The sequence below is a fragment of the Geotrypetes seraphini genome, chromosome 2, assembly GCF_902459505.1.
Source record: "Geotrypetes seraphini chromosome 2, aGeoSer1.1, whole genome shotgun sequence".
In the NCBI taxonomy this organism is placed as follows: domain Eukaryota; kingdom Metazoa; phylum Chordata; class Amphibia; order Gymnophiona; family Dermophiidae; genus Geotrypetes; species Geotrypetes seraphini.
Window position 1 is genome coordinate 374,499,322 of NC_047085.1, and position 268,073 is coordinate 374,767,394.

Sequence of the window (268,073 nt, forward strand, 5' to 3'; positions counted from 1 at the left end):
CAGGATGAGCGACGCCCGGGGGGGTGGTGCCCCTCTTCTGCCCTCTTTCCCACCCCTCCTGCCGCACATGCGCTCCCTTCCCTTTCCCCGTATCTTTTTAACTTCTCCAGCATGAGCAGCATGCCCACATTGGTATCGGCATGCCCTTTGATGTCATTTCCTAGGCATGGGTCCCGGAACTGACATTAGAGAGATCGCTGATGCCGACACGGGCATCACCCTCATGCCGGGGAAGTAAAAAAAGGTAAGGAGGGCACATAGCAAGGAGAGAAGAGAAGCGGAGGAGCAGAGGGGAGAAGGGGTGCCACGCCCTTAGGAAGACTGCACCTGGGGCGGACTGCCTCCCATCCCCGCAGCCTGTTACTACACCACTGGGCCGCAGAACAGTTCTTAGCCCAATCAACAAAGTTGGGGCAGTCTCCATTGAGGGCTACACTCATAGTCCAGCAATTTTCCCCTTTTTTCATTTCATATTTTTCTGACAGAACGAAAAAAGTGGGAAATCACTGGATTAAGGACCTGATTCTGGAAACAGTGCGTGCCACGGTAGGCGCCTGCAAAATGGGTGCCTACCTTGCATCTAGAATCACATCTATTTTTCAGACAGACACCTAAAATGTAGGCCAGTATTTTACAGGCTTACATTTAAGGCATCTGGCTCGTGCCACAGAAGTGCCTAAGCATGCCTAAGGACACCTAAGGCCACTTCCAGCATAAGCCATGCCTATGCCGGCTTTAGGCATTCTTAGGCGTGCCTAGATGCCTCCGGAGGCACAAGCCATACACCTACATTGTAGGTGTCCTTCATTGCACCAAATATTTTAAAAATGTGCATCATGAATGGTCTGTTATACAGCGGTAGGACGCCATTTCTGGAATCAGGCCCTCAGTACAGTATATAGCCCTTGATAGAGACTGCCCCAACTTTGTTGGCTGGGCTGAAAACTTTTTGGTGACCCCTCACAGGTAAATAGCTTTTCAGATGTCAGAATGTCAGCACATAGGGCCCCTTTTATCAAACTGTGGTAGAGTTTTTTACCATGAGCCAGCAAGGTAAATGCTCAAACACTCATTCAATTCCTATGAGCGTCAGAGCATTTACTGGCCCATGGTAAAAGGCTCTACCACTGCTTGATCAATGGAGCCCATAATTATTTACATATGTTTGTTCATTGTAGTGATGACTGGAGATTAATCTTAGCTGAACAATGAGGATGAATAATGAATTTATTACAACTGACCTGCTGCTGTTATCTTTTGACTTGGAGTAATATAATCCAGTTCTCATTCAACTTTCTTTCTCAAAAAAATAAAACCTTCAAACTGACATTTGGAGCATTGAGATAAAGCAGTATATTTCTGCGTCTTGATGGCCACGAATTTGGACTTGGAGGATGAGATGTACAGCGTCAGCATCTATGAGACAAACATGGTTTTTTCTGTTACATAGATCTTTTTGGATCCCTGTTAGGTTACACAGGTAGACAATTCTAAATCTAATAGATGCTGGAATTGTCATCTAGACATTGGGACACTGGATCATCAGTTCTATTGTCCTTTGATATTCAACTTTTGGAAGTCAATATGGGGACAGATTAATCTGATATTGGAATCCATAATTCCATTGACATATGAGGTAGTTATATGTGGATCTTTGCTGCATATTAAGCTCCCCATGGACCGCTGCAAATAGTAACTCGCAATTGGAAAAATTGCGATCACTTTCATTTTCATTTTTGGTGGGCCAGTTTATGTTTATGCTATAGATATGAGAAGATGAATGCTGATATGTTGGGGCATAGTAATTTGTTTAAACTGGTTTGAGGTCCGTTGACATCTTTCATTACTTCGTTATAGCTTTCTTTTAATTTAAATTTATTTCCAAACACATCCAGGACGGGGGGGGGGGGGGAATATCTTTTTGGTTTATTCTTTGATCAAATGTGTTGGGAGGGATATTTTTCTTCTACATTGTTATTGATTGCATATAAGTACTTATTTTGATTATTAATATTTGTATAAATCTTGGCATTTTGTATTAGTTTTGGAAAATAAATAAAGATTAAAAAAAAAAACTAAACAAAACTGACTTGAAACCTATACCCCAATTACCTGGTGTATTTATTTTAAACATTTATTAACCCTACTATCTACCATGGTCCAAAATCATAAATGCAAAAAAATAAGTTAAAATAGTAAATACAAAGAGTATACGAGGGGGTACTGTAAAGTTCTCAGCCCAACCAAGAAGAGAATGACTTGGCTATGGTTCAACCAATGATCTGAAACAATGTCAAAACACAGAACTTTGTTTCTGCAAATTGGCACTTAGCAAAATAAGGGATCCTTTTATTAAGGCGCGCTAACGGATTTAGTACGCGCTAAAGATTAGTACGTGCTAAATGCTAAGGCGCCCATAGAATATAATGGATGTCTTAGCATTTAGGGCTCCTTTTACTAAGGTACGCTAGTGTTTTTAGCGCATGCGGGAAATTACCGCATGCTACATCACGCACTATGCTTCTAGAACTAACGCCAGCTCAATGTAGCGTGCACTATTCCACGCGTTAAAGCCCTAGCACACCTTAGTATAAGGAGCCCTTAGTATATGCTAATATTTAGTGCGCGCTAAATCGGTTATTGCGCTTTAATAAAAGGACCCCCTAAACTAACACTCTTTTCAGCTACAGTGGCAAAATAAGGCTCAGAATTTAGGAAGTTGATTGGTTGGGCTGAGAATTTTTCAGCACCCCCTTGTAAAATAAAAATGATACACATTCAATAAAATATATTTACAAGCATTTCCTGTCAAATCACTGTGACCTTTGATCTATCTCCATCAATTAAACAGTAAGGCATGTTGTATCTAGTATATATGCTACCAGCCCAACACCTGAACAGAAGAAAAGATCCTTCAACTTTTTTCATAAAATAGGAAAATTGGATTAAATTTTTAACCCATCCAAAAGAAAACACCAGCTACAAAGACATGAGCATGAGTGCCAGCTAGAGAATGACATGGGGACAAATTTGTCCCTGTCCCCACAGGAGCTCAATTTCCCCACCCATCACCCTGAGTTTTGTCACTATCCCTGCCCCATTCCTGTAAACTCTGCCTTAACTGCACAAGCCTCAAACACTTATGATTTTAAAGAGTTTGAGGCTTGTGCAGATGAGGACAGAGCTTGCAGGAATGGAATAGGGCCAGGAAAAAATCTCTCTGGGATGGGACTGGAAAATGAGTTCCCGTGGGGACGGGGAAAAATTTGTCCCCGTGTCATTCTCTAGTGCCAGCCAGCTTCAAAAGACAAGCTGATAAAACAGGTAAAGAATTCCAACCATTTGAGCTCTACAGCTTTTGAGAGGTGGGTATGGAGTATTTACACAGAGGGCTTTTTAGATTAAACTTAGACATTTAAATTTAAGGCATATGAACTATACATCAAGATCCACCCAGCACAAGGGCAGTAGCATTATGCACAGCCTACAGTGTTTGTAGGATCAAGCCTGGCAAACCCAAGCAAAGCGCATGACAAGGGGCGGCTGAAAAGTTCTCAAACCAAACAACAAAGTTGAGCCAGTCTCCAACAAGGGCTATACACTTAGCCCAATGATTTTCCACTTTTTTCGTTCCGTCAGAAAAATATGTTATGAAAAAAGCTGAAAACCGTAGGGCTTAGGCCCAGATTTTGTAGCTGGCACAGTTGTCAGCAGCTGACGATCTCATGTCAATCATGAAACAGCATCAAGTACAGAATCACACCTCTGGCAAAGGTAGGTGCCGGAAATGTAGGCCAGGGTTTTCCAGGCCTAGATTTCCAGCACTTAGCTTTGATGTGAATCACGCCTCACCAATTTACTTGACTTCTTTGAAGGTGTGAATAAACATGTGGATAAAGGTGAGCTGGTTGATGTAGTGTATCTAGATTTTCAGAAAGCTTTTGATAAAGTTCCTCATGAGAGGCTCCTGAGAAAATTAAAGAGTCATGGGACAGGTGACAAAGTTCAGTTGTGGATTAGGAATTAGTTATCGGATAGAAAATAGAGGGCAGGGTTAAATGTTCATTTTTCTCAGTGGAGGAGAGTAAACAGTGGAGTGCCGCAGGGATCTGTACTGAGACTGCTGCTATTTAACTTATTTATAAATGATCTGGAAATTGGAACGATGAGAGAGATGATTAAATTTACAGATGACACTAAACTGTTCAAAGTTGTTAAAACGCATGCAGATTGTGAAAAATTGAAGGCAGACCATAGGAAATTGGAAGACTTCGGTATCCAATTGGCAGATGAAATTTAATGTGGACAAATGCAAAGTGCTGCACATTGGGAAGAATAACCCGAATCACAGTTACTAGATGCTAGAGTCCATCTTGGGGGTTAGCGCCCAAGAAAAAGATCTATGGGTCATTGTAGACAATACGATGAAACTTTCCACCCAATCTGCGGTGGCGGTCAAAAAAAAGCAAACAAGATTCTAGGAATTATTAAAAAAGGGGATGGTTAATAAGACTACGAATGTTATAATGCTCCTATATTGCTCCATGGTGTGACCTCACCTGAAGTATTGCATTCAATTCTGGTCTCCTTATCTCAAAAAAGATATAAAAAAGATATCATTTGCAAAAATTAGACAGTTCTAAATCTAATAGATGCTGGCATTGTCATACTAATATAGGAACTTTGGATCATCTGATATTCTATTGTCCATTGATACTTAATTTTTGGAAGTCGATATGGGGCCAAATTAATGTAGTACTTGAGTCATCAATACCACTGACTTATGAAGCCATAATTTGTGGTACTCTATTACATGTTAAGCCTTCTTTAGATCGCTATAAAAGCCAGTTTTTCTTAATAATGACGGGAATAGCCATCCAGATGATAACATGCAACTGGAAGAGTTATGATCGACTTAATTATACTTTCTGGTGGGCAAACTTATGTTCTAGCTACTAATATGAAAGAATGAATGCTGAAATTTTAGGATATAGTAGTGCATTTGAAAGGGTGTGGAGCCCATTGACATCATTTATTGAATCACAATAGTTGTCATGCACCTTTTCTTTTTATTTGTCCTCCTTACACATCTAGGGTGGGATAGAGGGAGATGGGAAAACATTATAATTATTATTCATTATATCTATTTTATTGAAATTATACATGTGGTTTTATTTTCATTAGTTAAGGGGAGGGTGGTGAAAATGTTTGTTCTTGAAATATTTGTATATTTAAAGTGCTTTTGTTTGACTAGTTTATGTTTAAATTCACTGAATGGCACTGTTAATAATTGAAAACTAATAAAGATTTACAAAAAAAAAAGATATAATGGCACTAGAAAAGGTTCAAAGAAGAACAACGAAGTTGATAAAGGGATGGAACTCCTCTCGTATAAGGAAAAGACTAAAAAAGTTTGGGGCTCTTCAGCTTGGAAAAGAGATGGCTGAGGGGAGATATGATTGAAGTGTTCAAAATCCTGAGTAGAGTAGAACGGGTACAAGTGGATCGATTTTTCACTCCATCAAAAATTATAAAGACTAGGGGGACACTCGATGAAGATACTGGGAAATACTTTTAAAACCAATAGGAGGAAATATTTTTTCATTTAGAGAATAGTTAAGCTTTGGAATGCATGCTAGAGGTTGTGGTAAGAGCAGATAGCATAGTTGATTTTAAGTTGAATTTATTGGAAGAAAGTCACAGTCTGTTATTAAGAAAGACTTGGGGCAAGCCACTGCTTGCCCTGGATCAGTAGCACAGAATGTTGCTGCTCTTTGGGTTTTGGCCAGGTACTAGTGACCTGGATTGGCCACCCTGAAAACAGGCCACTGGGCTTGATGGACCTTTGGTCTGACCTAGTAAGGCTATTCTTATGTTCTTATGTTTTTTTACTGAGCTTGGGCACCTACTGGTGCCTGAAAAGTCAGCGTCAATTAGAGAATCTGGAGACTGCACCAACTTTGTTGGCTGGACTGAGAATTTTTCAACAGCCCCTCACAGAATAGTCAAGAGCAGATAAAACCAGAGTCTAAGCATTGTTAGAAAAGTTTCCAAGTTATGAAATAACTGCAACTTGAAAGAAAAACATTCCTAACTGGCTTAAGCCAGTTTTAAGATTTAAAATTGATTTGAAACTGGAATGATCCCACCACTCAAGTTCACCTTCATCTTCTGTTGAACAGAGATGGCTGATACTCAGGTATCAATTAACTCTCTGTCAGGTCCTAGGCCCTTGGTTTTGATTTCTGGTCCTTGAGGGCTGCCAGTGGCTCAGATTTTTATGATATCAAATGAAATGAAAAAGATTAAGAAAAGTATGGAATAACTTGTAAGTTTCCTGGCTCCAGATCATTCTCTTCTTGGATGGGCTGAGACCTTTTCAGTAGCCCTTTGTACGCCCAGCATTCTACCTCTTGATTTGAATTCCTGGGTGTCACTGTATCCCACTGAAATTTCTATCGCTGTTCACTCCACCATAAGTGGCATGCCTGAACACTCCTATAGTGTAAGAACAAAGATTCAAAAATTACAAATCTTAAATCTATACTGTGTTATTTGGTACATCAGTGAGAGCTAATAGCCAAAAATCTTCTAATAATAATAAACTTTTGCTCATTATGACAGGGGTTGCCATACAGCAAATTATGAAAAACTGGAAAAATTGGGATAGGCTGAATTATAATTTTTGGTGGAATTCGTTATGCCAAATCTTTAAAATGGAACGGGCATTTTAAGAAATTTAGGGATGTTTGGGAGCCATTAACAAAATATTGTACAGAATGAATATTATTTTTTCCCTTTGTTCATACACGTCCAGGGTGGGGAGGGGGGTGGGGTGGGAATATTTTATGTTTTTTTATGCTTAAGAATAATTGTTGGGTATAAGGGGGAGGGATATTTGATGTGAATTAGACTTTGATGGAATATTAAAGTGTAAAGTGATTGTATCTTATTTTGTACTTATTGAAAGCTTTAAAAATGAATAAAGAATTTTTTTTTTTTTAAATCTTATATCTTCCCTCAGATATCCAATGTGTACAAGTACAAACAGGCAGTGGCGTAGTTAAGGAGGAACAGGGGGCGGTCCGCTCCAGGTGCTATCATAGTGTGGGCGCCATCACCCTACCTCCACACACATCTTTCCACTCTTCCCCCGCCACACAAGCACCCCATGCCCTTTCCCTGTACCTCTAGTTGTCCACCGCCATGAGCAACAACTTCAATGTGCTCCTCACAACCGCGTCATTTCCCACTGACATCATTTCCTGGTGCTGCACATAGGAAGTGATGTCAGAGGGAAAGCCGATGCGGTTGCGAGGAGCATCTTTAAGTTGTTGCTCATGAAGTGAACAATTAGAGGCACAGGAGGAAGGGAACGGGGCACACACATGGCAGGGGGATCAGGGAAGGAGCGGGGGGACACCATCATCCCAAGTGTCTCACATCCTCGCTGCACCACTGTAAACAGGGCTTCCAAAACCCCCCCAATATGGTTTAAATTCTGTTTTTTATCTGGCAAGTCTGGAAAAAAACAGGAACCCCCCCTGGATGTTTTTCCTTTTTGAAAATGAGCCCCTTGGTCACCCAAGCCAATCTCAAGGAGGTTGGCAGGCCTTCTGCCCACACCTAGAGAATTAAACATGCTCTATTGTTTGTTGTATTTTAATTTCTCCTTTATTTATTGCATTGTAAACTGCATAGATGGTTTATCTGAGGTGCAGTATACCAAGAAATAATAAACTTGAAACTTGAACTTGCAGCTAAATGTTAGGGTATAGAAATGTATTTATTAACTAATGCAGCTTAGCATATAAGGGGCCACCTATGGAAGAATACCTTTAGCAATGGGACCATCTGAGACTGATTTTATAAGCTGCAATAAACTGTTTGCACCTGATAAATGATGTTTATTTTACAGTATAATGGATCCGTGGGTGCTAATTTAAAATGACAAGCAGAATTTGTATTTATCATACATTTTCATACATTATTTTCTGCATCAAAGTAGAAATGCAAAGTTGACATGCTAATGAGCTGCTTCACATTCAAATACATGCAAAGAAGCTCATTTTCATGCTAACTAGTACTGTAGCTCACCAACAACCTTTGCTTCTTGAGGAAAGTTAATTTAAGACAAGACCTACTGACATTTATTTGACAGCTGTTTCAGATTGTTCGCTCTTTCATAGAGATTCCCCACATTTCATCTCATGGAGGGGCTTTCTTAATAGGACATCTAAGTCCAACTTTGAACATTTCCTGCAAAATGTCCAAAGTCAGAACAGAGAAATGCCCATTTTTGAAACTGGCGAAATGGCTAGATGTCCAAATTTTTCTTTTTTTGAAAATCGCCTATTTGGACATCTTGGCCAACAGGATGTCCAACTTTAGGACGCCTAACTTTATTCACCATTTTCAACCACAAAAATGTCCAACTTCAAAACGTCCAAATCCACACCATAGATGTAGGAGAGGCCAGCATTGTAATGGACTGGCCAGACAGACATACCAACAGAGCAATGGTCTCAAACTCAAACCCTTTGAAGGGCCACATTTTGGATTTGAAGGTACTTGGAGGGCCTCAGAAAAAATAGTTAATGTCTTATTAAAGAAATGACAATTTTGCATGAGGTAAAACTCTTTATAGTTTATAAATGTTTCTTTTGGCTAAATCTTAAGAATTTACAGGGTGGGGAGGGAGATAAGTTATATGATCTGGATTATTGCTGATTATTAAGTGTTCTATTTAATGTTAAAATGTTTTTACTCACTGTCGCACTTATTGTAAGTTTTAAAACGAATAAAGATTTTATTTTAAAAAAAATAATAATAATTTATAGCTAAAGAGACATATGATCAAGAAACTGTTTTATTTTACTTATGTGATTATGATAAACATACCGCGGGCCTAAAAATAGTACCTGGCGGGCCGCTGCCTTAGAGGCCACTGCTGTGAACATGACATAAAGCAGGGATCTCAAAGTCCCTCTTTGAGGGCCGCAATACAGTCAGGTTTTCAGGATTTCCCCAATGACAGCAATGCATGGCACAGAGATCTCATGCATATTCATTGGGGAAATCCTGAAAACCAGACTGGATTGCAGCCCTCAAGGAGGGACTTTGAGACCCCTGACATAAAGGGTGCCAGGTGTACATCTTGATAGGATCCCCCCTTCTAATGTATGGTGAACCCTCCAAAACTCCCCCAAAACCTATAATACCCAGCTGCCTACCACCCCAATAGCCCTTATGACTGCAGGTGGCACCTATATGACAGTATAGTAGGGTTTTGGTGATCTCGCACTTTCCACCATAAATATAGTGGTTAGAGTGTCTAATGGGTCTGGGTCCTCCTCTCTTTGGCTCACTGTCCCACCCACTAGGCTACTTAAGACACCTGTGTGATGCTCTAATAGGCTTTCCCATACTAGATGCTGCTGTTCTAGAGATAGGTATATGGGAGGAGGTCAGTGACCATTGGGGGAGTGTGGAGGGCTATTACTTAATCCCTCCAGTGGTCATCTGGTCAGTTTAGATATTGTTTTGGCACTTAGATACTTTTAAAACAGGTCTAGCTTTGGATGTTTAAGCTCCATCCAAGATGTCTTGGGAAATGTTCTATTATCACTGCAAGATGTCCAAAGTCTAAGCACGCCCAAGGCCAGTCTAAAGCCCTCCCAGAACAGACCTCCAACATGACCCCCTTTAGTTTTGGATGCACAGCTCAAATCTCACTGCTGTTCTGTATAATTGTGTCCATGTCACTGATCCTAGTATCTTCCTGAATATGAAACTCACTTTGATCTACTCTGAAAAAGGTGAGAGCAAATTCCAAATTATCACGTTGCACAAGACTAAGGAACATGCAATGAAGTTACATGGAAATACTTTAAAAACACATAGGAGGAACTATTTTTTTCACTCAATAAATAGTTAAGCGCTGGAATTCATTACCAAAGGATGTGGTAACAGTGGTTAGCATAGCTGGGTTTAAAAAAAGTTTAGACAAGTTCCTGGAGGATAAGTCCATAGTCTGCTATTGAGACCGATATGGAGGAAGCCACTGCTTGCCCTTGGATTGGTAGCATGGAATGTTGCTACTGTTTGGATTTCTGCCAGGTACATGTGACCTGGATTGTCACTGTGAAAACAGGATACTGTGCTAGATGGACCATCAGACTGACCCAGTATGACTATTCTTATGTTTTTACTATAGGCAGATACTGAATAAACACCAGAAATGTGGTGGGGATCTCAAGGATGCTATATACTTGCCCAGTACGGTCAGAGCATGATGGTGTAAGCTTTTCTTTCAGTTGTTTTATATTGACACATTTGAAACATCACCGTTGATGCTATACTTTTTTGAACACTTTTAGGACAACTTGGTCAGGGGGCAGAGATTTGTAGATTTTTTACATTAGGCTTCTACATTCAGATAGATTGTGAGCCCACCGGGACAGATAGGGAAAATGCTTAAGTACCTGATTGTAAAAACAGCTTAGATAACCTTGATAGGCGGTATATAAAATCCTAATAAACTTGGAAACTTGGAATCTTGGTCCTAGTTTGTAAAATACATCACAGGCTTTACATATGTTACCTAAAATGTCTAAACTTCAACATCCATGACTTTTTTAAAATGGCATTGTAAACATTTTGTGTACTTAGAGATATTGAGGTACATAATCGAAATTAAAATATGTTTAAAAACCTGCCTAAATCTTCACTTCGACGATCAAAAAGACAGGATCAAAACAGAGCGAAGTGGTTAGGGCGGGAAGTAGGCAGGATGTGGGCCGACCTAGACTTAGGGCTCCTTTTACTAAGCTGCGATAGCGTTTTTAACATGCGCAGAATTTTAGCGTGCGCTAAACCCACGCTACGTGGCTAGAACTAATGCCATCTCAACGCTGGCGTTAGCATCTAGCGCGTGCTGCAATTTAGCGCGGTAAGCGTGTGCTAAAACCACTAGCGCAGCTTTGTAAAAGGAGCCCTTAGTCTCCCTGCAGCGATAATCAAAAGTTTAACGAGAATCCCTAAACAGAACTTATCATCGTGACTTAGGCGATCTAAAAACAGGTGTAAGTGCCTAGAAGGTATCCAAAATGACCAGACAACCACTGCAGACACAAAGTACAGGCCCCCACACCAACCCTCTCCCTACACCACCATAAAAATCAGAATAAAAACATACATACCTGCCTACAGACCATCAGCACCTGGTAGAGCTGCACAGAGATGACTTAAGTAGTCTGGGGGATGGGCTAGTGAACCATAGAGAGAAGGACTCAGGCCCATAATGAAAAATGTGAGTCCACCAAAAACCCCCACAACCCTACTGTACTGCCATATAGGTGTCACCTGCAGCCATAAGGGCTATTGAGGCGGTAGACAGGTAGGTATAGTAGGTTTTGAAGATGTTTTGGGGGCGGAGCTTGGGCTGGGGTACTACTCGGTTGGTATTTGCTAGACTTAAGAGGTACTTGGCTTGAAGAAGTTGAGAAACTCTGGCTTATAGGATAGTGCTTTTTTCACCACTGATTTTATGGGTGCCATATATAAAATTTAGTGCTCTATGTTCACTGATGACCAGCAAATAAATAACTTTTATCTCTGTAGATTTTGGTATCTCTATAGATAGTATTAAGCCAAAAAACCTGACTGAACTGATACTATCCAAGTGAGGAAGGGCCGGGATGGGGGCAGTGTGAGGGTGAGGTGGAAAGTTATCCAAAGAGCAGCAAAACAGCATGCCTGAGCTAACTAGATTGTGCCCGATAGAAGCACTGACCGCCAGATTCTGTATAGGTCACCCAAAGTTGGGTGTGCAAGTTTGCACACAAACTAGCTAATTAGCCAATAACAATCAATTATCGGTGTTAAGAAGCACTTAATTGGCAATAATTTGAATTATGTGCAAATCAGCCCTACATCTTATTCTAGAATCTATAATGTGTCTAAATTTCATAATGCAATGCCAAAGGGTGTGGCCAAGGGAGGGGCATAGGTGGGTCAGGGGTATTCCCAGAAATTAGACAGCATGTTATAGAATACCTGCATTTGCATATCTAACTGTAATCAGTTGAGCATACCAGCATCCAAAGTTAGGCACGACGGGCCAGATTCTGTATACCGTGGCCAAAGTCATATGCGCAGAAGTCTCTGCAGCCATTTTGAGGCAGCAGCAGTGGTGGCAGTGAGCAAAGCAGCGGTAATGTGGCTCTTTTCTGCCCCAGTGCCTCCCAGTAGCAGCAGTGGCATTTGCCAGGCAGCACCGCCCCAGTCTCCAAGTAAGAGCGAGTCAGCTCACAGTTTTCCTTCCCTACTCCTCTTCATCCATCCATGGATGCTGTAGCTCTCCTAAAGCTGAGCAAATTTAAGATCAGCCTTAACGAGGGAGGAGAGAAATGCCCCACCAGACTAAGGGGTGGGGGTGGGGGGAGGAGTAGAGAAAGAGGCCCAATCACAGGTGAAGATGGGAGAGAAGGAAGGAATAAGAGATGCCAGACCACACGGGGGGAGGGGGGGGGCTGTAGGGTGCAGGGTTGCACACAGAGGTAGTTATTCTGTCTTCCACCAGGCTATGCAGCGATAAAACATGGGAAAGGGGGCTATACACAGTCCTTTATTTTTTCAGCCTAGCATATCTCCTTTTTAAATTTTCTTATTTTATGGGCTGAAAAAAATACAGGGCTGTGTGTGTTCTCCCCCCACCCCCCCATTCAGGAGGCACACAGAAAATTCTAAATTTGGGGAGGTGGAAGAGTATATACAGCCCTTGTGTCTAGTTACACCTTCAATGTTGTGAGATGCTGTCGCTTGTCTACTCCTCTGGCGCCTATTTTTAAAAAGTCTGCTCCCCCAGATGTCAAAACCTAGGTACGCTTCTGATTAGGCCTATTAGGGTTCATAAAATTGCATAAAATCTTTCTTTCTGCTTTGAACAGAGGGGAATGGGGATGAAAAATGCAGGGACAGTGAGGGGATGGTGTTATGAAGTGTGCTTTACTGTGGGGATAGGGTGGGAATGGGAAAAAATCTAGGGAGGGAATGGGGATGTATCTTTATCCCCTCGTCACTCTCATTGCGCAGCTCAGGTTCAGTAAATTTGTGTTATGCTGCCACCTTGTGGCATGTGGTTATATTATCTAACAGGGCTAGATTCACTAACCTTCCGATCCATGTCGGATCCGTTGGCAATTTATTTATTTATTTATTCGATTTTTTTAGCCCGTCCTCCCAAAAGAGCCCAGAACGGGTTACAATGAATATATTGGTGCATTAAAATTATAAGTAAGATAGGTACTTAGAAATTCCCTTACTGTCCCGAAGGCTCACAATCTAACTAAAGTACCAGGAAAAATGACAATTAGAAGAGTAATAAAGAAAGAAAATAGAGATAGAGGAGAAAAATAAGAAAATAAACATACTAATAAGATTACAATGATCTAAAGGAATTTGAAAGGTTAAAAAGAGGGGAGATAAGAATAGATGTAGAGGGAGAACCGTTGAAGCAATAGAATTCTGGGGAAATTTAAATGAAATTTGAATGATAAAATAAAACAAAATAAGTGGTAAAACAATAAGTGAGATTAAAAAATATATCATAAACTAAAAAGAAGTGAAAATAAAATCAAAACAGTCAAAACTGAAGTCCAGCTTGAATGGGCCCCCGAGCCAGTTGTTGGTCCGATGGCCGGACTGCAGCCCTCTTCCGTCGACCAATTCACCAACCATCTTCATGCAAATGGAGGAGATTGGAGACACGCCCCCATCTGATGACCTGGATCACTGGGTAGCGATCCCGGTGAATGCGCAGACCATCTACTTTGCCTGTAGATGGTCTGTGCATGTATTTGCATTCTGTTTTTTTAAAAATCTTTTTTTTACTGGCCCCAACTCTCCTGCTCTCTGCTGCCCTTCCCTGCAGTACAAGCCCATAGTTATAACCTGCAGGTTTAAAGTGGGTTAAAATCATAGGCTCGCACTGCAGGGAAGGGCGGCAGAGAGCAGGAGAGTCAGAGAGCAGGTCTCGGCAGAGAGCCGTGGAGGCAGAGAGAAAGAGGGTCAGGGAGGCAGAGAGCAGGTCGCGACAGAGAGCAGGTTTATTTCAGGGCTGGCAGGACAGTCGGAAAGGATGTGAGCGACTGGGTCCCAGCAGTCGCATCTTGTTGATTGGCCAGCCCAGTCGGTGTTCAAGATTTTTGTTTTATGAATCGCTGTCTGCCTACTTTTCATGCTGTTTCCCCTCATTTGCATGCACGGATCAGAATCGGATCGGCACAGAGATTAATGAATTGGGTCGGAGGAAAATCGGGTCGCAAAGGGGTCGCAAACTGATCTGTACACGATCGGTTTGCTTAGTGAATCTAGCCCTTAGACAACAACTTTGGTTTGGCGATCTTTGATCCTATAGGGAAAAAACTCCATTTAAGATGAATTCCCTCTACTCCCATTTCCTGTGATCGGTATCCACTGGGCTGACTTAGGATGCAATATTTTTCCCCATTGGTCATCCCAGAAGGGTCCGATTCAAGTCACAATTTGTATGTCATAACTTGTTGCCTGCATGAGCAATTGATATTATAAGGACTTTTCACACATTTCATGTTTTTGTGTTTTAATTTTTAAGCCAATAAATTCCTATTATTTTATGGTTCCTGTGAGATCCAGAGACTTTTGGGGTTTTTTTGGATTCACCAGCACTTTTAGAACAAAGGTCCTTCCCTTTTTTTCACACTTGTTGCCATTCCAGAAGCATAGCATGTTGGGGAAGCTGTTTACTGCTAGCAGTACATCTCCAATGCAGAGAAAGGGCACTACAACTACCGTCACTGAGACCCAAAAACTGCATCATTTTTCTACACTGAATTTAATCAATCAGGTATCCAGAGGGATATTCAAAAGTTATATGGACCCAGGCTCTGTATAGGTACCTTTCATTCCATTTCATCTTAGAGCAAATTCTTATTTATTAAATTGCTCTGTAATACAATTGTTTAGTAAGTTAAGAGAATCAGTAGATGTTTGAAACTGAAATCAGAATAAAAACATAAGAAGAGCCTTACTGGATCAGACCAATGGTCCATCTACCCATTTTCATGGTGGCCAATCCAGGCCACTACTACCTGGCAAAACCCCCCAAATCTTACCTTTCTGCCACAGTTGAACAAAGGTGCAACAAAACTTGGACTGAGAGCTGATCATATGGCAAAGAGGTTATATTAGAAGTCCCAGTGATAACACAAGGTAGTCACATGGTCAAATTCTCTTACAAACTACAGTAGTATCTCTCTGGCAGGATGCAAATTTTGCAATAGCTACTACAAGTCCTAGTGGTCTAGCCAGATATGTCTGATGTGCTATAAAAGGGACATGAGAGATTCATTTGAAAAGGCAACTGCTTAGACCACAACTATGTTGAAACTAGAGCTTAATGTCTCCTGACAAGTTGCAAGTTTTTAACTAGAAGTTATAGTGGAAATGTAGGCGGACTTTTCTAGCAATCTACACAGGGGACCTAAGACACTATTCATAACATGCTAGCTGGATAGCGCAGGAATGCCCACTCTCTACTGTGACAAGCACCCCTCACAAAACAAATTTTTTTTTTAAATGGTCACCTTGTATTTAGCACACAACAGGGAAATTACCACACAACACTTTAATGTGGAAGCCTTTTCTCACGCACTAACCACACATTAGGACTTAACACCCTTTAGAAAGGTTAAGTAGGTTTCCTTCTCCATTCAGAGTCTTGCTTCCATGAAGACAGTTAGCAAGGATGTCAGGTGACGCCAGCTGAGAGAATGAGTTTTTGTGTGTAGACACCTCAGCATTGGGAACCAAGTTGAGACTAGTACTTTACATATACAGTACATATAAAGAACTTTTGGATGGTAATGACTTTTAGAAGCTATTGAACAAGCTGAATTTGAAGTAGCAAATGAGAGGATGATAGCTGTGCATTCCTGTACCAGTCCACTAAGCCATTCAGTGCCTCTAAGTCATCTTCTGGACTTAAAATTTACTGACAGAGTGATTTTATCACCAACTGCAGTATATCACGGCCTTTGCAAACCATTACACCGTCACATGGTTTCACAGTCGTGCAATAGAAGCCATGGAGTGCATCAGCTTTCTTATTGATTCCGTCAAAAAAAAAATTGCCTCGTTCCATTAATTTACCATCTCTGGGATCTTGAGAGTCTCAGTCTATTACTACTTCACGCGTTTATGGGAGCTCTTTTCCTCTCGCCACAAAAGCTTTGGTTGGAAATGTTACATGTGCCTTATCAATCAGTTTCCTCTTAATCTCTGTATCTAGTAGTTCTCCCTTTGATGGAGTGCTTGCCAATGTACACAGTAAATCAACTCTCGATGGGAAATCATTGCAATAGATTATATAATAGACAACGGGGTGGGAGTGGGGGAAGATTATTCAGAGACAGTTGGGAAAGAAAAAGCAATTCAAAAGATGATTAGGGTTAAACAATTTCTTCTTGCCATAAACATATTAACCATTTCTAGGCAGTGAATGTGTACAGATTTCACAAATAGTCCATCAAGACACAAGGCGCAACTGCTTTCCACAATACCAACCAAAAATGAAGATATATCTCATAACATATCCTTAAGGAAGAGAGGAATCCTGGTCCTAGCTTCACAAATTTGCACCGCAGGGACCTGATGCAACAATTACTAGAAAAAGGGATCTCTCAGACAGAGCAGGCACTTTCCCAACTGTAGCGATCTCAGAGCCCAAGCAAGAGCCTAAGTTTTAAAAAATATTTAGGGCCAGATGCGCAGATCTCCAGCAACCCGGTAGAAAAGACCAGGTTGGGAGTGAGTTGCATTTTCCCGGCAACAGCAATGCTCGGCACAAATAGCATTGAAATTATATATATGCTGCTTGTGCTGAGTACCGAAAGCGAGCGGAACGGTGCTTGGCGCCTGCGCACAAGAGCTGAGCAGTAGTGAGAGCTCTTGTGTGCAGGTCCAGTAGAGTGCAGGGCTGTGATAGCTGAAGTTGGGGGGGAGGGGTTGGGGGGGACATAGCTGTTGCATGTGTTTTCTGTGCTCATGTGTCCTATGCCTCTGGTTAGGACACAGCTGTTAGACGTGGGTCACACACACACATAAAACACACACAAACAGCTCCTATTCAAGCTACCGACAGCTCCAGCCCTGCCAGAAAATTTTGAGCGTTGAAAGGTGGGAGGTCCCTTCTGTGCATTACAAAGAGTGCTCATTTTAATACTAATGAGCTCCTTGCAATGCATTTGCACAGGATTCTCAGCTACTACTTGTGATCGGTAGAAACTCTCTTGAGAACCCCTTTGTGCATCAGATGCTGAGCTAACTTGCAAGTAAGACTGGTTATAACCAGAGCAGGATTAATTCGTCGAGGACCCCTAGGCACACAAGTCCACTGGGCCCCCTGCCTCTGTCCTGCCCCATTTATTTACCCATTTCCTTATTTACTTCTTTATTTCCACTTTATTTCTTTTATTTTAAAATTCAAAACAAACAACAAAGATTACCATACCAGTACCAGTGTACAGTTTTTCTTCTATGCAACCTCCAAACATCTCTGAACAAATCCCCCCCCTTCCTTCCTAGAGGGAGATCTTCAGCTGCCAGGCCTTTGGAAAGCCCACCAATTTATATTTTGCATTGGTGTAGGGAGGCAGGGGGCATAGCGGGAAGAAAATGTAGCAGGACTTCTTATCCACTGTGCATCCAGAGTAGAAATGGGCATGTTGGTAGGCATGCCATGGGCAGGATTAGACTTGAATGTCCAGCAGCTGTAATCGAACCTTTCCAAGGATGTTCTAGATGGAACTTAGATGTTTTCAACAGTAGATACAACTAAACAGGTCTAACTGCTGACATCTAAGTTCCCTCTAGGAAAGCATTGATTATTGCTGCAGTTCGTCCAGGTTTAAGCCAGCCCGATTCCTGCCCATACCACATCTCCCAACACGCCTCTTTGAGCTTAGAAATGCTGCTGCCCATCCAGAAAGTTGGCACTTGGACGTCCCTGCATTAGGATGTCTAAGTGCTGACTTAGGCAAGTTTTGGGACGTTTTAAAGTTTTGAATATGCCCTTCTGAGTACACCTTACCTTCACCCTATATATACATATATATATATACATATATATATATATATATATATATATATATATATATATATATATACACATTATAGAATACTATATTAAACCTACATATACATTCATCTTGTTTATTTATACCATAATACATTCATTCTATGTACATGCACAGTAATTCTAGTTTGTGTTTTATCATATACTCAACGTTCTGTGGTTTTTTTTCCTATGTGCTTCCTGTCGTGATCCAAGTGGGGATTAGCCTGCTATTTCCTCATTGTTGCTACTCCCCCTGAATATTTCTCTATTAGTTAAAGTGATCTCCAATATCCTAAGGGCGCTGGTGGCCCTTCAGGAGGGTAGGGGCCGAGAGGGTGATGATCTTCTGGCTAGTCTAGATGCGGAAAAGGCTTTTGACAAGGTGACTTGGCCTTATCTTTTTTGGGTGGGGCAACAATTTGGTATCTCCGGGCCCTTTCATCAGTGGATAATTCATCTTTATACGTCCCCCATGGCCCAGCTACTTATCAACAAGTGTCGTACAGTATCTTTTTCGTTGTATATGGGCACAAGGCAGGGTTTCCCCTTATTCCCGCTTCTGTTCATTCTATCCTTAGAGCCTCTTGCTCATAAAATTCGGACTTCTCTAGACATCTTGGGCATCCAGGTGGGTACTGAGGAATGTAAGATCACTCTTTTTGTTGATGATATGTTGTTGTTTGTGAGCAAGGCACGGGAGTTGATTCCCTGTTTGACTACCCTTATTGGGACGTTTGGTGCGTTTTCAGGTCTCTGTATCAACTTCAGCAAGTCGGAGGCCTTACCAGTCTCTTCCCCGTGTGTCTCGTGCTCTGATCCAGATTTCCGATTCCGGTGGGCTAGTGGGGAACTTAAATATTTGGGGATGTTCCTTAGTGCAGATTGGCCTACGGTTTATCGCCGTAATATCTCTGACCGATTGAAAACTTTGCAGGACTACTGTACACACTGGGGAGACTTGCCTCTTTCTTTGTCTGGTAGAATTGCCCTTGTGAAGATGGTTTTGCTCCCTAAGCTCCTTTACCCTTTACAGATGATCCCTCTTTGGATTAAGTCTGCGGATGAACGTTCTTACAGGTCTTTTATTGGTTCCTTCATTTGGCACAATAAGTGGGCACGTATTAGCTGGCGCACGCTTACTCGGAGTAGAGATGGGGGGGGGGATGGCTCTGCCGTACCTGCGCTTGTATAATGTTGCCGCCCTGATGCGCTGGATTCATGAGCTCTTTACCGCTGCATCTCACTTTGCCCCAGGGGGCTTGTTTGATTTTTGGATGGCTCCTTACAGAGCGTTCGCATGCTTGACTTGCCCTCAGTGGCGGTGTCCCCAATTGAATCTTGCTTCAGTCTGGTTATCTCCCTTGCGCCGGGCGCTGCAGTGATGGCGACATCAGATTGGTCGGGGTCAGGGTAACTGGGCTGTTCAGCCAAAGTCCTGATTTCCCCCCCGGGCGTGGGATCGACGGGAGGAGTTGTGGCACAGTTTGGTTCTCATTTTTGCATGGGTCATGTGTCATCGATGGGCTCCAATCATTTTGCCTTTCCCTCTTATGACACTCTTCGCACCACCTGGGCCTTGCCACGCATGCCTTGTTTTGCATATCTCCAGTTGAGGCACTTTTACATGGCCAACCTTCGCCATAACCCGGGGGGGCGGCTCTTTTTTAAGGGTAGACCAGATCTTCCTGTCCCTTCCCTCTGCTCTCAATTATCTTTTTGGTACCAGACTGCGCGGGCAGAGAGGGTGGACACTCAGCTGACCAGACTGGCTGTTATGTGGTCTGGGGAGTTGGGGGAAGACGTTACCTCGGGGGAGCTTCGGGCCTGTTTTGCTAATGTCACTGCTGGGGTACGTAATGCACAGCTACAGGAACTTCAGTTTAAACTGCTTCATCGTACCTACTTTACCCGACTCAGGGGGTTGCAGGCTGGCTTATGGGACTTGGCAGATTGTATGAAATGTGAGCATGCATCTGGGACTCTATTGCACATGCTCATTGAATGTCCGATCTTGGGTGATTACTGGAACGGGGTTTTGGATTTTCTTGCCCAGATTGTGGGGGTGCAGGTCCAGTGGTCTTATCACATTTTGGTTTTGGGCCATGAGTTGGAGTTTCTGGATCAAGGATTCACTGCTGCCCAGTGGCGTTTTGTCTATATTGCCCTTCTTGTAGCTAAAAGGGGTGTACTCCGCAAGTGGATAGATGCAGAAGCCCCGGTATTAGAGGCGTGGAAGTGGGCACTTCGGGAAGTGGCTCATTGGGAGTTGCGGGGTTTGGAGGGGTGGATGAACGGGCCCATTCAGCTGTATAGGAATCTTTGGGAACAGGTCACCGCTGCTATTGCTCATGATGCTCGATATCGAGGGTGATCAATGCACTTTCAAGGCTGATGCATCCCCAGTGTCCATGGACCTGACTTAGTTATGGCACAAATAAGTCCATTATGTTTTCTTTCTTTTTTTTTTTTTTTAAATCTTTATTCATTTCATATCTTAAAATCAAGTATAGTAAATGATGTTTAACAATTGAACATTTAAAAACACTTGAATTCTTACATTATGTTTTATTTCATCTCGGCTCCCCTTTTTAACATGTGTGAACACTAGACACAAGAAGCTGAATCACATTGTAACCACCAGTTATGAATTATCTGTGATAGATATAGTTTTGGGACGTCAGGAAAATAGCCACAGTGAAACCAAATGATTTGATTTGATTTTGAAAATTTACCTAATGGAGTGACCACAGAAACCAGATTTTGATGCGAGTACACAAAAGTGTGACTAGTTTGCTATGCAGAAAAATAGTAACTGACTAGGTCCAGTGTTATGTTCTAAAAACATTGATGTAAACAAACTAGAGATCATTCCTGTAAATGCTCCCCCAGATAACATCACCCCATATATTCTGCTTGTCCTCAGAGAAATAATGGCCAGTCAATCCTCATTATCATATTTTTACTATACATGTTTACACAAATCTCTCATTAATCTAACATAGTTTTATGAACACTGGCGTGTTAATGTGTTAAAGTGGTGTTAATGGATTCAGTATTCATTCTAGTACCAAAATTGTGGTGGTGTATTTTTTTACACAACTGGAAAATTTCATTGAGAAAAATTATTATTTTTTCAGCCAAACCAAATGGATTTTAGAAAATATTATAGCACAGTTATAGCTTTGACAGACATTCTAACCTATATTCAATCTAATTTAAATCAAAATAAGTTGGTCCAAGAGGAGGCTGCTCTCCCTGTTTGGAACTCCCCAGGAGAGTGTTTGTGGCACAAGGCTGGAAAGGCTCCCTGTTGCTTTGGACCCCTTTGTGTGAGATCAGGGCTTTGCATGGCGTCAGCATCTGACATAATAATAATTTATTTTCTTATATACCACCCTACCAACAGTTCTGGGCGGTTCACAATAAGGAATAAAACTGAACAATTCAGCGAAGAGGATACAATTTCATATTTTAAAAAAAACCCAATACATCATAAGCAATCAAATGCAGTAGAGACTATTATACAATTTAAAATATTAAAAAAGTCTAATGATTCAAGTTTATTAGGATTTTATATACCGCCTATCAAGGTTATCTAAGTGGTTTTTACAATCAGGTACTCAAGCATTTTCCCTATCTGTCCCAGTGGGCTCACAATCTAACGTACCTGGGGCTATGGAGGACTGAGTGACTTGCCCAGGGTCACAAGGAGCAGCGCGGGGTTTGAACCTACAACCCCAGTGTGCTGAAGCTGTAGATCCAACCACTGCGCCACACACTCCTCCTTGATGAACTGAAACATATAATATATTTTTAAAAAGGCTAGCAGGATATCACCTTTAAAGACAAGAAGCATATGTGGGAGTAGAGGAGGCTTCTCTCCCTGTTTGGACCACCGTGCTGGAGAGGCTCCTTTGCATTGGACTCCTCTGTGAGTGTGAGAATGGGCAGCAGTTCCGTTTGACGTCATCTGCCGCTGCTGGGACATCACCTTTAAAGACAGGAAGCACCTGTGATGTGTGGATATAGGATGTGCCACAAAGATCATGTTAGGCTCCTTGAGAACCCTTTAGGGGCCCAGAAGGAGCCAGAGGGAGCTAGAAGCAATTGTGGAGATTTAAGAATTTTTATCTATTACTCTTCTCTAAGGTACTTTTTCTTTTTTAATTTCTAATAATGGTTTTAATTTCTAATAATGGTTACATGGAAAGGAAGATAAAAAGCACAAGTACCCCAATGGACAAGCATGTATAGATGAAATTGCTTCCTACAGTTTTAGGTGAACTATCTGTGTCTGGTGCTTCTTTGAGTGGAGGCAGAAATTCATGCAGGACAACTTTAGGAGCAGGGTCACTATCTATGGCTGCACCCCTACAGTAGCCACACCCCCTTCTACCCGGCATCCATCTCCTCCTCCCTTCTGCTCTCCCTGAGTCCATCTCTCCCCTCTCCCTTCCACCCCTGTCCTTTTTCCCCCTCCTCAGAATCTTGGCATTTCTCCCTCTCCTTCCCTCTTATCCATCTCTCTCTCTTCCTCTTCCACCCCCTCCCTCAAATCTGATACCTTTCCTTCCTCCTTCTCTTCCATTACCCCAACCCCATCAACATCTCTCCCTGCCTACCGCACACACACTCCACAGCCATGGTCTGGTATCTTCCCCTTTCTGTCTTCCAGCCCCTTCCCTGAGTCTTAAGTTTGCTGTTCATTTTTCAGAAGTTGGCAGCGGTGGCAGCGATTCCAAAATGCTGCCCTGCTGCCAGCCCCAGCCTCTTCCCTGTACCACAGCCCACCTCTCCAAATGTATTTCCTGTTTCCTCAGAGGCAGGTCGCAAGAGATGGGGGCTGGCAGCCGAGCAACGTTTTGGAATTTCTGCCTCCACTGGCAAATTTGGCACTCCTTCCCCTGCAATACTTATCTGTTCTTTGATTGAGTATATTAGATTAATGTAATAACATTTTAAATGGTATTTGTACTTTAGGCCTTTGTCATTTACATTAACTTCTTTCTTATTCAGACTATTAATTCATAGTCACAAGCAGGAATATTTTGGTCTTCTCACAAAACTCTTTTCATCATTTCATCATTTCAAATTATTCACCTAGGCTCCCTTTTATCCAGCTGTGCTAGCGTTTCTTATTGCTGGACGCTGCGGTAAAAGTTCCGATGCTCATAGAAATTCTATGACAATTAGAGCTTTTACCGCAACAGCTGGCAATAAAAAACCCTAACATGGCTTGATAAAAGGGGCCTTAGTTATATTAGAAAATCAATTTTCAGTGTAACAACTCCAACTATTTGGAATTCATTCTCTATTTTCATGCAAGAGAGATGTGTGGTCAACGTTGAGCAGGGTTTAAAAACATTTTTATATCCGGTGGCTTTTGTTTAAAAACTTGCCATAGCTGCTAGCCTGGAGATGTTGATTGGCTGAAGGCAGCTCAGATAGAGAACATATTTATATGGGCTATATTTTCTTTTCATTACTTTGTCATTCTTTTTTCTTTTCTTTTTATAAAGAATAACTAATTTCTCCTTCTCCTTGTTCTAATTTTTCCTGATTATTGTAATTGTATGGTTTATAAACCACTCAAATGTGTTTGGTGGCTGGTATAATCAAATTTAAACTATAGACATTGGACTAAATTCATAAACTGTTCACATTCGACTACTGGCAGCCCCTGTAAGTAGATCATATAACTAGTGACATGATCCCATCACTTCAAATCCCCAATGACCCTCACCATGGCATTCTTCATCTACAGTAGACTCTCAGTTAACCGGCACCCGTGGGGATTGATAGATGCTGGATAAATGTAATTTCTGGTTGCTTGAGAATTACTGTTAAAAATAAGCCTAATACTATACTATACCATACCATAATCTATTCTAAACAAACTACCGGACATGTGGTAGGCAAAGCATGGGCATACTCAGGTATGGTGTGCCAAGTTTACACTTAAATTTCTGCCAGAAATTGATATTGTTTTCATTTTTATTTAAAGTATTACAGTATTTCTTTGATTTTTTTTGCTGGTTGCTTGAGTTCCGGTTAACAGAGAGTCTACTGTAGTTGAAATGGTAAGAAGATTTTCTCTTGGGTAGCAGTGAGGATAGGCTTCTCATCCTTAGCCAGTGTAGTAGTATAGTGAAGGTAAAGTTTATTGCCTTTTAAAGCCTAACCTGGGCTTGTACAATGAGAAGCTCTAGAAGTCTTAAGAAAAAGTTATCGTACTGGTTTCTGGATAAGTGAGAGTTTTTGCAAAGCTATGAAATCCATTTTGACAAAACTTCTCAAAGCATTACCTCTTAGCTTCTTTTGATAAAATATTAGATCCAAAGCCCAGGAATCATTTCCCACTGGGACCAGTATCTGTAAGCTGGGAGTTGAACTTACTACATTTAATTTTTTGCCCTTCCAACAAGGTGCTCTGAGCAGATTGGAAATTAACTATTCTTACCTCTCCCAAACCAGTTTCTTCTCTGTTTTAGTTCTCTGTATGATTATTTGATCTTAATGTTTACCAAGTCAAGCTCCATATTGGTTGGTGACCGAGTTTATAAAACTAAGGGCCTCTTTTACAAACACGTACTAGCGGCTTTAAATCTCTATGGGCTTCGGGGCCATTACCGCGCGGCTTTGTAATCAGGCCGTAAGTTTTAGTTTAGTTTATAACACTATGAAAATTATTACATAGAAACAGAACTTACCATATATACGCAAATATAAGTCGAGACCCCCATTTTCCCCCCCAAAAGGAGGACTCAAATATAAGTCAGGCAGCTTAATATTCAAGTGCCCTTCCCTGCCAGGATCTGCATCCAGCGCCCCCTCCCTTGTCAGGCTCTGCACCGAGACGACCTCCCTGCCAGCCACTACGCCCAGCCCTCTTCCCTCTCTCCCCTGTCAGTGACAAAAAAATTGAAGGAAAAGAGTGTGGTGCAGAAGATGGGCTGAGGGACTGGTTGGAGTAAAGTGTTGTAGATGGCCTAAATGGAAAGAGAGAGAGTATGATGCTGACAAGCTTTGAGGGGCAGAAGAGAGTTGCAGGAGCCTAGCTTTTGATTTGTCCACATTGCCTTGTGACCTTGAGCAAGTCACTTAATCCCCCCATTGCCTCAGGTACATTAGATTGTGAGCCTACCAGGACAGACAGGGAAAATGCTTGAGTACCTGAATAAATTAATGTAAACCATTCTGAGCTCCCTGGGGAGAACGGTATAGAAAATTGAATAAATAACGTGCCTTGACAATCCTATGCTGACAACTCCACACTTTTTTGAGTGGCGCTCATCCTTTGAAGGATATCACCTATATTTCCTCACTGCTTTTCAAGAAAAAACTATTCACAGTGGCTTCTCATATCCTTCTTTGCTGGAGATGTCAAGGCATGAGCTTTAGGTGCCAAGTATGATTGTGAGGGCTCCGAAATGTCCTTCTTCAGGGATATCCTGGCACAGAATATGCATTAGGGATGTCGTGTTGGTATCACAGCGAAAAGCACCCTGACATGCCTAAAAACCGAGTTTGACCTAGCAAACTATAGAATTTTTAGAGGGAATAGCAGGGAAAATAAATTTTTACATGGGTCAGGGGAGGATACCAGAGGATTCTAGGGAGAAAAAAAAACCAAACTGAGGAAAATATTTTAGCAATAAAGACTAAAAACATATTTGAGAGAAGGCCAAAATCACATCTTTGGATAGCTCAAAAGAAATTAGATTGAGAGAAACTGTGAAGTAGCTGCTGCATAAGAAGCCCTATGCATGCTAAGAAAAATCTGTTTTGATTTGAAGCTGTGGGAGGTATCTGTGTCAGTGCCAGTGCATATCATTTACTTGTGACTTGGAGAATATGCTTAAATTAACCAGCCAAAAATCTACGCTGGAAGATCTGATACGCACATTCAGTTTTAGTGCATAATTTTCATAATTTAGATTTGCAGCAAAAATGTTCTTAATATTGCTGTGTACAGTAACTCCCATGCTTTCATGTGTATTTCTTATTCAAGAGCAGACAGTAGTGACTAGTTCCTTTGGAAACATCTTTTATTCCTAATGTGTGTACCATCTAAGGCAGTGTTCTTCAACCACCGGTCCATGGACCAGTGCCGGTCCACAGAAATTTCCTGCCGGTCCACAGGGCCAGCACGTGCATCAGGCCCATAACAGTGTTCTTCAAACGCCGGTCCACGGTGCGAACGATGCGTCATTATCTTCGAGCCAGCTCCCTAACTGATTCAGTGCACAAAGCCACGGGCAGTGGCTCCTACAGGCATCCTGCGCCTGAACCGGAAGCCTTCCCTCTGACGTTGCAACGTCAGAGGGAAGGCTTCCAGATGAGGCATGGGACGTGCAAGGTGCAATTAGTACTATTATGGGGGCGGTGTCTGGGGTGGAGAATGGGTAGAGATGGGCGGGGTCTGGCCCACGACTTAACCCAGTGTTCTTCAACCGCCAGTCCACAGAATAATTATTTTATTTCTGCCAGTCCATAGGTTGAAAAACACTGATCTAAGGCAAACGGGACTTATGTGAAATAAATCATTCTGAGGGTACATGATACACAGAGTAAAAAGTGCTATTAGGTTTAAATGTCTAGCTCTAGGAAGACTGCCTAATATCTTGAAAAATTTGATAGAAACACATACAAGCACTCGTGCACCAATCTATTCATGCAATATCAAGCAAAGACATTAATAAACCAAGCAAGAGAATTTTTTTTTTTTACATTGAACAAATTTATTCCAAAATATTAATGATGCATTTTCTGATATTGTGTTTACCAAAAATGAACGGAAAACACTTTTTTTTTTAAGCGTATCAAAATTGTTAGAGCTAACACCTTCGATCATAAATGAAAAATGTTTGTGAGGGTGGTTGATGAGAGACAAGTTACCAGCTCCTACAGTATCAAATCATTTCTCATAGTTTGGCCTTACAAAAACGAGTACTAATATTTTCCTAGTGATGGGTTATATGTCAGAACACACAAAGCATTCACTAAGCAAGTATTCACTTCCAAGGAGTGATGTTTATGTCTGAATAAAGCAAGCCATTTATATCACTTATCTCTATAGACTGAAAGGACTAAAGCAAACAATGGTAAAAGCAGCTACGAATTCATCTCGATTCTGTTGCCTCTCTTCTGGGCATAATGCAGGCCCTCCTTTGTTTCTTGGACATGAAACTGAGCTGAGCTCTTAAATTTATGATCTCAATTTAGGCACCTAGTTTCAGTCAAATTTGGGAGCATAAATTTTCAGCTGAAAATTCATCTCAATTTAAGTGCTTTGAAGTTATGCTTATGAATTTAGTCCTGCTCTTCATTTGCCTAGATTTATGAGTCTAGCGCTGTAAATCAGTGCTGAGCTTCTTGACTTCTTTCTCCTGCCCTAAATCCGCTTGTGTTGCCACACACTTTTTATGCTCCTAAATTTAAGAGTTTAATGAAATGTTAAGTATAAAGAGATGCACTCAGCTTAATACATTTTCAGAGGGCACCTTAGGAGCATAACTTTAAAAATTAGAAGCATAAATTCTTTGAACGTTGGCTCCTTCAATTTTTTTTACACCGTTTCATGTTTATGTTCATTGTAAAAAGTTTCTTCAGGTGTTTTTTTGTGCTTCAGAGACATCAAGGTATTGTAAATGTGGTCTATGAGAACAGTAGGAACTTGCCTGGCCAAGATCCATAATGATAAAAGTGGCAATGGGTCTGATTCACAAACCTCTTTACCCCTACACAGAAAACAGAAAAAAACCCAAACAAACCCTTATAAGACAATTCTATAAATTTGTGCCTTAGTCTAGGCAGCCCAAGGCCACGCACTTAGCACCAACTCCATAATGGCATCTTGACACCAAGATAAAATACTAGCTTAACATAGTAACATAGTAGATGACAGCAGATAAAGACCCGAATGGTCCATCCAGTCTGCCCAACCTGATTCAATTTAAATTTTTTAATTTTTTCTTCTTCGCTATTTCTGGGCAAGAATCCAAAGCTAAGTCGGAATTGGTGTGCCCATGTTTAAGTGTCCTCTCACATCATGTCAATGGTAGATGTAAGTTGGCTTAGGTGTGTCAAGTGACACACGTAATTTATAGTATTTTATAAACTACATGCATAAATGGCCTACCCATACTCCACCCATGTGATGCAATTAGGTGTGATGGCATTTGGGCGCTCCCTTATAGAGTACCCAGTGAACACAGGCACCTAACTTTCAATTAATAGCACTTTTGATGTGCATACCTCTACATGTTAGCCTATAGAATGACCCTATTAGTGAATCAGGTCCTGAGATTCTAAAGATATGATTAAGTCTTCATGACTTTTTAAGTTACTGATGACCTAATTGTAAGAAAATGTTCCTAAGCTCTTAGATGCCTGCGATGATTATTCAAGGTTTTTAAATCAGCTATTGCAGGAACAAGATATATTTCATCGAGCTGCGAGCTGTATTAGTAAACTTTCTTAAAGTGCTATATGCTGTGCCAAACGATAAAGTGCTCTCTAACGTGCTAAATGTTAAAAAAAACCAACAACCTAGGAGCTTAATGATCGGCACTAATCTTTTATTTCTGCACTAGTGCCGCTACTGCTCCTCATTGCTCCTTGCGGCTAATAACCCTATGGGCCCGTTTCGCCTACTCATTGGCTTCTTCAGGGGAGTCTTCAAATTAAATGTGTTACTCTGCTACATTGGGCAGTTAAAAAATGGCGTCAGTAGCGGCACCAGCACAGAAATAAAAGATAAGTGCCGATCATTAAGCTCCTAGGTTGTTGTTCTTTTTTAACATTTAGCACGTTAGAGAGCACTTTATCGTTTGGCACAGCATATAGCACTTTAAGAAAGTTTACTAATACAGCTCGTAGCTCGAAGAAAGATATCTTATTCCTGCAATAGCTGATTTAAAAACCTTGAATAATCATCTCGGGCATCTAAGAGCTTAGGAGCATTTTCTTACAATTAGGTCATCAAGTCCTACTTTCTAGTTTGTTCGTGGACATAAAGGACTTAGTCCATTGTGGTTAGTTTAGTGTTTTTAAGTTACTGTACATACTGTTTTTTGGTGGTACTGATGGTATAAATAAACCAGTTACCACATATTTTATAATTTGCTGTAAGTGCCCAAGATAATTCTAAAGTCTGGTTTATTAAGATATGGATGGCTACCTAAATAAAATATTTTAAACACACCTGTAAATGTCATAGTTGCCCAGATTTAATGCAGATAAAAATGTAAGCTGTGAGGGAAATTGGGCTCAGGGTTAGGTCAGTAGAATTAAAACAAAAATGGATATTTGATTTTAAAAGCTCTATGCATCCTTTTCCTCCACAGATCTGATATGCACAAACAGCAAGTGCAAAGTCTGTAGGTATATTTCTATCACAAACTCTGCAGGTTTGATTTGTAACGAGAAACTCCATGAGGAGTTTTGTGTGACACTGATTTGCAGGACTGCGAAGATTTTGAAAATTGCCTCTCTATCTCTATGTTCAACTTCTCTCACAAATATTATTCATCATGGCCCCCTTTTATCAAGCTACTTTAGGGGTTTTTTTTATCGTGAGTCACTGCAGTAAAAGCTCCGACACTCAAAGGAATTCTATGAGCTTTGGAGTTTTTACCACAGTGGCCTGCAATTAAAAAAACCTAACGCAGATTGATTAAAGGGTACCTATAGTAGGGACAAATTAATTGGAAATTTGACAATTATATCCAGGTAGATACCACAATGTATGGATTTTGGATTTAATTACTTGTCTTTTCCAACTCATGCTAAATACAAAGAGCATCAATGGGAGAAGCAGTGAGAATGCTGGTGCTCAATCCTCAACTCTGAATTAATACTTTGCTTAGCACTGTTATTGAGGTAATAAACTACAACACAATAAACTCGTTTGCAACATTAACTCATTTTTATCTTTTTATCTGTCAATAAATAAAGATTAAATAAAATATAACATACATAAACACAGGCCTCAGCTCATGCATACTCTTCAATGGTTATTCAAACCTTAGAAATGTATTAGTTTGTTCTTCATATATGTAATAAATTATTTATTGGAGGACCAGCATAACTTAGGATACTTAAAATTCCTTTTAACAGACTAGAGAACAGATATCTGTGTGTATAAGTGCCTCATTTTTTATCTCATTCAAAAATTATGAAGTGATGAAGTGAGTCAATCCCAAATAATTTTTAGGCAAATCAAGGGGTTTTGAGGTAGAAATAAAACTTAAAAAAAAATAAATAAATAAAAATCCAAGATGGCCGCTGCCAGTAAATTTGTGCCAAAAACTCCCCAAAACTCCAAAATAAAAAGTAGCGATTTGGAGTCTGGGGAGGTGGGAGACCTGAACCCTACCCTCAGAAACTGAAAAATGTGATTTAAAACTCTTCACAACCCACCCTGAAGTTCCAATAGGAAATAATGAAGGGTACTCACAGTTCTGCAGTGCCTATGCCTATCAGCAAGTTTAAAAGCAGCTGAGTGGAAAAAAAGGAATTTCTGCCTCAGAAACAGCACCAAATGCTCAGAGTTGAAGATCTTCGGGCTGCCAGTCAGCCAGCCAGACACTGACTACAACCGCCACCCCAATGGATCCTCTGCCACTTGGTCGGGGGCAGGAAAATCAGCCTCTGCCTTGAACCTGGGTGGGTTTCACTCCAGAAGCATACAGCCTGCGCTTGAAACCTATGACAAGCTCATTGGCAAGCAGACTTCCAAGGGAAGGGTCTCAGAGTTTTAAGAAGGGTGGCACACAGCAGGCTGGCTCCACAGATCCACCAGAGTTACCCAGTGAAGCTGCAGTCTGGCTTCACAGGACTGTGTCCTTTTCTCCAACAGGAAAGGGGTCTCAAGGCACTGAAGCCACCAAGAAACGAACTTTAAGTGGAAAAAAAAAGAAAAGAAAAAGAAACAGAGCACTGCCAGAGACTTTTGCACAGATTGCTTGGAGAAATTGTACCTGGATATGTTACTAGCTCTCAGGCTAAGGGGGTAGAGCATGTGCTCAGAAAAGTTTTGGATATCTGCAACTGCCGGATTACGGGTTGGGATTGAACACCTAGCGTATGGAATCTAGAAAGGACATAGCAGAATGTGAGTTTCAACAGTGAGTAAATCCAAAGAAACAAAAATTAGTTTGCTCCCACTCTCCCATCACAAACTGAAAGGACAAACATTTCAAGAAGATATTAATCTGACAGCACTATGGGCTGGATTCTATAAGCAGCGCCAGTATCAGCAGCCACCTATAAAATGGCCACCGATCACATCAATCACGCAATGGTGGTATTTGTAGAATTATGGCTGCCTCAAACATAGGCGCCTGAAATGTAGGCCAGCGTTTTTGAGGCCTACACTTTTGGCGCCTATGTTTGATGTGAATCGTATTTATAGAGGTCCCTAAGGTTGTTTCTGGTGTCAGCCACCCTTACTTTTGATCTTAGCTGTTCTAAGGCTCCCCTGTAAACGTGATCTAGGTGCTGATTTTGTAGGCACCTACATTCTTATTCTTAAATCATTTTTAAATGGCTTTACCACTTAAGTTAGTTGCAGGTAGGGTGCTTATAGGCGCCTAACTTATAGAATATGGGCCTATGATGATGGGTAGCAAATGTGGAAATGTACTGATTACAGTATGGGGAACTGCACATGCATAGCTATAACATTTCTGAAAAACAAAATTAGCATGAATATTTAACTACTGTTTAGAAAGCACACAGGACTAATACGTATAGCACAAGTTAAAGGAGTATAAAAATTCTCCTTTCATCCAAGTTTGCTAGCTACAGAACAAATTGGAGCTGACATTTCATGTGATGTCTAACAGCAGCATTTCCCACAATTACAAGATAATTGTATTAAGTCCATGTTTGTACAGAAACTTAGCCTACATGCACAAGGAGCACACTGATATGACAAAGCCTCATTAAATTAAGGGATGCTTTAAACTACAAGAATGGAATCTTAAGAAGGATGTTGCACTCAGTTCTGTACATTTGAAGAGTAAAGGATCTGCTCTGTTGGCTTAAAACTAAAAGGCAAAACATTAAAATATTTTTTATGACAAAGATGTAGAGGTTTAGTGATAAAGTGTTTTGCTGATTTATTATCAGTTTCAGGCTACAATAAAAATGAATGTGAAACCATTGTGCTTCTATGCATAAATATGGGGGAGGCAAAATCTATTTTAAATATGGTCACAAAGGCTATTCACCATGACCACAGAAAGCAGGGTAATTTATCTGTAATGGGAAACCTCCATAGAAAGCAGGGGAATGCAGCTATACTTGCTGGTGCTGTCCTCCAAGTGGATCCTGTAGGTTGCTCTCCTCTTAGCTCAGGGAAGGGAACCTTTTATTTGTGTTTCCTAAGCGTGTGTGAACTTTCCTGCATATAGCTCCTGAGCTTGACCTGTGCCTTAAGTAGACCTGAGGAGGGCCACCTTGGTTTACCGGGACAGGTGGATGTGGTGAAATAAGCAAACATGAAATAAAAAATTCAGCCATTACACTTTCTCACATTGCACCAGGATTTACTAGTTAGAAAAACCTGTTGATAGATAGGGCCTAATCCAAGAGCAGTTAAGAATGTGGTATTAGTGGCTATGCATGAATATATGAATATTGGATAAGCTATAATATAATAATCGGAGAAGCAAAGCAAAAAAATGGGAATTTAATCTAACATATTGATTTGACACATGTGTTATGTGTTTGAAGGTACAGGAAGGCAGGCTAGGACATTCTGTGATTGATAACCACCATAGCAAATTTACCCCAGATGGCAAAGCTTAAGTTTTATAGGGCTTCTTTGTTCTGAAAAGTGACCAGCCTGGACTGGGCCAGTCCTCAGGGAAGTTATAGGCAGATAGGAATTGGCCTCTGACCTTGTTGCCTGAATTCCAAGGGGTCATGAGTTTGCAGTGAGAAAGACAAATCAAATCCACATGTGTATCATTGTATGTATAGATCCAGAATTAAATTTTAATAAGTCAGTAAGTCATTAAAACTATATAATAGGAATTTACTTATGTAGCTATAGGTAACAAGTGTAGATTAGAATATATTTTATTTTGATTTTATATATTTGAAATCTGAAGAAAGTCTGAGAAGGCTACATCTGGTATTTAACCTCTGACCTTAAGCAACTTTTTTCTACTCTGTGAAACTCTGATGGGAGGGGGAGTTAATTGCTCCTTCCATCCTTCTCTTCTCTCTTTAGTTTTAGTGAGACAAAGAGTCATGAATTTCTCAGTACAGAGGTTGATCTTAACAGGAAAGGATTTAAAAGCTGAGTAGTCTTTGTGAGTACAGTGGTGCCTTACACAACGAACTTAATTGGTTCCAGGAGCAAGTTTGTTATGCGAAAAGTTCGTTATGTGAAACGCGTTTTCCCATAACAATACATGTTAAAAAAAATAATTCATTCTGTAGCATAAAATATGCTAAGATGACATAAAAAAAGATAAATTTATCTTGTTAGAGCTGGTGTTAGACACAACTGGGGACTGCAAAGTCCAGGCAGAGGCTTACGGCTCTCTTTGACCAGGGGGGACAGTTGCCCTAGTTGCACTACCCTAACCCTATTCCTGCTATGTGTGACTGTGGTATTCTGTTAGCATGATATTTCTGTGTAGCATTCTATAATAATTTGGCTTATTCAATTTTCTTGATAGTAGAGGGGATATATGTGAAGGGGAGGGGAGACAGGGGTTTTGTTGATCCTTGCTGTGTATTATAATCACCCCCCACATACTCCCCAGTACCTTTTTAATCATCCCCCCTCGGTACCTTTTTTAATTCCTCCCATCTTTCCCAGCCAGTGGCGTACAGGCCAGAAGCGCAGAGATCAGGAGCAATTCCTCTGCACGCCTGTGTGGGCCCATGCCGATCTTCGAATGGCTGCAGTTAGTTCTTGTGAGTCCCGCGAGAGCTGACTGCAGCCATTCAGAGATCAGCGCAGGCCCAGGCAGTAGCACAGAAGGCTTGCTCTTGATCTCTGCGCTTCTGGCTGGGAAATTTGCTAGACCACCAGTTACGAGTGAGCGGGTGAGATTAAAGTTGCAGCAGTGGTGGCTTTTTTAAAAAAATATGTGGCGGCGGGGGGAGGTTTAAAAATATGCGGTGGCGGCAGAGGCTTAAAAATATGCAGCAGCGGCGGCAGGGGAGTTTAAAATATGTAGCGCCACTGCACAGGGAGCCAGGCGGAGAGAGGGCAGTTAAGGATGCAGCTCAGGCGACTTCGTTGTGGGAAGCAAGACCTGAAGTTCGTTGTGCGCAGCGTTCGCTGTGCGAGGCGTCCGTTATGCGAGGCACCACTGTACATTACAATATCTATCTATGTATTTCTTCTTTTTATAAAATATGTAAGCTTAATATAAGAATGTAACTTTTTAGGTATAAGAATGTAATTTTAGGAATGCTTTTGTGACACGCCCATATGAAGCCAGCCTTATATGGAAACAAATAATTTGGACCAGTTAGATTGTAGCGAAGGAATGTCGTCATTTAGGATATATATGGATGTGTAACTGGTAAAACGTTGGAATTTGTTACGAGCAAGACCAGCTTTTCGCTTCTGTAATAATTCTCATGATGCAATAACCTTATGATTATTCATATCTGATAATGAATAAATAATAATTTTGATTTTATAAAATATTTGCATCATTTTCATTATTCATTTTTACAAACCTATAGAGTAGCTACGAGTACACTTGTGTGCAATTATCCTGGTCATTCCTCAGCCCATATCTTACCTTTAACAATTCATCAGACGAGAACAGCAAGTGTGTGTGGGGGGGAAGGGGGGGAGTGTGGTTGCATTTCCCTGCCGCCAATAGAGATTCCTTATTAAAGAAAAGCAGCCATGCTTTCTCCATCAAGAAGCAAGGGATATGAAGACACATTTGGTAATGACTCCAAAGCTGAGAGTCATCCACAAATGAATAACAAATAATTGGCAACCCAATTAAGAGTGGGCAGTGGAATATTAAAATGTCAAAAAGATATCTGAGCACAGATTATTTGAAGGCAATATCTTACTATGATGAGGTGTTCCAACAACAATATCTTGTGAACATCTGAACTAATGACCAAATGGCCAGCCTACAGAAGAACAACAAAGGTTATCTATAGAGATGTTTTTTCCTCAAAGGCAGTGTGCAGTGACTCTGCCCCAAAAAATCAATACCTGCTGAAATCCATTGAGAGAGAGTGGCTTTGCATGTCAGTGCTCTCATCTTATTTGGATTGAATGATACAAAAATCGAAGAACCCTAACAAAAAGCAACAGTTGCATGAATGTAGTAGAACACGGTTCATACACAACTGAGTGTGTGAAGAGTTTCTTCAGCTTAACTTGGGGAAAAAATGTAGGGAGAGTGATGGATTAACTAATATGGACTTCTGACACTGGCTTTGTTAGAATTTGGGGTAAGTGCAGTGAATTCTTTATTGTGCATAAATTGCATATATGATAGATAGTATGACAAAGCCTGTAACTCACTAACTCTCCTGGCTGATGTAACTGCAATAAGAAAAACAGTCTTCTAAATAAGATGTTTAAGAGCAACTTGGTCCAAAGGTTTAAATGGAGGTTCAAGAAGATACGCAACCACAATGTTTAAACCCCAAGGCAGCATACAGTTTTTAGCAGATGGCTGCATGTCTTTAATAACGTGTGAGATTAGAGGATGCAGCAAAAAAGGTTTGCCTTCAACTTTTCTTTGGCATGTCAATAAGGTATGGGAATGGGAACTGAGGTGGTTTATAAGCTGTTAGATAAAAGAAGGATGTAGACCAGGATGTCCACTACTAACATGAGAATGGACCATAAGTTTTGCTCAGAGTAAAAAATGAACCCACTTGGTAGAGGGTCTTCTAGAAGCTAGAATGATCTTCCCGATTCCATAGCCAGGTCATTAAATGTAGAAATCATAGATCAGGGTGCAGTAATGTTCCCTGTGTCAACACGAGTTGGTGAAGTCTGAAGATGGACAGGGTGGTCCACTGTGAGAAACAGAAGCAAGAGAAACCAGTAAGGAGCAATGAGAATAATTTTTGGAAGACTCAAGATATGAGTAGGATGGGTGGGAAAACACAATAGACCGTGGATCCACAAGTGGTTGAAAGCATTGTAGCTGAGATATTGAGGTGCTGGTCCCATGAAGCAGAAGAGAGTGAATTTGTTGTTTTCTGGTGAAACTAACAGATTGACATCTGGAAATCCCCATCTGAGAAAGAGAGAACAAGTTGCCGACAGGCTCATGGACCATTTGGGCAAGTCCAAATTATGGTTCTGGGAGTCAATTCAATTATTGCTGCTTGGAAGGTAGGATGCTTGGAAGTTGGCTTGCATGGAAAAAGCAAGGTTCCAGATCCTTAATGCTTCTTGATATAGATGATAGGACCCTGAACCCCCTTGTTTGTAAAACATTGTGACTTGACTGTATATACAAATCAGAACTGCTTAGTTCCTGAGTCAAGATCAAAAAGTCCCGAGGGCACTGAACATAGCCCATAGTTTGAGTAGATTTATAAGGATTCTCTGTCCTGAGCAGACCAGGGGACACAGAGTATGTATATTGGGCACTATATATGAGGATATATTTGTGATGAGAGAGTTCTGGAGGTTGAAAACATATGTCCCATTTGAAAGTTTTGTGGAATTGTTTTGGACAAAAGTTGTAGATGTTGCTTCCAGTAGATTTTCAGATGAATAGATCTCATGCATCACCTTGCAAATAGCACAACATGTACTATGGTGGCCATGTGACAAAAATTATAAAAATGTTGTGGGCTGAAGTCCATTTTAGCTTGAATATCCTGCTGCACAGGGAAGAACGGGACTGCCAACAGTTTACAGGATAAATTCTGGCAGCCATTGTGTCCAGATCTGCTCTTATAAAATGGATGCATTAAGTTATTTGAAGTACAGATTTTTCTCTATTGATGAGAAACCCAACCTGTGAAGAGTAGCAATGATATTTTGCAGAATAACCATCGCTCACATTAGAAGAAGCTGAAATGAAGTGTCCCAATTTGTAAAAATCGTCTTAGCATCATTAGTAAAGATCTTGTGAAGACTCTGGTTGCAGATGAGAAGTTGAATGGGAGCACCTGATACTAGTAATGGTGTTGAGAACGATGAATAGGAGAAACTGCCAGTGATTCGGATTTATGGAAATATGGGTATAGAGTGTCATTGAGATCTAAAGAGGCTAGTTAATTGTTTTGGTTGAAGAGTGACAGAATTGTGGATGTTATATTTCTCGTTTTTACAAATCTCAAATTGAGGATGGGCCCGAGACCTCATGACCTTTTGGGGATATTAAAAAAATAGAATAAAACTTTTCCTATGTGGGGTAGTGCAACTTTAACTACAGAGGCATTTTGTGCAAAGCTTGTAGCTCCTCCTTCAGAAATGGAATGAGGTAATGTGGAATCTTGAGACCACTAATTGTCCTTTGAGTGAGGGAACATTTATAAAACTTAGCCTGTAACTGTGCTTGATGATCTATTATGATGACATGTCATGCCCCTGAAAAACTAAAGCCTTCCCCCTACTGGCAGATAGAAGGATGGATTCAGTTTTATAGCTGCTGAAGTGGAAGCCGATTGCTGTTTTCTCTCTCGTGGTCTTTGACTTTGGGAGTATATAAAAGGTGGTTGATGTTTAGTGGGGGTGGGAACAGCATTTGACTGGTAATACCTCCTAGGGATGAACTGCTGAAGATATTGCTTTCTAAAGAGGAACTGTGATATCTTTCAGAATGATGCGTGCTGGGATGAGAGTTCTTGCACTGTAGAATTATCATCTTTAATTTGGAAGATACTATCCTTTACTTTATTATCAAAAAGGTCATCTCCAATACATGGTCCATTGGCTAGACAGTCATGTAAATCCCTGCTGGAGACTTGATGCATACAACTATGCTGTCCTACAAACACATATATTCCTGTAGTACGAGAAGCAAAGTCATAGGCATCATATGTGGCTTTCAACGATGTAGAGTATATTATTTTATGGACAATAGGAATTGGGTACACTGATTTTGAGAAGTCTCTAGTGGTGACCTGGCAGACTCAGTAGCTTGCTAAAGAAAAGTATGGTAGTAATGAAGCATCTGACATTGGTATGCGAAAATTTTTAGGCCAATGTCATGTACAATCTTTTTGATCTTTGCCTGGGGCACAGTGGTATTTGGATTTTCTGTCTTAAATATTTTTCATGGTAGTTTCATAAACTACTGCTGTACATGATTAGGCCCTGCAGCAGAACATATCTTGTATTTTAATTCAAGACATACAGAAATAGCCTGACTGGAAATAGGAGTTTTCCATAATCTATCTGCAACTCCTGGATTATATAACGAATGGGCAGCACAAGAAATTCTTTATGTGTCTTTTTGGCAGTCAAAAGACAATGAATATCCTTTTTGGTATGTTGAGTTTCAGTGGAAACCAGAGACATGAGTAGGAATTTTGGATAGGAAGTGCCTTCATGTGATTTCTGTTTAGTTCCCTTACATGGTGGCAGCTGAAAAACGTTCTGCTGCTTCTAGATATAGTCTGCAAGGGGGAAGACGTCCGGAAGGATACAGACAGATTCATTATCTTCAGAATCTCTCAATGTGGTGACCAAATCTAGAAAAAGTCAATCCTCTTCCTCCTCAGTGAGAGGGGAATATTGCCGAAGGGAGAAATGCTCTGTTGGGCTCTGTTCAACAATTACTCAGGTGCAAATATTGTTTGAGTGGAGGTACCCAGGACTATGCTGTCCTGTTCCATTCCTGTGGATAAAGGCTAAAGCTATCTTTTAAAAATTTCAGAAGAGAATAGCTAAATTTTGTTTCCTGCTGGGTTATGAATTACATCAGTTCAAAGAATAAAGCAAGCATAATTGGGGAATATGAGTGCTCCTCATTTGAGGTGGACATAGGACTTCCCCTCAGAGAAAGTGCTTGAAAACAGAGTATCCGAGTGTGTGAAGGAGTGGTCACTGATGGTCAGGCCACAAGCTGAATTGATCCGTGGTGCTGCTGTGGTAAACTGAGCACTTGGTCAGTGTAAAGAGTTTTTCTTTTTTTAAATATTAAGAGTGTCAAAAACATTTGGGCAGATATCAGCTAAATTAAATGACTACTGAAAGTACCCGAGTCAGCTCCGGAGAGGAAACTGGAGTCAGTATGTAACTATGACCTCTGTTGAAAAAGATTTTTACCCTGCTGTTTTTCAACTTTATTTTATTTTTTTGTGACAAGAACTATGAAATGTCCAAATAGTCTAGTGGGGGAAAAAAGGCCTGAGAAACAGTGGGAGGATCTAGCATGAGCACGGGAATGCCTCTGCATGCTCGGGATCCTTAAAATACAAACAAAACAACAAAAATCCTCCCCAAAAGATTCCCTGAGCTAACCAGACAGTATGCTATTTCCTGTGCATCGATGGAATATATGAAATGTCACTGTAGTAGTGAGGATTCATTGAGAGATTTTGTTTTTATAGCACCAAGAAAGAATCTCTTGATATATCAGGACTTTTCTTTATTTTATGCCAACACACAAATATCTTTAATGAATAAGGCCTTAACTATCCAAAGGCACTATAAATTCAATGGATAAGTGGTTTTGGTCCTTTCCATACGATACTAAATTACTCTGCCTAAAACAAACTTACTTATGCAGAAATTGAGCTTTAAAGCACAATTCGCTGTTAGACTATAAACTTAAGTATGAAGTCTAGCACATGACTTACAGGTGATTTTATTTTATTAAATACATTAATGATGACAAAGATCACATGCAATTTATTTACTGATCCTCGCCACAATATCTTATGTAGCAAAACTATTCTAAATCTACAAACTGATACTTGTAATAAAAATAATCTAATTCACTAATTTCTTTTCCTCACTGGTCAGGCTTCCAGGATTAATCTTGGAAATTTGCTCTGGGGGTTACATCATCTCAGAGGATTTTGTCTTTTGCAGAAACAAAAGAAGTGGGAAAGCATAAGACAACCAGATTTTATTTATTTATTTATTTTTACAAATTACACCCTTTAGCTACTGATTATGTAGCATTAATGGCCTCCCATTAGCAAACTGCCTCATTTCCTGCCACCAGGCTAAATGCACTCTTGTCATAGGTACATGGAGCTTTGGCAAATCATTTCAAAATAAATCAGTAAAATGGGAGATCTGGGGGGTCTTTGCTTTAATATGATGAGAATATGATGAACAATAGTCAAAGTTGTTTTTTTTTTTTAGTTATGGTAACTGGAACAATAAGAAACAAACTGTATTGAAAAATATCTACAAGCTTCTGAATTATAAAAATGGTCTCTATATTTTCAAAATAATACTTTTATAATATATACTTAAGATTATAAGTGAATTTTTAAATTACAGATCATACTATAGATTTATCAGTCACATTACAGAATATTGTCTCCTTATCTAGCTATCATTTGCCCTTTCAAAAGAAAACAATAGAGAGGACTGGTGAAAAATCATGTGGTACTCCCAAACTTTTTCCCCTACTTTTTTTTTTTTTTTTACAGCAGATTTGCACCACATGTAGACTGAAGCTAGTCCAGTTCAAATCCTGCTCTGTATTTAGTCAATGAAGTATTCTCTGGCACTTGAGGTAAGTTTGGTAAAATAGCTCTGGCTTAAATCTTTACCAGTAAAGAATAAAAAAGAGATATTGTCAATCTGAATGTACGCGTAATGCTGACGTAGGTCCACAATTTGTCAAGTGAATGTGGTCTGCTTAATGTAACTTAAGACAGTGGAAACATTTTTAGATGAGGGGTGGGAGGCTTCAGATTTTCCTTTTAACAATAGATATAAATGTCAGCAAACAGAATACTTAAAGTGCTATTAATTGAAATATGACCGATACACACATTTTAAATTAAAAAATGCCTTACAAGCAGTAAGTAACTGTTTCTTACATTCAGTTTCAATACTGAATGCTGTTTCTTAAGCCTTCAGTACGTTTAGCAGAAAGCAAAACCTCATTTCCCATGAATATCTGGGAACACATACTGTATCTGCATCAGTTCATAGACAACGGCGCGAAAGACAAAGGCGTTCGCCGACAACTGAGCGCAAGATGGAGGCGCGCGCCGAAGAAAATTACAGTTTATGAGCGCAAGATGGAGGCGCGCGCCGAAGAAAATTACAGTTTTTAGGGGCTCCGACGGGGGGTTTTGTTGGGGAACCCCCCACTTTACTTAATAGACATCGCGCCGGCGTTATGGGGGGTTGTAACCCTCCACATTTTACTGTAAACTTAACTTTTTCCCTAAAAACAGGGAAAAAGTGAAGTTTTCAGTAAAATGTGGGGGTTTACAACCCCCCACATCCCCCCATAACGCGGCGCAATGTCTATTCAGTAAAGTGGGGGGGTTCCCCCCACGCCCCTCCCATCAGAGCCCTAAAAACAGTAATTTTGAGCGGCGCGCGCCTCCGCGCTGCGCTCAATTGTCTGGGCGCACCTTTGTCCCGGCGCGCTTTTGACCTGACACCATCTGCATCACATGTATCAAATTACAGTACCACAGCAGAAAAAAAGTATCAGCAACATTAGTAAAAATCAAATGCAAAGACAGATTTATTTAATAGCTGACTGATGGCCTTGAATCCAGTGTGAAGACCTGTAGCTCTCAAAATCCCCGTGTGAAGAAAATCGAAAGGCATCTGGGCTGTAAGGTTGTGAGTGAATATATCAAACCACATGCAGCTGCATTTCCTCCAGCAAGGTTAATGCTTAAGAACTAAAGCCAGTAGATGTTGTACCATCATTCTCAATTCACTAGAAATGTCTCTTCATTGTGAATCCTGTCTAGGGCACAGCTGGAAGGGAGTCACAAAAGCCACAAAGTTTTCTGAAATCAATGCAGGCAAGCAAGCATGGAGTGTCCTTCATTTTGAACAGGCTCAGTGCCTCTGAACTACATCATTCTGCAGCAGACTTCAGTTCATCAATGTTGTCATTAAAAGGCCTGCAAGAAAAAATTATACTTCAGAATAAGCAATAAGGTCTATATTCAGTGAGTTAACTGGGTTGGAACGACTCCTGTCAACTCCTGCTGATCAGCACCTGGCTAGATATTCAACAGCACTATTTAGGTGCCAATGAATATTTGGTCAGACGGTCTCAGAACCACCTGGGAAATGCCAGGGTGGTCTGGGTGTGGAGTAAAGATGGAACCAGATTTTGTGTCCTGCTGCTATTCAGTGCCAATGCCCTGTTAGCAATCGGAACAAGTGAACCAGAAAAAAAGTAGCCACCTTAACTTTCCTGGATAGCTATTGAGCACTGGTTCTGGATATTAGCAGTATCTGAATAACTAAAATATGGTACCAAGACTTCTTAGATGCACACAATTTGTGACTTAGCCTGTGTTTTAGATTTCGGCCCCTTGTGTGATTGAGTTTGACACCCTTGATATAAACGTTTAAATACTTGAAAGACATTAATATAGAAACAAATCTTTTCCAGAGAAAGGAAAATGGTAAAATTAGAGGACATGATTTGAGGTTGTGGGATGGCAGACTTAGGAGCAATGTTAGGAAATTCTTTTTTCATGGAGAGGGTGGTAGATGCCTGGAATGCCCTCCTGATAGAAGTGGCGGAGATGAAAACGGTGATAGAATTCATAAAAGCGTGAGATGAACACAGAGGGTCTCTAATTAGAAAAATGAATGGTATAAAACACACTAAGGCCAGTACTGGGCAATCCTGCATGGTCTGTGTCCCATATATGGTGGTTTGGTCCCATATATGGGGAGAGCTTTGAAAGAAGCTCCAGTGACAGGTTAGAATAGGTAGGAGTGGGCTTCAATGGCAACTCCAGCAGTGGGAATCTAAAGACAGTATCGGGCGGATTTCTATGGTCTATTGCCCAGAAATATTAAAGAAAAGACAATTTAACCATGAATATATAATGAGTGACTATTGGGCAGACTGGATGGACCATTTAGGTCTTTATCTGCTGTCATTTACTATGTTACTAACTAACTAACTAACTAAACCTTAGGTTTGTATACCGCACCATCTCCATAGTCGTGGAGCTCGGCACGGTTTACAGGAATTGTGGTGAGAAAGGAACTCCAAGGAAAGGGCTAGATGAAGATCGGAGGAAAGAAGAATATTAGAGGACTAGGATGTCAGATGAGGAGGGAGTGTTAGATTTTTGAAAAAAGCCAGGTTTTCAGATGTTTACGGAAGGGTTGGAGAGAACTCAGGTTCCGAAGAGGGGAGGTAAGGTTGTTCCAGAGCTCGGTGAATCTGAAGTGGAGGGAAGTCCCCTCTTGGCTGCAGGCCGCGGCGGCTGTCGGCCACAGAAACTGCAAGATAAACCCTCCACCACTCTTCATAATACTGCAGGGAAGAGAGAGGCCTTCCGATCAATTCATTCTGCACACTTAGGGGAGAAGTTGGAAGAGGAAGATGTGTCAGGCAGTAAGCAGAGGAAACGGTTGAAGAGTAACTGCCTAGCATCAGGTGACTCTGTAGGGGGCTGGCAAAAGAAACGCAGGAGGTGGAGGAAAGAACTTACAACCCAGACTTTTCCCATAGAAACAGCCAGGCACAACCTGGCAGTAGTGCTCCAGGACCTTGCAGGCCAAGAACCCGAAGAGGAAAAAGTGGAGATAGCAGTGGGAAATGCTGGTTGTTACTATGTACAGTTTAGGAAGTGAAGAACTTTTGTGCACGAAAGAGGAGCAGGACTTCGATGTGATCGTATGTGATGATCTTAGGGTGGCCAGACAGGTAGAAAAGGAAACAGAGGGTGCATATGGAGAAGAATAGCCAGCAGGAAAAAGGAGGTAATGATGCCCCTTGGATTAGACTCTGGTGAGACCTCATATAGAAGGTGACAGGGGACAGATTCAGAAGTAACCTCAGAAAATACTTTTTCACAGAAACGGTGGTGAATGTGGGAGAACAGCCTCTTAGTGGAAGCAGTGGAGACGAAAAACGTATTTGAATTCAAGAAAGCTTGGGACAAATACAATGGATCTTTAAGGGAAAGGAAGGGATAGTAAATGGCATGGATAGACAGACTAGATAGGTCATATTGTCTTTATCTGCCTTCATTTTTCTCAGTTTTTATATTTCTAAGGACAGAAATCATCATCATAAAAATATTGGGACCAATATTTAACACCACTTCTGTGGTCAGCAGCATATGTTCACCACATAAGTAGCATTTTTCCCCCAATTTCAGAGCCATGAAAAATATAAATTATGTAAATTCACTAAACATTCAAACTCTATATATTTCATTTGATAGCACAGAGACAAAATTCCTATACCAAGATACCAAAGTCAGGAAATCAAGAACAAAATGCAAATGACAAAAGGTGAATAATTTATTACAAAAATCCTTCTGTAGGCACATTCTACATGCTGCCGAAAATCCACAAACCTAGCAACCCTGGCAAACCAATCATATACACTCACAGAAGAAATATCTGGATTTATAGAGAGGATTCTTAAACCCTTAGTGCAGAAGACAAAGAGCTTCATACAAGACACCATGGACTTCCTGAACAAATTAAATAATACCGAGCAGCTGCCATCCAACGCACTTCTAGTCACGATGGAAATAGAATCACTATACAGCAATATCCCCCAGGCAGATGGCATTTCTGTATGTAACAAATTCCTAAAAATATCTACCCTGGACCACCAACACTCACCCCGCTTTAACAATGATACTATCTGCAAATCACTGGCACCAGGATGGCACTACAATATGCAAACCTCTTCATGGGAGAATTAAAAGAGACATTTCTAAATATATCTCAGACTAAATTCCTGGACTACCACCTGTATATTTATGACCTCTTTATGATTTGGACTGAGGGAGAAGAGACTCTCAAAACAATTTTATAACTCTTTCAATACATACCATGCTACAATCAAATTCAAAATTAACTATTTTCTAGAAAAAGTCAATTTTCTAGACACCACAGTCTCTATCAAGTATGGTTAAATACACACATCTAAAAGAAACCTACAGACAGATGCAACGACCTCCACAACTCCAGCTTCCACCCCTCACCTATAAAAAAAATCCATTATACACAGCCAAGTCACAGGATACCACCGTAACTGCTCTGACCCAAGAGAGAGATAAAACCTAAAAACACTGATCAAGTCCTTCAAACAAAAAGGATACAACCCTAAAACAGTGTCCAAGAATATTGTGTCATCCCTTAAAACATCCAGAGAAAACCTATTGCACTACAAGGACAAGAAAACCATAGAAAAGACCTCCTTGGTAGTGATGTACAATCCAGAACTGGAAAAACTAGGAAAAATTATGAAAGATCTATAACCATTACTCCATAAAAATGAATTCCTAAAATAAATATTCCCATCTTCACCTGTGCTTTCCGTCTGTCAACTAATATAATAAAGAAACTGGTATAACACAAACTTCCTACACAATCCCACAATGAAGAGAATGGCACACATCTTTGCAGTGTGGCAAGTTGCAAAATGTGCGAGCACATCTCAAAGGATCCCACGGTCACTCATATGGGAAAAACATTCAACACATGGGGATCTTTCATATGCTTATCCTCTAATGTGGTGTATATCATTTAATGCAAAAAGCACAAAGAAGACGGCTAAATTGGTGAAATAGGCCAGATGCTATAGACTAAGATCAACCTAAACAGATATCATATTAAAAATTGCAATACCAACCAGGATGTCACCTCTGTCAGAATTGTAGAGGTTTGTAAATGTGCCATACTTTTGAGAATTCACAACGCTCAAATAAGTACAAAATCTCTAATTAAACTTATCAATCTGTCCAATATCTACCATCACCATGTTCCTCAGAATGCCACACAATTCTGTAAATATCTTAATTACTTAGTGTGGTACCATCCTCATAGGAACTTGTATACGGTGAACTTTTCTACTTGATAAGGTAATATATGCACTTGGACATTCTTGTATTGATTGTGTCAATTTATAATAAAGTGTCAGTGCTTAATTATAAATAAATAAATAAATAGCCTTAACTTCATAGTAAGCTTATTAAAGTGCCACTTAGCTTAGAACAGTTTTGCCTCAATCCCCACCGACACGTTTCATTCTTCCTCAGGGTCGGGGAAGGAGAATACAGAACTGTTCAGAAATCTTAGCGTCTAGCTAAATCCATAATGTTCTCGCTGGGACTACAATATGAACTGACCTCTGTCAGAAAACACTTTGGAAAAACTGATCACTGCACAAATAATTCTATGGTGAGAAAACTAAAAGGAAATTTTAAGACAATCCATGAATGTAAGACTTTTGATACCACCAGACAGGACTAAAAGACCTTGGCTTCTTTTCACACTACAAAAAAATTTAAACAGCTTTGTTGCCTTTCTGTCTCCTACTTACCCACCCACCTGTCCCTCTTCCTGTGAAACTGTCACAGTATACATTTAAACATGTTTCCCTTATATATATCGATACTTGTCAACATTTATTTCTGATCTGAAGAAGGGGTTACCTTCGAAAGCTAATCATAAAATGCATTAAGGGCTCCTTTTACAAAGGCGCGCTAGTGGTTTTAGCGCGCACTTAGCGTGCGCTAAAATGCCCCACGTGCTAGCCGCTACCACCTCCTTTTAGGCGCTAATCTTGTGCGTGCGCTAAAAATGCTAGCACACCTTAGTAAAAGGAGCCCTAAGTTATTCCAATAAAAAAGGTATTACTTTATTTCCTTTATGTTTTTGTTTTCTTTCTATATATTACCTTGAAAAGTGGACTAATACAGCCACTACATCATTCTTCAAAAATATAGAAATACAAAATAGAAGAAATACAATAAGTAAGCTATTCTTTAACTGGGCACTTTCATTTAGGTACCTTGAGGGCACACGGTGAGAGCCTATTCTATAATGGCAACTAGATGCCCCTGATTCTATTATAGACTACTAGTGTTACGCCAACTTAAGTATAGGCATGTTTCAAGTTTATTTTAAAAAATTTATACCGCCTAATCAGGCTTCTAGGCAATGTACATTAGGCAATAAAAACAGTCAAGTGAATAAACATATTTGGGGGAACAATTAACTAAACAGACAGACTAGTAACAAAAGGAAAGAAGGGGTCAAACTACAATCTTATAGGAAAGAACAAGAGGTAGGGGAAAGGCTAAAAGAAAGGAACTCAAATTGTCTTTAGAAGGGCAGTTGCTATTAAACAGCATCTTTAAAAGAGTAGGTGCTACTTGAAGGCGTCTTTAAATAAGATGGTTTTTAGTTTGGATTTAAACTGGTTTAAATTTGTTTCCTCTCTTATGTAATTGGGTATGGAGTTCCAGAGGGAGGGTGCAGTGACCGAAAAGATGTCTAAGCGTATGGTATTAATATTTTTCAGGGAGGGGATATTAAGAAGATGTTGTGTAGCAGAGCGGAGTGATCTGAGGGGGGCATATGGGATAAGAAGTCTGTTTATGAATTCTGGTTTGTTACAAGTTCTAGTTTTGAATGTAAGTAAAATAATTTTATAAGTGATTCTGTGTTCGATAGGGAGCCAGTGTGCTTTAATTAGTAAAGGTGAAACATGGTCAAATTTCCTTGCCTGGAAGATAATTTTAACAGAAGTATTTTGAATAATCTGCAGAAGGGACTCACAGCCTGTTCACTTGTATGCCCCCTTGCATTTGCATGTTATGCCACATGTGTGCCCTTACAGAATATATAGTTTATGAAGCTTAGAATATTGTCTTTACTAATGGTTAGACCAAAGTGGTGTACTGGCTAAAATGAAGAAATGAGAAAGGAACACTAAGTTGTAGGTAATACAGAGGCCATTCAAACAAGAAATGTATCTCCAGTTTCATAAAACCAAAAATAATATCAGCTAAAAGTTAAATCTATAAAAATGTAATAACGTATATATAAAATCTCCCCAAACCAAGTCTGCTCCAATACACTAATCAGCAAATACACCAAGGACTGAATTTTATAGATGGCACTAAAAAGAAAATGCCTAGCGATATTAGGGGAATTACCCCTAACTTTAGGTGCATCCATTTGCACCAACTAAAACCTGGTGCAAAACTTTGTTCTTAATATTAGGCATGGGTCCCCCCCTTATTTTATATTTGTGCAAATAACTCGCAGGAATGCCCTCTATCTGCTCATGACCCTCCCATTTCTGCACCCCGTTTTCTGACTCATGCATAAAATTAAAGTGCAGATCCCGTACCTAAAGTTACACCTTTTAACAAAAATTCATTAGTGCTAAAAATTTCTCATTAAGATTACAATTATTTGTGCTAATTGGCTTGTTATTCAGTTAAACTGCATGTGCAAATTTGACACACACCTAAATTTGTGCATGCAATTTTTAAAGCTTCTTATAGAATTTGGGGGGAAATGATTTTTGAAAGAAAAAATGTTTTCAAAATGTCTTTGAATTTTTTAACAGACAATTCAACTTTAATTTCCAGGGCAAACAATTTCATAATGCTGATGCAACAAAAAAGAAGGCACAATTATGTGTAGTTTCATGTTGTACAACATTTGGACTAGAAAGAACCAATCTGAAATCATTTTGTGAACAAAGCACCCATGGTGGACAATATGCTAAGCACAAGGTGCTACCCAAAAGTTTAGAGAATATGAACAGCGCGCGCAAACTGAACATAGTATGCCCTTCCGCCGCTAGAGGTGTCTAGCAGAATGCTTTGTGAATCAGTGTGCCAACGGGCTTCTGGCTGAGTGGTCGCGTTGTTTTGTTCTATACGATTTTGTAGGGTTGCGTTTTAGCGACTCGGCAGATTTTGATATTTTTACTGAACAAAAAATCTGCATTAAATTTTGTTTCAAACTTTAAAAAACTGCTGCAGAAACCCATCGTATGCTCCAGGAAGCCTTTGGAGATAATGCCATGTGCCAAAGCAAAACCTTTCTTTGGTACAAATGCCTCAAGGACGAACATCTGTCCACGACGATGACCATTCCGGACGACCGTCAACAAACACAACAATGGAAACCATAGAAAAAGTTTGTGAGACTATCCTTACAGATCATAGGCAAAATATCCACAATGTTTGTGAAATAGTAGGACAGTCATATAGTGAGGTTTTGAACTGGCTGAGCAAGAGCATTCGGCACAAACGCCCAGACAAGACTCTAGAGAAGCATTAAAATGGTCAGTCAGAGGAGCCACCAGAACTTCCCTATGTTCCTTTAGCACCCTTGGATGTACACCATCTGACCCCATCGCTTTGTCTACCTTTAATTTAGCTAACTCCTCATGAACACAACCCTCTGAAAATCGATCGGGGTCTACCACTCTACCATCCCTATTCACATTTGTCTTCCATGGTTCCACTCCTGGATCTTCAGCCATGAACACAGAACAGAAATATTTTTTAAGCAATTCAGCCTTTTCTTTATCAGCTTCTACATATTCCACCTCTTCACTTCTGAGTTTCACAATGCCACTTTTGTACTTCTTTCTATCACTGATATATCTAAAAAAAATGTTTTGGCTCCCTGTTTTACCATGCCAGCTATTTTTTCTTCCATTTGTATCTTTGCTATCCAGACTTCTTGACCAACCTCTCTTAACTTTTCCCAGATATTTTTGCCTGTCTTCCTCTTTCTGCAATCTTTTGTAATTTATGAAAGCTAACCTCTTATTCCTTAGCTTCTCAGCTACTTTTGAGAACCAAAATGGCCTTCTTTTCCTCTTACTTTTACTTATTTGCCTCACAAAAAGATTTGTCGCCCTTACAATAACTCCTTTCAATTTTGCTCACTACATTTCTACTCCTTCCAGACGTTCCCATCCAGACAATTCCTTGATTTAAATCCCCATCTGAATAAAGTTAGTTTTTTTTAAAGTCTAGAACCTTTACTTTTGAATGAGCCTCCTCTATACCTGTCTTAATATTAAACCATACCATGTAGTGATCACTGGATGCCAGATGATCACCCACTGTAACATCAGAAACACTTTTCCCGTTTGTAATCACTAAGTTCAGTATGACCCCCAAACCGCATGAGAACCATGGTGAGACCTCATCTAGAGTACTGTGTGCAATTCTGGAGGCCACATTACCGTAAAGATGTGCTTCGAGCTGAGTCGGTCCAGCGAATGGCCACTAGGAAGGTCTCTGGACTCAAGGGTCTCTCATACGAGGAAAGACTGGGCAAATTGCAGCTGTACTCTCTAGAGGAGCGCAGGGAAAGGGGTGACATGATTGAGACTTTTAAGTACGTCACTGGTCGTGTCGAGGTAGAAAACGATATATTCCTTCCCAAGGGACCCTCGGTCACAAGGGGGCACCCGCTCAAACTCAGAGGAGGGAAATTTAGAGGTGACATCAGGAAGTATTTCTTCACAGAAAGAGTGGTAGATCACTGGAACAAACTTCCGACGCAGGTAATCAAGGCCACAAGCGTGCTCGACTTTAAGAATAAATGGGACATCCACGTGGGATCCCTACGTGGGTCGAGCAGCACTCAGACTTAATGGGGTGGGTCAGTAGAGTGGGCAGACTTGATGGGCTGTAGCCCTTTTCTGCCATCACCTTTCTATGTTTCTATGAGTTCTTTTACCAACTGCTGGAACAGTTCTCATTGTAGAGAATCCAGGATCCCCCTACTTCTAGAAGACCCTGCAATAGGGATACCCCAATCAACATGATCTATTTGGCAAATATTTTGATTAACTGAGCTTATATTGTGTACATTTGTATTTTAATTTTTGTTAATCGCACAGAACCGCGAGATAACTGCAGTATATAAAAAATTTTGTTATGTTATGTTAAAATTACTTATTAGTAAAACTTCCCCTTTTTTAGATATATTCTGAATGTTTACTATTAAATTTCTGTCCACTTCTTCCATCCGTGAAGGAGGCCTATATATCACACCAATATAAATATATTTACCATTCCCTCTTTCTAAATTGATCCACAGTGCCTCTTCCTTGCCCTACAGATCCTGCAATTGTGTGGCTTCAATATGATCTTTAACATTTAACGCTACTCCCCCTCCTTTTCTTCCTACCCTGTCTTTCCTGAACAGATTATAACCTGGTATAACTACATCCCAGCCATGATTCTCCGTGAACATTATCTTTGTGATAGCCACTATATCTAACTCATCTTCTTCCATCACTGCTTCTAGATTCAGAATTTTGTTTTCCATACTTCGAGCATTAGTATATAATGCCTTCCAGACATTGTCCCCTTTTCACATCCATGTAGAGGTATTCAGTGATTTACTTACTTGAGGGCTTATACTCATCCGGTGGCTTTGATCACCCTTCCTCATCACTTCTAGTCTAAAGCCCTCTTCAGTAGATTAGCCAGCCTGCCTCCAAAGACACTTCTTCCATTCTTTGATAGATGTATACCATCCCTGCTCATCACCCCTTGGAAAATCATCCCATGGTCCAGGAAGCCAAAATTCTCTTGACGACACCATCCACGTAGCCCACATTCATCTCCAGGATGCGTGCTTCTCTGACCTGGCCCTTACCCTGGCCTGACCTGGCAGTATGGATGAGAATACCATCTGTGTACCTGACTGCTTCATCTTCTCTCCCAGAGCCACAAAGTCACTTTTGATGTGTTTGCAGGGGTACCTGGCAATATCATTAGTGCCAATGTGGATGAGCAGCATCGAATAAAAGTCATCAGGCTTGATGAGTCCTGGCAATCTCTCTGTAACATCTTGGATTTTAGCACCAGGTATACAGCATACCTCTCAGGATATCATGTCTGGTCTGCAGATGGACGCTTCTGTATCTCTCAGAAGGGAATCGCCAACCACCACTACTTTCTGCCTCCTAGTGGTCATGGATTCAGCAATTTTAGAGATTTCAAGCTTTGGTCCTTCCTCTCCTTGGGATGCTCTCATCTCCTCCACTTCACTTTCAGGGCAGCATACCAATTCTTCAGTTCAAGGACAGGTGGTATAACAGTACCAATCTTGCAGGGTTCCATAATCGGATTCCATCTGTCTTCCCTCAGCACAGCCTCTTCTTCCCCACTGCTAGAAATCTTTGACACCTCATGAACCATTTCATCGATGTACCTCTCATTCTCACAGATGCTTCTCAATCTTGCCACCTCCTCTCTCAGTTCCTTTACTTCCATAATGAGGGATTCAAGGTGAAGACAGCTGGCACATGGAACCACACACCCTCTGCTTGGGTAACATTTTCTGTCTGCACAGAGACAGAAGCTGTAACCTGAGCAGCAAGATTTGGTGACATGTTTTCCAGCCATAATGTGGTTGTAGAAGTACTTACACTTGGAAGAAAAAAGAAATAATAGAAAAATCCTACCTAAGCAATGCCCTGTTCCTGGTTAGCTGAAGAGTTAAAAAAAGCTCCACTTTGGGGTGGGCGGGTAGGTATTAACCTCAAGGGTCACCTGTGGAGTCTTATCTCTAAGAAAGTCCTCAGAGTTCAATCTCAAACTAAGAGGCTGAAACCAGCCAGAGGTCTCTCAAGGTCCGCTTTACAGTTAGAGTGAGAGGATTCACACACACATGAAATATAGTGCACTTGGCCTGAGTTTAAGAGTTTTCCAGGCCTCTCTCCTACTTACTCCCCCCCAAAGTCTCAAAAAGGTCCTAAACAGATTCAAAAGAAGCCATTTAGTCAACAGCTCTCTCCTCAAGCAAATATATGCAAATTATATTTGCAGTTCACAGGTTGCTGTTAAAACTATCTTTAATGCTGAGTCTCTACAACCTCTCCCTTAGAACCAGGCTTAATGAGGGTTAGGCACTAGGCCAACATTTCTCCCCTCAAGGGTCACCTGTGGAGTCTGTTATATAAGAAAGTCCTTTGCAAAGGAACAATGGAGCCAAGGTCTTTTTCTCAACTCTGTATATTTATAACATTTTTGTTGTAAAGAAGCATGTTATCTCTGTAGACACAAATTCACAGTTTTGAGAAATGTAAAGCCAAACATCTGTGATATCTTCCAGATAGAATATATATATATATATATATATATATTTGGTGTTCCAAAAGTCACTACACACTTTTAATAAATTCTTAAAAATTACACAAGAAACTGAGTTTATTCATATTCTTAGCATCAACAAAAGAGTTGTTGCAATTTTACTTGCTAGGCTTGCCATCACATGCCAATGCCTTGAAGACTAGTTGTATACCTCTACATGAGCGCCACCATTTTCGATAACTTACAGCCACCTTCGGATGCAAGCTTCTCTGATGTTTTGCAACATCTCTTCCCTGATTTTACTGCAGGCCCTGCATATTCTTTCCTCAAGATGTGTCAGGTTATGAGGTTTAGAGCACCTTGCTTTTGATATAGCCCCATAAATAAAAAAGTCACAAGGTGTAAAGTCAGGGGACCCCTTCGACTGATCCATCAGTCCAGAAACATGATATTCAGGAAATCTCTGACTAACCTTGCAAAGTGAAAAAAGATATTAGCAACGTCACTCCTCGCTTGAAGTTGTGGCACAGCAAATTCTTGCAGTATCATCAGGTAATTTTCCCCTGTAATGGTGGTCGTGTTACCGGATGCATCGCGGAAGAAAAATGGTCCAGTCAGCCCAGTGCTAGATTGCACACCAAACCATTAGCTTTGGAGAGTCTCGTTCATGCTCGAAAATTTCTATTGGGTTTGATTTTCCCCAAATTCGACAGTTGTGTCGGTTAACCTGACCAGAGAAATAAAAGATAGACTTGTCGCTGAACCATAATTTTTCCAAGTGCTGAGGGTCGTTTTGGTAATGGTGCAGGAGTGATTCACACATTTCCACATGAGCATCATAATCTTCCGCTTGAAGTTTTTGAACAACCTGAAGTCGTAAGGGGTAGAGCTTTATCACTCTCCAAAGCATCCGCTGAATCAAACTTTTGTTGATGCTGAGTTCCAGTGCAGCCCTCTTAATGGATTTTCCCTGGCTTTGCGCAAATGCCTGCTCCAGGAGTTCAGTGTTTTCATTGGTGGTGGTAGTAGCAGGCCTTCTGCTACGTGGTTTGTTAAGAACAGATCCTGTTTTGAGAAACTTGCCATGAATAGTGTAAATTATCTTACACGTTGGAGCAGTGTGATGGCTATAAAGCTTCTCAAACTCTTGCTGAACTGCAGAGACCGAAAAACTTTTTGCCAAGTGGCAATTTTTCAACGTTACTCTAATGTCAATTGGTGAGCCATGGTTAAGGGATGATACGCTTACAAAAACTGCAAAGCCTAACTATTCTTTTGCTGATGGCCTCAAGTCTCTCCAAATGATACCTGAAACAATATATATATATATATATATATATAGGATATCCTGAAGATCTGACTGGCTCTGAGGGTTCCCAATACAGGTTTGGGAAGCCCATACTAATCACTGGTACAGATATAGATGTATAATTTTTTCTCTTCTTCACTGAACTTACCGGTGTATCTGTAAAGGCCATGGTGTTTGCGATGGAGTGGGCATTGTGGTTGTTGGGCTTGCCAGCATAGCGCTGTATATATTACAAGCAACCACTAATATACAAAGAAGTATAGGTCCTATGATGGCACCTTCTAGTCCAAGATAGTATGCTCCTCCAGCAACTGCTAAGCCTGTCAAGTAGGGATGGCCGCCTCTGGAATAAAAGAATAAACCAGTGAAAATTAATATATTGTGGCACATGCTTCACCACAGCCACTTATACTACAATGATGAGTATTTAGAAAATATATAGTATACCTGAAAATATATATATATATATTTTTTTTTAATTTTGAAAGATTTTTATTGATTTTTGAAGAAAATATACAAAACAGCATGAAGTGAATATCAAGTTACACCACAATATTATACAATATGCAACAATAATATAAAAAAGTAGTACCATCTCTAAAGGAAAATCACATCAGCATAGCTATGAACTAGAAACCAGACATCCACACACCAACTGAACCCCATCCCCCATAGCACTAAAACATGACCCCACTGTGAGACAGCCCCCTGTTGTTTCTTCAGGAAGTCATCCCAACAAAACCTAAACAATCCCCCCCACCCCCCCACCCCATTAGTAAACTTAGGCCAAAGAGTCCACTTTATCCATAATCAGAGACCAAGTCCGGGTAGAATAAAGATAATATCCATGTTGTTTTGCAACAGATAACTCCATTACCCCCAAAGTTTGAAGTTTCAAGGACCACTCCAATAGGCTAGGTGGGTCTAATCTTTTCCAATGGCTGGCTATCAAACACTTGGCTGCAGCCAAACCCCACTGACGAAGTTTAGTTTGCCAGGAATGTAAGCATATATTATGAAGGCCCAATAAACAGTCCTGTGGTATAAAGAGAAGAAGGAGTTGCAACAGTTGGGATAGAGTTCTCACCACCCTCTTCCAGAAAGGTTGCAAAATTTTACATTCCCACCAAACATGAAGGAAAATACCCAAGTCCACCCCACATCTCCAACAGGTATCAGTGGCCCCTGGATACATCTTATGCAAGCGGGTAGGCGTAAAATACCACCTAGTAAGAACTTTATATGCATTCTCTTGAATTAAAACACAGGAGGAAGCCTTACCCACTTCAATACACATCTGGGACCAGTCCCTATCTGAAAAAGAGCAGCCAAGGTCACGCTCCCAAGCTGCTTTATAGGGGGGATGGAAGGGAGTGGACCCCCTAAATTATTGATAAAGAACTGAGATGGACCAAGGCAAACCCCTCAAAGCTATCCACAAATGTTCTAAATGGGCGGAAGAGCCCATGGTCCCTCCATCCCACCCTTGAGAATGAATAAAATGCCTAATTTGCACATAGGCTAGAAAGTCCCCCTTGGGCAGCTTCAAAAGACACCAGGATCCCCCTATGCAGAACATCTCGAAAAGTAAGTAAACCCGAGCCCCCCTCCCAACGCAAAAAAGCTCCACTCTCCCTACCTGCAGGAAACTGTGGTTCATCACGCAACGCCCCCAAAATAGAGGGTACCAAACCCACACCCCATCTCCGCCACGTCTCACACCACAAGCGCAAGAGATGTGTAAGAAAAGTATTATCCTGACCCCTGAGCCTCTCGTTCGGGAGAAGAGGTCCAAAGCCAAAACTTCAGGATATGAGGGCCCATAAAATGCTGTTCTATACGCACCACAGTCTTCACCGCAGCTATATCCCAATCTAAGATAAGTCATAACTGCGCAGCCCGAAAATATCAAAACAAATTAGGGAGAGCTCGCCCCCCACAGGATCTGGAAGACCATAAGCCCTGTCTAGAAAGTTGAGGACGTTTCCCCTGCCAAATAAACTAAAAAAATAAACCATGCAGTTGTTTCAGAACAGAAGAGGGGTCCGGAATTGGCAACGTTTGGAATAAAAACAATAAACAGGGTAAAACATTCATTTTAACAGCTATTCTACCCCACCATGACAACCACAACCCCTGCCACCTTTGAAGATCTCCCCTAATTCGCAGTACAATATTAGCATAATTCAATGCATATAACTGTGTAAGATCACTCGAAATATGGATTCCTAAATATTTAATCACTCCCGACGCCAAACGGAAGGGAAACTTCCCCTGCAAATGAAAGATGTCCCCCTCAGTCAAAGTAACTCCCATCATCTCAGATTTATCCATGTTTACCATAAACCCAGACACAGCACTATATTCAGAGAAAAGCTCAATCAAGATAGGGAGGGAATGCTCTGGATCACGCACATACAATAACACATCATCAGCAAATAGGGCGATACAATGTTCCTGGCCACCAACCCGCACCCCGCGCAGGTGTAAATGTTCCCTGATATGAATAGCCATAGGCTCCATAGAAAGAGCAAACAAGAGGAGGGATAAGGGGCAACCCTGACGAGTACCTCTAGCAATAGGGAAAACGGTGTATATCCCCCATTTATACGAATGGTGGCCCTAGGAGCCTGATAGAACGCCTGCACCCAAGCTAGAAAAAATCTCCCTAGTCCCATCCGTTCCATCACTTGCCATAAAAATTCCCAAACAACTTGATCAAATGCCTTCTCTGCATCTATGGTTAAAAAAGCAACCTTATCTTGGGCCCGCTAGGCTGCCCATATCAGATGCAATATCCTTCTAATGTTGTCACTAACTTGTCGTTGCTGGATAAAACCCGACTGATCCATATGAATTAGGTTGGGCAGGAGTCTCCCCAGCTTAAGAGCTAGTACCTTTGCTAAAATTTTTGCATCCGTATTTAAAAGTGAAATGGGGCGATATGCCCCACAGCTCAACGGATCCCTTCCAGGTTTAGGCAACACAGAAATGCCCGCCTCTCCCATGGATGGTGGTAAAGATTGTCCTTCCCGCATCCCATTAGCAACCTGAACCAATAAGGGAGCCAAAGCATCACAATAGCGTTTATAAAAAGAATTAAGATACCCATCCAATCCAGGTGACTTCCCAGTCTTCATATGGGTAATAACACCCGATACCTCTCCCAAAGTAATGGGTTCATTAAGACATTCCCTGTCAGAATCAGTCAATCTGGGGAGGGGCACATTAGATTAGATTAGAGATTTCTATTCCGCCATTACCTTGCAGTTCAAGGCGGATTACAAAATAATTAAGGTTGGTCAGTTACATAAAGAGAACAGTGGTCTGTTATAAGAAGAGATCAGTGGTCATGACTAGTGAAGAGGGCGGGTATTCTCAGGGAGTTAAGAAGCTAGGAGGAATGATGGAATCGTGGTGTTAAGACTTAAGCAGGGATTTCTTGAAGAGTAAGGTCTTTATTTCTTTTCTGAATAGCTTGTAGTCTGTGGTTGTAATTAGCAGATTGGAGATTTGGTTATCCAGTTTCGATGCTTGGGTGGCTAGGAGTCCGTCGTAAAGTTTTTTTCGTTTAACTTCTTTGATTGGCGGGTGTGTGAATGGGGTGTGAGATTTTCTATGTCTGGTTGAGGTATTATGGATGAGTCAGTTGTTCAGGTAGGTTGGGCTGTCACCATTTATGGTTTTAAATAGCGTGCAGTAAAATTTGAATAGTATTTTTTCCTGGATTGGGAGCCAGTGTGAGCTCATGAAAGCTTCAGTGATGTGGTCGTGTTTTTTTAGGGAGTAGACGAGTCTTAGTGCTGTATTTTGGACTGTTTGCAGTTGTTTGATCATTATTGCAGGGCAGGGGAGATAGAGGATATTGCAATATACCTAGGATAAGGGATTGAACTATGAGCTGGAATTGTGCTCTTTCAAAGAATTTGCGTATTTGTCTTAGGTTCCTCATTACGGCAAAAGATTTCTGAATTGTTTTGTTTATTTGTGATTGCATGGTGCAACATCTGTCTATTGTCACTCCTAGTAGTTTCAGGGTGTTTTGGATGGGGTAATTGGTAATAGTGGGAGTTTTGTTATTTTCGAGGAGAATGAATTTTGTTTTGTCTGAGTTGAGTTTCAGTTTGTGGTCTTCCATCCAATTCGCTACTGTTTCCATAGTTCGGTGTAGAGTGCCTGTTATGGTGGTCTTTGGTTGATCAAAAGGTATGAGGATGGTGAAATCATCAGCATAACTATAGGAGGTTAAGCCTAGTTTTTCCATGTATGTTCCGAGGGAGGCAGTATATAGGTTGAATAGAGTAGGAGACAGAGGAGATCCTTGTGGAACTCCACAGGGGTTGGACCAAGATTTAGATTTTTCTTTATCTGATTTAACTCTGTATGATCTTGATTTAAGGAAACCCTTGAACCATGAGAGTACATTGTCTGAGATACCTATTGAATCTAAAATTTGCAGTAGTATGTTATGGTCTACCATTATTCAAATAGGTGGATATCGACTCGGAATTCACCCTTTCTACTTTCCCATAGAGCTTGGTATAATAAGATAAAAAAGCTGCCCCTATGGAACCGTCAGTAAGATGTTCAATCCCCGCTGCATACCGTATGCACGTAATAGCCGCTCTAGCCTGCCATAATTTTATAAACCGAGCCAAGCGCGACCCAGCCTTATTATTATACTCATATATAGTCTGCTCAATCTCAATCTGAAAAAATAAATTTTTTCCATTTGTAAAACAGAAAGCTCTGCACGCACCTTCAACAATTGTTCATACACTAGGGGATCCTGGTGTCTCTGATGGGAGAGCCCTAAACTAATTAGTTGCTCTCGAAGAGCCAAGGAGCGTCGTTCTCTCATTCTCTTAAGACGAGCCCCCCACTTAATAAATACCCCTCGAATTACTACCTTTAGTGCGTCCCACAGAATGGAATCACTAACCGATCCAGTATCATTAAACTGAAGGTACTGGACTATAGCATCATCCACTTCTTGTTTTAGTAAGGATTCGTTGAGCCTCCAAAAATTGTGCTGAGCCCCCGCTTCCCATTACCCCTCACATGTAACCCAGATAGGGGCATGATCAGATATCTGTATAGGGCCAATTTCTGCTTGCCTCACGCCTCCCCACTGATTTCGATGAGTCCAAAGACCATCAATCCGAACATAGGACCGATGAGCATGTGAATAGTGGGTATAAGTTTGTTGAGAGGGGTGCAGAAGGTGCCAGCAATCAACCAGTCCCAGGGAGGCCATCAAAGCAAGAAAGGCTCTTTAAGAGGCTCTAGAAGGCGTCCGAGAGCCCCCCCGGGAATGATCCAACTGGGCATCAGGGGTAACATTAAAATCTTCCCCAAAAATAGACAGAGCCCTGCACTAAATTCACCAAGTCAGGAACAAGGGAATGGTAAAAATTCAGCCTGTCCTTCATTGGGATCATATAAGTTAATAATAGTAAGAGTTCTGCCTGTAAGGTAGCTAAACATCTCCCTGTAGAATCACGATACACCTTCTGCACCACTAATCCCAATCCTTTGCGCACCAGAATAGCCAACGCGCCCCCCCCCCCCACCTTATTAGTGGTCTTCCCACTTTGATGTGTCCAAACTTGCTCAAAAGCAGGCGAGTGCAGAACTTCCACATCTCGAGGCCTCAGATGAGTTTCCTGAAGCAAACAAACATCCCACTGTAACCTCTGCAATTCAAGATATACTATACTGTTTACCCGGACTATTCATCCCATTAACATTCCAGGACCCTATAGTAAAAAGTTTACTATCCCCCCCGCCCCCTCCCCCCCTGCAAGTTGCTGATCTCCTCTTGCCAAGACCAGCCAGTCAGTAGAAAGTGATATCCTCCACAGGAGACTACTCCAAATCCCCTTGCTTCCCCAAACTAACCCGAAATAACATCCCTGCTCTTATCACCCAATCCCCAAATGAGAAGCCCCACCACAACTCAACCAATAAATCAGGAAGTTATCCCAAACCTTGAAAAGGAAAAGAAAGAAGTAAGAAACAGGAGGAATTCTCTTCCTGCCCCCATCCATACAGCAATTTAACAGACCAAACCCCTAATTCCTCAACCGTACATTCTACACCATCTAACCTGAACAGAGCAAAAAAACAAAAACAAAACCCATATACATAAACCCAGCAAATTTTCACAATTCTGACATATAGGGTAAAGCAGAAGTTAAAAGAGTGTAAAGACTATACCCATATCCAACTCAGCATTACCCATGTCCATAAAAGTCTAAAGAAACCCTCTAATGGGGCCCAGGAATTTCTTCAGGTAGCTGATTTGGCAGTTTTCTTGCCTGATCTCAACACTGTAGTCCAAGTCCCACGCAGTCCAGAAGTCGTTGCAGGCTCCAAAATGGGTGCTGCAGCAGGAAGATTTGCACAACCCAAATCCTGCATTGCAGCCCTTGCCTCCGCTACAGTACTTATTCGCTTAGACTTCCCATTAACTGTCAGCCAAACTCCAAAGGGAAAAAGCCAGCGGTATTTGTAGCCTCCAGCACGCAATGCCTGGGTAACTTCCTTGAAAGCTTTACGTTTCTGCAGCGTGGACCAGGCTAAATCTTGAAAAAAACCCCACTTCCAAGTTTTTCCACCGAAATTGCAGCTGACGGCGTGCCGCTTGTAGAACTCTTTCCTTCAAAGCAAAGTCCCCAAAACAGGCTATAATATTCTTTGCTCCCTGTCCTCAGGATGGTCCCAAACTACGATGGGCCCGCTGCAGCAAGATATCATCTGACACCGCTGCTCCTGCCTCATTAAGAAGTTGTTGACAAGACTCCCGCACCACCAGCTTGCAGTCGCGGTACACTTCCACATCGGGTATGCCTTTAAATCTCAAGTTACAGCGGCAGGACCGATTTTCAAGATCCTCCACCTGCGCCTGCAACTCTTGTAATTCCATAGAAATGCGGTCAGTATTGTCTTTATTCTCCGACACAGATGTGGATAGTGCCTTCACGTAGTCTTCAGTCACGGAGACCCGGGCCCTGAGTTCCCCGACATCAGCGCGCAGCTCTGCCAGGGCTGTTTTCACATCAAATCGAACCCCTACCATTTCCTCTTTCAATTCACGAAACCACATCTGCATGATCTTGTGTGCCTCACTCCCGGGCTCGATCTGGTGTGCCGGTATACTTTAATCTTCCGACTCAGATTGAGTCAAGGACCCCGCAGCCATCTTGTTTTTAAGGACCCCGCAGCCATCTTGTTTTTCTCCACACTTTCACCCGGCAGGTCCAACACCAATTTTTTCCCTCCTTCACCAAAATATTTATATTTTCCAAGTTTTTTCCGAGTCGCCATGGCTAGGGCTGTACTATATCTCTTGAATCACCAAAATTTATTTGCACTAGAAACGCTAAACACTACTATTCACCTCAGCCCCGACAGAGCTCTCAGTTTAGGCAGCCATTCACAGGGATGACATCATTTCCTCCAGTATACCTGAAATTTTGGCGCTGAATATATTGTACATATATTTTTAAAAAAGCAAAAATGCATATTTTGAAAGAAAAAAATTCAGCTAGTTATAGAAAATTATTTCATTTTTAATTTGTAGCAAAATGGCAAGCATTCAAGTTATTTATGTCTCAGTTCACCTACATTTGAGACTTAGAACATATTTTAATTGAATGTTGACTTCAGTGAACATAAATCATCACATTCTTGGTTTAACATACAAAAAAGTGCCTAAAACTGCATTGAAGAAATTTCACACAAATCATCTTTGCATGACTTTTTAAATTGGCTCTGACCCTGAAAAGGTAATACATTATCAGTGTCATTTCAGTACACAAATCATTATTTCTAAAAGATATATGAAATAGCTTTCATGACATTAGTAACATTTAGAACCAAGTAGAAGAAAGAGTATGCTCAGACTGGAACAAAACAAGGACATGAAGCCAAAAATGAGTTAAAAAATAAGTGTGATTCACACTTACAAACTATGTAGAGGGGTGGAGGAAAAATATCCAATAAGTTATCTAACTCTCCACCTTCAAAAAACACCACCGCACCTCAAATGGACAAAAGAAAAAGCCACAGTTTTACAGTGAATCAATTATACTGCGAGTCCCAGTGTTCCCGCTAAGCTGCGCTGGCCTGCGCTCACGCACAAAATATTACATCGCAGCGCACAAGTTTCTCTTCACAGCGCACACACGCGTCGCAAAGGTAAGGGGAGGTAAGGTAAGGGGACGCATTGGGGGGATTGCACTTCCCCACAATTGCCATGCTTCGGTTCCTCTTCTTCCTTCCTTCCTCCCCCCCCGCGGGACCCTGCGGCACCATCAACTCTTACTCCCTCTAATGTCGGCCCTGCAGCTCCAGACTTCCTCGCACCTTCTCCCCTCCCCCTTTGGATCGCTATTATTTTAAATGTTATAGCCGCGCGGAGCTGTATCCATCAGTGGAGATGTCTAACCTCGGCCTGCCCCGGAACTCTTACTGCAACAGTGACTTCCTGTTCCTGCCTAGACGGGCGGCTGCTGCAGTAAGAGTTCCGGGGCAGGCCGAGGTTAGACATCTCCACTGATGGATACAGCTCCGCGGCTATAACAGCTCCTGCCGCTCTGCACTTCCCCACAATTGCCATGCTTCGGTTCCTCTTCTTCCTTCCTTCCTCCCCCCCCCCCGCGGGACCCTGCGGCACCATCAACTCTTATTCCCTCTAATGTCGGCCCTGCAGCTCCAGACTTCCTCGCACCTTCTCCCCTCCCCCTTTGGATCGCTATTATTTTAAATGTTATAGCCGCGGAGCTGTATCCATCAGTGGAGATGTCTAACCTCGGCCTGCCCCGGAACTCTTACTGCAGCAGCCGCCCGTCTAGGCAGGAACAGGAAGTCACTGTTGCAGTAAGAGTTCCGGGGCAGGCCGAGGTTAGACATCTCCACTGATGGATACAGCTCCGCGGCTATAACATTTAAAATAATAGCGATCCAAAGGGGGAGGGGAGAAGGTGCGAGGAAGTCTGGAGCTGCAGGGCCGACATTAGAGGGAGTAAGAGTTGATGGTGCCGCAGGGTCCCGGGGGGGGGGGGAGGAAGGAAGGAAGAAGAGGAACCGAAGCATGGCAATTGTGGGGAAGTGCAGAGCTGCAGGGAAGAGTGTTGCGGTACCCAGCTGGAGGGAGAAGGAAGATGAGGGAGGGAATTAAAGGAGATGCCAGGGCTTGGAGCGTAGGAGGAAGGTATGCCAGTCTAAGGGAAAAGGAAGGGGGAGATGTGAGAGCATGGAGGGGGAGCGAAAGATGGAAGAAAAGGAAAGGAGAGAGATGCCAGAGAATCAGGGAAGGGGAGATACCAGACTATGAAGAGAGGTGTGGGAGAGGGAAGGCGAGGAGAGAGATGCCAGACCAATGGGGTGAAAGGAGAGATGGAAGGGGGAGGCATACAGTTTCTGGAAGGGGCATAGAAGGAGAGAAGATGCCATATAGGGGAAGAGAGACGGCAGACAGTGGATGGAAGGAAGAGAGTTACAAGAAGATGAGGAAAGGAGAAACCACAGAAGACAAAGGTAGAAAAAAATTTCTATTTATTTATTGCTTTAGGAGACATGTGTCACTGTTTCTGTGAAGCATTGTATGCAGAGTCCAGCTTCTTGCTGGTTCAATTTAACCTTTGTCTATGTATTTTTATTTTATCCCCCCTTTTACAAAACTGTGAAGCGTTTTTAGCACCAGCCTTGGTGGTAGCAGCTCTGATGCTCAGAATTTTATGAGCATCAGAGCTGTTACCTCCGTAGCTAAAATCCACACTACAGTTTTGTAAAAGAGGGAGGGGTTAGTTTGTGATTACATATTCCTTACTAGGCGAAGGTGTTTTCTGTGTTCTGTGTGTTTTCTGTTAGGATTGACGGTGTAGGATTGATCTGTGCTGGTCTGGCTTGTTTAGTTTTACAATGGGTGTATTGATGTACTGCTCACTGCAATATGTAAGATGCTGCCTTTTCCTAGGTACTCATGTGTGACGTGTGGTTTGTTACTAAAAATCATGTTTTTCTTACAGATGGGGGGGGGTGCCAAAAAATGATGGGCCCCGGATGTTACATATGCTAGGTACGCCACTGTATGTAAAGATACCAGAAAGCTGGCGTAGCAAAAACTTCTAAGTTTTGAGTATTTAACCCTCCCACAATCTCACGGGCACTCGTTTCAAGTTTATTGAGATTTTGATTTAAACGCAATATCAAATATTTTCAGTGCGTATAACAAAAATAAATTTGGGGAAATAAATAAAACCATTTGAACCAGTGTTCCCGCTAAGCTGCGCTGGCGCACAAAATATTACATCGCAGCGCACACGTTTCTCGTCACAGCGCACAATCGGAAGAGGCGTACGGCAGATGGCAGGGCGGCGAGAGGAGAATCGGGCGAGTTGGCTCATAACTTGCTGGCGCCCGATATTTTTGGCTCACGGTGAAAAAAGTTTGCTCACAACACCCGCCCGCTTAGAGGGAACACTGACTGCGACTCTACTAAAAAAAAAAAAACCCAAAAACCTCATAGGCATAAAAAACTTTCAACGCTTGGTGCCCAAGTCCTCCAGCATCTGAAGCACATGCTCCACTGTGCGATGTCCCTCGGCCAACGAGGGAGCTATGATCAACCAGTCATCTAGATAAGGGTAAACTTGCAGACCTATCTTCCTCAGGTAAGCTGCCACCAACCCCATCACCTTGGTGAAGGTTCGAGATGCCGTAGCCAGCACAGGGCCGAAATCTTACAGTGGGCCGGAAATATGGGAATGTGTAAGAATGCCTCCGTAAAATCCAGGGAGGTCAGAAATTCCCCCAGAGCCACTGCTGCAATGACCGATCGCACAGTCTCCATTCGGAAGTGGGGAATCCAGAGAGCTGTATTCACATGCTGAAGATCCAGAATAGGCTTCCAATCTTCTGAGCCTTTCTTTGGCACAATAAAGTATACAGAGTATCTGCCTGAGCCCAAGAGGTCATCCAGGCAGGCAGAAACTCCGAGAGCCAGCCCCCTATCTGAAGAGGGGCATTTGGCATCCTGGCATCATTGTGTCTTTCTGGCAGGGTGTGCAAGAAGGTTGGGAAAGCCTGTAGCCCGCATACTGACCTCGGAAGCTCTGGGAAAATCTCTGCGACGTGGAATGTGCATACTGTCTGGAGCACCGAAAATTAGAATGCCCAGAAACCCTAGAGGGTCTGGATCTACTACCAGGCAGGGTCTTTGGGCGACGATCCAATACCGAATCCATGAGGACATCCAGGCTTTAGCCAAACAATAACTGCCCCTTAAAAGACAGCCTCGCAAAAGTCGCCTTGGAAGTGGAATCACCAGCCCACTGCTTGACCGAAATGGAGTACGCTGACAATTTGGCCAGCACTTTCAAAAGGCCATGCTTTCATCAACTATATAATCTGTTCCAGCCATCAGTAGTGGAGGAGGAGGCTCCACTGCATCAATCCCTAGCATGTGCAGCCGAGACAGGCACCTGAGACAAAAGATGTTGCCACAGCTACTTTGATGCCCAAATTGGCTGTTTCAAAAAGTTTCCTGAGGATCACACAGCAGTCCTGCATATCTTTCAACACAACTCCCCCGTCACTGGGAAGAGAGGTGCGCTCAGTCACTTGTGCCACCAAGGAATCCACCTTGAACTGCCCCAAAAGCTGCTGACACTCCTGTGCTAGTGGCTACAAGCGGGACATAGCTCTAGTTCTCTTCAAAATACCTTCTGGAGAGTCAAATTGCTCAGAGATCATAAAATTCATCCGGATGCAGGGAAAGGTTGTAGAGTGCGACAGGCTACTACAAAGCCAGGGAGAAGAAGTGGACGGACTGAGTCAGTAAGTTCAATTCCTGCAAAGATTTAGCAGGAAGATAAGGGTAAAGCCACAAACTTAATTAAGCACAGGACAGTAAGATCATCACCAGGAAATGGATCCCCCAAATGATCCGTGGATCCAGCACATATGCAAAGATCTCCCGATCTGGGAAGAACTACACTGTAAAACAATGGATCAGAGAGGTCAGTATCAGTATCCTGATCCCCCAAATCATGAGCAGACAAAACAACAGCTGGATCAGGCAGAGGCGAGGACATGCCAGAAGGCAACACGCAACCCAAAAATGTCCTTGGGGAAAAAGGAGACTGCTCAGGAGAAGAACATGCTTTTTTCTTTTTTTTTAACTCTGACTATAAAACCTCATGATTTTAGAGAAGTTATCCAGCTCCTGGGGCATAGAGTAACCCTTAGATGGCTTAAATTTGTGTCTTAGGCTGCAGTGGGTCCACAGCCTGGCTGACCAAAGAACCAGCTGTACCAAGCCCCGAAAGTAATGGAGGCCACCCCGCCAGGCTGGCGAAACATCTAATCACCTGCTTCTGTGGGGGGAAGCTAAGCTGGCTGCTACAGCCCCCCCCAGCTGCACCACGCAGCACGTGATGCAAGGACGCTCTAAAAGCGCACAATCCTGGCATGAATTCACAAAAGGAGACCCCAAAGACTCCATCCCAGCAGGTTTCCAGGCAAAAATCTAAGTTTTGAAGAAGCAGGGAGAAGAAAAAAAGATAGCTAAAAATCCAAGATGGCCACCGGCACCAAATTTGTGCCAAAAACGCAATATTTTTCACACTTCCCAAAGTCCAAAAACAGTGATTTTAGGATTTTTCAGGAGGGGGAACATACAGAAACTCAGAAAACCCAACTTTTTAAACTTTCCCTGATGTCTCTCACAAGATGTCAGCTCCTTGTATGCACCGTGATCTGATACACTGGACTTCACCTGCTCACAGCTCTTTCTCAGAAGCTGTAGAAGAATTCACTACTACAATACTGGGAATGCTTTCACAAAGCTGATCTTAGGGCTGCCGGTCAGACTCCACTGTCTGACTATGCCTGCACCCCACAGACCACCGCTGCTGTGGACCACCGCTGCTGTGGAACACCGCTGAGCCCCCCTAAGCATGCCTAACAGTCTACATTCGACCCCTGCTTAAGAGAAGGTGAGATTACTTCAGGGACGGCCCTGAGCTCCAAGGAAAACTATGCAGACTGGCTAACAGGTACCCAAATAGGGATTAGCCTGTCAGCCACAGACCAAAGTCTGTGAATTCTCAAGCAGGCAGAGCTCCAAAATTGCTTCAAATGTGAAATTACCCCAAAAGGGACATCATTATATCAAATTTAAAACAATAAAATGGGGAGAGCAGAACACACACAGCTGCAGACATTTTTGCAGAAGAAAAGACTGTAGAGGGTGGTAAACCGATCAGTGAAGTACTACAGAGGCAGAGTGAAAAATCCGGAGTGGATTCCTTCTGCAGAGCATGCGAGTATGGGAAAATAACCTTATTGTTTAGAATGTCTCATCTATTGCACTGAAAAGAGAAATACTGAAGTTCTAAAGCTGCATGGAGTTTTTATAAGGCAGTACTCAGAACACTATATTTTCTGTCTCCATCTACTGGTTGATAGATGTAATCCATTATCCGTTCTGAGCTCTTTGGGGACAACGGGATAGAAAAGAAATTAAATAAATAAGTACTGTACTAGACTGGTTTAATGAAGACACTAAAGAAAAAGTATCCTCAATAAACCAGTCCCATCATTTTATAGCATTTTAATGCAAGGTTCTCGACTCAGTCCTCAGGACATTACCAGTTAGTTTGCTTTTCAGAATATCCACAATGAATATGTATGAGACAGATTTACACAGATTTTCTCTCTTGTATACAAATCTCTTGCAAGTATATTCATTATGGATACCCCAAAAACCTGACAAGCTGGGTTTGTCCTGGGGACTGGATTAAAAAACACTATTTTAATGTGATTGCAACAAGGGGAATAATTTGAGCAATTCAAACAGGCCTCTAATCTGACTTTGGCCTCTCATTGTGAGCTATTTTATGGCTTAATTCTTTATCATTCTCTCAAAATTGAAATTATTATTTCAGGTTAAAACACCCCAAAAATGCTGTAACAATGAAGAAGTAATAGAGCCATTTTTAACCAAATTCCAAACCTTGAGAAATCCAGCGAGACACTTACCCTGATATATCAGAGTAGATTGCAGTGTCCACAAAATACGTTGGCAACAGGTGAGAAACGAGAAGTAAAACAGCTTTGCAGCTCTGACCCTGAGCGAACCACAGATCAAGCACTGCAGGTACAGCCGCCCAGTACGTTCCCAGGAATGGAACTGCTCCAAGAATTGCTGCCAAGGCTAATGCAAGAATTTACAGGACCAGAACCGGAAGCAGATGAAAAAGGATAAAAAAAAAAAAAGAATTTAAAAAAAAAGGGTAAACAGTTTTCAAATCACAACCATACTGATCTACTGAGGGTTAATTCATAAGTCATGGCAACTATTTTTTTTCTCTCAAAAATGTGCCAACACTGGAAATCATCTTCGCTATTTGTATTCTGTAATTCACTGATTGTCCAGCTCTCTTCACTATAAACCGCCTAGAAGACGTAAGATTGTGGCGGTATAGAAAAAATAAAGTTAATATTATTATTATTTTTATTATTATTATTATTAAATATAAGTTTGAAGTGTGTGACACGTACTTCTTAATTTTGCCACCAGATGAGAGCAGATGAGAGATGAGTGCAGCAGTCTTTGGTAAGGGAGAAGCAAATAAAACATGACATCTGAAATCATTGTTTTATTATGGCATACAGTGTACAACGAACAACAAAATACAAGTACAAACTGTTAACATCCTTCAATGTAGTCTCCCAGGTTGTCTAGTTGTCTTGCGTTACAAGTCATTTCTGCAGTACCACCTGCATCGTGCAGTACAGGAGAAATGTCCAGAACTGTTGCACAATGTCATAATCCTGCATGTCAACGCTTTGAAGGATGTTAACAGTTAAATATACAGTACTCACTCTCAAACTGATTGTGTGCTTGGTTTAGTGAAACAGCTAACTTTTATTACTTGTTTGTTAATAAAACAATGAAGTCAAATGTCATGATTTTTGTTTCTCCCCTATCAGAGACCGCTGCACTCATCTCTCATCTGGTGGCAACATTGAGAAATACATGTCACACACTTTACCTTGGTTTGCGAGCATAATTCATTCCAGAGGCATGCTTATAATCCAAATCACTCGTATATCAAAGCGAATTTCCCTATAGGAAACAATGGAAACTCAGACGATTCGTTCCACAACCCATAAACTTTAATGCAAAATACTTGTATTGCAAGACCTCGCTCATTTAGAACAGTCACTACACTACAGAGAGAGAAGAACCATCGGCTCAGTTGTGATGTGTATATACTGTATGTATTGTATTGTATTGTATATCAAGTTAACATTTAATAAAATGTGTTGCTTGTCTTGCAAAACACTTGCAAACCAAGTTACTTGCATTCCAAGTATATAGTATTAGATTTCCAGTATTGGTGCATTCTCAAGAGAAAAAAATAGTTACCATGACTTATGAATCAGTTCTCATATATATCAATTTGTGAGCATTTTCAAACTGAAATGCCATACTTTAGCGATCATAGAAATTTTATAATACAGTGATACCTCGGTTTATGAGTGCACCGGTTTGCGAGTGTTTTGCAAGACGAGCAAAACATTTGCAAAATCGGTGCCTCGGAAACCGAGCATGGCTCGATTTACGAGCACCCCCCCCCCCGCAATCCGGCACCCCCCCTGCGATCCGGCACCCCCCTTGCCTCGAACCGGCATCCCCCCGCCACGATCCGACCCCCACGACACGATTGGGCACCCCCCCGCCACGATCCGACCCCCTCCCGCCGCTTCTTACCCTCAACTGGGCACTCTTGAAAATCGGCCTTCTCGTCTGCTGGGCCTTGAGCATCTGAGCATGCTCAAGGCCTGCGAGTTCACGTTCTGAACGTCAACGTGAACTCGCAGGCCTTGAGCATGCTCAGATGCTCAAGGCCCAGCAGACGAGGAGGTCGATTTTCAAGAGTGCCCAGATGAGGGTAAGAAGCGGCGGGGGGGTGCCCAATTGTGTCGGAGGGATGTCGAATCGTGTCGGGGGGGTGCCCTATCGTGTCGGGGGGGGGGTGCCCAATCGTGTCGGGGGGGGGTGTCGGATCGTGGCGAGGGGGTGCCGGTTCAAGGCAGGGGGGTGCCGGATCGCAGGGGGGGGTGCCTGATCGCAGGGGGGCCTTCGAGGGGAGCAATGCCGGTTCTCGGGGGGGGGGGGGAACGCATCAAAGCGAGTTTCCATTATTTCCTATGGGGAAACTCGCTTTGATAAACGAGCATTTTGGATTACGAGCATGCTCCTGGAACGGATTATGCTCGTAATCCAAGGTACCACTATACCTATGTTTTAACTACCCTGTCCTTTGGCTGCACTTCAAATATAGTCTGACTCAGTGCATTCACATGAAAAATAATTATTCTTTAGAATCTGAGCCATGTTGTGAAAAGCATATATAAAAGTGCCAGTGCAGAAGCACACAATCACAGATCTTGTATTTCATTGCAGCCATAACAGGTATGTAATTTGCACATATAAACAAAAAAATATCCTTTCAAATATTGGAGCTCTGACCAAAGTTGGCTGCTTTACAGATGTAAATAAATTGAAAGATGTTTTAAGTTAAATTAGATTTGGCCCAATGATGCTAACTGCTGCTGTGCAGGAGTCACTGGTTTGATTTATTTGCTCTATTTCTCAAACCAGTCAGAGATGGGGGATGATACAGAGGCAAAGCCCACTGAGAAGAAATGTAATTAACTTTTTCAGTCACTTTTGATTTTTTATCTTATCCTAGAATGCCGAGGCAAGCTACAAGTAAGCATCCTAGTCACTATTCCTCAAGAACACCAACTGGCTTGTTCAAGAGCCCGTTGAGGATTCTTTACTGAATGACTGCCACTGGATGAACTGGCGAGGAAATAACCAGGTATCTGCGAATGAAGGCTCATGGCATCTAGTTTCTAATAGGATAGGTTCCCAATGAGCAGGAAATATACCATCAAATAAATTGAGAAATAAGATGGAGAAAGGACACAAACTGTTTTATAACAATATGGCTTTGAAGTAGTACATGGTGCATTAGAACAGTATGCTAAACTTCAGCATTCTAAAGCATACACTAACCCCCCCCCCCCCCCACACACACACACTTTTTACTCTTGATGCAATAAACTAATGGAATGCAAATAAAGCACTGTTACTTTCCTTTAACAGGTGTTATACAAGGACAGCAGGCAGATATTCTCGAATGTGGGTGATGTCATCCACAGAGCCCAGTATGGACTGTGAAAAGTATACTGTCACTTTAAAAGTCTCTCAACTGCCCATACTGCATGTGCAAGTACCTTTCCGACCAAATCTGGTTCACGGAACCATCAGTTCAGTAACAAAGCAAAGAAGACAACTAGGGGAAGTAGGAGGGTTGTCAGAATATTTGCCTGTCCTCGGATAACACCTGTTACAGGTAAATAATTGTGCTTTATTCTAGGACAAGCAGGCAGCATATTCTCACATGTGGGACTCCCTAGCTTCCAGGATCATGTCTCTGAGAAGAAGTGTTTGATTGTATTGTGAGCCTGGTGAAACCAAAAGGGTTGGAGGGAAGTTGAACTTATTGGCTGAACCAACTAAGCCATCTAAAATGATTCTCAAAACAATAGTGGAATGTGAATGTATGAACTGAGAAAGGAGAAATTAGGTTCTTACCTGCTAATTTACTTTCTTTTAGCTTCTCCAGACCAGTAGAGGTTAACTTTACGATTGGGTATATATCTAATCATGACCAGCAGGTGGAGACTGAAAACAAAACTTTGGGACAGTATATCCTAGCCCCTCCTCTCTATTTCCCTCAGTCTGCCGAATAGCCAAGCAGAACCAAGAACTGGAAAACAACAGAGAGAAAAAACAATACTCCGAAAGGAGTAACAAATAACATACCCAAAAATGCTGTTGGAAAATGCAGAGGAGAAATTCCCGAAGGAATAAGGTCCCCACAGCTCGCCAGCTAAGCCAGCCGAGCCACAGCCGCTGTTCTTCAATTCTCCCCGGCCCTAGAAAAATACTAGAACCCGCAGCAAAAACCAAAAACTGCCCGCGCAACAGCCCCAACAACAACAACAACAGACAGGGTGGGGACCTCTACTGGTCTGGAGAAGCTAAAAGAAAGTAAATTAGCAGGTAAGAACCTAATTTCTCCTTCTTTAGCACTCTCCAGACCAGTAGAGGTTAACTTTACGATTGGGACGTACCAAAGCAGTCCCTCTCACGGGCGGGACCCCCGAAGGGCCGATACCAGAACACGCTCACCGAACACCGCGTCCCGACGCGCCTGAACATCTACCCGATAATGCCGAACAAATGAATGCAAGGAGGACCAAACCGCAGCCTTACAAATATCCACCGGAGGCACGAGCGACGACTCAGCCCAAGAAGCCGCCTGACCCCTAGTGGAATGAGCCTTGAGAAACTCCGGAACCGGCTTCTGACTCAGAAGATAAGCGGAAGCAATCATCTCCTTGATCCAACGCGCAATAGTAGCCTTAGAAGCGCCAGCCCCCCGACGAGGACCCGCCAGAAGCACAAAGAGATGATCGGAGCTCCGAAAATCCCGGGTCCGCTGCACATAAGCATGGAGGACCCGACCGACATCCAACTTGCGCAGCTGTCGTTGCTCAGAAGAACCCTCCCGACTACCCAAGACCGGGAGGACCACCGATTGATTGACATGAAAAGGAGAAACTACCTTCGGCAGAAAGGAAGGAACAGGCCGCAAAACAACCCGCTCCTTCGAAAACTCCAGGAAGGGAGCCCTACAAGAGAAAGCCTGTAGCTCAGACACCCGTCTAGCGGAAGTAATGGCCACCAAAAAGACCGACTTCAGCGTAAGGTCCTTCAACGAACAGCCATCCAACGGCTCGAAAGGAGGGCGCACTAGAACAGAAAGAACCAGATTGAGATCCCAAGAGGGAATCGAGGGCCTTATGGGAGGCCTGATCAACTTGGCCGCCCTAAGAAAGCGAATCACATCAGGAATGGCTGACAACCGCTGACCTGTCACCAGCCCCCGAAAAGCCGACAGGGCCGCCAGATGAACCCGAAGAGAAGACCAGGCCAGGCCCCTATCCAGGCCATCCTGCAAAAACTCTAGAATGTTAGGCAGAGAAGCGCGAAAGGAGACCACTCCCCGCGCTCGGCACCATTCCTCAAAAAGACGCCAAACCCGTACATAAGCCCGAGAGGTAGAAAGCCTCCGGGACCCCAAAAGTGTAGAGATCACCTTGTCGGAATATCCCTTCTTACTCAGGCGGCCCCTTTCAAGAGCCAAGCCGTAAGACAAAAGGGAGACGGGTCGAACATGGGAATGGGACCCTGCGTCAGAAGATCGCACTCGAGAGGCAGAGGAAGAGGATCCGCCACCAGATGCCTCACCAGATCCGCATACCACGGACGACGAGGCCAATCCGGAGCCACCAAGACCACCAGCCCCGGATGGCGAACAATGCGAAGCAGTACTCTGCCCACTAATGGCCAAGGAGGGAACACATACAACAGCCCCTCCGTTGGCCACGGTTGGACCAGAGCATCCAGACCCTCGGCCAGACCGTCCCTGCGACGACTGAAGAAGCGGGGTACTTTGGCGTTGCCACTTGTAGCCATCAGATCCATCAGGGGCTGCCCCCAAGCACGCACTAGCAACTGAAACGCCTCGGCGCCGAGACACCACTCTCCCGGATCCAAGAAGTGACGACTGAGGAAGTCCGCCTGAACGTTTTCTACCCCGGCAATGTGAGAGGCCGAGAGGTCCAGAAGATGCGACTCCGCCCAAACCATGAGCCGAGCCGCCTCCTGCGCCACCAGAGTGCTCTTGGTGCCCCCCTGACGATTGACATAAGCCACCGCCGTGGCATTGTCCGACAGGACTCTGACCGACTTGCCCAACAAAAGGGAGTGGAAAGCCAACAGCGCCAGCCGGACTGCCCTGGTCTCCAACACGTTGATCGACCAGGAGGCCTCCTCCGTGGACCAGGTTCCCTGAGCTGAGTGACCCAGACACTGGGCCCCCCAACCCAGGAGACTCGCATCCGTAAGGAGCACCGTCCACTGCGGAAGATCCAGACCCACCCCCTGAACTAGGTGAGGGGTCCGGAGCCACCAACGCAGACTGCAGCGCGCCAAGCCTCGCAGGGGAACCGGAACATCTATCCCGTGCCTCTGGGGAGACCACCTCCGGAGCAGAGCATACTGGAGAGGACGCATGTGGGCCCGCGCCCACCTCACCACGTCCAGGGACGCCGCCATCGACCCCAGGACCTGGAGGAAATCTCGCGCCCGAGGACACCGGGACGCCAAAAGCAGGCGAATCTGAGACTGCAATTTGCTCACCCGGGCCTCTGGGAGGAAGACCTTCCCCAAGGAGGTGTCGAACAGCACCCCGAGGTACTCCAGACGCTGAGCCGGAACCAACCGACTCTTGGAAAGGTTGACCACCCAGCCCAGCGACCGGAGAAACTCCACCACCCGAGCCGTAACCCGGGAGCTTTCCTGCAACGACTTGGCCCGAATTAACCAGTCGTCCAGGTAGGGGTGTACCAGGATGCCCTCCGACCGCAAGGCTGCCGCGACGACCACCATCACCTTGGTGAACGTCCGGGGAGCCGTGGCCAGCCCAAAGGGAAGCGCACAGAACTGATAGTGCCGACCCAAGATCGCAAAGCGCAGGAAACGCTGATGAGAGGCCCGAATAGGAACATGCAAGTAGGCCTCCGTCAGATCGAGAGAAGTGAGAAACTCCCCCGGCTGAACCGCCAGAATGACCGACCGCAGCGTTTCCATACGGAAAGAGGGAACCTTGAGAGCCCTGTTGACCCCTTTCAAATCGAGGATGGGCCGAAAAGTCCCCTCCTTCTTGGGCACCACAAAGTAAATGGAGTACCTGCCCGTGCCCCACTCCGGGGGGGGCACTGGAACTACTGCCCTGAGATCTAGCAAGCGCTGAAGGGTCTGGCGAAAAGCCTGCGTCTTCCCCGGAGAAGCGAGGAAAAAATCCGGCAGAGAGCGGGCGAACTCCAGGGCATAACCGTCCCGCACCACCTCCAGGACCCACTGATCGGACGTGATCTCGGCCCATTTGGGAAAAAAGTCGCGCAGCCGGGCCCCCACCGGAACCAAGGGGGGCGCCGGCAAGGCGTCATTGTGCAGGACGGGAAGCGGGGGAACCGGCGGAGGGGTTCCCTGCCCCCCGACGGGCCCCCCGAAAGGGCTGCATGCGCTGGAAGAACCGACCCCGGGAAAACCCCGGAGACTGGAAAGAAGCAGCCCCACGCCCAGGGCGATACTTGCGAAATTCCCGCAAACGCCCCCGGGCCGCACCACCCCGAGACGCCGGGCGGGCACGGTCCTCCGGCAAACGGGGAACTTTCGAGTCCGACAGAGTCTGAATCAACTTATCCAAGTCCTCTCCAAATAAAAACGACCCCCGAAAGGGAAATTTAGTAAGCTTAGCTTTGGACGCAGCATCCGCCGCCCAAGCGCGCAGCCACAACACACGCCTTGCGGCCACGCCAAAAGCCATGGACTTAGCCGAGATCCGCACCAAGTCATACAGAGCATCCGAGAGGAATGAGGCAGCCATCTCAATCTTCGCTACCTCCTGATCCACCAGAGACCAGTCGTCAGACTCGCGATCCAAGACCCGCTCCGCCCACCGAAACACGGCGCGAGCGACCAGTCCCCCACAAATAGCCGCCTGGACCCCAAAGGCAGAGACTTGAAAATTTTGCTTAAGGATGGTCTCCAATTTGCGCTCCTCAGAGTCCCGCAAGGCAGAACCGCCCTCAACAGGCACGGTATGCCGCTTGGAAATAGCCGAGACCACCGCATCCACGACTGGCGAAGCTAACGTAGCCCGATCCCCTTCAGGAATGGGATACAGGCGAGCCATGCTGCGCGCCAGCCGAAACGGCGTCTCCGGCGTTTTCCACTGCTCAAGAATAATATCCCGAATATCCTGATGCATAGGAAAAGAGCGGGAAACGGAACGGATCCCTCGTAACAGAGGGTCCCCCACACGCGGAGTCTCCGGCGGCGCGTCCTCAAAACGCAAAGCCGAAGAAACCTGTTGAATAAGGTCAGGCAGCTCATCTCTCTGAAAAAGGCGCACCACGGACGCCTCGTCACTGGAGAACGGGAAACCCGACAACCCGCCGCCAGCTTCCGTCCCCTCCAGAGGGTCCTGGAATTCCTCAGAAGGGTCCAGGTCCTCCTCCAGACCGACACGTTCCTCCGACCACAAATCCTCGTCCCACGACACCCGCGGACGCTTGGACAAGAGAGGCGGCGGAGGGGACGTCACGTCAGACGAGAGAGGCAAAGCCGCAGGGAGCGCGGAGGAAACCCCACCCCCCGAGACCCCCTGGGCGCAACCGGGACCCCCAGCCGCCTGAAAATAGGCTTTGCATAATGAAAAGAAAAAATCAGGGGAAAAACCCCCCGAGGGTCCCAAGGGACTCCCTGCCACAGCAGGGGACCCAGCAGAAACCTGCCCCTGCTTAGCCAAAACAGGGGGAAGGTCACCTGAGGTGGAAGACAAAATGGAGGGGCCAGACAGAGAAGATGGCGTCTTTCCCGCCAAAACAGCTCCCTCCATAGCCTGCAGCGGCTGAGAGACCTGAATAGTCTCAGCCGCTAAAACAGGCAAGCCGGCATCAGCTGTCAAAATATCAGCTGAGAGGGAATCCTCTAAAACCCGACCGTCGGCGGCTCGGGGAATCCCTCCGTGGGCGGACGGAGAAGACCGGGCTTCTCCACCGTTCCCTGCCGACTCGCGAGGCACCATCGGCGGGGAGCTCTGGGCGCCTGCAGCCGCTGCCGACGGAGCTCCTCCACCGCACCGGCCTGAACACCGCTTGCACAGGCCGGCCGCGAGTGCCTCGCGTCTGGAGCACAATGAGCACTTTTTCCCTTTAGAAGTGCTCATTGCTCCATACGCGACCTAGCTGTAAAAAAGTGCCGGTTAGTTGAAAAAATACAGTAAAATACAGTTTTCTTAAAGGGATACAACCCTCCAGACCAGCACTACCTCAGGATTTTTTTTTTTTTTGTTTGTTTTTTTTTACACAGAACAGACTCCACAGGCTCTCGAAGCAATATGCCTTGCTTGATTTAGGGGGCAAGGCTTACTGCTGAGGCTCCTCTAAAAAAATATGGGGAGGTGGAGGAAGTGGGGGGAGGGACCCCGCTCGTGACCCGCCGGGTTTGACACCCCCGAGGTCGGACGAACCCCCAAACAGAGTCCGTCCAAGCTCCGTCCGGCTAAAAACAGGGACAATAAACCTCTAAACAAATTCCAACAGCCCTACCAAGGGAGATGGGTACAGATCACTCAACACCTGCTGGAGACTGAAAGAAGACTGAGGGAAATAGAGAGGAGGGGCTAGGATATACTGTCCCAAAGTTTTGTTTTCAGTCTCCACTTGCTGGTCATGATTAGATATATACCCAATCGTAAAGTTAACCTCTACTGGTCTGGAGAGTGCTAAAGAACAGGTGGCTGCTTTACAGATGTATCATATATTCTTGATTATAAGATGATAATTTTGGGCCAAAAATGGCCCCAAAATGGGGGTCTCTGCTTATATTTGGGTCAGCGCCCATCTGCCCCCTCCCAGTCTTGTTGCAGGCCTCCGGCTGGGCCTGCCATATGACCTGGTGGGCCAGGACAGGAGGGATACCTCCCGTCTCCTGTCCCAGCTGCCTCTGACAATCTTTTTTAACTCCATCCCACCTCTCCCCGCATACCTTTTTGAATCCCTTCCATGCTCCTGCCCCACGCTGAATTCCTATGAATGGTTGCTGTGAATTCTTGTGGTCCAGCGGTGTACTGGGCATGAGCGAACTTTCTGTGCACCTGCTCTGTCAGAAAGCTTTTGACAAAGTTCTTCATAAGAAGCTACTGAGAAAATGAAAGAGTTATGTGATAGGAGGCAATGTTCAGTTGTGGATTAGGAATTGATTATTGGACAGACAATAGAGGGTAGGCGATTTTTCTCAATGGAAGAGGGTAAATAAAGGAGTGCTGCAGAGATCTGTACTGGGACCAGTGCTATTTAACTTATTTAGAAATGATATGGAAACTGGAACGATGAGTGAGGTAATTAAATTTGTAGATGACACTAAACTGTTCAAAGTTGTTAAAATACATACAGACTGTGAAAAATTGCAGGCAGACCTTAGTAAATCGGAAGACTGGGCATCCTATTGGCATATGAAATTTAATGTGGAGAAATACAAAGTAATGCACATTGGGAAGAATAACTCAAATCATAGATACCAGATGCTACAGTCCACCTTGACGGTCAGAACCCAAGAAAAAGATCTGGGTGTCATTGTAGACAACACCCTGAAACTTTCTGTCCAATGTATGGCGATGTCCAAAAAAGCAAACAAGATGCTAGGAATTATTAGAAAACAAATAAGCAAGACTAAGAATGTTATAATGCCTCTATCGCTCCATGGGGCGACCTCACCTTGAGTATTGCATTCGATTCTGGTTGCCTTATCTCAAAAAAGATATAACAGAACTAGAAAAGGTTCAAAGAAGAGCAACGAAGTTGATAAAGGGGATGGAACTCCTCTCATATGAAAAAAGACTAAAGAGGTTAGGGCTCTTCAGCTTGGAAAAGTGAGCTGAGGAGAGATATGATTGAAGTCTACAAAATCCTGAGTGGTGTCGTATGGGTACAAGTGGATCAATTTTTTTTTTCCATTAAAAAAAAAAAAGACTAGGGAACACTTGAAGTTACAGGGAAATACTTTTAAAACCAATAGGAGGAAATATTTTTTTCACTCAGAGAATAGTTAAGCTCTGGAATGCATTGCCAGAGGATGTGGTCAGAGCAGTTAACATAGCTGATTAAAAAAAAAAAAAAAAGGTTTGGACAAGTTCCTGAAGGTAAAGTTCATAGTCTTGTTATTGAGACAAACATGGGGGGAAGCCACTGATTCTATAAACCAAATGCAGGAGAGTGGGTTTTCTTCAATGCAAAAAAAATATATACCAACTCAACTCTAAAAAGATTTTTTGAAAATCATTTCATGAAATACTGCAACTACTGAATTTAATATAAGAAGGAAAAAAGCCTCAGAGCCAAGTCTTCAGACAGATGAATCTTGCTGAAAGACTGGAAAGGGTAAGTACCTCACTGGCTTATATAAAAAAAACCCTCCTTAAACAGCGTTGATAAATGCTTGTTAAATTTTGAATGAAGTGATATAATCGTTAAAGTCCATTAAATTGTGATAAAGGTACACAGCCCAGCAAACACTTTTTCAACAGGCTTATAAATACAGCTGCAACAACTTATCTTTTGAAACAGCTGTGCTGGGCCGCTTGTGTGGGGCTATATAAGCGTCCCTTCAGCGTCCCTTTCCTTTCTCTCCCTCCCTCCTTCCTTCCTTTCCCCTGGTCTGGCATCTGTCTCCTTCCCTATTCCCCCCCCCATGCCCTGGGATTTCTCCCTCTCCCTCCATGGTCTGGTATCTCCTTTCCTTCATTCCTTTCCCACCCTCAGACTTGGCATCTCTCATTCTGCTCCTCTCCCTTGTCTTCCTTCTCCCAAATGGGTGCAGCATTTCTCTTTCCCATCTTCCTTTCTGTCCCCTTCCCTTCTTCCTTTCTGGCCCCCCTCCCAGCCAACATTTCTCCCTCCTTTCCACCAGTCCAACATTTATTTTCTCTCTTCCTCCTGCATGCTTCTCTCCTCTGGTCCTCCTTCCCTCAACCAAAAACATCTCTCTCTCTTCCTCCATGAGTCCAACTTTTCACTCTCTGCCCTCTCCCCCTTCCCCAGTAACATTTCAAGTTTCAAGTTTATTAAGGCTTGATATACCGCTTTTCATTTCCAAAGCGGTTTACAAGATTACATATCTTTAAAATTTTTTAAATAGAATTGTTAACATTATAAACATAAATATGTAAGTAGACAAAACTCATGAACAACTGCAACACACACAAGAGGAAAAGGGAGGGGTTACATTGCTAAAATAAAAAGGTGGTAGGGAAGAAAAAACAAAAGGACAAGATGCAATGTATAGGTTAAATTCAAGGTCTAGGTCTCATATGCTTCTTAGCCTTCCCTCCTTTCTGTCCTCCCCATCCATCTTGCCCTCACCATGAGTCCAACACTTTCTAACTCCTGCATGCTTTCTCTCTCTGTCCTTGCCTCTTCTCTCGGTGGTATCCCTCCTCATCCCCCAACCCAACATGCTCTCTCCCCATGCACCATCTCATCCTCCCCTCTAGTGTGTAGCACCTTTCCTTTCCTTCCCTTTTTGCTAGGCCCAGCAGCATCTCTTCTCCCTTCCTTTTACCTCCCCCTGTCCAGAGTATCCCTTCTCCCTTCCCTACTCATCTTGTCTAGCAGTACCACTTCTCCCTTCCCTGCTCCCCTTGTCCAGCAGTACCCCTTCTTCCTTCCTCTGCTCCTTGTCCAATAGTACCCCTTCTCCCTTCCCTCTCTAGCAATACCTCTGTTTTGCGGCCCGCAGTCTGCACACAATCTTGCACACTGGGCAGGAAGAGAGGCTCCGGCGCTGGTATCAGCTGACTTGAAACTTCCTGCTGCCATTACATATGCCGGGACTCCTGTCTTCGAGTATCTGCCGGGACTCCTGCCTTCGTCTTTTCTCCGCACCCAGACCAGCAGCGGCAGAATAGAGGAGGCAATGAGTCTCAGCAGATACGCAAAGGCAGGAGTCCCAGCATATGTGATAGCAGCAGGAAGTTTCAAGTCAGCTGATGCTGGCGCCAGAGCCTCTCTTCCTGTCCAGTGTGCAAGATGGCGTACAGACTGCGGGCTGCAAAATAGGACCTGGGAGGCCACGAGTTTGAGACCACTGCCATATATAGACAAGACCTCCAAGCATGACCATGGCTCTACAAGGTATTTCTTCATGAGAAGGAGCAGACAAATGTGAAAGAAACTGGGTAACCTGGGAGATTATCATAGCAAAGCTGGCCTATACTCAAATTTTTATTAGTTCAAAATATCTGTTGACCTAAGCTACTGAACAATGAAGTTTGTCTCCAAGTCATGTTTTCTGTCTAGGAAAAATTGACACATGTGCAAGACTATTCTATAGCAGAACGCCTAGTAGGAACCTATTCTATAAAAGAACATAGGTTAGTATTCTATAAAAGAAGGTATATCTAACAGGTTAGATACATGCCTAGGATTTAGTTGCTAGCACTTACAACAGCCATACAGTTGGTATAAATGTATGTGCCTGAATGTCAGAGGAAAGTATGTAAGTGGAAGTCTCACTAAGACTCCACCCATGTGTAAGCCCTTTCTGGGAAAAATGCAAGTTAAGCACATATTTACAGAATAGTGCTTAGGCAGAATTTTTGCATTTAATATATATATATACATACACACACACACACACATATATATATATATATATGTGTGTATATATATATTATTTATGTGGATAAATAATAAATTATTCTAAACATTTACATGTGTAACAGGTGTGTAACTATTATTATCTAGGCTATTATAATTTGTGTTTCATTCTTTTGCAATATATTTGACTAAATTTTATCCTTAATGGAATGGCATTCGTTACACTGAACTTTTTACCTGATGGTATGAAGACAATGTTAATTCCAAAGATGGTGTGAGTAAGCCAGGTATACAGTCCATAAAACCCAGCCATTTTGAGAGAAGCATCAAATACGCCTCTAAAATAGTTGAAAGAGGAACCAGAATTATATTAACTTACAAATAAAACAAGGAAAAACAAAAACAGACAATTTGGAAATCTATGTATCAGTGTCAGCAATTATAGTTCCTAGGTCAAACTCTCTGTTTTCAAAGATTAAACAATGTGTAATTTCTTTCCTGAGTCTAAAGTATTTGCTATTAAAATGAGTAAAGAGATCAATGAGGTGAAAAAAGGAGAAATAAGTTCTTACCTGCTAATTCTCTTTCCTAATGAATCCCTCTAGAGTAGTTCTGATGCTTATTTAACTTCTGCCAGCACAAGGAGACCGAGAACCAATGACAACATCATTTAAGTAATCTGGATTCATTCTGGATAGAACCACTGGAAACATCTCCCCACTGATTCTATCTTGGCAGGAACCTAGAACCCATGCTCTTCCACTGAGGAAACTCTAGAGCAGTGGCTTCCAAACTGGAAGCTGTGATTGACGTACAGGGGAGCAGCAGATCATTTTTATATTAGACATCTTTTACAACCTTAAGAAATTAAAAAGTATATAGGTGGGAGGGATGGAGGCGGGAATACATTGAGTATTCTTTTTGATTGGTTATAATGAAAGGGAGGGGGAAATATGTTTTGTATTGATATTGATTGAATATAATGCTGTTTATGATAATTTTTTGTGTATAATTTAATGCACTTTTAAATGTGATATGAAAAATAATAAAGAATTAAAAAAAAAAGTATATAGAAATAAAAATGCTACAACTGAATCTTCAGTTACTGGTAAAACAGTTTGTTTTCTGTTATTGTGTGAATGTAACACCATGGGAGAGAAACTAAGCGTATGACTAGTGTACATGCCTAGTGGCTTGAATCTTTTTGTGTAAGTGTAAAGTTTTGATCAACATAATTTTTAAAATTTGTTGTTTCAGAACCCTAAAAATGGACAAATTTTTATTGAATTTTAAAAAGCATATAACAGCACAAAATGAAGAGCATGCACCATAAATGAGTAGCAGGTGTTGCAAAAAAGAGAAAATGTCATAAATATGACGATAATTATTTGGACTTTGGCTTCATGTCAACAAATGCTAATGGAGAAGAAAGACCGCATTATGTAATATGTTTGAAAATTTTGGTGCCAGACTTTATGCTTCCAAGTAAACTGAAGCACAATTTAGAAACTTATTTCACACTCGATTAATAGAACTCGCGACTTCTTTACCAGAAAATTAAAAGAATTAAAAGGATAGCAAGGTATATTTTCTCGGCATTTGTTAATACCAAACAATGCTCTGCTAGCCTCATACAAGAGTTGCTAAGTGTAAAAAAAAAACCATACCATTGCAGAATTGATTCTACCTGCTGCTACAGATATGGTGAATATTATGATCGGCAAATCTGCATTGAAAGTACTTTCAAATGCACCTTCAACATATATATAAGAAGACCTCAATGACCAATTGATTGAAAAACTAAAAGAAAGGGAATTTGGCTTGCAGTTGGATGAGACCACAGATAAGGATGCACATTTGATTTGTTATGTATGTTTTGTAGATGGAAAAACTTCTTTTTTGTAAGAAAATAACTACAAGAGCAAAGGCTCAGGATTTGTTTGAGATCCTAAATATATTTATGATTGAAAATAATTTAGAGTGGATGTGTATTGGGGTCAGTACGGATGGTGGTAGTTCAATGTCAGGCCGTTATGGAGGATTACAAGCACTTATTCGAAAGAAAGCTCTGGCTGAAATGTGGACCCATTGCATCAGTGCCTTTGAATCCTTCATTGAATGTGATCCTAGAACAAATGGTGGATGTGATAAATTTTATAAAAATTCGCCCAATAAAAGCAAGATTTTTCAAAAAATTATGTGAAGATATGGGAGCTGAATACATGTCTTTGTTATACTACTGCCACTCATGCTGGCTTTCTTGTGGCAATATATTTCAATTATGGTCATATATTTCAGTTGTGGCCGTATATTTCAATTATGACAAAAACTACATTTTTCTTGAGGAAGAAAAACACGAGTATGCCAAAAATTTTGTAGAGGCAAGAGTTTTTGATGAAACTGGCATACTTGTGTGATACTTTTGAAAAGTTAAATTTGTTGAATCTGTCCTTGCAAGGAGGCAACATGCACATTTTGAAATTGATTGAGAAGATATCAGCTTTGAAAAATAATTACAATTATGGTGGAAAAAAATGCATGAAGATGTGAAAAATGCATGAAGATTGTTTTCCTCTTTTGCAGCAGTTCATGATCTCCAATGAAGTTGTTTTGTCTGACAATATAAAATCAGTTTTTGAAAATCACCTATCACAAAGCATCAAATGGTTTGAAAAATATTTTCAAGAAGATGATCCCACGAAATTCACCTGGATTCAGGATCCCTTCAGGGCCAAACCTCCAGCTGACTTTACTTCTGAAGAAGAAAATCTCACTGAGCTGTCTTGCGACAATACGCTCAAGACACGATTTAGCAGCATGGATATTATTGAATTTTGGAGTTCAATAAGAGATGAATATCCGCTGTTAAGAAGTAGAACACAGAGAATCTTAATTCCATTTACGACATCCTATTTATGTGCAGTTGGGTTTTTGGCACTCACTGTGATAAAAAGCAAATGCTGAGCGAAAATCAATGTGGAACAGGAAGTGAGATTGGCCATGTCAAATATGGTTCTGAAGTTTGAGAAGATTTGTAATGAACAGCAAGCACATCCATCTAACTAGTTCTATCAATATTTTTTGTGATTATTTTTTTAATATTTGTTGAATTTTTTTCAAATAAATAATTCAAGATTATTGTGATAACCTTTATGAAATTTGTTTTAATATTTTTAATTAATAATGGTTTCAAGCTAACAACTATCAGGTAAGTATTAAATTACAGAATGAAAAATTAGGTTCTTACCTTTGCTAATCTTCTTTCTTGTAAATCCTCCCTCTATTCTAGGAATAGTGGGTTTTATGCATCTTTAGCCACCAGGCACTGTAGAAAACTTCAGATGATTGAAGTTTTAACTTCTCCCTCTGATAGCATATCCTGCAGCATGCCCATTAGACCCCAATCAGTCTTTAAGCAACCAGGAACTTCTACAAAAGATAAGAAACAAGAGAGGGAAACAGGGAACTTCTTTATCAGAAAATTAAAAGAATTAAAAGGACAGCAAGGTACATTTTCTCGGCATTTGTCAATACCAAACAATGCTCTGCTAGTCTCATACAAGGTTGCATATAGAGTTGCTGAGTGTAAAAACCTCCATACCATTGTGGAATTGATTCTACCTGCTTCTATAGATATGGTGAACATTATGATCGGCAAATCTGCATTGAAAGTATTTTGAAATAAATGTACCTTTATCTAATAATACTATCAGTCGGAGAATTCAACATATATTTCAGAAGACCTCAATGATCAATTGATTGAAAAACAAATCAATTCTGCTCATATTAACATATGCAAAACAGCAACAATCAAAACTAGAAAACAGGTTATGAAACATTAGAAACCTGAATGACAAAAACAGTGCTATAGGAAGATACAGCCTGCAATGTCAGAAGGGGGAGCTAAACCAGGGAAACACCCCCCTCAATTTAGTGCTACATCCAGTCAGATGGCACTCTTATAAAGGTTAGTCCAAAACTTAAATCCAGTTTACCAGTACTTCAAGGCAGGTGATCAGCAAATCAGACATACAAAGAGCAGGTTTCTGGAATAAAGGGAAGATTTACAAGAAGATTAGCAAAAGTAAGAACCTAATCTTTCATTCTTGTACAATCCCCCTTTATTCCGGGACCAATGGGACATAACACAGCAGTCCCGAAAACATCAGGGTGGGACTGATGAGTTCACTGCCAATACCAAGGCACCAAAAGCATCCTGCTTGACCACCACATCAATCCTGTAAAACTTGGTGAAGGTGTGCAAGGAGGACCACATAGCAGCCCTTCAAATCTCATCTGGAGACACAACTGAAGGCTTGGCCCAGGAGGAGGAAACCCCTCTGATAGAATGAGCCTACACCCTGAGGGAAGGCTTTTTTCTTGCAGTTACATAAGCAGCAGAAATGGCCGCTTGATACCATCTCAAAATGATAACCTTAGAGGCAGGCTTGCCCTTGCAGGCAGGACCCACCAGGACAAACAGGTGGTCTGAGACAAAAAACTCGGTGGTGACCTCCAAATACCGCAGCAAAAAGCTTGCACACATCCAGGGACCACAGCACCTGGTTCTGGACCCTTGAATTGGAAGGAACAAGTCAGAGGGAACAAATGCTGGAAGTCGAACTTCCAGATTCACATGGAAGACAGAAACCACTTTCGTTTGGAAGGAACCATATACAAGAGCACCGCAGTAACCGTAATAAGCAAGAAAGGATACCAACAAGAGCTTGGAGCTCTGAAACTCTACAGGCCAACATTACAGCCACAAGGAAAACCGTCTTGATAGTGAGATCCATCAAGGACTCCTGTTCCAGGGGCTAATAAGACAGGCGAACCAGGGAGCGGAGAACTAGTCAGATTCCACATCAGACAAGGGAGGCCTCAGATGGACCACACCCCATAGAAAACAGACTATATCTGGAGGAATCGCAAAAGATCCCCTCAAGGCAACAGGGTCCAGGAAGGACAGGCCTGCAATCTGAACCCGTAGGGAAGCCACTGAAAGGCCTTATTCAGGCCATCCTGCAGAAACTGAAAACTAGCAAAAGAAAACACAAGCAGAAGAGACAAGCTCCTACAGTTGGCAAGTGGAAAGCAAGATTGGGGTTCAAGGGGCATGCTCCAGATATGCTTGCAGAGGGAGGAGTTAAGACATTAATCATCTGAAGTTTTCTAAACTGCCTGGTGGCTAAGAATGCATAAAACCCACTGGAACCGGAATAAAGGGGGATTGTACAAGAACTATCGTTTGACCTGGGGAGCCATGGAAAAATTTTGAAACATTAAATGAGCTGTGAACAGAAAAAGTTTGGGTACCTCTAGAGCATATTGTACGATTTCTTATACCCCACAAAATTTCAACTAGGATTCTATGTGGCTTACAATAAGATAACAGAGGTTTACATTACAGTTAGGTATTTGGAGTAAGTTAAGAGACAGTTCTGGGTGTTACAGAGAAAAGAGATATATGTTTTTAGCGATTTCCTGAACTGGTAGTATGATCTGTCGCAGACACAGCAGCAGGCTATTTCAAACCTTAGGAGCTTGAAATTCAAAGGTGGAATCAAACAGTTTCTTTCGACGAATTTGTAGGGGGAGATGGAAAGATCTGTTTAAGTTGTTTTGTTGTTCTTGAATTGTGGAAAGAGCAAATAGCTTTAATATCAAATATTAGACCCTGAGAGTTTTCTCCATATATGGCCTTATAGACCATTCAAGCAGTCTTAAACGGAGTTCTTTTTTATCACTGGCAGTCAGTGTAACTCTGGCAATAGAGAACTTCCCTTCTCAAAATGATTTACTTGAAAGTTTAGTTTTGAACGTTTAGTCTAGTCTACTGTGTTCTGGAGCAGTTGTAGTCTTTTGAACTCCTCAGTGATACCAGAATACAGAGAGTTGCAATAATCCAGATAAGAAAGTAGAATGGCCTGTGCAACTATAATAAGAATAGCCTTACTGGGTCAGACCAATGGTCCATCAAGCCCATTAGCCCCTTCTCACGGTGGTCAATCCAGGTCACTAGTAATGGCAAAACCCAAAGCGTAGCAACATTCCATGCTACCAATCAATGGCAAGCAGTATCTTCCCCCATGTCTTTCTCAATAACAGACTATGGACTTTTCCTGCAGGAAATTTTCCAAACCTTTCTAAAAACCAGTGACCTTGTCCTATGCCTTAAGTAGACCTGAGGAGGGCCAGCTTGGTTTACCTGGACAGGTAGGTGTAATGAAATGAGCAAACATGAAATAATAAAAAATTCAGCTATTACACTTTCTCACATTGCACCAGGATTTACTAGTTAGAAAAACTTGTTGATAGATAGGGCCTAATCCAAGAGCAGGTGAGAATGTGGATTAGTAGCTATAAATGAATATTGGATAAGCTAGAATATAATAATAAGAAACACAAAAGTAAAAGACAGGAATCTAATTTAACATATTGATTTGACACATGTTTCATATGCTTGAGGGTACAGGAAGGCAGGCTAAGACATTCTGTGATTGATAACCACCATAGCAAATTTACCCCAGATGGCAAAGCTTAAGTTTTCTAGGGTTTCTTTGTTCTGAAGAGTGACCAGCCTGAACTAGGCCGATCTTCAGGGAGTTATAGGCAGACAGGAGTCGACTTTTGACCTGGTATCTACATTCCCAGGGGCCCTGAGGTTGCAATGACCTGAGTCTGCAGTGGGAAAGACATATCGAAACCATATGTGTATCATTGTATGTATTGATCCAAAAATTAAGTTTTAGTAAGTCAGTAAAATTACACAATAGAAATTTACTTATGTAGCTATAGGTAACAAGTTAACAAGTGTAGATTAGAATAATATTTTATTTTGATTTTCATATATCTGAAATCCTGAAGAGATCCTGAGCAGGCTGCATCTGGTGTTTGGCCTCTGACCTTGGGCAACTTTTTTCTACTCTGTGGAATTGTGATGGGAGGGGGAGTTAACTGCTCCTTCCATCTTTCTTTGTTCAGTCTTAGTGAGGCAGAGATGATTTTCTCAGTACAGAGAGGACACACTGATTTTTACAGGAGAGGATTTAAAAGCTGAATAGTTTTTGTGAGTATATTACAATATCTGTCTATGTATTTCTTCTTTTTATAAAATATGTAAGCTTAATGTGAGAATGTAACTTTTTAGGTATAAGAATGTAATTTTAGGAATGTTTTTGTGACACGCCTATATGAAGCTAGCCTTATATGGAAACAAATAATTTGGACCAGTTAGCTTGCAGTCAGATTGTAGCGAAGGAATGTCGTCATTTGGGATATATATGGATGTGTAACTGGTAAAACGTTGGAATTTGTTACGAGCAAGGCCAGCTTTTGGCTTCTGTAATAATTCTCATGATGCAACTGATAATTAATTGATATTCTTATGATCTAATTTTGATAACAAATAAATAATAATATTTTGGATTTTATTAAAATTATATTTGCATCATTTTTTCATTATTCATTTTTACAACCCTAGAATAGCTATAAGTACGCTTGTGCGCAATTATCCTGATCACCAGATACGCTATCTGCTCTTGCGTTTCAGAGCTTAACTATTCTCTGAGTGAAAAAATATTTCCTCTTACTGGTTTTAAAATTATTTCCCTATAACTTCATAGAGGGTCCCCTAGCCTTTGTAATTTTTGACGGAGTGAAAAATTGATCCATTTGAACCCATTCTACTCTACTCAGGATTTTGTAGACTTCAATCATATCTCCCCTTAGTTTTCTCTTTTCCAAGCTGAAGAGCTCTAACCTATTTAGTTTTTCCTCATATGAGAGGAGTTCCATCCCCTTTATCATCTTGGTCACTCTTCTTTGAACATTTTCTAGTGCTGCTATATCCTTCTTGAGATAAGAAGACCAGAATTGAACATAATACTTCAGGTGAGGTTGCACCGTGGAGCAATACAGAGGCATTGTAACATTCCTAGTCTTGTTAACCATCTCTTTTTTAATAATTCCTAGTATCTTGTTTGCTTTTTTGGCCGCCGCCACAAATTGGGCAGAAGGTTTCAAAGTATTATCTACAATGACACCCAGATCCTTTTCTTGGGCGCTAACCCCCGAGGTGGACCCTAGCATCTGGTAACTGTGATTTGGGTTATTCTTTCCAATGTGCATCACTTTGTATTTGTCCACATTAAATTTCAACTGTCACTTGGACACTCAGTCTTCCAATTTCCTAAGGTCTGCCTGCAATTTTTCACAATCTGCATGCGTTTTAACAAATTTGAAAAGTTTAGAGTCATCTGCAAATTTAATTCCCTCACTTTTCATTCCAATTTCCAGATCATTTATAAATAAATTAAATAGCACAGGTCCCAGTAAAGACCCCTGCGGCACTCCATTGTTTACTCTCCTCCATTGAAAAAAATGACCATTTACCATATCCGCTGTTTTCTATCCAATAACCAATTCCCTAATCCACAACTGAGCTTTGCCACCTATCCCATGACTCTCTAATTTTTTTCATGAGCCTTTCATGAGGAACTTTGGGCTAGATGCACTAAAGTCAGAGATCATTGCTAAAGCTCAGAGGAAACAGGAGATTCCTCCTTCCTGAATCATGGAAGGCAAAGAAACATACAAAGAAGGTGATTTTATTTTTTAATCATCTTTCCCCAGTCTCTGGCTACACTTCCTTTTGTTTGTGCTCTTAACTCTGTTTCTAAGACCTTATCCATTTCATGATTTTCTCTCCTTCACTTTCTACCCTACATCCATCTTTGGCATTAACCTTTAACATTCAACTGTCTTCCATTTTTCTGCTTCCTTTTCAATTTATTTTTCTACGTCTTCCCTCCTCTCCATATATGTATACCATCTCCTCCCTCCTTTCTCCCTACTCCCATCAATCCTAAACAGCATTTCTTCCATCTCTTTTCCTTTCCCCATGTCTCCCATCCCTGTTCACCATCTCCTCCCTCTCTCTCGTGGTTCGACATCTGTCTTCCCCCTTCCCCCTCCTATGATCTGGTATCTTTTTTCCTGTCCTTCCCACAGACTGGCATCTTTCTCCTACCCCTCCCTCTAACATTTCTCTCCTTCCCCCTTGGTTTGATATCTCTTTCCTCTCCTTCCCACAATCTGGCATCTCTCTCCCCTCCTCTTCTCTCTTGCCCTCTACTGTGGTCTGGCATCTCTCTCTCTTTCCTCCTTCCCTGGTTTTGCATCTCTACTTCCTCCTTCCTTCCCTCTCCACTCTCCCCTACACTGGCCTGACATCTCTCTCCTTCCCACACCCCTTCCCAAGGTCTGGAATCGCTCTCCTCTCCTTTCCACAATCTGGCATATCTGTCCCATTGACTGGCATCTCTCTCTCCTTCCCTCCCTCTTCCCATGGTCCAACATCTCTCTCCTTTTCTTCTCGCCTCCCTGTAGTCTGGCATCTCTCCCCTCTCCTTCCCACAGTCTTTGGTCTGGCATCTCTCTGTTCTTCCCCCCTCCCTGGTCTTACATCTCTCTCACATCCTTCCCTGGTCTCACATCTCTCTCCTCCCTCCCCGTGGTCCATCTCTCTCCTTCCTTTCCCGTGTTCTGGTATCTTTCTCCTTTCCCAGTCTGGCATCTCTCTCTCCTTTTCTCCCTCTTCGTCTTGCCATGGTCCAACATCTCTCTCCTTTCCTTCCCCCCTTCCCATAGTCTGGTATCTTTCTCCTCTCCTTCCCACAGTCGCATTTCTTTCCCCTCTCTTCCTTCTTTCCCCCCCCTACTTTGGTCTGGCATCACTCTGACCTTCTTCCCTCTCCCAGTCTGGCATCCCTCCCTCTTCTTCTTGCCATGGTCCAACATCTCTCTCCTTTCCTTCCCATAGTCTGGTATCTTTCTCCTTTCCTTTCCACAGTCACATTTCTCTCTCCTCTCTTCCTTCTTCCCCCCACCCTTACTTTGGTTTGGCATCGCTCTGTCCTTCTTCCCTCTCCCAGTCTGGAATCTCTCTCGCCTCCTTCCCTGGTCTCGCGTCTCTCTCCTCCCTCCCTGTAGTCCAACATCTCACCCTTTCCCTTACCCCTTCTCATGTTTTGGTATCCTCTCCTTTTCATAGTATGGCATCTTTCTCCTCTCCCATGGTCTGAAATCTCTCTCTTCTTCCTTCCCTCTCTCATTCCTTTTCCCGCTGTCCAACATCTCTTTCGTTTCCTTCCACCCTTCCCATAGTCTTGCATCACTCATCTTCTTCCCACAGTCTGGCATCTCCCTCCCTTCTTTACCTTCCCTCCCCTCTTTCCCCCTAATTTAATTTGGCATCACTCTGTACTTACTCTCCCCTCAGTATGAAATCTCTCCTCTCACATCTTTCTCTCCTCCTTCCCTGGTTCTGCATCACTCTCCTCCTTCCCTTCCTCCCTGTGGTCCGACATCTCTTTCATTCTATTCCCCCCTTCCCATGGTCTGATATTTCTCTCCTCTCCTTACCACAGTCTGGCATATCTCTCTTCCTCCTTCTTCCCTTCCATTCCCTGGTGTGGCAGCTCTCTCTCCTTCCCTCCCCTTCCCATGGTCTGACATCTCTCTCTTAATCCCTCCTTCCATCACCCTTCTCCAGAATCTTATATCTCTCCCTTCTTTGAGTCATATCTCCTCCCAGTATAACATTTCTACCTCCCTTCCTCCTTTCTGGCCCTCCTCCCAGTCCAACATATCTCCCTCCTTTCCCTGCACCAGTCCAACATTTCCTTCTCTCTATCTCCTGCTTTCTTCCTCTCTTCCTGTCCTCATTCCCTCCCCCAACCAACATCTCTCCCTCCTTGTCCAACTTTTTACTCTCTGCCCTCTCCTTCTCCTGAGCATAACATTTCTCTTAACCTTCTTTTTGTTCTTCCAATCCAACATCTCTCCCTGAGTCCAACACTTTCTACAACCAGCACGCTTTCTCTCTCTCCTCACCCCCTTCCTTCGAGGCATTTCTCCCTTCTTGTGCGCTCTATTTGCCCAGCTCTTCTCTGCCCTCGCCGTGTGACCTAACTTCATTTGCGGCTCAAAAGACGTCACCAACATCAGACAATCACATAGACTACCCTGCCACCAGCACCAGCACCTTCTCTCTACTGCGGGCCCACCTCTGAGGATACGGAAGTTACATCATAGAGTGTGGGCCAAAGTAGAGAAGACGTCGGTGCCGGCGTATGTGATTGGCTGCTGCTGGTGATGTCCTTTGGGCCACAAATGACGACAATGCTGGGTCATCAATTGGGGGCATGGCACTGTGCCCCCCCCAATCCTGCTCCAATGCCTATGGTTGGTACTTCCAAGTCCCAAGCTTGCAAGATGGTAAGGAACAAGGAAATCAGTATTTTCTTTTCTTAGCCTCCACTCTGTGAAAAAACTTGCCATTTGCTTTATGCTCTGACTCTACTCATGGAATTCAGAGCTGCCCTTAAAACATATTTTTTCAATTTGGCCTTTGAAAGAGATTAGAAAGGTAATTTGTCGCTGCTGCTCGGTGTTGAACAGCTTCCTTACTGGCTCCCGCAAATTCTCGTGAGAATTAACGGGAGCCAGTAAGGAAGATGCTCAGCACCGAGCAGCAGCGCCAAATCGTATGCCTAATCGTGCTGCTCAGCGGCCGAAGAAACTCACGGCAGCCGGTTGGCAGTGGGGCAGGAGCTCGGAAAGTTTGCTCCTGCCCACTGCACCTCCACCGGGGATCGTCAGTAGAGGTATGAGGCTAGGGAAGGGAGGAGGGCAGGGTAGAGAGCCTGGGAGGGGGGAGGGAGGATTTAGAGTCTGATGGGGGAAGGAAGGGTGCTGGGTGCAGAGCCTGACAGAGGAGGGAAGGAAGGGTGCTGGGTGCAGCCTAACAGGGGGAGAGGGAATGAAGGGTGCTGGGTGCAGAGCCTGACTGGGGGAGGGAAGGAAGGGTTCTGGGTGCAGAGTCTGACAGGGGGAGAGAGAAGGAAGGGTGATGGTGCAATGCCTGACAGGGGATGGAGGGAAGGGTGCTTGGAGCAGTGCCTGGCAGGAAGGGAGCTGGGTGCAGTGCCTGACAGAGGAAGGAGGGAAGGGGGCTGGGTGCAGAGCTTGGTAGGGAGGGGGCTGGGTGCAGAGCCTGACAGGGCAGGACACATGAATATTAAGCCGCCTGACATATTCGAGTCAACCAATTTTCCTCCTTTTTTGGTGGAAAAAGGGGGTCTCGACATATTCAGATTGACTTTTATTCAAGTATATACGGTACTGGGATCTTTGGGAATTAAAGAGCATACAGACATAGATAAAACCTAAAAAGCTTACCCACAAATAATGTTTTGTTATTCAGTTAGCATGTATGTAATGGATGGGTTTCATCAGTTTAAGCACTGCTCATACTATTAAAAACTTCTACTTACTGTTTTATCAATAAGTAATTAAGCAATTAAGCTATCTAGATAAGAATCACAGGGTAGAAATTACATGGTTGAAAAGGATGTGTGGTCAAAATTCTAGACCAGTGAATAAGACAAAAGAAATCTTGCATCAGAAAGAAGCCTCCTTCCCATATGACCATGCAACATTAGGTAAAACATTCTATATGCTTAATAATACTAATCACAGTTAATGTTATAGTGAATACTCATACTTAGTATTGTGAAAACTCAGACCCTGAACCCATAAATTAGTGATAACACCAACAAAGGTTCAATGGGGGACCATCATAGTTTTCACTGTCCCCTATTACCATCCATATTCACGTTATCAATAACAGAAAGCACTTATCTGGTTTGGATGGTATAACGTTGACAAAGAACCTCTGTGGCGTTGAAAGTGTCTCGTGCTGATTAAAACAAATTCTGTGTAAGTTGTTGTTCAATCCTTTTTAGTAACCCTGTGCCCCCGACTTGAGTTTCAAGTCTTCTTCAGGGAAGGACACTGTTAAGGCGCAATACATCAGATAGGCATCAAAAGCGGGAATTACTGCAGTCAGCCCCGCTGACTGAACCACAGAGGTTCTTTGTCAGCGTTATACCATCCAAACCAGATAAGTGCTTTCTGTTATTGATAACGTGAATATGGATGGTAAAAGGGGACAGTGAAAACCATGATGGTCCCCCATTGAACCTTTGTTGGTGTTATCACTAATTTATGGGTTCAGGGTCTGAGTTTTCACAATATTAAGTATGAGTATTCACTATAACATCAACTGTGATTAATATTATTAAGCATTGTGTTAATATCACAGTGGATTATTGGTTTTCTCCCCATAGATTGAGAAAACATTCTATATCCCTTTGACTCAGTTTAACCAATAGGCTTTATTTGCTAACACTATGGGCCAACTATTTTTTCAGTCCACCAGGTTAGTATGGCAACAATTTAATGGTCTGCAAAAAAATTAATTGTGGCCATACTGGAGGCATGGTCAAGATGGCACCAAATAACAGCTAGTGGCAGAGCATTTTTATCCGATTTAGTGTATCGGAGTGTATTTGTATTCTGTGTGTATGAAAAGGACATGGTTTTCTGTTAGTATTGACTGTGGAGGATCGATCTGTATTAATCTGGCTTGTTTAGTTTTACAATAAGAGAATCGAAAAATCAATTCAATAGACCAAATTGAATCAAAATTTTTTTTTCTGAAATTGGGCAGCTCTAGTATGCCGTTAGCATATTAATTAACACACTCTAGATATCATGGCAGTACAATAGCTGTTGCTACCACTGTGCAAAACAGTTGCCATGAACTAATTCATGGGTTAACTGTTTACCACACTTTAGGATTAGTAATAGTTGTAGTAGTAAACAAGCCTTTAACTCTGGAAACAATAATGGTAATAGTTATTTAAGTATAGTTAGATAAATTCATTTTCAAAGAGTACAATATAACTTGAAAGATAAGGTGGAAAGACATTAAAGAAGGTTGTATATGATGGAATTTTGTCTGTTTCTGCCAATTAACTAGCTCTCTGTGTACAATGGCCCAAAATCTAAGCAGAGCTTTCTAGGTTAGAAGCTTATCAAACATTCTATGAAACACAAAATTTACTGTAGTGAAGAATTTTCTCTGAAAGAATATTCCATTCTTTGCATCGCTAAAATCTCTCTTTAATCTCATAATGTACACTTAAATAAGAGCAAACAAGACAAAACTGCAGATCTGTACAAGACGTAGGCCTGATTTATTTGTGACAAAAAAAATAATCATATGCAAACCCTTTTACCAATCAGGGGACCCAACACGGTCCGTGTTTCGGACAAACCTTCGTCAGGGGTCCATGGTAAAAATAGAGGGAAAAAAAAAAAAAATCACAAAAAAATTTTTTGTATAGTGGCAGCAAAGTGTGAGCGACGTCAAAGTTCGTCACTGTAATAAGCCGTTTTTCCTTGACGGCTTATTACAGTGACGAACTTTGACGTCGCTCACACTTTGCTGTCACTATACAAAAAATTTTTTTGTGATTTTTTGTTTTTTCCCTCTATTTTTACCATGGACCCCTGACGAAGGTTTGTCCGAAACACGGACCGTGTCGGGTCCCCTGATTGGTAAAAGGGTTTGCATATGATTTTTTTTTTTGTCACAAATAAATCAGGCCTACGTCTTGTACAGATCTGCAGTTTTGTCTTGTTTGCTCTTGGTTGTTTTTTACTGCAGTTTAGGTTGGAACTTTTCTTTTTGTTTTGTTGCTTTGTACACTTAAATAAGAACATAAGAGTTGCCATACTGGGACAGACCAAAGGTTCATCAAACCCAATATCCTGTTTCCAACAGTAGACAACACAGGTCACAAGTACCTTGCAAGATCCCAAGGAGTAAAAACAGATTTTATGTTGTTTATCTTTTTATTTGCTGCTTAAGAAATAAACAATTCCTTCACATATGTTTAATTTTTTGTTTTTATTTATGCTATTGCAAATTACAAATCAGGTAGCATACTTGTATAGAAAATGAAATTAAGAGCTTCTTATTGCGGGCCGGCGAGGTAAATGCTCCAACGCTCATTCAATTCATTTGAGCATTGAAGCATTTACCTTGACAACCCGTGGTAAGAAGCTCTTCTGTGATTTAGTAAAACCCAGCATAAAAGAGTAAAACATCATGGCAAATATTATCAGGCAAAATCTTCTTAAATTCTCTATAGTACTATAACGGGGAACCAAGGTTTCAAATTAAACAATTAAAAGTACTAGCAAAAAGGAAAAATGGCATCCATTAAAAATTCAGGAGGAGCTTAAGAGAACCATTTAAAGAACCGTTCATAACTAAGGAAGCATTAGGGCCTCTTCCCAGTTGATCTTTTAAAGAAGCCAAAAAGGTTGAAATTTACATGGTACAAAAAAATAAAGTTTTGAGAATTAAATCTAACAATGCATTTTCAGGAGAAATGCTACCACCTCAAACCCAGGATCTAATAATAGAATTGTTTTTGTCTTTTTTGAGTATATGGAAAGATCCACATTTCACTGTTAAAAAAAATATCTTATGAGGATTTTTAAAGTAAATCTTAAAAAACAGCCACAAAAAAAACCCCAATCCCAGTCAAAAATAAAGAAAAAGTAACCATAAGAGTAGCAAATTCCTCTAAGACAGAAAACCAGATAAAATGTAATAATATTAATTCATCAGACTCTCTTCCAATTTTTCCACTATATTAGCAACTTCCATAGCATTATTTTCTGCCTTCAAATGAAATAGTTCCAAATATTTTGACATTTACCTGGGGGACCAAAATTCAGCTATAGGTTCTTATATCATATCCAGTGTTACAAATATAGATACACTTTGTAAACAAGGATGTTGAAAAACTCCCCTGAAAAAAGTTTTGCTCTAGTTATAGCCTCCAAAAGATCCACAGACATCTGGTGGGGTACCAGAGTCATACCTACAGCTGCTCTTCTTGTGCCAGTTATTTCTCTAACATCCTCTGCCTTAGGATAATATCTTCCATCTGCAAAGCATCCAAGCTAACTTTGTCTCTCAACCCTGCACTCTGGGCAACCTTGGCCAGCAGTGCTACGGCCACAGCTCTATACTCAAGGTTGAGGCTAAGGCTCTTGGGCCTGAGCCCGAAACATTTTCAGGCCTTAAGTAGACCTCAGGTTCTCCTATCTTTCTGGGTCTCCCCAATGGGTATCTTTCAAACTCCATCTCCCTAATTTTTGGACTGCTCATGAAGGTATTAAGTGGGCCCAATGTGATAGAGGCCACCGAAGGAGAGTGGTGCACAGGATTCCTCCCTATACCCATGAGGACAAAAGACAAGAAAAACAAGAGGAAAAAGCAGGGGAGGAAGTGACATCACAATTCAAGATGGTAGCATAAGACTGAAGATCTGCCAGGGCTATGCATAGATGAATGCTATTTTCTATTCCAGTAGCACTTAAACCTAAGAGTGATGTCCACTTGGAAGAACCTTGAAAAATTTCAATTTGGGACGAAGTCTGGGGACCTTGCAAAAGCTGACCCGCCAATATGCCCTGAAGATTAGAAAAAATGATGGCAGAGGCCATTGACTCTGATAAAGATGAACAAGTGCCCCAGAGCCCAGAGGAAAACATTTTGAAAGAAGCAAAGACTTGAAGCAAGAGATGGCTAGAGGCAGGACATGCAAACAGTTCTAGACAAAATGAAATTGGAGCAGGAGGAACTTTGATCCCGTGTTGAAGGAATGGTTGGCCAAGTCAATTCTCTTACAGAGGAAGCACAGGTGGTTTGGGCTGACTTAGGGAAAGCAGCAGTGGTTATACAAGAAATGCAGGACCAGATTGAAAATTTGAAAAATAGGTCCTGCAATTTAAAGGGATTCTTGAGCTAGAACAGTGAAACAGTGGCCAAAGACATCTGTATCACACATTTAAAGGATGATCCTCATTTTAAAATCACATGAGCTCACTGAAGCCTTGGGCAAGCTTGTGAAGGAGTCCCTTGAGGCATAGTAGTCTGTTTTGCTATCTTACTAAGGAGAAAATCTTGAGTAAAGCATTTCAACCTAAGGCACTTCTGTGGAAAAATTTTAAAGTGGCCATTTTTCCAAGATCTAGAATGGACTAGTTTACTGAAAAGGCGTTCTTTTTGAGATGTTATCCAGTTCCTGCGCACAGGTGGATTCGAATACAGATGGCTTTTCCCATTTGATTTGTGGAAAACGGTGGCTGGTAAATATCACTTAATCCTCCATTGCGCCAGGCACATTAGATAGACTGTGAGTCCACCATGACAGTCAGGGAAAATGCTTGAAGTACCTGCATATAACCTGCTTTGAATGTGGTTGTAAAACTATAAAAATGGCAGTATACAAGTCCCAATCCCTTAAGACAGTGGAAGAAGCTTGAATAACCCTTAAAGACCTGGGTTGTAATAACCTTTTGCCTCAATCTCAACAATGTCTTGCCCTGCTAGAATCACAGAGTAATTCTGCTTGGTAGAAAGTAGGGGGGGAAACACAAGAAGTCTGCTAAGTCTCTAAACTAACTACCGTATTTTCACGCAGATAATGCGCACCCGTGTATAACGCGCAGACGGGTATAGCGCGCAGAAACCACAATATTATGTATAAAAACTTTTGTATACCGCGCTCACGGGTATAACGCGCATGCTGCCCGACTGTCCTTTCGCCCGCCCCGACTCTCCTCTGGCCACCCCGACTCTCCTTTCGCCCGCCCCGACTCTCCTCTGGCCACCCCGACTCTCCTTTCGCCCTCCCCGACTCTCCGTGCGCTGTCCTGACTCTCTGTTTACCCGCCCTGCCCTGCCCCCCCCCCCCGGCAGGACCACTCGCACCCCCACCCCGAAGGACCGCCGACTCCCCGACAATATCGGGCCAGAAGGGAGCCCAAACCCTCCTAGCCACGGCGACCCCCTACCCCCACCCTGCACTACATTACGGGCAGGAGGGATCCCAGGCCCTCCTGCCCTCGACGCAAACCCCCCTCCCTCCAACGACCGCCCCCCCCCCCCCCAAGAACCTCCGACCGCCCCCTCATAAATGCTTTTATTAGAAGCTTATGGCTTGCCCACTAAATATCCTCCCTTCTGGAAGACACAGCAGAGAGTCTAATAAGAGCCCACGAGATACAAAAGTTTTTCTACATAGTTCCCACACCGCCCGACGCCCGATTCACCCCCCCCAGCAGGACCGCTCGTACCCCCACCCCGAACGATCGCTCGCACGCGCTCCCACCCGCACCCGCGATCGGAGCAAGAGGGAGCCCAAGCCCTCTTGCCCGGCCGACTCCCCGACAATATCGGGCCAGGAGGGAGCCCAAACCCTCCTGGCCACGGCGACCCCCCTACCCCCACCCCGCACTACATTACGGGCAGGAGGGATCCCAGGCCCTCCTGCCCTCGACGCAAACCCCCCTCCCTCCAACGACCGCCCCCCCCCAAGAACCTCCGACCGCCCCCCCAGCCGACCCGCGACCCCCCTGGCCGACCCCCACGACACCCCCACCCCCCTTCCCCGTACCTTTGGTAGTTGGCCGGACAGACGGGAGCCAAACCCGCCTGTCCGGCAGGCAGCCAACGACGGAATGAGGCCGGATTGGCCCATCCGTCCCAAAGCTCCGCCTACTGGTGGGGCCTAAGGCGCGTGGGCCAATCAGAATAGGCCCTGGAGCCTTAGGTCCCACCTGGGGGCGCGGCCTGAGGCACATGGTCGGGTTGGGCCCATGTGCCTCAGGCGGGGTGGGAACTATGTAGAAAAACTTTTGTATACCACGCTCACGCGTATAACGCGCGAGGGGTATGCGCGGTAGGTAAAAACACGCATAACGCGCGCGTTATATGCGTGAAAATACGGTAGTCATATATGCATGCATGGTTTTTGTTTTGTTTTGGCACTGAGTGCTTGGGTACATCTGATGGGAGAGGAACAATAGTTCCATAAGGTGTAACCAAGAAGACGGAGAAAAAACTGGGACTTTGAAGGTTTTTTTCTTTTACTAAGGTGCGCTAAGCGCTTTAGCGTGTGCTAAATCAGCATGTGTGCTAACCGCTATCGCATCCATAGCATAACATCCACGCGTTAGTGTTTAGCGCGTGATTAGCACGCGTTAATATTTATCGCACGCTAAAAAAAGCATAGCGCATCTTAGTAAAAGAGAGGGTAAGTTACAGATTACTAATAAAAGATCTGTAATTTTCATTTTTGCGTTCCTTCAGCTTTTGAGGGGAGGGTGGTAAACCATCCAGACCAGGTGATTTGCTGCTGGAGGAGTAGCCTAGTGGTTAGAGCAGCTGCCTCAGCATCCTGAGTTGTGAGTTTGATTCCTAATGCAGCTCCTTGTGACTCTGGGCAAGTCATCATACCATACAGTAAAGTTTCTTATATCCCACAATTTTCAGCTAGGAATCATTGTGGCTTACAATAAGATTGGGATCAGTTATTACATTACCAATTAGATTCTAGAGAGTGTAATGGACAGAGATCAGTCATTATAAGGAGAAGAGATAAGTCTAACATTTTCCTGAAGCTGTAATAGAAGAAGACCTGACGTAAGTGTAGGGATGGTCTAATCCAGATTCTGGGGCCCAGGAATTCAAAGATGGTCATTTCCATCATCTGCCCTCTTCTCTCTCCCCACTTCCATCATCTGCCCCTTCTCCCCACTTCCATCATCTGCCCTCTTCTCTCTCTTTCCCCCCACTTCCATCATCTGCACTCTTCTCTCTCCCCACTTTCATCATCTGTCCCCTTCTCTCAATCTCTCCATCCACCACAGGTCCATCTTTCTCCCTTCCTCACTTTCCGATTTTGGCAACAAGATCGGCAAGGCCCCCCCTCCGCGACAGCACTCAAGTTTGGCCTCCTTCTCCCGGCATCAACAGAACTTCAGATCGGCAACAGGTGCTCAGTCAAAAGCTTCCCTCTGACTGAACTGCCTGGGCGGAAACAGGAAGCTGAGTCAGGGGAAGCTTTTGACTGAGCACCTGTTGCCAATCTGAAGTTCTGTTGATGCTGAGAGAAGGAGGCCGAACTCGAGTACTGTCATGGGGGGGCGCCGATGCCGCTGAGTGCCATCGCGGAGGGAGGGGCGCTGATGCCACTGAGTGCCATCGCCGGGGGGGGGGGGGGGGCAGGGCGCCGATGCCGCTGAGTGCCGTCGCCTTTGCAGCCCAGGAATTTTCTGGACTTGGCCGGCTGTGCACCCCCCCTTAAGGCTGCACCCGGCAAGTACCGCCCCCCCCCCCCTTGGTACGCCACTGGACCAAAGCAAAGAATTTATATAGTCTCTCCATTGTGGCCTTGTCCTCCCTGAGTTCCCCTTTTTCTCAACTGCCTTCTTCACAGACTACTTCTAATGTATCTGAAAGTTTCTCTTACAGAGCTTGGCAAACCCCATGGTTACAACCACAATGATATTGGCAACTTCGCTGAGCACATCAAAATGATGGATCTATGTACTTCTGGGATGGGTTGCAACCGCAAATACAATATATGTGACCCCATTTGGGTTATGACCCAGAATTTGAGAAGCCCTGTTTTATTATGAGAATTTGCCTCCATTGCAAGATTTCTATTCAAATTATCTTTGTCTTCCTTATCAATAATTTGCCTCTAACTAGCCAGTGCTTATGCTGCTTCCTGTTTCCTCAAAGCTTGACTCCCATCTCTCTTCCCATGGAAGTCTGCATCTTAGAACCTGTATTTGTATTCTGGCTGTGACCTTATCCACTTTCAATAAACAAACATTAAAAAAAGAACCTGGCCTTAGGGGCTAAATAAGATTCCACACTGGTAAAAAAATTTCATTGGCACAATAAGAATATGCCATCTCCAGTTGCCATTTATTATACCAAAAGACTTTTTTTCCCTCTAATTTAACATCCTTCTATTCTTAAATTGAATTGTTTGCTGATATTATTTAACAGTAGCTAACAGCCTACACAAGTACCCAAAGAAGTAAAACCATTATCCAAAACATCAGGCTTCTCATGATTCATCTGAAAATGTCATCTTCCATTTTTATATTCAAGTAACAAAAACTGAATCACTGATGAAAGCTTTATTCATTATTATAGTACATTTTCTTTTGATGTCTACCATAAATGAATAAAAAGAACTGGTTAACATAATGCCTCAAAAAGAAACATACATTTTGGTAATAACAAATTTTGTATAACAGTATACTAGCAAAAAAATCAATTGTAACATTGATCTAGAAATTTATCCATGTTCTTTCCCACAAAAGTTTTAAAAAGCTGCACCACCAAAAGTTTAAAAGCCAACACCATACCCCGTGTGCATGCACTCATGTGAAAATATCACACACACTAAGTTGCACTGGGGCTGTGACAACATGCAACTTAGTAATGTGCAATATCCCCACCAGAGCAAGCAGAATGAGAGCTTCAGGAAAGAAGGGTATGGTACATTCAATAAGATACAACATGCTGCTATAGGGAAAGGAAAATGGTTCAAGCAAAAAGGTGTGCATGCCACAGGCAGAGATCCAAGAATTCAAGATGCACCCATCTTATTCATACAAAGGATAGGTATGCCTTTACCAAACCAATCGTAGACATGCGCTCATGGTTGCAATCAATGTATATTCTTTTAATAGTCACATCTCAGTTCCAAATTAGGATGACTATATAATTCTAGTTCCATAGAGAGGGGCTGAGCAAGTTCTGATTTAATAATTTCTGAGGGCATTATTCAGTAGCCCGATCACTATATAAAGATAGGCAGATGACTTATTGACTCATCTTTAAGCCTGATAATTCAGCATTTAGCTGTGCCTGCTAAATATGTGGTCCTAAACTTAAATGATCACTTATTTGGTCAAGATGGAATTCATGCAGTCCTACTAACCAGATAAAGTTACCTAGATAATGGCTGAATATCACCACTATTTGAATAAAGTTTGGCCCCATCCTGTTCCCTGGAATGGTTTTGTCTCTCCTTTACAGAGATAATTTGTAGCAGGACAACTTGATTATCTGGCCAAAATAAGTTAGCTGGTATGTAATTTTTAACAAAAGGACTTATGAAGTTGACATATGATACTAATGTAATTATTTTAGAAGTACTATTTGAGTTTTAGACCTGTATAAATCAACATTTAGATGTTTATATTGCATAAGTGTCTAAATCCAAATGTATATATGAATCTAAAATTGAAAAATAAGAGCATCTAGCAAAGAGGCCAGGTTTGGATATGCTCTGGGTGGGCCAAAGAAATGTGTATTCATGCATGTTTATATCCATAAAAAAAGTGTTGGGGATTTTCATCTAAGTTTTGGAAAACTGCTCCTACTGACCAGTGCTTGACTACAGGGATTAGGGTAGTCACCCACTTAATCCCTCCAGTGATTGATGTCCTCCCCAAAAGCAAAATTGGCAAGGAATTCTGAGCTCTGTGAAAGGTTCAGGAAAAATAAACATTAAAATCTTTAAAATAGCTGAAAAATATTTATGTCCTTGTTTCACAGCAAATGTTTATGTCCTCATTTTGACCCATTGATATTTTAGACATTTATGATTCTAAAATGGATGCTCCTACTTAATGTGACCAGCACACAAACACATATTTTTGTATGTATTTTAGAACAGGCTCTATGTCAGCAGATCCCATTATAAACTTGAGACATCTTGATCTGGATGTCTCAATTCTGATTTGTATATTCTTTTTTAAAATCAGCCTCCACACATAAGTCCTTTTGTATACTGACCCATTTATTTAAGAAATTGAACCTACAAAGCTATGAATGCAATGAATGTGAAACTAAGACTCGTTCAGCCTCTCCTGCTCACATGGTGCTATATAATGATGTCTAATTTGGAAGTCAAAGTATCAGTATCACTAAGATGCAGATACTTTATGAAGGTAGATCAAATTTGCCCTCTAAATATCTAACAGAAAAGGCCTACCTTCTAGTTGTGCTGCCATCATGAATAACTGCACAATCATACAATATTTTCTATTTTCAAGATTTTATATTAGACTTAACATGCATTTTGTTTTATGATACCATTCATAAGGTACATGGACCTCAGCTATCAAGCAAAAAAAAAAAAAAAAAGGGCAATTCAATGGTGTTAAGAGTGTTTTTGTTGGCAATGCTTTTGTAAGTGAGCTGTTGAGCCCTTTCAATTGCACTGGCATCAGCAATCTGTTCATTCAGTTTAATAAAAAGAAATTAGGTTCTTACCTTGATAATATCTTTTCAAGCAGAAAGGAATGGCTATGTTAAACCTTAGGGTACTCTGTCCATTCTCACGAGCATACTGCAGAAAGATGTCAATCACAGCTTTTGACACCTCCTCCTTTTCCCAGGAGTCTGCTGCCCCCTTCAGTCATTCCAAAGCATGCAAGAGCTCTAGAGTAAAAGACAGGAGGAGGGACATTTCACCCCCAAGTACATTTCACCCCTAGAATTTTCACCCTCACACATGTTGCTCCCGGGATCTTTCACCCACACACATTTCACTCCCAGGATCTTTCGCCCCCAACATTCACTGCAGAACTAACTTGCAATATCATATCTCCCAATAACAAAATTCAAGAAGACAAATTAATACTGAATGGAATTAGTCATCCTATTATCCCCAAAATTAAAATTCTGGGTGTTTTTCTAGACCATAATTTGACTTTAGATGCTCAAACAAATACTGTGGTTAAGAAAGGCTACTTCATGCTTTGGAAGATTAGGACAATCAGAGCATATTTTGATTTTCCTGCATTTACCCCCTCTTTTACCAACGCTTAGTGCAAGTTTTAGTGCCAGCAGCAGTGGTAACTGCTCCGACGCTCATAGAATTCCTTTGAGTGTTGGCGCAGTTACCGTCACTGCTGGCACTAAAATCTATGCTATGCATTGGTAAAAGAGGGTGTTAGACCTTTTGCTCAGTCCTTGATTCTGAGTTTATTGAACTACTGTAATACTATTTATTTAGCCTCTCATAAAAGGAATATCAAAAGGCTACAGCTTAGCCAGAATAGAGCTGTTCAACTGATTTTTAAGTTGGAAAAAGTCAAAGCGTATGTGACAAAGTATTACCAGATGTTGCAATGACTTCCTGTCGAGGCACGAATACTCTTTAAATTGGGATACTTCTGTTTTAAAATGTTGGTAGGCCTTGTACCAAATTATTTCATTGATCACTTCCTTTTCATCGATAGAAAATTAACCCTACGTAAGCTTATAACATTTGCATTTCCTTCAGTTAAAGGTTGCGTCTATAAGCTCTTTTTCCAAAGAATTTTAACCTACCAAGTTGCGTTAAGGGAAATGAATTTTGGTAAACTAATACAGGATTCTAGTTCTTATCAAGTTTTTAGAAAGGCATTAAACACTTATTTGATAAATTTTATAAATGAGTTTATAATCTGTTATGCTTGTATATCTTTCTTATATTGTAAACTGCTTTGAACTGAAAGGTACAGCACTATATAAGAGTATTTTTATGTTATGTTATTATCATCATTACCATTTTTGTTGGCCTTGCTCATTTGAGTATGCTACTGAATATGCCACTCAAGTAAATTTTTATGGCTACATGTTTTTTTTTCATTGTGCACATTTCAAATCTTTTGCTACATTGCAGTATTTTTTTTACCCATTCATAATAAGGCCACAGTAAAATTTAATTTTTCATCAAAAAATCACGTTAAAAAATCATAAAAGTAAAAAATGCATAGTAAACACAAAACAATCAAGTAAAAAGTCAAAACAACAAGAGAAGCGCACAAATCAAAATGAGCCAGCACTAAAAAAAATCATAAATCTTTGTTCACAGGTTATACTGTTATATTTAAATGAATATTAACTTTCAAATGGGAGGTTAATGCTGTTCACTTGACCCAGCATCAATCTCCCATTTGAAAGTGTTTGTTCATTTGAATATGCCATTGTAATCTGTGTTTACTGACCTAGCATTGACACTCTCTCTGCAAGTCTTTGCTCATCTGCATATGCCATTGTAATCTTTTTTTCACTTGACCCAGCATCAACCTCTCATTTGAAAATGTCTGTTCATTTGAATATGCCATTTTAACCTGTGTTTACTGAACCAGCATTGGCCTCTCATTTTGTGAGTGTTTGATCACCTGAAATGCTTTATAAAGAGGTTTAGCATCACAGCAAATCATTCAACAACTACAGCAATTAGCTTCATCTAACTATGAATTCAGTTATCTCTAAACGTGGGAAAAAGAAGCTTGTCCGTGAGAATCATATCTACCTGTTTTCTAAACGAACAGGTGATGACGTCCATGCCATCTTGGTATGTGAAAAGCAGTCGACTTACAAGAGGCATGTTTGGGCCAGAGAAATCAATGGCGATGTTGTGAATGTTGTCAATTCTCACAACCATGCAGCACAGGCAGCATGACCCGAAGTAGCCCAATCAATGAAGTAACTGCCAAGGCAAGGACAACATAGGAGACACCACAGTAGATACTTACCGAAGTTGTTTCAGGGGCCCATGCCAATGTTGGAGTGCTTCTACCAAGAAAAGATTCATTGAAGAGAACAATTCGATCAGCAAGATGACCAGGGAGCATGCTAAGGTTGCTTCAAATCATTGATGAACCTGTCCCCCAGGAGATCAATATCAATGGCGTACAGCATCAGTTCCTTCTATGTGACTCAGGTAAGCTCTTGCTCACACTACGGATAGGGAGGAAAGAGCCAAGGGAATTATCCTTTGGACGTACTTTAGGTCAGGGTTTATGATGGTGATTGGTGCTAAAACACTGCATAATGTGGCGAAGCACATATCAAAATTTTTAATTCAAACTAAAACTGAATCAAATAAAATAAAAAATCAAATGACTAAATTCCTTATATAAAGGTACCTTAATCAAAATTTGTTGCCACATCAAATAATTTATTGATTTTAATAATCAATGCTTCAAAATATATTTACAATGAACTGCTAAGGTAAGATTTAATATCCTACCATTGCGAGATTTAATCCCCACCTAAAATTTTAACCATGCATATAAAGGCTCTTACTGAAGTTTAATAATGCATAATTATTGTTATTCACCAGTTCAAAAATCCAACTTTATTCTTGTATTCCTTTTTTTTAAATTATTTTTCAGGAAATGAACACAACTGTATGCTGATTTTTAGAACAAGATTAGCCTCCATTTGTTGGCATGAAGTGAAGAGTGGTTCGCTGATGAAATGTTTTCCACTGCACCAGCCTTCTTTGAGCAACTTTACACAATCCATGCAGTCCACAGTGGCTTTGTTGTTCCAGTATTGTATGCCTTGTTGCTGAACAAAACCTGTGCAATATACCAGAGACTGCTACAAGAGCTGAAGAATTTGCAACCAGGACTCCAGCCACAAAAACTAATGACGAATTTTGAACAAGCTGCAATCCAGGTGTTTGATATTGAAATTCCCAGTGTTGAGAAAACAGGTTGCTTCTTCCACCTATCACAGGCAGTTTGTCGTACAGTTCAGAATGAAGGACTAAAAGTGGAACAGAAAGGTGATCACAAATTTGCCCGTTGGATCTGCATGATACCAGCCCTTGCGTTTGTCCCACCTGAGAATGTTGTGCAATCATTTGAAGAATTGTAGGAAGATCTCAACTTTCCTCAAGAAGCGGCACCAACAACAAATTACTTTGAAGACACCTATATTGATGGATCCTATATTGGCCGAATGAATCGCAGAGGATATCAACCACTACTGTTTCCATTTCAACTTTGGAACACGTATCAACAAACATTAAATGATCAGCATCGAACAAACAAGGACATTAAAGGATGGCCCCACAGCTTTCAAGAGACATGTGGTAGATATTCTCCAAATATACACCAGTTCATCAACTGCCTGAAATGTTAGCACAGTCATCATAATTTTGAAATCACTGAAATCATAGCTGACAATCCTGTCAATACAAGAAATGAAAAAAATATGCAGTTTCAGCGAGGATCAAACGTTATTGTGCAAGATTTTGAGAATCAGAATTTGATTGACTATCTGAGAAGCATTGCATACAATTTTGAATTTTACTTTGCTGTGACATGCTTTCTGGCGTTTTCTTTGACTTTTTATTTTACAGTTATGTTTTTACTATATATTTTTGACTGTTATGATTTTTTTAGTGCTGGCTCATTTTCATTTATGCACTTTTTTACTTGATTGTTTTGTGTTTACTATGAATTTTTTACTTTTTGATGAAAAATGAAATTTCATTGTGGCCTTATTATGAATGGGTCAAAAATTCTGTGTCAAGTGAACAAAGATTACAATGACATGTTCAGATGAACAAACATTTGTAAAATGAGAGGTCAATGCTGAGTCAGTAATGATTATGATATTGCAATTTAGTGAATATTGGGGGCAAAACATTCAGGGGCGAAAGATCCCAGGAGCGAAATGTGTGAGGGCAAAAATTCCAGGGGTGAAATATACCCGGGGGTGAAACTTCCAGATGCCGTTTAATTTTGTGGTTAACCATTATGTGTTGTTAATAAGATTATATTGTGTGTTTATATGAAAAATGAATGGAACCATGCAGAAAGCACAGTTACTTACCGTAACAGGTGTTATCCAGGGACAGCAGGCAGATATTCTTAACACATGGGTGACGTCACCGACGGAGCCCTCGGTACGGACCTTTTAACTAGAAGTTTCTAGTTGGCCGCACCGCGCGTGCGCGAGTGCCTTCCCGCCCGACGGAGGAGTGCGTGGTCCCCAGTTAGGATAAGCCAGCTAAGAAGCCAACCCGGGGAGGTGGGTGGGACTTAAGAATATCTGCCTGCTGTCCCTGGATAACACCTGTTACGGTAAGTAACTGTGCTTTATCCCAGGACAAGCAGGCAGCATATTCTTAACACATGGGTGACCTCCAAGCTAACAAAGAGGGAGGAGGGATGGTTGGCCATTAGGAAAATAAATTTTGTAACACAGATTGGCCGAAGTGTCCATCCCGTCTGGAGAATGCATCCAGACAGTAGTGAGTAGTGAACGTGTGAACTGAGGACCAAGTGGCCGCCTTGCAGATTTCCTCGATGGGCGTGGAACGGAGGAAAGCCACAGAAGCAGCCATAGCTCGGACTCTGTGGGCCGTGACAGATCCTTCCAGTGAGAGACCGGCCCGAGCATAACAGAAGGCAATACAGGCAGCAAGCCAATTTGAAAGTGTCCGTTTGGAGACAGGACGGCCCAAACGGTTGGGATCGAAAGACAAAAAGAGCTGGGGGGATGTTCGGTGAGCTCTGGTACGATCAAGGTAGTAAGCAAGGGCACGCTTACAATCCAGCGTGTGCAACGCCTGTTCTCCAGGATGCGAGTGAGGCTTAGGAAAGAAGACGGGAAGCACAATGGACTGGTTGAGGTGAAAAGCTGAGACCACCTTGGGAAGGAATTTAGGGTGGGTACGCAGAACAACCTTGTCATGGTGAAAAACAGTGAACGGTGGGTCGGCAACCAGTGCATGCAGTTCGCTAACCCTCCTGGCAGAGGTGATGGCAATTAGGAAAAGCACCTTCCAGGTAAGAAGCCTGAATGAAGTTGTGGCAAGAGGCTCAAACGGAGGTTTCATAAGGGCAGAGAGAACCACATTCAGGTCCCAGACGACGGGAGGAGGCTTGAGAGGCGGTTTGATGTTGAAGAGCCCTCTCATAAATCTTGAAACCAGCGGATGAGCCGTGAGGGGTTTTCCGAGAATAGGCTCGTGAAACGCAGTGATGGCACTGAGGTGGACTCTGATGGAAGTGGTTTTGAGGCCAGCGTTGGACAGCGAGAGCAAATAGTCCAAGACAGTTTCCACCGCCAAAGAGGTGGGTTCTTGATGATGCCGGAGACACCACGAGGAGAATCTGGTCCACTTCTGATGGTAACATTGAAGAGTGGCCGGTTTCCTGGAGGCGTCCAAAATGAGGCGGACCGGTTGAGATAGATTCTCCGGAGAGGTCAGCCCGAGAGAAACCAAGCTGTCAGGTGGAGGGAAGACAGGTTGGGATGTAGTAGAGACTGATTCTGCTGTGTAAGTAGAGTAGGAAACACAGGAAGAGGAATGGGCTCCCTGGAGCTGAGTTGAAGCAGAAGGGAGAACCAGTGTTGACGAGGCCACCGAGGGGCGATGAGGATCATGGTGGCATTGTCCTTGCGGAGTTTGGACAAGGTCCGCAACATCAAAGGAAGTGGAGGGAAGGCATAGAGGAACCGATCCCTCCAGTCGAGCAGGAATGCATCCGGGGCCAGACGGTGAGGAGAGAAGAGTCTGGAACAGAATTGGGGCAGCTGATGGTTGTGAGGTGCTGCAAAGAGGTCCACCTGCGGAGTGCCCCATCGAGCAAAGATGGAGAGTAGAGTCGGAGGGTCCAACGTCCACTCGTGAGGTTGAAGGATGCGGCTGAGATTGTCGGCCAGAGAGTTCTGTTCGCCCTGGATGTAGACCGCCCTGAGAAAGAGATTGCGGTCCGTGGCCCAGGTCCAGATGCGCAGAGCCTCCAGACAAAGGGGGCGAGATCCGGTGCCGCCTTGCTTGTTTATGTAGTACATGGCGACTTGATTGTCTGTGCATAGGAGGAGGACTTGAGGACAGAGAAGATGCTGGAAAGCCTTGAGGGCGTAGAAAATGGCTCTGAGTTCCAGGAAATTGATGTGATGACGACGCTCCTGTGGGGTCCAAAGTCCCTGGGTGCGTAGATCTCCCAGGTGAGCTCCCCACGCGTAGGGGGACGCATCTGTGGTGATGATCATAGAGTGGGGGGGCAGATGGAAAAGTAGACCCCTGGAAAGATTTGAGGAGTTCAACCACCATTGGAGAGATTGCTGAAGAGATGATGTCACAGAGATGGGATGAGAAAGAAGATCCGTAGTCTGTGACCACTGGTTGGCGAGCGTCCACTGAGGTGTACGAAGGTGGAGACGAGCCAGAGGAAGGACATGCACTGTCGAGGCCATGTGACCCAGGAGGACCATCATCTGTCGAGCAGGAATGGAGGGATGCAAGAGTACCTGACGGCAGAGATGGAGCAGGGTCTGCTTGCGATCGGAGGGGAGAAAAGCCCTCATTAGCGTGGTGTCCAGAACTGCTCCAATGAATTGAAGTCGCTGGGTGGGAAGCAGATGCGACTTGGGGTAGTTGATCTCGAACCCCAGGAGGTGGAGGAGAGAGATGGTGTGATGAGTAGCCTGTAGCACAAGTGGAGACGTAGGTGCTTTCACCAACCAATCGTCCAAATAGGGGAACACCTGGAGGTTGTGAGACCTGAGGAAGGCCGCTACCACTATGAGGCACTTGGTGAAGACCCTGGGTGAGGAGGCGAGGCCGAACGGTAGCACCTTGTACTGATAGTGGTGGTGCAGTACCTGGAATCGCAGGTAGCGGCGAGAATGTGGATTGATGGAGATGTGAGTGTAGGCCTCTTTGAGGTCCAGGGAACATAGCCAGTCGTGTTGAGAAAGAAGAGGATAGAGTGTGGCAAGGGAGAGCATTCTGAACTTCTCCTTGACCAGACACTTGTTGAGGTCCCTTAGATCGAGAATGGGACGGAGGTCTCCCGTCTTTTTGGGTACCAGGAAGTAGCGGGAGTAGAATCCCTGCCCCCTTTGATCTGGAGGTACTTCTTCGATGGCATTGAGAAGGAGGAGGGATTGAACCTCCCTCAGGAGGAGGGGGGTTTGAGATGAGTTTGAAGCAGACTCTACGGGAAGGTTGTCCGGAGGCAGAGTCTGGAAGTTGAGAGAGTAGCCGTGGCGGATGATGTTGAGGACCCACTGGTCCGACGTGATGACTTCCCAACGGCTTGAGAAAATGGTGAGACGACCCCCGATAGGCTGTGGAAGAGGTAGCGAGGGTGGATGACTGGCTATGCCCTGGAGAGAAGAGTCAAAAGGGCTGAGATTGTTTAGCAGGCTGAGGAGGCTTGGAGGGTTGGGTGGCCTGAGACCGAGCCTGGGCATGGTGCTGCTGTTGACGGGGTCGCCGAGATTGTTGGGGAGGCGGATTGAGTGGCCTGGCTGAGAACCTCCGCTGGTAGGATGATTGAGGCCGATAGGGTCGAGCAGGTGGAGCCTTCTTTTTCGGCTTGATTAGGGTGTCCCACCTAGTCTCATGGGCGGAGAGTTTCTGGGTGGTGGAATCCAGTGACTCTCCAAAAAGCTCATCCCCGAGACAGGGGGCGTTGGCCAGGCGGTCCTGGTGGTTGATGTCCAGGTCGGAGACTCTGAGCCAGGCCAAGCGACGCATGGCTACAGCCATGGCAGAGGCCCGAGAGGTGAGCTCGAAGGAGTCGTAGATCGAGCGGACCATATACTTGCGCATTTGGAGAAGGCCAGATATGTGCTGCTGGAATAGCGGGACCTTGCGCTCAGGAAGGTACTTCTGGAGGGCAGACAGCTGTTGGACCAAGTGTTTGAGATAAAAGGAAAAATGGAAGGAATAGTTGTTTGCCCTGTTGGCAAGCATGGCATTTTGGTAAAGCCTCTTGCCAAACTTGTCCATGGTCTTACCTTCTCTGCCAGGAGGGGTAGAGGCATAGACACTGGAGCCCTGAGTCTTTTTTAAGGTGGATTCCACCAGAAGGGACTCATGGGGCAATTGAGATTTGTCGAATCCTGGAATAGGGATGACACGGTAAAGGTTGTCCAGTTTACGGGGAGCTCCCGGTACCGTGAGGGGATTTTCCAAATTTTTGTAGAATGTCTCCCGGAAGATGTCATGTACGGGAAGTTTGAGGAACTCTTTAGGAGGTTGCTCAAAGTCTAAGGCTTCTAAAAAGGCTTGGGACTTTTTGGAGTCAGATTCAAGGGGAAGTGACAGAGCAGCAGACATTTCCCTCAGAAATTTAGAAAAAGAGGACTGCTCAGGTTTAGAGGAGGCATCAGGCGCCGATGGTTCCTCATCAGATGAGGAGGGATCCTCCTCGGTACCGAGAGGAGTCTCCTCCCATAAATCCGGATCCCTGACCTCTGGTGCGTGTCGGGACACCGGGGTGGAGGGTGCGGTGTGGTGAGTTTTGGACAAAGATTTACCAGAGCGCACCGAAACGGCACCAGGGGAGGACGATCGGCGTCGTTCTCGGTCCCGAGAAGAGTGCCGTACCGCCTGGTGCCGAGCAGGATCCACTGTGGTTCGAGAATGAACCACAGGATCATCAGGAAGTTGTTGTGCCGAAAGGATCGGCATCGAGGTGTTTACCGGTACCGAAGGAGTGGACACCGGGGGCTCGGTGCGGGGCTCGGGCCGGTCTGGTACCGGAAGGAGCGGTGCCAGGATAGAGGGTAGCAGTTGTTCAAGCTGTTTCTTCAACTGCTCCTGAAGCTGAGTTTGTAGGATGGCCGAGATACGGTCATCCAGGGGTGGCATCGGAACCGCTTTCTTTTTCTTCGGTTCCTTGGATGCCGCTCCACGCCCCGGCGATGAGGAGGCCGATGACGAGGCACTCACCGTTATCGGGGCGGAGCGTTTACGGGACCGGTGCGATGCCGGTATGGACGGTGTCGTCACCGTAGCTGGAGGGCGCTCGAGGGAAGAGGAAGGCTTCTTAGCCGGCTTACCTGGCGCCAGTGGCGCCGATGCGGGATCGGTCGGTGTCGAGCTGGACGGTGCCGATTTCTGCGGTACCGCCGCTGAGGGTGATGAATCCATCGCCGACTCGGAGCCGAAGAGCAGGGTTTGCTGGATTCTTCGGTTTTTAAGAGTACGTTTTTGTAAAGTGGCACAGCGGGTGCAGGAATCTGCCCGATGCTCCGGACCCAGGCACTGCAAACACCAATTGTGTGGGTCAGAAACGGAGATCGGGCGTGCACACCGCTGGCACTTCTTAAAACCGACCTGCGGGGGCATGAAGGGGAAGATAGCCTCCGCAAAATCGAAGTCCGAGGCCTGTATAATGGCAACAGGCCCCGCCGGGGCAAAAAACGAAAGAAACAATAAAAATCAAAGTTTTTTTTTTTTTTTTTTTTGCAATTGAAAGAAAAAGGAAACCCGAAGGTAGAGGAAGAAAAAAATATAACAAAAGCGCGAGCGGGAAGGCAAAAAGTGATTTCAACGGCCGTTGAAAAAATACACGCGTCTTCTTCGCTCCGCGGAAACGAAGAAACTGGGGACCACGCACTCCTCCGTCGGGCGGGAAGGCACTCGCGCACGCGCGGTGCGGCCAACTAGAAACTTCTAGTTAAAAGGTCCGTACCGAGGGCTCCGTCGGTGACGTCACCCATGTGTTAAGAATATGCTGCCTGCTTGTCCTGGGATAAAGAATACTTCCAAAGCAGGCAGACGGTGGGAGGCTGGCTTCATTGCGTCTCTGGCTGCAAGAAGATTTTAAAATACAGCGGCGGGGAGCTGGTAGGTGGGGGAATTGGGAACTGGGTAGAGGTAGGATCCAGCTGAGAGGAGTGGGGGCTGGAGTTGGGAATAAGGGATTGACAGATGCTGCACAGGCTGGGGACTAGGGAAAGAGAGATGCTGCCGGAGAATTGTTGTATATAGGTGTGGAGTGAGAGGAAAAGACATGGTGCACATGGGGAAAGGAAGAAAGAAAAATTGGGCATAAAGAGAGAGAGGAGAGGAAGAGATGGATGGGGAATAGAAGGATGAGAGGGAGAAATGTTGGATATGGTAGTGGAGAGGGACCAGAGGGACAGATTGAAGGTGATGCAAAGGGGAGGTATGTTGGACAAAGTAATAAAGGGAGAGATGTGGCATGGTGTTGGAGAGGGGCGATAGAAGTAGAAATGAGCATGGGGCTGATGGGCAGTGGTGAAAAATGCTGCACATGATTTGGGGGATGGTAGAGGGAGAAATGTCGGATGTGGCAGTAGTGGGGGTGGGAGAGATGCCTGGATCTCTCAAGACAGATGAATAGTGAGAGAGAGAGGGAGACATGTTGCCAATAGGGGTGGAGGAGAGAGGAAGAAAAGTTGGACTCACAGAGGGACAGAGAGAGATGTTGGTTGGGGAAGGGAATGAGGTCCGGAGGAGAGGAAGCATGCAGGAGGCAGACAGAAAGAAATATTGGATGCACAGTCAGAAGGAAGTGCAACCAGAGACTCATGAAATCACCAAACAACAAAGGTAGGAAAAATGATTTTATTTTCAATTTAGTTTTCAAAATGTGTCAGTTTTAAGAATTTATATCTGGTATCTATATTTTGCACTATATTTGTCTATTTTTCTATAGTTGTTACTGAGATGACAATGCATATTTAAGTCATCTGCCTTGACTTCTTTAAAAAAAACAAACCAAAAATATAAATGATAATGAACATTTTCTCTGTGTACAGTGTGCTTTGTTTTTTTTATTTTGTGATTACCATTATGTATTAATAAGATTATATTTTGTGTATATGAAAAATGGATGGAAGAAATTGCATTACAATTAGTACTATTATGGGGTGGAGTCAGGGGCAGAGCTTGGGCAGGGGTACTCGGTTGGTATTTGTTAGACTTAGGGGATACTTGGCTTGAAGAAGTTGAGACTGGAATAGAAGTTACCACAAACCATATACAGACATGCCATGGAAACCTCAATAAGACAGCCCTTGAATGTAGTACAACAGCAGAAAAGTAGACAGAGATGCACTTCCTCCTGCACTGTGCAAAATATAGATAGGACATGGTGTTAGAGGATCCAGCTAGTACTATTACCCTTGGACCACTAGCCAGAGAGATTCGCAAGCCTACTAGAAGCTGAGCAAGGTACAGCCTAGTAGTCATTTTTGGGGAACCTCCAAATTTCTTGGCCAGCCATTTCTAACACCAGCTCTAGCAGGATACATACAAGTTCCTGGAGAAGAAATTCATAGTCTATTTACTGAGGTAGACATAAGGGGAATCCACTGCTTGCTCTGGGATTGGTAGCATGGAATCTTGCTAATATTTGGGATTCTGCCAGATACTTGTGACCTGAACTGTCCCCTGCTGGAAGCAGGATACTGGGATAGATGGACCATTGGTCTGATCTTATGTTCTTATGTAATTATAGCAACTGGAAATTGGCAACGTCAAACTGCGGCAGGGAGTTAAAATTCCTTGAAATGTTTGATGATTGCTTCCTTGAACAAATGGTAGGAGAATCTACAAGAGGAAATGCAATCCTTGACTTGGTCATAAATGGTATTGCTGGAAGGGCAGCTGATGTAGAAGTTACGGTCCCTCTAGGGACAAGCGACCACAATATGATTAATTTTACCATTGGCATCGGAAAGGGAAAACCAATCAAGACTGAAACCACGACCTTTAACTATAAAAAAGGAAATTACGACAGCATGAGAAACGGTTAGGAAACGGCTCAGGAAGGGCATAGCAGGCATCCAAACAGTTGAACAAGCATGGTCTCTACTGAAAAATACCATCACAGAAGCACAGAATCTACACATTCCGAGGTTATCCAAAGGACGGCGTAAAAAAAACAAAGGTGAACCAGCATGGTTATCCAAAGAGGTAAAAGACGCAGTGAGGGAGAAGAGGAACTCGTATAAAAAATTGAAAAGAGAAAAAACGATGGAAGCCTGGAACTGTCACAAAAACGACCAAAAAAAGTGTCATAAAGCGGTAAGAGACGCCAAAAAAGTCTATGAGGTGAAGATAGCGCAGGAAGACAAAAACTTCAAGCCCTTTTTTAGATATATAAAAGGAAGGAAACCAGCAAGAGAGGCAGTGGGCCCTCTCGACGATCAAGGAAAGAAAGAGTCAATTAAAGAGGACAAACAGGTTGCAGATAGGTTAAATTCATTCTTTGCCTCAGTCTTCACAAATGAGGACACTTCAATAATGCCAGACACAGGGAAGATATTCACCGGAGGCACAGAGGAAAGCCTAACAACAGTGAATGTGATGTTGGATATGATTTATTTTCAGATTGACAAACTAAAAAGTGACAAATCCCCTGGACCGGATGGAATACACCCGAGAGTATTAAAGGAACTTAAGGAGGAAATTGGTGAACTGCTACAAACCGTAGCTAACATGTCAATAAAAACTGGGCAAATACCAGAAGACTGGAGGATAGCAAATGTCATCCCAATTTTCAAAAAAGGATCAAGAGGGGAGCCAGGAAACTACCGACCAGTGAGCCTCACATCGGTTCCAAGGAAGATAATTGAAACACTAATTAAGGAGAACATTGTACAACACTTGGAGGACCACAATCTAATAAGGGCTAGTCAGCACGGCTTCAGGAAAGGGAAATCATGTCTGACAAATTTACTACAATTCTTTGAGATGGTGAACAAAAAACTGGATAGTGGAGAACCTGTGGATATAATTTACTTGGACTTTCAGAAAGCGTTTGACAAAGTCCCTCATGCAAGGCTTATGAAGAAACTACTAAGCCATGGAATAGGAGGAGAAGTACACAGATGGATTGGCAAATGGCTTGAAAACAGAAGGCAAAGGGTTAGCATAAATGGGAAATTCTCGGACTGGGAGAAAGTGACCAGCGGCGTGCCCCAGGGCTCGGTTCTTGGGCCTATCTTGTTCAATATTTTTATAAACGACCTGGAAGAGGAAACGACATGCAATATAATAAAGTTTGCTGATGATACAAAACTATGTCGGGCGGTTGGCTCTCAAAGGGACTGCGAGGACCTCCAGAAAGATCTGAACCAGCTAGAAAAGTGGGCGATAAAGTGGCAGATGAACTTTAACATAAACAAATGCAAGGTGATGCATCTAGGAAAGAAAAACAAGGAATATGAGTATAAGATGTTGGGGGTCAAGTTGGAAAAATGCGAACAGGAAAGGAATTTTGGGGTACTGATTGACAGTACCCTAAAGCCATCGGCACAGTGTGCGGCGGTGGCGAAGAAAGCAAATAGGATGTTGGGCATAATTAAGAAGGGGATTACGAGTAGATCGGAAGAAGTTATAACGCCACTTTATAGAACAATAGTCAGACCGCACTTGGAATACTGTGTCCAACACTGGTCTCCATACCTTAAAAAGGATATAACTCTGCTAGAGAGAGTGCAGAGGCGAGCCACGAAACTTATTAAAGGAATGGAACATATGAGCAACAAAGATCGACTCAGGAAGCTGGGACTGTTTACCCTTGAGAAGAGAAGACTGAGAGGGGATTTGATTAAGACTTTCAAAATATTAAAAGGATTTGATAAAATAGACCAAGAAGCAGCATTACTGACATTTTCACATGTGACACGGACAAGAGGTCATAGCCTGAAACTGAGTGGCAGCAGGTTCAGGACAAATGTCAGGAAGTTTTCTTTCACACAGTGCGTGGTGGATGCTTGGAATGCACTCCCGGGGGAGGTTGTGGAGGAGACTACTGTACTGGGATTCAAGCACAAGTTGGATGCATACCTTCTTGCATATCATATTGAGGGATACGGTAAATCCAGGTCTCCATAAAGGAGTACCTAAATGGGCCGCCGCGTGTGCGGATCGCCGGACTAGATGGACCTCGGTCTGATCCGGTGAAGGCGTTTCTTATGTTCTTATGTTCAAGCTACTACAGTTAAGTTCAGCTCAAAACCAGAAACTCTTTTATCCCGTCTAGAACTATAGGGATAGGGATAGAGTAACTCAACTATATTAAAAGTTGTAAATGGACAATCAGAATGTGTACTCACCACCAAATTCTGTATATGGTGCCTAAAGTTGTGTGCATACATCAGTGCATGCAGGAGATATATGTGCACAGCTTAATTAATAATGCGAGTGGAGTGGCCTAGTGGTTGTGACTCTGGTCAAATCACTTAAGTACCTAAAATATGTAAACTGCTTTTATTGTAACCACAAAAAAAAAAACGGTATATCAAGTCCCATCCCCTTAATAGGTCCAATCACTGCCAATAATTGACAATTAACTCATAATTGATGTTAATTTGAGTTAATTGAAAGTTACATGCACAACTTGGTAGGCACATAGCACAATGTTATGAATCATGTCCAGTGCGTGTTTCTAAAGGAGGACATGGCTAGGGATGAACTGTTGATTTCATTTTGTGTTATACGCAAGTATTTTGCCTATGCACCGATGTGTGTATAACTTAGGTGCTGGCATTTAGGCCAAGTTTTCCTTGGCTTAAAATGGGTGCACCTAAAAGTTATCAAATACCAGCGCTAAGAGTGATTCTATAAGTTGCACATAACTTTTATAGAATAACACTTAGTGCCACACTAGTCAGTGTTGATTTTTTAGGTGACAACTGCGACCTTAGAATTACAGGATTCTAAGTGACAATTTTCAGTATTTTTAACTCCGATGACTTCCGGGTTCTATCTGACATGTAGATGTTACAACACTCACGAGGATTTATTGCAACTTAACCGTTCCTTCATTTCATACGAAATTATATGGTTCTATGTACAGAAATTAGTCTATGCATGGGATTACAAGGTTCTAACTGCAAGCCAACTTTTGGTACATTTAGAACCATGTAATTCTAAGGTCACGATTCACAGAATTGGGCCATCAATGCATGCAGCATATTGCAGAACATGTATTTTAGGGAGAGTCTAAAAATAAAGATAACCATTCTGTAGAACAATATACAGACACTGAAATATGCTTGATTTAAAAATATCTTCCTCCAGTGTTTAAAGCTCTTGCATTTAAACCTTACCAAAAGGACCACAGGTTCCAAAATATGCATTTTTTTAAAAGCTGCTCATATAGCAGTTACAAGCAAACAAGAGGGCGAAATAATTTTGCCTCAAAAATAGCACAGCAACACAGCAAAGGGAGGCAAATGAGATGTCAGAAAATCAACCAAACAGTTACTTTAATGTGTAAATAATAAAAAGTCACATAAAGATAATGAAGTCTATAGCATAATGTCCATCTTGATAAGGGATAAAACAGTCTAGGACTACCTAGATTGTCCCAACTAGGATCCCAGTTTCAGCATCCATAGATGCCTTCATCAAGGGATGAATAGACACTGCTGTAGATAAGAGCACAAGTCAGCAGGCAATATACAAATGTTCCGAGCGCGGAACAGCGTCTTTGGAGGCAAAAGTGCGCCAAATAGTAAAAAGCAGTTATAAACAGGGGATTAATAGGCCTCTTCTTACATTCAGATATGGGGATGAAGAGAATGGGATCTATAAGCAGACTTCTAAAGTGAGAATGCCAAAGAGAAAAAATAAATGTCTTTGGGATATATAAAAAGTGTGAATAACATCTCAAGTTCATCTGGTCAAAGCAACATAAATCTCTGGCAAGAAGTAACTGTTCTAATATATTTTATTACTGTACTTAACTGTGAACTGGCCTTTATAAAGTACTGAAATAGTTCTGGCTTCTATTCTTGACAGTCTACACAATCTGTTCAGTAAAGGCATGAGTGTACTGATAATGCAGTTCGACCTGAGTAGTGCCTTTGACCTTGTAGATCATAAAAAATTGTTGGAATGCCTGGATGCTATTGGCATCCAAGATAAAGTTCTGAATTGGTTCAGAGGTTTTCTGTCCTCACACAGCTATCAGGTGCATTTTAATATTGACTATTCCTACAGTTGGAGTAATCAGTGTGGTGTTCCGTAGGGCTCCCCTTTGTCTTCGCTCCTTTACAATGTCTACTTATCTTCCCTGGGAATTAAACTCTCTTACCTAGGGATTAAGTTGTTCAGTTGCGCCGATGACATAACTGTTTAGATCCCAGTCCCAACTTCACTCCCTCAGATTAGGCATATAATATCTGAAGTACTTTCAATAATTGAACAGTGGATGGTCGAATTTAAACTAAAACTCAACCAAGAAAAGACAACATTTTTTCTATGCTTTCCCATGCCAAACCTCCACTGAAACAACATTGTGACAGACAGTGAATGCAGTAACTTACCAAGTTCTCCCTATTATTAAAATCTTAGGTATTATTCTGGATTATAATTTAACAATGAAGAATCAGATAGACGCTTTCGTGTGTAAATGTTTCCATACCTTATGGAAACTGTACCATAAGATCATATTTTGACGTTTCATCTTTCAGATTGTTAGTTCAATCTCTGATCTTGAGTCAATTAGATTATTGTAACATAGTTTACTTGGCTGGTACTCAAAAAATTTTTCAGAAACTACGTATAATTCAGAATGCAGCTATAAGCTTAATCTTTGGGTTAAAAATGTACGATCACATTACTCCATTTATACATGAGTTGCATTGGCTGCCAGTGGAGGTTTGGGTGATGTTTAAATTCGATTGCATCTGCTACAAATTACTATTCGATCTTATTCCCAGCTATTTAGTAGATTCTTTTACTTTTGTTAATGTAAAGCGTCCTAAAAAGATCAGTTATATTCTTCTTGTTCCCTTCTGTCAAAGGATGTAATACAAGAAATACCATCAACGTCTTTTAGCCTATCAAAAAGCTTTTTGGGATAAAGATTTAAATTCCCTGATCTCTAATGCTGGGTCGTATGAACATTTCAGGAAACACATAAAATCCTATTTGTTCATCAAATTTTTAGGTAAATGACTGTATAGAATTCCTATGAGCATCAGAGCAGTTACCGCCGCTGCGGCAATAAAACCCGCGCTATGCATTCATAAAAGAGGGGGTAAGTTTGTTCTGATTCTTCAGGAAATACTTTACTGCCTCAAAAAGGTCACAAATGTGATTCAATGAACCTTTCTCACTCATTAGGCTTCCTCTTCTTGAGCATTAAGGATCCAAACAAAAGAGATACAGTGGAACCTTGGTTTGCGAGCATAATTCGTTCTAGAAGCATGCTCGTAAACCAAAGTGCTCGTTAATCAAAGTGAGTTTCCCCATAGGAAGTAATGGAAATGCAGATGATTCATTCCACATCCCTAAAACAGGCCTATATCTTCTTGTGGTCCAACACTTCTCCCACTCCCTCTTTCCATCATCACAGACCATCTTTCCCTTTTCTTATTCCCCATCCATCATCTTTCTTGCTTCGCTTTCCCCCCATCCCTCCCTTTTTCTTTCTCACCCCTGTGAGGGGTGCCGAAGGTAGCTGCCGCTGTCTCCCCGACACGTATAGTGGGGCAAGTCGAGCAGGAAATTGTCCAAGAACTGGGTGAAGCTGATGAGTGCCGGCAGCCAGGTGAGCAGGAGCAGGCGCTGCTGCCAGGTCCTGCCGAGCCCCCCCCAGCGCGGGCAGCATGCGGCCGTCATAGTCGAGCAGGGTCGGGGGCAGCGGGGCGGAAGGCAGCACTGAGCCGTTCTTCTCCGGCAGCGCATCCTGGCGCCTGCAGTCCGTGGCCTTCCCAAGTTGGGTCTGCTGCAGCTTTACCCCCTCCCCTCTTGCTATGGCTTCTTAATCGGCGGCGGACAGCATGGAGGAGGAGGTGCGGCAGATTCTCCCCCCCCTCGCACCCGAATGAGAGCGAGTGCCCGACGTGCACTCTCAGAGCACGACACCACAGAGGAAAAGCTGCAGTAGGAACACAGTCATGCGTGCATCCTCAGCTGGGAAAAGTCATGTTTGACGAGTTCGGCTGCTTGTAGGAGTTTCTTTAGAGAGACGGGAGAAGCTTTGGGGATTATCCGGCTTTGCCTGGACTTTTACCTTCTCTATCCTCTGCATGTGCACGCCTCTCGGAAGTGGAAGGAGACCCGCAGAGATGGCCCCAAGTCCCACACCTCCCTCTCCGGCAGGCCAGGTAGCTCGTTGATCGAGTCAATGTGGAGTTTGCGAGTTAAAGCTTGCTTGAGTGTTTTGCTCGTCTTGCAAAACACTCGCAAACCGCGTTACTCACAAACCGAAGTTTAACTGTACTTAGAATGAATGCCAACATTCTGGATTTTTCTACAATGTTTCATTCATAAAACCGACTTCAATAGCAAATGCAATAAAATAAAGCAACAAATTTGACTTTTTGAATAGAACAGGCAAAAAAATGCCAAAATACAGCAAATATTTTTTTAAAGAGGCAGCTTCAATTCATACCTGTTTGCATAAGCAGAAGAAATGAAACAAAGTAGCTGAGAAGATCAGTGTAGACAAGAAAGGCTATACAAGAGGGCGCTGATAAGTCTTTGGCTTTTCCTATTTCACCTACCTTTGGACTAATAATACTTTCATCCCATCAAAATTCATTGCTTCGTATGTGTCTGAACTAAATTTTATAACTGTAGCCTGATTATTTATTTATTTATGCAGATCTGAAGTGAAAATGGTGCAAAACAATGGAGATTTCACTTCAAAAGAGTGCTGAGCAGTGATGAAATATCTTTTCCTGAAAGGGAATTCGGCCAAACAAATTTACGATGATATGTCAGTTACATTAGGGGACTCGTAAGTGCCCTTTTGACTCCACAGTCAAGAAATGTTTGCAGCAAGACACTGGAGCACAAAAAACAAAAAACATTCTGGGAGACTAACTCAAATGACAATTCCAGAAAACATGGATGCCATTCATTCTAAGATCCTTGTTGATCAAAGAATATCCATTAAAAGATAGCAGAGACTCTGGAGATCTCTCAAGAACAAGTCAGTTATATTATTCACAACATTTTAGAAATGAGAAAGCCCTCAGCCAAATGTCTCAATGCGGACCATTTTGGATATGATTCAGAGACAAAAGAACAATCCAAAGAATGGAGACAAAGTGGTTCCCCATGTCCCATGACATTCAAGACAAAGAAGTCATCAAGCAAAGTGTTGACATCTGTCTCCTGAAACAAAGATGGAATTTATCTCGTACATGCTCAGAGCTCTAAATTGAAGCTCTGCAATATGGGAGAGTAGTTCTATTCCTATGTCATCAGATGCCATCACCCACTTCTGTGCCTGACTCAGTCCAAAGTAGTATATGCTCCTGACTCAATCTTGCTTGTTGATAGAAAAAAAGTTTACCCTTTGATCTTCACATCACATCACACCAGAGTCTCTGATTGAACAGATAAACATATCTTCTTGAGATTATCAGAAACTTCATGCCAACTGACAATACCTACAACTCAGGAGGTTTGATATGCAAAGATGCACAAAAGAAGCTACTCAGTAGCTGGCCCTGTGGCTTGGACTACGTTACCAGCAGGACTGCATAGAGAGCAAAATTGGACTCAATTCAGATGATTCTTGAAGAGACACTTGTTTATTTGTGATTGATGAACCAGAGATTGCAGGATGTGACTTCTCCGTTTAACTGTGTTAGTTTGTTTAAAATAATGTGTATGTATTTTTTGCACACCACTGTGGAATAAAGCTGTTTATAAATTTAAAATAAATGAAATACGTAATTTCTGAAAGAACACTAAAAGAACTCTAGGCTGAAAATTTCATATCTATCAACATTTTCCCCTCTCCCACTCAAATCCCTACAACACCCACATATATACTATAATAATAATACCAAATGAAAATCATCAAAATTGAATTGCCAAGTCTTTCAAACATCTATTGAAAATATATCCCAATTTCTCAAAAGGACAGCAGAAATGGCATACCTTATGGCTTCCTCTACAGACTGGCCCACTATATTAGAGGAGGAGCTTGGCTGTGAAAGTGGTGTCAGATTAATCACCCATTTCACTGGCTTGTAGTACTTATCACTGGAGCTTAACAAATAGAACAGTGTGGTCAGGAAAATCACCTATAAAAAATAATGAAAATGGGAAGTGAAACTCTTGTCATCTACATATGACCCAAACAAAGCACAGTTACCTACTGTAACAGGTGTTATCCGGGGACAGCAGGCAGATAATCTCATATATGGGTGATGTCATCCACAGAGCCTGGTAAGGACAACGGTAAAAGTGCACTGCCTCTAAGTTTTTAGAAACTTTGTGACTGTTCACACTGCACTTCTGAGAGTGAGTACCTTCCTGCCCGATGCCAGCTCGCGGTACCTCAATTCTGTAAGCAAGCTAAGATGCCAACCAGGGGAGGTGGGAGGGATGTGAGAATATCTGCCTACTGTCCCCGGATAACACTTGTTGCATATGTAACTGTGCTTTATCCTTGGACAAGCAGGCAGCATATTCTCACATATGGGACTCTCTAGCTTACTGAAATGGGATGAGGGAGAGTTGGCCATTAAGAAAATAAATTCTATAATACTGCTTGGCCGAAACGACCATCTCATCTGGAATAAGATTCTAGACAATAGTGAGATGTGAATGTGTGAACTGAGGTCCAAGTAGCTGCTTTGTACATTCCATCAATGGGAGTGGAACACAAGAAAGCTATTGATGCTGCCATAGCTCGGACCTTGTGTGTTGTAACACGTCTCTTGAGCTGAAGCCCAGCCTAAGCACAGCAGAAGGAAATACAGATCACTAACCATATGGAAACAGTACTCTTCGTTACAGGCTGGCCCACTCTGCTAAAATCAAAAGAGATGAATAGTTGAGGTGAAGTTGCTTCTCCAGGATGAGAATGAGGCTTTGGGAAAAAAAACTGGAAGCACAATGGATGGATTTAGGTAAAATTCCGTGATTTCTTTAGGGAGGAATTTAGGATGGGTCCGGAGAACCACCTTGCCATGATGAAATAACATGCATGGTGGATCAGAAACCAATGCTTGAAGTTCACTCAATGAGCGGAAGTGATATAAATCAAGAAGACCACTTTCCAAGTGAGAAACGTAAGATGAGTAAATGCCAGTGGTTCAAATGGTGGCTTCATCAAACAAGTGAGGACTACATTAAGATCCCAGACAACTGGAGGCGGTGTAAGCAGAGATTTGGAGTTGAATAGTCTTTTCACAAACCTGGAAAGAAGAGGTTTATTGTGGACAGGAACTTGAAAAGCACTAATAGCACTGAGGTGAACTCTGAATGAAGTAGTTTCCAGTACAGAATTGGATAAATGGAGAACATAATCCAACACTGAAGGAAGAGGAGGAAGAAACTTGGTCATGGAGAGTAAGCATGTCCACTTCTGTTGATAGCATTGCTGAGTAGAAGATTTTCTGGAAGCAGCTATAATGGCTTGTACAGAGTTAGAAAGATTAAAATCTGCTGAATTTAGTCCAAGAGGTAAGAAGCTGTCAGGTGCAGAGATTGCAAATTGGGATATAAAAGAGATCCTTGACTTGAGAGAGCAGAGAAGGAAAGATTTGTAAAGGAATTGGATCCTTGGAACTCAGCTGAAATAGAAGGGAAAACCAAGGTTGTCTGGGCTACTGAGGAGCTGCCAGGATCATGGTTGCTCATTCGCACTTGAGCTTGACTAAAGTCTTGAGAATGAGAGGGATTGGCAGAAATGCATAGAGGGACTTGTTCGTCCAATCTAGAAGAAAGACATCTGCTTCAAGACGATGAGGAGAATACTGTCTGGAGTAGAATTAAAGGCAATTTGTAGTTGTGGGGAGACACAAACAGGTTTATTACATTACATTACATTACTGACTTCTATTCCGCCTGTACCTTGCAGTTCAAAGCGGATTATATCAGAAAATAACTGGACATTTCCAGGAAGAAGATTACAATTAATGGAGCTGGTTACATAATTCAATTTTGAGGAGAGTTTACAAGATAAGTGGATAAATAAGGAGAACGTCAGAAGGAGCTGGAAAGTTATAAGATCTGAGGAGTTTCCCATAGTGAGAAGATGTGGCACAATACTTTGAAGTTGAGAGTCCACTCGTGTGGTTAAAGAAATCTCCTGAGCTTGTTAGCTAGAGTATTCCGTTTCCATTGAACATATATGGCTTTGAGGAATGTTTTGAGCAATTGCCTAGTTCCAAATGTGCTCAGCTTCTTGACACAAGAAGAAGAGAGCCTGTTCCCCCTTGTTTGTTGATGTAGTACATCACTACTTGATTGTCCATTTGAACAAGGATGACTAGGTTGGAAAGACTCTCTTGAAAGGTTTTTAGAACATTTTGAATTTCCAGCAGCTCTAACAACTTGATGTGGAATGTCTTTACTTGAGTACACTATCAACCTTGTGTCCTTAGACTGTCCAGGTGAGCTCCCCAAGCATACATGGACATGCCCATGGTGAGAACTCTCTGATGTAGGGGGGGACATGAAACAGTAGAGCCCTGAAGAGATCTGTCAGATCCATCTACCACTGAAGGGTTTGACGAAGAGGTGAGGTGACTGATCCTTTGGGATAAGGGATCGAGAGCTTGAGACCATTGAGATGCTAGGGCCCACTGAGATGATCTGAGATGAAGTCTTGTGAAGGGGGTAACATGAACTGTGGATGCCTTGTGACCTATGAATCACATCATCTGCATTGCTGAAATAGTTTGTAGAGTGGAGACCTGATTTCAAACATGAAGTAAGGTGTCTTGTCTTTGTTGGGGTAGAAATGCCCATAGAAGAGGGGTATCAAGTAGGGCTCCCATGAATTGCAGTAGTTGAGAGGGGTGAAGCTGCAACTTGGGGAGGTTGACTTCGAACCCTAGAAGCTGAAGAAAAGTTATCATCAACTGTGTTGCCGAGTGGACTGCTCAAGAAGATGTAGCTTTTATCAGCCAATCGTCCACATATGGAAACACGTGAAACCCCCAAGTATGTAGGTTCCTACCACAACCACTAGGTACTTGGTGAATACTCTTGGAGAAGAAGCAAAGCTGAATATGCTTATTCCCCAAGCTCAGTCTTTTTATTTATTTAGAAAAATTCTTAAAACTTATCTATTTGATAAATATGTGACTTAATTGCCATTTTGTATTTTCTGAGAAATTTTGATATGCTTATGTAAGTAATTCACTGTTGTGCAGTTCTTTCATGCTGTAAACTGCCTTGAACTAGTGGTTTGGCAGTATATAAGAATAAATTAGTATTATTATTAACTTTGTATTGAAAGTGTTGATAAACTATCCGAAAATTAGAAACTTTCTGTGATCGGGATCTATGGATGTATATGCAGACCTCTTTGAGGTCTAGAGAGCACAGCCAACTGTTTCATTCTAGAAGTGGGTATATGGTCCCTAAAGATAGAATTTGAAACTTTTCTTTGACTAGATATTTGTTTAAGGCACGGAAGTCGAGAATTGGATGAAGATCTCCTGTCTTCTTTGGAATTAGGAAATACCTGGAGTAGAACCCCTGATTTTTCTGAGAAGGGGGGAACTACTTCTATGGTATTTAGTTGAAGAAGAGGGATTTCCTGAAGAAGAAGGGACGTCTGTTGAGATGTAAAAGAGGACTCTCTCAAAGGGTGGTCTGGGGGAATGGTTACAAAATGGTGAATAATCTTTGTTGACTTTGAGGACCCAGGAATCCATAGTAATGAGAGTCCAACACTGATGATACAACAAATTCCACCTCCGATAGGTTGGGGAAGAGGCTGAGAGGAAGAATTTTTGGCCATGCTCTCTAGAAGCATGCCAAAGAGACTGAGCTGGCTTTTGAGGAGCCGAAGACTGGGGCTTTTGAGGTCTCTGTTGCTTCTGTTTCTTCTGTGGTAGAGGCTTTGAAGAAGAAGTTGTAGGATACTGTCTCTTATAGGAAGAAGTCGATTTTTGAGGATGCTTAGATGGCTTAGACTTAGATCTTGTTAAAGAATTCCAATTCTGATCATGCTGAGTAAGTTTTTTAGTATCATTCCCTATCCTGTCGCCTAAGAGTTCTTCACCGAGACAAGAGATATTGTCTAACTGATAATGAAGATTAATATCCATGTCAGAGACTCGCAGCCAAGCAAGGTAGTAAGACATACTGTACAGTTTTTTTTTCTATCTTCTTGGCTAAGAAATTGTCTAGTGGCTCCATGCCTCAACCATTTTCCTTTTTGCTCTGCTCCAGAAAAGGCTTTCTTAGGTAAGGAAAGAGACTTCAGCTTTAAAATACATTCCATTTCTGCTTTCCTGAAGGGTAAAAAGAGATTTGAGGGGCATAATCGAAAGGGATGTCTAAGTCCGTTTATGTCCATCTCTCAAGTCATCCAAAGTAAAAACACAGCTTAAGACACATTTTCGAAAGATACGTCCCAACTTTTTTTTCATTTCGAAAATCGTCTACTTATACGTCCTGCCAATCTGATCATCCAAGCCACTAAATCATCCATCTTTATATCACTTTCGTCCAACTTTCTGTCCAAGTTCAAAACACCTAGAACAAGCCCTGTTGGACATGGGAGGAGTCTGCAAAGTGATGGACTGCACACCCAGACATGCCACCTAAATAGTGGGGTACCTTACAGGGCACTGCTGTGAACTTCACAAAAAGGGTGCCATGGCTTCTCCTCCCTACAGCTCCCTTATAGGATATGGTGAGCCCCCCAAGCCACCTCCAGAATCCCCTGGACCCACTTATCTACCACCCCAATAGCCCGTATGGCTGCAGGAGCCACCTAAATGCCAGTAAAAAAAAGGGTTTGGGGGGTGTATAGGGGAGTGCACATGTTTAAGTATCAATGCAGTGATTACAGGGGCTTATGGGCATGAGTCCTCTTCTCTATGGGTCCATAACCCACCCCAAGATGACTTAAGCTGCCTCTGGGCTGGACTACTAGGCTTTCCTATGCCAGGCGGCCAGGTGATGATGGTCTGGAGGCTGAAATTTAAAGTTGTGAATAAAATTTTTATGGGGGTGGGGGGGTTGGTGATCACTGGGGTAGTGTGTGGGGGGTCTGTGTTATGTGTTTGAAGTGCTTATCTGGTGAGTTTAGGTAGGTTTTTGTGACTTAGACCATGTTTTACATGGTCTAAGTCACAACATCCAAGTTCCGTCTAAGCTCTGTTGTTAAACTTTCGGTTTTACATGCTGTACGACTAAGTCTAAGCCGGCCCACGTCCTGCCCAACTCCCACCCTTGACACGCCTCCTGAAACGCCCCATTTAGCTTTGGACGTTGAGCGGCACTATGAAGGCCTAGGTCGTTTTTAAATACGTCCAAAACCTGGTTTTATTATCGGCGCTTGGACATTTTTGAGAAATGTTCTTCCAAGTGCCAACTTAGGCCGGTTTTTGGATGTTTTTCTCTTTCGATTATGAGCCCCATAGAGTTCTAATAAAGACGGCGACCAATTTTAACCACTGTATGACTCTCATGTCCTGGTGGCACAGTGGCATAAACCCTAGAACTGGAGGATTTTTAAGGGTCGATTCCACAAGCAACAATTGATGTGGTAGTTGCGGTTTGTCAAAGCCAGGACAAGATATTATTCTATAGAGTAAGTCAATCTTTCTTGGAGCTTTAGTGACAGAAAGAGGAGTCTCCCAGTTCTTAAAGAGCGCATCTTTGAGGAGATTAAGAACTTAAGAAGTTAAGAAGTTCTTTAGGGGATTAATCAAAATACAATGCATCAAAGAATTCCACTCTGGGCTCAGTGTCTGCCTCCAATTTGACAGGTACAGCTTTCCCCAACTGTCTGATATACTTCATAAATGAAAATCCTTCAGGAGGAGACCTTCATCTAAGAGGAGGAGACAGATCTGAAGGGATACGATACGATTCAGGAACAGATAACATAGGCTCATATTCAGTATCAGTATGGTGACTGGAGAGATCAGAATCAACTTCTTGTACCCCAGATGATTCTTTGTAGGATGAGGATTTCCTAGGTGGAGGTGACGAGTGAGAGCATCAGTACCGATCCAATGAGGATGATGAGTGATGCAAAGATCTTTTGGATCTGGAAGCATGTGATGTTGATCTACATCGATGTTGCAATTGAGAACGTCGATGTTGCGATGAGAACACCTATGTTTTGGTGCAGAACGTCGATGCTTCAATGGAGAGGATCGATGCTTTGATGGAGAGCGTCGATGTCTTGATGAAGAGCACCAATATGATGTAGAAAGGCATCTCGATGCAAACCTGGAATCAGTACCATGTGGCCTCAGAGTGCTATGCTCAGGCAGGGCCAGTACTGAGGAGTCAATGTAAGAACCGGTGTTGAGTGCAACTTAAACATGTCACTGAGCTCTCTCTGGAAAAACTAATTGAGTTTTTGCACTGCGACCCTTGGCTCAACAGCTGGTACCATCGGTGCAGCAGGGTGTCGAGGGGTGGCAGACCTCGATGAGGATGCACACCCTGAAGAAGACACAACCTGCACTGAAGGAGATCGATGGCATCGATGCTTGGCCTGCATTGAGGGACTCAATACTTTAGAGGCCTGCGATGCATGCTGGGGAAGAGTTGGCTTCTTAGTGGGCTTGCCTGATGCAGGAATCATGTCCAATGCCAATGTCATTGCTGGTACCGCCAGTACCAAGGGTTCAGATTTATCACCAGAGTCCATGATTGAGCCAAACATCTTTTCCTGCTGGTTACGATGAGCCTTCAGCAAGCATTTCTGTAATGTAGAACAAGTACAACTGTCTACTTAATGTTCAGGGCCGAAACACTGCAAACACCAACTGTGTGGGTCAGTGATTGAGATAGGGTGTTGGCACCAAAGGTTTAGACATGGACTCAAAAATCTTGATGGCAAGGTCAAACTCAATGATGAGAAACGAGAAGGAAAAACCGCCGAGGTAGGAAAAAGAGGGCCAAAAGGCTTGACTGAGGCACGAAGAAAAAAAAGGGATTAAAATTTTTTTTTTTTTACACAGACCAAAGGATATAAAATAAAACAAGCAAGAAAACCAAAGCCAAGAATAGAAGAACCTTGATGGGAAGGCAACATGTGTTGGACAGAGTCCAGACAAAATAGCACTTCTTTGCTCTGTGGAAAATGAACTGAGGTACCGCGAGCCGGCATCAGACAGAAAGGCACTCGAGAATGCGTGGTGCGAGCAGTTGCAAAGTTTCTAAAAACTTAAAAGTGGCAGTACACTTTTACCACTGTATCGGGCTCTGTGGGTGACATCACCCACATATGAGAATATGCTGCCTGCTTATCCAAGGATAATACCTTTTACATTTTTAGATACTCCTCTCTTTTTACTTAATCAGAAGGAAAAAGTCTAATGCAGCAGCCTCACAAGCCAATTACTAATGACTTCTCACTTGCTCAGTGTCTCAATCATAGCAAAAAAAGTAAAGCGTGGAGACATCTGGGAAGCAGGGGTAGTTCAGAGTGGGCCCTAAAGTCATTCAAAAATTTTTTTTATTCACGGGCAGGCTTTGGAGGGGGAGTGTATAATTAACTAGCTCAGAAACCTTGAAAAACGATTTGAGCCAAGCAAGAGGGGCCCAAGCTTTGGGGAAGAAATTTTAACTTACATTTGTCATATTCTGTGTATGTCTTGTACCTCATTGGTCCATAAAGGACAAGCTTTGATTTGCCATAATGTGTCAGTATGCCCTGGTATGGCCAATCATGCAGGATATTTTAAGAATCCCTACATCTATGTACCAAGAAAGAGCTTAAAAGATCTCTGATATAAAGTAAGTCTTGCACCAAAAGTTTCCATGAAATTCCTTCTGGCATTCCATCTAATCAATCATCTGCATGTAAATTGTAGAAGCAAGTTTCCCTTTGGCCTGCTCTCTGTCTGAATGGAAAGACCAGAACTGTGACCACCTGGCACAAAAGAAGTGCTGAAGCCAAAGCAGCTCTCTTTTTTCAAAAGATCATAAGAAATGTTCCTAATGGAACATGAAAGATTGCAATTCAATTTATTTTTTTGCTTTGAGAATAGATAGATATTCAGTCATATTAAAGAATGATATTTATAATCCTTACTCTATTCTAGGGAGATGTACATTTCACAGGAAAACAGTCTGCCTGCCATTAAATATGCAGTAATATTCTATTATTGTGTATGACTATTAATGGGGTTTTAATAAGCCAAAATAGAAACTTTATAAAAGTTCCTCTACTCACTCTAGTTTGTCTTATTGCAGGATAATTATCTGATTTCTCAAACTAGTGATTATACAGAGGTTATACTAGTTCAAACATACCTCTATATTACAAATAAAACATTGATTTTTCCTCAGGTTTAAAAAAAAAAAAAATAGGATCTATTTTCAATCAGTGGTGCTCAGCATTTTGCTGCCAGCGTTAAGCCCAGAAATTCAATGTTGGGCCACATCCAGGTTTTGGCACTAAATTTCTGGGTTTAGAGCTGGTAAACCAAACCACCAAAGTCTGATATTCAGCACTTAACCTGCTATGGGTACTGCATATAGGACTGACTTTTATGTGGTCCTATTTTTGAAGATCTATTTATGTGGTGACCTTGGCTGGTTGAGTTGCATTTCAGGGAACACCCCCAAAATGTTCGGCTTTGCATTAGGCACTAATTGGTCACTTTCAGACACAGTAACCAGTTAAGTGACTATCAAAATGATCCATTAGCCCACCAAAAGCAATTTAACTAGCAAAGAGCTGATTTGGGCCGATTAAATCACTACATCGACCCCAGCATTTTTCATTAAATAGCCATATTGACAGACTAACAGATTAAACATTGAACATAGAATGACGTACATACCAATGATAGCACAAAGTTGAGAAGGGCAGTGCCACTATAAAAGAGGACAGTTACTAGTGTGGTCACTGTAGTAAACAGCAGACTCACATTGCGGCTCATCACAATCCACAAGGAATCTAGGATCTGGAAGGAAAAAAAAGTAGAGGACATATTATGGTACAGTATTTCACCACTCTCCATATAACTTATTTTTCAAAATGCTGATAGCCAAATCAAATTCTAACTTTAAACAGATAAGCTATTCACTTCAAGATATCCATGTATACTCAGTAGCAGCACCTTATCTGCATACAGTCCATTCACATTATCCGTGAATTTGCATATCTGCGGTTGCAACAATTGCAACTGATATTCTCCATTCATGCCACCGAGTTCGTGTATTTGTGTACTGGTGCCCCCTGAACTGGGAGCCATTTTCAATGCTATAAGAGCATGGGCAGGAGCGAATGGGAATCATTCCTGCCCTAATGCGCCGCTAGACCACCAGGGAAACAAGGTAGGCCTGGGGTCCTTCCTCTGGATCTGGGAGGGGAGTTGGTGGTGTCTGTTTGGGGAGGGAAGGGGAATGCTGTCCTATGCAGAAACCTAACCCCATTCTCCCAATAGGATCCACTGTTCACTTTCCATGGTTTTGAGGTGGAAGGTGTACTGCTGGAACCTAGACTCTGTTTTCCCACAGACTCTGCATTTTGTTATTTGTGATTTTATGGTTCATAAACATTTTCATGAACCATGCTACCATGAATAACAAGAACAGCCTGACAATGCATTCAATGGTTGTAAACAGAAACTCATGTTAAAATTATACAGTTGGTCCTTCCACTGAATATTGGGCTCAAAATATTTTGATCTATTCAAAATTTGATAGGCATGTGTAAAGCAATTCATATTCTGGAACAGGTTCTATTGTTCGGATATCCAAGAGACACTATAGAGGAGTGTGAACCTTTGACTTCTTCTTTGGCAGGCCTGCCGGCGAGTCCAGAAACAAATATGGAGGCAGGCAAAAGAAGTCTAACTTGTGCCCCTCTCAAATGATGTCCAGCACCCATTGATCCGAGGATATGCAAGTCTACTTGCGATAGAGAATCAGACCCTGATATGAGGAAGCCCCGCCCAACTTCTGGCATTCACTGGGGGCTTTATAGGAGCAGTAGTTGCCCGGGATCTGGATACCTGAGGACATCTGGAATTGGAATTGTGGTAACGAGAACAGTATCCCTGGGAATATCTCTGGGAGAAAGAGCCTGAGGATCCCTGACAAAATCTGTGGGAGGGTTGAAAATTATTATGGTCCCCTCCCGAAGTCACTGAGGTACTGGATCAGTGATCTGTTATTCTGAAAGGTCACTTGGACACACAAAGTCAGAGGCGTGAAGAAAGTACAAGAGATTTATTACAGAATGCATGCTGGACTCCTGAGCTCCAAGCTGGCTCAGAAGTGCCGAAACCAGGAAGTTACAGAGATATTTATTCATTTTTCTGGCTATACAACTGAATTCTAGAAAAAGCTTTTCACGTGTTACTTTTCTTAACACTCATTGGTTCTAAGCTCACACTAGCAGGTCACTAGCAGGACACTTATCTAACTCTTACAGTTAAATGTACAGAAGGGCAGGGTACATCATGGCTCAAACTCTTATCTATTTAGCTTACAATGTGGTAAGGTAGGGACATACATTTTAGGCAGATGAGGTCAATAGATTGTACACTGTTTTCAGCTATGTAGGCCAGAGCAATATTTTAAACAACAGTTAACCATTTCATGATCCTACAATTCCATTTCACTGAGTGAAGTACTCTAAATGTAAAAAAAAAGAAAAAAGGTTTTATGATTAGAAGAGAGATATAATTAGATATATTGTGGAGAGGTAGTGAGTTTGTCTCAATAAAGGATAAAGGGGTTATTAATAAATATTGGTTGCCTGGGTGGGAGGGGGGAAGTTGGGATTACTGTCCAATGTGTGTCCTTAAGCAGTCATTATATTGGGGAGGGAGGGTGGGAAGAAGGTGGGTATTAAAGATATTACTAGGATGATTAAGGAAAAGATTAATAAGGGATTGGGTAATTTGGAGGTAAGAATGTGTGCCATGGGGAGAAGTTTTTTAGATCTTAGTTATGGAAGAAGGGAAGAGGAAGATTATGATAAGGAGTATAAAATATATTATGTCTTTTAAGATATTTTCTATTAATGTCAATGGCCTGTATCATGTAATCAAAAGGAAAAAGGTATTATCATTTTTAAAGAAGCAAAACGCGGATGTTTATTGTCTGCAGGAGACCCATCTTAATATAAAGGAATCAGAGAAACTAACGGGTGGGTGGGTGAAAGAATGTTTTTTTGCTCCAGCAGAGGGTAAAAAAGCAGGAGTAGCAGTTCTTATAAATAAAAAGTGTATGGCCAATTTTAAGATAGTAAATTCGGACCCACATGGAAGATGGCTACATGTTGATATAAGTATGGGAAATAATGCCCTGACGTTGTTCAATATATATGCCCCCCTAATTCGAATCAATCAGAATTCTTTAAAAAATTGCAGAGTATGTTGTTACCACTGGCTGCTTCTAATTTAGTGGTGGCTGGAGATTTTAATGCTGTAATGGATCCATTAATGGATAAAAAACCAGGTAAAAGTATAAAATCTTTAGGTTTAGATAATTTGGTTCAATCATGTGATTTGAAGGATATATGGCGTATTCTTCATTTTAATGATCAGGAATTTTCATTTTGTTCACAGGTTCATAAATCATTTTCAAGAATAGATTATATTTTTATTTCATCACATAAGGTGCAGCAAGTGATTAAGGCTTCCATTGATCCCATTATCATTTCGGATCATGCGGGAGTATGGATAGATTTACAATTAGATCAATTAGAAAATAGAAGACCTCTTTGGAGATTTGATAATGCATTGCTTGTGGATGAAAAATTTTTGGAACATTTTAAAACACAAATTAGTGATTTCTTTCAAATTAATTTAGTGGAAGATACATCTATTGAAAATGTATGGGACGCTTTTAAAGCGACTATGAGAGGTCATATTATATCATATTCGGCTTTTGTTAGGAAACAGATTAAAAAACAGTATATAGAGTTAGAAAAAGAAATTAAAATACTAGAAACTAAATTGGTAAGCAAATGGGAACATGATGTATTACAAGCTCTTTTGAAAGCAAAAGGTAAATATAACGAATTAGCTTCAAAAATGATAAGAAGAGACTTGTTTTCCAAACAGACAATGTATTATGGAAATTCTAATAAGGCGGGAAGATTATTGGCAAATTATCTTAAAGCAAAAAAAAGAAGAACTAACATTAATGGGATAAAAGATGATAATGGTATAATAACCAATCAAACGGATATAATTTTAAAGCAATTTCTAAAATTTTATAAGGACCTGTATTCTTCCGAGCCTTATTTGGAGAGGCAAAAAGATGGTAAAAATTTTTTAGATTTAATTATTGGACCTAAGGTTCCTGATCATATAAAACGGAGTTTAGATGAACCTATATCATTAAAAGAATTAGAAACAGCGTTGAGATCTCTTAGAGTTGGATCCGCTCCAGGTGGTGATGGTTATACAGTAGAATTTTATAAAACATTTCAAAATGTCCTTTCCCCATATTTACTAAATTTATATCAGACACAACTTATAAAAGGTGATATTAAAGGTACTATGGCTGAATCAATAGTAATTATTTTGCCTAAACCAAATAAAGATCCTACTTTGGTTTCAGACTACAGGCCTATATCTTTAATAAATGTGGATAATAAACTTTTGGCGAAAATTTTGGCTTTGAGATTAGCCAAAGCTCTCCCACATATTATAGACACGCATCAGACGGGTTTCGTTGCTAAAAGACATTCCTCTAATAACTCTAGATTATTGTTTCATATGTTAAATTTATAAAAAAAAATGGATGAACCGGCTTTTACAGTTTCCTTGGATGCAGAAAAAGCGTTTGATAGGGTAGAATGGAATTTTATGTATCAGGCTTTAGAATGGTTTGGTATAGGTTCTGGATTTATACAAATGGTAAAAACATTGTATAGCTTCCCAATTGCAAGATTAAATATTAATAATATGATATCTGATGGTTTTCAATTGCAGAGGGGAGTTAGACAAGGTTGTCCTTTATCTCCTTTGTTATTTGATGTTGTATTAGAACCCTTATTGTTAGCAATACAGCAAGCAAGGGGGATACAGGGTATTCCATATTCTGATATGGAATATAAAATTTCGGCTTATGCGGATGATATTTTACTTTATTTGAGGAATCCAGAGTCTACCTTATCTTGTCTATTGGAATTAATTGATATGTTTGGCAAATTTTCAGGTTATAAAATTAATTGGAGTAAGTCTGAACTTATACCTTTAAATGTTCATTGTGTAAAAGGATTATTTGACGCTTTTCCGTTCATATGGAAAGAAGAAGGATTTAAATATCTTGGCATTCAAGTTAAAAATACAATTGAAGATACAGTAAAAGAAAATGAAAAATTTGTATTGAAAAGAGTTACAGAGTTATGTGAGCAATGGAATCTGTTACATCTTTCTTGGTGGGGGAGAGTTCAAACTATTAAAATGATGATCTTGCCTGTAGTTTGCTACCAAATGAGTATGATACCTATTTATTTTCAGGGGTCCTTTTATAAAAAGCTTAATAGCATTTTAACGAAATTTCTTTGGCTTGGTAAAACGCATAGAATAGCTTTGGTATCTTTGCAAAAATCAATTAAGGAGGGAGGGGTAAATTTTCCAAATTTTTATAGGTACCATCAAGCCTATATTTTACGTCAGGGTATGTATTGGATCCTCCCAGAACTGATAGATAATGCACCGGATTGGTTATATTTGGAATGGCGCCTTATGTTTCCCCTAAATTTAGTTCATCTTCCAAGTATCAACATGCCTAGAAGATACAGAGAAAATAAGATATTAATGGATACTTGAAAAACGTTGAGGTTTATTAGTAAATTAACACCTGTCCCAATAAACAAGTCAACTAATCAGTCTTTATGGATAAACTCCAAGATTAAAATTGGTGGAGCTCAAATCCTTTGGAAGGAATGGATTATTGCAGGCATTAGATCTCTGAATGATGTTATTTCGGAAGGTAAACTGCTGGAATTTTCACAATTGCAACATAGATTTGGTCTTAGTAAAAAACAAAGTTTTAAATGGTTGCAATTGAAGCAGGCCATTCAGGTTGGGTTCCCTGAATGGAAAACACTGAATAATCAATATAGTTTAGAGTTCTTATGCTTCCAAGCAGACTTCCTAGGGCAGGGGTCTGCAACCTTTAAGACATAAAGAGCCACTTGGACCCGTTTTCGAAAAGAAAAAAAACTTGGAGCCGCAAAACCATTATAAAACAAATCTAACACTGCATATATTGTTTCTTATCTTAATGCTATATACAGGATCACTAAATTGAAAATAAAATCATTTTTCCTACCTTTGCTATTTGGTGATTTCATGAGTCTCTGGTTGCACTTTCTTCTTCTGACTGTGCATCCAATCTTTCTTCCTTTCTTTCAGCCTCCTGTATGGTTCCTCTCCTCCAGACCTCATTCTCTCCCCCAACTTTTTCTTTCTGTCTCCCTGTTCCCCCTTCTTTCTGTCTCCGTGCCGTCCCCCAAGCCACTCGGTTTGCTGCCACCGCAATCGGGGAACAGCCCCCAAGCCACCGCCGTCCCAAGCTTTCCCTGCAGAAGTGTTGCGCTGACCAGCATTCCGCTCCCTGACGTCAATTCTGACGTAGGAGAGGAAGTTCCGGGCCAACAAGGCATTTCTCCTCATTCCATCCAGCCTGAGCCCCATCTCTCCTTGATCCAGCATTTCCCTTCTGTGTCTGTCAGAATTACCATTCCACCTATTTTCCAGCATCACCCTTCTTTGTGTCCATCTCACCTATATCCCTATCTCACCACTTTTTCAGAATCTTCATTTGTCTCTGTCCTTATCTTTACGCCATGTTCACCATTTGCCCTTTCAATGTCTTTATCTCCCCCCACACACTTTTTCAGCATTACTTCTATGTCTCTATTTCACCTCCTCTTCATGTCCCCTCTGTATCTCTATCCTTATTCAGTAGGTCCTGCTTACCCTTTCTCTTCTTTGTGTCACTATCTCCATTTTCAGCTTTCCCCCCTTTTCCTTTGTTACTGCACCCTGTAGCTAGAATCTTTCCACCCTCCCTCCACTCCGGCCCAGCCCAGTATGAAATATTTCCTTTTGTTTCCCTCCCCTCTCTCTTTCTCTCTCTCTTCTCCTCCCTCACCCACGAGTCCTGCATCTGGCCCTCTCCCTTCTACCTGCACCTGGCAACACCCCCCTGCTCCGCGGCTCTCTTCAGCAACTCGTCAGCAGCAGTGATCAAGACAAGCTGCCGACATCGAGGCCTTCCCTCTACGAGTCCCGCCTTTGTGGAAAAAGGAAGTTGAAACAAGCGGGACTCGCAGAGGGTAGGCCCCGACGTCAGAAGCTTGTGTCGATCACTGCTGCTGAGTTGCCGAAGAGAGCCGCGGAGCAGGGGATGTGGCCGGAAGCAGGTAGAAGGGAGAGGGAGATAGGAAGGCTGTAGATCTCCGGAGCATGACACCGACCCCGGCCAGGATGATTTCTTTTTCAGGCGTGCACCTTACAAGTCCAGCGTCGCGGCGGGAAATAGCCATGCTGAGCAGTGATCTCAGCACTACACAGATGAAAGCCTTGCTTGCTGATTGGTCCGGCGGCACGGCGGGGCGGGGCCGCCGGACCAATCAGCAAGCAAGGCTTTCATCTGTGTATGTGCTGAGCTCACTGCTCAGCATGGCTATTTCCCGCCGCGACGCCGGACTTGTAAGCTGCATGCCTGCGTGACACACTACCGGAGCCGCAGCAAAGGTGGAAAAGAGCCGCATGCGGCTCTGGAGCCGCAGGTTGCCGACCCCCGTCCTAGGGCATCAAGCCGCATTGTGGTATAAATTAATATCTGGATATTTGAATAAAAAACCAAAAAATTGTCTAAGAGACATTTGGAGCATTGAGATTAAGCATCAAATTACTGCATCTCAATGGCCACTAATTTGGTCTTAGAGAATGAGATGTACAGTGTCAGCATCTATGAGACAAACTTGGTTCTTTTTATTACATAGAGCTTTTTGGACCCCTACACGTTTGCAAAAATTAGATAGTTTTAAGTCCAATAAATGCTGGCACTGTAATCTGGAACCTGGGACGTTGGATCATTTACTATATCATTGTCCCTACATTAAAAGTTTTTGGAATGCAATTTGGCCACAAATTAATAAATTGATGGAAAATCATGTAGCAATATCATATGATACAGTGTTATTTGGAATGATGATGAGAAAAAAAAGTCAAATTTCACCAGAAAATAACAAGCTTTTACTAGTCATGACAGGGGTTGCCATTCAGCATATAACCAATAACTGGAAGAATCATAGTAACCTTAATTATACATTTTGGTGGAATACAATTTGTCATATATTCAAAATGGAAAGAGTAATAGCAATACAAAGAGGGACATATCCTAAATTTATAAAAATATGGGGGCCATTGACAAAGTATTGTACTGAATGAATAATAGGATTTATCTTTTTCTTTTCTTCTTTTTCTTGTCTTCTTTATGGCACACATGGAGAGGGGGTAGTGAAAATAATTTTACATAACATGTTATAATATGGTATACAATATGTATAAGGTGATTGGAAAGTACTTGAAGGGTGGGAGAGGGGATAAAAAAATTTGTTCAGAATATTATGTAATAGATATAAAAGTGATATTGTGTATTCATTAGTTGTAACTCAATATTTTGTACACTTCATGTAAAATATGAAAATGAATAAAGAATTATAAAAAAAAAAAAAAGTAAATGTTACAATGGACTTCCTTAACCCTTTACAGTGTAAGAGATGTGGGAAAAGAAAATACTTACAGAAAGAAATGTTTCAATGTTCTCATGAACAAAGTTGGCAACATCTTGCCACTCCAAAATGTCACCCAGCCAACTGTTCTGGCGGTTTATATTCATCTTGTGCCCTTTGTGTCTTCCAGCATATGTAACATTCTGTTAAAAAGAAAGAAGTAAAATGTAATGTTAAGTATTAGCATAACAGAATGCGAGAGATTATATCTGAATAATTTGGCTAACAAATACAAGCCACTGGTCTCCTGCTCAATTTACATGGCAGATCAGTTGGTGTCAGATGCTTTTTTTTTTTTAATGTCATGAAAAACCCCCTTGAACATCTAATTTAGAGACTGTATTAACTGTTTATGAAAACCATAGCCAAAAGAGAACACTGATTAACTTTCAGCAACAACATTCGATATATGTGGATTGATTGCCATCTTCTGGTACGCTGTTGGTATTACATGGAGCAATCCAAATTGCATAAGCCACTTGATAAGCCTGTGAATCATGATTCATCATTTGTGCATGGCAGCAGTGCTAGGCAGGACTGGATTTTTATGAGTCAGTAGGTACAGTAAGAGTTCATGACATGGAACAATCCAAATTGCATTTACCTACATTACAGGGCTGGGTACATCAAATAAGGAGGTAAAGGCATTAGACAAGTTATCTGAATACATGGCACATTATTACAGCAGCATATTCTAGTTGAACATTCTAACAGCAGGGGCATAACTATAGTTTCAGACATGGAATGATAAACTATTCCATTACACAGAAAATTGCTCATTCTTACTAAGTGCATAAAACTGCACCTTCCTGCTCTCCCCTCACACTAGCATGTTTAAAACATTTTTTTTCTCCATGATTCAGTCTTATTTCTAGGTTCTGCTCATCTAGCTGTTCTCCAACGCTGAGTTTTTACTAAACCACAAAAGAACTTCTTACCACTGGCCGGCAAGATAAATTCTCTGACGCTCATACGACACTCATAGGAATTGAATGAGCGCTGGAGCATTTGTCTCACTGGCCCATGGTAAGAAACACTTCCATGGTTTAGTAAAAGGAGCCCTAAGTCTCCTACCCTTCATTTCAAATTCATAGGAAACTGTTAGAGGCTCAGAAGGGTTTAGACTAGTGTTGCCCGATTCACGATTCGAATCGATTCACCGATTCACTTCGGGTGAATCGATTCAAATCAATTTAAATTTTTAAAAAATCGGCTTCCTGATTCGGACCCTCTCCCCCTAAAGCAGGAGCGGCAGCGCTACTCTTGCTGGCAACTGCTGCACCTGTTTTAGAGGGCGAGGAAGGAGGGTCAGTCGGGAAGTGCTGCGTCCGGCTTCCCTCCTGGCCTCCCCGAAGGACTGCCCCCACTCCCCGAAAGACTGCGCACCCCCCCTGGAAGGCCTCCATGTTCCCCCTGGCCTCCCCGAACCATTTACCTTACAGCTTCAGCCAAAGATTGCGGTTACAGCTCTTTGCACTGCAGTGCTTTGAGCTGTTTCCTCTGCTGCGGTCCCGCCCCTCCTCTGACATAGAATTAATGCAAGGATCTCTGTTTTAGAAATTGCAGAGATTGAGGAACTTTTCGACACACAAGGTGGACTTGTCCAGCTGTGAAATCTTTTTAGATATATTTGATTATTCATTTATGTGAAATTTTAAAATTGACATATCCATTATAGGCAGATTCCTGTCTTTTTCACTTTAAACCTCTAGAGATTATTTAGAAGCACATGAATTCACTTCTCATATCTTTGTGGCAGCAAAACTTATATTGGCTAGAAATTGGAAACTGTCCAGACTGCCACCAAAGGAGATGGTATTTACTAAACTGGATTATATTTGACAGCTTTTAAATATGGGCGTTTTGTTATCTACCTTTAAACCTGGGATCCTTATGCTGCTTGGCGAACCAAGACAGTTTGATGGGATAATGTTGACCCCTAATAATTGTGAATTTGTCTTGTTAAGCAGTATTTGAAAAGGGGAAGGCTTAGGGAGGGAGAAGAAGGGTTCCAGTGGGAGATTTGGTTTTCTTGGAATATAAATTTTCTTGTTTGCATAATTGTGATGGGAGATTAATCACAACATTGGCTGTGACATATTAAACTCTTTTTTTAAATTTATGTTCTTGTTTTTCATATGAAAGCATATAAAAGGAAGTTTAGAGGCACCTATATCACTAAAGGAATTACAAGCAGCGTTGAAGTCCCTTAGAGTTGGATCCGCTTCAGATGGGGATGGTTTCACTGTAGAGTTTTATAAATCATTTCAAATTACCCTATTACCTCATCTATTAAATTTATATCAGACTCAACTGACTAAAGGTTGTACTACAGCAGTGGTCTCAAAATCACGGCCCGGGGGCCACATGCGGCCCGCCAGGTATTATTTTGAGGCCCTCGGTGTGTTTATCATAATCACAAAAGTAAAATAAAACAGTTTCTTGATCATATCTCTCTTTAGCTATAAATGATAATATTATTATTAAGACTTAGCCAAAAGGAAAGATTTATAAACTATAAAGAGTTTTACCTCATGAAAAATTGTCATTTCTTTAATAAAACATTAACTATTTTTTTCTGAGGCCCTCCAAGTACCTACGAATCCAAAATGTGGCCCTGCAAAGGGTTTGAGTTTGAGACCACTGTACTACAGGTACTATGTCAGAATCTTTAACCATTGTTTTACCAAAGCCAAATAAAGGTTGGAATGGCAACTCATGTCTCCTCTGAGATTATGTCATGTTCTGAGTATCAAGCTGCCTAGATTGTATAAGGACAATAGAATTTTAGTAGATACTTGGCAGACACTAAAATGTGTGAATAATTTGACACATATTCCAATTCATAAATCAACATGTCAGTCCCTCTGGTTGAACTCCAAGATTCAAATTGACGGATTTAAGGTCATCTGGAAGCAATGAATGCAGGCAGGTATACGTACCTTGGATGATGTTATTTCAGATAATCAGCTGCTTGATTTTTCACAATTGCAACACAAATTTGGTCTTAGTAAATCACAAAATTATAGATGGATGAAGTTGAAGCAGGCCATTCAGAAGGGTTTCCCTGAATGGAAAAATCTTGAAAATCAATATAGCCTGCCTATCTTATGTTTTCAGGCGGACTTCCTGAGACACCAGGCCACTCAGTGGTATAAATTTTTATCTGGATTTTTGAATAGGAAACCAAAGACTGGTCTGCGTGACATTTGGAGCATTGAGATAAAGCATCAAATTACTGCGTCTCAATGGCCATGTATTTGGGCTTGGAGGATGAGATGTACAGCGTCAGCATCTATGAGACAAACTTGGTTTTTCTTGTTACATAGAGCATATTGGACCCCAGTTCGTTTACAGAAGTTAGATAGCTCTAAGTCTAATAGATGCTGGCACTGTCATTTTGAAGCTGGGACACTAGATCACTTACTATACTATTGTCCGTTGATACTCAGTTTTTGGAAATCCATTTGGGGCCAAGTAAATAATCTATTGGAAAATCTGGTGGCATTATCATATGACACTGTGTTATTTGGTACTTCAATGAGAGCTAAGAGTCAAATTTCTTCTAATAATAACAAACTTTTACTCATTATGATAGGGGTTGCCATACAGCAAATCACAAAAAACTGGAAAAATTGGGACAGGCTGAGTTACAATTTTTGGTGGAATTCTTTATGTCATATATTTAAAATGGAGCATGTAATAGCTATTCAGCAAGGGCACTTTAAGAAATTTAGGGATGTTTGGCAACCATTAGCAAAATACTGTAAAGAATGAATATTGGTTTTTCCCTGTGATTACGTGCAAGGTGGGGGTAGGGGTAGGGGAGGGATACTTCTTGTTTGGGGTTTTTAGATTGCAGATAATTGTTGGGTAGGGTGGGGGGAAAGGTATTGATCTGTTTGTTACTTGCGAGAATAGTAAGTGATGTTTAAAGTGTAAAATGTTCTTATCCTGTATTACACTTATTGAAAGTTTTAAAAATGAATAAAGATTTTTTTTAAAAAATTATGTTCTTGTTTTTCTTTTATAATTCCATAAATAAAGTTTGGAAAAAATAAGTCAACCCTCCAGTAGGATTAACGGATTGTCTGGAGAGCAATTAGTCAAGAAAAAAGGAATTGTGATTTCTTAAAGTCCTTTGGCATTTGTGTTTCCACTCAAGAGTAACAGCTTTATGATCTATGACTAAATTCAAGGTTTGTTTGGTTTTTTTTTTGGGGGGGGGGGAAATTGTCTACAAAGGGAAGGTATACATATCCATATGCAAATTCTCTGTTTTATATAAATACAGTGGTGCCTCGCATAACGGACGCCTCGCACAGCGAACGCTGCGCACAACGAACTTTATGTCTTGATCCGTACAACGAACTTCGTTTCAGACAACGAAGTCGCCCGAGCTGCATCCTTCCGCGCAGGCACTGCGCTTAACTGCCCTCTCTCCGCCTGGTTCCCTCTTGCCCCCCCGACTCCCCGACACGATCGGGGCAAGAGGGAGCTCAAGCCCTCTTGCCCCCCCCGACTCCCCGACACGATCGGGGCAAGAGGGAGCTCAAGCCCTCTTGCCCCCCCGACTCCCCGACACGATCGGGGCAAGAGGGAGCTCAAGCCCTCTTGCCCCCCCGACTCCCCGACACGATCGGGGCAAAAGGGAGCCCAAGCCCTCTTGCCCCGCCGATTCCCCAACTCCCCGACAATATCGGGCCAGGAGGGAGCCCAAGTCCTCCTGGCCACGGCGACCCCCTAACCCCAACCTGCACTACATTACGGGCAGGAGGGATCCCAGGCCCTCCTGCCCTCGACGCAAACCCCCCCTCCCCCCAACGACCGCCCCCCCCCCAAGAACCTCCGACCGCCCCCCCAGCCGACCCGCGACCCCCCTGGCCGACCCCCACGACACCCCCAACCCCCTTCCCCGTACCTTTCTGTAGTTGGCCGGACAGACGGGAGCCAAACCCGCCTGTCCGGCAGGCAGCCATCGACGGAATGAGGCCGGATTGGCCCATCCGTCCCATAGCTCCGCCTACTGGTGGGGCCTAAGGCGCCTGGGCCAATCAGAATAGGCCCGGGAGCCTTAGGTCCCTCCTGGGGGCGGGGCCTGAGGCACATGGGCCCAACCCGACCATGTGCCTCAGGCCCTGCCCCCAGGAGGGACCTAAGGCTCCCGGGCCTATTCTGATTGGCCCAGGCGCCTTAGGCCCCACCAGTAGGCGGAGCTTTGGGACGGATGGGCCAATCCGGCCTCATTCCGTCGATGGCTGCCTGCCGGACAGGCGGGTTTGGCTCCCGTCTGTCCGGCCAACTACAGAAAGGTACGGGGAAGGGGGTTGGGGGTGTCGTGGGGGTCGGCCAGGGGGGTCGCGGGTCGGCTGGGGGGGCGGTCGGAGGTTCTTGGGGGGGGGGGCGGTCGGTGGGGGGAGGGGGGGTTTGCGTCGAGGGCAGGAGGGCCTGGGATCCCTCCTGCCCGTAATGTAGTGCAGGGTGGGGTTAGGGGGTCGCCGTGGCCAGGAGGACTTGGGCTCCCTCCTGGCCCGATATTGTCGGGGAGTTGGGGAATCGGCGGGGCAAGAGGGCTTGGGCTCCCTTTTGCCCCGATCGTGTCGGGGAGTCGGGGGGGCAAGAGGGCTTGAGCTCCCTTTTGCCCCGATCGTGTCGGGGAGTCGGGGGGGCAAGAGAGCTTGAGCTCCCTCTTGCCCCGATCGTGTCGGGGAGTCGGGGGGGCAAGAGGGCTTGAGCTCCCTCTTGCCCCGATCGTGTCGGGGAGTCGGGGGGGGGGGCAAGAGGGCTTGAGCTCCCTCTTGCCCCGATCGTGTCGGGGAGTCGGGGGGGGACAAGAGGGCTTGAGCTCCCTCTTGCCCCGATCGTGTCGGGGAGTCGGGGGGGCCAGAGGGCTTGAGCTCCCTCTTGCCCCGATCGTGTCGGGGGTGCCAGGGACCACACGGAGTCACCCACCGTACCACCCGATTCGGGTAAGCGCAGGTATCGGTGGGTGGCTTATTTGCGGGGGGGTGCCTTATTTTACATTTTTTTCTAAAAAGGGGGGGCTGTCTTATTTGATGGCCCTGCCTTATCATCGGGGAAACACGGTAGAAAAAAAAAAAAAAAATGAACAGTTAAGTCCCAGTTTTTGCCGCTGAGACTCTGCCCTCTCACTGTAAAATTAGACTCTACTTAGTCTGTCTTTAAATTTAAAAAATGTGTGTTGTTTTAAAAAACAATTATGTTTTTAGATGTATCTAAATAAAAATAATAACCAAAAATTTATCTTTTTTTATGTCATCTTAGCATATTTTATGCTGCAGAACGAATTATTTTGTTTTACATGTATTCTTATGGGAAAACGCGTTTCACACAACGAACGTTTCACATAACAAACTTGCTCCTGGAACGGATTAAGTTCGTTGTGTGAGGCACCACTGTATATATGATGTGTATGTGTGTATAGCAAAGACACAAACAAGGATGTCACAGTTTTGGTTTGAAATTACAAAAATACAAGCTGAAGATGTATTTTGTATACCTATGTCTCAGGACTTACCTTCACAAACCAGTTGCGATACAATCTGTCCCATAGCTCCAGTACTTGCTTCTCAATCAGAGCAGTATTGTTGACTTTCTCTCCTAAAATTTTATGGAGCTAAAATACAAAGTTTATTTTAGTTTTTTTTTTAAAAAGCATACAAAAGGGTATAGTTAACTGTTCTATTTGTACTTGAAATAAGAAAATAAAAATATGAATCCTTGGTAAAGTATAAATACAAACCTAAATAAGCAAGTATTGCTTATATTGCAGACAGTTTTGACTTCTGTTTGTCATGGAAGTCTCCCGCCTGGAAAGGACAGCTTATATTCTATTGATCTGGTGACATTTTATCACTGCGAAAGTTCATCACCATAAACATTTCATAAATATATTCAGATAATATTGTGGGAAACCTTTGGCAAAGGAGCAGAGGATGTGCCAGTACAAATCAGCGTCTATTCTTTTGCACCTAAATATGAGCCTTATTAATAGTTTTGCTGGGTTTTACTAAACTACGGAAGATTTTCTTGCCACTGGCCAGTGAGGTAAATGCTCCAACGCTTGTAGAAACAGAACGAACGTCGAAGCATTTACCTCACCGTCCCATAGTAAGCAGCTCTTCCGTGGTTTAGTGAAAGGAGCCCTTTCTTACTAAAACTATGCCCCTGAATATGATTACAGGTAGGTCTTGTAAAAATGCATGCCTTCTTGTTACAATGCTCAGATTTATTCATGCAACCCTTGAGGCAATTTTTTTTTAGGAATTTTATGTTCTTTTTTATTATTATTATTATTACACTTATAACTTGCACTATCAATTTGTTTCTAGGCAACTTTCAAATAAACATACACATTCTAAAAATGACAATACAAACTTACATCAAATCAACCATATACTCCATTTCACCATACTTAAAACCACACCTCTTCTTTTCAGTTGTTCCATCCCTTCATCTACTACTGTCAGTTCCATTTTATGACTTTGATCATACTGTATACCTCTTTAAATACAAATGTTTTCAATAAAACTTTAAAACTTCAAATCCATCTCAACCCAAATATATTCAGAGAGGGAATTCCACCATTGGGGCCCTCTGATGTAAAAAAAATTGAATTTCCATATTCTTCAAGGTGGATCATTCAAGAATGAACATTAAAAAAAAAGTTAGAAAAGTTAGACCCACTCAATCACAGTGCTCTCACGGGCTGATGAATATGCAAAGTTGATGCTAACACGGTTGACATTTTTCCAATCACAGCCTTAAACACAAGCAACAAAATTTTATTTCTCACTCAATACTCCACAGGCAGCCAAAGAAGAGACATCAAGATTGGACTAATGTGTTCATACCTTGCTATTCCATAAACAACCTTAAATGGTGAGCATGCTCAGTGCAAGTATATGCATACACCAGTGAAAGTATATGAATGGAGGTGGTCAAGTGTGATAAGGTAAACATGAAAACCATGTTCAAAGGAAGAGCGATATGATTATATGTGCATTTAGAGAAGAATACATACCAGTGGAATCTCAATTCTAAAGAAAAGCCAATGTGGATACAAAATAAAATATGTAAAAGAATCCTTGAAAATAAAAACAACAAACAGTCATCTCTGTATGAATTAAAATCAAGTTCTTTTTAGAACAGATTATAAATTTTAAAAATGAAAATAAATAAAAATTAGAAAGGTGCTAATAAAAGAAGGAAAAGAAGCCGAATAGAGGATATGAGATTGCACCATTATTGGACCTAAAAAATGTAAAAAGGAAAAAAAAAGAAAAAAATATATATCAAGAAAAAGAGACATAATGGCAGAGGAGTGTGTGGCGCAGTGTTTTCGAGCTACAGCCTCAGCACCCTGGGGTTGTGGGTTCAAACCCCACGCTGCTCCTTGTGACCCTGGGCAAGTCACTCAGTCCTCCATAGCCTCAGGTACGTTAGATAGATTGTGAGCCCACTGGGACAGATAGGGAAAAATGCTTGAGTACCCGATTGAAAACCTAAGAAACTTGATTTAGTTAAAGGCCTTAGTAAAAAGTGGTGGCGTTAAGAGCAAGTTGTGAAAACCAAGGGAAAAAGGGGGGAGACTTGCACTGAGCATGCTCATCATTTAAGTTTTGGAATCATTACCTCACTTGTATTGGATCCAGTTTCTATATAAACCTATATAAAATTTTTGCCTCACTGACACTCTTTCTTCATTTGCTTCAAGCACTCAATTTTTTACCCTTATATTCCATTGTTTGCACCCTCATTTTTAATTTTTTTTTTTCTTTTCAATTTTACACTCTCATTTATATGCTTAGGGCCCCTGAGGAAAATGTTCTAGTCAAAACACAGAACAAAAGGAATTGACCCCAAAATATCCACAAAGAAGAAAATCCAGAGAAAACCAAAAAAACTCTGTGGAGTGACAATGTTCCTAAATGGACTTTATTTGAAAGTGTCAAAGTTCCAAAGGTACACTGAAATCATCCACATAAAATAATTGCATCTACATAAAAATAAATCATCCACATAAAAGCCTTAAAGGACCTAGTTCGCTAGGGATACAGGACCCAACACAGTCTGCGTTTCGACAAAAAGTCTTCTTCAGGGGTCCCTGGGGGTCCTATAAAGGTGAATACGTGGGAAACAATTGTGTGGTGAGCCGGAAGTGAGACACTGCTTGGAGAGTTTCATAGTGTACTGCAGAAAATTCTGCCTTCTGCAGCCCTGCCTTAATGCTGTCTGTTATTTTTCCATTCTATAACTTTTGTTTATTGTGTCAAGTTTGTAGCCAACTCTTCTCTAGGCTCCCCTCGCCAGTGCAGCATTTCTCCATTCCCTCTTCCTCCCCAAAGCCTTGGGTCAACCACATCACCCTGTGGTCTTTCAAAACTGTTTCCTTCGCCAGCTGCAGAAGTGACAAACGTGCTATTTATTTATTGCACATTTTATATACTTTAGTGTTAGCTGGTTTAAATTTCACATATATAATAAAACACCACTCAGAGACAGCCCAATAAAATCCAAACATACTAAAATCAAATCATCATTTAAAAAGCTTATTGAAATAAGTATGCCTTAAGTGGTTTTCTGAATTGCAAGTAGATTTTTTTTTTTTTTTAACAAAACAGAACATAATCATATTGGGAGGGCATTCCACAAATGTGCACCTTCTGCATAAAAAATTCTTGATTTAGAATTGTCCAAACTAATTTGCTTAAATAATGGAACATTCAATATTAGTTTGTCTGCAGACCTCAATGGGCAGGGTGGACAATACAATTGTAATGTGGTGGCCAGAGAGGCTCTCTGCGGCTTGCCCTAGAGTCTTCCCAATGCCACATCTCTCCTCTCAGAAAGAATGTGGACAAATGCAAAGGGATGTACATTGGGAAGAATAACCCAAATCACAGTTACCAGATGCTAGTGTCCACCTTGGAGGTTAGCTCCCAAGAAAAAGATCTGGGTATCATTGTTTATTTAAAGCTTTTACACGATGAAACCTCCCGCCCTATGTGCAGAAGTGGCCAGAAAAGCAAATAAGATGCTAGGAATTATTAAAAAAGGGATGGTTAATAAGACTAAGAAAGTTATAATGCCTCTGTATCGCTCCATGGTGCGATCTCACCTTGAGTATTGCATTCAATTCTGGTTACCTTATCTCAAGAAAGATATAGAAGAACTAGAAAAGGTTCAAAGAAGAGCAACCAAGTTGATAAAGGGCATGGAACTCCTCTCATATGAGGAAAGACTAAAAAGGTTAGGGCTCTTCAGCTTGGAAAAATAGATGAGGGGAGATATGATTGAAGTCTACAAAATCCTGAGTAGTGTAGAACAGGTGTAAATGGATCGATTTTTTTGCTCCAGCAAAAATTGGAAAACTAGAGGACACTTGATGAAGTTACAGGGAAATACTTTTAAAACCAATAGGAGGAAATATTTTTTCACTCAGAGAATAGTTAAGCTCTGGTACTGATGGCAATAATTATATTAAGCAGGATATAAGGGGGCCCCTTAACCCAATATGTATGAGACACATCTTGCCTGGGAACGGGAAAGGACACTAAAATATATATATGGTACATAAAAAGATGAAGCTGAAGGATAGAAATGCTTGAGTTACAGTACAAGTAATATTGCTTGGTTAGCAAATGTTAAAGGTTTAAAATAGATGCATGTCACAGCTGCTATTTTTTGTAAGATTGGGAAATAGATGAGTCCTAGTAGGTCATTATGTCCTAAGTGAACATGTTGTTACCCCCTCTATTACTGTCAGGGGTGAAACCAATACCATCTGATAACTACGTCATAACAGTTGCTAGGGAAAAATTACTAATGAAAGAAACCATGTGAATTGAAACTATTATGGACATAGAATGTTGAATACAGGCTTTTCTGTTATCAGTGAAGCAAAGAGAAGTATTTGATACCACTCAAGGTCTAATGTCTGGAAAACAAGACCCTGAGAATGTGGCAGTCATGACATAACAGTAGGCTAAAGTTAAAAGTCATAACTTATAAATAACAGAAACACAGGCTAGTGGTCAAACTGACCTGATAACCAATTCCCTTGATAATGCCTAGGAAGCATAACTTATCTGTTTATATGAACTAACATATTTTTCACTTACCAAGTTAGGGGAAAATATTGATGAGCTTATAGTTCTGAGAATCCATGTGATTATAATTAATGGAAGTACATTGCTAAAGAATGTAATTTGTAATTAGATGATATTTTTGAGCTTGTAACTTGATTGGAGAATGCATTAACCATTTATGCTTACTAATCAATGAGATGATGTCAGGATGTTTAAGGAGAAATTAGGTTCTTACCTGCTAATTTACTTTCTTTTAGCTTCTCCAGACCAGTAGAGGTTAACTTTACGATTGGGTATATATCTAATCATGACCAGCAGGTGGAGACTGAAAACAAAACTTTGGGACAGTATATCCTAGCCCCTCCTCTCTATTTCCCTCAGTCTGCCGAATAGCCAAGCAGAACCAAGAACTGGAAAACAACAGAGAGAAAAAACAATACTCCGAAAGGAGTAACAAATAACATACCCAAAAATGCTGTTGGAAAATGCAGAGGAGAAATTCCCGAAGGAATAAGGTCCCCACAGCTCGCCAGCTAAGCCAGCCGAGCCACAGCCGCTGTTCTTCAATTCTCCCCGGCCCTAGAAAAATACTAGAACCCGCAGCAAAAACCAAAAACTGCCCGCGCAACAGCCCCAACAACAACAACAACAGACAGGGTGGGGACCTCTACTGGTCTGGAGAAGCTAAAAGAAAGTAAATTAGCAGGTAAGAACCTAATTTCTCCTTCTTTAGCACTCTCCAGACCAGTAGAGGTTAACTTTACGATTGGGACGTACCAAAGCAGTCCCTCTCACGGGCGGGACCCCCGAAGGGCCGATACCAGAACACGCTCACCGAACACCGCGTCCCGACGCGCCTGAACATCTACCCGATAATGCCGAACAAATGAATGCAAGGAGGACCAAACCGCAGCCTTACAAATATCCACCGGAGGCACGAGCGACGACTCAGCCCAAGAAGCCGCCTGACCCCTAGTGGAATGAGCCTTGAGAAACTCCGGAACCGGCTTCTGACTCAGAAGATAAGCGGAAGCAATCATCTCCTTGATCCAACGCGCAATAGTAGCCTTAGAAGCGCCAGCCCCCCGACGAGGACCCGCCAGAAGCACAAAGAGATGATCGGAGCTCCGAAAATCCCGGGTCCGCTGCACATAAGCATGGAGGACCCGACCGACATCCAACTTGCGCAGCTGTCGTTGCTCAGAAGAACCCTCCCGACTACCCAAGACCGGGAGGACCACCGATTGATTGACATGAAAAGGAGAAACTACCTTCGGCAGAAAGGAAGGAACAGGCCGCAAAACAACCCGCTCCTTCGAAAACTCCAGGAAGGGAGCCCTACAAGAGAAAGCCTGTAGCTCAGACACCCGTCTAGCGGAAGTAATGGCCACCAAAAAGACCGACTTCAGCGTAAGGTCCTTCAACGAACAGCCATCCAACGGCTCGAAAGGAGGGCGCACTAGAACAGAAAGAACCAGATTGAGATCCCAAGAGGGAATCGAGGGCCTTATGGGAGGCCTGATCAACTTGGCCGCCCTAAGAAAGCGAATCACATCAGGAATGGCTGACAACCGCTGACCTGTCACCAGCCCCCGAAAAGCCGACAGGGCCGCCAGATGAACCCGAAGAGAAGACCAGGCCAGGCCCCTATCCAGGCCATCCTGCAAAAACTCTAGAATGTTAGGCAGAGAAGCGCGAAAGGAGACCACTCCCCGCGCTCGGCACCATTCCTCAAAAAGACGCCAAACCCGTACATAAGCCCGAGAGGTAGAAAGCCTCCGGGACCCCAAAAGTGTAGAGATCACCTTGTCGGAATATCCCTTCTTACTCAGGCGGCCCCTTTCAAGAGCCAAGCCGTAAGACAAAAGGGAGACGGGTCGAACATGGGAATGGGACCCTGCGTCAGAAGATCGCACTCGAGAGGCAGAGGAAGAGGATCCGCCACCAGATGCCTCACCAGATCCGCATACCACGGACGACGAGGCCAATCCGGAGCCACCAAGACCACCAGCCCCGGATGGCGAACAATGCGAAGCAGTACTCTGCCCACTAATGGCCAAGGAGGGAACACATACAACAGCCCCTCCGTTGGCCACGGTTGGACCAGAGCATCCAGACCCTCGGCCAGACCGTCCCTGCGACGACTGAAGAAGCGGGGTACTTTGGCGTTGCCACTTGTAGCCATCAGATCCATCAGGGGCTGCCCCCAAGCACGCACTAGCAACTGAAACGCCTCGGCGCCGAGACACCACTCTCCCGGATCCAAGAAGTGACGACTGAGGAAGTCCGCCTGAACGTTTTCTACCCCGGCAATGTGAGAGGCCGAGAGGTCCAGAAGATGCGACTCCGCCCAAACCATGAGCCGAGCCGCCTCCTGCGCCACCAGAGTGCTCTTGGTGCCCCCCTGACGATTGACATAAGCCACCGCCGTGGCATTGTCCGACAGGACTCTGACCGACTTGCCCAACAAAAGGGAGTGGAAAGCCAACAGCGCCAGCCGGACCGCCCTGGTCTCCAACACGTTGATCGACCAGGAGGCCTCCTCCGTGGACCAGGTTCCCTGAGCTGAGTGACCCAGACACTGGGCCCCCCCAACCCAGGAGACTCGCATCCGTAAGGAGCACCGTCCACTGCGGAAGATCCAGACCCACCCCCTGAACTAGGTGAGGGGTCCGGAGCCACCAACGCAGACTGCAGCGCGCCAAGCCTCGCAGGGGAACCGGAACATCCATCCCGTGCCTCTGGGGAGACCACCTCCGGAGCAGAGCATACTGGAGAGGACGCATGTGGGCCCGCGCCCACCTCACCACGTCCAGGGACGCCGCCATCGACCCCAGGACCTGGAGGAAATCTCGCGCCCGAGGACACCGGGACGCCAAAAGCAGGCGAATCTGAGACTGCAATTTGCTCACCCGGGCCTCTGGGAGGAAGACCTTCCCCAAGGAGGTGTCGAACAGCACCCCGAGGTACTCCAGACGCTGAGCCGGAACCAACCGACTCTTGGAAAGGTTGACCACCCAGCCCAGCGACCGGAGAAACTCCACCACCCGAGCCGTAACCCGGGAGCTTTCCTGCAACGACTTGGCCCGAATTAACCAGTCGTCCAGGTAGGGGTGTACCAGGATGCCCTCCGACCGCAAGGCTGCCGCGACGACCACCATCACCTTGGTGAACGTCCGGGGAGCCGTGGCCAGCCCAAAGGGAAGCGCACAGAACTGATAGTGCCGACCCAAGATCGCAAAGCGCAGGAAACGCTGATGAGAGGCCCGAATAGGAACATGCAAGTAGGCCTCCGTCAGATCGAGAGAAGTGAGAAACTCCCCCGGCTGAACCGCCAGAATGACCGACCGCAGCGTTTCCATACGGAAAGAGGGAACCTTGAGAGCCCTGTTGACCCCTTTCAAATCGAGGATGGGCCGAAAAGTCCCCTCCTTCTTGGGCACCACAAAGTAAATGGAGTACCTGCCCGTGCCCCACTCCGGGGGGGGCACTGGAACTACTGCCCTGAGATCTAGCAAGCGCTGAAGGGTCTGGCGAAAAGCCTGCGTCTTCCCCGGAGTCTGACACGGAGAAGCGAGGAAAAAATCCGGCAGAGAGCGGGCGAACTCCAGGGCATAACCGTCCCGCACCACCTCCAGGACCCACTGATCGGACGTGATCTCGGCCCATTTGGGAAAAAAGTCGCGCAGCCGGGCCCCCACCGGAACCAAGGGGGGCGCCGGCAAGGCGTCATTGTGCAGGACGGGAAGCGGGGGAACCGGCGGAGGGGTTCCCTGCCCCCCGACGGGCCCCCCGAAAGGGCTGCATGCGCTGGAAGAACCGACCCCGGGAAAACCCCGGAGACTGGAAAGAAGCAGCCCCACGCCCAGGGCGATACTTGCGAAATTCCCGCAAACGCCCCCGGGCCGCACCACCCCGAGACGCCGGGCGGGCATGGTCCTCCGGCAAACGGGGAACTTTCGAGTCCGACAGAGTCTGAATCAACTTATCCAAGTCCTCTCCAAATAAAAACGACCCCCGAAAGGGAAATTTAGTAAGCTTAGCTTTGGACGCAGCATCCGCCGCCCAAGCGCGCAGCCACAACACACGCCTTGCGGCCACGCCAAAAGCCATGGACTTAGCCGAGATCCGCACCAAGTCATACAGAGCATCCGAGAGGAATGAGGCAGCCATCTCAATCTTCGCTACCTCCTGATCCACCAGAGACCAGTCGTCAGACTCTCGATCCAAGACCCACTCCGCCCACCGAAACACGGCGCGAGCGACCAGTCCCCCACAAATAGCCGCCTGGACCCCAAAGGCAGAGACTTGAAAATTTTGCTTAAGGATGGTCTCCAATTTGCGCTCCTCAGAGTCCCGCAAGGCAGAACCGCCCTCAACAGGCACGGTATGCCGCTTGGAAATAGCCGAGACCACCGCATCCACGACTGGCGAAGCTAACGTAGCCCGATCCCCTTCAGGAATGGGATACAGGCGAGCCATGCTGCGCGCCAGCCGAAACGGCGTCTCCGGCGTTTTCCACTGCTCAAGAATAATATCCCGAATATCCTGATGCATAGGAAAAGAGCGGGAAACGGAACGGATCCCTCGTAACAGAGGGTCCCCCACACGCGGAGTCTCCGGCGGCGCGTCCTCAAAACGCAAAGCCGAAGAAACCTGTTGAATAAGGTCAGGCAGCTCATCTCTCTGAAAAAGGCGCACCACGGACGCCTCGTCACTGGAGAACGGGAAACCCGACAACCCGCCGCCAGCTTCCGTCCCCTCCAGAGGGTCCTGGAATTCCTCAGAAGGGTCCAGGTCCTCCTCCAGACCGACACGTTCCTCCGACCACAAATCCTCGTCCCACGACACCCGCGGACGCTTGGACAAGAGAGGCGGCGGAGGGGACGTCACGTCAGACGAGAGAGGCAAAGCCGCAGGGAGCGCGGAGGAAACCCCACCCCCCGAGACCCCCTGGGCGCAACCGGGACCCCCAGCCGCCTGAAAATAGGCTTTGCATAATGAAAAGAAAAAATCAGGGGAAAAACCCCCCGAGGGTCCCAAGGGACTCCCTGCCACAGCAGGGGACCCAGCAGAAACCTGCCCCTGCTTAGCCAAAACAGGGGGAAGGTCACCTGAGGTGGAAGACAAAATGGAGGGGCCAGACAGAGAAGATGGCGTCTTTCCCGCCAAAACAGCTCCCTCCATAGCCTGCAGCGGCTGAGAGACCTGAATAGTCTCAGCCGCTAAAACAGGCAAGCCGGCATCAGCTGTCAAAATATCAGCTGAGAGGGAATCCTCTAAAACCCGACCGTCGGCGGCTCGGGGAATCCCTCCGTGGGCGGACGGAGAAGACCGGGCTTCTCCACCGTTCCCTGCCGACTCGCGAGGCACCATCGGCGGGGAGCTCTGGGCGCCTGCAGCCGCTGCCGACGGAGCTCCTCCACCGCACCGGCCTGAACACCGCTTGCACAGGCCGGCCGCGAGTGCCTCGCGTCTGGAGCACAATGAGCACTTTTTCCCTTTAGAAGTGCTCATTGCTCCATACGCGACCTAGCTGTAAAAAAGTGCCGGTTAGTTGAAAAAATACAGTAAAATACAGTTTTCTTAAAGGGATACAACCCTCCAGACCAGCACTACCTCAGGATTTTTTTTTTTTTTTTTTTTTTTTTTTTTTTTTACACAGAACAGACTCCACAGGCTCTCGAAGCAATATGCCTTGCTTGATTTAGGGGGCAAGGCTTACTGCCGAGGCTCCTCTAAAAAAATATGGGGAGGTGGAGGAAGTGGGGGGAGGGACCCCGCTCGTGACCCGCCGGGTTTGACACCCCCGAGGTCGGACGAACCCCCAAACAGAGTCCGTCCAAGCTCCGTCCGGCTAAAAACAGGGACAATAAACCTCTAAACAAATTCCAACAGCCCTACCAAGGGAGATGGGTACAGATCACTCAACACCTGCTGGAGACTGAAAGAAGACTGAGGGAAATAGAGAGGAGGGGCTAGGATATACTGTCCCAAAGTTTTGTTTTCAGTCTCCACCTGCTGGTCATGATTAGATATATACCCAATCGTAAAGTTAACCTCTACTGGTCTGGAGAGTGCTAAAGAATGATGAATTAATTGATGTCATTAGCCCAATAAAATGGCCTGTCACTTGTAAATCGTTGAGATTCTTGGTTAGTTCCCTACCAGTTAGTAAGACGCCAAGAACTCCCAAGGCCTTTAATGTTTAAACTAGTAGTTTTTTCCCTTGCCCTCCTCCAGAGATGGAGGAAAGAGCTAAGGAGGTATAAAGCCTGTTCATATAGTTATTTGAGCAAACATAATATATTGCCAGAAGTTGTAATAAGAGCGGTTAACGTAGCTGGTTTTAAGAAAGGTTTGGATTTTTTCTCAAGGAAATTGTCCATAGTCTGTTATTGAGACAGACATGCTTACAGAAGTTGGCCCCTAAACACCTGGTCCAGAGCATCTTGCTATGTGAGCTGGCTCGACTGCTTCACTCAATTGAGCATTGTGATCTGTCTGTTCCATCTGTGCAGGACTTAAGGTTTTCCTCTTCCAGAAATAGTGTCTTTCACCCTGGGCAAGTCACTTAATCTTCCCAGTGCCCCAGGTACATTAGGTAGAGTGTGAGCCCACTGGGACAGATAGAGAAAAATGCTTGAGTACCTGAATAATCTGTAATCTGCATAGAATTGTAGAATATGTGGAATATAAATAAATAACTAACTATTGATTAGGTTTATTGGATAAACACCAGACCACCAGTTTGCATAGTATTCTCTTTTCCCCTGCTTTATTTGACTTGGATCCACCACTCTGTCACTGCACCATTTTTGTGCTCATGACTCCTTAATTGCATACATACCGTATTTTTCGCTCCATAAGATGCACTTTTTTTCTACCCAAAAGTGGATGGAAATGTCAGTGCGTCTTATGCAGCAAAGATAAATTTTTTAAATATCCCCCACCCACCCTGTCGTACCTTTTTAAATGTCCCATTGTTGGAGGTACACGGGCTGACTGCCACTGCTCCCCGCCTGCCTGCCTGCCACCGCGCCACGACTCCAGGAAGGGAAGGGCCAGGGTGCACGTCACCGGCCCACAAGCCTTCTCTCTGATGTCAGAACTGATGTAAGAAGAAAGCTTATGGGCCGGCAACGTGCAATTACTGCACGCTGGCCCTTCCCAGAGCTGCGGCGAGTGACAGCGGACCAAGAGCAGAGGAAGAGCAATCGGCGGCAAGTAGGCAGGCTTCGGCACCGCAGGGAGGGAGGAAGGCAGGCTTTGGTGCAGCAGGGAGGGAGGGAGGACGAAGGACAGAGGCTGGAAGGCAGTGAGGGGGAGGGGGCACGAACTCAGGACATGGGAGGGAGGGAGAATGAAGGACAAAGATTGGAAGGCAGTGAGGGCACGAACTTGGGACATGGGAGGGAAGGAATAGAAAGGAATAACTGTTGGGCCTGAGTGAAGAAAGGAAGGAAGGAGACTCATGAAATCACCAGACAACAAAGGTAGGAAAATGATTTTATTTTCAATTTAGTGATCAAAATGTGTCAGTTTTGAGAATTTATATCTGCTGTATGTATTGTGTGTATATTAAAAATGAAAGAACAGGGTACAGAGCCTGGCATGGAAGGGGAGACAGGGTAAAGAGCCTGGCAGGGAGGGGGGACAGGGTGCAGAGCCTGTCAGGGAGTGAGGGGGGCTGGGTCCAGAGCCTGGTATATATTAGTACACAATTTGGATCAGAATGTTTTTTTTCTTGTTTTTCTACTCTAAATCTAGGGTGTGTCTTATGGTCAGGTGCGTCTTATGGAGCAAAAAATATAGCATATGGATTTGTTTTCACTAGAAGACATCTAGTAATTGTACCTGCTATACAAAAACATAGATCAATTCAAATGTTCATATCCTCAAAACCTCTTGATTAAAAAGTAAAAATAAGTGTTTAATTTTCAATCAATCATCTAAGAACAAAAGCCCTACTTACAACGAAAGTTAGTGGTTTGAAATAGAGGAGTGGAAGGTCCTGGGATATTACAGGAAAAAAGAAGATAGACAGGAAACCTGGATAAGAAACAACTAGCAGCTGGAATATATTCTTAGCAGAGTAATTAGGCAGAGCAGACAGCAAACTGGTCTTTAATAGTCACCATATATTACTGTTTTAAGCCATGACCCTGTCAGTTACCCAACCAAACTGAATATGTTCAGTTTTTGTTATATACTTGGTATGGCATCTTACACTCACTATGTTATTTTATACCTGCTCAGCTTGCAATTTATGTTAGGCTGTAAGCTATTCACAATTAATGGGTAGTTATTTAGTCTGCAATAGTCAACGGTTTTTAAGCTGCTAACAGCTATGGCCATATCCAGCCTATAGCACTGAAAATCCAGATACATGCAATCAACTGGAAGCTAACTGTACACCAGCTGATATTCAGATTGATGCATAGTTAGCTTGGGCAATAAAGTTGAAAGTCTTTTTGCAGTCTTAACTTTATCTGCTTTCTTAGCTGTTTAGCAGACTGAATACTGCCACTAACCAGTTTAGGCTCCACCCAAGCTACTCCCCTAGACTACCCAGCACTAATCAATGCCTGGGTGGTCCTTGGCTATATTCAGTAGCACTAACTGCTTAAGTGCCACTGACTATTGCCGGATGGCTAGTTCAGCAGGGTTTAACTGAGGCAGGAGCCTTTCCTACCCATTAAATCCTTTTGAATATTTGGTCCTAAGAAATTAGTACAAGTTCAAATATACATATTCCGGCAAGATGATGCTGCAAAAATATTTACAGTCTCACCTTGTGTGTTATCCACTCTCGTCCATACTGATAAACATTGTCAGCAGCTGAATTGAGGGCTTTCTGTATTACTTGTGCTTCAGGAAGCCAACTATGTAAAGCAAAAAAAAACAAACAAACAAAAAACCACACACACAAACTAGTTAGTATCATCAGGATTTTACAATATTATTTTAATTTCTCATGACAAAGAAAGAGCAACAAACATGAATGGAAGATTAGATTTTTACCTTCGATAATCTTTCAGTTAGTCCCTGTAGGATTCCAATCCCAACCTGCAATCCGGGAGTTGCAGAAATTCAACACTTTTATGAGCACATGCTCCTCCCCCTTAGACTGAGAGCTAGAGATATAATCAGTTGAGTCCCAAAGCCAAGCAACATACCTGAACAAATCCAGGAGAAAGGGGGGTACGGGGGAAGATCCCCAGCAACACAAACAATTTCTGAACTGGTCTACTAAACTAAACTAAACCTTAAGTTTGTATACCGCATCATCTCCACAGAAGTAGAGCTCGACACGGTTTACAGGAATTACTAAAGAAAGGAACTCCAATGGGAAGAAGAAGGGCTTGGTAAAAAGGAAAGAAAGAGGGGACTAAGTAGAGAGGAGAGGGAAGGAGTGGTTACATTTTAGAGAAAAGCCAAGTTTTCAAATGTTTTCTGAAGCGTTGGAGGGAGGTCGAACTCCGAAGAGGGGCAGATAAGCTGTTCCACAGCTTGGTGATCTTGAAGAGGAGGGATGTTCCAAGTTTTCCTGTATGGGATATGCCTTTTAAAGAGGGGAAGGATAGTATGAATTTTTGAATGGATCTGGTGGAGTTAGGATTGGAGGAGAGCCAAGATAGTGGAAACAGGGGAGGAAGGATGCCGTGTAGAGACTTGAAGGCTAGGCAGGCGCATTTGTAGTGAACCCTGAGGAGAACTGGGAGCCAGTGAAGCTTAGACAGAAGTGGGGAGACGTGGTCGAATTTGCTTTTTGCGAAAATTAATTTAGCCGCGGTGTTCTGCTTTTTGCGAAAATTAATTTAGCCGCGGTGTTCTGAATCCGCTGAAGTCTAAGAAGACTTTTCTTTGTTAGGCTTAAGTAGATGGAGTTGCAGTAATCCAGTCTAGATAGAATAATGGATTGAACGAGGACAGCGAAGTGTTGTTGGTGGAAGCAGGATTCGACTTTCCTTAGCATGTGAAGGTTGAAAAAGCATTTTTTTACTAAGGAGTTGAGGTGATCATTGAAGGACAGTGTAGAGTCGATGATGATTCCCAGAACTTTGCTTGAGTGCTCAAGCTGTAGATTGGTGCCAGAGGATAGTGGGATGAGAGTGGGCAGCTGATCTAATTTTGGGCCTTGCCAAAGTAGTTTTGTTTTGGTCTCATTAAGTTTCATTTGAACGGTGAGAGTCCAGGATTGGAGATTCGTTATACAAGAAGAGATGTTATCAGAGAGGTTGGTGAGGTTAGAGTCGGTCTCAAGGAGGACAAGGATGTCGTCGGCGTAGGTGTAAAGTGTCTCCAAGGGGGATAGTTGGAGGAGTTTCAGGGAGGACATATAAACATTGAAAAGAATCGGGGATAGAGGTGAACCCTGAGGAACTCCGCAAATCGGTTTCCAAGGGGAGGATGAGGTACCATTCATGTTAACGAAGTAGGAGCGAGAACGTAAGAATTTTGAGAACCAATCTAAGACTGTGGAGTTTATGCCAATTTCAGAAAGTTGGAGGATTAGTATGTCATGAAACAAGTAATAAACAGGCACAAAGGCAATCTAGCAAAACATTGAGGAAGAATGTAGAACATGCTGTGTGCAACGAGCAAGCACATGAGACAGCCTTCAGGAAAGCATACTCACCAAAGTGGAAAACTGCTCACAGGATCCGTCAACTGGATGGAAGGACTTCAAGCCTGCAAGGAGAATAACTAAGGTAGCTCGAAAGAGGCTTTCCCAAAGCCTGAAGAATGACATTAAGATTCCATGAAGGGAAAGGATGACGTCAGGGAGGCCACAAACAAAGCACCCCTCTCATAAGTCTGGTCACAGCTGGAAGAGCAGTAAGCGAACTAGAGCCTCTGCATGCTTGGAAGCATGAAAAGCCTGCACCCTGAATTTCAAAGGAGGTCACTGCTAAAACCCTCTCTAGGCCTGCTGGAAGAAAAGCCTGGACCAATCAAAGGGGAACCCTCTCAGGTTCCACCTAGTCCTTATCACACCACTGTGAAAAGCCTTCTAGGCTGTGGCATAAGAAACCATAGAAGAGAGCGTCATTAATTGCAAAAGTGTCAATAAGACTACATCTGAAGAACTGTGCTATATCCAGGTTGAGCATTCAATAGGCATGCTGTAAGCACAAAGTGCTATGGATGCTCCAAAGGCACTGGACCCAGACTGAAGAGGTAGCGCTGACTTGGAGCCTCCTGTCCCGCTCAAGATGGACAAGATCCATACACTAGACAATGAGGCCAGTCCAGAGCAACTAGAATCACTAGGTCGGGATGTGTCGCCATCTAGCAGATGACCCAACGACCCAGAGACCACGGAGGGAATATATAAAGAAGTTTGTGAACCATCAAGGGGTGAAACAAGGCGTTCAGCCCTAAGCTTCTGTTCTGTGACTGAAAAAGCGCCTGACCTTCACGTCTTTTGCTGAAGCTATCAAACCCAGCAGGGGGGGGGGGTGCCCTCAATGCTGCACAAGCAAACGGAAAGCTGTTTACGAGAGAAGTCATGTGCCCATGTCTAGGACTGGTTGACTGAAGAATGCTGCCAGCACTTCTGTCACCTCTGGCCACAAGGGCCACTGATAGTGACAGAAGAAGAGATTCCATCCAATGAAACATCATGCGAGCTTGCTGGCCCAAGGGAGCACTTCTAGTGCTCTCTTGACCAATTATGTATGTCGTGACGTTGTCAGAGAGTACTCGCACCGCTGTTCCTACCAAAGTGGGCTGGAAAGCAAGTAATTGCAGCCAAATTGCCTGGAACTCCAGATGAATGATTGACGAAAATTTCAAACAAGGAGTCCAGAGCTCCTGAATGGTGCGGTCCCCACAGTGAGCACCCCAATCTGACAGGCTGGCATCCATCATAATAGACATCCACTCAGATCTGAAGAAGCCTGCCCTGGTGGAGAGCCTCTCCCTGAAGCCAAACTGCTGCGAGCTGGTACCATCCAGGGAAGTGAAAACTGAAGGAGATGACGCTGTGGAGACCACCAAGAGAGGATGGACTCCTGAAAAGGGTGCATGTATGCTGTGACCCAGGGGACTGCCTCCAAGGAGGCAGTCAAGGACCCTATCACCTGCAGACAAAGCGAGGCCATGGGAGCCGGACAGCGCAGGAGATCTCTAATCTGGAGTTGTAATTCATTGGGAAGAAACACATGATCCTGTCGGGTGTTGAAGAGAAGGCCCAGAGACTCCAAGGTCAGGGGCGGTGTCAACTGGCTCTCCTGGAAGTTGACAGTCCAACCTAAAGCCTATACAGAGACACTACCAAGTTTCCAAGTTTATTTAAAATTTGTTAAACCACCTATACAAGGTCTCCATCTCACTTTTGCACTCCTGTTGAAACAGAGCCCAGATCAACTAATCATCCAAGTAAGGAGGAACCAGGACACCCTGCCTGCGGAGAAAAGCTGTCACAGCTACCATACTTTGGTGAAAGTGCAGGGAACCGTCGACAGGCCAAAAGATGGAGCTGTGAACTGGAAATGCTGTTGCAGAACATGGAAACGCAGAAAACTGCGATGTTCCGTAAATATTGGAATATGGATGAAAGCCTCCATGAGATTTAAGGACACCAGAATTCCCCAGGAGACAGTAGCAATGACTGTGCCCACAGTTTCCATTCAGAAATAAGAAATGCGCAGGAAGCGAGACTGACATTAGATCCAGAACGGACCTCCAGTCCTCCAATCGTACTTTGCATGATGAATTATAAAGAGAATCTGCCGAAGCTTGAGCCATTTATCTGAGGACATACAAGTCCAATCCTAGTAAACTCTGAAGGGCCATTTAGGAGCCATAGCCGCCCGGTATCTGGATGTCGGAGGACGGCTGGAATTGGAAAATTTGGAACAGGGACTGTATCCCTGAGATATCTGGAAGAGCCCGAGGATCTCTGACAAAAAGAGCAGGAGGGATGAAAAATACAACTGTCCCCTCCCAAAGTCCAGCAAGACTTGTTCAGAGGGAGAGACGTAGGGCGGCGATCCGCAACACCGGCCAGAGGTCATCCAGACCTGTCCCCAAAAAGAAGCTGATTCTTGAAAGGAAAACTACTAAATGTGGCCTTGGAGGTAGCATCCCCAGCACCAAGGAAAGAGTTAAAAACGTCAGCACACAGACATTGCATAAACAGTAAGAACTCGAAGGAGATCAGAAAGGGTATTCATCACATAATCCACACCATCCAGCACTAGCTGGGGACAAACATCCACTTCTGCAGAGAACACCCTGCACAATCTCATGTGACTGGCACGCGCCACAAAGGAGGCTGTCATTGCCTTGAAGCCTGAAGAAGCCATTTCAAAAAAGGATTTTTTTTAAATTTTAAATAAAATATCCATTGTGTGATCCTGGGTGTCCTTAAACACTACTCCTCCAATACAAGGGAGGACCACGTGCCAGGTATCCTGTGCCACAGTGGAATCCACGTTAGGGAGCTCAAAACTGTTGAGAGAACCGGAAATAGTAGCCTAGGCATCCTATTGCCTGTAACCAGACCAAGAAGCTGTGGATGGAGGAAAAAGGAAGAGTTGTTTTGCTCTTTCAGAACACCAGCAGTAAAAGGGGAGAAAACCTGAGGGACACCCAGAAATGGGGAAGCAGACTGAGGACCAGATAGTCACACCACAGGAGGGGGATGAGGACAAAACAGACGCACCACAGGAGGAGGATGAACGAAACGAGGCTCGGGGGCTGGCAGCCCATGAAGGGATCGGCAGGAGCACCAAACCACGAGGAAAACCAACAGAGAAGGTAAATAACAGGGACTTAAATTGCCTATACACTAATGCTAGGAGCCTAAGAATCAAAATGGGAGAGCTAGAAGTTATAGCCAGTAAGGAGGACCTAGACATAATTGGAGTCTCAGAAACATGGTGGTCCGAAGACAACAAATGGGATGTGGTCCTACCAGGGTACAATCTCTATAGGAGGGACAGAACACACAAGAAGGGTGGAGGAATAGCGCTATATATAAAGGACTCCATTCCTTCAACCAGGATGGAAACAACAGTAGGGGCGGACGGCTTGGAATCACTATGGGTTAAGCTGACAGGAGGAAATGGAGCAGACATAAAATTGGGACTGTATTATCGTCCACCAGGACAACCGGAAGCAAACGACCAGGACCTGGAGGCTGAATTGAGGCAGGTATGCAAAAGTGGAAGTGTGGTGGTGATGGGGGATTTCAACTACCCTGGAATAGACTGGAGCATTGGACACTCAAATTGCACGAGAGAAACAAAATTCCTGGAGGCGGTGAGGGACTGTTTCATGGAACAGCTGGTCAAGGAACCAACACGAGGAGATGCCACTCTTGACCTAATCCTCAACGGGCTAGGGGGACCCGCAAAGGAGGTGGTAGTACTAGCGCCACTAGGAAACAGCGATCACAACATGATCCAGTGCAAGCTAGAAATAGGAACATCAAAGGTGAAAAAAACCACAACGACAACACTCAATTTCAGAAAAGGGAATTACGAGGCCATGAGGAAAAAGGTGGGAAAGAAGCTCAGCAACAGCTCAGGGAAGATGGAGACCGTTGAGGAAGCCTGGGCCCTATTCAAGGGTACGGTGCACGAAGCACAAAACCTGTACGTCCCCAGGTTTAGGAAAGGGTGCAAAAAGAATCGAACCAAAAACCCGGCGTGGATAACAAATGCAGTGAAAAAGGCGATAAGTGACAAGAAAACATCATTCAGAAAATGGAAAAAGGACCAAACAAAGGACAACCAGAAGGAGCACAAAAGGCACCAAAAAAGACTGTCACCGAGTAGTTAGGAAAGCAAAAAGAGAATATGAGGAGAGACTGGCGGGGGAAGCAAGAAACTTCAAACCATTCTTCAGGTATGTGAAGGGGAAACAACCAGCCAGGGAGCAAGTGGGACCATTAGACGATGGAGACAAGAAGGGAGTGATAAAGGAGGAAAAAGAGATAGCTGACAGGTTAAACAAGTTCTTCTCGTCAGTCTTCACGAGAGAGGACACATCCAATATCCCAGAACCCGAGGAGATCACAAACAAGGACCATGATGAAAAACTGGTCCAACTAGAGGTAAGCAAAGAGGATGTCCTCAGACAGATAGACAGACTGAAGAGCGACAAATCACCAGGCCCGGACGGCATCCACCCAAGGGTACTAAAAGAACTGAGAAACGAAATAGCGGAAACACTTCGTCAAATATGTAACCTATCCTTAAAAACTGGGGAGACCCCAGAGGACTGGAAAATAGCAAACGTCACGCCCATCTTTAAGAAGGGATCAAGGGGTGATCCAGGAAACTACAGGCCAGTGAGCTTGACCTAAGTTCCGGGGAAGATGATTGAAGCACTGGTTAAGGACACAATCTGCGAACACATAGAAAACAATGGACAACTGAAGGCGAGCCAGCACGGCTTCTGCAAAGGAAGGTCGTGCCTCACAAACTTGCTGTACTTCTTTGAGGGAATAAACAGCCAGTTGGATAAAGGGGAATCCATAGACATCATTTACCTTAAACTAAACTAAACTAAACCTTAAGTTTATATACCGCGTCATCTCCACAGAAGTGGAGCTCGACACGGTTTACAGGAATTAAAAACAAAGAAAGGAGCTCCAATGGAAGTAAGGAGGACTTGGTAAATAGGAAGGAGAGGGGGGGAGGGAGGGGGAAGTTACATTTTGGAGAAAAGCCAGGTTTTCAGATGTTTTCTGAAGTGTTGTAGGGAGGTCGAACTCCGAAGATGGGCAGTGAAGCTGTTCCACAGTTCGGTGATCCTGAAGAGGAGGGACGTTCCAAGTTTTCCTGTGTGGGAAATGCCATTTAGCGAAGGGAAGGATAGTTTGAATTTCTGAGTGGATCTGGTGGAATGAGTACTCGAGAGCCAAGATAGAGGAAAGAGGGGAGGAAGGATGCCGTGAAGAGATTTGAAGGTAAGACAGACGCATTTGTAGCGAACCCTGAGGAAGACTGGGAGCCAGTGAAGCTTAGACAGAAGAGGGGAGACATGGTCGAATTTGCCTTTTGCGAAGATTAGTTTAGCTGCGGTGTTCTGAATCCGTTGAAGTCTGGTAAGACTCTTCTTTGTTAGGCTTAGGTAGATGGAGTTGCAGTAATCCAGTCTGTAAAGAATGATGGATTGGACAAGGACAGCGAAATGTTGCTGGTGGAAGCAGGATCTGACTTTCCTTAGCATATGAAGATTGAAAAAGCATATTTTTACTAGGGAGTTGATGTGTTCGTTAAAGGACAATGTAGAGTCAATGATGATGCCCAGAACTTTGCTAGAGTGCTCAAGCTGCAGAGTGGTGCCAGAGGGGAGTGGGATGAGGGAGGGTAGCTGATCCAATTTCGGGCCAAGCCAAAGAAGTTTTGTTTTGGTCTCATTTAGTTTCATTTGAACGGTGAGAGCCCAGGATTGGAGATTTGTTATGCAAGTTGAGATGTTGTCAGAGAGGTTGGTGAGGTTAGTGTCAGTTTCGAGAAGGACAAGGATGTCGTCGGCGTAGGTGTAAAGTGTCTCAGAGATAGGTGGAGGAGTTTTAGGGAGGACATATAAACATTGAAAAGAATAGGGGATAGAGGTGAACCCTGGGGTCTCCGTAGAGCGGTTTCCAAGGGGAGGATGAGGTACCATTCATGTTAACGAAGTAGGAGCGGGAACGTAAGAATTTTGAGAACCAATCTAGGACTGTGGAATTTATGCCAATTTCGGAGAGTTGGAGGATTAGTATGTCGTGGTGGACAATGTCGAAAGCTGCAGAGAGGTCGAATTGAAGAAGGACAGCGAACTTGTTGCAGGAGTGGAGTTGTTGGACCTTTGAAATCAAAGAGGCTAAGAGAGATTCAGTGCTGTAGTTGGGTCTGAATCCATGTTGGTAGGGTAGGAGAATGGAGAATCTCTCAAGATAGGATGAGAGTTGGGTGGCTATGATAGATTCCAGCATTTTGGTCAGGAGAGGAATGTTGGCTATTGGGCGATAGCTGGAAGGAGTGGAGGGGTCCAGATCAGCTTTTTTCAAGAGAGGGGATAAGGAGATGCGTCCCATTTCTGTTGAAAATAGGCCTGAGAGCAGAGCGGAGTTTAAGAGTTTGGTGAGAGATGAGATGGCCTGAGCTGGAATGTTCTCGTATAAGTAGGAGGGGAAAGGATCTAAGGTGCAGTTGCAACATTTTAACTTGAGGCAGAGTTTAGAGACTTGGGAGTCAGAAACGAGCTCAAAGGCGGTCCAGGATCTATTGGCTGGGATATGGTTGGCCTCGGTTAGATTAGGTGTGGAGGTAGTGAGCACCAGAGAGTTGTAGGCGGAGGTTGGGGGAAAGGAGCATCGTAAGGTAGTCACTTTCTCATTGAAGAATTTTGCAAGATCGTTAGCAGATGGAGAAGAAGGGAGTGAGGAGGAATCGTGTTTAGAGGATACGGAACGCCAAATATTGAACAAAGTGTTACTTTGGTTGTTGGAGCTGCAGATTTTGTTGCCGTAGTAGTTCTTCCTTGATTTTTTTAATTCGGTGTTGTAGAACTTAATGGAAGTCCTCCAGGACTGTCTATCAGTGGGGGATTTGGATTTTTTCCATTTTCGTTCTAGTGTTCGACATTTCTGCTTTAGTTGTCTGTGGAGGGGAAGGTACCAGGGGGCCTTGCGGGTGTAGGAGACCGTTTTAGTGGATAGTGGGGCAAGGGAGTGGTAGGTGGTCTCAGAGAGGGTGATCCAATTGTGCCAGTTGGATTCAGGGTTTGGAGGGTTGTGGATGGTGGGAATTAGGTTGAGGAATTTGGCCCAGAACAAATCTCTTGCAATTTTTTTCCGGAAGGTAATAGGATTGGGAGAATGAGGGGGGGGGGGGGGGTTCGAGGTGGGATATGAAGATGGGGAGGCAGAAAGCCCCTAGGAAGTGGTCAGACCAGGGGACGGGGTCCCAGCGAGTGTCATCGATCGAAGTTTTGTATTCGGAGAGGTCGATGAAGCTGATGATGATGTCTACCTTGACTTCCAAAAAGCCTTCGACAAGGTACCACACGAACGACTGCTTAAGAAGCTGTGGTGCCACGGGGTGCAGGGGGATGTCCACCGATGGATCAAACACTGGCTGGCAGGCAGGAAACAGAGAGTTGGAGTAAAGGGCCATTACTCAGACTGGCAATGGGTCACAAGCGGAGTTCCACAGGGGTCGGTGCTGGGACCGCTCCTGTTCAATATATTTATTAACGACCTGGAGACGGGGACGAAATGTGAGGTTATTAAATTTGCTGATGACACCAAACTCTGCAGCAGAGTTAGAACCACGGAAGACTGTGAAGACCTGCAAAGGGACCTAACGAGACTGGAAGAGTGGGCAAAAAAGTGGCAAATGAGTTTTAACATAGAGAAATGCAAGGTTATGCATGTAGGGAAAAAGAACCCGATGTTCAGCTACAAAATGGGGGGATCATTGCTAGGGGTGATCAACCTTGAAAGGGACCTGGGGGTGATGGTGGACACAACACTGAAAGCATCAGCACAGTGTGCAACAGCCTCAAAGAAAGCAAACAGAATGCTGGGTATCATTAAAAAGGGTATCACAACCAGGACGAAGGAAGTCATCATGCCGCTGTATCGTGCAATGGTGCGTCCACATCTGGAGTACTGTGTCCAGTACTGGTCGCCGTACCTCAAGAAGGACATAGCAGTACTTGAGGGGGTCCAGAGAAGAGTGACTAAACTGATAAAAGGTATGGAAAACTTCTCATACGCTGACAGGTTGAAAATGCTGGGGCTGTTCTCCCTAGAAAAGCGGAGACTTAGAGGAGACATGATAGAAACCTTCAAAATCCTGAGGGGCATAGAGAAGGTAGACAGGGACAGATTCTTCAGACTGTGGGGAACCACAAGTACAAGGGGTCACTCGGAGAAACTGAGAGGGGACAGGTTTAGAATACATGCTAGGAAGTTATTTTTTACCCAGAGGGTGGTTGACACATGGAACGCACTTCCGGAGGTTGTGATAGGCCAGAGCACATTACAGGGATTCAAGGAAGGTTTAGATAGGTTCCTAAAGGAGAAGGGGATTGAGGGGTACAGATAGAAGTAGAGGTAGGTTATAGAAATGGTCAGGAACCACTTCACAGGTCATAGACCTGATGGGCCGCCGCGGGAGCGGACCGCTGGGTGCGATGGACCTCTGGTCTGACCCAGTGGAGGCAACTTCTTATGTTCTTATGTTCATGCATAAAAGGCCTGCTGACAGAGTGATCTAAATTAAACCTGAACTCCCAGAGCGATCATGCGGACTAGTCCCAGCAAGGGAATCAGCCGGATCCAAAACAAAGGCATAATGCAATCGAGATCAGCCATAGCTGGATGAGAGGGCTCCTGAAAAGGGAGCTCTGCCACTGGTACAACTGGGCTAAAGAAAACCGACACGCCTGCTGGCTGTGTTCAATGAGCTGGGTCCGAAGAATACATTTTCCAGGAGTTGAAAAAAATTCCATTGAAAAGCCACACATACCATGAGCACTGAAGGGCCATGTTGAGGCAGTCACATCATACCAAAAGAATCTCTAGACTAGGAACGCAGGTGTTTAGCGCTAAACTCCAGAACAGCCTCTGGGCGAGATATTTCCCCGAAATCACAGACCCAAGCCGGCTCCCCACCCTGGGGGACCTGAAGGAGGCAAAGACCAAAGCTCCCGCCCCTCCCCCAGTGTACTGCGGCATGCAGTATATGGTCGCAGATCTGGCGCCAATCCAGCACAACCAAGGTACACATTCGACAGATTAGGGGCTTGGAAATCCATCCCAAATGATTTTCTATCAAATTGAGAGGTTTTGAGGCAGAAATAAAACTTTGAAAGAAAGACTGTTTAAAATTCAGAATGGCTACCACCAGCGAATTTGCACCAAAAACGGCAAAAATAAACAAAATCTAAAAATAAAAAATAGCGATTTAGGGTCAAGAGAGGTGGGGGACCTGAACCCTACCCTCAGAAACTATGAAAATGACTTTTAAATCATTTAACAAACCACCACTGAAGTTCCCATAGGAAATAATGGAGTGTTACGAAAATCATGGAAATGCCTTGCCTGTCAGCTTTTTCACACAGCAGCTGAATGGAGAAAAAGATTAGCTGCCTCAGAATAGCTCCAACTGGCCAGACTTGAAGCTCTTTGGACTGCCAGTCAGCCGGACACAGACCGTGACCTCTGCTCCCACAGATCCTCGCCACGCAATCGGGGGGTGGAAAATGCAGCCTGCACCCTGAAACCTGGGAAGTCCTGCCAGAAGCATACAACCTGCACTTAAAACCCATGTCCAGGTCAGCGGGCAAGTGGAATGGTCCCCGAGTCTAAGAAGGGTGGCACACGGCAGGCTGGCTCCACAGATCCACCAAAGTTTCTTTGGTGAAGCCTAGCTAACACCTTAGAGGCCTTGATAAAGCTTAAAAATAGTAACTGGGTACAACTGCAGCTTTCATAATAAAAAGAACAGTAAGGTATAGCTTTTTCTGTCTGGGACAAAAAAGAGATAATGGCAGATGGAGCCCCAAGAATAAATTAATTGGGACACACAGCAAGTCACATTTTATGCAAACAATTTTGAAAATGATAAGAGTTTGCTTTGTTTTATAAATTTTGCATTACCCTTTTTAAATTTTAATCACCCATTCACATTTCTTGGCATCATAGCCCCCAACTCTTTCATTATAACATTTGTACACTTACCTTGCCCACTCAGGATGCTTGGAGACAGTCTCATTTATTAAGCTGCTTGTAACTTCAATGATATGCATACTCTCCTGATGCACCTGTAGTATAGTTTTAAAAAAGTCAATTTCTGATTCACAGGAAACAAATATGGGAAAATCAAGTAGAATGTGGTTCATTGTGTTTTTTCCAAAACATGGGTGTGCATTGTCTGGAAGGGATATGGGGTGAAATGAATGGAACAGTATCTAAACATTCTGTTGGTATGGAAAAAAATAATTAAATGAAACCAAGTGGCATGTGTACATTATCTAACCTTTAGATGTTACTGTCCAGAGATTTCAAAGGATAAGTTTAATTAATGTGCCACTGCTCCACAACAGAATATATTTCAGTTGTTGGATGTTACCATGCTTAGTAATCATCAAGAATACTGTTGAGCCACTAATTTTCCACAGTAGAATTTACAAGAAAGAAAATGAAATATGCACCAGAATCACTGAGGGGAAGATTCTCAAATATTTGTGGTAAAATCCAAAGGGCCATTGTCACAGCTAGTACTGTAATGATTTCAAAAAGGTGCGCCATTCTTAAAAAGAGACACACATGCAAATGAGGTTCACGGAGAGTCGCTAAATTTCCATGTGACAATCACTGGTGATTGCAATCAGCACATGTGCAGAATAAATGCACAAATAAAACAAATAAAGAACTCAAATAGAAGATCGGCAAGAGGGATGTCCACTCCCTCCCACTGCCAACATCAAGCAACCCCCCCACACACACACACAAGCAAGAAAATGCCAACTCCCTCCTGCCGCTGCCGTCAACCCCCACTGACACACACCCGGCAGTGGGAGAGATGCCCACTCCCTCCTGCCGCTAAGCAAGCCCCCCTTACACCCACCCCAGCAGTGGAAGGGATGCCCATTCCCTCCCCTGGCCACCGTCATACCCCCAAAGACTCACCCCGCTCCTCCTTACATTGTTTACCAAGGACAGACGGAGGGATGCTTCCTACTTTCGTCCAGCAGGCCTGCCTCTTCAAAATGATGGGCCTTCCCCTCCTAGTACATCCTGGGATGTGTTGGGGAGGGGCCTAAGGCTCTGATTGGCCCAGATGCTTAATGCCCCTCCTATGGGAGAAGCCTTAAGCAATCTGGGCCAATCAGAGCCTTAAGCCCACCCTGGCACATTCCAGGATGCACCGGGGAGAGGAAGGCCTGCCATTTTGAAAAGGAGGGCCTACTTGCTGGAGGTATCTCCCTGGCCAGCCATCGTAAACAAGGTAAGTGGGGGCAGGGGAGGAACAACAGCAGAGGGAGATAATGGGCATCCCTCCCGCAGCTAGAGGGGGCACCGGAAAGGTGGGGGTTTGCTTGGTGGTGGGAGGGTTGTGAGCATCTCTTCCACTAATGGGGGGGGGTTGCCTAATGGTAACGGCAGGACTGAGCAACCCTCCCACTGTCAAGGGATGTTGAGGGGGGGATTGCTTAACGGCAGCAGCGGACATCCCTCCCGCTGCCAGAGGGGGGTTGCTTGATGGCGGCAAAATTTTCGGACAGGTCTGAGCTGTCAAGCTTTACTTTCCTGTCAATGCCTGAGCCAATCAGCACTCAGGCACTGACCAGAAAATAAGGCTAGAACAACTCAAACCTTCCGGAAAATTTTGCTCACAAATGTAGGACAATGAGGTTAGGAAGTCACTTGGCGATAATAGAGAATTGCCTGGAGTCTTTGTTTAAATATTAATGACCTCGTTGTAATACATTTGATGGCAGAGTCGTTGACTGCTAGGAAGCTCAGAAAAGACCATGGTAAGCCATTTTGATAATCCGCTGCTAAAATACATGAACGTTAAACCGGCTGGATCCTGTTTTGCGACCACGTTAAAGTCTGGAGAATCTTCTCCTGAGAGCCAGGGAGATTCTCTGTGCCTGTGAATATGCTTGACAATCAGGATAGGATTTTTATTTTGGAAAGTGTGTGTTTTTTAAACAAAACATTTGTTACTATGAAAAAAAAAATTCAATTTATGCCTAATCTCGACAGAGAATATTGTTCCAGAAGTCTTATGGGTCATCCAGATGCTCTGAAAAAACTCAAACAGACAGCACTTTTGTGGGTAAGCTCCTCTCAAGTTATATGATAGCTGAATTTCTGAGAATACCCTGAGTAGTATTCACATTATATTTAGGGGGAGGTTGGTTTTGTATATTTTGAATAGTTGCAGTACTCCACTTCCTTCGTTATTTTTGATTAAGTGTACACATGTCAGAAAAGTGAAAAGCACTATTTTGAAAAGGTATTTAAGTGTCATAGTGCATAAATACAAGGGGATGTTTACATGGGTCAAGTAAGGGGCATTGGCAGAGCTACCACTTACAAGCATTAACTTAAAAAATCAGTGCTTGTTATGCATACCCTTGCAGCATTTATACCATACCATATTGTTTAACTGCAGACAGCAGCAGACGGTGTTCATTCGTGCTGCAGTCAGCAGTACATGTTAGTTCACCACGGAGCGGTTTACTAAAGCATGCATTGAAAAGTTTGTGGAAATTTCACGAATTGATTTACAAGAAGACTCCTGAGGCAGGCCCTTATGGGCCGAAACACGATTGTGTCAAGTCCATCATAATAAAAGAGACTGAACACTAGTGCTGCCCGATTCACCGATTCACTTCAGGTGAATCGATTCGAATCGATTCAAAACACACACCAAAAAAATCAGCTTACCAATTTGGCTGACCCTCTCCCCTCGCCCCCTAAAGCAGGAGCGCCAGCGCTGCTCTTGCTGGATGGCCGCTGCCGCACCTGCCTTAGAGGATGAGGGGGGAGGGTCAGTCGGTAAGTGCTGCTGTTGGCTTACCGCCCTGGCATCCGGTTTCCCCCCCGGCGTCCGTTTCCACCCCCTGGAGTTCAGCTTCCCGTCCTAGCCTCCCCGCACCGTTTACCTTAAAGAAGCAGCCTGCAGACAAGATAGCAATGCTAGCGATCTTTGCACTGCTTCAGAACTGTTTCCTCCGCCGCGATCCTGCCTCTGACGTCAGAAGTGGGCGGGACTGCGGCAGAGGAAACAGCTCAGAAGCAGTGCAAAGATCGTTAGCATTGCGATCTTGTCTGCAGGCTGCTTCTTTAAGGTAAACAGTGCAGGGAGGCCAGGGGGGAAGCCGTACACCAATGGGAGGCCAGGGGGAAAACGCAGGCTTTCCGGGGGGGGGGGGGGTGAGCAGTCCTTCGGGGTGGGGGGTGGGACAGGCCTTCCGGGGGGACAGGCAAGCAGGCCTTTGGGGGGATGCAGGCCTTCAAAGGGGGGGGGACAGGCAGGCCTTCAATGGTGGACGACAAGCCTTCAAGGGAGAAACAGGCCTTCAGGTGGGACAGGCAGGCCTTTAGGGGTGGGGTGCAGGCCTTCAAGGGGAGGTGCAGGCCTTCAGGGGGGACAGACCTTCAGGGGAGGGGAGCCCTGGTGTAGAAGTACACGGAGGGAGGGAAGGGGAGGTTCAAAGTGATGTGCATATGCCAGACTTTGGGGGGGGGAAAGAAATAATGGGTCTGAAAATAGATGAGAGGGGGAGAGATGATGGACAATGAGATGGAGGGAGCGAAGGAACAGAAACGGAGAGAAGTTGGACACAAGGGATAGTGTGGAGGGGGGATAGAGATACTGGATAAGAAGGTAGTTGGGAAAAGAAAGGGAGAGATGGTGGACCCTGGGGTGGTGGGGAAGAAGAGAAAGATGCTGGATGAAAGGGTAGTTAAAAAAAGGTGGATCTGTGGAGGGAGACGAAAAAAAAAATAAAGATGTCAGACCTCCTGGGGAGGGAAGGGAAACAGAAGGGGAGGACAGAGATGGCAGATGGATAGTTAGCATGCAGAAAGAAGAAAGAAAGAGACCCTGGCAAGCAAGTTATCAGAAGACAACCAGAGCCTTGGACCAACAAGATTTGTATAATGACCAGACAACAAAAGGTAGAAAAACTAATTTTATTTTCTGTTTTGTGATTACAATATGTCAGATTTAAAATGTGTATCCTACCAGAGCTGGTGTTAAACCGCAAACATGAGCAAGGATTTAACAGAGAGAGGAAAAGTCTTTTTTGTTTGTTTATTTTGTTTACACCACAGCGCCAGTGTGGTTAGGAGAAGGAAAAGGGGGTAAAGAGGCTATAAAATAAACCCACCAGGATGTTTGGAAAAAAAAACCAACAACTCCCAATTGGGCAGGAAAATTGAATCAAAATTTTTTTTCCTGAATCGGGCAGCACTACTGAACACCAATAGGTCACCTTTGTTATTGTGTTTGCTGTTCACTGGTATGAAGGCAGTTTCTCCTGTTTGTTTCCAAGAAACCCTTTATTTGTGCTCCTTGAACATACACAGCTTTGAGATATATGTTTCCAGCAATTGCTCAGGTCCAAATCTTCTTGGCTTCTTGGCAGAGAGTCCGAGAACCCGTCCCTCCTTGCTTGTTATGTAATACATTGTGACTTGATTGTCAGTGTGGACTAGTAGGACATGATTGGATATATTGTGCTGAAAAATCTTCAGAGCACTGCGAATCACTCTGAGTTCCAAGAAGTGAGCACCCCAAGCATACATGGACAAATCCATGGTCAGGACCTTCTGATTTGGAGGTGTTTGAAAACAGCAACCCTTTGGAGAGATTTGTGGAATTCATTCCTCACTGAAGAGATTGACGAAGCGATGATGTGATTGTAATGCTCTGTGAGAACGGATCAAAAGCATGAGACCATTGAGACACCAGAGACCACTGAGCTGTTCTGAGATGAAGTCTCACAAAGGGGGTAATATGGACTGTAGATGCCATATGGTCTAATAGTCTCATTTGTCTGGCTGAGATGGACGGAAAATAGTATACTTGATTGCAAAGTTGAATCATGTTGTCCTGTCTTTGTCGAGGTAGGAATGTCCTGAGCTGAATGGTATCGAGCAGGGCTCCAATGAACTGTAGAGTTTGAGAAGGTTGAAGCTGAGATTTTGAAAGTTGACTTCGAACCCTAACTGTTGAAGAAAGAGGATTGTGGACTGTATTGCTGAGAGCACCTCCTGAGGAGAGGTGTCTTATGAGCCAGTCGTCAAGATAAGGAAAAATTTGAAGTCCGTGATCCCTTAAAGCTGCTGCCACTACTACAAGGCATTTGGTGAACACTCTTGGAGAAGAGGCAAAGCCGAAGGGCAGAACTTTGTATTGAAAGTGTTGGTTGGCAAGTAAAAATCTCAGGAACTTTATGTAAGTAGGATGAATTGGCACATGAGTATAAGCTTCTTTTAGATCTTGAGAGCACAGCCAATCATTTTGATCCAATAATGGGTACAGAGTTCCTAGGGATAACATTCAAAACTTTTCTCTGACTAGGAACTTGTTTAGGTCTCGGAGGTCAAGAATTGGACATAGACTCCCGTCTTCTTCTTCAGGGTGAGAAAATATCTGGCTTAGAACCCCTGAATTTTCTGAGAGGAGGGAACTACCTCTATGCCATTTAGTTGAAGCAGAGCCTCTATTTCCTGAAGAAGAATGGATGTCTGCTGCGGATTAAGAGGACTCTCTCTTGGAGGATGATCTGGAGGAATGGTGAGAAAATGAAGAGAGTAACCCACATTGATGACTTTGAGAACCCACAAGTCGGTTGTTATCAGAGTCCAACGTTGATGGTAGATTTGTAGATGACCTCCTATTGGAAGAGGGAGAGGCTGAGATAGGGGAACAGCAGCTATACTCTCAAGAAGTGTGCCAAAAATACTGAGTAGGCTTTTGAGGAGCTGCCGTCTGAGCTTTCCAAGACCACTGCTGCTTCTGTTTCTTTTGTGGTGGCGGTCTAGAAACAGCAAGTTTAGTAGTATATTGCCTTTGATAGGAATAAGAAAGCTTGGCTGTCTGTCTTGAAATCGAAGGCTTTGTCTTTGTTCTGACCAAGGAATTCCAACTCGTATCATGCAGTGATAATTTTTGTGTAGCTGCCTTGATGGAATCACCAAAAAGCTGATCTCCTAAGCATGGAATATTGCCTAATCAGTTCTGAAGATTGATATCCAAATTAGAAACTCTTTGCCAAACTAGACATCTCATGACCGATGTGCTTAAAAAAAAAAAAGGTAGGGTTAAATGGCCATTTTTCTCAATGGAGGAGGGTAAATAGTGGTGTGCCGCAGGGAGATCTATACTGGGACCAGTGCAATTTAACTTATTTATAAATGATCTGAAAATTGGAAGGATGATTGAGGTAATTAAATTTGCAGAGGATACTAAACTGTTCAAACTTGTTAAAATGCATGACTGTGAAAAACTGCAGCAAGATCTTAGGAAATTAGAAGACTGCATCCAAATGGCAGATGAAATTTAATGTAGACAAATGCAAAGTGATGCACATTGGTTAGAATAATCCAAATCAGTTACTGGATGCTAGGGTCCACCTTGGAGTCAGCGCTCAAGATCTAGGTGTCCAAGTGCCGATTTATGCCATTTTTTTGGATGTTTTAAGCACAAATTCTCAAAACTTTATTTCAGTCGCTAAACTGGTTTCCAACGATTTAGCCTACATGCATTTTAGCGGTGGATTATCATAACGGCTTATCTTTAGCGAGCTTTCTAGAAGTCTCCGACACTGCCATGAGAATGAGATCTTCAACATTAAAATGAGCATTTTCTAAGAGTGGTGTCAGCTTTTGGTGACAAAAATCAGTGACTGGTCAAGGGGTGCCGGTACAGTGACAACACTGTTTTAAACCCGGCAGAGGGAGAGATGCCCATTCTTTCTTGCAGCCACACAACATTCCCTCCACCACAGCAGGAGACATGCCCACTCTCTCAAGCTGCCACACAACACCCCACCCCCATGCAGCGGGAAAGATGCCCACTCTCTCCCACTGCCAAGCAAACCCACCCCAGCAGTGGGAGAGATGCCCATTCTCTCCTGCTTCCATACAACACCCCTCGCCTCTAACCCCTCTCCCCCGTACCTTGAATTAGATGCCTACCGAAGGGATGCCTACTCCCTCCGGCCAGCTGGCCCGCCTCTTCAAAGTGTGCCTTCCCCTCCCCAGTGCATCCTGGGATGCACCAGGGAGGGGCCTGAGGCTCTGATTGGCCTTAAATAACCTTGAATTAGATGGCTGACCAGAGGGATGGCCATCTCCTGAGGCTGCGGCTTTGATTGGCCCAGATTAAGGACCCTCCTATGGCCTTAAACAACCTTGAATTAGATGGCTTGGGGGGGCCTTAAACAACCTGGGCCAATCAGAGCCTCAGGCTCCTCCCTGGTGCATCCCAAGATGCACCGGGGAGGGGAAGGCCCATTTTGAAAAGGCGGGCTAGCTGGCCAGAAGGAGTAGTCATCCCTCTGGTAAGCCATCTAATTCAAGGTTCGGGGAAGAGGGGTCGGAGGTAGGGGGTGTGTCATGGGGCAGCGGGATAGAATGGGTATCTTTTCCACTGCTGCGGGGTAAAGAGGATTTACTATACTAGCCTGTCTAAACAATGCCCCCATGATAGCCAATTTAATATTATTTTATTCATAATCTTTTAATGACATAATCTTACATCACAGGCTCATAAATATGATTGCATTTGCACAATGGGAATCCATCTCTACAACAGTCATCTTGCTGAAGGGAGAAATTCCAATATGCCATATGAACTCCATCACTTATATACATTTATCCCTACCCTCACATGATTGGCTGAAATATTCCTCCCACCATATAAGGCATTTCATACATGGTAGGGGAGTGGCTTTCATTCACAGAGGCATTCTTGGCTTTTTAGATAACAGGCTTAAAGAACAGTTTTACAGAATTATATTTTTATATATTTATTTGTTTACAGCAATTTCTAAATATGCATAAAAGATTATAATATACTTAAATAAACTCTCTTACCCAATATCCTTAAAAGTTTGAATCAAAGAACAGTTCTGTGACTATCTCTGTAGAACTGACAGTCTGGAGAACTGGCAAGTTTCACAGACACACAAAAGAAAGCCTAAAAGCCCAGAAGCCCCCCTTAATGAGAATTGCTAATGTGCAGATCAGATGTTCTTTACCATCATTTACCATGTTACTTCTCTACTTTCTGGAAAAACTGACACGTTCTTTAATCCCTTTGTTTAAAGTTACAAGGTTTTTCTAAGACCAGCCTATAACCAGACAGTATTCTTGCAATTAAAACATCTTCCATTTTAAAGTTAGTTCCATCTCATTTTCCTAGGGTCAAAATAGCTGACCTTCTATATCCTGGGGCTCTAGAGCAGTGGTTCCCAACCCTGTCCTGGAGGACCACCAGGCCAGTCAGGTTTTCAGGATAGCCCTAATGAATATGCATGGAGCAGATTTGCATGCCTGGCACCTCCATTATATGCAGATCTCTTTCATGCATATTCATTAGGGCTATCCTGAAAACCTGACTGCCCTGGTGGACCTCCAGGAGAGGGTTGGGAACCACTGCTCTAGAGGGTTTCCATGCTAACATTGTCCCTAGCTAAAGGTCACCAAGGTCAATTTCCATATGTCTGGAAAATCCAGTTCCTCAGGATTTCCCAAGTTCTTGAATCTTATAAATTTCACACATTATCCATCCAATTTATTCTCTCCTGGATCCAGGGCAAACCATTCACATACATATACTTTGATAATAATTATTATATAGGTATATTTAAGAGATACAAGCTCCCTTTCTCTACTCAGCAATGATATGCTAGATCATATTTCTTCTGAGCCAACCAGCTCAGGAATATGAAATCAAATATCCTCTGAGCTAGCCAGGCCAGAAGCCATCTGGTATTAAGCCACAAGGCTTCAAGCGGGAAAATTTTAACAAAGAAACAAAGAAGACTGAACAGAGAGAGGAGATATAGAAAAAGCACTTATAATTGTAATACCTCTACAAATGTGTTATATATGAATCCAATTATAATTTTGCTTATCCAGCAATATTTACATAAATACTGAATGCCCATTTTCCTTCGTTATATAAATTCCTTTCGTTACCCATCTTTGAAAGTTTTAATTCTGTTTGCATATAAGACCCTCTGACCAGAACTTATAAAGGTCTCTGTCACGCCCTGCTATTTATTTGGCGCTTTTTGCGCTAGATGGCCCCTATTCAAGGGGGGGGGGTCATGTGGCAGTGGCAGAGAATGGCCATCTCTCCTGCTGCTGGGAGAGGGGGTGTTGGTTGACATCTCTCCCACTGTTGTGTTCTTTTTTTTTTGGTTTTATATTTTTTCTGCATGTGCCCATCGCTATCATCAGCGATGGCCATGTGCAAATTTAGCGACTCTTCACTACTCTCATTTACATGGACGTTTTTTAAAGAATGACTCGCTTTTTTAAATTCCCTACCAGAACGCTTTTTTGCGAATCTAGGCCTTAAGTGTTTTGAAAATGCCCCTAATAGTCACTAAAAAGTAGCTGTAAAAATAGAGGGAAGATTTCTATGATTGATGATAGGTCTATATCTATATTCTTTGGGCTGAACTAATAGAGGAATAAGAGGTTTAAAATGGATTGTTGGACTAACAATCTAGTACCACAGGACTACCACTAGGGGGATTTCAGTCTCATTTGAACTTGGATGTTGATATGGTAGGAGTAAATCAGTGATCCTTTCTCCCCCTCCCCACTACCCACAAGGAAAAATTTGGTAGGAAACAAGGGGGAGTTCATGTGTATGTGGGTAGGGGGGAAGTGAGATTGGGGCTTCATATTAGGAGAGCTGTAGGTGTGAGTCTTCCAGAACCAGTCCCCTTTAAGAAGCTTCCCAGGAGCATCAAGTCATATATTTGTGGCCCAATGTTCTCAAGAAGGAAGGGTAATGCCAGCTCAAAGCTATCTTTCTATGAAAAACATAGTTTGCAAGGTCAAACACAAGTTGTTTTATTCATTGTACTAACAATGAGTGATGTTGCTTGCATTTACATTTCCTTATAACTGAACCTGCAATGCGATTAAAATATAATGTGTACAGGGCAAATAATGCATGACCTTTCTATTTAAAGCACATTCTTTAGGAAAAATCATGTATTATTCCCTTGACCCACATTAGTAACTGCTCTCCTCTAAGAGAGCACAACAATAGCTGGTGAAAGGTTTGTTTTTTTTTGTATAAGGTTAACTATACCTTTGCAGTGAGGAGGAGGGCTAGCAGAAGGGTTCCAATAACTAGTAAAAATATGATGAAAATACTGATGATTTTATCCAAGGTTTTCTCCAACCAGATTATCATCTGCAAACAGGAAAAACATAATTTAAAACACAATATTATCTCATAGAAAAGGATATCAGAGGTCAGTGTTTGCAACACAGTTTAGAAAATTAATAAGCAATGTGAAACATAATGACAACTGAGGGAATGTTAAAATAAGTGATTTTTTGGCAAATTAAATTCACACACACACACATACATGTTGCACCATGATCAATGAACTTCCAGCATGTCTGCCATGCCAATATTGTACATGGATATAGTGTTTCTGATTCATAGCAGTAAACTCCAGGCTACTGCTTGATAGTATAAAGTTCTAAAGACACATATGGTGTCCATCATCTGTACTTAAGGAAAGAAATGGAAAAAATTTAAGAAATTTTGTACACGCAGTTGAACATGAAACATTATGCTGGAGTTTCACAGTGCCGACTGTCAGAGATTTTGACAGATCAGTGTCTATGCAGATGCCAACTAATACTAATATAAACAAAAAAACCAAAGCTAATTTGAGATAATATTAGAGAAAATTTTATAAGGCCTTTCACATTAGTAAAACATGTTTTTAAACGCAAAAATGGCTCTTATAAAACTGCATGCTGAAAATGGATGTATAAATAAGAGGGTAAATCAAAACGTTTAACAGCTTTAACAGAAGTAACTGTGAGCACCTGAACATATCACTTTTCTACATAGTCCTCCTATGGGTTGTATTCTTCAACTAGCTTCTGCATTCCTGCAGAGAAGTTTTTGGATGCTCCCAAAGTCAGGTGAGCATCGCTTGGTTTTTCTTCACCATGCTTTGTCTTTTGCTCTTCAGGTGACAGTAATGCACCCATGTTTCATTGCTGGTGACAATTCTGTCCAGAATACTCAGATCTTCATCATACTGTCTCAGGAACTGGGTCGCATCCTCTACATGCAATTGTTGCTTGTGCAGATCAGTAAGCTATTTGGGAACCCCTGTGCAGATTTTCCTATATCCCAAGTTATCATGCTTAATGCAAGTGGAGATCCATAGCTGATATCTAAATCTGTAGCCAATTGAGACACCATTATCCTTCGGTCTTCTCTAATCAAGGTATCCGCCCTGTCAATGTGCTCTTGTGTGCGTGATGTTGATGGACAACCTTAGTCAGTTATACCTGTTCTTGCTTTAAACCTTTTTACCCACTCATAAACCTTTCATTGATTCATGCTGCTATGTCCATACTGAGTCAATATCAGATGGTGAATTTCCATAGGCTTCTCTCCCTCTGCCCAAAGAAAGCGCACTACTGCACATTCTTTAAAGGTGCAGTCTTGCAATGAAGCATCCATGTTTCTGACCTCGTGGCTGCCACACGACTAAAGGCCGAGTGCTGCACTGTGCGTGGATGAACTATCCAACAAACAATGTACAAGTAAAAATGTTGCATTCCGCTAGCTCTGTTCCAGTTATCGCTTAATTTAACAATTACCTTTAATTTTTGATTCGCCTTCATACATATGCTAACAAAATGGCATGCACATTTATATGCACACCGTAAACAAACATTCTCAGAGGTGTAGTTTGAGCAGAGCTCAGAGGTGTTTAGGAAAAAGCCTTTGTGTGACGGATGATCTTAATGTGCAAGTTTTTTTTATTGTTTTAACATGAATTTAGGGACTATAATGCTTGTTAAATCTTAGGAATTAGGAAGAAGGACTGTTTTTGAAGTTGGAATTTTTGAACTGTGAATTTTTGTGTGATTGAGTTTGGACACATCCTAGGATGCTGGCACTCCTATTGGATTATACAGACAAGATCATATCTTGATAAGTGCTTTTTCTTTTGTGTTTACCTTTCAATTGATATGTTTAGGAAGTAGGAAGGGAGTGCTATGATGCATTTAATAACACCATTTATGATTCATTGTTGCTGGTGCTAAATGGTGTTAATATGACTGAGCACTATTATTCACTTAAAATTTTGTTTTAGATGTATTTAAATAAGGATTATTTTTAGTGAGAATTTATAATTTCATAAACTACACTGAATCGTCCTAAATCAAATTTATGGTATATATGTATACAGTGGAACCTCGGTTTGCGAGTAACCCGGTTTACAAGTGTTTTGCAAGACGAGCAAAACACTCAGCAAACTTTTGACTCGCAAACCGAGCACTGCCCCGATAAACGAACACTTACAGCTTCAGGGGATTCCTCTTCCGTCTGCCGGCCAGCCTTCCACGTCAGGTGCCTTCCACAGGTTGGATGGCCTCTGTCTGGGCCTGCGCGGCTGGGTGCCGTCCCGCCTGCACGTTGCATGTGACGCACACAGCGTCAATCATCAGCGTTGTGCATGTCATACGCAGCGTGCGGGTGGGGTGGCGCTCGGCTGTGTGGATTCGGGTGGGGGCTCTCCAGCATGCGGGGGGCATCCGACGTGAAGGGCTGGCCGGCAGATGGAGGAGGCATCCTTCTGAAGTGGTACTACGGGGTTCTCCAGCGGCTGGCAGGCATTAGATACATCCCCCCCAAAGCGGCACTGTGGGGTTCTTCTTCGGATGACGGACGAAGGAGATGGCGCTGCAGCACCCAGCATCCGATAGGTACAGACTCCGGGTTCTGGAACAAATCGTTGGTGTTGCCACTATTTTCTATGGGGAACTTTGCTTTGATAAACGAGCGTTTTGGATTATGAGCATGCTCCTGGAACGGATTATGCTTGTAATCCAAGGTACCACTGTATTTTAAATAAATACAAATAAAAATAAATAAATTGTTTACCTTTTACAGAGTAGGTGAGAGTTTATATGACATTTGTGCACTACTGAGAATCATTGTGCAACCCACTGCTGTAAAGACACTAGCGGCCTCTTTTACAAAGCCCCAAAGCCCTTTAACTCTCTATGGGCTTCGGGGCCACTAGCGCAGCTTTGTAACAGAGGATGTAGGTACCTATGCTGACTTTATAAAACAGAAGCCTGTACGCCCTGTTAGAAAATTATCCCCTATATGTTAAAAATAAGGACTATTTCAATTTGGGTATGAACATATAGGTTGTTTTTGAAAAATCTTCCCTAAATCTCAAGGTATTAAGCATCTCTAAACTACAAACTAATTCCACAGAAAGCTCTTATTCAGTAAAGACCTAATTTATATCTTAAGCCAACATCAGTTGCATACGTACAATGGATATAGTTAGGTAGGACAGAATAAAATCTTGCGATATACTTTAAAATGGAAAGTCTGGATTGAGCTTCAGTTTTTCTCCAAGCACTACAGAAAATTCTTAGGTCCAGATTCAGATATTTATTCTCATGTGTAATGTAGGTATAGCCGCTAGTTTCTCACAGTAACTCATGATGAGTAGATTCCATGACAAGAGTTAGAAAATTCTACAGCAACCATGGTACTTTGCATAAATTGTACATTATCCATCTATCTATAATATACACATTTATGTTAATTTGTATATTTTCATTTATGAAAAGACAATACTTTTGAAAATTTTTCCCCCATTAGTTTATTTGTAAAAAAAAAAAAAGATGTTAGTGACCAAAATTGCCAAAGAGGTTGGGGACAGAGAAAAGGTGGCATTGAAAGGATCTGGACAATGGAGAACAAGCACTGAAATCTCAGAGGAGGGAATCTGAGAAGAAATCAACAGAAGGGCTAGAGACATACATGATGGAAGGATATGGAAGGCCAGATGGAGGAGAAGATAATACTGGATCAGAGAAGAGGACCCAGCATTAGAAGAGGGTCCTAGCATCAGGAGGAAGAATGATCCCTTTATATCTCATAGCCTCTTCAATTCTCTCATTCTTCTGTCTACATTCTATAGGGTCCCTGAAACTCTTACTCTACCAACTCTTTCCATATCCCCTCCCTCCCCTTTCCCTAATCCTCTCAAGCGCTGAAGTCCTCTAATAGGATTCCTGCTTCCATACTGCAATTGGTCTTGGTTGGAGCTTGAGCTATACGATGCCAGAAGTTGAGGCTGCTCCTGCGGTATCAAGTTTCACAAGACTTACTACCGCAAACCAACTTTAATTTCCGATTCAGCACTAGTTATGGCAGAGAAACATCAAAGTCATCAGAGGACCTCACGGGGCTCTCTCATGGCAGGGAAGAAGGATCCATCAAAGTTTTCTGGTAGGGAAGTAGGGAAGGAGGATCCATTCAAGCATTGTGGCAGGGAGGCAGAGAATCCGGCAGGGAACCAGGCATCCAAGCAATCAGTTTGCAGAAGACAGGAAAAAAGAGAAACTGGGACCAACTTGACTGAAAAATAAGTGTTCAGACAACAAAGGAAAAAAGGAATTTATTGACTAAAATATGTCAGCTTTGGGAAATATATATAGCAGATGTCTTTGTATTGTGTTCACGGTTTCTATTCAAGAAGCAATTGAGCGACTTGAGGTCCAGAATGGGTCTCCATTCCTCTGAGCAGTCCATGGGCACAATGAAATATAAGGAGCATCTGCCTAAGCCCAATTCTGGAACGGGTTCTACCGCTCAGATGTCCAAGACACTTCAGGGTAGCACGGAACTTTGACCCCTTTCTCCAGTCAACCTGCTGGAGAGTCCAGAAACAATTACTGAGGCAGGCAAAAGAAGTATATCTTGTGCCCCTCCCAAATGAGGTCCAGCACCCATTGATCCGAGGATATGCGAGTCCACTCTTGGTAAAACTGAGAAAGCTGGTCCCCAATATGAGGGAGCCTTGCTCTGGCATCACTAGGAATTTTTAGGGGCAGCAGCGGCATGGGATCTGAATTGGGAGTGTTGTAACGGGGATGGTATCCCCTGGAATATCATTGGGCGGAAGAGCCCGAGGATACCTGACGAAACCTGCAGGAGGGACAAAAAGTACTATGGTCCCCTCCCGAAGTTTGGTGAGACTTGTTCACAGGGAGAGATCTAGGGCAGCGATCAACAACACTGATCAGGAGGTCATCTAGACCTTTCCCAAAAAGAAGCTGATCTTTGAAAGGAAGTTTACTTAAAGTGGCCTAGGAAGCAGATTTCCCAGTCCAATGATGGATCCAAAGAGTTTAACAAATCATAATTATTATCACAGCTCTTAATGAAATAAAATAACAAATTTATTGTGAAGTTCTCAGACCTTATATCCGTTGATTCAGTGATATCACCAAACTGGGGTACTAGCAGGGACCATCATTGACTTCACTGTCTCTGACCCAACCACTTAATGTATTGTCATACATCTTATGAACATCCAAATTGTTGTGAGACACACTAAAATCTTTAAGACTTGGCTAAAGTACAAGTCACAATTACCCACAACAGGTAATGCATGATTATTGATAAAGTAGAGGCATCAGTAAGGGGAGGGGATAGAGGGAAAAAGTTGCTACAAATTGAGCAAAGATGGATCGATCGCCTGCATAGTTTACAACCACAGGGGTTAAATGTAGCAATTAATTGGCAGATCTTTTTTTGATTTAACAACTTTTTTTGATTTAACAAGTTTTAGGAAGTTGTCATCTTACTTCTATTATTTTAGATAAAAGCTATCTTTAGGCATTGTTGGTTGAATGAGACTGAGTTCCAATTTGTTTCTGCTTCGGATACATTCTATAGAGGGTTTTGTGAGTCTCTGCTTGTGTGAATGATACCCGGAAGGGATTATAATTGTTAGTATTGTTTATGTTAAACCCAGGGCGTTTAAATTAGGCAGCGTTTCATGCCGATCAGAATTCTGACCGGAAGTAACGTCAGACGCTCTCCTGGGGTTTAAATTTCACGATGTTCCTCAACGATTCGATCAGGCTCGTAGTCGGAGCTGGACACTGTAGTGACTGTGTCCCGGTTACATACAGATTCTTTCTTAAATGGGCAAATAGGATTTCGCAGCACCGGCAGTGAGAATAGGTATGTTAAGAAGGTTGATCCTATAAATTGATTTCTACTCGTTTGAGGTTCACATTAGGTTTTATTACTGCTGAAGGGATTGGGTTTAGGATAATCCAATCATTTGTGAAATATCAATAAGATCAATAATGTGGGAAATGTTTTATATACATATATATTTTAAAGAAATTTCGCTCAGGACAGTTAGAGTTATATGGACTTAACTATTTGAAAATTTAGGAGCATAACCAAAGGTAATACCATGGAGCCTTTTTTAGCACAAGGATTTGTTATATTTTGATTTGACAAGGTAGTGATACATTGTGAAATTATATGTTTTATTCACAGTGCTGCTTTTGGCGCCTGTCCTGACGAAGCTCTTGCATAAATGATAGGAGCGAAACGGAGATCTTCCGTCGTTAAGATTACACATTGAAGCTAAGTACTTCTATATTAACTCTTATAATGTGAGAGTATTTGCATAAGAAATCACTAAATTATAAACAAATAAAATATATATAAAAAATCTCTGAGAGTGTATTGGACCTATGATAGCTCACTTTGTAGCTATTAGCCCTGAAAAAAACATCGGGCTTTTAGCTATGAGCGCTTGCGATCCCTTGTACCTCTCTACATTACCTGTTGTGGGTAATTGAGACTTGTACTTTAGCCAAGTCTTAAAGATTTTAATACATCTTATGAAAACATTTATTTTGTTTTAAAAAGACCACTTATCTGTATTTTGTTGAGTTGACTGAGTGGTTGGGAAGATGGATTTGTAGTATCCCCAGTAGTGTTATAATGCTGTACTTAGTCTAATTTCAAACCTGTTATAGGCGTTCTGAACCGGTTCAGAACGCCTATAACAGGTTTGAAATTAGACTAGGTATAGTTATAGAGTTTGATTGATATTAACTATTAGTCGACACATGGTTCAGTAATATGTAAAGTATATAGTCTTTAACATAAATTTTGCTTTTTAACAGAGTCCCCTCCTGATGAAGAGTCGAAACTCGAGTTGGGGGGCAAGGCATCAATTTTAGCACTAATTTATGCACCAGTTTCTGTACAGCACTATAACACTGCTGGGGATACTACAAATCCATCTTCCTAACCACTCAGTCAACTCAACAATATACAGATAAGTGGTCTTTTTAAAACAAAATAAATGTTTTCATAAGATGTATGACAATACATTAAGTGGTTGGGCCAGGGACAGTGAAGTCAATCTTGGTCCCTGTAGTACCCCAGTTTGGTGATATCACTGAATCAACGGGTATAAGGTCTGAGAACTTCACGATAAATTTGTTATTTTATTTTATTAAGAACTGTGATAATAATTACGATTTGTTTCAAGTCATCACAGATTAAAACGAGTTTTCTCCTTATTAATTTGTAATAAGGATCCAAAGAGTTTGCCATGCCAACAATATGAAAACCGGAACCTTACAGAGAACTCTGATGAGATCATAAAGGACATCCACCATAGAATCCACACCTTCCATCATCAGGTGGGGACAAGCATCTTCCTCCATAGAGGGTACACAGCGCAATCTTGAGTGACAAGTACACACCACAAAGGAGGCTGCCGCAGCAGCCTTAATACCTGAAGAAGGCACCTCAAAAGGATTTCTCATGATAATGTGCCCGCTGCGATCCCGGGAATCTTTAAGCATTACACCCCCATCACTAGGGAGGTCAGTGTGCTGGGTAACCTGCACTACGGCGGAATCCACCTTGGGCTGCTCAAAACTGCTGAACATCAGGAGCCAGTGGGTAAAGCTTAGCCATAGCATTAGAGAGTCGGAAAGAGCTGTCTGAGGCATCTCACTGCTCCATCACCAGACCAATAAGCTGCTGGTGAGATGGTAAAAAAATGGTCCATGACCGAACACTGAGATGTAAAAGGCTGAGATTCCAATTTAAGCTCTTTCAGGGCATCAGAAACAGACCCCCCCAAAAAATGTGCAGATAGTAGGTCCTCATCCAAATGCAGAAACTTCAAGGTATATGAATAGGGGAATGAGTGCAATGGGTGGTAGTTTTTATTGTCTTTTATGATGGGTCTGATGATGTGTCCTCTTTATACAGTCTATGTCTTGTATATGGCAAGATGAATCAGGAGCAAGTATGCATCATGGGGGGAGGGGGGAACATCTTATATAGGAACCTAGCAAGTAAAATGAATAATTACTAGATGATGAGTAAGAGACTGCTGGGCAAACTGGATGGACCATGCAGGTCTTTTTCTTCTGGCATTTACTATGTTACTATCTCACTATGTCCCCCTGGATATTTTAACCTTTTGATGCATACAAACTTTTGTCTATAGTACAGCAAGTGCTGTGACACACCCCACCCCAGAATCTACTATACAGGACAGACAAATAGAGCTGTCCATGCTTAAAATGATCAATTCAAAATAAAAACCTATCATCTACTTATTGTGTACATAGGGCAAAATTTATACAAAATGGAAATAACTTGATAAGCAGTTATGGTGAGATCTAATTTTCAGTGGATTATGTCAAAGCTAAAATAGGGTTACAGACTTACAAATGGACATTAGCAGGTAAGGGGGAAAACAGCAAAATGTAGCAAATAAAATATTCATACTACAGTGAAAGTACACACAACTTAGGAATTAAATCCACAACTTAGGAATTAAATCCATAATATGTTTACCTGCTTATTTAGCCAATGCCACATCTTTATTGGGTGGGGAGAAGTGGGAGAAAGGAGAGTGACAGATTAGTAAAGAATGCACTCACAGTACGACAAAAACTAAAAGGGCAGAAAAATGTCATCTATAAAATGAGTATGAAATTATATCTGTCCCAAACCAAACAGTGCAGAAGTGTCAACAATTAATACATAGGATTTTAGTGCTATGGTTTGCAATTTTCAAACAAAAAAGTGTGTTTAATTATAAAACAGATTTTGGATGACAGATATATTCTTCAATCCAATATGAAGCAAATATTTAAAGTTTGGCTTTATTAAGGGCCCTTTTATTGGTTTTTGAACCGCAAGGTAATGGCGGAATCAAAATCACTAATGTAATGTAATGATTATTAAACACTTCAAAATCAGAACTGCCAGGCTTTCACAGAGAATGACACTTCTTACAGTTGAAGGTATAACACTTATCAACTCAACACCTCAGTTGGCTAATATCTTAGGGCTCCTTTTACAAAGGTGCGTTAGGGCCTTCTACCACCTCCCTCTTGAGTAGGCGGTAGTTTTTCGGCTAGTGCACACTAAAAACGCTAGCGCACCTTTGTAAAAGGAGCCCAACTGATCGTACTTCTTCAAGGACAACTAGCATATCCTTTCAAGAAGATACCCTACCATATAATCATAGTTAGGGTCTCTGACTACTAAAAAAAAAGTATCATATTCCTATTCCTCTCTGGTAAGAATTAAGCATAGTAGCTTATTTAGTTCCCTTTTCAATATGACAAATAAGTTAATATTTAAAAGACAGCTTTTGCAAAAAGCACAGGCCGGAGGTGTTCAGTAATTGGGTTTTCTTTTTCAGACAACAGACTATGCAGGAAAACTCTTCCTCAACTTTGTATTTTTGAAAGGATGTGATAGTTAACCTCAAATTACAGCAGGTAAGCCTTGAATTTTTATAAAAAGCTTCAGTACCACAATGAACTTATTTGAATATCAACAGTAGTAGCAACTGCGCATACATAAAAGATACTCAAGAACCACAGATCAGATTCCTTCACTTACTGTAAGTGGGTCCTGAATACTTTGCTTCCATGCAAATGCTATAATTCAGAATACAAAATATAACGGAAAATATTTAAACTCAAGATTTCCTAAAACGGAACTGCTTGCTAGGGATAAAAAAAAAACAACTAAGCAAAATAATATAATGGAATCTATTACTAAGCTACATTAATTGTTATCACAGCAATAAATGCATGCTAAAGTGCTGCAATAATTACTGAAATAACAGTGAAGATGATATGGAAAATGTGAAGGTAGATACTGTATTTTACCTTAATGTGGCAGATAACTGCACTTTGCTAATGTCACCTCAATAGGTGTAGCAAACTAGTGCATTTTTCACAGTGCAGTTAATGCATTCTAGGAACATTTCCTCTCCATTACCTGAATGGCAAACTGCTGGGAATATCACCGCAGAAGTATATCCATTACCACCTATTAATTTTGTATATAATATGTAGCAACTGCAAAATCTTAATTCAACTTTAGATGCAGGGCCCATAAAGCTGCTAAACGACTCTCCATTTATTAGTTTGTAGGTTTACATGTGCAATGCAATAATCGTAAAGGAAAGGCTGTGTAATTTTATTGATGCCTTCAAGTAAGCAGCGTTGTGAGCATGTGTGGCTCCTTCCCTCATTCAGCGGTGTCCTCAGCGTCTCCAGTTCCATAGCTCAAGAAGGAATGCAAACAATCATCATGGAGGTGGGAGCGATTGTGGGCCTGAACAATGCTGCTGTCTACAGAAAACAACGGGATGTGATGCACGCCAGTTCTATAACATCACTTAGGCATGCCAAAGGTTCAGTAAAATCACACCATGCGTCACTTGATGCCATGCCCATGACCCACCCACCCATATGTATTCCCCCTGCATAGTCCATATAAGCTACTTTACAAAAGAGTGTGTAGAGTATTTTAACGTGTAACTGCCAATTAGGTGGCACTTATGTGCACAATGTATGCAAACTGCAAGTGCCCATTTAAAGAACTGACTCCTGTGGGTGCAGAGTAGGGTTTTATGCCAAGGCTTACAAAATTTATACTTAGGGCCAGATTCTCAAAACTAAAATCTGCCTTTAATGTGCTCGCTAAACAATTCTAGCCAATTTAGCGTGCATGTATTTTAGTGGAAGATTAGCAAAACGGCTTACCAAGGTCTTTTAAAAGTTTTCTAGCAGTCTCCAATACTGCCATGCAAATGTAGTACAACGAGGTCATTAATATTGAAATGATCACTTTGAGTGATTCTCTATAATCACCGAGTGATTCTCTAACCTTGCTGTGCCACATTTGCAGCAAAAATTTGCCGACAGGTCTGAGCTGTTGTTGCCTTACTTTCTGATCAGTGCCTGAGCGCTGATTGGCTCAGACACTGACAGAAACGTTAGACTTGACAGCTCAGACCCCCTTCCCCACACAAATTTTTTTTTTAAAAAAGCAAATTGAAGTTCGGCAGGAGAGATGTCCACTCTCTCCTTCCTCATCACAGACACTAACAACACACCCCCCCGGCAACGAGAGAGATGCCCTTTCTCTCCCCACCAAGCAACATACACCCTAACACCACCACCTCCCGGCAGCAGGTGAGATGCCCAATCCCTCCCGCTGCCAAGTAACACCTCCCCAACATCCCCCCGGCAGCGAGAGAGATACCCATGATCTCCTGCCACCAAGCAACACCTCTCCCCAGCCCAGCCTCAGGAGAGATGCCCAATTTCTTCACCTGCCTAGAAACCCACCCAACTCCCCTCGGCAGTGGGAGAGATGCCCATGCTCTTCCGCTGCCATCCAACTCCCCACCCCCATGTGCTTCCAACGAACCCCGCCCTCTCCCCTTACTTTACTTAGATGAATGGCCTTTTCAAAATGGCAGGGCTTCCCCTCCCCGGTGCATAATAAGGGAGGGACCTTAAACAACCTGGGCCAATCAGAGCCTCAGGCCCCTCCCCAGATGAATCGGGGAGGGACCTGAGGCTCTAACTGGCCTAGGTTATTTAAGGATGCACCAGGGTAGGGAAGGCCCGCCATTTTGAAGAAGCAGGCCAGCTGGCCGGAGGGAGTAGGCATCCCTCTGGCCAGCCATAAAGTGTGAGGGTTGTTGGAGGCACAGGGCGGGAGGGGGGACGGGAGAGCATGGGCTTCTCTCCCACTGCCAAGGAGGTTGGGGGAGTGTTTCTTGGCGACAGGAGAGATTGGGCATCTCTCCTGCTGATGGGGGGGGGGTTTGCTTGGGAAGAGGGCAGGAGAGATTAGGCATCTTTCCTGCTGCTGGGGGGGTGTTGGGGTGTGTGTTGGTTGGCAGCGGGAGAAATTGGGAGTCTCTCCCGCTGTCAGGTAGAGGGTTACTAGACTTGGGCGGCTCGATTTGTTGTTCTTTTTTGGAGTTTTTTTGCATTTATTCTGTGCATGTGCTCATTGCTATCACCAGTGATGGGCACATACAAATTTAACAAATCTTCACTACTTTCCGACAACCTCATTTGCATGAGCGTTTTTTGGAGAATGACTTGCTTTTTTTAAATCGCTACTATAATGGCTCCAACAACAGCTTGTTGTTTTTTTAATGCAGATTTTTGAGAATCTAGATCAGGGCTGCCCAAGTCCGGTCCTCGAGATCTACTGTCAGGCCAGGTTTTCAGGATATCCACAATGAGTATGCATGAGAGAGATTTGCCTGCACTGCCTTCTTGGTATGCAAATCTCTCACATGCATATTCATTGTGGATATCCTGAAAACCTGGCCTGCCAGTAGATCTCGAGGACCGGACTTGGGCAGTCCTGGTCTAAACCTTAGTGATGAAGGTGGACCCTAGCATCTGGTAGCTATGATTTTGGTTATTCTTCCAAGCTGCATCACTTTACATTTATACACATTAACCCCAACTTTAACAAAACTGTACAAGAGGTTTTTAGCGCTGGTTGGCATGCTGAATGCTCTGCACTGCTCCGACACTCATAGGAACTCTGTGAACCTCCGCGCAACGCAGACCATTCATTGCACCAGTCGGTACTAGAACCTCTTGTGTGGTTTTGTAAAAAAAAAAAAAAAAGGGGGGGGGGGGGGAGTAAATTACATCTGCCATTTGGATGCCCAGTCTTCCAGTTTCTTAAGGTCTGCCTGCAATTTTTCACAATCCGCATGCGTTTTAACAACTTTAAACAGTTTAGGGCTCCTTTTACAAAGGTGCACTAGGGCTTTAACACACACAATAGCGCGCGTTAAATTCCCAAGCGTGCTAGCCACTACCGCCTCCTTTTTAGGAGGCGATAGATTTTCGGCTGCAGCACGCGGTAATTTTATGCGTGCGCTAAAAACCCTAGCGCGCCTTCGTAAAAGGAGCCCTTAGTGTCATCTGCAAATTTAATCACCTCACTTGTTCCAATTTCAAGATCATTTATAAATAAGTTAACTAGCACTGGTCCCAGTAAAAATCCCTACAGCACTCCACTATTTACCCTCCTCCATTGAGAAAAATGGCCATTTAACCCTATCCCCCCTTTGTTTTCTGTCCAATAGCCAGTTCTTAATCCACAATTGAACATTGCCTCCTATCCCATGACTCTAATTTACTCAGGAGCCTCTCATGAGGAACTTTGTCAAATGCTGTTTAGAAATCTAGATACGGTACATCAACCAGCTCGACTTTATCCACTTGTTTATTCACACCTTCAAAGACGTCAAGCAAATTGGTAAGGCAAGACCTCCCTTGGCTGAATCCATGCTAACTATCTCATTAAATCATGCTTATCTACATGTTCCACAATTTTATCCCAGATCTCCCCTGGAACCCTTTTTAAAAATTGGCTAACACTGGCCACCCTCCAATCTTCAGGTACTACAGATGATTTCAGCAATTTCATGTTTGAGTTCTTTAAGTACCCTGGGATGTATATTTTTTTCAATTCCTCTGCCTCATCATCCTTGAAAACCATTTCCAGTTCAGAAAGATTTATTACACCTTCTACCGTAAAGACCAAAGCAAAGAATTCATTCAGTCTCTCCGCTATGGCCTTATCCTCCCTGAGCGCACTTTTACTCCTTGATCATCCAACAGTCCCACATATTCCCTCACAGGTTGTTACTATGATTTTTTGACATAGACTGAGGAGAGCACAGAAAAGTGTAATCAATTCACTCCAAAGCTGGGTCCCATACAACAACAGCCAGACAAAAGACACAAATGTATGACTGTCAGATGACGTAGCTATTATATCCTGCCCGTCCTCAAGAAAAGTAAAACCAGACTGACTGGCACTAAACAAGAGTAAATAAGAATAAACCTGTCAAATGACTTGCATCATTTGGAAGTGATGGCAAAATAAAAAGGCACTGAAACACAGAGTTGATTTCATGATTACAGAGATGTGGGCAAAATGAATGTACCATACAAAAATAGCCAATAAAGCTAACAGACCTTTCCAACACAGCAAACAGCACTGAGCTCAAACACACATTTTGGCTGACTTAATTCAGTCTTTCGATATGTTAAGGGGAAACAACCGGTGAAGGAAGCGGAGGGGCCATTGGATGACCATGGAATAAAGGTAGCGCCATGACCATGGAATAAAGGAGGACAAAGCCATCGCCGACAAACTGAACACATTTTTTGAGTCTGTCTTTACCGAAGAGGATATACGCAACATACTGGAAGCCGACACAGGCTATACACAGGAAACGAGGATGGGAAACTGACAGGGATGACGGTCAGTCTACAAGAGGTATGCAGGCAGATTGATAGGCTTAAAAATGATAAATCCCCGGGACCGGATGGCATCCATCCGAGGGTGATCAAGGAACTGAAAGGGGCTATAGCTGAACTTCTTCAACTAATAGCCAATCTGTCGATCAAATCGGGAAGGATTCCGGAAGACTGGAAAGTGGAGAATGTCACACTGATCTTCAAGAAAGGTCTGAGGGGAGATCCGGGAAACTACAGACTGGAGAGTCTGACCTCGGTACCGGGAAAGATGGTAGAGGTGCTGATAAAGGACCGCATCATTGATCACCTTGACGGACATGAGCTGATGAGGACTAGCCAGCACAGCTTCAGCAAGAGAAGATCTTGCAAGACAAACTTGCTGCACTTCTTCAAGGGAGTAAACAATCAGTTAGACAAGGGCGAGCCGGTCGACATTGTATATCTGGATTTTCAGAAGGCGTTTGACAAAGTCCCACGTGAACGACTACTTTGAAAAATTGTGAGCCATGGAATCGAGGGTGAAATCCTCATGTGGATTAAAAACTGGTTGGCGGATAGGAAACAGAGAGTGGGGGTAAATGGACAATACTCGGACTGGAAAAGCGTCACGAGTGGAGTGCCGCAGGGTTCGGTGCTTGGGTCTGTGCTCTTCAACCTATTTATAAACGACCTGGAAACTGGTACGACAAGCGAAGTGATTAAATTTGCGGAGGATCCGAAGTTATTCAGAGTGGTGAAGATGCAGAAGGATTGCAAAGACCTGAAACGTGACATAAACACGCACGAGAAATGGGCCGCCATATGGCAAATGAGGTTTAACGTAGATAAGTGTAAGGTGATGCATGTCGGTAACAAAAATCTTATTCACGAATACAGGATGTCTGGTGCAGTACTCAGAGAGATCCTCCAGGAAAGAGACCTGGGTGTACTGGTCGACAAGGCGATGAAGCCGTCAGCGCAATGAGTGGCGGCGAAAAGGGCGAACAGAATGCTAGGAATGATTAAGAAGGGGATCACAAACAGATCGGAGAAGGTTATCATGCCGCTGTACCGGACCATGTTATGCCCCCACCTGGAATACTGCGTCCAGCACTGGTTGCCATACATGAAAAAGGACACGGTACTACTCGAAAGGGTCCAGAGAAGAGCAACTAAAATGGTTAAAGGGCTGGAAGAGCTGCCGTACAGTAAGAGATTAGAAAAACTGGGTCTCTTCTTCCTTAAAAAGCGGAGACTGAGAGGGGACATGATCGAAACATTCAAGATAATGAAGGGAATAAACTTAGTTGATAGAGACAGGTTGGTCACCTGCTCTAAGGTAGAGAGAACGAGAGGGCACTCTTTAAAGTTAAAAGGGGATAAATTCCGTACAAACATAAGGAAGTTCTTCTTCACCCAGAGAGTGGTAGAAAACTGGAATGTTCTTCCGGAGTCTGTCATAGGAGAAAACACCCTCCAGGGATTCAAGATAAAAGTTAAACAAGTTCCGGTTGAACCAGAAAGTACGCAGGTAAAGCTAGGCTCGGTTAGGGCACTGGTCTTTAAACCAAGGGCCGCACCGTGTGCAGACTGCTGGGTACGATGGACTACTGGTCTGACCCAAAGCGGCGATTCTTATGTTCTTAGTGAAATGTTTTTCCAGTGGGCATAGAGTAATATACTGTGAGCCTGAAAATAACCCTGAAAATATGTTCTAAATAAAAAATGCAGTTTGATTTTTTTTTCTAGGTGAATTGGTTGTACAAAGTAATATGTCAATGCAATATACCTAGGAGGTGGATTCATCTTGAGCATCATCATTTGGCCAAGTCAAATTTCTTTCTTTTACGAGAATGATCTTACTGAAAATTCAAACTAGCTTATTATCCTGTACCCTCATGGCTAGGCAATAGGCAGACAAGTGGATTTTGAACTGTCATATGTTATTAAAGGCTCCCTGCTGATTCTGGAAGCATTCATTCTGTAGTGTGGCACAGCACATCAGGCAAGTGACGTCACTGTGTCCCCGTTTAGAGAAATGGAGGGTGGGGGAGATTATTTTAACTCCCATTGCTACTAGAAATAATGACATGCCTTGAATTCTGAGTATGATAATTCCTTTCTATAACATCTCAAGGAGTAAGACATCTTAATTTTTAACATAGTTTATTCCTGCCAAAAAAAGACATTTTCTTTCCATATTAATAAGCAGCTCATATCCTAAAAGAATATCTTCAGACAAAGAGCTTCTAATTACTAATCGTAAAGTTTTCTTCAGTCAAACACAATTTCCAAACTCAACAGCAGTATACATTTAAGTTGGGATTAAGTCAGCACTTCAACCTCACTGCCCCACAATCAGGGTTTAACACTTAACATAACATAACTTTATTCTTCTATACCGCCATAACCAAACGATTTCTAGGCGGTTTACACAGAAGAAGGCTGGACAATCAGCGAAATACAAATAGTTAAAAAATACAACAGTTACTTAGATATACTCAAGTAGAATTTTGCTAACAATAGTACCCAGGTTTAAGAAATAAATTTGTCAAACAGCGCTGACTTAATTTCTTTACGAAATGCACCATAAGACAACATAGCTTCACCAATGTATTTACCCAGCCAAAATTGCTGTTTACCTGCTTGGAATGCGAGAGTCTTATCCAAAAAAGTCTTGTATCTGCAACCAGTAAATTTTGGAAAAGCAAATAAATGTGAATTCCTAGTTTTCCTTGTAGGACTTTACAACACGAAATGAAATAACAGATAAGTTGGGGCCAATCCCCAAATCAACTTAAAACAGACACAAGAAAATTTGAATAGTACTCGCGCCTCCACTGGCAGCCAATGATAGTAAGGACTGATTATGGTCATGTTTCTTCAATCCAACGCACTGTACATTTTTCAGGAAAAATTAATTTTGCAACAGAATAATGTTCTAAGTAATTTAGGGTGGTATTTTTGTATGCTGTATTGTAACTATTTATAAAATTCCTTGCTAGCCCTATCAGACAGCTGCTCCTGGAATCAGAGATTAGAATCCAATGAAAGTAGGAAGAGTATATTTTCATCACAAATACAGATTTTTTCAACATTTTTGATGAATAAAAAAAATAAATGATGGTACTCTGTAAATCATATTTCTTTGTACAGGGTGTTTAAATGGGTGACAAAGCTGATTTGAGAAGAGAATATCTTACCTTGCTGTCAATTTTCAGAATGAATTTTCCAAGTCCTCTGATTGGCCGTGGAGCCAGGGCCTCCTGCCGCTCCTTCATGAATTTCCCCACAACCTTCCACCAGGAACATAAATGCTTCTCCATGAAATCCATTACTCCAAAGTGGACTACAAATTTTTTGAGAATCCAGACTGTGAATAAGAAATCCAGTTTTCATCAGGCAAGCAATTTTGCAGGATCATGGTAGAGGAGCTACTTTCAAGAGATATCTCAACAGTTCTCAAAATTTTTAAACAGATATTCAAAGGATTTCTCTGGGTAATATTACTACTACTTATTTCTATATAGCTATCAGATGTACACAGCTGTGTACACTAAACCCAAAATTCTGTATATAGTGCCATACATTGCACATGCAGGATATATATCTAAGACACAAGATTTAAAGAATAAATGTTACTTGCTGCTCAGAAACAGGAGAAAACATTTCCCACTGTAAATCACCAAATACTGAAGTCTTCACATTTAAGGCTTTATAATCTGGCAATATTTCGGAGGCCAAGGCTTCAAAAGACAACCAAATATTTTCCACCTCAGATTGAAAAGGGCCAGACTATCTGCTGATGCTATACTCTCTTGATAAAGATTTAACAGAATCCAATTTTGTTAACTCTGTATAAATCTGAAAAATAGTTTCATTTCATTTTCAGAATGATTAATTCTATTATAAAATGATTTTTTTCTCTTCATTCATTCTTATTTTGTATTCTTTATATTTGCCCTTCCAATTTAGGTATAACTATTTGTCCTTTAATTTTCACCATTTTCTTTCCAATCTTTTACATATTCTTTTAATGTTCTCATACTAATGCCTCATTAAGGCATCCTTTTACTAAGGAGCACTAGTGCGTCTTAGCACGTGCTAAATGCTAACGCATGGCAACGTGTCCAAAGGTTATAATGTACGCGTTAGCATTTAGCGCATGCTAATTTTTAGCACACGCTAAGACGCAATAACGTGCCTTAGTAAAAGGACCCTTAACCAGGGGGAAGAATTGTTCCTCTTAATTCTTCTCTCTCTCTCATCTAGTATTGTTGTAATTGACCTATTTTAGCCTTCAACCATTATATAATTACACTATCAATTTCCCATTCCAAATTCTCTAACATCTTGCCAGAAATTATCTCCATTAGTTTTACCTCTACTTATCCATTTTTTGATTGACCAATTCTGACTTTTCAAGAATTTAGGAACTTTTACAAAGAAGTTTATCAAATAAACTTGCTCCCAATGGACATGATGAATCAAGGGACACATCTCTTAGTCAGACATATATGCCATAAAATTCAAGGTATGACCCTTAATATGATAGCAGATATAGGTCTTATTATAAAATGAAATGATTCTAAAAATTGAGTAAAGTGTATAAGGAACTCATCTCGCCTAAATCCTCTAAATGTAAAGTTTATCTCACTTAATACAATCAGATTACAAAAAAGAATGTTTGCTTAGTTCTTCTTCTTCCTAATAGCCTCTACTAATCTGGCTTGGCACTGACATCATTATGTTGACCACTTTCCAATCTTCAGGTACCATGGATGATTTTAAGGATAGGCTATAGATTACTAATACCGATCTATAATTTTATTTTTGTGTTCTATCAGTACTCTGGAGCATATGTGTAGGTTGATTTTTGTGCTATTTAGCTTGTCAATTTGGCCTTTACATCTTCCAAGTTCATGAAGATTTGTTTTAGTTGTTCTGAATCATCACCTTTAAATACAAAGTACTACAATATGATTGAAAATAGCCAAGATGCCATATTTGCAGCGCTATAGTCTAGTTTAATGGCTAAAATTTTCATGACTGGACAAGAAAGTGTGGACAGCCAGGTATGTTTACTCCACATGGTGAGAAAGTAGCAAAATCCAGAAATGCTGGGCAGAAGTATTCCAAGTTTTTAGTTTTAGCTGCTGAAGAAAATTAAAAAGAATGCTTCCAAATGTAAACAAAAGAGAATTACAGATGATTTTTTTTTTTTTTTGGAGGGGGGGAGAAATAGCTGCAAAGTCAGTGGATGGCTTGGCATCAAGTACAATTTCCTATAGGACAAGAGATCAAATTGAAGATGAAACATATCTAATGGCCAAGCTTACTGCTCTTAAAGTGGATCAGATGGACCAATATTTCACAATTTTTTGTAGGTTGAAAAATCTGAGTAGGTAACAAAGAGGACCGAGTAATAACCGAACTGCCAAGGTATGCCATTCCAGGAGGGAAACTTTTTGGGCAGTCCTGATTTTGACCACCAAAGCAGAGTGGTATTTGTACCCCTGATTCTAGCTATTAGAATCAGAGCTGTAGGTGTAATAATGCATTATTTGGTTGTCAGAAATCCAGAATCAGTCTAAAATCTTCTTCCTAGAATAGAATAATTTTGGAGCTCTAACAAAATTTCTGACTGAAGCCATGAGGAAATGTGCGAATGCTGAAGTTAAATAGAGCCTGTTAGAATATGTAAATCAGCAGGGGAGGGGAAGGAAAGGAAATGGAACCTATGGAGCCACTTAATATACCCTGCATATTACTAAAATATTTCTAGCTTCTTCTAGAAAGCTCTAGAATTTTATTTTCCTCAGTGTCCCTCATGACCTACAATCTAGAGAGAAAGCAACTTAACATTTTCCCCAATGACAAAACAAAAACAGATAGCACGTACTAGAAAATGATGGTATTTTAACTGTTAGTAAGAATAAATAAGAACCTGCAACAGGAACTGGAAGCAATTGCACAATCCACAGATTCAGCCAAATTTGGACTACAATGATGGCCCACATCAGTAACACAAAATAAATGTCGCTGGTCTTTTTTTTTTTGAAGAACGCTCCAATCTCACTCCTCTGCCGGACAAGTGATGCAGATGAGGAAGAGGATATGTGAAGAGGACCACTGTTATTTGTAAATCCTGTGAGGGAAAGAGAAAACAGGTTCTTACATAGCATGCATTTTCAAGGGGGTGGGACATATACAAGGATGAAGCATGGGAAGGGCTCCCACATAGGCCTATAACTTAGAGAATACTTTTGTTAATTGCATACCTGGTGTTAAGTGCAAGTGCCTAGATCTTAAGCACACCGATATAAGTTACTCTAGTATTCTATAAGGGTTCTTCAAAAAGTTCTTCAAAAAGTTTCCACACTTTCATATTTTCGTGGGAAATAATTGGAGTGGAAGAAATGGTAAGAGGGCGTATCGTAGAATGTTAGTCAGGCAAGCCGACTCACCTTACAGGTAGTGATATAATTTGTTTTTGAGATATTTAATAAATAGTGTTTAACAAAATAAAAGTGCAGTAACTTTTGAAGATCCCTCGTATAACAGAACCTATGCACTTAGGTTCCATTATATAACAGGCTCCTAATATGTAACCCCTGAATGCCTAAATAGAAAGCACCCAGTAAAGAATGACACAGGGACAAATTTATCCCCATCAGGATTTATCTCCATCCCCATCCCATCCCTACGTTTTCTGTCATTGTCCTTGCTCTATTCCTGCAAGCTCTGTCCTCATCTGCACAAGTCTTGAACACTTATGATTTTAAAGTGTTTGAGCTTGTAAAAGATGAGGGCAGAGCTTTCAGGGATGGGGCACAGAATTTGGGGGGACGGAACGAGGATGGAGATAGATCCCATGGGGACAGGGACAAATTTGTCCCCGTGTCAATCTCTAGCACCCAGTTAAAAAATTGGCCCCTTTCTGATATAAGTTATAACATTAACAGATGCTATCAAACACAAAGAACAAATACTAAAGAGAATGAAGTAAAGCACTGAAAATATAATTTACGTAAGCTAAGTGAGACAAATAAATCAGAAAACCAAAAACAAGTCTAGATCAACTACTTATCCAAAAATTCTACAATCTTCTAATCATAGAATATGGACTGAAATGGTCACTTCATTTTATTTCCCAATTTTGCTGCTCTTGTTCAAGTAGAGCTCTCAACCAAAATCAGTAACAATTACATAGTTCAACCTGACCTCAACAATTCACTAGTATGCCCATGCCCAAAAAGCAAAGTTACTCATCCGTAACAGGTATTCTTCGAGGACAGCAGACATGTATTCTCACATGTGGGTGCCATCATCCAGGGAACCCGGTACAGTCAAAATATGTACTGTTACTTTAAAATTTTAAGACCACCCACATTTTGCATGTGCTGGTGCCTTCTCAACCGATGTCAGCTCGCAGGACCATCAGTTCAGTAATAAAGCTAAAAAGCCAACTAGGGGATGTGGGAGGGTTATGAGAATATACACCTGATGTCCTTGGAGAACACCTGCTACAGGTGAGTAACTATGCTTTCTCCAAAGACATGCAGGCATTATATTCTCACATCTGGGACTCCTAAGCTGCCAGGATCATGTCTCTGAGAAAAGGGTTATTGACAACTACTATGAACTTGGTGAAATCGAAAGGGTTGGAGGGAAGCTGTTATTTAAGTAGGAGAATAAATTTTGTAGAACTGCTTGGCCGAATCAACTATCCCGTCTGGAATGATTCTCCAAACAGCAGCATGATGTAAAGATGTGAACCATGGACCAAGTGGTTGTTTACAGATGTCCTCAATAGGAATGGAACATAGATGGGCTACTGAAGTCACCATTGCTCAAACTTAAAGTTCAATGACACGGCCTTCTAGCATCAGCCCAGCCTAAGCATAGGCAAAGGAAATACAGTTCACAACCCATGAGGAAATAGCTCTCTTGTCCAAGTATGTTAGGATTGAACTACAGGAACAGCTAATGGGTAGTTCTGTGAGGTTTGGTTTGATCTAACTAGTAAGCAATAGCACGTTTACAGTCTAACGTGTGGAATGCTGCTTCTCCAAGGTAAGAATGTGGTCTCGGAAAGAAGACAGGTAGAACAACAAATTGATTCTAGTGGCACTCAAAAAAGTTCAAAGAAGAACGACCAAGATGATAAAGGGGATGGAAAGTCTCTCATATGAAGAAAGACTAAAAGGGCTCTTCAGCTTGGAAAAGAGACGGCTGAGGGGAGATATGATTGAAATCTACAAAATTCTGAGTGGAATAGAACTGGTACAAGTTGATCGATTTTTCACTCCATCAAAAATTACAAAGAATAGGGGACACTCGAAGTTACAAGGAAATATTTTTTCACTCAGAGAATAGTTAAACTCTGAAATGCATTGCCAGAGGTTGTTATAAGAGAAGAAAGCTGGTTGGACCGTTGGATGACTATGGAATAAAGGGAGTGCTAAAGGAGGACAAAGCTGGTTGGCTCCTTTGGTTGGCGGGTAGGAGTGAAGGGCCACTACTCTGACTGGAGGAGAGTCACGAGTAGTGTTCCGCCGGGCTCAATGCTCGGGCCGCTGCTATTTAATATATTCATAAATGATCTAGAAACAGGGATGAAGTGTGAGATAATAAAATTTGCAGACAACACCAAACTATTTAGTGGAGCTCGGACTAAAGAGGACTGCAAAGAATTGCAAAGGGACTTGAACAAACTAGGGGAATGGGCGATGAGATGGCAGATGAAGTTCAACGTTGAGAAATGTAAAGTATTACATGTGGGAAGCTGAAACCCAAGGCACAACTATACGATGGGAGGGATCTTATTGAATGAGAGTACCCAAGAAAGGGACTTGGGGGTAATAGTGGACATGACAATGAAGCCGACGGCACAGTGCGCAGCGGCTACTAAGACAGCAAATAGAATGATAGGTATAATCAAGAAGGGTATTACAACCAGAACGAAAGAAGTTATCCTGCCGTTGTATCGGGCGATGGTGCACCCGCATCTGGAGTACTGCATCCAGTACTGGTCGCCGTACCTTAAGAAGGATATGGCGTTACTTGAGAGGGTTCAGAGGAGAGCGACACGTCTGATAAAAGGGATGGAAAGCCTTTCATCATTGAGAGATTGGAGAAACTGGGTCTCTTTTCCCTGGAGAAGAGGAGACTTAGAGGGGATATGATAAGAGACTTACAAGATCATGAAGGGCATAGAGAGAGTAGAGAGGGACAGATTCGTCAAACTTTCGAAAAATAAAAGAACAAGAGGGCATTTGGAAAAGTTGAAAGGGGACAGATTCAAAACGAATGCTAGGAAGTTCTTCTTTACCCAACGTGTGGTGGACACCTGGAATGCGCTTCCAGAGGGCGTAATAAGGCAGAATACGGTACTGGGGTTTAAGAAAGGATTGAACAATTTCTTGCTGGAAAAGGGGATAGAGGGGTATAGATAGAGGATTACTGCACAGGTCCTGAACCTGTTGGCCGCCGCATGAGCGGACTGCTGGGCACGATGGACCAGTGGAGGCATTGCTTATGTTCTGACAAACTGAACACATTTTTGCGTCTGTATTTACCGAAGAGGATATACACAGCATACCGGAACCCATCAGGGTTGACGGTCAGTATAGAAGAGATATGCAGGAAGATTGATAAGCTTAAGAGCGATAAAACCCGGGACCGGATGGCATCCATTCGAGGGTCATCAAGGAACTGAAAGGGACTATAGATGAACTGCTTCAACTAATAGCCAATCTGTTGATCAAATTGGGAAAGGTTTAAGGGGAGATCTGGGAAACTGCAGACCGGTGAGTCTGACCTCGGTACTGGGAAAGATGGCAGAGGCGCTGATAAAGGACCGCATCATTGATCACCTTGATGGACACGGTCTGATGAGGACCAGCCAGCACAGTTTCAGCAAAGGCAGATCTTGTTTGACGAACTTGCTGCACTTCTTCGAGGGAGTAAACAGGCAGATAGACAAGGAATCCATTGTATATCTGGATTTTCAGAAGGCGTTTGACAAGGTTCCACATGAACGACTACTTCGGAAAATTGCGAGTCATGGAACTGAGGGTGAAATACTCATGTGGATTAAAAACTGGTTGGCGGATAGGAAACAGAGTGGGGGTAAATGGACAATACTCGGACTGGAAAAGCGTCACCAGTGGAGTGCCGCAGGGCTCGGTGCTTGGACCCGTGTTCTTCATCTTTATAAATGATCTGGACATTGGCACAACGAGTGAGGTGATTAAATTTGCGGAGGATACGAAGTTATTCAGAGTAGTGAAGACACAGGTGGATTGCGAAGATCTGCAATGTGACATAATCAAGCTCAAGAAATGGGTATCGACATGGCAAATGAGGTTTAACATGGATAAGTATAAAGTGATGCATGTCGGTAACAAAAATCTCAAGCACAAATACAGGATGTCCGGGGCGGTACTTGGAAAGACCTCCCAGGAAAGAGACTTGGGAGTTCTGATCGACAAGTCGATGAAGCCGTCCGCGCAATGCACGGTGGTGGCAAAAAGGGCAAACAGAATGCTAGGAATGATTAAGAAGGGGATCACAAACAGATTGGAGAAGGTTATCATGCCGCTGTACTGGGCCATGGTGCGCCCTCACCTGGAGTACTGCATCAAGCACTGGTCGCCATACATGAAGGACACGGTACTACTCGAAAGGATCCAGAGAAGAGCGACTAAAATGGTTAAGGGGCTGGAGGAGTTGCCGTACAGTGAGAGATTGGAGAAACTGGGCTTCTCCCTTGAAAAGAGGGGACATGATCGAAACATTCAAAATACTGAAGGGAATAGACTTAGCAGATAAAGACAGATTGTTCACCCTCTCCAAGGTAGGGAGTCTAAAGTTGAAAGGGGATAGATTCCGTATAAAAGTAAGGAAGTTCTTCTTCACCCAGAGAGTGGTAGAAAACTGGAACGCTCTTCCAGAGTTTGTTATAGGGGAAAACACCCTCCAGGGATTCAAGACTAAGTTGGACAAGTTCCTGTTAAACTGGAACATACGTAGGTGAGACTGGACTGATTTAGAGCACTGGTCTTTGCGTGATCGGACTGCTGGGCACAATGGACCACTGGTCTGACCCAGCAGTGGCAATTCTTATGTTCTTAAGAAAAGTTTGGACAATTTCCTGGAGGAAAAATCCATAATCTGTTATTGAGAAAAACAAGGGGCAAACCACTGCTTGCCATGGATCGATAGCATGGAATGTTGCTACTCTTTGGGTTTTGGCCAGGTACTAGTGACCTGGATTGGCTACCGTGAGAACAGGCTACTGGCTTGGACTATTGGTCTAGCCCAGTAAGGCTATTCTTATGTTCTTACGAAATTCTGAGATGACCTTCAGGAGGAACTTCGTGGTATAAAGTTGTATAGGGTGGGTCTGAAATGAGAGCTTATAGTTCACTTACCTGGCACAGATATAATAGCTACAAAAAAGACCACTTTCCAAGTGAGATGCTTGAGAGATGATGAGTGGTTCAAATGGAGGCTTCATGAGTGTAGAAAGTATAACATTAAGGTCTCAAGTGACAGCAGGAGGCTTGAGAGGTGGCTTGATATGGTAAGGCCTTTCATGAACCTGGAAACCAAAGGATAAACAGATAATGGTTTCTTTGTCAAGAGGTGCATGAAAAGCACTGATTACACTGAGATGAACTCAGATTGAAGTAGTCTTGAGTCCAGAATTGGAAAGGTATAGGAGATAGTCAAGGACTGATAGAGGGCAAGTGATCAGATCTAGTGAGTTAAGATTACACCAGACTGTAAGCGAGTTCACTTGAAACAATAACAGCATAGTGCGGAGGGCTTTCTAGAAGCCTCAATGATGGCTGACATAGGTGCAGATAGTGTGAAATCTACATGGTGGGCAAGTGATATTATGCTTTGAGTGCTAATGAAAATAGATTGGGATGAAAAAGAGAACTCTCATTCTGCATCAACAATGTTGGAAAGATTCAAAGTGTGATGCTGAGTTGTAGGAGGTGAGGGAACCATGGTTGATTTGGTCACCGAGTTGCTCTGAGAATCATGGTGGCTTTTCTTGGTGAAGTCTGAGTACAGTCTTCCTGACTAGAGGAACTGGAAGAAAAGCAAAAAAGGAACTTGCCCTGTCAGTCAAGGAAGAAGGCATTCGATTCCAGATGATTGGGTGTGAACTAGAGAATGACACAGTGGCTGTTACTCGCGGCTAGCCATGGGTAACCTGCAGAAACAGTAGGGAAAAAAGTGGTCACCGCAGGTATGGGGGCAAGGCCATAAGCGGTGAATGGCCTTGTCTCTGTAGTTAAGGGCAAGAACCTACGTGGTCACCGATCACGCGGTCCAGCAACCCCCTCCCTTCTTTCTAACGATCACCACCGTCCATCCAAAGAGAAGTAGTATGCCTTTAATTATACCTTGAAGGTTACAAATGATTTCTCTGAATGAAGGTAATAAGGCAAAGAATTCCAGAGTGTAGAAGCCATAACACAGGATAAAAAATTCCTATGGAGATCCAGGAAAAGTTGTCCAAATGAGGGAATGACTAAAAACTGCTGTTGTGAGGAGCATAAGGTTCTTTGAGGCGAGTATATGACCAGAAGACTATATAAATACGAGGGAAGACCATTCGAAAGAATCTGGTGAGAAAGGATATATTTAAAGGGGATGCGATATGACACCAGAAGCATGTGTTCTGATTTTAGGAGCAGTGAGATATGATCAAACTTAGAGCAGTGATGGAGTAATCTCACTGCAGTGTTTTGGACTAATTGTAGACAATGTAATTGGTATTTCGGGAGTCCAATGAGAACAGAATTACAATAATCAAGTTTGCTCAAAACAAGGGAGTGTATTAGAATACGGAGTGAACTTTCTTGAAGAAATGGACGAATGGATCAAATTTGGCAGAGAGCAAAGAAAGATGAGGAAACCAACTTAGAGATGTGTGAGTGAAAGCTTACGGTATTATTACATTACATTAGGGATTTCTATTCCGCCATTACCATGCGGTTCAAGGCGGCATACAAAAGATTTATAAACGGGGGTTACAATGGAAGAACAGATGATATACTAGAGTGGTAGATAGTAGATCTTTTGGCATTTTTGGGGCAAGGATTTATACAGCTTACAAGAAGTGTGTAAATGGAGGTTACATTGGTAGCATAATTGTTATTGTTGGGGTAGTAAGGGTAGAATCTTTTGTCAATTTTAGCGTTGTTAATAGTACGTGAAGTTAGGGCTGATTTAGGAATTTATTGAAAAGTATAGTTTTTATTTCTTTTCTGAATGTCTTGTAGTCTGAGGTGGTCATCAGCAGGTTGGAGATCCGGGTATCCAGTTTTGCGGCTTGAGTGGCTAGGAGTCTGTCGTGTAGTTTAGATCTTTTTACTTCTTTGATCGGAGGAGGTATGAATGGGGAATGCGCTTTTCTGTGTCTGAGTGTGGATGCTTGGTTGAGGCGGTTGTTCAGGTAGGAAGGACTGTCTCCATTTAGGGTTTTAAATAGCATGCTGTAGAATTTGAATTGTATTCTTTCTTGGATTGGTAGCCAATGTGAGTTGATGTAAGCTTCTGTGATGTGGTCATGTTTTCTCAATGAGTAGATGAGTCTCAAAGCTGTATTTTGGATTGTTTGAAGTTGTTTGATCATAGTCGCAGGGCATGGGAGGAAGAGGATGTTGCAGTAGTCCAGCAGTCCTAGGATTAGGGATTGTACTATAAGCTGGAATTGAGATCTTTCAAAGAATTTCCGGACTAGTCTCAGATTTCTCATGATTGCGAAGGATTTCTGGATTGTTTTGTTTATTTGGGGTCGCATGGTACAGCATCTGTCTATGGTCATTCCTAGTAGTTTTATGGTGGTTTGGATGGGATAGTTGATTGAGTTGAGTTCTAAATTGGTTAAGGTTTGGACTTTGTCATTTTCGAAGAGGATGAATTTAGTTTTGTCTGGGTTGAGTTTAAGTTTGTGATCTTTCATCCAGATCGTAACTGTTTCTAGTGTTCGGTGTAGGATGTTTGACATGGTGGGTTTAGGCTGGTCATATGGTATGAGGATGGTAATGTCATCCACGTAGCTATAGGTGGTTATACCTAGATTGTTCAGATGTGTTCCGAGAGAAGCAGTGTATAGGTTGAAGAGGGTGGGGGATAGTGGGGAACCCTGTGGTACTCCGCAGGGGTTTGACCAAGGTTCTGATTTTTCGTTGTTTGATTTTACACTGTAGGTTCTGGATTTTAGGAAGCCTTCAAACCAAGAGTATACTTTATCAGAGATACCTATTGCGTCCAAGATTTGCAGAAGGATGTTATGATCAACTAGGTCAAATGCTGCAATCAGGTCCAGTTTTATGAGGAGCATTTTTTTCCCTGTGCTGAGGTGTTGTCTGATTGTGTCCATTATTATCTATTGTTACTCCCAGAATTTTGGTTTTAGATGAGAATTGTAAGGGGACTCCTTTCATAATGAAATGTAAAGTATTTTCAGATAAATTATTTGAAGAAAAAAGCAACACTGCTATCTTTTGAGTTAACCTTATTTACCTTAAGCCAGTCTGCAATAGTGTCCAGCTTTGTAGAAATCAATGAATAGGATACGTGAGAATTTGTATCTAAGGAAAAAATAAGCTGAATGTCATCAGCATAAATGTAAAATATAAAGCCTAGAGACTTCAGAATGAGAGTAAGTGGCGTAAGAATGTCGAACAATGTTGGACCTAAAATGGAACCCTGTGGTACTCCTGATTTCATTGGGTACGGATGAAAAAAGGTATTTGAATAGTTGACTGAGTAAGTACGATCAGTCAAATACGACTTAAACCATTGGAAAGCGAGACCAGTAACTTGAAGATCTTCTAGGCGTTGTAGCAAGATTTTATGATCCACCAAGTCAAAGGCTGCTGACATATCTAAGGAGAACAAAACAACATCTCAACCACTGTCCAGTATATGTATTATATGATTTAGCAATCTGAGGAGTGTGCGCTCGGTAGAATGGTTTGAACAAAACCCTGTCTGACGGGGGTGTAAAGAGATAAGTGACGCAACTGACACTTGCAGATTGTGAAGTTGTAGAATGAGAGCATTTGAGACTAACAGCATTTGAGAGAATCCCGTTTTCAGGGCAGGTTGTCACCTGTAGAGAAAGCAGGTGGAGAAAGAACTGGCACAAGGCAGTCTTGAAGAACCGTAATTTTATCATGAAATCCCTTTGCAAATTCTTCAGCATTAAGAGCTGCTGAAGAGTTGGAAGTACAGTGGTGCCTCACACAACGAACTTAATCCGTTCCAGGAGCAAGTTTGTTATGTGAAACGTTCGTTGTGTGAAACGCGTTTTCCCATAAGAATACATGTAAAACAAAATAATTCGTTCTGCAGCCCTGTTTTCCCATAAGAATACATGTAAAACAAAATAATTCGTTCTGCAGCCCTACATTTCCCTCCCTCCACCTCACCTTATATGCAGAGTTTGCCAGCTTTCTTTTTCACCCAGCCGCACGCTTTCAAAAAGCTGTGCACGCGCAGCTGCTGAAGTTGATCAATGTTCTCCTCTCCTGCAACTTCCGGTTGCGTCAGAGGAGAAGATTGAACAACAGAGCATGCGCGCATGTGCTGCTCTTTGAAAGTGTGTGGCTGGCCGAAAAAGAAAGCCGGAAAACTCGGCATCTAAGGTAAGGTGGAGGGAGATGATGGAACACTGCATTCAGACAGGAGGGTGCTGCTGTTCCCGGCTCACATTAGGAAGCGGCGAGAGTAGTTCCGCCCCCCCCCGGGCCCCTCGGGCGACTTTGTTGTGTGAAACGAAGTTCGTTATAGGGAGCAAGACAAAAAGTTCGTTATGCGCAGCGTTCGCTGTGCGAGGCGTCCGTTATGCGAGGCACCACTGTAGATGGTTTGGAGAGAGAATTCAACAACTGATAGAGATAAGATGAATTTAGGTCACATTAGAGAATGTCAGAGACGTAAGTACGTTTAGCGTTGGGCAACATATGTGAATAATGTAATGAGGGATTTAAAAAATTATGAAAGGTCCTTATTGAAGGGTTACAACACCAAGAGTGTTCAGTGCTACAAAGCTGGCAGCACAGAAGAATCAAACCTGTTTAATGGAATCACTACGTTTAATGGAAACTAGGCAAAGAAGGGCAGAGCTGTCGAGATCAGACCTGAGAATCTTATTCCAGATGTTAATTTGGTCAGCCAACGAGCGAGAGGAGTAGTTATCAGGAAAAGATTTACAGTGACTAAAGAATATTTCAGGAATTAAGTTCTTGAGTTTTCTAACTTGTTTTACTGAAGAGTCTGAGATAGGTGAAATTTCTGAGTTAATAATAGTGCATGTGAATTCCAGGAGTGCATGGTCAGACCAAGGAATCGGCATAACAACTGGAATAGAGAAGTCAGGAGCAGAAGTCTCGGTGATTAGGATAATATCTAAGAGGTGACCGGCAGAATGTGTTGGACCTCTTACAATTTGAAGAAGTGAAGAGTCATGGAGAAAAGTACAGAAATCCTTTGTTAAAGGGTCAAGTTGAGCACCACAATGTATATTTAGGTCACCTAGGATGAGCAAAGGTGAAGTTGACATGAGATGAAAGCTGATGAGTTCCTGGAAAGCCATCAGTGATGAGTGTGTGACTGGTGGCGGATTGTAAATAAGAAGTAATGTCATTGGGGAAGGAGAAGTTATTTTTAAAGTGAGATGTTCCAAAACTGCTGAGTGAGAGGTACTTTGATCCTGAATTAGCGAAGGGATTTTAGGGGAAATAAGAAATGACAAGCTGCCACTCCTGCAGCATTTACAGTAGCAACAAAAAAAATCTATAACCAGGGGAACAAGACTGCTGTAAGAGAGCCTCATCACCAGGAGATAGCCAAGTTTCTACAAGGGCGAGAATATCGGGGCGTTCTTTTTCCAGGTATGACAGTAGGAATGGCAGCTGGGCTTGGTCTTATCTCCTTAATGCATACTAAGTTCTAGTCCCTAACTGAAAACAAAAAGCACAACTGACCCCAAAAATAATTTAATTGACAAGTGTTCAAACTTGGTTTAGTTTCAGTTATTTTTATTTTCACTAGATCAATGTCAGATGGCTGATATTTGTTTGGCTATGCTGCTCTCCTCTCTAAACTTCTACATCATATCCAATTAAGAAATTACTTTTTCAAACTGTCAGACTAGGCATGATGACTCCCAAGTTCTTGCAGAACATAAATATATTAATGAACAACTGGTGAAATGTTTTCTTAGGGCATGCTTTGTCACCTGAGGATCGTGATGAAGGCTGTTCCTCTTGGTTTTCTCCAAACCCTGTTATTGTTATGGCCATTGCAATGGTTGAGGCAGCAATGGAAAACATCTGGCCTGGCAATTCTGTACCTATTAAATAAAAAGGAAAAACCCACAGTGGTCTCCAACTAATATCAAACAACTTTATTATGTTCAAAATCCAATTTATATTGCTATGATCATAAACAGCTCTTACTTCATAAAAAACCAAAACAGACCAATGTCTAATGAGGCCAGAAAGAACATAAGTGTCAAATGGAAGCTACTCTTTGTAAAGTGCTTAATTGCCAACCAATTTATTTTTTCTAAGGAATACTCACCTAACCATTCAACCCTTAAATTCTATATATGGCGCCTTACGTTGTGCACACAAATCGGTACACAGTCGATTTGTATGCATAATTGTTTAACAAGCATAATGAGCGCTGATAATTTTTCAATTAGCACCTTGTAGCTGACATTAATTGACAGTAAAGCACAGTTACTTACCTATAACAGGGACAGAAGGCAATTATTCTTACATGTGGGCGACATCATCCACAGGGCCTGGTACAGACTCGCCACAAGTGCAGACAGTACACAAGTGCAGTGTCACTTAAAAAATTTTACCACTGTACCGCGCAAGTGTGAGTGCCTTCTTGCCCACCATCCAATCACAGGACCATCAATTAAGTAAAAAAAAAAAAAAAAAAAAGCTAAGAAGCGAACTAGCGGAGATGGGAGGGTTGTAAGAATATCTGACTACTGTCCCTGAATAAAACCTGTTACAGGTAACTGTGCTTTATTACAGGACAAGCAGGCAGCATATTCTTACATGTGGGACTCCCTAGCTGAACCCAAATGGGTTGGTGGGTAGTTGGCTTCTAAATGGAAAATACATTTCTCAGAACTATTTGGTCAAAACAACTATCTCATCTGGAATGATTCTCCAAACAGTAATAAGATGTGGAAGTATGGATTGAGAGCCAGGTGGCTGCCTTGCAGATGGCTTCAATGGAAGTGTAATGTAGGTGAGCTACTGAAGTTGCCATTGCTCACACTTTATGTGCAGTGACACAGATTTCAAGCGTCAGCCCAGCCCAAGCATAAGAAAAAGATATACAGTCAGCCAGCCATGTTAAGATGTTCTCTTGGTGACAGGGACTCCATGTCTGTTTGGATTGAATGACAGGAAAAGTTGAGAAGAAAGTCTGTGAAGCTTAGTTTTATCTAAGCCAGGGGTGTCAAACTCTGGCCCGCGGGCCATATTTGGCCCGCCGTTCCTTCCCTCCCTCTCTCATCTTCTAAGCAGCCTGCTGAGGATCGCCGGTCGGCTGTAGCAATCCTAGCAGGCAGCCGAAGCCTCAGCAGCACGTTCCCTCTGCCGCGGTCCCGTATGTCACAGGAGGGGCAGGACCGCGGCAGAGGGAGTGTGCTGTGGAGGCTGAGGCAGCCTGCTAGGTTCGCAACAGCCGACCCTCGGCAGGCTGCTTAGAAGATGAGACCGGGAAGCTGGGATGGAAGGAACGGTGGGCCAAATCTTGAAGGTGAGACCGAGAAGAAGGGGGAAAACATGCAGGCCTTTGAGAGGGGTGGGGCAGCGGTGGGCACTGGTGTAGAAGTACATGGAGGGAGAGAAGGAGGGGACCAAACAGACGTGCATATGCAGGACTGAGGGTGGGGTGAGGGGAAGAAATAATGGGTCTAAAACAGAGGAGAGGGAGATAGATGGTGGACAATGGGAGGGAGGGAAGGAACAGAAAGGGAGAGAAGTTGGACACAAAGGATTGTGTAAAGGGGGGAGATAGAGATACTGAATAGGAGGGTAGTTGGGAAGAGAAAGGGAGAGATGGTGGACCCTGGGGTGGTGGGGAAGGAGGGAGAGATGCTGGATGAAAGGGTAGTTGAGAAAGGTAAGATGGTAGATCTGGGGATGGTGGGGGTCCATCGCTGCAGCTGCAGGGATGGAGACAAAAAAAGGAAAGATGCCAGACCTCCGGGGGAGGGAAGGGAAACGGAAGGGGAAGACAGAGATGGAAGATGGATGGTTAGCACAGAGAAAGAAGAAAACGACAAATGGGCAGGAGACCCTGGCAAGCGAGTTATCAGAAGACAACCAGAGCCTGGGACCAACATGACCTAAATAAAGACTTTTCTTCTCTCTTTAAGGTACGCATTTAACGCATGCTAAATAAGTTAGTGTATCTTAATAAAAGGATCCCTAAGTATCTTATTAAAAAATTCAGCCACGACTTAGCCTATGTTTTAGATTTCGGCTCCTTATGCCATTGAGTTTGACACCCCTGATCTAAGCAATATGCGAGGGCTTGTTTACAGTCCAATGTAAGGAGTCCAGCTTCGCCAGGATGAGAATGTGGTCTTGGAAAGAAGACAGGTAGAACTATAACCTGGTTCAAATGAAATTTTGAGATGACTTTAGGGAGGAATTTTGGATGAATGCGGAAAACTACTCTGTCGTGGTAGAATGTCGTAAAAGGTAGAGCTTGAAGTTCACAGACTTTGCTTGTAGATATGATAGATATGAGGAACACCATTTTCCAAGTGAGATGCTTGAGAGATGAGGTTGAGAGTGGTTCAAAGAGAGGCTGCTTCAAATGCCCCTTACTGCCAAAGTCTTCAAGGTGCAATTGGTCTGTGAAAATATATATATATTACAATTACAATCATAAACACTTGACTGCTTCTTGAACTCACTTTAAACATGAAATTGTGATCCTGGTGGGTACTTCATTAGAAAAGCTTCTAAGAATGCCTCCCTGATGAATCAACTTCCATCCATATTTAAATCACTATGAAATCGGAAGAGACATCATCAAATTGAACAGCTAATATCGCTTGCAAACTTTTGAAGCAGACATTCTCTAAATTGAAAAAATAGGTGTGATATCAAACCTGGAGGGAGACGGTCAGTGTAAAAATGGCCACCATTCCACTTCACAATTCAAACCCAATGGGGCCATCATGTGCCAATGGTAAATCCATTGTTGCTCCTTTTTCCATAGTAGTGCAGGCAGATTTCCACCTCCATGTGGACAAAGTGCTTCTAGTACCAAAAACTTAAGATCTTCTCCCGTTTGTTTTTTAGCCCTCCAATGTTGGACCAATGGGGCCATAATGTCATCACAGCGAATCCTGCTGAAGTGCTCTATGATTCTAGTCTTGACTGCCCGACTGGTATGTCCAATGTATAAAAGTGAGTATGGGCATTTGATTAGACCATTCTGATAGTACTGCAATCAGTCCTTGTGGTCAGCCAGCTCTCCAGTTGTTGTCTGGGGTGCATAAAAGACTTAGTGGCGATGCCATAATCACACCCAGAGCAATGTCCATAAGCACTGTCCCCCCATCTACTTGGGTACACTTTGGCAGGATATCTGAATAATATGAATGAGTTAGCATGTTCCTCAGTTTTCTCCCCCTTTTGTTTGCTCAATCCTCAGGGTGTGAAGGCAGACAAATGTATTTCCTGGTTGATGTGGAAGCTGGAAATCACTTTCGGTAGGAAAGAAAGAACTGTGCATAAGGTCACTCCCGCATCCATAATCCTAACAAAAGGATCTCTGCAGGACAAAGCCTGAAGTTCCGACACTTTCTGAAGGATTGATCCACCTTCTTGTTTGTAGCCAATGCCATCAGATCGAATGTTGGTCGACCCCACTGATGCACTATGCAAGTGAAAACTTCCTAGGATAAGGACAACGCCCCGAGACCCAGGTCTTCCGGCTGAGAAAATCATTTTCCATGTTGTCCGCTCCTGTCACATGTGCCACTGCGAGCACCAGAAGATGGGCCTCCACCTATCAAAACAGCATTTGGGCTTCCATGTGTAAAGAGACACTCTTGGTACCCCCTTGGTGATCGACATAGGCCACCGCCATTACATTGTCTGAGAACTCAAACCGCTTTGTTCTGTAAGATGCTCTCTAATTTCAGAAGCACAAGGCAGATGGCCCGAAGTTCCAAGCGGTTGATCAACCCCATCATACAGCATTAACCACCCCCCCAAAAAAAAGTAACCCAATCAAACAACCCCCCCCAACACCCCCCCCCCAAAAAAAAAAGAACCCAATCAAACAAAAACCTCAAGTCCTTTCCCAAACATACAGCATTGCAATGGGGATTTAAAAATAATGAAACCAAACGCCTGCTGGGAGGATTAAGTTTAGGCAGCCGGGTGAATGCAGGCAGGCGGGAGGACCAGCAGCAGGGAGGACCAGGCAGCCGCGAACATCAACTGAAGAAAACAATTTTAAAGACCCCCCCAGGAATACCACAGCAGGAATGGGGACCATTATCATGGTATTCCCATGGTAATGTGGAGACGTTTTGGACCACCTTAGCCTCTTTTCTGTAATCCTCCATAGCCAATGTCCCTGAGTAGCGAGGCAACCATGCCCTGCTTGTGGGTGGGATCTAAGACTTCTAAGCTAGTGGTAGGCAAGCTCATTAGTCAAAAGAGCCAAAGATCAGCAGTACAACGATTAAGATTTCTTTTGAGAGCCAAATTTCTTTTCAAGAACCATGTTTTTAGGAGTCGGTTTAAACTAGCTACTATTATTAAATAAAACCAGAAATCATAATAATAATAATTTGATCTATTGACAAAAAAATATTTTTCTACCTTTTGTCGTTTCTGCTTTAATCATCTTGTCTTCACTCACTTCTTTCTAGCCAGCATCTGTCCTCTCTCTATCTTCCATGCAGCATCAGCCCCTTCCATGTCTGCCGGCAGATTGTGAGAACAGCTGCTGTGTCAGGGCCCGTCTGTGCAGGAAAATTTTGGCTACTGGCAGAGCCGCACACAAGTCCGCCCTCTCCCCGTTCCATATGGCATCTTCCTTCTTTCTATGCTCCTTCCATAAATTGTCTATCTCGTACCCCTTCTCTCCTTTATACATGATTCATTTCAGCTCTGCCACCTCTCCATTTTTCTCTGTCACTACTCCCTCCCCTATGCTCTGTCATCTCTCTCTTCTCCATTCCTTCCCACCCCATGGTCTGGCATCTGTCTCCTTCCCTGATTCCCTGGCATCTCTCTCCTATCATCTCTCCCTCCCCATCTATGCTCTGACATCTCCTCCTTCCTTTTCCCTTGGTCTGGCATACCTTCCTCCTTCCCACCATGTCTTGGCATAGCTCCCTCCCTCTCTTCCTCCATGCCCTGGCATCTCTTCCTCCCTCCTTCCCTTTCTTCCCTCCATGCCCTGGCATCGCTGCCTCCCTCCTTCTCTTCCCTCCCCTCTATGACCTGGCATCTCTTCCTCCCTCCCTCTCTTCCCTCCATGCCCTGGCATCTCTTCCTCCCTTCTTCTCTTCCCTCCATGCCCTGGCATCCCTTCCTCCCTCCCCTTTTTCCCTTCATGACCTGGCATCTCTTCCTCCCTCCCTTCCCTCCAAGCCCTGGTATCTCTTTTCAATCCTTCCTTTCCCTCCAGTTGGGTGCAGCAATTCTCTCCCCCTCTGCTCCCTTTCCTCCTTCTGTCACCCTGTCCCCAATCAGCAGTGCAGCACCTAAGCGAGTGCTCCAAGGCCTGGCGTCATGAACTTCTTCAGGCAGCAGCAGCATTTACAATTTGCTGCTGTTGCCAGCTTCGGGCCTTCTTCTCTGTTGGGTCCTGCCTTCATGGAAACAGGAAGTAGGCAGGACTCAGCAAAGAGGAAGGCCCGAAGCAGGCAACAGCAGGTAATTGTAAATGATGTTGCTGCCCGAAAAAGTTAAAGATACCAGGCCTTGGAGCATCCAGGGCAGACTGCTTCTCTCCCTGTAGTCGGGGCCCCTCTGAAAAGGAACATTTAGCTCTCCCTCCCATGCAAACCCCGCCGACCCACCGCGAGACGACCGACAAACCTCCCTCCAGCACTTGTCGGCAGCCGCAGCACTCTAAACAGGCTGCTTTGCAGTTCGTGGCCTTCTGTAAGTGATTCCCTCTACCGAGTCACTGATGATGTGATCCCTCTGCGGCGATCTGCCCTGTCAGAAATGGGAAGTTGCAACAGAGGGAAAACTTCGGGGCAGCTGCTGGCAGATTGTGAGAACAGCTGCTGTGTCAGGGCCCTTCTGTGCAAGAAAATTTTGGCTATTGGCAGAGCCGCACACAAGTGGCTAAAGAGCCGCATGCGGCTCCCGAGCCGTGGTTTGCTGACCACTGTTCTAAGCCAATAGGAAGGACTCCTAAAAGCCAGCTGTACTCTAGGTTCCCATGATCTGGAGGTGGAGCAGTGGGAGGCAGCCAATGAGAAGGCAGAGCATAGGGTGATAGAGACTGTGATTGACTGCGAGGATTAAATGCAGGGAGAACAGCGTTGTACAGTATGGCAGTGGCGGCCATGAGATGCGCAATGACTTCTGGCCATGAGATGCAAGATGACTTCTGGCGGGCCAGCATTATTGTAAGTTGGTAATTGTCTCGTGGGCCAAATTATATGACCCCGCAGGCCGGATCTGCCCAGCGGGCCAGAGTTTGACACATCTGCACTAAGGGGATCCTCTGCGGCACCGAAAGTCTCGCAAAACGAAAAGAGCAAAAAGACTCAAATTTAGAGAAAATAAACACAAGCAGAAAAGACAAGCTCCTACTGTCTCGCTTATAGAAAGACAACTGAGGAGTTGAAAGACAGCTCAGACGTAAGAAAGGAGCAAAAAGGTATTCAAATGAAGCTTCCTACAAGAGTTCTCACAAAAAGGGATTGACCACCTGAAGGTTCAAGAATGGAGTGTCTATCGTTCTAGAAATAGGAACTATGGTTAAAGGAATTCCACAATTAGTCACTAGTGCTGCCTTGAGAGAAAAGGCTTTTAGAGCCTTAATGAAGGGTACTTTTCACAATATTCGTATCAGCTTTATAAATTTGGGGGTATCCATAGTAGTTCTATATGCCTGAAGTATAAAAGTACAGATAATATATTCTATCATGCCTTTTGGAAGTGTCTGTGTATTCAACAATTCTGGTGAGCGGTAACCAGTTATATATTCAGAATAGAACGCGCTGATATTGGATTCACACCTGAACATCTGTTAATGGGTCTCCTGCTATCTCACAGGACTCCCCTTAATAGCCCTTCGCTGCTGAGAAGGAAATTATGTCTGATAACGCAGAAATGCATATTACAACAATCGGAGAGGAAGTGGATGCCACCCCAGGATTCTGCAATGGAAGAACCAGACACACCAGCTTATGATATGGGATACTCAGGAAGTCAAATACCATATTTTTTGCACTATAAGACACACCTAGGTTTAGAGGAGGAAAACAAGAAAAAAATATTGAGCCAAATGGTGTACTAATATATTTAAGAAAATATACCAGGCTCTGCACCCAGCTCCTCTCACTCCTTGCCAGGCTCTGTACCCTGTCCCCTCTCCCTGCAGGCTCTGTACCCTGTCCCACTACCCTGCCCTGTACTCTGTCCCCCTCTGGTGGTCTAGTGGTAGAAATCCACATGAAAAATCATAATCTCAACAAAGATTGCTGACTACCAGTTTATTGTAAAGGTCTTGGTGATGGTGAAGAAGGAAAGATGATTTATCAGTGAGGAGTGGAAAGCAGAGAGAGAGAGAGAGAGAGAGATGAAGAGGTAGAAGAAAAATGATGTTAGGGTAGGCTGTGTTATACATTGACTTTTTTAACTTTTTAGTGTCGTCACTGGAACCATTTCCCACAACAGCAGCAGGATAGAGTCTGCTGTATTGCTGCTCATAGCTTGTACACAAACCAATTTTGGAGACCTCTAAACACATCAGGGTCAAGGAACGAGAGGTAAAGAAATGAACAGAAAAGCAGAGAGTCATTTTTAGAACATTTCTTGTGGCCCTTTTTCCTTTAAAAGGGATTATTCTTTGAAATTACCTTTGCTACCCAGTGATTTGCTTCTCTATAGTGGGAAATGTGCTTCACTGATTGACGATAGAAGGAAACCAAACTGTAAGAAATATTAACATAAGCCTTGCCCTGGCAGCTGGCTGTGAGGTGCCGTGCCACACAACCTCCCCATGTGTACGTGCTGCCGACACTAGAGCCATTGTTTGTTTGTTTTTTTCAAAATCTTTATTGATTTTCAATCTAATACAGTGCAATACAAATAAAAGAACAATAAAAACTGCATACACTGCACTATCAACTATAAAGGTAATACAAATAACAATCATTCCTCCCATCCTTCATTCAATTATTTATAATTTATGACATAATATGTAATGATAATATTAAATTACCCACCCTCCCACCCTAGATGTGTAAAGGAATCCAGTAATCTAGAGCCATTATGACGTTGCAGCGGGGGAGCGCACCCTGATTGGCTGTGATGCGTCGCTAAAGTTTTACCAGCGCTCCAGCAGGACAAGGCTCCTTCTCGGCGCCCACCCCCGGCTTCCGCGTCTTCCCCCCCCCCCGGGGCCAGGACAGATGCCATCGCGTAGATCGCCCGCCCAGAGCAGGCTGGGGCCAACGCCAAGGCAAACTGGAGTCTTCTCCAGACAAAGAGTCGCAGAAAAGGGGAGGTGGGTAAAAAGTTGTTAGATTCGCTCCATAAGATGCACAAACATTTCCACCCACTTGGGGGGGGGGGTGCATCTTATGGAGCGAAAAATACAGTATTCCCCCAAACATAAGCAATACTTTTTGAAAACCTGGGATGCCTATATACAACACTTCACACCAAGAGGTTGTAGCCTCATATTAAATTCTCTTTCGTGAAATTAATGAATTACTTAGTGGGGGAGAGAGGAAATAGGTTGGCTAGTTTCTTTTGGATCATATCTTTGAAATCCTGGTGGTTATAAGAGCCCAAACCATCAAAATTTAGAATGAATGATAAAGAACTCTGATAATAGGGGATAGACCTGTATATTTTGAAAGGTAGAGATCATTCCTTTCACAAGACATCTGTTACTATTTGCTTATTTGTTATATCTGGAATATTGGACTGCTGAATAAAATGGAAGGGGTACTGGGAAGTTTCTGGAAATTTAAATTGAGATGCCAATGTGAAATGTGTTTCATTTATTGTTTTTATACTATCAGTTCTTAATACACATTATGATTGTAAAAGGAAGAGGAGAGGGGATATAATGGAGAAAAATTGGAACCATTATGACATTGTTTGCAATTCTGTATCTTAACCTTTTTGTTATGGTTCAATAAACTGCTTAAAGATGAAATGTAAACTGCATTTATTATACATAACAAAGAGACCAGTTTGAAATTTTCTATACCCTGCTATAGGCCCCTTTAAAAACCCACCTCTTTGAGAGTGCTTTCGACTCCAAACTCCTCTCACCTTGGGTCCTGCATCCCCTACCCTCTATGTCGTGTCTTGTCTGTCCAAGTTAGATTGTAAGCTCTTCCGAGCAGGGACAGTTATAAATGTGAAAATGTACAGCGCTGCATACACCTTTCAGAGCTATATAAATAGTAGTATATGGACTTGTTCATAATGAAGGGCAAAGCATTTCTTACCTGATGTCTCATCATCATTTAGATTTTCATGAAGCATGCCCACCGTCATCAGAAAGACTATAACCAGGAAAACAGGGATTCTCCAGGAGCCAGCCACTGATGCTGAAAACATATACAAAGCATTTCAGGATGCCTGTGTCCATTATACGCCAATCATTCCAGTGAATAAAAGCTTAACATGCTCAAGCATACCTTGTCAGACTCAGTGCTGATGAACTTACTGTTTGAGTGGCTAAGAAAAGCACAGCCAATACTACTAACACTGAAGAGCTGCGCTAACGGCTGCCGCACGGCAACAGCCCTGAAGCCCTTTAAATCTCTATGGGCTTCGGGGCCATTACCGCGCGGCTTTGTAGAAGAGGGGGAAAGCTATCAATGGAAAAGGAATGACCTCCAGCTAGCTCTGGCATCCATCAATCTTGTAATTAAAGAGGGCCTAGAAGACTCATATCCCTTTCTATGCTAAATGCCACTGTGGCCACCCGTCACTGATTTGCTGTTCTTTTCCCGTCACCATGCAGCTTTCAACAAGTTTGAACCACATGCCAGACACAGATCAAGCTCATGCAAAACCATTCGGTGCGGACAGGAAAAAAAAATCTGTTATTGTAGGGGATAGCCAGCAAGCTAAGGAGGGGGTAGCTGCCAGTATGCATATGGTTTGGGAGTTGGAGGGAAGAGTAATATGGCTGATAGAGGGATTGAGGGTAACTCTAAGTGGAATGAAATGCTGCAGGAGAAAGGAGTAGAGGACAGCTGAAGAGGACTGAAGGAAGCAGACTACTTGGGGTCTTAAGAGAGACCAGAGGTAGAGTGTAGTCAGGGAGACCACTGAGAAAAGAAAGAGAGAGATGAGAAAGATTGGACAAGGTCAAGATGGGGCTATGATAATAAGTGTAGAAAGCACAGTTACTTTCTGTAACAGGTATTATCCAGAGACAGCAAGCAGATATTCTCACATATGGGCGATGTCATCCGCAGAGCCCAGAACGGAGAGTATGAAAAGTGTACTATCACTTTAGGTTTTAAGAAACTTCATGACTGCCTGCACCGTGCATGCACAAGTGCCTTGCCGCCCAACGCCCTCTTCTGGTACCTCAGTTCCATAAGCAAATTAAGAAGTCAACCAGGGGTGGTGGGAGGGACGTGAGAATATCTGCCTGCTGTCTCTGGATAAGTAACTGTGCTTTATCCTAGGACAAGCAGGTAGTACATTCTCACATATGGGACTCCCTAGCTTATTGAGTTGGCCAATGACGGAAAAAACTTTTGTAGAAAAGTACTTGGCCAAAGCGACCCTCTCTTCTGGAAAAGATTCCAGACAGGACAGGAGCATGAATGAGTAAACTGAGGACCAAGAATGCAACTGAAGCCACAAAGGCCACGTGCTATCAGAGATGCCCCAAAGTGCAAAGGGGATGAACCAATGAGAAGAGGTTCTGTAGAGCCTAGTTCCTTGTAAGAGAAAATCAAGGTCCTTTTACAGTCCAAAGTATGAAGGGCCATTTCTCCAGGACAAGAATGAGGCTTAGGAGAGAAAAAATAGAAGCATAATAATTAGATGTATATGACATCTCCTGACCTCTGTTGTCCAAACAAAAAAAGAAGGGGGTACAGAGAAATTACTGTATCATAGTGCAAAAACTGTACAAGGCTCAAGAGAAGGGAGTGACAGTGTGGAGAGAACAAGTTGAGGATCCCAAACCATTAGAGAACGGTGGAAGTTGATAAGACCTGTACAAAGCTGGAAATCAGAGGATGAACAGTTTGTTGAGCTGATCATGGAAAATACTCATAACCCAAAGGCAAATTCTGACTGAAGTGAAGCCAAGAGCTGAGTAGGAGAGGGGTAGGAAATATTACCAGAAGGCAGAAATGAAGTAGGGTAAAGGCTTGATAATATAAAGAGCCTAGAACAATGAAAATCATCTCCCCCACTGCTCATAGGGCTGCTGTAAGAAGGTTGTCTGGACACAGCTAAAAGAATCTGGAAGGATGAGAAAACACCAGCGTCTGCTGAGGTCATCTCGAAAGGCACCAAAACGTGAAAACAGACTTCCGACCCCTAAGAGAAAAACTTTTGTCTATGGCGAGAATAAAAAGAAGTATTATGGTTGCCTGGCCCACCAGGGGCTACAAGAAGCCTGGAGGCCAATTCCTGCCGAAGCTGAACTAGCTAATTGAGCAAGAGAGGTTGTTCCATCCAGGAGAAAGACTGAGACTGAACTCAATGGCGAACGAGGTCCTGCCGGGAAAAGAACATCCAGGCCGAAGTCCAAAGTTGAGCAAAAGAAAAGGAATATATATAGTTATTAACTATACAAACAAAAGTAAAATTAGAAAGTATAAACTAGGAGAAAAGAAACGCGAAGCAGGAAGGCAACATTGGCTGAACAGAGTTCAGTCAAAAACAGACTTCTTTACTCCGTGGAAAACAAAGAACTGAGGTACCACAGAACAGGTGTTGGGCGTGGAGGCACTCGCTCATGCATGTGCGGGAAGTCGTGAAGTTTCTTAAAACTTAAAGTGACAGTACACTTTTCATACTGTCCATACTGGGCTCCGTGGATGACATGCTGCCTGCTTATCCTAAGATAAGAGGCAGTTGCTGCAAGCGCACCTATCAGAAGATTGCCAGCAAATTGCTGACAACATATTTGCAGCAGGCAAGAGGGGCATGATTTGACTTTTTTATTCTCCATAAACACAGAATTGGGACATTGTAGTAGAAACAAAGCCAATAGAAACTGAACCTGACCTCGGACAGGACACACCAAACAATTAGGAGTCAACAGCTGAGAGATCTCAATCTCTTTTACCAACCCCTGCTCTTCAACACCATTGCAAAGGATAGGGAAGCAGAGAGTGAATTCTCAGTCGTTGGGTCCTAGGTTTTGAACTAGATTCTTGATCCAATGAAAATTGGGCAAGGCCTGATTACAGACTGCCTAAACTATAGAGTCACCACATCAAAAGAAATGCAGTTGGCCACAAGAAGAAATGGAGACAAAAATTTGTCATCAGCCTGGCATTGCCCATATTTTGATGATGCCCCTGCATCAGGAGTCAGTAAATTATCTCATTGTAATTTTGACTCCTAAATTCACTATTTATAGTGTGTAAAACAAATGCCAACAATTATTTTTTAAAAACCCACATATGAATTATACCAACTCACTAACGATAATATAGACAGCCCAAATGTAGTAATACTTTAGATCTGCTTCACAAGCATGAAACAGCATGTAGAGGGAGGGTTATTGTGGAGGAGGATGAAAGGAGGATCAGAGCAGATCGGAGAAGTGTGCCAATGCAGCAGTATTATTTGTAATATACAGGTGGTATGCAGTGGCAGTGCAGGACCACTTGCACTAATACTCTACACTCACAAGTTCAGGAATAGAGTGTGTCACACTAGAAACAAAATTTATCCTCTAGTTTAGCTTGTGAAAAATATGATTTGTCAGGCTTGCCATATGGCTCAAATCATGGCACTGCTGTGTAGGTATATGCATTCAGATTTCCATCCAGTGGGGTAGACCACACCACAGAAATATGTTCAGGCCTGGGGAGAAATAGTAGCTCTTGCTGCTATTGAGACAGCGCTTCAAACAAGATACAACTCAATTCCCAGCCTATCAAGGTTTCCTTCCTTCTGAGTTGCTTGGGCACCCTACCCATGGAAAGGCTGCAGAGATTAGAAAAGGGGAAACTAAATTTTTTTTTAAAAAAGTCTACCTTGAAATACCTTTCTAGAGGTGCTATTGTTTGCTATTTTCTGAATTTTTTCATCCTACTCTATGCAAATTTCAGCTGAGAAAATTCTCGTGCAAACTACCAGCAGTTTTTCACTCAGCTCTCTTGCTGGGCTAAAAGGGATAATAAGCCTGAGGTTGGGTATGTAAAATCATCGAGTTTTTTGCAAATAATTTTGTATATTTTGTTCTTTTACTGAAATTTGAATTATGGGTAACAATAAACAAACCTTCAAACAAACTAAGTAAGAACATCCTATCCCCTCCCCAGATATTTAAAACACATTGCACAAAAAAACAACTTTTTAAAAGAGCATGAAGTGTGCTGTATACCTGAAAAGAGACACTTTCAGCTTTGTCTATTGATGTAGATGAGAATATAGGAGTGGCAGATGACACTTATTCAAAGTGTCTATGTTTGTATACATCTAACTGATGGAACAGGGAAAGATATGAAAAAACATAGGAGGCAGGCGGGTAATAGCTGGTATAGTGTTGACTATAGAAGGCATAATGGATATCACTTTAGTGTTAACGATTGTTTTTGAAAGTTATACAGACTGATAAACCAACTTCAAGACTATGTCAAGCATACGAAACAAAAGCAAATACAAAAGACAAATGACTCACCTAAATGGAAGAGTAGCATTATCCAGACAGGAATGGAGATGGCTCGCAAAAAGCGTTGTGTGCTCGCATTCCACTTGAATAGAACAGCTAGCAAATAGCCAGCTACCAGTGTCCATATCTGTACAAACATATGATGAAAAACATTAATAACAAAAATGGAAACAAATACCATATTTTTTGCTCCATAAGAAGCACCTGACCATAGATTTATAGGAGGAAAGCACAAAAAAACACTCATTATGAACCAAATTCTCCCTCTAGTGGTAGGCTGGGACAGGGCACAGGGCAGGCAGGAAGGTAGGGACAGGGCAGGCAGGCCTCCCCCCTTCCAGGCAGCCCCCCCAGGCAGGCAGGAGCACTCCCCCTCCCAGGCCTACCCCCTCCCCAGGCAGGCAGACAGGCCTACCCCCTCCCAGGTAATTCTCCAGGCAGGCAAGCAGGCCTACCCCCCTCCCAGGTAGCCCTCCCCAGGCAGGCAGGCCTACCCCCTCCCAGGTAGCCCCTCACGGCAGGCAGGCCTACCCCCTCCCAGTTAGCCCCCCCCCAGGCAGGCAGGCAGGCTTCCCTCCTACCAGGCATACCCCCCAGGCAGGCCTACCCCCCCCCCAGTAGCCCTTAAGGCAGGCAGGCCTACCCCCTCCCAGGTAGCCCCCCCAGGCAGGCAGGAAGGCTTCCCTCCTCCCAGGCATATCCCCCAGGCAGGCCTACCCCCCTCCCAGGTAGATCTCCTAGGCAGGCAGGCCTCCCCCCTCCAGGCCTTCCTGCAGGCAGGCAGGCCCAACCTTGCCCTTCTTATTTTTAATTCAGCCAGCAGGCAGGCAGGCCCTCGCCCCCCCACCCCTTGCCTGTTTTTAATTAGGCAGGGCAGCTCCCGGCCTCCCTCCCCCCCTCCCGGCCCTCCTTCCCCCCCCCCCCCCCGGTTACCTTTTTTAAAATTCCGAGGCCCTCCCCACTGGACGCGGCTGCCTGGAGCACTGACAGCTGACACAGCTTCCTCTGAGTTTTCTTGCCTTGTGGCAGAGCGGTGCACAAGGCTGCCGGCCTGGTCCCGTGCCACTTCCTGTGAGAACTCTCCTATTAAGAACTCTCGCAGGAAGCGGCACGGGACCAGGCCAGCAGCCCTGTGCGCTGCTCTGCCTCAAGGGAAGAAGACTCCGAGGAAGCCACGTCAGCTGTCAGTGCTCCAGGCAGCCGCGTCAAGCGACAGAGGGCCTCAGAATTTAAAAAAGGTAACGGTTGGGGGGGGGGGGGAGAGAGGCCGGGAGCTGCCTTGCCTAATTAATTAAAAATAGGTTCGGGGGGGGGGGGGCAGCCGCTTCCAGCGATGGAGGGCCTTGGAATTTACAAAAAGGTAACGGGAGGGGTTTGGGTATTCGCTCCATAAGACGCACTCTTATTTCCACCCCCTTTTTGGGGGTGGAAAAAGTGTGTCTTATGGAGCGAAAAATATGGTAGATTGAAAAGGTGCCAGTGAAAGAAGGATGCTAGGATGCATAGGGAGAGGGATGGCTAGTAGGAAAAAGGAGGTATTGATGCTCCTGTATAAGATTTTGGTGAGACCTCATTTAGAATATTGTGTATAATTCTGGAGGCCGCACCTTCAAAAAGATGTACAAAGGATGGAATCAATGCAGAAGAAGGCTACTAAATTGGTGCATGGTTTTCATCTTAAGGCGTATGGGGACAGACTGGAAGATCTCAATCTGTATACTTTGAAGGAAAGGCGGGATAGGGAAGATATGATAGAGACGTATAAATACCTATGTAATGTAAATGTGCACAAGTCAAGTCTCTTTCATTCGAAAGGATGCTCTACAATGAAAGGGCATAGGATGAAGTTAAGAGGTGATAGGCTCCAGAGTAATCTAAGGAAATACTTTTTTAGAGAAAGGGTGGTAGATGTGTAGAATAGTCTCCTGGAAGAGGTGATGGAGACCGAGACTGTGGCTGAATTCAAGAGGGTCTGGGATAGGCACGTGGGATCTCTCGGAGACCGCATCACTCCACAGAGCTCTTGCTGCTAGGCCTAGTCAGAACCATCCAGAATGACACTGATAAAGAAAATCAGTCCTCTTGATCTCATTAGATTTGTCTGCTGTGTTTGACACTATCGATCATTCAATTCTTCTTAACCATCTTGAATCATTAGGTATCTCAGGGACCGCATTGAAATAGTTTCAATCTTACTTCTTTGAAAGGCAATACCAGGTTTGCCTTACAATATCCTCATCAGAATCTTACACGCAAGATTCAGGTGTACCTCAAGGCTCTGTTCTATCGCCAACGTTATTCAATCTCTTTCTTTCTCCTCTTCTTACTATCGCACAATCCGTCGGCTTTACTATCTTTGCATACGCGGATGATATTCAACTCATTCATCCTATTCAATCAGACAACTGTGCGCAAATTCAGGAAATCAACCAAAAACTTACCCTCATTAGTAACTGGCAATCTCAAAATTTACTCGCCCTTAACATTGCCAAAACGAAGGCCATGTTTTTTCCAACTAAAGAAAATGAAACGATGAAATACCAATTATGCATCTCTTCCATTCCAATCCAACTTGTACTGGAGGAGCGTGTGGCAAAGAGGTTGGAGCTACAGCCTCAGCACCCTGGGGTTGTGGGTTCAACTCCAGCGCTGCTCCTTGTGATCCTGGGCAAGTCACTCAGTCCTCCATAGCCCCAGGTATGTTAGATAGATTGTGAGCCCACCGGGACAGATAGGGAAAATGCTTGAGTACCTGACTGTAAAAAAAACGCTTAGATAATCTTGATAGGCAGTATATAAATACCTAATAAACTTGTACCGACTATTAAACTTTTAGATGTAATTCTTGACAATACTCTTTCTTTCAAACTCCAAACCAGCTCCGTAGTGCAAAAATGTTTCTTTGAACTAAGGATGATACGCTCTATTTCATCTCTTCTAGACTCAAACTCTCTCAATATTCTAATACATTCTTTAGTCATTTCCAGCTTACACTATTGCAATTCCTTCTATCAGGGAATCACTCAAAAACAGATCAGGAGATTACAAATAATTCAAAATACACCCATCACTCAAAGAATCTCATTCAAAACTCTTTTACTAGCATTTAAAGTTCAACTCAATCATTCCCCCATGTTCACTGACAGGCTTTTAGGGCTCCTTTCACAAAGGCATGCTAGGGCCTTAACGCGCGGAATAGCGCATGCTAGCTGCTACCGCCTCCTCTTGAGTAGACGGTAGTTTTTGGCTAGCGCGTACTAATCCGGTGTATGCGCTAAAAACGCTAGCACACCTTTGTAAAAGGAGCCCTTAATTCCTTACGAATCCTCTAGGTCACTGAGATCATCTCAGCAACATCTTCTGACTATTCCCTCAATCCGACAGCTTTTCTACGACACAACATGAAAAGCCATTCTCGGTAGTTGTGCCAACTCTATGGAACGCTCTTCCCCTAACCCTACGGCAAGAAAATAGTTTAAATAACTTTAAAATCAATCTTAAAACTTTTCTCTTCAAAGACACTTATGAGTGATAATCTTCTATATATATATATATAAAATCGGAGGTATGTATGTGTGTGTGTGTGTATGTGCTGCGATCACGCAAAAACGGCTTGACCGATTTGAACGAAACTTGGTATGCAGATCCCTCACTACCTGGGATGATATATTCTGGGGGTCTCACGGCCCACCTGCACACATGGGCGGAGCTACAAACATAAAATCAGATTTCACCCATTCATGTCAACGGAAAAAATGTAAAAAGCTGCCATTCTCACAGTAATTCAAAAACGGCTTGACCGATTTGAACGAAACTTGGTATGCAGATCCCTCACTACCTGGGGTGATATGTTCTGGGGGTCTCGCGGCCCACCTGCACACGTGGGCGGAGCTACAAACAGTAAATCAGATTTCACCCATTCATGTCAATGGAAAAAATGTAAAAAGCTGCCATTCTCACTGTAATTCAAAATCAGCTTGACCGATTTGAACGAAACTTGGTATGCAGATCCCTCACTATCTGGGGTGATATGTTCTGGGGGTCTCGCGGCCCACCTGCACACGTGGGCGGAGCTACAAACAGTAAATCAGATTTCACCCATTCATGTCAATGGAAAAAATGTAAAAAGCTGCCATTCTCACTGTAATTCAAAATCGGCTTGACCGATTTGAACGAAACTTGGTATGCAGATCCCTCACTACCTGGGGTGATATGTTCTGGGGGTCTCGCGGCCCACAACTCTATGTTGCTTGCTCAAGGGTGAGTTCACCCAAGAATTTATATGTTCTTGCTCCAGGAGGTGAAACTAAAAGTGTTGTTTATAATCACGTTTTGCGTTAGTTGTATTGTATTCATTTTGTCAAATATTTTACATTATAATTTGAATATTGTACTTTTTATTAAGCTGTAAAAAAATAATTTCACTCACCACTATAAAGTATCTTTATTTGAATCCATTTACAGTGTTATTGCTATAATTAAATACCCGTGCAACGCCGGGGCATCAGCTAGTGAAAAATAAAAACCCAAAAAAGCACAGATGCTTGCTCCAGACAACCCTACTTCCCTGATGTCTTTTCCTGTACCTTTTCCTTTTATTTTTAATATTGTATCCTTACCCTTTCTCCCTTCATTTCAATTTTTGTCTTAATAGTTACTTTTAGTTTGTCTATTCCCTCAATTTTTAATAAATTTTTCAACACTGTAAAAATATAAACCACTTTGGTATGTAAAAGTGGTATATCAAGATATAATAAACTTGAAACTTGAAAGATAATGGTTACTGCGGATGGGCAGACTAGATGGATCATTTGGCCTTTATCTGCCTTCATGTTTCTATGTTTCTATAAGGGCTATTGGGGTTGTAGACAGATGGGTATAGTGGGTTTTAGGGTGGCTCACCATAACCTATAAGGGAGTTCTGGTGAGATGTTTATGTGGCAGCCTTTTTGTGAGGTTCACAGCTGTGCCCTGTAAGGTGCCCATCTGCTCTGTTGCCATGTCTGGGTGGCCAGTCCATCACAATGCTGGCCCTTCCCACATCCAAAAGGTCTTGATCTGGGTGTTTGGGGCTTGGTCGTATTTTTGGTCAAGAATGTGGTATACAGATGTAGTGGCAGTATGGATGATCAAACGGCTGGATGTACAGAGAGATGATTTTCAAAAAAATATATTTTAGACATACTTTTCGAGAATGGACATTTTGCCATTGCTGACTTTGGGCGACCAGCGCCCTACATCCAAATCGGACTTAGACGTTTCTTTTGATTATGGCCTTTATAGCATTTAACTTTTTCCATTATTTTTTTTTTTAAGGAAAAATGGGTCCTTTTTCAAAACAGTTTTTAGTGATTTCAGATTGGTGTTAGGTAGTTTATTAATTTTGACTTTTTTTTGTAATTTTATGAATTAAAATCACCAAAAATGGAGCTTCATTGTATTTTATTATTTTAATTTTTTTCAGGCAATAGTTGGTTTTATTTTAGTATTGTATTTAGTAAAGTTTATAAAAATAAATAAGTTTCTTTTTTTAATTCTATAAGAAGCATGACCTCTGACCTTTACTAACTATTTAAACTTCCTCTTTGATATACACAAATGACATTCAGGAAGTAGTTAGTGGAAGACTGTTGTGGGATTGTGAGTATTATTTTTTAATTAAAAATTATCTCTTTTTTTCGTCTCAGGTTGTTGCTGGAGTAATGTACCAGAAAGAAGTACATTCTAAATTTCTAGATATGAAGTTCATTTTACTTGCTTTACTCTTTTTAGACTGCTGCTGGAACACTGAACCAGAGACATATTCTTTAATTGAGTTCTCTGGGCAGTGGTGAAATAAAGGTGAGACGGATTGCCCCAGGCGCCATATTGGTGGATATACTATCCTTCTCTCCACATACCTCTTGAAATGTTTGCTGGCGTGAACATCATCTTCCACCTCCTGTTCACACTGGCTTCAGCTCCCTTCTGACGTCACTTCCTGGTTGCGGAACCAGGATGTGATATCAGAAGGAAGCCGAGGCCGGCACTTCTCAAGTCAGTGAACATGTCAAGAGGTACGCAAGGGAGCACCTCTCTTCCTTGTAAGCCACTGTCTCTGGGTATGTAGTATATTCTGTTTCTTTTGGTTTTCATTTCTGCATTAAGCTTCTATTGCTGACTTTTGTATTTGAAACCTTTTCTAGTCTTATTTAAAGGTACTAGTTGTGTAGACTTAGGCATTTCTTTCTTTCTTTCTGTCTCTTCGCCCTGTCCAGCAGCACCCCTTCCCTGCTCCCCCTGACCAGCAGTAGCCCGTCTCCCTTCCTTTTACCTCCCCTCTGGCCAGCAGCACCCCTATCCTGCTCTCCCTGTCCAGCAAGAGCCCTTCTCCCTTCCTTTTACCTACCCATATTCAGGCTCTCATTTCCCCTTTTACCTTCTTTATTTCCATCTTTTTCTCCCAATCCAGCATCATTCTATCTTCTTCTCTCTCTCTGCTATCCCATCCAGCATGCTGCTGTCTTTGAGGGAGGGTGGGGGGGAATACAGAGATGCTAGGGTCAGCATGCAAAACTTTTCTTTGACCAGATATTTGTTGAGCACTTTGAGATCCAGAATAGGACGCAGATCGCCCGTCTTCTTCGGAACAAGGAAATACCGGGAGTAAAAACCCTTGTTCAGTTGGTCCCCAGGGACCGGCTCGACGGCACGAAGCCGGAGCAAAGCCTGAGCTTCCTGAAGAAGAAGGGCGGTCTGGGTTAAGTTGGAAGGATACTCTCTTTGAGGATGTTCCGGAGGAACTTGATGGAACTGAAGAGAGTATCCCTCTCTTACGATGGAAAGGACCCAGAGGTCGGTGGTAATAGCCGTCCATCGATGGTAAAAGTGATGGAGACGACCTCCGATGGGAAAAAATGGGGAGGGCAGAACGATGGAAGTTATGCTCCCTACGAGACAGTCAAAAAGGCTGGGGGGCCTTGGGAACAGCAGAAGGTGGAGGCTTTTGTTGGGGCTTCTGCTGGTGTTGCCTCTTCACAGGCGGACGAATGGTCGGGGCCTGCTTCGGCGGGTAGCGCCTCTGATAGATCATAGGCGGGCGAGACAGATGAGAGATAGCAGGCTTGGGCTTCTGGCAGAGAATAGATTGAAAGGATTTTTCATGTTTGGACAGCTTCTCCGTCGCCGCCTCGAAGGACTCGTCGAAAAGGTCCGCTCACGCACAGGGAACGTTCGCTAGCCTGTCCTGGAGATTCAGGTCCATATCAATGGTCTTGAGCCACGCCAAGCGTCTCATGGCCACCGAACACGCAGCAGCTCTGGCCGAGAGTTCAAAGGCGTCGTAAGACGATTGCATCATCTGCAGGCGGAGTTGGGACAACGAAGCCAGGACTTTCGAGTACTCGAAGCGAGCCTGAAAGTCCAGATAGGGCAAAAACTTCTGAAGAATGGAGAGAAAAAATTCAAAGTAGGTCGCAAAATGAAAGCTGTAATTCAGGACCCGAGAAGCTATCATCGAGTTCTGGTAGATGCGCCTGCCAAATCTGTCCATGGTTTTGCCCTCCCGGCCAGGAGGAGTGGAGGCATAGACCTGGGAGGGATGAGACCACTTCAAGGAGGATTCAACTAATAGGGACTGGTGAGAGAGCTGCGCCCCGTCGAAGCCCTTATGGTGCACCGTGTGGTACCGGGCATCCAACTTCCCTGGGACCGCAGGGATGGAGTACGGCGTCTCGAAGCATCTCATGAAGGTCTGGTCCAGAAGCTTATGGAGAGGCAGACGGAGAGACTCAGCAGGAGATTGGGGAAGATGCATCGTCTCCAAATACTCCTTAGAAAACTTGGAACCCGAATCCAGGGTGATATCCAGATCCACCGCCATCTGCCTCAGGAAGGACGAGAAGGACAACTGGTCAGCCAGGGCCGGGCCTCGAGACGGGCTCGAAGAAGACGAGGCAGCCTGGTCCGCTGAGGCCGAGGACCGGCAGGGAGAGAACGAACCCCCGAAGTCCTCGAGTTCCGGCATAGGAGGAGGAGAGTAATCCGGGGAAAACTCCCGAAAAGGCTGCTTCCGACGAGGCGAGTCATGCCTTGATGAATGCCTCGATGAATGCCTTGATCGATGACCGGAACCGTGTTGAGAAGCAGGCCTCGAGCGTCGAGGCGAGCGAAGCCCAGACGAGGCAGCTACCGAGTAGATGGGACTGGAGGCTGTGGATCGAAGCAGCGGAGGCTGAGACGAAGCCCCCCGAGGCACTCCCCAAGGCTCGAGGCTCGGCATCGAGAAGGAAGATTCCGGTCCAGGTAAGATGGATGCGCCATGCATCGAGGGTATCAGTTCCAAAGGAGGCAAGGCCAAAGACCCTGCTTCTTGCGAGGCATGCCCCGAAGCCAGACCAGACACTCGCTGAGATTCTGCTCCCAGCAGCGAGAGTGTGCATCGAGGAGGCACCGGAGGCGGCTCGACCTCGCGGGAGGCTTCCGCGTGCCCAGGCTGGATTTGGGAGAGAAGCGTCGGCCCAATCTTAGTAAAGAGCTCGACAAACTGCTTCTCCATAATGGCATGGAACGAAGCCGGCAAAGAGGGCTCCACATCTGCAATGGGACCTCCAGCACGGACATCGCTAACTCGGCCGCCCGGGGGCTTAGGCTTAGAAGCCTTGGGCACCTTGAGCACCACTGGAGGAATGGGAGGCTGCGTTACCTGACCTGAGGAGACAGCGGAAGGCACCGCAGCAGGCATCAGAGTCGAAGCCGACACGAACGAGGCAGGCTTGAGCAGACTCGAGGCCAAAGAAGCTGAAGTGGAAGTCGAAGGCGTGGCGCTCTGCGACGCGGGCAGCTCCGTCGACGCCTCCATGCTGAACAGCGACTCCCACAAAATGCAGCAACGCTTAAAAGCACATGCTGTAAGCGTGGAGCAAGGCTGGCACGATTTCGGAAGATGTTGAGACCCGAGACACTGAAGACAGCGTCGATGAGGGTCCGTCAACGAAATCGCGCGCTGGCACTTGACACACTTTTTAAAACCGGTAACAGGCCGGGACATAGGCCGAAAAAGCTCCGCCGCAAGATCGAGGCCGCGGGGCCCCGACCACGAGGCCTGCCCGGTCGAACCATCTAAAGAAAATTTTTTTTTTTTTTTTGAAAACAAGAAAACGCAACGTGAGCAAACGATAATGAGCCCAAAAACAAACTCAAAACCGCGGGTACAGAAGGCACAAGTGAAGGAACTTTGCGCAGAGATCAAAGGCAGACTTCTCAGCTCCGCCAAAGAGAAAGAACTGAGGAGACGCGCCCGGTGTATCGGGCGGGAAGGCACTCGCGCATGCGCGGTGCGGGCGACTGGAAACTTCTAAAGTTTCTACAAGCAAGTATGCTTGTGAGACGTCCGCGTCGGGGCTCCGTTGGATGACATCACCCACTAGTGAGAATACCTGCCTGTTTGTCCTGGGATAATGTGTCTTAGGCTGTCTTTTACTTTGGACGACTTGCGAGTTGGACGTAAACGGACTTAGACGTCCCTTTCGATTATGCCCCTCTAAGGGTTTTATTATAGCGGATTACTCTAGAGAGATGCTTGCTCTTTGCTTTCTTTCTCTAGGTATGTGCTCTAAATCAGTGGTTCCCAACCCTGTCCTGGAGGACCACCAGGCCAGTCAGGTTTTCAGGATAACCCTAATGAATATGCATGGAGTAGATTTGCATGCCTGGCACCTCCATTATATGCAGATCTCTCTCATGCATATTCATTAGGGCTATCCTGAAAACCCGACTGGCCTGGTGGTCCTCCAGGACAGGGTTGGGAACCACTGCTCTAAATTATTTGCACCTAATAGACATTCTGTTGCTAACCTTTTCCACTTGCTCCACATTGGTTTTATCCACTGGTCATCCTAAGCCTGTTGATTTTCTTCTGTTTGTATATGCATGGTTTACATTTTTATAATTGCTTTTTGACATAATTTGCCCATTGGTCTTTCTATGCACGGTCCTCTTATATGTACATGGTTTATACAGTATACGATTTGAGCATATATTTTTTTATGTTTTTAATTATTTAAGAGTATATATCTATAGCTATGTGATAGATATTTTGAATTGTGTGAGGTGGCTTTAAGAGCTGTGTTTTTTCTTCTTTTCATTGAGCATGTATATAGCGTTCAAATTTTATGTATGTTTTTATGTAAAACATACATGTAGGTATTAAACGGTATTACATTTTTTTAAAATAAATATTATTTTTGTCATATACTTAATTTGGTTATCTTTTATTTATAGTTTTGCCTCTAATGCAGCCTTTGCAAATACATCAGGCATTTGTTGTACTAAATTCTTTTGCTCCACATATATGTTTGATCTGCTGTTCGCTCTATCTTTGTCATCACAGTTCATCTGCCTCTGTTATGTCCCTTCTTCACCATGGCCCCCTTTTACCAAACCGTGGTAGAACTTTTTACTGTGGGTCAGCGAGGTAAACGCTAATGATAATATCTCCTACTGGATTCAAAGCAGTTTACAAAAGATTACAAAAAATTTAGAAAGTGTGATTAACAACAAAAATACTGAAAATTATACATAATATTGCTAAACATCATGGTTTCAGTGAAGCCCATTGTTTAAAGAGATAGGTTTTCAGTAATTTACAAAAAATGCTCTAATACACGCCTCATATTCCTCCAAGGTCGTTATGCTCACGTTAACCCCCTCCTTAAGTCGCTTCATTGGTTCCCTGTCCATTTCCACATACAGTTCAAACTCCTTTACTGACCTGCAAGCGTATTCACTCTGCAGCTCTTCAATATCTCTCCCTATACTCTGCCCTAGGAACTCCATTCATCGGGTGTCTGTGGTCTGTACCCTTCTCCTCTACAGCCAGCTCCTGATTCCGTCCCTTCTGCCTTGCTGCACCATACGCCTGGAACAACCTGCCTGACTCGGTACGACGGGCTGCGTCTCTGGAGGTATTCAAGTCCAGGATGAAGGCCCATTTTTTCAAAACTGCATTCTAGGTCTTAACCCTACCAATTTGTAAAGCACCACATTTGTTTGTCATTCCATCTGTAGCCCCCTACCCTCTCTATCACTTCTCCCTTTGTATTTCCCCACATGAACAGCATACCGTATATACTCAAATATAAACCAAGATTTTTGGGCCAAAAAAATAACCCAAAATTGGGGGATCTCGGCTTATATTCGGGTCATCATCCATCCACCCCTCTCCCAGACTTGTTGTAGGCCTCCGCCAGGCCTGCTGTATGGGATCTCTCCCATCTCCTGTCCTGGCCGACAGTCCCAATTTTTTACCTTCCTCCCACCTCCCCTTCTAAATCCCCGGTACACCGCTGGACCAACAGGGATTTAGAAGGGGAGGCGGAAGGGAAGTAAAAAAAATTGGGACAATCAGCCGGGATAGGAGACGGGAGAGATCCCGTGCTGCCCCTTCCTGCCCCATTTTGAGCCCCTCTCTGAATTGGTGCCTTGAGTTCTTGCAGCCCAGCGGTATACCAGGCATGAGCGAGCTACCTTCACTCCTGCCTGGCGCTGACATGCTTCCTGAATGGTTGCTATAAGTTCTTACTAGTCCCGTAAGAACTCGCAGCAGCCATTCAGTGAGCGGCTCAGTGTCGGGCAGGAGCGAGGATAGCTTGCTCATGCCCAGTACACTGTTGGGCCGCGAGAACTCGAGACAGCCATTCAGGGCAGGGAGGGAGGGGGTCTGGGTGCAGAGCCTGGCAGGGAAGGGAAGGATGGGGGCAGGGCACATGAATATTAATCCCCCATCTTATATTCGAGTCAACCTTTTTTCCTCCTTTTTGGGGGGAAAATGGGTACCTCATCTTAATAATAATAAAATCTATTTTAACCCACAGTACCTTACAGATCAGAGAAGTTTATATCAAGAGAATCTGCCAAACACAGAAGAAATACATTCATGAACATATTCATTACATGACTGAAGTTTCTTAGGCAAATTTATCAAATAAATAAGTCTTCAAGGATTTTCTAAATATTTGGTAAGAAAATGGGTTTGAGATCAAATCACTTATGATATTGCTCCAAAACATCAGCCTGATAAGATAGAGTTTTTTCCAGAAATCTTTTAGAAGTACACCCTTTTAGTGTCGGAAACAAAAATGAAGAATTTCCTTGCATTAGTCAAATGTTTGCTGGAAAGACAAAATGTCTCAAAAGATAAGTGGGTGCAAAGCCTACCTACATCTTATAGCATAAACATGAAAATTTAAATATAATTCTAGCTTCAACTGGTAGCGGATCGACATATTCGAGTATGCACGGTATATTTTTTAACTACGTATTTTTGTTCAGTTTCATAATTAGACCAAAGGGTCCTTTTACCATGGTGCAGTAGCCGATTAAGCACGAGCTAAATGCTAACACGTCCATTATATTCAATGGACCTTAGTAAAAGGACCCCTTAGTTCTTTTGAGCAGGGACTGACTATTGTACATTTAATATACAGCAATAAATCAGTCTGCTGCAAAAAGCAGTTTGATAAAAGAGGCCCTATGCTTCTGCATTGAATATTAAAAATTTGCCTCTTAATTCTCAGCCTAATAATCTAGCCATCAGGTTACTCTTTAGAGGTGTATCTGTGAGTTTAATGTTGTTTCCATATTTTATTTACGGTATTTTAAATTTTACTTGATTAAATTATTTTTTTCATAGGGGGTGGCATAATTTTATATATAGTGCATCCCTTCCCCCATTCCTTTTTAATTTTCCAGGCGGGAGCAACATCATAAGCTTGCTACCTGGCTATCCATCTGACATCACTTCCTAGGCGCAGGGTCCGGAAGTGACATCAGAGAGATACGACACTGATGCGGGCAGCAAGTTCGTAATGCTTCTCACACAAGGAAAATTAAAGAGATACGAATAGCGGGACGGGGGTGCAGAGAGAAGGACGGGTGCTGGCACCTCTACCAAGACCAGGCCGGGGCAGACTGCTCCCCCCTCCCTTATTACACCACTATATGCAACAGAACACTATCGTCCCATTGTTATTTCAGGTTAAAAACATGAAAATAGGATATGTGGTTGGCCTTTCCAGTTTCAAACACTCATTCTAATGTTTTATAGAGGTTCGTTTGAACATAGTATTAACCAACATACAATCCTGAAACCGTACTCGACACACATATTTCTACGTCTATACAGTAAAACTAATCTGGCGCAGATAACGGTTGCCAGGCGCGCGCGCGCGCACAAGAGAGAGACTCTTACCCAGAGAGAGCTGAAGTAATCGAGGGCAACGTAGATGAGGGCGCAGGCGTGGCCGAGGAGCACTCGCAGCCCGAGGGCGGCGCCCAGGCAGTAGAGGGCGTAGAGTAGCGGCGCAGCCGCCAGCAAGGGTAAGAGCGGCCGCACACGTCGCAGCAGGAGCAGCGCGCCCAGCATCTCGACGCCTTGGTTGGCGCAACTGATGGGCAGCAGTAAGGCGCCGAGGACGATAGGCGTGCGCGAGCTGCGAAGTCCGGCTAACCAGCGCCGCCCCAGCCCGGTCAGCGAGGTCTTGAAAGGGTGCAGGAAGGTGCCGCAGAGCACGGCCCAGAGCAGCGGCCGCAAGAAGGCCTCCAAAATGAAGAAGACGAGCACGGCGGCGCCGCAGCAGATGGCCACGAAGATGAGCGCGCCCGTGTTGTAGAAGGCCTGCTTGATGTTCTTGTCAAAGCGCAACGTCGGACCCTGGGCGGTCGCTCCACTCGGCGGCGTTGGCAGGTGGAGCCGTTGCAGTGGTGGTGTCGCCTGTGGGGAGAGGGGACGGGGATCTCCAGAACTGGTGCCTGTGAACGTATTACCACCGCTGCTTTCCTCCATGGCTGAAGCATTTACTTTTGGTCCCGAGCTAACTCAAGAGCATCCGCCGGGCCCGGCCCCCGCTGTCACTCTGCCAGAAGAGGGGAGGGATGGTGACTGGAATCCTGGGAAATGTAGTCTTGGATCGGGATTTTTTTTTTTCAACTCCTCGCTTTATTCTTTTTAGTGTTTGCGTTTTTCTTTATCCTTGAAAATGTTATTAATTTATAAAAATAATACAGTAATACAATACACAGACATTAAAATATAAAACAATCTTATACAAAAGAGCTATTACTGCTATATATTCTTTATTAATGATCATTTTCTGACATATTTAAATAAGCTAGAAAGACCAAACTTTTAATACCTTGCAGGATGTTCCCAATTTATCAGTAAAGGTAACTCAAATTTGTGAACTTGCAAAACAGACCCCATCCAAATTGAAGTTGAGCATAGAATTGTCCTTCCAAGTTGATAAAATTGTCTTTATGGCAATTAGCAACAGCAGCTTCATATCAGCTTGATCCACAGATAATGTCAAAACTATAGCTTCACATATTATAATCTTCAAGGATAATAGCTACTTAAGAATTATTGCAGAAATAATTCTCCATACCTGCATCCAAAAGTCAATGAGTATGCTGACATTAGATGCAATAATATACCTTCATTTTTGCAAGATCAGCATGAATTATTAGGTGCTAAACCCACCACCAACAATTGTTGAGGGGTCCAACTAGCCCAATGACAGAAAAAAATACAGATTGCATAATGCTATCAAATGAAAGTGGGTTGAGCTTAGTCCAAAATAAGGACCACTTTTTTTCTGTTTCAGCCTCTCATGCATATTGCAGTACTTTTGAAGTAACATCTTATAGAATTAAGAAACAACATGACCCTTCTTGAATATCATCTCAATAAATGCATGTATAGAAAGTTTTTGTGTGGTAACAGAAGATAAAACATCAGCGTGATCGCTGCCATGCTGCAGTTGGAGCCATCTGAACTGCTGGCTACTTGAAATTGAAAATTATAATTGCAATGTCTGAAAAGATTTTAAAGTTGCGCTAGAAATGTAGTTTAGAGTCCATATACCATTAGTAGACCAATCATTCCAAGATATGATTTTCTTGTTTATCTTAATTTTAGGATTATCCCATATTGCAGAACATACAGACCAGTGTCTCAAACTCACGGCCCAGGGGCCACATGCAGCCCGCCAGGTACTATTTTGAGGCCCTCAGTAAGTTTATCATAATCACAAAAGTAAAATAAAACAGTTTCTTGATCTTATGTCTCTTTAGCTATAAATTACAATATTATTATTAAGGCTTAACAGAAAAGAAAGATTTATAAACTATAAAGAGTTTTACCTCATGCAAAATTGTCATTTCTGTAATTAGTTAATGTCTTATTAAAGAAATGACAATTTTGCATAAGGTATTTTTTTCTGAGGCCCTCCAAGTACCTACAAATCCAAAATGTGACCCTGCAAAAGGTTTTGAGTTTGAGACCACTGATAGACAGTGTCATAAGGGGCAATGGAGCCCCTCCCCTGCACTCTGCCCTGACACCCCCCTCTGTCGCGCAGACCTATTTCCCTGTACTTTTTTAAACTCTGGCATGAGCAGCTTGCCCACATCAGTGTCTGCTCGCCCTTTGATGTCACTTCCTAGACACAGGTCCCGGAAGTGACATCAGAGAGAGTGCCGATACCGATGTGGGAGCAACCTCAGTACAGGGGGCAGGAAGGAGGAGGGATGCTGCACCCTTAGGAAGACCACACCCAGGGTGGACCCCACCACTGCATATAGATGTGACACTAGGAATGTCTATGAACTTATCCAATTGCATAAGACAACCACGAGAAGAAATTATAAAAATTGAGATAATTTAGCTGATGATAGGACTTTGAAAGAACCAGGATCATACCCAAAATAAAATTAATTATAAGCATAAGTGTAATTTTGATAGTTGCTATTCAACCTCAAGTATTAAGGACAGGGGTCATGTGACATTATGGTACCGAGTGGTAGCTAATCGCTTGGCTCCACAACTCCCCTGACTAATTCTACTGTTTTAGCTATCCAGTGAGAGCCAAATCTGGATATTTCATTTCCCCTCATCATGCAGCAAGTGGAGGGCGTCTTCACTGGTCTCGACGCTATGGTCTCGAAAAATCTGAAAAAAGATTGTGACTGGCAACGAGAAGGAAAGCACAAGAAGGCAGAATGGAAAGAGCCCACATCTCCCACGGCTGGAGCAGTGTGGACAGCTGAAATAACTGTGGAGATTTCACTGGCCCTGAAGGATCGCTGGACCGTAAACTACAACTGGTGCTGGGCAAGTTGATGAAGGTAGAGCGGGTAACTGACCTGAATAAAGACATCACAATCAATCAGCACATTGATACTCTGGAGTCAGACACTGGGCTGCTTTGCACAGAAAACCAAAGGCTTAGCAAACTGTCAGCAACTGGAAGACCAGGTGGATGATCTAGAAAATCTGAGCTGTTGAAACAGTCTGCACCTGATAAGACTCCCTAACACAATGCTGGACCGAGAATTGAAGGGCTTTCTAGAAAAATGGTCAGTGAAAAAACTGAACAAAGGGCGAGGCAGGCCCGCTTCCAATCGAGAGGGTGCATCGCATGGGGGCCCAAAATAACTAAAATAAGAGACCGAGGGCAGTGATTTTCAGGCACCTCAGTTATACTCACAAAGACCTCATTTTTAGTGCACTTCGAGCAGGCAAGACTCTGGAGTAGCAATCACAGAAAGTCTTGTGTTTCCAAGACTATTCAAACAAGATCACTACCATGCATCAAAGATTTCCAGCAGTGGGGAAGAAGAGGCTGTGCTGAGGGAAGACAGCTGGACTCAGATTACGGAACACTGCAAGCTTGGAATTGTGACTCCCCCTGCCTTTGAAATGAAGAACGGGTATGCTGTCCTGGAAGTGGAGGAGATGAGAGCATCCCAAGGAAAGGAAGAACCAAAGCTTGAAATCCCAAACATTACTGGATCCTTGACCACTAGAAGGCGTAAGGTAGTGGTAGTTGACGATTCCCTTGTGAGGGGTACAAAAGCATCCACCTGCAGACCAGACATGATGTCATGAGAGGTATGCTGACTGCCTGGTGCCAAAATCCAAGATGTTACAGAGAGCTTGTTGAGACTCATCAAGCCTGATGACTATTATCTGATGATGCTCATCTACATTGGCAGTAATGATACTGGCAGGTACCCCTGCGAACGTATCAAAAGTGACTTTGTGGCTCTGGGAGAGGAGGTGAAACAGACAGGTGCGCAGGTGGTATTCTCGTCCATCTTCTCTGTTGAGGGTAAATGCCAGGTCAGAGAAGCTTGCATCCTGGAGATGAAATGTGTGGCTATGTGGATGGTGTTGAGAGCGTTTTGGCTACCTTGGACTATGGTATGATTTTCCAAGGTCTGCTGAGTAGGGATGGTGTGCATCCATCAAAGAAGGAAAGAAGTGTATTTGGCAGCAGGCTGGCTAATCTACTTAAGAGGGCTTTAAACTAGAAGTGATAGGGTCAGAGTGATCAAAGCCCCCAGGTGAGTAAGCCCTCGGGTAAATAAATCACTGAATACTTCTACATGGATGGGAAAAGGGGGCAATGTCTGGAAAGCAGTATATACTAATGCTCAAAGTATGGAAAACAAGATTCTGGATCTAGAAGCTGTGATGGAAGACGAGTTGGATGTAGTAGTGTTCATGGAGAGCCATGGCTGGGATGTAGTTATACCGGGCTATAATTTGTTCAGGAAAGACGGCAGAAAGATAAGGAGGGGGAATAGCGTTATATGTTAAATATATTAAAGCCACACAATTGCAGGATCTGCAGGACAAGGAAGAGGCACAGACGAAGAAGTAGACAGAGATTTAATTGTAGACATTCAGAATATATCTAAAAAAGGGGAAGTTTTACTAATAGGTGATTTTAATGTTGATTTGGGTATCCCTATTGTGAGGTCTTCTAGAAGTAGGGAGATCCTGGATTCTCTACAAGGAGAACTGTTCCAGCAGTTGATAATGGAACCCATGCGGGAAGAGGTCATACTGGACTTAGTGCTTACAAATGGGGAAAGTGTTTCTGATGTTACAGTGGGTGATTATCTGGCAATCAGTGATCACTGTATGGTATGGTTTAATATTAAGATGGGTATAAAGAGGGCTTATTCAAAAGCCAAGGTTCTAGACTTTAAAATAAAACTAACTTTGTTCAGATGGGTGATTAAGTAAAGGAATTGTCTGGATGGGAAAGTCTGGAAGGAGTGGAAATGCAGTGGGCAAAACTTAAAAGAGTAATTGAAAGAGCGAGAAACCTTTTTGTGAGGCAAGTAAGTAAGAGGAAAAGGCCGCTTTGGTTCTCAAAAGTAGTGCCCAATTTCTGATTCAAATCGATTCACCGATTCACTTCAAGTGAATCGATTTGAATCTATTCTTTTAAAAAAAAAAATCGGCCTCGCCAATTCAGTGACCAACCCTTCCGTGTCAAAATGTTTGTTGAGCGTTTATGTCCACTAACCCAGTGTTTCTCACCACTCATTGGGGGTACTTGGGCTGACCATTGCTCATCTCTCCCGCCCGCTCGCCTTCGCAACTCCAGGAAGGGCTAGTGTGCAACGATTGCATGCTGCCGGCCCACAAGCCCTCCCCCGACATCAATTTTGACATCGGAGGGAAGGTCCAGGCCAGCCAATTGCTGCTTGGCTGGCCCGGACCTTCTCTCCGACGTCATAATTGATGTCAGGAGAATGCTTGTGGGCCGGTGTCGTGCAATCGTTGCACGCTGGCCCTTACCTTCCTGGAGTTGCGGCGGTCCAGGGGGAGAGGAGGAGGAATCGATGCTAGGTATGCAGGCTTTGGCCAGGGAAGGAAGAAGGGGGCACTAACTTACAAAGGAGGGAGGGAGGAAGGGTGCACTTACATAGGAGGGAGGGAAGGGGACGTTAACTTAAAACATAGGAAGGAGGGAGGGAGAAGGGGCACTAACTTGGGACATAGAAAGGAAGGAGGCAACAAGAGAACAGGAATAACACAACAAATATGACTCCTTAATAAAAATATTAAAAAAAGGAAAGAGGGAGGGAGGGATTAGAAAAGGAGAATTGGTGGGCCTGAGTAAAGAAAGAAAGATTGGATGCACAGTCAGAAGGAAGTGCAACCAGAGACTCATGAAATCACCAGACAACAAAGATAGGAAAAATGATTTTATTTTCTGTTTTGTGATTACAATATGTCAGATTTGAAATGTGTATCCTGCCAGAGCTGGTTTTAGATCACGAACATGAGCTAGGATTTAACAGAAAGGAAATGTTTTTTTGTTTATTTTGTTTACACCACAGCACCGGTGTGGGTAGGAGAGGGCAAAGGGGGTGATGAGGCTGTGAAATAAACCCAACAGGATGTTTGAGAAAAAACACCCAACTGGGCAGGAAAATCGAATCAAAAAATCGATTCAATAGCTGAATTGAAGCAAAAAAAATTTTTCTTGAATCAGACAGCTCTAAAAAGTAGCTGAGGGGAGGTGCCTTTCTGTGAGGAGCAGTAGTGCTGAGGACTCCCTGCTTACCTGTTCCAGTCTGCTTTATAGCTACTGATTACATCAGGGCAAAAGTGCTGTTTCCTGCTTCTACTGGCAAGTGCTGTTGCCTGCCGATTGAAAGGCAAAACAGCCGATTTCTGAGCTGATTACATCAGGCAAAAGAAAAGTTATCTATTCTTTTCCTGCATAGGGGGCCATTTGGCTCCCTATAAGAAGACTGAGGATTGCCAAGGAGTGCTGAGGAATTTTGAAGATAGAGGTACCTTTAATACCTACATACTTTAGATGGGAAAACGTAAGGCAAAAACAAAAGTTTCAACTCCGGTTCTGTCTGGTCCTATGGATCATCATATTGTTTCCTTTGCTAATCAGGGTTCTATATCATCAGAGATTTCATTATCTCCCCCAACAAATACTCCGCCTCCTCCACCAAAGCCTTGCAAAATGGAGGCTTTATTTCAAAGCCCCACTTCAGAATTAACAGTACAAAAGCAACAACCAGTTATTACTAAGGTAACTTTTTCTAAGTTGCCACAAGTAATTATGATATCAGAACCACAACTCTGTTGATAATGAAGAAAAGTAAGACTACTTTGAAAGATTTGTGGGATATTAATCGAAGGGTGGAGGGGATGATTAGTTATTTCTCAAAATAAGGTCTTTTCTCAAGAGGTTGTAGATAAATTTGCTAATGTGGATGCCAATATTTCTATATTGGATAGTCATAGTTCAGTGCAATCTCAGGTTTCAGCTCTTCAAGCTGTTTCAACTTCAGCTATTAAGGATTCTTGTAATATTTACTTCAAAATAGAAGTGCTTGAAAACACAGATAGAGCTAAAGATTGGTGATGGGATAATCGCGTGGCGACAATCCAGCGCTGCAATTCGGCGCAAGAAAGCGCGCCGCCGAAAGCTGCCAAAAAACATTATTTATAAAGAGCTCCAACAGGGGGTGTGCAACCCCCCACATTATAGAGAAAACAGAACTTTTCCTGAAAAAAATCAGAAGTTCAGTTTTCAATACAATGTGGGGGGTTGCACCCCCTTAACGGCAACGCGAACACTATGCATTAAAGTGGGGGGGGTTCCTCCCCACACCCCCCCCCGTCAGAGCTCTTTAAAAATAAGTTTTTCGGCGGCTTTCAGCGGCACGCTTCTTGTGCTGAATTGTCGGCGCGCTGGTGTCTTGCGCGCCACTGACTATGAAACCTAAAAATCTGAGTGATTAATTTTCCTAAGATATATCTTCTTTCCCCTGAGATCCTCTGGAGGAAATACCTCAGAGATTCTAGGGTTAGATAAGGAAACTACTTTAAATTTTCCTGTATTATTATATTCCCTTAAAAAAAAAAACTCTCAGGAGAACAAGAGGTTGGTTGATATCCACAGAAATAGAATTAACAGCATTTTTGGAAGGGTGCCCAAATGATCGATCGCGATCAACCAGTAGATTGCAATAGCAATGCGAGTCGATCGTGTTGTCTTTGCGATCTTTTTCTCCCTGCTGCTTCCCTGAGCCAGGCCTGGTGCGTACAAGCGCCAGACTCGTAAGACTTCACCTCCGACGTAAATTCTGACATTGGAGAGGAAGTTTTGGGCCAGCCAATTGCTGCCTGGCTGACCTGGAACTTCCTCCCTGGCGTTAGAATTGATGTCGGAGGTGAAGTCTTGTGGGCCCGGTGCTTGTACGCACCAGGCCTGGCTCGGGGAAGCAGGAGGGAGAACTTGGCGTGGTGGCTTGAGGGGGCAGGGAAAGAATCGTGGAAGTGGAGAAATTGGCGCGATGGTTTGGGGGGCAGGGGGAGAGAAAAACGCAGAAAGAAAGAGGGGGGAAGGGGAGAGAGAAAGAAGGGGGCAGGGGGAGAGAAAGAAAGATAGGCAGGGGGAGAGAGAAAGAAATATTGGCTTTACAGAAGGAAGTGCAACCAGAGACTGAAATCACCAGACAAAAAGGTAGGAAAAATGATTTTATTTTCAATTTAGTTATCAAAATTGTTAATTATCATTTATATTCGGGGGGTTTTTCATAGGTCAAGGCAGATGATTTTAAAATATGCAATGTCACCTCAGTAACAACTATACAAAAATAAACAAATATACCCCCTTCCCTTTTACTAAACCGCGATAGCGGTTTTTAGCGCAAGGAGCTGCACTGAATGCCCCTCACAGCTCCCGATGCTCATAGGCTCCCTGCGCTAAAAAACACTATCACGGTTTAGTAAAAGGGGGCCATCGTGCAAAATAAAGACAGCAGATATAAATTCTCATAACGGACACTTTTCTCTACATACAGTGTGCTTTGTGTTTTTAAAATTTTATTGTTGGTAGATCATTTTGACTTGGTCATTTTAAAAGTAGCTCGCAAGCCAAAAAAGTGTGGGCACCCCTGTGTTATATCAACCAGATCAACCCTTTTGGTTTTTTGTCTTTCTGAACAAGATAAATCTTTAATAATGAAAATGTACTTTAAAAAAAAGCGAAGTTCTGTGGAGCTAAGGTGATGATGTTTCCAGACGTGGCTAGGGCGACTCAACTTAGGCGGAAGGCCTTGGCCTTGAAGCCTAGAGTTATTGCCCTGAAAACCACATTCTTTTTAAAATTTCCATGCAAATGTGTATTGAATTTTCAGAAAAATGATTTTATATTTTGGGATCCACTACAATTGGAAAGCTTTCTTAAAGACCATGAGCATGTACAGTCCTGAAGTGGAATAGAACTAGTTAGTAACGCTCATAAAATTTGGGATTGTTTGGCCAATTATTATTTGATTGAATGTATTTCCTATTTCAAGTTTAAGAAAGACTCCTCCCTGGAAGAGGACTAGATGGATTTTCCTTTTTTTTTGTTAGTAAGTTTTCCTTTGACTGATGTATAATGATTTCCATTTTCTTTGTTGTTTTCTGGATTGTATAATGATTTGAAAAGTTAATAATTTAAAAAAAAGTAGTTGCTGAGAAGGTAAGGAATAAGAGGTTAGTTTTCATTAACTACAAAGATCACAGAAAAAAAAGACAGGCAAAAATATCTGGAAAAGTTAAGAGAGGCTGTTCATGTAGTCAGGAAAGCAAAGATGCAAATGGAAGAAAAAATAGCTGACACGGTAAAAAGGGGAGACGACATTTTTTAGATATATTAGTGATAGCAAGAAGTGCAAAAGTGGCATTGTGAGAAAGGTGAAGGGGAGAAATATGTAGAAGCTGATAAAGAAAAGGCTGAATTGCTTAACAGATATTTCTGTTCTGTGTTCACAGCTGAAGCGTCGGGGGCGGGACCACAAAAGACAAATATGAATACCCTGATCAATTTTTAGAGGGTTGCGTTCATGAGGAGCTAGCTTGAGCCTGGAACTTTCCCATTGGGAAGAGACCCATGTCTTCCCCCTCACCTCTCCTGCCAAGTGCAACCTACTGGCTTTTCATGAGGGGAGCCACGCCCTGCTCTGACTGAGCCTGCCCTCTCCTGGGTCTCTGGCTCACCCAGTGGCCACTAGGACAACAACAGGGACCAAGGCAGGCAGGAAGCCTGACTGGGCAAGTCATTTAACCCTCCATTGTACCAGGTACAAGTAAGAACATGTAAAGAATGTGTCAACTGGTTTGATTGTAACCACAAAAAGCAGTCCTTTGATCTAATGTAATAGACATTCTGTTACAAAGACAGGATTCTGTACTGAAGCTGTTGTCCTTTAGTTGCGAACTTTGCAGAAGGGTGTCACTGAAAACTCTCAACTCCCCTTTAGTCATGGAGAATAGCTCTCTCTTCAGTTTTTCCTTACGTAAGGGAACTGAGAAGGTGTGTTTTGATCTGTTTTGCTTTCTTTTTATTATTTTTGGGTATTTTTATCTATTGGGTTCTCTTTTCCTATGTGGCATCAGTCCTTGGAGGTTCCTTTCTTGGGCTTACTCTGTTGGGGAAAGGATGCAGACCTGTGACAGCGGGATGCTATTCTCATGCCATTCTGTGGAGCCAGCCTATTTTGTGGTCCATTGAGGGCTCAGGGTCCGTTCCCCTGAGAGCTTGCAGGCTGGGGGGCCCCTGTGTAACAACCCTCTGAGTATCAGGGAGCCAGCTGCATATTTTCTCCCCCTGATGTGCCACGTGGATTTTTGGGTTTCAGAGTCCTTAGATAGTGTTCACCTGACAAGCAGACAGAAGATTTCCAGTGATGGATTAAATCCCAACAGTTTCTATGCCAGAAATTCTTTCCCTGCAGACAGGCTGCTTCAAGCTGACAGGCACCAGAAGTCATAATATTCCCTATGGGGAAAATGGGGGGGAGGGGGGGTCTGAAAAACGTTTATCTGAGGGTTTCTGGAGTTAGAGTTAGGTACCCCCCACCTCCAAAATTTTTTTTATGTTTGTTTTTCAGAAAAGCTGCCATGGGCCATTTTTGGCATGATTTTACTGGCGGTGGCCATCTTGGATTTTTATTGATATTTTTTTCAAAGGCTTCTTTCTGCCTCAAAGCCCTTTGTTTTGCCCAGGGATCATATGTAATGGATTCCCCAGGCCAATCTGCCCCTGGTTCATGCTTTTTTTTTGCACTGCTTTGCTGGCAGACAAGTAGCCATGTTCCACAGGGCTTGGGAAGAAGGGATGGGAGCTTTGGGTTCAGCCTCCTTACAGTCCTCCAGGGCAAGAGAACTCCAATATGCCCAGTCCACAGAGAAGAGATCCCGTTCAAAGGCCACACACAACGAGGGTGTGAAATACAAGTGGATGGAAGTGGCAGAAGCCCAACTACCCCAGTCCTTGGAGCCACCTGTCCAGGGATTTTCAGACTGTCAGTCTCTTGTGGAAAGCATATTTGATGGGCCTTCCTGTGAATGTGCCAGCCCCGACAGAGGGAGATTTTCCTCCCAGGCAGGTTTTCCCACCTCAGAACAAACTGACTCCAAGAGTAAGTGACCATTCAGAGCAGGGCTGATAGGACTGGAAGTCTCCGTGCCTTTATTATCTCAGGGATCCACTGTGTTCTTGGATGATTTAGGGTCCCTGTCCAGGACCTGAGATCAGGAGGCTGTGGCCCCTTAGTGCACCATCATTTCAAGTCCAGCACTGTTTTTCATGTAATTTCGAACACTCTTTAAATTGAAGTTGGACCCTCAGCAGTCCTCCACCTCCCAGTGTTCCATTATGAGTGGTACAAACGCATGGACTACCTTTTTTCTGGCATAGCTGGACGTCACCTCACTAGTCATTGACCAGTAGGAGTTCCCAGAAGGCTCCCTAAAGGTGGGAAAAGCTGTGTCCAAGATTTATCCTATGGCTCCAGAATACAGCTGTTTTCACAGCCAAAGGTGGATTCCACAGCAGCTCAAGTTAAGCATACTTCTCTTCCTAGCAAGATGTGCAAAGTGGTCATGGTCCTTAAAAAACAGTTTGAAGCGCTAGCTTTGGGTAGAAAAGCAGCAGAGATTGCTGCCATTGAGGCACAAGCCTGTCGTACATGTTTGTGGCGTAGTCCTTCAGAGCAGGAGGACGTCTGTCCCCATTTGATTATGGAAGGTGTGGATTACGTGTCCAATGCTCTTTATAACATCATCAGAGTCATGAGCAAGGTATGCCATTTCTGCCTGCTGGATGCTTTGGATTAGGCAGTGGGCGGGTGATTCAGTCTCCAAGGCTATTCTTGGCAGATTATCTTTTAAAGGGCAGATGCTTTTTGGAAAGGTCTGGATGACTTTTGGTCAGCATGGCTGATTGCCATCGCAAGTCTTACCAGACAGCAGAGTTCAGTGTTCTTCCAGGGGTAGCAGAAGCAATTTTCTTTCCTCTTCTAGATCCTGCTAGTTCTCCGGTTCCTCTTCCCAGAGACCCTTCCAATGGTCCAGAGATATCAACCCTCAAAATTGCGCGGCAACTCAGCCACTAAAAAGCCACAATGACATCAGGTTAACTGCCATGCCGCCTCACACTGGCGGGAGATATATCATCAGACTGCTGGGTTCTGGACATTATTCGGGAAGGGCACAGGATCGAGTTTTCTCACCCCCTCCAGATCTGTTCCTCAACTCCCCAGTCGGACGGCCAGAAAAAGAGGCCAGGGTCCAAGTGACAGTACAACTCTTGGACATTCATGCTATAGAACCAGTTCCCGAAGACGAATCAGGCTCCAGCAGATACTCCATATATTTCATTGTGCTCAAGAAAGGCACATTAGAGATCTACCCCTCCGAATCACCTCATGGGAGATACGACCAACACCATCCTGAGTGGCTGGGGGGCCCACTGCTGTGATCATATAAGGGAATTTTTCCAGGATGCAGCCGTTTTGCAGATGATGAACGCAGAAGCGATTGGGCTTTGCTTCTGCTGCATTTAAGACACAGGACCTGGGGGGCCTCAGTGAGGAGAGATGGTACCCTATAGCCACCAAAGGATTTTCTTTTTAATTAGTAGAGTCAGAATAGAAGGGAGGAAAGAAGGAGTGTCACAAGACACTAGGGATCTTGTATGGGGCTCAAGACAGGAAGGCAGATGGTCATGGGTGGTTGGGGTTCAGGATGTGGGTGCTGCTAGACATTAGGAATCTTCTTGGGATGAAAGGGGGCCAATATTAAATGCTATGGCATGCTTGCCTGGAGCTTTTTCTTTTTTATGCTACTCTTCCTTTCAGTGCCTGAGTAATCATTGCTCAGGCACCAATGGCAAAGATTACTGCCACAATTTTAATGCAGCAATAATTTGCATGCTCATTGATTGCATGATGTCAGTGGCGTACCATGAAGGGGGTGGTCCACCCCGGGTGCAGCCTTAGGGGGGTGCACAGCCAGACAGGTCCGGAAAATTCCTGGGCTGCGACGGCACTCAGCGGCATCGGCGCCCCCCTCCTCCATGACGGCACTCAGCGGCATTGGCGCCCCCCCCTGCCCCGCGACAGCACTCAAGTTCGGCCTCCTTCTCCCGGCATCAGCAGAACTTCAGATCGGCAACAGGTGCTCAGTCAAAAGCTTCCCCTGACTCAGCTTCCTGTTTCCGCCCAGGCAGTTCAGTCAGGGGAAGCTTTTGACTGAGCACCTGTTGCCGATCTGAAGTTCTGCTGATGCCGGGAGAAGGAGGCCAAACTTGAATGCTGTCGCGGGGCAGGGGGGGATGCCGATGCTACTGAGTGCCGTCGTGGAGGGGGGAGCCTTGCCGATCTTGTTGCCAAAATCAGAAAGGTGAGGGAGAAAGATGGGCCTGTGGTGGATGGAGAGACTGAGAGAAGGGGACAGATGATGGAAGAGGGGGGAAGAGGGGGAAGAGAGAGAAGAGGGCAGATGATGGAAGGAGGGGGGAAGAGAGAGAAGGGGCAGATGATGGAAGTGGAGAGAAGGGGGAGAGAGAAGAGGACAGATGATGGAAGTGGGGGGGGAAGAGAGAGAAGGGGCAGATGATGGAAGTGGGGAGAAGAGGCAGATGATGGAAGTGGGGAGAGAGAAGAGGGCAGATGATGGAAGTGGGGGAAAGAGAGAAGGGGCAGATGATGGAAGTGGAGAGAAGGGGGAGAGAAGAGGGCATAGGATGGAAGGAGGGGATAAATAAAAGGAGGGTACATGATGGGGGAAAAGGATTGAGTTAGGGAAATACTGGAGGGGGTGAGGGAAAGAGGTGACGAGCTGTAGGTAGACAGTAAAAAAGGAAATTGATGAGAGGGTAGTAAGAACGTAATCTAGATGGATGCAGAAAATAAATTGAAAAGGGAAATGAGGGAAGAAAGGGATTGCAGAAGAGAGGGAAGGAGAGGAGAAAGATGCCAGACCAATGGGGGTGAAAGGAGAGATGGAAGGGGGAGGCATACATTTTCTGGAAGGGGAATTGGAGAGAAGATGCCATATAGGGGCAGAGAGAAGGCAGACAGTGGATGGAAGGAAGAGAGTAACAAGAAGATGAGGAAAGCAGAAACCAGAGAAGACAAAGGTAGAACAAAAATTTTCTATTTATTTGTTGCTTTAGGAGACATATGTCACTGTTTCTGTGGTGTTGCATTGTATGCAGAGTCCAGCTTCTTGCTGGTTCAATTTAACCTTTGTCTATATATTTCTATTTTATCCCCCCTTTTACAAAACTGTGGAGCGTTTTTTAGCATCAGCCGTGGTGGTAGCAGCTCTGATGCTCAGAATTCTATGAGCGTCAGAGCTGTTACCACCGTGGCTAAACTCCACACTACAGTTTTGTAAAAGAGGGATGGGTTAGTTTGTGATGACATATTCCATACTAGGTGAAGGTATTTTCTGTGTTCTGTGTGTTCGAAAGACATGGTTTTCTGATAGGATCGAAGGTGTAGGATTGATCTGTACTAGTCTGGCTTGTTCAGTTTTACAACGGGTGTATTGATGTTGTACTGCTCACTGCATATGTAAGATACTGCCTTTTCCTAGGTACTCATGTGTGACGTGTTTTATGGTAATTTTGCAGTAGAATGTGGGCTTTGCTGCCAAACTTTCTGTATGGGCTCCTAAGTGCCTAATGCATTTTGGGTTTAATGCTAAATATGGTTCCTATAGCACAATTATGTACCCTACTTTCGTTTTTGCAAGAAATAAAGGTGTGCTGTGGGTGCTCTTCAAGTCTAGGAATCAAAAATACACTTTCATAACAAATGTTCTTTATCTATTCCTTTAATTGGCAGATGGTGAAATGGCTGCTTTATGTAACTTAATGTTGAACGAGAGCATCTGTGCCAAATAACAGCCATTTGGAAATGCAGATCTCCCATAAGAGCCATAGAAAACATACAGTGCTTCTGAGCAACAATAAAGGGTTAAATTCACAAATTATTTCTAACTTACTGTCTACTGCAATATTCAAAATTATGTAATGTATTTACATGTATTCAGTGTATAGCATTTATCAGCTTTGATTCATTCCATAGCCTTACTTAAAAAAAAATAAATAAAAAAAATCCGAAATAAAAAACTTTACCCTTATTACCAGCAATCACAAACTTCCTGAGTGAGCATACACATCCTCTCTTTGGCTTGATTGGCATTAAAGTACAGCTGTTAGTTCAAAGTCTTAATTTGCCAGAGCTCTAAACTCATGGATGTATTGTAACCAATGTCATAATGCTTAGAGTTAGACAAGGCATATTTAAATGTGAGGTTTGGAGAGCAGGCTCTGATAATGTAAATTGTTTCTGCGCAGTAGTGGGCACAGAAAAGGATGAAATTATGAAAATCACACAGTGTGCTAAATTGTAAAAGTAATGGTAAGGCATCGGGAGAGAAATGAACAGATAGGTGTTGGATTATGTATGGGAACATCTGTGCTCATCGCTCCAGGATGATATGAGAGTATGATGAAATGTTCTCAGCCCTACCAAGAAGGGAATGACATGGAGCAATGAAACTTACAAGACATTCCACACATTTACCCCTAAGTTAAACACACATCATGTCTGAAATTTCTGCAACCCTTCCAAAAAATATTCTGATGTATGATCACTAAAATACTGCTCACCTCCAAATCACTTGAAAATTGTTGCCCTTTCAAACTCTTTTTAAGGTTTGGAAGCAGAAAGTCAGATAGAGCAAGATCTGGTGAGTAGGGTGGATGGTCTATGCACTGAAATCACAACTGCATCAAAACATCCATTATTTTGCCAGCCTTGTGAGCAGGTGCATTGTCTTGCAAAAAAAAAAAAAACTTTCTGCAGCTTCCCTCTCCTTTTTACTTTCAGTGCCTCTTTTAATTGGTACAGCAGCTTACAGTAGTATTCTATATTAACTATTTGGCCCCATTACATTACACTACCTTCCTCATCCCAAAACACTGTGGACATGACTTTTCCTGTTGACTTTTGGGTCTTGAATTAGCCTTGGAAAACTGGAGTGCCACCATTGCACAGACTATTGTTTTATCTCAGGATCATAGTGGTGTAATCATGTTTCATCAACAGTAACTAGTCATTCCAAAAGGTTGGCACAAGCTCGCTGAAAATGCTGCAAAATCAACTTGGAAGCATCTACTCGACGTTTCTCTTCAGCATTCAAACATTTGGGCACCCACTTGGCTGATAGCTTCTGCATACCCATCTGCCGAACAAAAGACCCGGCATGGATAACTAAAGAAGTGAAGAAAGTAATAGGTGATAAGAAGAATTTGTTCAAGAAATGGAAAAAGGGCAAAACCGAGGAGAACTGGAAAGAACACAGGAAGTATCAAAAAGAATGTCACCTCGTGGTTAGAAAAGCAAAAAGAGAATATGAAGAGAGGCTAGCCAGGCAAGCACAAAATTTCAAACCATTCTTCAGATATGTTAAAGGGAAGCAGCTGGCTAGGGAGGAGGTGGGACCGCTGGATGACGGAGATAGGAAGGGAGTGGAGAAGGAGGAGAAAGAAGTAGCGGAAAGACTAAACGTTCTGTTCGTCATTATTTACAAAAGAGGACACATCTAATATACTGGAACCTGAACAAATCTTCAAAGGAGACCAAGCAGAAAAATTAACATCCATGGAAGTAAGCCTCAAAGACGTACACAGGCAGATAGAAAAATTAAAAACTGACAAATCACCGAGCCTGGACGGAATCCACCCTAGGGTACTGAAAGAACTAAAGGAGGAAATAGCGGAACTACTACAGCAAGTCTATAATCTATCCCTGAAAACAGGCGTGATCTTGGAGGATTGGAAGATAGCCAATGTTACGCCCATCTTTAAAAAGGGATCGAGAGGTGACCCGGGGAACTACAGACCAGTAACTCTGACCTCGGTTCCGGGGAAAATGGCGGAAGCACTGATAAAAAGATAGCATTGAGGAGCATCTAGAAAGGAATAAACTTATGATAACAAGCCAACATGGCTTCTGCAAGGGAAGATCGTGCCTGATAAACTTATTGCACTTCTTCGAAGGAATTAACAAACGGATGGACAAAGGGGACCCCATAGACATCTTATACTTAGACTTCCAAAAAGCCTTTGACAAGGTACCCCTTGAATGCCTACTTCGGAAACTGAAGAGCCATGGGGTGGAAGAAGATGTACACAGATGGATCAAGAATTGGCTGGTAGGTAGGAAGCAGAGGGTAGGAGTGAAGGGCCACTACTCGGACTGGAGGAGGGTCATGAGTGGTGTTCTACAGGGGTCGGTGCTTGGACCGCTGCTATTCAATGTATTTATAAATGATCTAGAAACAGGGACGAAGTGCGAAGTAATAAAATTCACAGACGACACCAAACTATTTAATGGGGCTAGGACTATAGAAGACTGCGAAGATTACAAAGGGACCCAAACAAACTAGGGGAGTGGGCAACGAGATGACAGATGAAGTTTAATGTAGAGAAATGTAAAGTCTTACACGGAAACAGAAACCCGAGGTACAGCTACACAATGGGAGGGCTGTCATTGAGTGAGAGTACCCAAGAAAGGGACTTGGGGTAATAGTGGACAAGACAATGAAGCCGTCGGCACAGTGCACAGCGGCCGCTAAGAAAGCGAATAGAATGCTAGGTATAATAAAGAAGGGTATTACAACCAGAATGAAATAAGTTATCCTGCCGTTGTATCAGGCAATGATGCGCCCGCATCTGGAGTACTGCGTCCAATATTGTTCGCCGTACCTAAAGAAGGATATGGCGATACTCGAGAGAGTTCAGAAGAGGGCAACACGCTTGATAAAATGTATGGAAAACCTTTCATACGCTGAAAGATTGGAGAAACTGGGGCTCTTTTCCCTGGAGAAGTGGAGACTTAGAGGGGATATGATAAGAGACTTACAAGATCATGAAGGGCATAGAGAAAGTGGAGAGAGACAGATTCGTCAAACTTTCGAAAACTACAAGAACGAAAGGGCATTCGGAAAAATTAAAAGGAGACAGATTCAGAATCAATGCTAGGAAGTTCTTCTTCACCCAGAGGGTGGTGGACACCTGGAATGCGTTTCCTGAGGGCGTGATAGGACAGAGTATGGTTTTGGGGTTCAAGAAGGGATTGGATGTTTCCTGAAGGAAAAAGGGATAGAAGGGTATAGATAGAGGATTACAATACAGGTCCTGGATCTGATGGGCCGCCGTGTGAGCGGATTTATGGGCATGATGGACCTCTGGTCTGACCCAGCAGAGGCATTACTTATGTTCTTATGGATATCTGTAGTGTCTCAGTAATTGTTTTAGACAATATTCGCCGATCTGCCAAAATTAGGTCATGAATATGATCAATAATTTCAGGAGTTGATACCATTTGAGGTCTCCCAGACCTTGCTGCATCTTCAGTCTCAAAATCTCCAAGCTGAAAGTTTGCACACCATTTCTTCACTGTGGGGTATGATGGGCATTTGTCACTCAATGTTTGCATCAGTCATGGATTTCCTTTGGAGTTTTCTTCTGTAGGAATAAGAACTTCATAGTGGCTTGGAGTTCCACACTTGAAAATTCCATACTTTTCATTGACATGGTTCAATCAATGATGTGAAACAATTGGTACTTTGCAAAATAAAATAACGCGGAGAACTTTTCCCTCATGGGATATACACTTAGGTGGTTCTTGGCACTGTTCCCTCTAAGCTGGATGGGAATCCTCCAACTACATTGCTGTCAGTGTGTGTAAGGGGGAAGGAGCATCAATATTGTGTCTTCATTAAGGACAGGCAGGTTCCCTGGAGTCCTGCAGAGCTTCCCTGTTCCTTATTGAAAATGTGAAAGTAAAACAGCACCTATGTCTCCCTATACTTCGACTCTGCCCAGCCTCTAGTCCACTGTTCTTGCACTATGTACAGCCTTTGTGCACCATTGAGAGAATTTTTTTAACTGCATCAAACTAGTGGTATATAAATAAAATTTTGTTATGTTTTGGAGGATACCCACTCAGCTTAGAACAGGGGTGTCAAAGTCCCTCCTTGAGGGCCGCAATCCAGTCGGGTTTTCAGGATTTCTTCAATGAATATGCATGAGATCTATTTGCATTCACTGCTTTCCTTGTATGCTAATAGATCTCATTCATATTCATTGGGGGAATCCTGAAAACCTGACTGGATTGTGGCCCTCGAGGAGGGACTTTGACACCCCTGGCTTAGAGGGAACAGTGGTCCAGAAGAAGGAGAGGTAAGAATGGGTGGCATTGGGACAGAATTGGCATTTATGCATGTGGCTAAGGAAAATGAGTAAGCAATGCTGCTTACTGACTCACACATGTCAAAAATTATTCCTTTCTCCAAGCAGGTGTGCTAGTTTTCTGGTGGGCTGTATTATGAAACATGTGGAACACATATACATATGTGTCTTCCCTGCCTAGGTGCCCTGATGCAAAATTACCCTCAATATGGGTAGAGAGACACATGATTTTACCCACAGTCCCCCAGATTCTATATAGATCACCCAGATTTACTGTAATGTAACCTAATTAATCAATTATTGGCTGACAATTACTGGACTTACACTGACAATTACTGGAGTTACGCATGGATTTGTCCTGTTCTATAACAGGGAAAAATGCTTGAGTACCTGAATAAACTCATGTAAACCATTCTGAGGTCTCCTGGAAGAACAGTATAGAAAACTGAATAAATAAATAAATGAGCTTAAATTTCATAGCGCTTAACTCCAAAGTGGAAATGACCATGGGAGGGGCCTGGGCGAGTCAGATGTATTCCAAGATATTAGGAGTGATATTAAAAAACCTTCATTGGTGCATCTAATTTGTTAGTTGGGCGCTAGCATTTACACCAGCTTTTAGCAGACATACGTGCTTGCACCCAAAGTTAGGGACAAAGCATGCACTGTGCAAGTGTTATGTAAAGGGTGCTCTGTGCATAGCATCTTTTACAGAATACTAGCTTAGCACAGCTCAGTGCTGCTTAGTGGCGTAGCAAGGAGGCAAGGACCACTCGGCATTATTTTGGCAGGAGCACCAGCAACTCCTCTCCTCTCTGCCTACTCCCCCCCCCCCCAAAAAAAAAAATGTTCACCAGCAGTGAGCAGCATCTCCTATTTGCTGGTCTCACCGACCTCAACTCTCCTTCTGATGTCACTTTCTGGTTGCAGGACCAGGAATTGATGTCTGAGGGGGGGCCAAGGCAAGCGTGAGCAGCAAGTATGAGATGTTGCTTGCTGCCAGCAAAGATTTGAAGAGGCCTGTGGCAGATACAATGGGGAAGAGTGTGGGATTGATGCTAGGTGCCATCACCTGGGTACCTCCTTTCCTCATTAACACCACTGGTACAGATCATCCTGGCACCTAACTTTGTGCACCATTTATTGAATCTAGCCCTGTGTGTGTAAGCAATGTACAAGTTTACCTAGATAACTGGCATTTACACCAATAAATAGCCTTTGAAAATTGACCTCATAGTTAGCATTCCGTTATATCCATTGCAAAAATTTGTAATTCTTTTTTCAGATAGGGAGAAAAATGAATCACTCTAAAAATCACCAGCATTTTTATTTTTATTAAAAAAAGAAAAAGAATGTAGTACTGGTAGTTCACTTTTTCAGGCAATGAATGTGCAGCATGTGTAATACAGACATTGACTAGGTTTCAACAGATAACATGATGGAAATGTATTATGTGAAAGACCAATTAGGTTTTAGAACTCTTGTTTCACACTTATTGCAGTATATTAACACAGTGTTAAAAATTTACAAATTTGCCAGATTTATACAGATTATTTCAGCGCAAGTCAATTTTTATCATCACAGTATTTCAAGAACATGCATAAGGTCACCTTGGAAAGCACATCAAAACAACTGGTGTAGTGCAAACTACATGACAGCTTCCAAAGGGAAAAGTGAAAAAAAGAACAATATCTACAGATTATAGAGAGGCAAAGAATAAGAAAAAAAAGTTCAACCTAAAAAAAAATTCAGCTTTGAATCTGGATCCCTTTGTGACTATAAAGTGTTGTCATCACTCTATATTGGGAAAGTTCTACTATGTAAGAGCATTATGGCTGGAGATGAACTCTCTTTTGAATAGTTTCATCAAACTTAAACATTACAAAAAAGTGTTCAGAGTCTTAGTTCTTGGCTAGAGGCCTTCACAGTAGCATGAACCCCCCCCCCCAACCCAGACTCTTTTATTAGTAATAAATAGTAGGGTTCTTCAATTTGATACAACAGCTGTTATAATGAGATAAGAATGTCTGTCTAAAGGAAGTATTTTCCTATAAAGGGCCCTCTGTCTAAAATAACACCTCAGTTGCCTACTCTAGTTCAGAGTAATTTCAAAGCAGTGGAAAATGATCCTTAATTCAAGCAGTAAGAGAGAAATACAAGAACTATGGCCCTGATGCTCAAAAGCTTTCTGTGGCATAAGACTGTTAAAGCAGTCTTACTGCTGTGGAAAGCTCTCCTGCAGATATTCAAAAAGGTACTCCATGGCTGCTACTAATTCTTGTAGCAGCCACCGAGAACCCTATAGAAATGCATCACAAGCACATTAGTACTGTATTTAAATGAGCTCTTCTTATGATGCACAAAAAGGAATAACCCCCACCCCCCTTTTTAGGATTGTAATTTTCAGTAGCTGTGGTACGTATGTTGTGAGACACACAACATATGCACAAAAGTAGCGCCCTTAAAAAGCAAAATTTATAGGGGTGGCTGGGAGCAGGGACTACTGGCTCAGCTGTGAAAGGCTTTTTTTTTTTAAGAAGGGTGCAGCTGTATGTACAACAGCTCGGCCATTCTTAGAAAAAAAAAAAGCTGATCATGGCTCCAGAGCTGGCAGGGGAAGCCCTCTAGAGCTGCCATCAATTGGATAAAGAGAAGGAGAAAGGCGGCTGCAGGAAGAGGAAGTACGCAGGTAAGGCTAAACTCAGGGCTCTGGTCCTTTACCTAGAGGGCCGCCGTGGGAGCAGACCACTAGGCATGATGGACCACTGGTCTGACCCAGCAGCGGCAATTCTTATGTTCTTATGCCTAGTGATTGATCTTCTGAGCAACTGTCAGGCGCAGTTCCTCCCCCTTTTACCAGTGCTGCTCTGAATAGCAGGCATATAATTTACATGTGATTGTGTTGAACATCACTCGATGAAGAAAAATAGCTAAAATCATGGTATTTTATACCGTGGAGTCAAAGCTTTGCACATCGGGGCCTATGTGGTTAAATAAGAGCTCGGCTAACAATCTTCACTGTGCTTAATTTCACACTGCTTTTGCCTTTCCTATCTTTAGTCACTAGGGGGAAGTTTTATAACTGTGTGCATTAGCAAAAACTTTACACATGCTTTCACTTTGAAATCCTAGCAAGATTTGGCACATATTTATATCTGCTATTTGGTACTGATAGTCCATGAAAAATTACATACGTGCATTACAATCTTCAAATTTAGGCATGTAAATGCAAACCTCCCAAACCCACTTCTGGAAATGCCTACTTCATACTGCCAGTAAAAGTATGTGTATACAAACAATTATGTGAAAGCCTGAAGAAATGGCTCAAGAAAATTATCCTCCTTGTTGACCGAGTAACAAAGTTAAGATATTACCGAAATCCTTTTTCTGATTTCTCTTTATTTTTAAGAGCTGGAGAATATGCAACAAAAAAAATGTCCTATTTGGCAGTAGACTGTAGGAAGAATGTCTGATGTACATGAAAATCAGAGGCTATTTTCATAGGTACTTCTCACTCTGGTCCCAACAGCATGTTTGAAAGAACCGAGCAGATGAGAGATAATTTATGAGAGTTCATATCACTTGATGATGAGAAAAGTCATTAGAAATTGTTTTACTTGATAAGAAATTGACAGGAGAGAGAAAGATATAATGGTTACTGCGGATGGGCAGACTAGATGGGCCATTTGGCCTTTATCTGCCATCATGTTTCTATAATAGATGAAATGTTGGTCCTGTTGAGAATTTAAGAACCACAGATAAGAACATTACAAAATATAATTTCTTCTGAGTGGGTCACCTTTTGATGATTGCTGTTAGGCTCGCTTTAGCCAATGAAGATTAAAATTAAGATCTGCTGGGATTTTCCAGAGAAGCAGTTGATTAATCCCTTTGCAATATGAGCTACAGTTTCAGCAGTAGATAGCCAAAAGTGGAATGAGTGTTGAGTACAGTATGTCTGAAGTGACTACATCTCTTTAGTCTGGTCTACCTTGGCTATAGCTATGGCCTTCTGGGACTTCTGGCATTATAGACTTCAAGATAAATGGCTTGTTTTAAGAAAGCCTAAAAAATACAGTATATATAGTATAACCAGAAAACAGGCTAAGCACATTACAATTATATCAAATAGAGACTGCACTAGTGCAGTTTTTAATTGATATAATTGATAATGTGCTGAGCCTGTTTTCTGATTATATTCTCTATATTTTTTAGGCTTTGCTAGTAAGATTATATATGAGTGGTGTTCAATAATTTATGTACCTCAGTAAGAAAGAAAAGCATTTAAAAAAAATTTTTTGTTCCTCAATATAATCATAGCTCCATACACTTCATACACTTTTCCTGCAATGACTTTAACCCAGTGTTTTTCAACTTTTTTACACCTATGGACCATCAGAAATAAAAGAATTATTCTGTGGACTGGCATCGGTCCGTGGACCGGTGGTTGAAGAACACTGGGCTAAGCCGGGGGCCAGACCCCACCCATCTCTACCCAATCTCCACCCCAGATCCCACCCCCATAATAGTACTAATTGCACCTTGCATGTCCCTTGCCTCATCTGGAAGCCTTCCCTCTGTCGTTGCAAAGTCAGAGAGAAGGCTTCCGGTTCAGGCGCAGGATGCCCGCAAGAGCCACTGCCTGTGGCTTTATGCACTGAATCAGTTAGGAAGAGGGAGCTGGCTCGAAGATAACGCCACATCGATCGCACTGTGGACCGGCGGTTGAAGAACTCTGTTTTGAGCCTGATGCACGTGCTGGCCCTGTGGACCGGCAGGAAATTTCTGTGGACTGGCACTGATCCATGGACCGGTGGTTGAAGAACACTGCTTTAACCTTTTGAAAATAATTCTTCTGTTTGACGTTCATACCAGGACATCACAACTTCCTTTACATCTTCATCACTTGAAAACCGATGTCTATGGAGAGATTTCTTTAAAACTCGGAACAGGAAATAATCCAATGGAGCCAAGTCAGGGTGGATGGTTCAGCTACCGAAACCCACATTCTAGGATGGCAGTCTGTGATTGTTGTGACCTGTGCACCAGCGCTTTGTCCGTGATGAAGCAGCATGCCTGCTGTGAGTTTTCCTTGCCTTTTCTCCTTGACTGACTTCCGTAAAGCGATCATTGTGTTGGTGTAATTCTCCCCGGTTGAAAGCACGTACAGGCGATCATTGTGTTAATCATAAGAACATAAGCAGTGCCTCTGCTGGGTCAGACCAGAGGTCCATCGTGCCCAACTGTCCGCTCACGCGGTGGCCTATCAGGTCCAGGACCTGTATAGTAATCCCCTATCTATATCCTTCTATCCCCTTTTCCTTCAGGAAATCATCCAATCCCTTCTTGAACCCCAATACTGTACTCTGTCCTATCACACCCTCTGGAAGCGCATTCCAGGTGTCCACCACCCTTTGGGTGAAGAAGAATCTCCTAGCATTGGTTCTGAATCTGTCCCCTCTTAATTTTTCCGAATGCCCTCTCGTTCTTGTAGTTTTCGAAAGTTTGAAGAATCTGTCCTTCTCCACTTTCTCTATGCCCTTCATGATCTTGTAAGTCTCTATCATGCCCCCTCTATGTCTCCGCTTTTCCAGGGAAAAGAGCCCCAGTTTCTCTAATCTTTCAGCGTATGAAAGGTTTTCCATATCTTTTATCAATTGCGTTGCTCTTTTCTGAACCCTCTCGAGTAACGCTACTGTAAACATCTTTTCATTTGTAAAGATACAGATTGAGATCTGAAGCTGACACTGCTTTGGGTACTTGGTCAAAAGCGGCTTGCACCATTTCAGGCGTGTCTTTATGTAAAGTCAACTCTTGGGCAAGACGCTTTTGAAGACACTAATTTCAGATCATCATGAATTATCCTAACCACTGTTGTCTGGCTTATTCCTGCTTCTTTTGCTATTTGGCAAGTTGTTCGGTGTGTTGGGGGCGCATCCTTTTGGCTCAGTATAAGATCGCATACAATGTCAATGTGCTCTTGTGTGTGAATCTAGCACGGTCATCTGCTGCTTGGCTTACAATCCACAGTGCCCGTTGTTTGGATCCTGCGTAGCAGCACATCAAGGCCATTTTTGTTCCTTCTGTGTGAACTCTTTCAGCAATCATTGACTGCTGTAACCTTTTAGCCCTACCATGTTCTTTTATCAGAATTTGGTCCTCTGCATCGAGACCATTTTGCTACAGAGACTGTTTACAAATTATTGCTCGCTTCTGGAATATCCCATAGCAATAATTCATTTTCACAATGTAGTGTTGTGGTGCCGTGGGAAATATTGACAACATTTTACATCAACTTCATTCAGGACACAACATACTAAATTTCATAAGAATTTGACAAGTTCTGTAGAAGATAGGACAAAAAACATTTTGGTGTGTTTTTTTAGTTCACAGTGTAGAA

At 43.2% G+C, this 268,073-nt stretch overlaps 1 protein-coding gene across 2 annotated transcripts; it reads right to left on the reverse strand.

The window, feature by feature from the left end:
• Nucleotides 1-41,729: 41,729 nt before the first annotated feature.
• Nucleotides 41,730-243,202, reverse strand: TMEM245 (transmembrane protein 245). Of its 2 annotated transcripts, XM_033930622.1 has the most exons (18): nt 242,494-243,202; nt 229,275-229,392; nt 224,890-224,991; nt 215,410-215,523; nt 204,082-204,282; nt 201,338-201,507; nt 192,394-192,417; nt 183,781-183,885; nt 173,658-173,740; nt 161,754-161,844; nt 148,387-148,485; nt 141,860-141,991; nt 133,915-134,037; nt 125,072-125,217; nt 82,080-82,180; nt 68,511-68,685; nt 54,610-54,804; nt 41,730-42,193 (listed from the first exon to the last, which is right to left on the reverse strand). In XM_033930622.1, the coding sequence occupies exons 1-18, from the start codon at nt 243,085-243,087 to the stop codon at nt 42,148-42,150; spliced, it is 2,619 nt and encodes an 872-aa protein (XP_033786513.1). In that variant the 5' UTR covers nt 243,088-243,202; the 3' UTR covers nt 41,730-42,147. The 2 variants fall into 2 exon arrangements, with proteins under 2 accessions (XP_033786513.1, XP_033786514.1); XM_033930623.1 differs by lacking the exon at nt 192,394-192,417 and having other exon boundaries at nt 242,494-243,201.
• Between the last annotated feature and the right edge of the window lie 24,871 nt (nt 243,203-268,073).

Coding starts and splice junctions, on each gene's coding strand:
- TMEM245 (XM_033930622.1), bottom strand. CDS start 243,087: ATGGAGGAAAGCAGCGGTGGTAATACGTTCACAGGCACCAGTTCTGGA. Junction 192,418..201,337: donor TTCTGAAAATTGACAGCAAG/GTAAGATATTCT, acceptor CACCCAATAAAG/ATGTGGCATTGGCTAAATAA. Junction 134,038..141,859: donor ACATTGAAACATTTCTTTCT/GTAAGTATTTTC, acceptor TTTTCCTTCCAG/ATCCTAGATTCCTTGTGGAT.